The sequence below is a fragment of the Mauremys mutica genome, chromosome 14 (assembly GCF_020497125.1).
Source record: "Mauremys mutica isolate MM-2020 ecotype Southern chromosome 14, ASM2049712v1, whole genome shotgun sequence".
Classification (NCBI taxonomy): domain Eukaryota; kingdom Metazoa; phylum Chordata; order Testudines; family Geoemydidae; genus Mauremys; species Mauremys mutica.
Window position 1 is genome coordinate 38503627 of NC_059085.1, and position 288358 is coordinate 38791984.

At 42.6% G+C, this 288358-nt stretch overlaps 4 protein-coding genes across 12 annotated transcripts; 3 read left to right on the forward strand and 1 right to left on the reverse strand.

Annotated features, from left to right (window-relative positions):
• Positions 1-25060: 25060 nt before the first annotated feature.
• Positions 25061-54489, reverse strand: COTL1 (coactosin like F-actin binding protein 1). The gene is made up of 4 exons (XM_044987788.1): positions 54122-54489; positions 53554-53636; positions 38429-38586; positions 25061-26371 (listed from the first exon to the last, which is right to left on the reverse strand). Exons 1-4 carry the CDS (start codon positions 54196-54198, stop codon positions 26261-26263), a joined length of 429 nt encoding a protein of 142 aa, XP_044843723.1. The 5' UTR covers positions 54199-54489; the 3' UTR covers positions 25061-26260.
• Positions 54490-54719: 230 nt separating this feature from the next.
• KLHL36 (kelch like family member 36) lies at positions 54720-79945 on the forward strand. 5 transcript variants are annotated; one of them, XM_044987699.1, is made up of 7 exons: positions 54720-55058; positions 61162-61356; positions 63449-63530; positions 66102-66204; positions 67187-68260; positions 69401-69558; positions 76573-79945. In XM_044987699.1, exons 4-7 carry the CDS (start codon positions 66163-66165, stop codon positions 77126-77128), a joined length of 1830 nt encoding a protein of 609 aa, XP_044843634.1. In that variant the 5' UTR covers positions 54720-55058; positions 61162-61356; positions 63449-63530; positions 66102-66162; the 3' UTR covers positions 77129-79945. The 5 variants fall into 5 exon arrangements, with proteins under 5 accessions (XP_044843634.1, XP_044843632.1, XP_044843631.1 ...); XM_044987697.1 differs by lacking the exon at positions 66102-66204 and having other exon boundaries at positions 63452-63530; XM_044987695.1 differs by lacking the exon at positions 66102-66204 and having other exon boundaries at positions 54721-55058.
• An 8638-nt stretch (positions 79946-88583) lies between these two features.
• Positions 88584-154698, forward strand: USP10 (ubiquitin specific peptidase 10). Of its 4 annotated transcripts, none has more exons than XM_044987410.1 (15): positions 88584-88728; positions 108661-108729; positions 114721-114781; positions 116578-116664; positions 118617-119642; positions 128751-128842; positions 135042-135151; positions 135666-135721; positions 137550-137653; positions 137997-138096; positions 139856-140036; positions 145710-145875; positions 149002-149146; positions 150582-150647; positions 153631-154698. In XM_044987410.1, the coding sequence occupies exons 1-15, from the start codon at positions 88708-88710 to the stop codon at positions 153816-153818; spliced, it is 2472 nt and encodes an 823-aa protein (XP_044843345.1). In that variant the 5' UTR covers positions 88584-88707; the 3' UTR covers positions 153819-154698. The 4 variants fall into 4 exon arrangements, with proteins under 4 accessions (XP_044843345.1, XP_044843346.1, XP_044843347.1 ...); XM_044987411.1 differs by having other exon boundaries at positions 114721-114766; XM_044987412.1 differs by lacking the exon at positions 116578-116664.
• An 8567-nt stretch (positions 154699-163265) lies between these two features.
• CRISPLD2 (cysteine rich secretory protein LCCL domain containing 2) lies at positions 163266-207506 on the forward strand. 2 transcript variants are annotated; one of them, XM_044987294.1, is made up of 16 exons: positions 163266-163691; positions 164042-164298; positions 171179-171493; positions 177779-177897; positions 179761-179893; positions 180761-180876; positions 183478-183578; positions 185409-185567; positions 186554-186614; positions 187232-187298; positions 188426-188556; positions 189529-189572; positions 190536-190608; positions 191505-191580; positions 200110-200243; positions 202807-207506. In XM_044987294.1, exons 3-16 carry the CDS (start codon positions 171260-171262, stop codon positions 202859-202861), a joined length of 1503 nt encoding a protein of 500 aa, XP_044843229.1. In that variant the 5' UTR covers positions 163266-163691; positions 164042-164298; positions 171179-171259; the 3' UTR covers positions 202862-207506. The 2 variants fall into 2 exon arrangements, with proteins under 2 accessions (XP_044843229.1, XP_044843230.1); XM_044987295.1 differs by having other exon boundaries at positions 163266-163425.
• Positions 207507-288358: the final 80852 nt, after the last annotated feature.

The window sequence follows — 288358 nt, forward strand, 5'->3', positions numbered from 1 at the left end:
CTCTTTTTAAATGAGACAATTTTTTTTGTCAGACTCATTCATGAAGCAAGAACCTTTTTGAATTGTATTCTGTAATGAACCTGAACCTGTCTTTGAATCTGTGCAATGTACCGTTCTATAGCAATTCATCAGTGGGAAAAAAGCATATCTGGCTTGAAAGAAAATTGTGGCCTTAATCAAAGTAACATAGAAAGAATTTAAGGTCAGAGTCTCGTATGGTTAAGTAGTTCAGAAAATCTAGAAATAGAGGATTTGCTATGCATGTAGATCTGTCTGTGTTCTGATTTGAATTGATCTGGAATTTGCAACTAAAATCACATCCACTTGAACTTACTGCAGCCAATAAAATAGGGTGACCAGATGTCCTGATTTTATAGGGACAGTCCCAATTTTGGGGTCTTTTTCTTATACCGGCTCCTATTACCCCCACCCCCATCCCGATTTTTCACACTTGCTGTCTGGTCACCTTACTATAAGAACAAGTCACAACAAGTTTGTAGGAACTTCTTCTTGTCCAGAAGTGGAAGGCTATCCCAGTGTAGAGAAAATATTGCAAACAACTCATGAAGTTCTGCTGTAACTTCACCATAGCTCAGGGCTATTCAGATCCAGGGCTTTGCTTAGGCACATTTAGTGAGATAAGGGCGGGACACAGATTGGGATCTAAACCCAAAGCTCAGGGTAAATCCTGACCCCATTTTGGCATTGACTTCAATGAGGCCAGGATTTCCACTCACACACCTCCTTTCCCTGTTGTCACTGGATCTTTGGGGCTTGGTTTAGGCTCATCTCTATTACAAATCCCCGAGTCCTTCAGACAAACAGGGAGGGCTGAAATGTGTTATTTACCATTTTTATGTTATTACAGGAAATGTGGACAGGTACAGGGTAGGAATGCCATTAGCACCTAATCCTTTCAGCAGGACAACACCAGCTGTAGTTCTGATTTTTTTATATTGGCCACATGCAGATCACTTCAAAGGACACTGAAAAAGTGGTGGAAAGATTGAGAAGTGTGATGAGATGTTACAAAGCTACAAAGAAGCTGTGAAACATCAGAGCAGTGGCTAGATCAAAACGGGTTATAATCATTGCATTACAGTGAAGATCTAAAATGCTCCTGTGGCGTGTTCTCTAGCAGCACCAGAATCCTCGCAAAGGGTTAAAGCAATCACAGCTGAAATAGATTTAAATAAATTTTAGCTGAGTCAGTAGGGAGAAGCTGCACAAAACAATTTGTACAATTTGTCTGACTCCTTTGCTAATGGCATCTGATTTTAATCAAATACAATACATTTTCACTCTGAGTGCCTAGCATAGAAAGATTGTGTTTCTGATAATAAAATGATTGGTCCCTGATTGCAATATTTTTTAAGCTTGTCTGCTTTTTTTTATAGCTTGAAGTCTTCATTACATTTGCTTATGATGGACTATAACGTTTTGATGCATCTCCCTTTTTCTTAAGAAACATGTAATTGAGAAGTTAGCCATGGCTTCTAATTGTAGCTGCAGTTCTAATCAGGAGGTATCTCTGTAGTAAACACCCATAGCAAAGCTATTTTAGAATCTTAAGGAACTATTTTTCATTGAATGGCAGTTGGTGGCTCCACACTCTGCTGCATAGACAATCTAGGAATATATTGTCTTTACTGGGGACCTTTCCATGTCATTCGTGTCCTTCAACAAGGGCAAACCACACTAATAAATGCTGCATTGCTAATAACAATATAGAAATCTTAGGTTACTGTACACCATAGTCAGCACATTTCTAATGTGTGTCCCTTCCAGATGGCAAGGAGCCTGGAACAACCAAAGCAGAGTCTTCCTGCAAAGAATTCATGCCAGGTTTTACAGAGAGCCCAGTGCATGCTGGGACAGGACTTTGAGAGTTTAGTCAGTCTTGTGTGGATACTCATGTAGGGCATTCATGATCAGTAACAGCCATAGCTCTTTATCTCATGCTTTGAATTACAGTGATCCCAATAGCTGGGGGCAAACCAAGTCCTTCCTCTGCACCTTGACAATATTCATGCTTCCCTGTGTTTCTCTTTAGCTGCTATAAATAATTCCAGAGAGAACGAAAAGGCAAAAATCATCAACTAGCTGATGAGTGTAAACAGTCTAGCCACCTCCTGTGTGCCCCCTTGTGACCTTGTGTCATGCTACATGTGGCCTGCCTCAGTTTCCCCCTTGGACAGTTCAATAAACTCCACCACTTTTGTCCATTCCCAGCCCTTCTCCCGTTCTGCTTTATTAAATTAACAAACATTCAAAATAAAGTTTTCAAGTCTGTCCAAAATTCCACATACAACAAAAGGTTTCTCTTCCTCCTCCCTGGGGCCTTTCCTGCTTTGGCAGACCCTACTTGGCTGAAGTCTCAGTCCGAACTCCCAGGACTTTCCGCTGGAGCCTACTTATGCCTAGATCTCTCTAATCTCTGAGCCTTTCCCCCCTGTTGATCTTTCGCAGGTACAGCTCATTTTCTAATCAGGGTTGGCTAGCCCCAGCCCCTAAGGGCCATGCCACCCTGTTTCAGTGAGGTTATTGCTAGTACCTGTGCTGTTCTTGCAAGCCAACAAAGCTTGTCAATGCAACGGATCATTAAGTACTTACCCGGACACCTTACACGTCCCAGTGTATGAGCCTCCGACAACCCAAAGAAAAAGAGCCTTGGTCTGTCACAGACTAGCATAATAATGCACTGGAACTTATATGGTCTTTAATTATACTGGGAAACAAATTCTAGAGTCAAACCATAGTTATTCGTGCACGCCTCTTTGCTTTATAACAATGGTTCTCTCCAAAGCTGTAGGCAAATGCAATAGAATTTTGTAAGGAAAAACTCATGCAACAAATTCCATTAACTCAAAGCCAAGACTTGAAGTCCTCCCACTCCACAAAACGACTGGAATCGCTCTCTTGGAATTGGAAAATTCCTGACACATTCGTAGTTATAGAACATGAAAAGAACGGTTTCTAGGCGTAGAAAATAAACATCATCCAAAATAGTCTGTCTCTCTCTCTCTCTCTGATGTAAGCAACTGATCAGTTTCCGTACACGATACAAAGAAATGGAATTGTTATATTTTATTGATATTATGGGAGCACTAATGGCTCCTATCAGAGTGAGTTCCCATTGTTCTAGGCACTGTACAAATATATAGAGACAGTCCCTGCCCCAAAGAGCTTACATCCAAACTGACAAGACAGGAAGAGGTTAAGAAGGGGAAGAGAGACAGAGAGGTGAAGTGACTTGTTTGTGGTCACACAGCAGCTTAGTGGCAGAGCCAAGAATAGAATCCAGATCTCCTTACTCCTACTCTAGTGCCCTATCCATTCTACTTCGCCTACTTGATCATCATCTGTCATTGTGGAAGAGAAGAAGAGAGACATGCCCAAGTCAAATGTTTAACAGCGGCAGTGTCCAATGGGAATCTTTATAAATTCTTTTGCCTCTAGTCTTTTTGAATATTCACCCCAGTCTATTAGCATGAAAAGGAACCAGCAGCTGCAGAAATTAAGGACCATGCCATTTCTTGCCAGTTTGTTCTAAGTAAAGCAAATGTGATAGTTGAAGCATTTCACGGTGGATGAAGATGGTGAAAGTGAATTATAATGAACTGTGTTTTGCCAAGTTCTCTGCAACAGCTAAGGAATGTAGGATCAAATTAACATACAAGTTAATTCCACTTCGTTTGAAGCCCAAAGCCCCTGAGAAACACATATCACAGCAAAACATTTTCTGATTATCATCAGAAACATATACCATTGCACCCAATGAATCAATATTTTAGAAGTCTCCTTGACAACCGTTGCCATAGCAATTCAACAGTGCCTAATGTCTGAGAGACATTTGTATTCATGCCAGCAATATGTCCAAAATGCCAGTTCTCCCATCTTACAATGTGCTATGAGTAAGGGAAAACATTGGATGTGGGGTTGGAGTCCCAGTTATTAACAGAGCCCTCATATGTAGATGATTCTGCCTGTTGGAAATATATATGAACAACAGCAGGTAATACTGTACAGATCAAAATTAAAGCCTTTTCAACATGAAGTAAAAGAACAGGGTACAGATGGTTGAAAATGTTCCCGTGGAATGTTTTCCCATCAAAAATACCATTTTGTCAAAACCAGAACTTCCCAGGGGAACATGTCAATTTTGACAAAATTTCATTGGGAGGTGGTGGTGGTGGGGAAATGAAAAAAGTGTTACGATAAGTTTCAAAATGTTCAGTTTCAACATTTTGGGGAATGGAATGTTTTCAGTTTTTGTATCAAAATGACTTCTCGTTTCAAAGATTTCTATTTTATATCATAATTTTAAAAAGTCAAAATAGAAAAGTTTAATTGACCTAAAATGAATTTTTTGCAGAAATTAAATGTCATGGAAAATTTCAATATTCTTTGTTTTTATTCCAATTTGGAATTGAATTTTGAAATTGTGGAATTTCCCAATAAAGGGACATTCTGGTTCCAATTCAGGGAATAGAGTAAACATAATAAACAGAGCTTGCTCAAACACTGGGTAAATGCATAATTTAGCATCTTAGATGTCTACATGCTCTGGTAGATGCAAGTAGAAAAAGAAATAGAGTTTGATTCTGCAAGGATCTCTGCATTCCTGTTGAATGTCCTCAATTCCAACTGACTTCAAAGGGACCCAAAGGCACTCAGCACCTTTAAGATCAAGTCCATAATGGACAAATTCATGAAGATGGTTTTTATTTCTACCCAATCTTATATCAAAGAGCATGCTTACCCAGCAAAGCCAATAAAGTCCAATATTAGTAACACAGAGATATCTGCTGAGCAGAATACTCAGTCCACAGAACAGAATCATAAGAACATAAGAATGGCCATACTGGATTAGACCAGTGGTCCATCTAGCCCAGTATCCTGTCTTCTGACAGTGGCTGGTGCCAGATGCTTCAGAGGGATTGAACAGAACAGGGCAATTTATTAAGTGAGCCATCCTCTGTCTCCAGTCCAAACGTCTGGCAGTAAAAGGTTTAGGGACATATAGAGCGTGGGGTTGCGTCCCTGACCATCTTGGCTAATAGCAATTGATGGACCTATCTTCCATGAAAGTATCTAATTCTTTTTTTAACCCACTTATACTTTTTCCCTTCACAACATCCAATTGCAATGAGTTCCACAGGTTGACTGTACATTGTGTGAAGAAGTACTTCCTTATGTTTATTTTAATCGGGAGACCCCTGGTTTCTTGTGTTATGTGAAGGGATAAATAACACTTCCTTGTTCACTTTCCCCACACCAGTCATGATTTTATAAACCTCTATCATATCCCCCCTTAGTTGTTTCTTTTCTAACCTGAACAGTCCCAGTCTTTTTTCACCTCTCCTCATATACAAGCTATTTCATACCCCTAATCATTTTTGTTGCCTGTCTCTGTACATTTTTCCAATTCTAATATATCTTTTTTGAGATGAGGTGACCAGAACCGCATGCATTATTCAAGGCGTGGGTATACCATGGATTTCTGTACTGGCACTGTGATATTTTATGTTTTATTATCTATCCCTTTCCCAATGGTTCCTATCATTCTTTTGGCTTTTTCAACTGCCACTGCACATTGAGCAGATGTTTTCAGAGAACTGTCCACAATGATTCCAAGATCTCTTTCTGGAGTGGTTATTTAGACTCCATCATTTTGTATGTATGGCTTGGATGATGTTTTCCAGTGTGCAGTACTTTGCATTTATCAACATTGAATTTCAGCTGCCGTTTTGTTGCCCGTTCACCCAGTTTTGGTGAGATCCCTTTGTAACCCTCCCTCCCAACGTTCCTCCGTGCCCCCCTGAGGGGGGAGGGGAGTGCTCCACAGTTTGGGGACCTCTGCACTAGTGCAAAATACAGTAGGCCAAAATCTTGCTCTTATACTTGCATCAGATAGGGTTGCCAATTTTGGTTGAATGTATTCCTGGAGATTTCATCACATCACATAATCTTTAATTAAAGATCAGTCTTGAATTCCTGGAGACTCCAGGCCAATCCTGAAGGGTTGGCAACCCTAGCGTCAGATCTCTGAGCCAATCAGTTTTGCATGTGGAGGAAGAGCAGGATTTTGGAGTCAAGATCCTCTGTGAAGATCTGAAAGGAGGATTTTGCTCTAGTTTCTTAGCGTTGTGTTCAGTGGGGAAATGGTACCATTTAAAGAGGTGGCTGGTGTCAGTAAGAGGAAGGCACTAGAAAGATGTCTTCCAAGTCATAAGGCAAGAGGACTGTGTGACAAACCTTGTGAGGGTCAGAGCACCCTCAAATTACCTTAAGACAGATCAGAATTGGGGATGAGCAGCACTTCGTCAGAAGCGCACAGCACCTACAGGATTTGTTAATAATCCACATCTGGAAGTATTTAGTACGTTACTCTGAAATCCCACTATCATAATCATACTGGCAAAGGGTAGAAAAAGCAGAGTAGATTGCTCAGCACACGCTATTATATAACACAAGTCTCATTACGGCACAGAGATGTATTTCAGCTGCAGGATCTGGAAATGCTGCATTTACAGGCTACTTGTCTCGCCCTACGCGAACGTAATACAGTACGCCTGATTAAGTACTTTGTAAGCATTGATTTGTGTGCATGCTAAACAACCTCCTCGATCAATGCACCCAGGTTTCACGTTGTCATGTGCTCCGAAAGGGTAGTGGGCCTGATTCTTCAGTGCCCGACACCTTGTGCTGTCATTTGCCCCTGTAGCAAGTGGCTATAAAATGCTGCCATTCTGCTCTGGTGGTCTGAACGTCCCTTTTTGCCTGGTGTAAACGATTCCACAGAATGCCAGGGAGTGCCAAATCAGGCCCTAAGAGCTGCAATGTGACGAGAACAATAAAAAGTAGAGAAAAGTAAATGCTTGAGTCTGGCTGCCAGGTTTCTGGAAGATTCCCTCTGTGAAACAGGTTGGTATTAAAGGAAAGTTGTTTGAAGGGAAATTGGAGATATAGATGGAAATGGAAATAACTGAATTAGGAATCATTGGGGCAGAGGTAATTGGATTAGTTCTGTTGACTTCAATGGATCTACCCCAGTGTACCCCAGTTGAGAATCGGGAGTAAGTTGTCTTTAGTAGCCATGAGTCTGAGTCCACTGAATATTCGCACTGGAAAACACTGAGTGATACAGAGAAGTCACAAGATAAAGGGAAACCAAGGGAACAGCTGTTGTTTGTTTCTTTTTAAAAAGGCAAGCGATCTTTTTTCCCTATAGAAAACTCCCACCGTTTGGTGAACTTGTGCAATTATGCATATCAAACAGGCAGTCCTGGTCTAGGCACAGTATGTCCTGGTATCAATACAAGTACTAACTATTACTCAATTTACCATTCCTTCTAATCAGGCTTATTGTTCCTATAAATTCTACAAACTCTGCAGGCAGAGAGGCCTATTCTAATCCACTGCTTTGCGCCTGCTTATCCATGTTTTGCACTGGTATCAGAGTGCATAATTTCTTTAGCAACCTCTAATTGAGGTGTATGCAATGTGGGTTCACACGTCTCACTCTAAGAGAGGTTTAGAATAGATTCCCCAAGCATTTAATCAAGTCAGAGAAATAGAAATCTGCTGATAAAAGGTATAGTCATTTGCTTGACCATATTTTGGTTCGTTATGACATATACTCAAGAGACCAAATAACCAGTGTCAGTCAGGTTTCTTAAAATTGTACAGAAAAAATGTTCTGTATGATACCAGTGTAACCATGCCTTAGTGGGTCACAACTGAGGATGCCAAATTCGGGACGAACTGCTGAGAAATAGGGCAAACACAACCCAAAACTGGTGGTTATTCTTTCATAAGATATACCAAACCAGCCACAAAAGTAAACTCCTGTTTCACCACACTGGCTAACAAGAAGTCATAAAAGCAGTTTCCTTGAGCATTCCAGTTCTTATATCACCACCAAAAACACTGGATTCAGAGATGAGTGGTTCTTTACAACCAGTCTCATCAAATAATAGGTTCTTCTGATCCCAAAGGACCAGCCACATACCCAGGTCAATATATAACTTAGATCTTACCCAAAAATCACCAATCCTTTAGTATCTAAAATCTAAAGGTTTCTTCATAAAAAAAAAAAAGAAAGAAAGAAAGGTGAGAGTTAAAATTGGTTAAAAGAATCAATCACACACAGTAATGGCAAAGTTCTTGGTTCAGGCTTGTAGCAGTGATGGAATAAACTGCTGGCTTAAGTCAAGTCTCTCTGGAATACATCCACAGCTTGGATGGGTCATTCAGTCTTTTGTTCAGAGCTTCAATTTGTAGCAAAGTTCCTCCAGAGTTAAGAAGCAGGATTGAAGACAACATGGAGTTGTTTCCAGGGCCTTTTATAGCTTTTGCCATGTGGAGGGAATCCCATTGTTCTTACTGGAAAATTACAGGAACAAGATGGAGTTTGGAGTCACATGGGCAAGTCACGTGTCCATGCATTTCGCTTAGTCACAGCAGGAATTTCCATTATCAGTTAAATGTTCTTTTGATAGGCCATTCAATTTGAATAGTCCCTCCAAGATGTGCTGGCTAGCTACCTTGTGAGCATTACCCCAGGAGCAAACATTTGACATCCAGGTATAGAGCCAATACTTATAACTTCAAATACAAAAATGATACATGCATACAGATAGCATAATCATAACCAGCAAATCATAACCTTTTAATAGACACCTCACTTGACAACCTTTGTACAAGATTTGCTGCAAATATATAACAGTGGTTGCAACAATGATCTATATGGTCATATTTTAATCAGATACCATCACAACCAGTCTCTGAGACACTATCTCATGCAGAGATGTTACATTCACCTTACGCAGAAAATGTTTTTCCTGAAGTTACACCCCGAAAACCATCTGTTTATACCCTACTTGGTTAACAGTAAAGGGTACTGTACATGTCATCTGAAACTAGATTCAATCAATCAGATTTTTACCTTGTTTTTTGGATCCCATGGTATACCCCTTATCTTTGTTCTGAACCCATGTCTTCCAAGTACTAAGGGGCATGAAGGCCTCCTTTAGCCCTGTACCAGGGTAAATAGGCTTGTGAGGTTAACTCCCTGTCTGTTGCTATGGTAAAATAATCATATGCCTAATACTGATAGTTTTCTCATCTACTTAAGCCAAAGCTTTCTTCAGCAAATGCAAGGTGTTCTGGGATATGTAGCATAAATGAACAGGGTTACAATAAAGATACAGGCCATTTTGGGCGATCAAATTGCTATATTTATGCTTAGAGAGCCAGGATGGGTGAGGTAATATTTTTTATTGGACCAACTTCTGTTGGTGAGAGAAGCTTTCGAGCTTACCCAGACATCCTGTTCTTTTTAGTCCAATAAATGATAGTACCTCACCCACCTTGTCTTTCTAAAATCCTGGGACCTACATGGCTGCAACAACACTGCATATGTATACTTATGCTTCATAATATTTGTGCTTAATGATTAATACATATGGTGTGAACAATACATATCATCAGGATAACATATGTATGTGAGCAGGCATATATTGGACAACAAAACATCCCACAGAACTGTAGAAATCAGAAATGGAAAAGACTATTAGTCATTTTATCATTCCCTACATCAGTCCAGATTTAAGTGACTCAGCCTATGGGACTTCCACTACTTCCCATGGCAAGCTGTTATGGAGAATGTCCACTTCCCCTCACATCTGGACAAAGCAGATGTGAAATAGCAGAGTTTAGGTAGCATATTTCTTCAGTAGCTGTATAAAATATACTGTTCAAAACTGGTTTGAATTTTGCTTTGGGATTCATTTAAAAAGATTAATGATTTAGGAGCTTCTTAATCCTTTACCCCTCTTAAAAATAGGTTCTCCTAACCTCCTTTATGCATTTGGCAATAGTTTTCTTGGCCACAGGTGTCTTTTTAAGCATCATATTAACTCTGTATAATTACTGCTGATTTCACACTTAATCCTGACCCCCATATTTCAATGGAAACAGATAACTTGGGCTATTCAATTCTAGATGGGTGTGTATACTGTGCTCATTGTTGTATCTGAGTGCCTTGCAGTAGTGCCCTAAGCAATGTGACTAACATGTGTCTGGTCTTGTTTATTCTCTGAATTGTCCTCCGGGGGGAGAAGTGTTTTGTTGTGGTAGGGATTTTTTTGGAAATCTACATCTATACAAATTGCTATATGTTATGTTAGAGAAGGCAGGTCAAAAAAACACACCTTACACTGGGAGCAAAAGATGGCAAGGTTTAGAATGGCCCTTAATTCCTGGGTGAGTTCATTCCACAGTCTCAGGCCAGCCCTTGAGAAAACTCCATCTCCCACACAAACAAGCTTTACCCTTATTGTAGGAATTTCCATTGTGCCAGGCGAGTGACATTGCTGACCACAGTCTTCACCCCATTGTTGTAGTTGATCCTTTAGATATGCTGGGCCCAGGCCACTGAGCGCCTTGAAGATAAGGACCGAAACATTGAACTTGAGTCAATATTCTACCGGGGTCCAGTGCAGAAAGCAGAGGACAAGTGTGATGTACTCACAGTAACTGTGTTGCTGAGGATATGCACTAGCTGGAGTTTCCTGAGTGCTGAAGGCATCATGCCCAGGTACATTGTTCTATAGCTCAGACAGGAAGTGACAGAGACATGAATAACAGGCCAGATCATCATCCGCCAGGATGGGTTAGAGTCTCCTAGACAAATGGAGATGTTAGAAAGTTATTCGTGGATGCTGCTATGTGAGAGTTTAGTATCAGTGAGGGATCCAGGAGCACTCCTAAACTACAGACCAAATTGCACAATTATGGGTGTGTGCCTTCAACCAAAGAAGACTGTACCATGACTGCAAAGTCCTCAAAATGCTTTTCTCAACTCATCAGCATCAGCTCTATCTTATTGAAGTTCAGCTTCAGCCAACCGTTTTCATCCATGAGCTGATCTCATCCAAGCAGCGGGCCATCTCGGTGGGTGGGCGTGGTGTGTCATATGTGGTGTAGTATACGTGGAGTATACATCATCTGCATATTGCTGCTGATACCTGAGTTCATGTCATCTGACCAGTTGAATCAATGGCTCCAGGACAAGAAAGAGAATTGATCTTTGTGAGACTTCACCAGTGAGAGGTCTATTGGTGGGGGGCAGTTTCCCATCATTACTCATTGGAGTCATCATTCCAGGATGGATTCAAACCATTTTAACATAGCCTCCTCCCTCTCCTTCTCTCTCAGGTGAGAGAGAAGTGTCTCATGGCTGACAGTACTGAATGCTTCTGAGAGATCCAGAGGGATGTGAATGGATCTCTGTCTTTTATACATCGACAGCAGGAAATCATCCATAAGTACCACTAGAGCGCTTTCAGTTCCATGTCCTGGCCTGAACACAAGTTGCATCTCTTCTAGGATATTAACTTCAATTAAAGGAGCATGAAGTTGGCCTTTAGTTATAGTCTCTACGAGCTTGCTTCGGAATGGGTGGTAGCTGGCCAGGACTGATGTATCCAGTATGGGCAGGTAGGCTGGGTTGTACCAGGCTGTGCAGGGGCGCACAAAGACAAAGAAAAGGGTGCACATTGCTTTCCAACCCCTTAAAGCACAAAAGGGAACTGTGTCTTTTGCTATTTTACTAATCACTTGGCCATATATCAGGGAAGCAAAATGTCCTATTCGTATGAAAGCTAAATACGCTGTAGATTTTTCATAAACAAATCATCATTTTACACTTAAAAAACAACAAGTTAAAAATGCTGAGTTCAGATCAGCCTGGCAAGCTGTTTGTTCTTTCAGGTGTGAGCTTTTCAAAGTGTGCCCAGTTTAACAGATGATGTCAAGAGAAGGCTCTAGGGTTACCAGTTATTCATGTAAAACCACCAGCAACAACTACGTAGGTTCTTTCCATATCTCAGACCTGTAAATGTATAACCGGGTAAAAAGAAAATGTCACAGTCACCTGTAATCAGTATGGCATTGTGCAAGGAAGTATGGAGTAAGACCTAACAGGATCTGTGGAAAATTATAGTGTGTGAATAAACTGAACTTGGTTCTCTTTCTTTCTTGGGTAAGGGAGTGTCTTTTTGCTCTGTCTTTGTACAACACCAAGCTCAATGGAGCCCTGGTCCATGACTGGACCATTTAGGCACTACAGCAATACAAATAGTAAATAATAATAATAATAGTAGTAGTTGATTAAATAAATAGGTTTACATAGCATTGCCTGGCATTTTAGCTGTGCAAAAATCACATGGAAATCACTTAGCTAAAGGGCTCTCCGTTATTTGGATCACAGACAAAATAGACTCAAATATATGGACATGATTCTTCCCTCACATTGGGGTGGGGCTGATGGATAAACTGAAAGGCTCATCAGTTTCCTTTTCTAAGCATGTGTGACTAAGGTTTCCTGTTGCACTGTACATGTGACCCTGTGAAGTATAGGCTAATTACCCTGTTAATTTTCCTGTTTGTGAAATGACACATCCATGAAGAATTGTCTGAATAAAACAGACTAATCTGACTGATTTCAGCTTTCAGTGATTTTAGCTCCTAGCAGGCTGTGCAGAAATACTGTCCCACCACAAGTGATTTTAGCTCTGATTGAGCATTTACAATAACAAAGAGGCTCCTAATGAAGCCTATTTATCTCTTTCTTTGAAGGGTAGGGAGGAACAGGTTAAACCAGACCAGGGACCCTTGGGGAGCATCCACACATTCTGTCCCCACCCCTCTTAATTTCACAGGGCTCTGGCATTCGAGCTCCTGGCTTAAAGAGGTCCTATCAGCTGAGGGTGACACCCCCCCCCATTTGGGACAGGGTAAGCCCAGTTCTGCTCCCCTTTATTCATGACAATAACATTGGTAACAGCATTTCACTACCCCTGCATTCAGTACTAAAGTGATTTGTAACCCAACACCAGCCAAAGTTGATTATTTTGAGCAGCACCGCTCCATCTGCTGGATATCTAAACAGACTAGATGTGTTCATGTAAATACAGTTTGCTCCTGAAGTCTCTCCCCGTCCCAGCTACTGTCAGAGGAGAATTCATTCGGATCTTGCTTACACATATTTAGTTATATTTCCAACATATACTCCTTACCAATGCCTCTGGGATCATGTACATTCTTAAAACTAATTAAAATAGATGTGGTACCACCATCAAATTGGCAATATCTAAACCACTACCTTGAACTATTGAAGTTTGCCACCATGCCACTCTAAGAAACCCATCCAGTAGCATCCACTCAAGTCCAGGCTTCTCATATCCATATATCAACTAGCTTCCCAAGGGAAATCCTGTGCAAATGCGCCTTGGACATATCAGACTTGAGGTCTGGTGAACTAACAAGCAGAGTGGATTCAGCTAAAGAGCTTCTTTTAACAGTCCCTTCAGTGGCTAGAGCAGTCTCAGTGTCCTCATCTTCCATTGTTGAAAGCCAGCAACCTGTCAGACAGAAGTGTAAATCTGAAGAGAACACTGAGTCTTCCCTAGCTCCTGAAGGGACTGTTAAAAGAAGCACGTTAGCTGAATTCATCCTTGAGTAGGCTGATGGAGAAAGAGAGATGGGCTCCAGAGTAGCCAGTATCAGAGGGGTAGCCGTGTTAGTCTGGATCTGTAAAAGCAGCAAAGAATCCTGTGGCACCTTATAGACTAACAGACGTTTTGGAGCATGAGCTTTCGTGGGTGAATACCCATTTCGTCGGATGCAAGACAAAAGTAGCCAGAACATGTGAGGCTTTATAGATTTACTACTAGCTTCATGAGTTGCCTTCAGAAGCCAATAGGAAGCCAGTATAAGTGTGATGCAATTAACACAATCCACACCATGAATTAGGTGGGCGGATGTGTTTTGCGCTAGGTAAAACTTCCAAGGCAGGCCCTAGTAATGCACATTAGAGATATTGCAGCCTAGAGGTGACACAGGTATGGAGATCTTGGGCAGGGTCTGCATCTAACCAAAAGGGATGCAATGTCCTAGCCAGGACCAGATGGGAAATAAATCCATTGGATCATAGTTTCTCCTTGGGATTCTAAGAGCAAACAAGAATCCCAAATAATCCCTGGGTTGGAATGAGTCTGACAAATAGAGGGAGCATCTCTGTTACCTGCCATCTCGCCTGAAATTATCTGAATCCTCTCTCTCATTCTTGCCTGTATCTCAGCCAGGCAATGAGGAACAGGAAACTCTGCACTGTCTGGATTAGTATTAATTGTACTCCATCAGGAGTGAGGCCCAATAGTACTAACCACTGGGCAAACACAGAAGAAGATACAATTTCCATAGAGTTGAGTGTCATCAGCATGCTGAGAATATTGCAACACAAAGCTGTCTTGGGCACTGTTTTCAATAGTTGCTCTAATCTGAAGAAAAGCTATACTAGAGCGTAAAACTCCTTTTTCTGAATCCGAGTCTTGTATCACCATTTTGCCATTCTGGGCCCATTATAATAGACGGGATGATTTGGAAGGAGGCCTAGTGAATTCATCGTGTCCTCTGCCTTGCCGCCATGTAGCAAGCCCGTCTGGGAATAGTTGTTCTCCCTTGACGCCTGTCTCATTGATACCAAAACCCTATGGCCAAAGCCAAAGAAAGCATTTTATCTACTGTGAAAATTCTTAAGTTCTCCCTAGAAACTGCTGCTGCTTCAGCATGTGGAATATGCTAAAGGGAACAGTGTCAAGTAGAAAGATTATGGCTAATGTAAAAATAAAACATTGATGGATGTGAGCCAGTGTCAACATTAAGCTTCTCCCTCAATGAATATCAACCCATCACACTGAAGAAAAGGGCAAAGATGCAACTCAGCTCCAGTGAATCATTGGATGTCTGACAAAGCTACTGGACCTGAAGCACTGTAATACAGTCTCTTTGTAATCCTTTCTCCCTGAGCTGGTGGAGAAGAATGTCTCAGCTTGTATCTCCTTGAGGATCCAGCTGAGAAGTACCACTTAATTCTGGCATCTGCCCTGCATGGCTCCAGACTCCAGCAGCCTGTTCTATAGGGCTCACTGCTCAAAAACTAGCTTCGTGCACCTGGGAGCTGTTGTCTGGGTTGATCTCATCTTGTTTCTAACAGTCTAGAGAAATGAAATTTTGAGCCATGCAGGCCCACAGATAAACATATTAACAGGCAAATTGTATGTTGATGAAACCAAACATATCTTCCGGCATGAAAAAACAGGGATGGATAACTTATCTCCTGAGAATTAAATTGTTTTTCCTTTTTTATTTTTATTATCCTAAGTAAGCACCCAGTCCTGCTAGAAGCTGAGCAAGTTCAGCTTTCATTGAAATAGGGTCATTGTCAGTCTACTTGAACACCCATCACAGTGATAGCTGAGTGCCTGTTCCTATGAAAATCAATTATAAAAATCCCATTGACTTCAGTGGAGCTGAGGGAGCACAGTACCTCACAGGATTGGACCCCCAGCTAACGTTCTTTAACAGATCCTGTAGTTCAGTCTTAATTCATGAAATTAAATTCAATATGAGACTATGGAACACATAACTGGGCACCTATGGAGACCACTTTTCTCCTCACAATAGGAAACAATCTTGCACTGGCACAGGGATGGATTAGGTGACCTACAGGAACAGATCTCTCTCATCTCTTCAACAGTAGCCTCAGCCCCATCACTGATCCAGTGTGAGGGTTGCCTGGTACCCAGCTGCCTGTCCTTCAGTATGTTGTTCTTACTGCCATACTTTTGTAATATTTATAGCACAATGTTCCTAATGATTCAGAAGTGCTGGGACAGTGAACATGCTGCTGTTCCATGGCAGAAGAGGTGCTGGAATTCAGTTCTTGTGACTGGGCATTGATTACCCACAGAACTGTTACAGAACAGGATTGGTCTGGATGTTTTGTCAGTGGAGCTACACAGAAAATTTCCATGGAATTGATATTTGGGCTGGGATGTGTGTGTGTGTGCGTGTGTGGAAATAGAATGAAATTTGTCATTCTAGCGCTAGTCGTCAGGCTGATTGTTGAACCGTGGGCAGGTTTTTGAATGGTGAATGTTGATGTACAATATACAAAACCATGAACATTTTTGACAGTGGGCCATTAAAGGCCAAATTTTCAAAGGAAGCTGCCTAATATGCACGGGCAAAGGGGTCTTCGTGTATGAAAAACAACAGCTTACCTGGGAACATTTACAGCTATTTGCACATGCTACTACACATTCCCCCATGCAGCTGTAGCTTATGTTTGGCTCTAAGATGTTGGCACCTTTCCCTCTGAAAATTTCCTTCACAGTTGAAATCAGTTGGAGTCAGTTCCCCTGGAGATTTGAAATGAATTTCATTTCAATCAGTGATTCAAGATGCAAATGTTGGCACAGGTTTATTTAGTGAACATGGCATCACCATCCCCAATAAGTAAAGATGTGAATGCCAGTGTGTCCAACCTATTTGTGTGTGTTTATAATTGATTCCCCGAATCACAAAGCTACTGCCTGCTTAGAGGCCAATGGCAACACAGTTCCATAAATCTCTCAGCAGGAGACAGCCTCAGAAACTATTGTTCAAGTCTTTGCACACCTCCTTAGTCTTTTAACACATGGATCATTCTGTCTTATGTCCTGGAAACTAGAAACTTCAGTCTCTGTCTCCACATTGTTATTGACATATAAACAAAAATTCATATAGTATCTGCTCAAATTCTGAACTAAGGGATGGATCCTGCAAGGTGCTGAGGGCCTCCGGGGAGATACTGAATGTTTTCAGTTCCCAGGGCACTAGATTTGATTCTAAAACTCTCATGTAGCAATTCAGGGCTAAGCCCCAGGAGTGGCAATTCTTTTCCCTTTTAAATTGGTCGGTGATTTACATAAGAGTTGGACTGGAACCAAAACCCTAGATATGACTCTCTCTTTTCTCTTCCCGAGATCCCAGATAAGAGAGGAAGTTAAGATCTGGCAGTATATCCAAACTTTATAAATCAGGCCTATCTCTGATTCATATGATTCATCTCTGATTCATTCATGCTACTATCTAAAAGCATTCTATTTAATGGGAAAAGTGGACTGTGCTTCAGTCCAACTCCCATATCCCTGATTCAATCTAAACCACATTTTCCTCACAAAGAACCTTTTAAAAGCCAAGAATTCAAAAAATTACTGCTATGAATGATATTAGAAAACTCTATTGTAAAAAGTCCACAGATGGCCTATTGCTGGTGCAGATTTGCTAGTTTGGAATTCTTGATCCAGTAACGGGCCAACGTTCACATATATACAAAAAGATCTTTTGTCCTTCTAGGTATGTGGCATTTTTTTCAAAGAAACTTCTTTAATTTCAAAATGTAACATGCCAGAACCATTGGCTTTGAAATTATCCCTGCCAGCAACATGGATTTTACTAAAGTTTGTGATGCTGTTGCAAAAAAAGCAAACGTGATTCTGGGATGCGTTAACAGGTGTGTTGTGAGCAAGACGTGAGAAGTCATTCTTCCGCTCTACTCTGCGCTGGTTAGGCCTCAACTGGAGTATTGTGTCCAGTTCTGGGCACCGCATTTCAAGAAAGATGTGAAGAAATTGGAGACAGTCCAGAGAAGAGCAACAAGAATGATGAAAGGTCTAGAGAACGTGACCTATGAAGGAAGGCTGAGAGAATTGGGTTTGTTTAGTCTGGAAAAGAGAAGACTGAGAGGGGACATGATAGCAGTTTTCAGGTATCTAAAAGGGTGTCGTAAGGAGGAGGGAGAAAACTTGTTCATCTTAGCCTCTAAGGATAGAACAAGAAGCAATGGGCTTAAACTGAAGCAAGGGAGGTTTAGGTTGGACATTAGGAAAAAGTTCCTAACTGTCAGGGTGGTTAAACACTGGAATAAACTGCCTAGGGAGGTTGTGGAATCTCCATCTCTGGAGATATTTAAGAGCAGGTTAGATAAATGTCTATCAGGGATGGTCTAGACAGTATTTGGTCCTGCCATGAGGGCAGGGGACTAGACCTGATGACCTCTTGAGGTCCCTTCTAGCCCTAGAATCTATGAATCTATAAAAAAATCTTTCCCAAAAATTAAATCAATACCAGTTTTCCATTAAGTATATATATGTGTGTGTGTTCTTTCTTGTGACTCTCTAGATGTCAAAGCTTGCAATAAAGCATGAATTCAAAATATATATATTCTCAAAGATCCGGTCTAACCGGATGACAGTTTCTAGCAGGACTTTTGAGTCATACTGAGTTCAGGTGCTAAAGCCAGCATAAAGATGCAGAGTAATTATTGCTGACTCACACTTGCAGGTGGAGCTTGCTAGCTCCATCTAGTATAAAAGAGAGAGAACTAATGACTAGGATAGAGAAGGGATTCCTGGGAAACTGTGGGGACAGCCAAGCTTGGAGAGAAAGTTTATGCTGAAGTTTGATTTGTTATTGTGATTTAAGTTTCCAAAAAAGCCAAACTTTGGGAGAATTTTGGACTATATGTGGTAGTTTTAGACTGTTGAAAGCAAGGTGTGAATTATTTCTGCTTGCAACATTTTAGAAGTCTTTCATAGATTTTAAAGCTGTAAAATGTGGGATGTAGGTGGTAGCCTATAGGATTTGTCCGAATTTTAGCTTTGAAACTAGTCTGTGTCACTTTGCACAGGATACGCAATGCAGGATATATAGTAAGTACCCACATCCCCCTTCATTTTAGCATCTTTTGTAAGTGGCAGTTGTGTATGACTTAGTCTGTTACTGTACTTTTTGCTGTCTAGATGTTAGTGGCAGTTCAGATATTGGAATGGAAAAGACAGAAGCGTAACACACCAGTCACTGTTTCCTTTCTTGTCAGCAGAGCAGTAAGGTCCAAAGAAAAGGAGAAAAACAGAAGGATAATTTCCATCATATTCACATCACTTCTACTCGCTCATACAAGCTAGTAATGGTTCCTGGAGCAAGAGAGATTATCACATGAAGCAGGAACTCCCCCAAAGCCTTGGAGGGGCCAGTTTGCACTGAACAATTTGCTAAATTGCTGAGGTTGATCAGGTAAATGTCTCACTGAAATACACACAGTACAATCTTCCAAAACTCCTGCTTTAACATCAGGGAGAGGATAAAAATCACTGATGCAGGAAAAAACCTGCAGATCCTACAGTTTGGGGGGTTGTTTTTTATGTTTCTCTGCATTATTTTGCTACGTTCTCATTTATTCACTGGCTGCTGATCGATGCTGGGGGTTTTAAGTGGCAGCATTACAAAATCTAACGGCCTGCTTTCTCCCCTTCCTTCGCACAAAAAGGAAGGGGAGAAAGGGCCTGATTTTTCAACCCAGCCTTCACCGGGCTGCTGTGTTTTTATCTTTTTGTTCTATGAAGGTTTAAGGTAAATAGATGTTCTGCTGTCCTCTTAGGCCAGCCCAGCAATGCTATCTCCAAAGCAGGGCAGCAGCAACGCTGTGGAGCTCAATAGGAAGAATCTTGCCCTTCAGATTTAAGAGGATAAACTTTTACTGACTGAATTTAGTTCTACATCCATTCCTACATTCTTTTCACACTGGGTGGCTTCAGCTTTTCTGGCCGTGCTCAAAGTAGCATTTGGCTTAAAACATCCACCCTCCTTCAGCCCTTTCCTCTAATAACAATGGTGCTGGAAATAGAAAAACCCGCATTTAAACCACATGTTCCAGTGTCTCTATAGCTGCATGAGAGACATGGGTGCAGATGGGGTGGGGGTGAGCAGAAGCTCCCTGCAATTGGGGATGGGGGCGAAGGGATAGGAGGTAGCGTGAGGGGAGGTTTCTGAGACTCAGTGGGAGAGAGGGGATGCAGCCAGCTGGAGACGTGGGTCATGGGGGTTCCTACCTTGTCTTGGTCCTGTTCTAGACCTTCTGGGTCTTGTTCCCCTCTCCCCAGCCCAAACCTGGGCCACACGGCAGCTGCTCCAGTCCCTCTGGGTCCCACTCTTGCCTCTGCCCCCCCTCCCAGGCATGCATGAGTTTACACAGGACGAGGCTCTCCCAATACAGTGCCCTGTTCTCCCCCCAGTTCCACCACCCCTGGGTGCAGACAGGCTCTGCTCTGATCTTTGTGGAAGCATTAGGGAGACATCAGCTCTGTGAATGAGCTGGCTCAGTTTACGTTCAGGGGAAGCAGAGATCAAATTCTGACTTTCAGCCACAGCTCAATCCCTGCTGTGCCCCTGGGACGCTGCAGTGAGGTGCTACCTGGTTTCGGCCAGAGGGACCACGAGATCATCCAGTCTGACCTGTATATCACAGGCCATTAAACTGTTACCCCTGTATGAAACCCAGTGCCTTGTGTTGGACCAAAGCACATCTTCCAGAAAGGCATCCGGTCCTGTAAGCCATCAAGAGATGGAAAATCTACCACTTCCCTTGGTAGTTTGTTCCAGTGGTTAATCCCCCTCCCTGTTAAAAATGTTTCCTTCATTTCTAATTTGAAAGCCTCTGGAGTCCGTTTCCAGCCATGGACTCCTGGTGTGTTGGGCCTGTAGTGCATTGCAGGGTGCTCAGGATATATTGGTCCCTTCCTGTCTTCAGGGAGCTTGACTCTCAGGCCTGGTCTTACTGGGAACTTACACTTGGCCTACCTAAGCCCTGGTGTAGACAGCACTAGGTCAACGGACAAATTCTTCAGTCTGTCTAGCTCAGGGGTAGGCAACCTATGGCATGGGTGCCGAAGGCGGCACACGAGCTGATTTTCAGTGACACACACACTGCCCAGGTCCTGGCCACCAGTCCGGGGGGCTCTGCATTTTAATTTAATTTTAAATGAAGCTTCTTAAACATTTTAAAAACCTCATTTACTTTACATACAACAATGTTTAGTTCTATATTATAGACTTATAGAAAGAGACCTTCTGAAAACATTAACATGTATGACTGGCACGTGACACCTTAAATCAGAGTGAATAAATAAAGACTCGGCACAGCACTGCTGAAAGGTTGCCGACCCCCTGGGACTGGATCTCATGCGATCTAGGGATTCATGCGGGTGGAACTTCCATGTCATGGGGGAAACCACAGACAGAAACACTAGAAGTGCAAACTCATGCAATCTCAACGCCCATACATGGGTAATTCTTCCTCTAGGAGCGCATCAGGGGCTTGGGAGTTCTCAAACAGGAGTGTCAGTTCTGAAAAATTCAGGGGAAGGGGCCAAGCCATGTCAGTATATAGACCATCAACTATGATTATCTTATATCCTGCAAAGTCTCGGGGGGTGGGGGGTGAGTGGTGCATATAGACCTATGAATAGTCTGATGGGGAGCAAAGCCAAGCCTGGGGGAAACAACTGCCCCCCTTGACCCCTAGCAAATGAGGCCCCCTGTTCTCAAAGGGGCTGATAACCATCCCGGATTAGTGACTCGGGTAATGAGATGGGGTGAAACAATGTTGGGAGAATGCAAAGGGGCTCAGAATCAGGCAGCAGCAGCAGCAGCAGCTATAAAACAAAACAAAGCAGCCTGGAAAAAGGTTCAGCGTTGCCTGCTGGAGCAGGAATGAAAGCTATTGTCGGTGACCTCCAGCATTTGCGGCCCCTCGTGGGAAGTGTCACGTTATCGGTTATCCCCATAGGCCCAACCTAAGAGTTCCAGTGTGAGGCACTGGGCAACACAGCCAGTCAGCGTGTGAGGGCAGTGGTCTTTTTACAACCCGATAAACTCTGTGCTGCTTTATACGAGTTAGTGCAACGAAAGGCCATTCACAGTCCACTCGGTCCTACATCACTGCACAGCTCCATCATGCTCCCTGATTTGCTTTGCATACACTCTAGAGCAGGGGTCAGCAACCTTCGAGAAGTGGTGTGCCGAGCCTTCATTTATTCACTCTGATTTAAGGTTTTTGTGTGCCGGTCATACATTTTAATGTTTTTAGAAGGTCTCTTTCTGTACGTCTATAATATATAACTAAACAATTGTTGTGTGTAAAGTAAAGTTTGAGACCTCCCAATGACACAATACCTACCGAGTACTAAAGCAAACCCGTCTGCAATTCACAAGGAATCTTGCAGCTCTTCTTGCCTCCAGCTCCTCTGGTGCCCCGGCATTAAATGCCTACAACATGTAGTGCTGCAGAGATTAGGACCTCACCACAGGGTTCCATACAAAGTGGCCTAGTTAACACCAGTCAGTAATGTGCTGTATGGCTCGGCGGTACATAAAAACATACACACAGCACTGATTATTTACCCCAGCTTGTGAGCTCTGGTCTTTGCAGCAAGGGTCATCTTGTGCAGCTAGTTTCTGTCCTTAGGAGGAGCACTGCTCAGGCCGGGTCATAGTGGGAATTTGCCTGCAACAGAACCAGTCATTTACGAGCGAGACTGACTCAGAGCGGGGGGTTGCTAGCATACAGCAGTCAGATCTGCTCTCTTACAAAAACGTGTTAGTCCAGCACTTTGGCAACCAGGTGCGATGAACCCTGTTGCTGTTTTCCTGCTGCTTTTACATCTGTTGCACTGGTAATTTTGAGGATTTTAGGAACCCCAAATGTAAAAGTAACATGGAGCAGTTTCAATCTGTTCGGTGTCAAACTCAGCCCCCAACAGTTTGTCACTCCAGCTAATTTGCTCCTCGGCTTTGACAGAGGAGTGAGGGGATCCTCACCGGAGAGCTCCACCCCCACAAAGTCTGTGCAGCATGAGCGATGCTGTGGTAATGAAGGTGTTTTAAAGACTTAAGTGCCATCACAACAAGGCAGCAGACGCTTCTGTGCAGAGATAGTACTTAAAAGCATAATGAAAGTGGGTAGGAGGTGGTGGGGAAGGGAGAAAGACTGGGACTACAGATGCAAAGTGCTGGTTGTGGGGGGCGGGAAATAGGATTCTTGCATTTGTAAAAAGCACAGCCTCTGAACATTGCCACTGCACCCATTAAATATAACCCAGACTGGGGTATTAATCAGTCACAGCTCTCACTAGGCAAAGGATGCACACGTGAGAAGGCCGACACACAGGGCCAGATTGGAATTTGGAATGCCCTAACTCACACCTAGTGGTGTTTGATTTTTCAAGTTGCCCCACTGACTTAGTGGGACTGTGTGTGGTGTAAGGCCCTATTCAAAGTGAGAGAGGCTATCACGGCCTGGCCCATACTGTGCCCTTTGCAATCTGCTGCTGAAAAGCGTTCTCGAAGAGCTAGGGCTGACTATTATACTAGTCAAGCGAGGAAACACGTTTAATAGAATTCGCACACAGAACCCCGGCTGAATGCTCTTCCAGACAGGGCACAGCAAACTCCCCACCAAGAGGTTTTAGTCTGCAGAGGAGATAACATCGGTTATTTTATGAACAATGGTGTTCGCAGCGACTTTACTGGAAGTGATCAAACAAGTAAAGGGAGGAGCATTCAGCTTCCTAGCAATAAACTCAGCAACCTGCTATAACTTAGAAAAAGGGGTGGTTGTAAAAAAATGTACAGGTTTTAATTTCTAGTTTAAATTAAGTTTACATTGAAAAGGGGCTGGGATGGGTGAAGGGACAGACTTAATTCCTGAAGAAGAGTTTGCTCCATGTGCTTATAAGCTACCACGTGGAACGTTACATTCAATAGCTTTCAGTATCAGCAGAAAAGGGTGTGGATTGAAAAATGTCCCCGAGACAAAGCAAATTTTTTGTTTTAAGAGGCGGACAGTCACTGACTTGATGCTCAGCAATATCTTAAATTTGCCATCACACGGTTATTAAAAGAGTAGAACTGTATAAAGTCAGAGTCGGGCCAACGCAGTGCTTAGGAAAATCTGAGCCATAGCTATTGTTTATACAGTTCCACCCGTTTAATTCTACTCTGGTGAAATCTAGCCTGGGTGCAAAATGGTTTCAAAAAGCTCCAAAGGGCTAGTCCTGAGTTGGTAGGTGGCATAAATTATTTCTTTACCTTCCCATTTTCTTCAAGTGCAGTTAGGATTGCAGGGTGCTGGATTAACATTTCTAAACACCGAGGGGAGATCCTTGTGCCCAGACAGCAGCACAAGATCTGACCGTGAAGGGGCAGAAAGTGGTTGTTCATCACCTTTATCTTCCACCCTCAAATAGGTGCAAATTAGAGCAGCCCCAGTGGGCAGGTCTGGCAGCTAGGGATCACTGGAGCACAGTGGCACTCTGACCACACCCCCTTTCTCTAGCCACACCCCTGATACTTCCTGCGCTGGGGGGAAATGCATAGTGCTTGCTATCCCCCTTCTCCAGGTAACGCCTGTGGGAGCTGGTTAAAAAGGCTCTGGTGGGCTTGTGTTCATGGAGCAGAGCAAAGCAGTGGCCAGAACGTGGCCTTTAATTCTTTTAGCCATCGAGCGGGTACCGCGCAGGCAGCAGTGATGCTAGCTTCTCCATGCGGTCTTGCTGATGTGCCTTAAAGCAGACCAAACGGGAGCAGCTCGACAAGGGAAGGGGCAGTTTGTTCGCTATGCCAGCACAGCCCTTGGTCACCGGGTAACGACTAACAAGGCTTCAAAGCCGGATGTGGTGAAATTTCTGATACAGTCTTGTTCCTAGACTGTAACCTGACTCAGTCATTTCACACAGGCCGTAACAGCGTTTAAATGCTTACTGACCTGGGCTGCATTTGAATTGATGAGCTAGAAGTCAAGACTCCATTCTGTTCCTTCTGTTGTATCTTAACTTGTCAACAAATGTCCATTTGATTTACCTTTTAGGTAAGCTTTTTCTATAGTCAGCCCAGCATTGTACACACGGACCAAGTCATTAAGGGAAATTGTGCGGCTTGCTCTGAAAATGCACTCCTTGCTCAGAAATCTGCTTCTGACCTCCCTGCATCTGCTGTGTGAGCGTGAAACATGCTACGACCTAATTACAATTCCCAGCTGGTATCCACGGTGCTGGAAATTCAGACACAGGGCTCCTGAACAAAGCTCTACAAAGCGTGTCAGCTGACTATGGTCACCTCTGACTTACCAGAAGGGGAAGTGCAGACAGGGTCGGTATACACTAAATACACGGAAATGAATTTAAACCAGTGCTCAGCTCTACTAATGAGCACCGAGGCTGCATGCTCTGTACCCCATCTCCCTTCTCCCACGACAAACACCCAGAATTAAGAAAGTCACCAAACCCAAATAGGTTGTATTAAAAGAACTAAACAGTCACGGACAACATTATTTTGAAAAACATTTCTTTACTGGTTTTTATTAGCGCCAACTCACAAACCCCAATACACAGTTTTCCCTAAACTTAATTCCGGGGACACTCATCATCGATGGAAGAAAAAAAAAAACATACAGAAAAGATCTTTGTTTGGTAACTAAAACTGTGCCAATGTTATTTTATTAATCCCTGAATGTTAAGCATTGACGTACTGCTGTTGAACATTCTGTTCCGAATGGACAGGTCTGCTCTGCTCCATCTCTTGGGTTATGAAGCTAGAGCATCACGGAGCTGCCTTAAGGCCCCCCAGATGACTCAAGATGTTGTTTTTAAATGACCTTTGCAAGGGGGGGGGGAAATAAAAAAGGCTGCTTGGATGCAGCAGCTGTTATTTTTGCAGTTGTTTAAAAATAAGCCCAGAGACCGCTGTATACAAAATAGTGAACAAACGTCCAGACATTTTTTTTTCCAGTTTCCTGTTGCCATGATAACTTCAAAACATTCAGATCACGTTGGATCAAATTTTAAAGACGGGGGAAGGTGGAGGTGCAGCACAGCAACCATCAAGCAATGTTTAAGGCAAATTTACTTCTTCCCATTGATTAAGAGTTGAAAACAAGATTTGTTTTTTTTTAAACTGCTAAGCATCATTATCGCCACTGGACATCTAAGCTCAGGTAATTTAATCAAAGTTTAAGTGGCGTCAACTCAACTAGATCTGAACATCGAAGAAGGAAAATTATGTAGTCCCAAGAATACCATCAGGAACTTTAAAAAAAAAATGCCGTATGTGCACGATTCCTAGAGATTTTTCTCCTGGTGGTAACCGGAGCCCACTTTGCACCGCATTCGAATGCGAACACATACCAAAAAAAAAAAAAGAGTGTAATGGCAGGCCTGTAAGAAGAGCCAGGTTGACTATGACAAGTGCAGGGCCAAACAGAAAGGTAAACCAACACGCTATAGAAAGCATCAGCATCTGCTTGGGGACTGAGTTACTTGTGCAACTTTTGTAAAAAATAAGAACAGCTCATATGGAAGAGGGAAGCGGAATGGAAAATAAAAGTCCATTTTGGGAGAAGGGGAAGGGACTTCTTAGGTGCACAGAAATAAGCCCGGTCTTCTCTCGTTCGCCTCATCAGAATTTAGTTGGGTGGTTGTGCTTTGCCCCTCCCTTCCTGACCCAGGCAGATGGTACCACGTGGCTAGTGCATTTACTCGTTCTGGGCATCATAATTAGCACCCCCGGCTTTCTTCAGCTCATTCTTGATGTACTCCTCCTCCAGCTCTTTGTGGTCGCTGATCACAAATTCTTTGGCAAAGTTCTAAAAGGGACAGAGAAAAGAGGAATGACTTTAATTACTTGGGGACCAGAAACTGTCCAGCTGTGTAAACGCTGGGAGGCTGTTTCCACTGGAACCTCCTTTGGCCCAGGACACCTCAAGGTTGATGCAGGTTGCAACTCTTTCTCCTACACTTTGTCTATTTAGCCTGCAAGCTCTTTGGAGTAGGACTATCTCAGGGGTGGGCAAACTTTTTGGCCTGAGGGCCACAACTGGGTATAGAAATTGTATGGCGGGCCGTGAATGCTCATGAAATTAACAATTCAGAGACATTCAAATAAACTGTATTTAATAAAGATACATTTTAGTGGAAACAAACATTAAACCTTACTTACTATTACAAATATACATACAAAACAACCTATTATGATAATTATACCAAACTTACCCCCTTTCCATGGCCTCTTTGATTAACATGAACAATGCAGCTGGCACTCCCTGGCCAGCTACTCTTTGTTTTATCCTGAACAATGGAAAATTAATGCTACTAAAACAGCAGAGTCACCTAAGCCAATAAGTAGCAGGCATGTGAGCTTGCATGTTCCAGGCTCTGATGGCACGTGAAGGTTCTGCAGCCACGGTAACATGCGTGCCCTCACGCAGGTCCTGAACACATGGGTGTGCCGGAGCGTGGCAAGCCCCCGATCCCGCTCCCCGGCTGGAGCGCGGCAAGCCCCCAACCCCGCTCCTCGGGGGCCAGATTAAAAGGTGGACTGGACATGGCCTGCGGGCCGTAGTTTGCCCACCCCTAGACTCTCTTACTATGCCCGTGCATAATGGAGTCCTTGCTTGGTGCTTTTAAGTACTACTATAATAGAGATTAAAAGGCCTTTTTAGAGATATGGGACTTTGACAAAAGACTAGTTCTTATCCCAAGTGCAGTACAGGTAAGATTTTTCATTGAAGCCATTAATAGCATCTTGGACACTGCATAATCAGATCTATAAATTAATAGGATTGTCCAATGATGCAGCCAATCAATGCAGGAAAGCCAGTATGACTGAAGACAGAACATGGTTAGGTTCCCAGCAGAATGAACCTCTTGCAGATATTTTTGTTGCCATTGTCTGCCAGGGTCCCCCAGCCTCATCACCCTTCCCCCAGAACCTTTGTGGCAAGAACAACCGGCCCATTTTGCTCAGCCCAGCTGTTTGAAAACTGAAGGGATCAGAAGCACTTTGTCATCACGAATTAATGTGAATGTGCATTTGAAAGTGAAGTTTTTAATTGGTATTTCTGAGACCATTAGCCATCCTGATCAGAAAAATCATTTCATGATCTGTGTGGGAGGCTAATTTCCATATCGCTGGGATATGAATAATAATAAAAAAAAAATCACATCCACTGACAGTTAACCCTCCTCCCTCCCCCACTTTTTAATTGCTTTACAGTCAGACATTGGGATCTTACGCTGGCCCAGTGTCACCACGGCTACTTTAAACAACTACTGTCATCATTCCACTCTCATCCCAGGCTGAGCTTGGCCAATGCAAGAGGAAAAGCTGTTTCAAAGACATTCTGCAGATTAGTTATGGAGAGCAGGAACTACTGCCGTTCGATCCAGCAGGCTGCTGGGCTAAGGAAGGTTGTCCCAGTGGTTAGGGCACTAGCCTTGGACTTGACACACCCGGGTCAATTCCCTGCTCTGCCACCGACATCCTGTGTGACATTGGGCAAATCACTTAGCCTTTGTGCCTCAGTTCCCCCATCTGTACAATAGGGATAACAGAACTGCCCTACCTCACTCCGGTGTTGTGAGGATAAATCGATTAAATGGTGAGGTGCTCAGTTGCCACAGTAGTGGGGGCCATATAAGTATTTAACAGATAAACTGATGTCTTGAACTGAAACATCTAGTATCAGTCACTCAAAGGGACCTTGGGTCTGATCCAGCCTGGCAATTCCCAAATGTTCTGTAGTCTCTCTACCGAAGGTTAACCTGATATAAACTATTCTTTGGGACACTGGATTTGGTGCCACAGACAGAGATTCAGAAGAGCTGCAGAGGTATATGCAGCTCACAGGATGGTGAAACCCTAAAGCTATAAGTTGCCATGGGTTTCATGCAAAAGAGAGGTTTTTCAGAACAGACTGTGAAAGCAGTTCCACAGCACCTCTGGGATACTACTGCTACTATACTAAAGCAAGTCTACTGGTGCTGATTCAGTATTTTCAGATCACTAGTGAAATGTATGTCTGCTTCTGCTGGGGTTGAGTATGTGCGCGCACACACAAAAATTGCCTCTTGCTTCATATTTTCTCTTTGCTCCCTAAACCTAACCACGTCCCACAGCTGCAAGCATTTCATTTATCCTTTCCCCATTTCAGACACTAACATCTATCAGGCAATTAAACAAAAAGATTGCATTCCCTTGTCCTCTGTGTGGCCGTGGATGCTTAATAGCAACAGCACAGCTGACAGAAAGCCTGATCTCCCAGCTGGACTGCATCAAGAAGTCAGCAGAGCCAGGATTCCTAGATAATGAAAGCCCAAAACCCCAAAAGAGGAAGCCTAGCAGAACTCGGCAAGGCTTTCATGGGGAAGCAGTCATCTTGTTTGGGTGTAAACTGTTCTGGAACAGACCAGCCAAGACTGTCTCTATAGGTATAGGGAAGAAGGGGGTTTTATACTAACATCAAATTCTACACTACATGGAAAGCTTTCATTTTGGCAGTTTCTCAAGAGCCTCAATTTGTACGGGGTTTGGGAGGAAGGGAGAGAAAATGGTCAGTTTGGAAAAGATTTGCCACTTTTTTCATGCAATGGAAAAGGAAGGCACGCAGGCCGCGACTGATCCTGTTCCACACTGCAGGGAACCTCAATATTTAAAAGAGACTTGAAAGAAAAAAAAGCTTATAGCAGCTAAGTGAAGCCTGGTCCGCTCTGCTTTAGTTTAAATCGTGGTCAGAAGGAATTCTGGAAAATGGCAATTGTCTGGCAGCACTTCAGGCTCCTAGATCAAACCAGTTCCCCTTACTCCCATAATCATTTCCTTTCTGGTACAGGGCAGACCAACGCTACCTTCCCAGAAAGTAACTGACAGATTGTGACTATTTAAAATGAGGTGTTTTAAAGGGAGAAACCCAGGAGCACTTAATCCAGCTATGCTCAGTAGTCTGGAATACAGAAGAGGAAAGGGACTGTGTTAAGGCATTCAAGTTCCATGAGGATTTACCCAGCTAAGAAACCCAAAGAGCTATTGTACTTGCAATTATTCTGTGTGAAGCTCTGCAGAGGAGCTCAGCTTTTGTTAATCCCAGGCAAACAGAGTCCTATCAAGTTGCTGTTCACTGCGCTGTATTACCATCACCACCACCCTCCTTGTGAGTTTAGCAGTTTCAGTCTGTTTCCCACTGGGTTAGCAAATCTTCCCCCTCTCCAACACAAAAGCTTGCCAGCGCCAGGGTTACATTAAAGTAACAGAAGTCTTTACATAGACTTTAACGAGAGTTGTAGCTGGCCCATAATGCCTTTTTTTTTTAAATAAAAAACTATGCCTCCATGCAGAATGTGCAAATGAAACACAGAATCATAAAAATGTAGGACTGGAAGGGACCTTGCGAAGAAACTTTGCAAATAAGGATTCTCCCTTTGCAAATAAACTTTGTGAAGGATTCTCCCTCCCATATGGCCTCTGAATGCTCTAATACAGGGGCCATAAAAGCTCCTTCGCCAGCCAAGGCAGAATGCGCTTGGTGCAGGTATTGTGTACAGTTGGGAAGCCTTGCAGAGCCCCCCTTATAAATCCCAGCATAAAGGGCGTGGCAGGGCCGAGGGCAGAAGGAAAGTCATTGCATATCACACAGCTATGCGGATGGTACTGCTGCAAAGCAGCTGAGGATGAGTTACAGCAGCTCCTGCCTGCTTTAAAATGATGTCAGGTGACTTGCAGTGGGCTCCACAGCAGCTCAAATCCTCCCTGGAGGCACAATACAGAATTCCACCCCTTACGTCTACTGGAGGCCGCTGCTGGTTTATGTCCAGTTCAGATGCAACCTAGAGGAGGCATGTTCTGGGTGACCTTGGGCACGTCACATACTCTCTGTGTGCCTCAAGTCCCTATCTGTACAAAGGGGATACAATACTTCCTTCCTCTCACCCTTTGTCTTGTCTATTTAGTTTGCCAGCACCTCGGGGTAAAGACCATCTCTCACCATGTCTGTGTGCGGTGCCCCGCATAATGGAGCCTTGATCCTGAATGGGGTTTCTAGGCACTAGAATAATAGAGTGAGTTATTACATTGTAGCCAGTGCCACAGCCACAAAGGGCACTGGCCCTATGCTATAAGTGAGGCCATTTCAAATGCAACATTTACCAACCTTGGTATCCACCAATTCTGACTGTAGGGAGAAGCCAGTACCGTCCTCTAGGAAATGTGGACCCTACCACTGACAACTGTATCTGAGCTGATCTCTAGCTTCTTACAAAAGGTCTTAGTTAGGAAAAGTTAGACCATGGTGTCAAAAACTGGATTACTGAATATTGTTTATTCTGGGTTGAGACCATTAGACATTGAACTATCCTCACTAGACCAGGACTATGAGGTGGAGGAATTCCATCTCCATTTGTTATAGCTGTTATGTTAAAACACCGGCAGAGGAAAAAAAGGATTAAAAATGGGCATGTTAAGACAGAAGCAGAACTACTGTTTGAGTTAACAGATGCTATCTCACCTGGGAGAGAGTGATTCATATTCACTAGAGGCAGCACACATTACTCTGAAGGCCTGGTTATCAGACTGTCTCATTCAACAATTTTCTGTGCTAGCATTTGAAGTGTTGCAACACCCCCCCCCCCCCCCCTCAGTTCAGAGTGAAGGCTCATCACTCTGACCTTAAAAGGAAGAAGCTTCCACTTTGTACCTTACAAGTCTGCATGGTGACAGGCCGCCTCTCGCCCTATAAAAAAGGGTAATTTGCCTTGCCATTTTAAGTGGCGATGAAATAAGATTTCAGCCTGGAAATATAGAATGTGTTGATCTGCTAAGCCTGCAGCTCCTCTCTCAGGGTACTTAATTCTATGAATCATGGTAAATTAGAGTCAGCAACCTTTCTTCGCTTACCACATCAGTGCATTTTCATCACCCCCCTACCTCCACCTTAGCAGCAGACACAGTCTGATCTAAAGACAACTTCATTTGCAATTTAGAGAGTGTGACCTCAGATCTTGTTTTCAGTATTTTAGCCATTTCAGTTTCCCAACAGTAGAAGCAATGAAGAGAAGATGAATTATTCATACCCAAGAGGACGGTGAACATTTAGGCCCAGATCCTCTGATGCTGCAGCCCAGGAGGACATGGCACAAGCAAGTGTGTGAGTAAAAGTGTCCTTAAGGCACCTTTGTACTGCCCCAGTCCTGGGCCAGCCGTGTGCCAGTCTGGCCACACAACAGAAGTGAAAGCTGCCTGAAGGTTACCCTCACTTGTGTCAGCTGTCAACAGCCCCAGGCAGGCAACACAGCAACTAAGGGATCAGTGGAGCCTCTTATCCAGCAATATCCCCTATGCCACCCACGGGGAATAGATATGGAGCCACAGTGACTCTATGGCAGAGGTTGATCACCCTATGCTGGAGTGAGCTTCCAGCAGTCTTTACATCACAGATGAAGCCCCTGGGTGGAAGTGACCCAGTAGTGGCCACTGCAGCAGCTTGTAGGGATGCTTTGCACAGCTGGTGCAGTGCAGAGTAGCCTCAGTGCAAATGAGGAGCCAGGCTTCTTCCCCCTCCCCACTTCAAAAACATGAATTGATTGTTAAATGCAAAACAGGAACTCAACAAGTTTGTCTTCAAACCCCGGCAATTTCCTCATTCAAAGGAATTCCATGAATATTTGCTCATAAAAACTGAGCGGCTTTCCACCCAAATTTGCTTTAGACAGACAACAGAGTATATGACTTTCTGGGCAGGAATGCTGGAGGGAAACAGTGAATAGTCAAGGTTCCCAGAAGGTAAATGTTGAACTAGCAAATGTGAGCATTGGTACCAGGCACGCATCCAACCAGGGACTGGGAATCCCTTTATTTATACAGAGCCATGGAAGAGCTTGGTGTTTACAGAACAAAGATTTCCTGCTCTGAGGAGCTTGAACCCCTAAGTTAAGATGAGAATGATATAGAGGAAGGAAGAGAAAAAAAGGAGTTTCCCTGCAGAAAGGAGAACTAAGACTTTTTTTTTTAAAATGAATCTACAATCTGCAGAAAGGGAGGAGGCCACCAGAGAAATGCTGGTACTACCAGCCTCCTGCTCTCTTTGACACCCCTTTTGCAAACAAGAGCAGATAGGCGAGCGAAGGCAAGTAGCACATGTGTGGACACTGTCGCAGCAATCAGGGAAAGGCTGGACCTGATCCTTCATGGCCCTGCATCGCATGGAGTCATCTACACCAGCTCAAAGGCAAGTGCAGCGTGGGTGTAAAATCAGCAGGGTAGCATTTGACAGCCTGGCTTGCAGAAGTGTGGGGCAAGGCACTGTTAGGACCACAGTACATAGGACGGTCATTAGTCATCAGCAGAGTTGCCCATTTTAAAACCCAAATGGAGCCTTTTTTTAAGGTAAAAAGACAGCCCTCCTGTGCTAAGGCCATGTGTGGCAAATGTCATCATGCAGCAATCTGAGTGAAGACTCATGGCCCTCAGAACAGATCCAACAGCTCGAAACACCATTAACTACCCTAATGCAGTGGTTCTCAAACTAGGGCCGCCACTTGTTCAGGGAAAGCCGCTGGCAGGCCGGGACCTGCCACGTCTGCAGGTTCGGCCGATCGCCGCTCTCAGTGGCCGCGGTTTGCTGCTCCAGGCCAATGGGGGCAGCAGGAAGCGGCATGGGCCGAGGGATGTACTGGCCGCCGCTTCCTGCAGTCCCCATTGTCCTGGAGTGGCGACTGGCAGCCAGTGGGACCCACAATCAGCTGAACCTGTGGATACGGCAGGTAAACAAACCGGCCCAGCCTGCCAGGGACTTTCCCTGAACAAGCGGCAGCCCTAGTTTGAGAACCACTGCCCTAGCGCACGCTGTACCTTTCCACATTTCCTGGGTGCTCCTGAGCAAGGCAGGTCAAAACAATAACTACAGAAATGGAGACAGCCAATAGGTTGGATGTGTATTTGAGCACCAAGAGACAGAACTCAATTATAAAAACAGGTAGATCTAGGAGAGGACTTGGCTTTTTAAGCGGCACAAAAAGTTTAACGTGTAACACTAGTGTATAATTTTAAGTGAACAAGTGGGGCCCTACTCAATCAAACTATCAAACCTGCAGCCACAGATCCACCCAGCCTGGGTCAGCTTTATCAATGGGACCTTTGCATCAAAAAGCACCAAATGTCCTGTGTTCAGGGCCGGCTCTAGGCACCAGCAAAGGAAGCAGGTGCTTGGGGCGGCCAATGGAAAGGGGCAGCACGTCCAGGTCTTTGGCAGCAATTCGGCAGCGGGTCCCCGAGTCCCTCTCGGAGCGAAGGACCCGCCGCCGAAGAATGAAGCGGTGCAGTAGAGCTGCTTTTTCTTTTTCTTTCCTGCTTCGCCATTTGGGGTGGCAAAAAAGCTGGAGCCGGCCCTGCCTGTGTTTGATCTTTGCTATTATGAATGGTGGCCTATAGTAGGATTTGAACTGCTCCGGATCTCTGAAATTTGGGATGAGTCCCTTCAGCCAGGGGAGTGTGTAATCCACACTAGTCCAGTGTAAATCTTTGTCCCCTTCTCCTGGTTGAACTACAGACATAGGTTTCAGGCGGTTACTGCTCCTAATTGAATGGACTTGGTCCCCCAGCTTAAGTTGGAGATTTATGCTTTTAGATTCAGAAGTCCCCATGAATTACCCAGCCATTCCCACACCACAAGGTGTGCAGCATAAGATGGAGCATGCTGACAGAGCTCCATCAAGTTAATTTGCACTCCAACAAGCTATACTGCAGGAAGTCACCAGCCACTAGCCCCTTAATAGCACGTTAAAAGGCACCCATTCTGGGTGCATGTCTGCGGCCATCCACCCCCACTCCAAACCCATCCTCAGCTGACATTGCAGAAGGGTTTGGGGCAAGTCACAGACCTGAATGTTGGCTTTCCAGCTGTGGTAGAGGGATGGGGGTGGAAATTGAATAGCCTGACAAAGGACCCACCCGAGGTTTACTTGAACTCCTCCAGTATAACAAGCACAGAGTGTCTGGTCTTTTTGCCATAGTTTAAGATGAGGGAATTCAGCTCCACTGAAGTCAATGCAAATGCGCTGATGTGTACACCAGTTGAGGATCTGGCCCAGTAATTTTACAATTCTTAAAACATCACTTCATAAAATACAGAGCCCCTACAGCCACTCCCAGGAGAGGAACCCAAAAGAATGCAAAGCACAAAGAAAGGGCAGGCCAGTTCCTCTCCCTTTCCTTTACAAGAAGTTATTCTTTTGCTCACAAGCCCCTAATCTCCTCTTGAACAGTTGCTATCCCAATGGTTCCCTTACAGCAGGTGCTTCTAGCAGACCCTTAATAATCCCCATGTGTAAATATACTTTATTCTGTAATGCAATGCAGTGGATTTCATTTGTTTGGCAGTGGTCGAGCTGGGTTCCACTTGCTTTTAGGATCTCGGCAGAAACACAGTGTCTATTGGCATTTGTTCAGCTTTGAACAGTGCTCAGGCCGTTGCTTGAAAATGCATCTATGTGGTTCTATGATACACTAGAGTTAGAAGGGACTTGCCAAAATGCAGGATTTGTTGTGTCTAAAGTATCCAAGACAGATGGCTATCCAGCCTCCTCTTGAAAACCTCCAGTGAAGGAGCTTCCACAACCTCCCAAGCAGCCTGTTCCCCTTGTTCCACTGTTCTTACAGTTAGGAAGTTTTTCCAGAGATTGAACTCTGCTCTGCTGTAGTTTGCCTCTTGTCCTGCCCTCTGTGGCAAAAGAGAACAACTTTTCTCCATCTTTTTTATGATGGCATTTCAAGTATTTGAAGACCTCTATCATATCCCCTCTTAATCTCCTCTTTTCCAAACTAAACATATCCAGTTCCTTCAGCCTTTGCTCATATTCCATCTCTTGGATCAGCTTTGTTGCTTGCCTCTGAATCCTTTCCAGTTTCTTTACATCCTTTCTACACATTGGTTACCAAAATTGGACGTAGTTCTCCAGCTGAGGCCTAAGCAGCTCCGAGTAGAGCAGTACGATCACCTCCCGTGACTTGCATGCTATGCCTCTGTTAATCATAGGATTAGAAGGTACTGCAAGGGTCATCTAGTCTACCCCCCCTGTGACCTCTCCGAGAATACCCAAGCAGGACTCCTCCTCATTGGAACTTGGGTCTTAGAGAAAGGAACATGGACTTTCACAAATATTATACCACAGCAAGTGCCCTTCATGTTTTACTCCAGGGTCCACTGACTGTTGTTTGAAACCCAGAGACTTGTTCTGATCATTTAAAACTCAAAGCTGTTATCCGCAATACAAAAACACCTTGGGCCATACTGCTAATTCTGAAGGCATCCCTGTGTTAACTATGAGTAGAATACACAACTGAGTGTACATAGGGGGCCGGGCTGCAAGAGAAGCCACAAAATAGTGAGCAGCTCACACAACTGGGTTTTTTTAATGTTATTTCTCTTTCTAGAACTCCTGTTATCCCACCCAGTGAACCGAAACTGGGTAAAGCTTGTGCTTTCTTGGCAAAAAAATAGATTTGAATATTTCTGCGTGCTTGAATATTTCTTGCTTGAAAATGCATCTATGTGGTTCTATGATACACTAGAGTTAGAAGGGACCTGCCAAAATGCAGGATTTGTTGTGTCTAAAGTATCCAAGACAGATGGCTATCCAGCCTCCTCTTGAAAACCTCCAGTGAAGGAGCTAGAGCTTAAGTCAATGGGGTTGACACTGGATTCGCACCAATGTAACTAGCAGCAAAGTGCGGCCCCTTATTTGAAAAATATTTAGTTCCAGCATGCAATACAAAGCTCTAGGAAATATGGAAGTTTCAAATGACATGGAACAGGAAGTTACAGATTGTTGTATGGGTCAGTTGTCAGCATTATATAATTTCTGCTTCAACTACAATTATACAGTTTCAGCTACTTCATATTAATAAAGCTTTGCTTCATCACTACCATTTATGAGGTAAACCTTCTGTTTCAGCATGAATCCTTCAGTGTAGTTCCCATGTTGGGAGGTGCAGCATAAATGGGTATTTCCTAGGAAGCAGTTTGAATTTCAGCAGGCCTGTCTTGAGTTATTTGTAGGTTAAAATCATTAAGTAACAAACATTATACAGTAAACTGAAGGGACCTTCATTTTCATCCTGCACAATCCCCTCTCAAAGGAGATTTCTTAATGTAGACAAATACTATGGGACATACTATGAGACAAGGTTGTTACAAGGAGGAGGATGAAAAACTGTTCTCGTTAACCTCTGAGGATAGGACAATAAGCAATGGGCTTAAATCGCAGCAAGGGCAGTTTAGATTGGACATTAGGCAAAACTATAATGCTGACAACTGACCCATACAACAAGCCATAACTTCCTGTTACATGAAGCTTGATTGGTTGCCTGTTTAATAGCCTATTTGATTTAATAGGCTATTGGAGAGTTAATCACTCTTGGCTTTGATCTTCTAGCTAAAATATTTCTAACTGTCAGAGTAGTTAAGCACTGGAACAAATTGCGTAGGGAAGTTGTGGAATCTCAGTCATTGGAGGTTTTCAAGAACAGGTTGGACAAACACCTGTCAGGAATGGTCTAGTTATTACTTAGTTCTGCCTTGAGTGCAGAGGACTGGACTAGATATTCAGCCTGTTCTGACAGCTCAATGAGAAAGGGTATTCTGAGGCACCAGAAAGAGGCAGTACGTTTAGGGAACTTGTTTATCAGATGGGTCCCACCATAAACATTTCTTCAGAGGAAGCAAATGCTGAACTGTAAATCTATTCAGTCATAGTTGAGCAGCTCTTGGGTAGGATACCCTTGCGTACAAAAGCAGTAGGAACATTTTTGATGGTCCCTTCTTGCCATAAACTCTAAGACTGTTTTAGCACCTAGTTCTGACACAGTGCTTTCAGCAATAGATTTCAAAGCCCTTTACTAAGGAGGTCAATATCATTATTCCCATTTTACAGATGGGGAAACCAAGGCACGGAGCAGGGACATGACTTGCCGAGGATTACTCTGTAGGCCAGTGGAAGAGCTGGGAATAGAACCCTGGTCTCCCGACTCCCAATCCAGTGCCCTCTCTGTTTCTATCTATTTTAGATGAGAGGATCTGATATTTTAGTCACAGCATTCCACAATGCAGTTCTTTAACAGCTGAAGTTCCCCTCCTCCTTGATTTAAGTCTACTAAGGTCCATTGAACTTGAATTTTGTGGGAACACAACACTGTCAGAATGTCGTAGGCATGCGCTAAATGGTTAAATTACACTTTGTGCTTGGACAGACAAATTCCACTGGGGAAACTTTCCGAGATGTGTGCTTAGTACACACATCTCCATGTTCCTGTTACACCCAATGCCAAACAGGAAACTATTCAAATCTAGTTAACTATTAAAAGTGGCTCGTTAATTAATACCAATTGCAAGCCCAGCCTTGCAGTCTATGGTCTCTGCACAGTGAAATAACCTGGAGCCTTCTGATGGTCTAAAATAAAATTTAAAAAAAATCACTGAAACAATAAGCATGGCAGTCTCTTTCCTATTATCTTTATCCAATTTAACTCCCAGTGCGCTGCTATACATGCCTCAATAGTAAGCTGTTTTTATATCAGACAGAGAAAGAACAGGGGCGAAGAGATGTACTTACCCAGGCAAGGACTGGAATGCTCTCCTTACAGCCATAAGCTTTTGTTGCTCTCCTTACAGCCATAAGCTTTGGTGACAGCTGAGAGTCCAGAAGTGCTCATTTTTAACTGAGCATGCAAAGGGCAGATTGAGTCATGGTGACGGTAAGGAGAGTGAAAAGTTAAAGCTTTAAAAAGAGAATAGTTTTCTAAGGATGACCAAATTTCCCTCTTCCCATCCCATGCTCTCAAAGGCTAGAAGCAGTGCAGGTCAGAAAGGTGGTATTACCTGTACTACTTCTTTGACCAGAGTTTTGTCAGTCCCGGTTTTGGCTCTCTGCAGGCCGCTAACGTTCTCTCCGATCCAAGTGATGAGGGCAAACTTGACTCGCTTGCTCATGGCATCCCCAGTGGTAAATCGGACAAATCCAAACAACCTGATGTCATCTTTAAAAACAAAGAAACAAAAAAAGGAGACGTCATTAGAAAGGAGACAAAATACTACCTCACTAAAGAATTCGTCTTGGTCGATTCTGAGCATAGCCAGGTGGTGTCCTGATCTGAATTACCAACACTTATAAAAATCTAAACACTCTTAGAATAGAGGAGATGTGTACACACACACACACGTGTGTAGCATATCTTCTTCCCCTGTTAGATCTGCCTTTCACTATGGCACGCTCACGGACTAGGAGTTACCTGACTAGCACAGCTGTACCATGCCAGCTGCTACGTTAAGTTTGGAAGCGAGGAACACACTCGCAATTGGCCAGGTCTTTCAAGTCCACACAGCTGACCTGGGTGATGCATTTAGTCTTCAATGTCTTCCCTTTCCTGCACGCTGATCACTGGCCCCTATGCCACAAGCTGCTCTTGGAAGGTAGGAATCCACCTGTGCAAGGCAGTTTGCAGGACAGGGGACCTATGACCAGATGCACGCCCAAGCCTGATTGGATAAGCAATGAGAAAGACTAGTCAAGACCTCAAGTTACTGTAACAGGTGACTGCACTGCACAGCAACCGAAAGAACCAGACCATCTAGACCCAGGAAACAGCTCACTGAACAAAAACCATGACCAGTAGTTGCTGAGGGCGGACGCATCAGTGGGCCGGTGTGCTGATTTCCCAGCCCACAAAATAAGACAGGCAGGCAGCCTTCAGCCCGCTGTGATCCCTTCTTCCCAGGGGAACTTCTAAAGAGTCCAACAATAACAAAAACACACGGACGTAACAAGACAAAGACAGCAACTACAACCACCAGTCTCCACACACAGACCTGTGGGCAGGGCTTCAACTCGGAAGGAGATGTTCCCAGGCAACCCTTCATATTTCCCCTGCTCCCATTAATGTGTCAGGGTTAAGTGGTGGCTGCATTAACCCTTTAAGGTCTGGGTTAGTGATTACGCTTGTGCCCTATCACAGTATCTCATGTTGAAAAGCATGTGCTGGATACATTTAGACCACCCGTGCTCTCTACTAAGAGCTCTCAAACTCTTTATTACTATTTCCTACTGTCCCTGAAACTTCTGCAGATCCACATAATGAAATTGGGCTAATCTACAAAGGCACTGCCCTGCTGAGAGTAATCCAAAGTCAGAGACCTGTGGATGTTCCAGTTAAGTGTCTGATCTACATGACCTGCAGACAGATCACTCCCTGCTGCTGAAAAACCCACAGGAGGGGGAAGAACTTCAAAAGGCATCTCATAGAAACGCCTTTGTTTCCTCTGCTCCTTCACTTGGCCATGGCAAAGAATCACAGAAAGAAACACTTCTCCCCCACGATATGGAACAAGGCACTTTTTCTGGAATAAGGAAAACAAGCGTTTAACCCCAAGGTTTCAAAAATGAACAGTCAAGCCACCCAAAAATCATGACTGGGTTAAAAATCCATGAGATTTATAAACAGTAAATTGAGTCCATTTTTACTTTCTCGTTTGAGAGCCTTTAGGTGTCAGGTGGCTGCAGAGAAAAGCTGGAGAACGAAGACTAGAAGTTTAATTTTCTTTATTAATTACAGCCGCAACTCTCACAATTCCAGATGCTGGGGCTTTGAGAAGACACACCATGTGTACTGCAAGACTCATGGGGGGGAAAAAAACATCACAAGAAAAAACTACAGTATCTCTCTGCTTCCTTGGAGAGCTTCTAGAACTTTCGCTAACTCCTGATTGAAAGGACTGGCATGCACATTGTCTCTGTCCAAAGGGAAGGGGGGTTTGCAGCCTGAAAGAATGGGCACAACCTTTGGAGCCTGCCAATGTATGGGGAAAGCAGACACCAAGCATGTGGGTTCATCCTGGAATCTTTAGAGCAGCTTACTCTCCTCTCCACAGCAGCATGTCGTACTGTCCAGGCATAAACCCCGGTAGTGGCACAAGAGGGCCACTGAGGTGTTGTTTGGCTGTATTAGCTATCCCTAGGAGTTCCTGATGGAGGTCCACTGAGGCCTGGTCTACACTACACGTTTAAACCAAATTTAGCAGCGTTAAACCAATTTAACCCTGCACCTGTCCACACAACAAGACCCTTTATATCGATATAAAGGGCTCTTTAAACCGATTTCTGTACTCCTCCCCAACGAGGGGAGTAGCGCTGAAATCGGTTTTGCCATGTCGGATTAGGGTTAGTGTGGCCGCAAATTGAGGGTATTGGCCTCCGGGTGGTATCCCACAGTGCACCATTGTGACCGCTCTGGAAAGCGATCTGAACTCAGTTGCACTGGCCAGGTAGACAGGAAAAGCCCCGCGAACTTTTGAATTTCATTTCCTGTTTGCCCAGCGTGGAGCTCTGATCAGCACCGGTGGCGATGCAGTCCCAAATCCAAAAAGAGCTCCAGCATGGACCGTACGGGAGATACTGGATCTGATCGCTGTATGGGGAGACAAATCTGTTCTATCTGAGCTCCGTTACAGAAGACGGAATGACAAAGCATTTGAAAAAATCTCCAGGCTATGATAGACAGAGGCCACAGCACAGTGTTGTGTGACAAGCGTAACAGAAAGCCAAAGAATCAAATGGACGCTCATGGAGGGAGGGAGGGAGGGGGGACTGAGGACTCCAGCTATCCCAAAGTCCCCGCAGTCTCCAAAAAGCATTTGCATTCTTGGCTGAGCTCCCAATCCAGGGGAAAAGGGCGCGAAATGATTGTCTGCCATTGCTTTCACGGAGGAAGGATTGAGTGACGACATTTACCCAGAATCACCCGCAACACTGTTTTTGCATTGGGATCTCAACCCAGAATTCAAATGGGCAGGGGAGACTGCGGGAACTATGGGATAGCTACCCACAGTGCAACGCTCCGGAAATCTACGCTAGCCTCAGTACATGGACGCACACCACTGAATTAATGTGCTTAGTGTGGCCGCGTGCACTCGACTTTATACAATCTGTTTTACAAAACCAGTTTATGGAAAATCGGAATAATCCCGTAGTGTAGGCATACCCTGAGACAGGAAGGGAGCATGCCACAGGGCATGGCTGCTCCTCGCCCCTTCCTGCTAGCTTCCCCCCACCTCCATCTGTGACTCAGTCAAAGCACAAGGCCACTAAGAAGAGTAGCCAGCAGCAGAGGCATTTCTGCACCTACTTCCAGAACGAGCCCTCTTTCATTCCCTTCCCCTCCACTGAAAGAAGAGAGCAGAGCATCAGGCCCTTAGATTTTAAGATCACCATAGTCCTTGTTTCAAGGCCTGGCTTCTGCTCTATTAGGCCAACTAAGGTTTCTATTTAGTGACCATCTGTGTACAAGCATCTCATCTCTGGAGTCGGACAGATTCTGCGTTCCTTCTCTGCAGGGTGACTCACCAACCCAAGCTGTTGGGTGCATTTGCAATCACAGGCACATACATAGTACCACCCCCTTCCAGTCTTTTCTTGTGAGCACACAAGATACTGAAACCTACATCAGCCCTGATCTACCAGAGAAGCAGAACAAATGGACGGTCAAGCGAGCACAGAATACACCTAATCACAGCTGCTTCATCGGTTTAATAGGTCACTTGGTGTCCTTTTAGTGCAACAAGAGGACTCATAAAAGAACCATGAATCAGAGCACTTGCTTTTTGGAAAAGGAGCCTGTTACACCTGGTCCTACTTAAGTTTACTGTAACCAATTCAGCATGTTTTATTCCTATGCTGTCCCAACTACCACCATGTGAGACATCCAGGATGCCCAGTGGGAAGTCGAATATTAATTCACACCACCATCTAGATCCATAATAAATTTTTCCTGTATACCATATATATTGCTATAGGGCATCACTAAGGAGCCTTATAGAAACCTAAAAGCTCTGAAACATTTTTCCTGTCCTCACTCCACAGAAAATAAGTGCCAAAGCCAATGCAAGAAGCCTTTGAAAGCCAACAAATGTCACTTAATGCCTCTGGGTATATCTACACAGCAATTGAACACTCGCAGCTGGTGCACATCAGCTGTTGCGGGCTCAGACGGGACCCTCCCCGCATCACAGGGCTCGAAAGCCCAGATTCCAATCCTAGCCTGAACATCCACACCGCAATTTTACAGCCCCGCAGTGCGCAGCCGTGGGTGTTTAACTGCTATGGAGACATAGCCATTGTGTTTAAGAAGTGCAAAGGTTAGCAATTATACTAGCTTTTTCTTTTATGTCTAACAGATCACCAACAAGAGAAGCAGGTCTTTCTGGCAGAATTCAGAGTGCGCAGTCAGAATCCCTGAGCAGAACTGGTTGAGTTTCACAAATAGTCTGAAGCATGTTCACAGTAACAAATTGTCAGTGAAACAGGATCCAAGCTTAAGTTCTTGTATATTCATGGATTTCCTTTCCAGGGTTAAGCAGAACTAGCCTGCCAAATCATTTCTCTGCATTAGAGCAAACAAAAGGAAGTAGTACTTCACACAATGCAGTCAACCTGTGGAACTCGTTGCCAGGGGATGTTGTGAAGGCCAAAAGTGTAACTGGGTTCAAAAAGAATTAGATAAATTCATGGGTGATGGGTCCATCCATGGCTATTAGCAAGATGGTCAGGGACACAGCCCCATGCCCCAGGTGTCCCTAAACCTCCACTTGACAGAAGCTGGGACTGGACGACAGGGGATGGATCACTTTGAATTGCACTGGTCTGTTCATTCCCTCTGAAGCATATAGCACTGGTCATCGTCAGGAGACAGGATACTGGGCTAGATGGACCATTGCTCTGATGCAAGATGGCTGTTCTTACGTAGAGGTAGTCAGAGCCTTAGTTAACGCTGGTCCTCCCCCCCTCCCCAACTGAAGACACTTTAATTTCCTCCTCCCCCTCTCCAAGAACCATTTAAATTGGCTTTAGAAGATGGACGTTGATGTCTGCAGTGTTTTTTAAACAAATTATAATAGAGATGGCACATTCCCTCTGAAAGAGGGAATCTTGCCCTGCTTCCATCTTCCTAACCACTAACCCTTGAATAGCAGTACAGCCTGAAGAAAACAAAAGAGCATTATTCATAGACCTGGATCTAGCATAGACAATGGCTGCGGTTGGGAAGATTTCACAAGCTTCAACCAGAGCATATTACAGTTGCATATGCCAAGGGTGGGGTAGACGCTATGTAAATAATGAAGTAATACTGCAACGAACACCTCAACAATAAGGTCACCTAATCTCCTTCTCCCAAGTGTGTTCCTTACTTATCAGTAGGTAGTGTTTCTCCCCCTCCCCCACCCCGAGTGGTTTCCTTGATGACAATATCTATTCTGATCCGCCCAAGTATTTTAATACAATTGAATCAAAAACGTTTCCCCACTGGACTACAAAGCTGCAACATTTCACACCGACTAAAATCAAGAAAGGTATATTAACTGCAAAAAGCCTTATAACATTAGTCCCATTGCTGTAACAAACCGGCAAACCAATCATATTCTTAGATAAGGTCACCACTCCTAGCTTTACGCACCCAGCATTACTGTACCTAGGGACTGCAAGGAAACGTCTGACAGAAGGTTTTGTCCCTACATAGCATGTGTTATGAATACCTTGGCCCTACAGAGCTCGTTATAGAGAAAACGTGGCAGATTTCCTCAAAAGTGTCCTGGTTCTTATTGCTTTCCATCTGGCTTTATTCATATTTTACTTGGAAAACATTGGCTTACTTAATCCTCAAAGCAAGAGGCATGTGTGGAGAAAGTCAAAATTCTTCATTACGTGTTCAGTTGAATCTTGGATGGACAGATTCCTTTTCCTATACTTTTTGTAGCAGCCATACCATCTTGTTACATTTTACCAGGACATCTCAATGTGAGTCTACTACCGTAGCTGCACAAAGTAAAAAGGGTGAGGAGAGAGTTTAAAAGGAACTAAAACTGCTCTTAGCTCTGAGGAATTTTTCTTCTAAATGCTCTGAGGAAATCTACTCCACTTTTATAGCTAATTAAAACAACCTTTAAATAAGCCTCCAAGGACTTATCTTTAACATCCTGTTAACGGATATGGCCGAGTATGATATTAATGAGAACTGGACAACTCAAGTCTGCTCTTCAGGCTGTGAATATTATGGGGCAAGATCCTCAGATGGTGTGAATTGTTGAGCTATAGCAGGGATCGGCAACCTTTGGCATGTGGCCCACCAGGGTAAGCACCCTGGCGGGCCAGGCTGGTTTGTTTACCTGCCGTGTCCCCAGGTTCGGCCAATCATGACTCCCACTGGCTGCGGTTCGCCGCTCCAGGCCAATGGAGGCAGTGGGAAGCGGCATGGGCAGAGGGATGTGCTGGCTGCCACTTTCTGCTGCCTCCATTGGCCTGGAGCAGCGAAATGCGGCCAGTGGGAGCCGCAATCAGCCAAACCTGCCGACGCGACAGATAAACAAACCGGTCCGGCCCACCAGAGTGCTTACCCTGGCGGACCGTGTGCCAAAGGTTGCCGATCCCTGAGCTACAACTATTACAACCATTGAAGTTCTACCTCTGAGTGTGTTCCACAAAGCCTATCACTGACAAACACTTGCCAACATTTTGGGACACCAAAGATTTTCCCCCTCTACTTCAAACAGGAAGCAAGAATTGTAGCTCCTGCCCCCTTAAATGGTACTCAATCTATGTACATATTTTGACTTGTGATTAATTTGCTGAGGGCAAAAAAAACAACAACACAAAACTAGGAAAAGCTCACCACTTTTCCTACCATAGCAACCCAACTACACTGGGAGAAAATAAAATGAAGCTCCCAAACATGACAATATGTAGGAGGTTAATTCCAGTTATATACCACTTTTATGTTATGCATGCAAAGAGCTGCATCCCAAGACACATCTGCAAATGTTTTAGAAACCTTTTGGGGGAAGAATTGTGTGTGTGTATAACTCCAAGTAACAGTATGGCTGTCTTGTAATGAAATCAAAGGGAATTTAGTTTGCATGGTGCCAATTTCAAGTACTCTTACAGCTAGATACTGGTTCTAGTCCCAAAGAACATTGGTTGCATATGAACACTATGTAGCACTAAACTGCAGAGTCAGAAGTCGCCCTCTCATGGCCTTGGAGGTCCATTTTGTGCCAGATGCCTGGTCAGTGTTAACCAATATCTACTGCCTGTCATGGGTAAGCTGTAAGAAATGAGCCACATGGTAAAGATCTTGGGTCCTCTCGTTGTTTAATGTCAGACCACTTGGTTTCCTGCTAACAGGACGCAAACTCTGTCCCCTCTTGACCCTCCCTGATGCAAGCTAGAATGTTAAGCTAAGGTTAACCAACAGGAAGTAAGACTGCTCAAGCTGACATTTTAAAATTTTATTATAAGGATACTCTCAGAACTGAGCTGTCTCAGAGAAACATGACTGTGTAGGAGACGCTGGGGAAGGAAGGGACATGGGCCCAGTTTGGCAGGAGGAAAAGCCCAGCATCTGCTTTCTCTTTTAAACACCTGGCTCTGGTTGCAATTCTTCACCCCTTAACCCTCAGTACTACGCAGACATCAGTGCTCTGAGACACCTGGGAGGAGATGCTCCTAGAACAGCCATCCCCATCATCACACTGGTGAGGGCCCAGTCCCTGGGCAGCACTCGGTCCTGGTAAAGTTTAGGCCTTTGGAACCTTATCAAAAGCCCACTGAAGACAACAGGTCTTTCCATTTACTTCAATGGGCTTTGGCTCAGGTCCTATAATCTTCTTTAAAAGACTGATGTTTAGCATCATGATTACAAATACAAGACAAAACGTAACCAAGGACAATAATCCATTCTAATGTCCAGCCAACAGGTATCCCAGGGATTGGCAACCTTTGGCATGTGGCCCGCCAGGGTAAGCCCCCCGGTGGGCCAGGCCAGTTTGTTTACTTGCCTCATCTGCAGGTTCGGCCGATCGCGGCTCCCACTGGCCGTGGTTCGCCACTCCAGGCCAATGGGGGCTGCGGGAAGTGGCGGCCAGCACATCCCTCGGCCTGCGCCGCTTCCCGCAACCCCCATTGGCCTGGAGCGGTGAACCCTGGGAGCTGCGATCGGCCGAACCTGTGGACGCGGCAGGTAAACAAACCGGCCTGGCCCACCAGGGGGCTTACCCTGGCAGGCCGCATGCCCAAGGTTGCCAATCCTTGACAGGTCCAGGACATGAGCTCATGAGACTGATGGGCCATCAGCCACAGCAGAGTTCCTGTGCTCTCACCCGTCAGTGAAGAAAGGGCTCAGTAATTGTCTCACCGAAGTCAATATCAAAATGCTCTCAAGCCTCAGTACAGCCAGGATGTGGTTCAGAGAGAAGACGACCAAAGTCCTCATGACTTGTTAACAGATGGGTTGTCAGGAGCATGAGCTAGAGTCCAGCAGTATCATAACTAACCTCTTTGTTTCTTATAATTATTACATGCCTGGCTGAGGGCACATCTCCAGATACATTTTCACGGAAGTGATGCCTGGCAGCCTCCCAAAGTCAAGAAAGTTTCAAATTCCTGCAAGATGGTGAACAGTGGACTCTCTTCCCCCCCTCCCCGCCCCCAACCTCCACATGCAGCTCCACCATTAGCATCTTGAGTTGATACCTCCCATTGAAACAAATACTGGGGTTGATTTTCTGTTGCTTTAAAGGGTCGTGGGGCCTTTAAGGGATATAAATGGCCTTGGGGAATACCCCCACCAGCCGCAGTGGCCCTCTATTGGCTTCTCTCCTAGTGTAAGGGGAAGGATGGTCCAATGGTAGAGCATTAGCTTAAGACAGGGGAGACCTGGGTTTAATTCCCTGCTCCAGCAGGGACTTCCTGTGTAACCATGGCCAAGTCACTTAGGGAACTGAGGCCCAGAGAGGCTATCTGGAAAAAGGGGATAGCAATGTTTCCTTACCTCACAGAGGCGTTGTGAGAATAAATACATTAGGGATTGTGAAACACTTGGAGATCTACTGATGATGGTGTAGAAACAGGCTATTGTGATGATGTAGAGACTGTATGTGGACCCAGGACACTGAGCTATGGCTACTTTTTGAGCCTATGGACACAGAGTTTAAATTAGAGCAGTCCTGAGGCAGCTCTGATGCCAAGGACCAGACAGACCCCTGACAGGCTCAAGAATACAGTGAGCATAAAGGGGACTTAATCCCCTTCCCCACCGGTTCCTGTGTTCAACACTGGGATGGCGGAAGCAGACAAAGTTCCAGATGGCCATAGGGAAGTGGTTGTCAAACGGACACCGCTTTAACGGACCCTCCAAGGAGCTAGGCTTTACACAGCAGTGCGGGGGAGGGGCGGGAGCAAGGTGGCTTTGCAGCCAGGAATGCCCAGTCACTGTGAAATTTCCCCAAAATAATTACCATAAAGGGCAAATTTTCACAGGTTTGCCCTTCAAATATATGTTAAAGGGGAAAGCAGGCAAAGGAAGGACTCCAGACGAGCACAAGAATCAACGTTATCCCGTAAAGTCCAAAATTACAAAGGTATTTTGGTGCCTAAATATGCAAATTGACACCTAATGGGATTTATAAAGCAGCTAAGTGAGTTAGGAACCTTAGCTGCTTTGGTGCATTGCTCAGTCTCCTCAGGTACCTACCTACATCTTTAGACACCAAAACGCCTTTATAAATCTGGGCCTAAGTTTTTAACTACTAAAGTCTATTAGTTATTGATTGCAATCCACCTTTATAGGAGCAGCACTGCACTACGCACTCTCTTAGGAGCTGGTGCCATCACACACACACACAGCTGAGGCTAATCAGAAACGCTTTATGCCATATCTATTCCTTACCAAGAGTTTTAATTTCTCCTAATGTTGACTGCACAGTACCTTTGGTCTGCTCTTTACAGACACATGAATAGCTCTTCCATCTCATGCTGTGAAGACAGGTATTTATCAGGACTGGGACTTTCCTAACAGCAGCCTAGTTATTTCTTTTGTCATGGTTGTAAACATTTGGTTCTCAATGGGGTGGAGGAATGTCTAAGCTCCACACTAATAAACTGCAGTGTAGCCATAAATTTTTTTTTTTGCAAATATGGACTGTTCCACTCGGTTCCTTTAATAATATTGGGGAGAGCAAAATAAGTTCCGCTATTAGTTAATCTGGCATCACTGATATTTACAAAACCTTAACTGTGTATTTCTGACTGGGATTATTTTAAGTCTGGATCCCAGGTAAGGTCACTCCACTCTTCTCAGCCATGCATTCAACATCCCCAATTATTAGGGTTTGAAATAAAAAACAGATCCTCTCACCCTCTTGTAAAAAAACAAACAAACCTTCAAACCCTTCTCTATCTTTCTGGCTCCAAATCCAACAACTCCGTTTTTTGTCTAAAAGTGTATCAATGGCATGAAGTGTTTAATGACAAATTCATGCCACATCTGGATCCATGCCACCGGCGCAGGCACAAGGGAGAGCGATCTCTGGAAAAGGAAGTGGATCAAAAGCCTGAAATGAAATCCTTGTTTAATGGAGAGGAAGCCCATGAGATACACCTCTACCCCGATATAACACGGCCCGATATAACATGAATTCGGATATAACGTGGTAAAGCAGTGCTCCGGGGGAGAGGGGGCCGGGCTATGCACTCTGGCGGATCAAAGCAAGTTTGATATAACGCGGTTTCACCTATAATGCGGTAACATTTTTTGGCTCCCGAGGACAGCGTTATATCGGGGTAGAGGTGTATTAGCAAACCCAGTTAAGCAGCCCTGGGTCTATGCTCAAAGGAAATGACACATTTGCAGTAACAGTTTTTTCAATGAGTCTGTCAATTTCCCACTCAGTTTTCCTCTTCCTATTTAAAAATGTCACTCATGTAGTTTCAGTGTCCCAGAATAACAGAGAAGGGGTAAAATGGTAGGTTTACTATATCTTTCACTGCTATGCTTTTCTGCGGATAACCCCGTGGTTAGTACAAGGCTCAGGGCCATCTAAGGCAAAGCTCCGGTGTAGAATGGACTTGTACTTCCACAATATACAGAGGAACAAATCCTCACAAAATACACTGGGTGCAGCAGGGCTCAACCTGTCATCCATGGGACTTATACAGTCCCAATTACCATCGCACCCGAACACCTAACAATGTTTAATATATTCATTAACTGGTAGTCCAGAGTGTCTATGGAGAGCTGGCTGGTCACATGGTATCTTTGCAGCTGCTAATATAATCCACACACCTCCTGGGTGTGGTGCTCTGTCCCATCTAGTGGCACCAAGACCTCTTAGAGAGAGAGATAAAATGAGTCTGCTCTACAGCCTTAGCTAACAGGCTTTTAGCTCATGCGATAGAGACCCCAAGTTTGATCCCGCCCGCCAACAGACGTGTTACAAGTGAGGGCTTGTCTGGGATTTCAACTGGGAAGACTCTGAAGCTCAGGATGTGCTTCCTCAGCTAGGGGAAATATGTAACCCACACACCTTCTGGGTGTGGTGTTCTGTCCCATCTAGTGGCACTCAGTCCACTTATAGCGAGAGAGAGAAAATGAGTCTGCTGACAGCCAGTTGACTTTTAGCTCATGCAGTAGAGGCTCATGCACTAATAAACTCCAGAGGTCCCCAGTTCGATCCTGCATGCCAGGGACCGGGGTCTGTCAGCGTTACACTAAGTCACATTAAAAGAAGCCAGATATACACTACATCATTTCCTGATTTTCCCCATGGAGGCTATTGCTGTAGTTGCTGCAGAGACATTCTGGGATCCCCAGTGGTATTCGGAATGGAGATGTCTAAAAGAGATTGTCTGTCTCAATTAAGGGGCAGGCAACACTATTGAGAACTCCTAGCACAATGCAGGAAGTGCAAAAAGCAAGCAACCCGTGAACAAAAGAACTTCCTGTATCTTTGAGCCAAGTGAATTAGCACCCACTGACTCCGCCTTCCCTATAATCTAATGCCCAGGAGGAAAGCAATATGCACACCACACCAAAGGTGCTTTTCATAAGAATGGCCATTAGAGAAAGCGGGAGACACAGATGCTTTCTGTTTGAGAGCATATTGTAACAGATGGCCTGGTAAGCAGAGCAGAGCGAATTTGCACTGAGGTACCTCAGCCTACGCCTGGTGAGCTGAGGTTTTGTATTCCAGCTCCCACTCCTATCTTCAACCACTGAATCATAGGAGGCTCTACAAAAGGCAGCTGCAGGTTGGGGGAATGGGGGGGGGGGAGAAGGTCTTTCAAGTCTGTATTGTCCAGACAATAAGAATCCAAAACAAGGAAAGAAGTTTACTTTGAAGCCAGTGGCATTTATTTTAATCCACATTTTTCCATTGAATTTTTGTTTCAACGGAAATTTTCCGACCAGCTCTACGATGTACTAAGAGTTGTCACCTTTCCTCCAGATGGGAAGGAAAGCTCTGTCTTCACAGCTGGCACCAATCCCGTTTCCTGACTGATGTCTAGTGGTCGAGCTCAGGCTGGTTGCACAGATGGAGTCACTAAAACTAGCATATCTTCCTTCCCCAAATCATGTAACATCCGTTAGTTCGTGGGTGGAGGAAGTAGCTGTCTGACACTTGGCCTGTATACCCGGTACCTCTTCACTTCCTATAGTTTATTAAAGCTGCAAGCATATGTGCTTCAGAGATATTTTATTGTCACGGGTTAATCTGCTCTTGCTTCTTCTATTGAAGGCCTGCTGAGGAGCCTGTCCAGCCCCTAGCACGGGCTAATGCTAGAGCACAGGTCTACCCTGACCACACCTTTTATATGAAACCTGCCTTTTATAGTCTGAGCTTCATAGATCTTGAAGATCCTTTTTGTTGGAGGAACTTCAGGGCTAGTGGGATCAGCTCTGCACTGAGAAATTCACTCGGAGAAGAGTGGGGTAAATTCTGCTTTGGTCTATGTCCCTTTTTGTGCCCTGCTTGTAATAAGGGTTTGACGCACAGAATCGCTGGCAAGAAACTGAAATTGGATGATGATCCCAAGAGGTCATACTCCAGTGGCTACTACTCTACAGCCAGCCCAGGACAAGTTCTGGGGGTCAGCTGCCTCTGACGGAGCCCTCCTCTCTCCAACTACTTGCTCAGGCTGCTTGTTACGGAGGGGATAACAGGTAAGGAAGAGATGACAGGTAAGAAGCACTCGTCAGGAAGAGGCACAGTCAGTATCTTCCCAGACAGAGCAGTTAAGAGTCAAGCCAGACAAAAGAAAAGATTTAAGCTTTAAAAATAAATGGCAGAGAAAATAAGTGTGGAAGGGTTCCAGCCTGGGAAGCTGTTTGACTGCCTTAGTCACTGGCAGGGGAGAGAAGTATGGAAGGCATTCAGCAACCTCAGCTAGTAATCGGCCTTGTTCAACACAGAGCCCTGTGGCTGACCCTCTCTTAGGCAATGTGGGCCTGACTTTCGGAAGAGCTGAGTGCACAGAAATACAGCTGATGTCAATGGGAGCTGCAGCGCCTCTGTGTTTGTTTTCCCCATCTGGAGATGTGTCCTCCCTTCAAAGAGGATTTTCTGGCACCTCTCTTAGGACAAATACCTTTTCCTCTCTCTTAGAGCCTCTCCTTTGGACTGCTAACTCCTCCCACCCACCTTCTTATAAGGTCACAGAATGAGAGAGAAAGTTCTCTTCAGGGCACAGGAATTCAACTCTTCTGAGAGGAGCTACATGAATTTAAGTTTCTCGGCAAAGTAAATGAGATCAGCTGGGGCCTTTTGCTCTTTTACAGAGTATCCAGGCAATCCTGACAGCATCCTCCAGCAATGGTTTGAATAGGGCAATTAAGGCATCTTGATTCAATGACTACACATATTTCTAGCCCCTGGGAGTTTAATATCTTTCCCTGCCAACAGCTACATGCTGATTAGAGTCCCAGTCCTCCCCCATTTAAGTTTTGGCATTGAATTCAATGCGAGAGGATCCAACCCTAGCTGGGTCCATGGCTGGGCCCTTTCTGCACAGAGAGGCCCCTTCACAGGGTTATTAGCATTTTAGCAGGTCAGGGACTGTTACATTACTCCTTGAGGAATAGACCTTGTTCGGCTTCTGTGAGACAGATAATTAATATTACAGGCAATTAAAAGTCATAGCTGGGATAGATGAACTAGGAAGGCTTTGCCAGAATTACAGACCAACATTCTGAAATGAATCCAGGCTAGTACTTGAACAATTAGCAATAAATACTTCAAGCCTGGCACATCACCATATGAATTAAATGACACACAGCCAACAGGAACATGTCGGAGGGGGGAGCGGATTACACGTACAATATCCCCATAGGGATAGTTTGAAAGTAACAAGCCGAGTTTTTGCAAACGCGTCATGTCTTAATGTCAGAAGCGGTTAACTATTTCCTGGCTATCCACCATTCCATTACCACCTTCTGTCAGCCCTTTAGCACTCTACTTCTGGGACACAGAGTTTAACACACAGCTGCCACATTTAAACCTTGAACTGCAACTGTTAGGGTTATGTAGTGTCACATAATTAATTTCTTTTCAACACTGTATTTGTTCAAACAATCTCCTATATAATTTCTCAAGTTTTGTGATTTTAAATTAGTGTTGTTCTTACTGCATAGATTAGTGCTATTAAAAGAATTTATTGTAGGTTTCTATAAAGCAAAGATTTTTTTTAATACTATGGCTATAGTAACTATAATAACTTAAATGGGTATCTTTCTCTCTTCAGTAAGAGATTTCACCCTTTAAATTTTAAAGTTAAACAATAAGATCTGAGCTAATAAGATTTTCCTCCGGTTTAGAGGGAAACTGGAAGGGAATCAAAACTCTCATCCATTGTGCAAAAGAAAAAAAATCCTGCACATATTTAAACTTGTGGGCGAAACAAAGGAATTATTAAAGAGTTTGACTGCTATGTGAGTGCATTGCATCCGGCGAGTTATACTCTGTAGTAGTATGAAAATCCAATCATTGTGGACAGGATGAGACAGTAAACTACTGAAACAAGCAGGGACACATTCCATTTTACACAAGTTTACTCCAATTCTTTTCTCCTTTTTATTAGGCAGCAAGCAGCAGTCTGGCATCTACCCAAGCAATGAGACCAGCCTTACCTTTGCATTCCCTTATAAACTCTTCATAGTCTGTTCCTTGGTCTCCGGGGACTATTGTAGAGCCGTCATACTTAAAAGTCACCCTTTGGGAAGGGGAAAGGGAGGGAAACAAGAAAATATTAAATGTTTTAACGTTCTTAAAGAATTTTCCCCATTCAAACATTTAATAGACAAATTGAGACTGTAGTAACTAGAGGAATCCCGCAAAGAGTCCTGTGGCACCTTATAGACTAACAGACGTTTTGCAGCATGAGCTTTCGTGGGTGAATACCCACTTCTTCAGATGCCGAGCACTAGAGGAATCCCAGCACTTTCAGACTACAAATACAATCCTCGTTTGTGTATTGTATGTAGCTGGTCATTGTTAATAAGACGACAAGCAAATTCTGCCCAGTATTTTCAATGTACTAGAGAGCACATTGAAAATCCCGGTTCAATCACTTACGGTACAAATCCGCATTCTTCAGCTTGCCGGGGCAGTGTGGCGGGGCTGAATCTCATTACAGGCTGGGCTAAGAGAAAGCTCGTGCCCGGAGGATACGAAGAACATCGAGGCGCTGAAACTTACCAGGTAATATCCGTGCCATCGTCCCTGACGAGGTTGTAGGCTTCTCTGCACGCCTCCTTGTCGATTTTAGTTGCCATTTGCTTGAGCACTGGGGTCAGGAGGGAGGATGGGATTTTTCAGCGGAATGAAAGTGCCTGTGCCCCGCTCTCGCTCGAAACACCAGACCGGTCAGCGGCGATGCAGCTCGGGGCAGGCTTTTGTAAAGGTCCCGCAGCCGGGCTGCAGCGCGCGCGGGGAAATGCGGCTGTGGCTCTGCGCCTGGAAGTCCCGCTGCCGCCGCCGCCGCTCCTGCAGCTCAGAGCCCGACTGGAGGATCAGGCCAGGCGGCTCTTAACCCCTTCGCTGCCGCGCTACGGGAGCGGCCAGCTCAGCCTCACTGGGCCTGCTGGTCCCAACCCCGGCGGCGGCAGGGGGAGCTCGCCTCCTGGGCTCGCTGATTTCTGCCCCTCCGAACAGAAAGCCGGGCAGGAACACCCCTCCGCTTTGCAACACAGTGGCGTGTCCTTACCACCCCCTCCCTCCCTCCCACGGCTTTTTTTTTTTTCACACCCCCCCCCCCCATTCTCCTCTGCAAAGCATTACTGGGATTGCGATGCGGTGATGTAATAGCTTTAGCGAGAGGGTGCGGGAAGCCCATGAAACTGACCAAAAAAAGCATCTGGCCAGAGATTTGTCACTGGCTTCGGGGTTTCATGGGGATGCTGAAGAGGCTTCTCCTAGAGAGAGTCCTTGGCGGAATGTGGTAGGGTAACCGGCCCCCGGGCTCGACCAGAAAGTGATGCATTACATATCCACTCTCACCAGGGCTCAGGAAACAGGGACAACCCTTGTGCAAGATGACACAGTCCCTTGTTACTCCTCTGGGTCAAGAAGAGGTTCCCGAAGATCTAGTGGTAGCCCAACGGGAGGACACCTGACAAGGAGCAATCTGGTGCAGGTAGGAGATGTGAAAGAAAGGGACTGTATCCTGGTGGGTGACGACAGTGAATTTTCAGAAGGGGGGGGGAGCAGAGCCAGGGCCGCTGGGGGGGGGGGGGAAGTGGGGCAATTTGCCCCAGACCCCGGGTCCTGCAGGGGCCCCCACGAGAATATAGTATTCTATAGTATTGCAACTTTTTTTTTATGGAAGGGGCCCCGAAATTGCCTTGCCCCAGGCCCCCTGAATCCTTTGGGTGGCCCTGGGCAGAGCAGAGCAGGAACAAACCACCTGAGGATGTTCCATAAATGCAATAATAGGCGATTCTGCTGATGCACGTGTTTTTTTTAAAGTATGGTAAGGGTAAAATAATGTGCTGCATATAAAATTGGCAGGAAAGAAGGGAAGCCCGCCAAAAGCTTTTAGCCATGGCAGGAAGATTAAAGATCTTGAACTCTGGGTGTGGGTGATTTCGCATTTCCGTCAGTCGGGATTACCCCAGGTCTCAAATTGTGACTGGGGCCCTGCCAGCTCCTGCGTCTTTGTAGGCTTGTGGGCGGGTTTTACTGTGTTTCAGAGACAGCTAGCTCCCCCTCTTGGTCTGCAAATTACAAACACTCAGTTCAAACTCGTGTTACCAAAAAAACCCAGTGCATATGTTGGCATTTGGGACATTGACTTACAGAGCTAGAGAATAAGAGGTGGATTTGCAGCTGTAAAATTTGCACTTGCATTTCTGCACCCACAAGAATGGGGATGTATACCTGGGCCTGTAACTCCCTGAGAAAGTGTCACCATTAATCAGAGGTTGTAATTAGTAGTGAAGAAAATCAGAGTTCTGAAAACTAGACAGTTACAGTAGAATCTTACTGCTTCTTGAAGATTTGGAGACCCGTTGTGAATGACTGAATTTTTCAAATAAATGAACAACTGCAATAAAAAAAGAGCCTATTCCATCACATTTTATTCACCAAACTTTGTTCATTTCCTTTGACAACTGTAAATAGTTTTAATGATTAGTCAGACAAGTTGGGTGAGGTAATATCTTTTATTGGACCAACTTCTGTTGGTGAAACAGATGAGCTTTGGAGCTTAAACAGAGCTCTTCCTCGGGTCTGGGAAATTGACTCAGTATCACAGCTAAATACAAGGTAGAACAGATGATTTAGCAAAAATAGTTAACATGTTGCAAGGGACCAACCTGGCTACAACAATACTACATATACAGGAATTATTAGAAGCATTTCAGAATATGCTGTTGTATATTTTGTAAAAGTGATGAAGTTTTAGTAGTATCTCACAGGGCCAATACCTCTCCCCCGCCCCCCGTCACACTAAGGGAGGGGTAAGGGTGTGGGAGCCCCATGGTTAAGTCAATATGGTTGCACTCAATCACAGGGTTGTGTAGTCCAATGGCTAGAGTCCCCTTGTCTTCAGGGAAGCCACCCCAATCACCAAACTCCATGGGACTCCCCTTGTCTTCAGGGAAGCACACCCCAATGGCCAGAGTCCATGGGACTCCCCTTGTCTTCTGGGAGGATCAGACCCTACATTCTGGTAGGCTACAGCCACTAGATGGAAGTGTGGTCACACACTTTAATACAGGGGTGGCCAACTTGAGCCTGAGAAGGAGGCAGAATTTACCAAGGTACATTGCCAAAGAGCCACATTAATATGTCAGCAGCCCCTCCATCAGCTTCCGCCCCCAGCGCCTCCCGCCAACCAGCAGCCCCACCGATCAGTGCCTCCCACTACCTCCCCGTGCCTCCTGCCCACCACAGTCAGCTGTTTCATGGCATGCAGGAGGCTCTGGGGGGGAAGGGGCAGGAGCCCTGGGGGAGTGGGGTCAGGACCTGGGGCAGACCAGGGGTTGAGCAGTGAGCACCCCGGCACATTGAAAAGTTAGCGCCTGTAGCTCCAGCCCTGGAGTCGGCACCTATGCAAGGAGCTGTATATTAACTTCTGAAGAGCCACAGGTTGGCCGCCCCTGGTTTAATAGGGTGATTTGTTTACCTGCCGCGGCCCCAGGTTCAGCCGATTGCGGCTCCCACTGGCCGTGGTTTGCTGCTCCTGGCCAATGGGGCCATGGGAAGTGGCACGGGCCGAGGGATGTGTTGGCCACAGCTTCCCGTGGCCCCCATTGGCCAGGAGCTGTGAAATGCGGCCAGTGGGAGCCGCGATCAGCTGAACCTGGCGCCACGGCAGGTAAACAAACCGGCCTGACACCATGGCGAGCTGCTTGGCAAAGGTTGCCGACCCCTGACCTAGCGCATTGGATGATGATGTTGTGGATCTCTTCATTAGTAACATGGTCGAAGTAGGAAATTCCCAGGATTTTATGGAAGTATCTCATCTTCACTACCTGTATTTGCCATTCAAGTTCTGCCGGAAGGGTCCATGTCTCACATGCATACATAAAAATGGAGATGACCAATGCATGCAGCCATTTCAGTTTGGATTCCAGGGAGATGTTCTTGTTCTTCCAAATTGGTTTAAGCTTTGCCACTGTTGTTTGCGCAGTTCTCACCAGGATTTCTACCTTTGATCCTTCATCAGCGATGATTGCCCCAAATACTTGAACCATTTCAGTGTCTCCAGCTCTTGTCCACTGACAGTGATATGTGAGCTGATCCCGTCATGTTTGTTTGTCATCAGCTTGGTTTTCTCTGCACTGATTTCCATGCCGTATTTTGAGGAGGTTTCATCCAATCGTTTCACAAGGTTGGCAAGTTCATCTTTGCTACCTGACAGGCCGTCAATATCATCAGCAAACCGAAGATTTGGGATTGTTCTCCCCCACCAGCGCTTACCATGCATATGTGATCTTCTAGGGCATTAGTCATTATGTGCTCCAAGTCGATGTTGACCAGTGTGGGCAAAAGAGGCAGCCTGGACAGACTCCAACAGTGCTGTGAAACCACTCTGCTATTGTGCCATTGACAAGAACTGCACTGCTGGCCTTGGCATACAGTTGTTTAATGGTAAGAATAAGCTTATGACCAAGAGACCTTTATGAGAGCTTCATGCCATACTCGATCAAATGCTTTCTTGAAGCCAATGAAGACGTGGTAGATGTCCTGCTGGCGTTGCAAGTACTTCTCACATAGAACACGGAGATTGAAAATCTGTTCTGTGGTACTTCTTCCCACACGAAAGCCAGGCTGTTCTTCAGTGATGACATTATTCTCCGTTTGTGGCTGCACTACCATCCACCAAAACCAATAGGCTCTTAAGTTTCTGCCTCTGGGTATTCACACTGTTGCCTCACTCTTAGCAGCCAGATGCCACCTAAGCAGGAAAGCAATTCACAAACCAGGAGAAGACAGACGTTGTATGCAGGGCCCAGTCCACTAGGTGTGCTGAAAGGCTGCTGGCTGAATCAGGTCCCATTCAAGTGCCGCCAACGCTGCCCACCTTATAAGTTTTTCCCAGTGGTTAGAGCGCTTGCATGGGAGATCCAGGTTCACTTGCCCTCTCTCCAGTAGAGGAGACAGGACCTCTCAGGAGGATGATCTAACCATTGAGCTAGGGGATAGTCTGATGTGGGGCTCCCTCATTCTCTTCTGTTGAAGCTGTTCCATGGGGGATAACTAATGAAAGAGTGATTGGAGATGGAGGGCTGGACCCAGGGTCTCCCACCAGGGTGCCCTAACCACTGAACTACAGAGTCCTTCTCACTCACACTCACTCCCTGGCCCAGTGACTATGTAAGTATTTATCCACAGTAGCACAGTCATTGGGCCAGAGGGAGAGAGCGGGAGGAGGGAATGCATGTGAGGGGATTTCTATTAAGGCTCCCAGAGGCTTTTGGCCATGGGAGACTATAAGTTAAAATGGATCATTAGCAGCTTGCCCCTGCTCCTTCACCACTCGTCCATCCCACCTTTGTTCTTTTCCTGCCCTTCCTTTTCTAGCTATTTCGACTATGGCCCTCTTGTGCTTCTAGCTCAGCATGCGTTGTTGGGAGAGCAGCACTTCCCTTCATGACGTGACCTTGCTATGATGGTGCATGCATTGGGCCACGGACGGAGGGGAGGGTAGAAAAATCCCCCACCCCCGAGAGTGGTGGAACCCATAGTGTGTGTGGGGGGAGAGCTGTGGGTCTGCTGCATTCTCCCTGCTTCCTCCCAGGCTCCACCAGGACCCCTGCTTGCTCTGAACAGTGCAGCCAGGGGCTAGGAGAATGACGACATGTGGAATGGCTGCTCTATGCACCTTCAGGTGCAGATGGAGTCCAAACACAAATCTGCCCAGACCTTGCTGCTGGTCAGGCTGCAAATCTTGTGTGTATGCGTGAGTGCGTGCACGCAGGGGTGGTGGCTATTGTGGGCATCACAGGTGTGCGTGCTCACAGCAACCCAAGTTGCTGAAGACGTGTGCTGCTGCATTTTGTCCTCGTATTTTCCTGAGGACATACAGTTTCATATCCAGATAAATAAAAAGACCATATGGTTACTGGGGTTGGTATGAACACTTTTTGATGGCTTGGCTACGTGTTAGGTACACCCCGCCTCCCCCCTTTACAGAGATTTTTAACATCACAATGTTAAACAGAACCTAAGTAATCATCATCACTTAAGTAATAGTGTAGTCTCTTATAGTGATTGTCCTCATTCAAATAATTGCAACAGTTACCTTATTTGTATTACACACCTACTGCTGCTAACCCCCCAAACAATCATGGAATTATAACAATAGTTGCAAATATCACATGTAGGAAGTGCTAGGAAAACTTAACAGGATGTATTAGGCTTGGCTGTGTTTAGATAGATGCCATACCACCCGTTACCAAGGGATAACTTTTTAAGTGGTAGGGATTTGGTGCGGAGCGTCACCCAAAAAACGGGCATCCTCTAGGACAGGGGGCTTAAACCTTTTTCTTTCTGAACCCCCCCCTGCCCTATAAAAACTCCACAGCCCACCTGTGCCACAGTAACTGGTTTTCTGCATATAAAAGCCGGGGCTGGCATTAGGGTATCAAGCAGGGCAATTGCCTGGGGCTCCACGCCACGGGGGCTCCCACGAAGCTACATTGCTCAGACTTCGGCTGCAGCCCTCAGTGGCAGGGCTCAGGCCCATGGGCTTCAGCCCCATGCAGTGGGGTTTCCCCTTTCTACCCTGGGCCCCAGCCAGTCTAATTCTGGCCCTGGTTAGCCCACTCCCAGAAACCTCGTGCCCGCCCCCAGGGTCCCCGGACCTCTGGCTGAGAACCTGTGCTCTAGGATAATAATAGTTAGTCATTTTAAAGGAAGCATCCAAGTGTCTGCTGAGCATGAAGGCTTATTCCAGCTCGCCTTCCACCAGAATCTACTCTCAAAATTGCCCTGGGTGGGAGTCTACGTCTCCTTCAGGGCCCAATCCTGCAAGATTTGAGACCCCTCCGCTCCCAGGAAAGTCAAGAGATATTCAGCGTCTTAGAGCAGCCTCCCTCCACTCCCATCCCTTGCTGGGACATGGTCAGTAAGGAGGTGCTGAGATCTGTTTGGAAGTGGGAGACCAGCAGCCAGGCTCAACCCTTCAGCCGTCCTGGCCTTTAGCCCAGAGCCCGAGCTTTGGCATCCCTGCAGCAGGTGGGAAGAGAGGCAGATCAGGTAGGATAATGAGGCATGAGGAGGTGTGAGAGCTGGGGAGCAGTACATATTAACTGAAAAGTCATTAACTCATCTCCCCCTGCAAGAGATAATTAAACAGTGTAAAGCCCTGGTCATGCAAAAATCAAGGCATGCCGGTAACTTTCTGTAGGGGAGGAGCTCCACTGACTTTCAGGGTCAGGTCATGAATGGCAGGCCTGGGCCCTAAGAGCGTGACCAGGAGTTGCCCTGAGAGCAGGGGGAAGTGTGCCAGCTAGGACTGGGAGTAGGAGGCCGTAGTAACCCGTCCCTTCCCCTCTCCTCCTGCCTTCTGCAAACCAACGTTGCACTTTTTCCCCGGGCAAGGCAGACAGGAACCACAGTCCTGCCTGAGTGGAATATTAATTCCCACGGACTGAGCCTCTGGCTGCCAGAGCAGCAGCTGCCTAGCTTGGGGGCTGCTTCTTGTTTGTTTGCAGTAATTTGGCCTGATGTCAAGCAGCCTGTCCTAATCCCACCCCGTTTATTATACCCTTCTCCTCCCCTCCAAACAGCACAGCTCCTCTCTGCCTATTGGCTCCTTCCCCTTTCAATCCAGCCAGCATTTCCTGGATGAGACATGGCTGCAGAGGGAGAGGAGAGAGAGACACCAGCAGCGGCCAGGACAGCCTCAGCACCAGCCTGCGGCGCTGAGTCCCATTGGGGCAGCTGGCACTCCGGCCTGGAGACTGTAGGGACGCTGCACAGTGGTAAACTCTCCTTTTCTTAGTACCTAGATGGCATTGGGTCCCAGCCTTTCATCCCTCCCAATTGCACTAAAGAACAGGAACATGCCTCATGCTGCAGCATTGAGCCAAGTGGAGCACAGCATAACCTGAGAGTAGTTAGTTAACCCCCACCCCCTTTAGTCAGGGCAACTCTGTGCCTTTTTCTCCCCCTGCCCCCCCTCCCAAAAAGTGACCTGAGACATTGCAATAAAATGCAATGTAAAATTAGAGTGATACAGATTGCTGCTTCCCCCTCTTTTCTCTAAGCTTTCAGGGTTTCAGTGGATCTTGCCAGTTTTTGCTTGGCTATAGCTAAGTTGGGGGCGGGGGTGCATATGTCCACCCAACCCTTGGAGAACCTGGTCTCTGGAAGGGCTCTACAGATTATAAACGTGTGTGGAAAAACTGAGCCAAGCTGGGTGAGGTAATAGCTTTGAATTAAAACTGAAGAGGAATCTCTTACCTTTCACCAGAGCGGATTCCCTCAGATACTGTCTCTCTCTGTCCATGTATCTGAGTCTGTGAATATCTGTTATAGAAGAAATCCTGAGGCAGATGATGTGGTGGTTCCTCAGCCTCTTTAGTATGGAGAGGACCAAACCCATAACTCTCTTTCAAATGACAGCTCTGCTCAGGGTAGCAGGCGTAGGTCTCAGTGGAAGTGAGTGACCTCTCTCTCCATTGTTCTCAGGCAAGCAGACCTGTGCAGCTCCAGGTGAATTTCCACTAGTCGGTGGTGAGACAAAATGTCTTTAATGGAGTGTGTGTTGATCTGTTGCTGGGCTCATAAATACTGCTTGACGTAGCTGCACATTGCTTTTTGAGCCCATCCCTGTGGCCGAATCTGCCTGCAACAGCTAAATAGTTCAGAGGGATTCTCTCAAGGGTTTTTGACTCCAAACTGCAATGTAGCTTTAGAACTGTCGGAGAAACTCTTTTGTGTCATACAAGCTCCTAAAATAAATAAATGGACAAGAAGTGTGTCACTCCAACTCAATCTGCCCCTTCTCGGGGGGGGGGGGGGAACGAACCCCAATACAATGTTTTTGGTTACTTTATTCTTAGAGTGAATTTAGTGCTGGTGAAAGGTGCTGTATTAATAGCACTAGAAAATGAAGTAATCTATTTATTCCTTCACGCTTCCATCCTTGCCAATGTGCCTCACGGACCATCTGTGGGTGTAATCCGCTAGATCAGTTTCTCTGGCTTGTTCAGCCCTCCGTCTCTCTGCTAATAAGGGAACTAGTTATGGTGGTGATTTTGGTGATATAGTCACAGTCCTAATGAAAACTAGACTGAAACCCACCAAACTCCCTTCTGCTACCATGGGCTGGGTTGGAACCAGCAAGCTAGAGGAAAGCTCTGTGTCCTATTACTGTTCAGACTTCTCATGGTGTGGTAGGGACTAGCAGTAAACCAATAAGCAATATTTTCAGAGGTGTGATGACGTCGATAATACTGGTCCATAACTAAAAGTGTGGTGATGAGCTTTGATAATTTCAGTGTACATTAATGTATTATCAATAAACTTGGTACAACAAATTGTTGGCCAAACGACAAAATAAGACCAATAGAGGGGGTTAGGGAATCTATTTTCAACACTGAACTCTTTTTAATGGATAGAGCAATATATACAGGTGTATGTCAGTGTTCCTATTGTCTATTTCAGGGGTCGGCAGCCTTTCAGAAGTGCTGTGCCGAGTCTTCATTTATTCACTCTAATTTAAGGTTTCGCATGCCAGTCATACATTTTAATGTTTTTAGAAGTTCTCTTTCTATAAGTCTATATAATATATAACTAAACTATTGTTATATGTAAAGTAAATAAGGTTTTTAAAATATTTAAGAAGCTTCATTTAAAATTAAATTAAAATGCAGCACCCCCAGACCAGTGGCCAGGCCCCGGGCAGTGTGAGTGTCATTGAAAATCAGCTTGCGTGCCACCTTCGACACATGTGCCATAGGTTGCCTACCCCTGGTCTATTTTTTTATCACTATGTGACTGTTTGGCCATCATTGAGAGGCTGATGTTAGGCTCATATGCTGAGAACTTATTTTCTGTTTTCTGTTCTAGAAGTATCACAAATCATCCTATAATGGAGGCAACCAGACAAACGAGAATTTCTCGACCGCACAAGATAAGCGAATCCTCCAAGGTTAGTGAATTCTGCATTGCTTGCTAAAACTTGTAATTAAAATTATGATTACTTTGAAAGAGGCTCCTCCCCTTTTTTAAGGGGGGGTGAGACAACCATGATGAAAGAACTGGACATTTAGTTCCTAGGTATATAATGTAGCATGTAACAAGTTGATTTTAAAATGTAAGTTTATTCCATTGGCTGCAATTAAAAAAAACTGCAGCAAATAGGCCATCTGTTCAGAGTGACTCATGATTTTTAAAAATGGCACATACTGGCAACACATAATCCTTCTCTGTATCTAGAGGTTTTTCTCCAGTAATTCAAAGGGGGTGTATTTAATTTTGTTGCTGAATTGAATTTTTTTAAAGTTTTGTTAAAGAGACGAATTACATTTTATACCCAGGCTTAGGTTTTGTACGAATTTGAACCCTGATCCTGCAAACACTTGCACATGTGAGCGCACTCTGTGAACTCAGTGGCACTGCTCACAAGCATCATGTTCACTTTCTATGTAAGGGCGCTGTTGGGATCTGTTTCTGCACCAATGCACGGCTACAGTGATTTCACTTGGGATCCCACGGTAGTCTATATTAGTAGATTCTGATGCAGAAATGGAGACAAAGTGTTGTAAATCCTTAATGTTAATAATGATTCCATTAATTTTATTTAATCTTAGTGCAAATGGGAGAGGATTGTATTTCAATATTGCTCTGCACTTTTTGCAAAATGAACACTATGCCCTTATGCTAGTACAAGGGAGCCAGAAAAGCTAAATTCGTCAGTTTCAATATCTTTGTTGTCAAAGTTGAATGAAAAGCAAAGAGTAAAGCATTAATAATAGTCCAGAGTAAAATGGATCTTCAAACTTTTCTTGACTATAGTAACTACAAGCGTTGAGAAACAGGTAAATAAACATTTTTAAAATACATGACTTTCAATCTTGTCCCTTTACCACTGTGCAGATCACATGTAGCATTTAAAAACTGTAGCATAATAACAATCTCTTTACAAATCTATAATCTCAAAAGCAGTTTTCTTTTTGCGTATGCAGTTGCTATTATTATTTATTAACTTTAGAATTACTAGTTAATATTAAACCTGTTATACAGAATATAAATAGCATGAGAAAACTGTTAATTTTTAATGTCAAAGTCGTCTTGGTGTTGACTTTTGCAGCTATCCGTTTTTCTCAATGTTCTACTAGTGAACAGATGACTTGGTAAGCGGGTGAAGTGTATTAACGTATTTTGAGTCATTACTGCAAAGTCCCATGTGTGTGCTCAATTTATGCTCGGTGTTCAAAGTGGCAGCACTTCTCCACTGAGACAAGAAGTCAGGGAATACAAATTGTCATAAGTGGCGTTCAGGATTACCCTGCTGACTCTGCAGCATGTTTAATAAATAGGAGCCGTTGGTAACTTGTAAATTCTGCTGTAATCTCGTTATGCAAGACAATGATATTAAAGAATGTAAGAGAGAGAGAGATGATAATCCTGTTACAAAGGGAAGAGAGCATATATTATTTTTAGTTTAATCCAATATCTATACATCTGAGGACTTCAGAATAGGGTGTTACACGCTGTCTGCTATTATCTGGTCATTGTCTAATGAAAGTTTGTCCCTGCAGAACCTGCCCAAAATTACTGGTTTACCTTTCTGGAGACTCCATAGAGCACACTCATGTCATTGCATGCTCTCTTATTTATTTGACATTACTTATGACTGCTTTTGAAAAATGCTTTAACAAAGATAAAAGCTTCCTAAAGTTTTAAATGCATTCCACTTGTCATTGGGAGTTCACCTTGGAGTCTGCTGACAGCATTTGAACATTTCTATGATTAATTAGACCCTTTCAGAGCTATTTTTGTTATTTATTACTGGTATTACAGTAGTGCCTGGAGACCTTGACTGAGATCAGGGCCCCATGATGCTGGGTCCTGTGCAAACACATAGTTCCTGCCCCAAGGAACTTAAATTCTAAGACCTTGTCTACATGGGGAACAATTTCAATATTTTAAGGTGGAAATTTAAACCAACATGGTTATACTGGTATAATCCCCCCCATTCCCTGTGTGAACACTCTTATTCCAATAGAATAGTGTATTTTTTTTAATGTTGCCTAAGAAAGGGTTGAAGATGAAGCTAAAAAAGCCACTCTTACACCAGAAAGTATGTGTCCACATGGCAAGTTATAGCTGTATACTTATCGATACAACTGGTAAAACTTCCCCAATTTAGGGATGCTTATTTGAATTTTCTCTAATCCCTTGCAGCACAGTTCCAGCTCCGATATAGTGCCACAGTCTAGGTAGGGGCATGGTCACAGGGCAGAATCCCACCATAAAAGCTTTCACAACCTTGATGTAACCTTCTCTACATCTATAATTGTTACTACTGGTCTAGCATTTGACAGACCATGTATCACATTCTAGACTTCTGATATATAATATGCAACAATTAAAAATGAAAACTACCTTAGCTTCTGGATGATAGCAACAGTCAGCTGGGAATGGGTTACCATCATACTAGGTGGCTCTAAACACGGATGAACAGTATTATTATTATTATTTTATTATTTGAGTGCAGATGATGTGTGTTGGATCTGTATGGAGAGGAAGACACAATCGGTGCCCCAAGGAGCTTACAAATGAGCCATCCTGCTAAGATTTACCATAGGAGTAGCTTTTATGTAAGTCTTGGCAGAGTGACTGTTGAAATCAGACGCAAACCCAACACGACAATTATTATACATGGCTTGAATGACCAAACTGCAAGCATTGCTGTATGAACATTGTCCATTCCCAATATATATTTTATACCTAGTAGGTTACTTTTAAAAGATTTAATAGGTCCTTTGCGGTGCGAGTCCTTATGTGTACTATACCTGGTGGGGGAAAAAAAAAATCTGCTCTTCTGTGAGGATGAACACTTCATCTACTGAAGGAAGCTGCTGTCTGATATAATTTCTAAGAACGGCCATATAGCATCAGACAAATGGTCCATCTAGCCCAGTATCCTGTCTTCTGACAATGGCCAATGACCAGTGCTTCAGAGGGACTGAACAGAACAGGGCAATTATCAAGTAATCCGTCACCTGTCATGCAGTCCCAGCTTCTGGCAATTTGAGGTTTAGCGACACTTGGAGCATGGGGTTGTGTCCCTGACAATCTTGGCTAATAGCCATTGATGGACCTATTCACCACGAACTTTTCTAATTCTTCTTTTTTTTTTTTTTTAAACCCAGTTATACTTTTGGCCATCACAACATCCCCTAGTAATCAGCGCCACAGGCTGACTGTGCGTTGTATGAAGTACTTTCTTATGTTTAATAGGCAGCAGCTTTAAAACAATCTCTTTGAGTGACCCATCATTTGTGTGTTATGTGAAGGGGTAAATAAGACTTCCTTATTTACTTTCTCCACACCATTTATGATTTTATAGTCCTTTATTATATCCCCCCTTATTCATCTCTTTTCTAAGATGAATAGTCCCAGTCTTTTTAATCTCTCCTCATATGGAAGCTGTTCTATACCCGTAATCATTTTTATTGCCCTTCTCTGTACCTTTTCCAATTCTAATACATCTTTTTTGAGATAGGATGGCCCGAACTGCATGCAGTATTCAAGGTATGGGCGTACCATGGATTTATATAGTGAAATTCTTTATTTCAGGTGTACAGATGGGCTGACCACCCTAGTCTAGTCCTTCAGAGTCTGAATGAGCAGAGACACCAAGGACTTTTCTGTGATATTATTCTGGTGGTGGATGAACAAAGAGTCCCTGCCCACCGGAATCTCCTGGCTGTTTGCAGTGACTACTTCAACTCCATGTTCACCATTGGCATGCGAGAGGCCTATCAAAAAGAGGTCGAACTATTTGGAGCCTCTTACATTGGTCTCAAAGCTGTGGTGGATTTCTTATATGGTAGTGAGCTGTCCTTAGATGGTGGCAACATTGATTATGTGCTGGAAACAGCTCACCTGCTGCAGATCTGGAAGGTGGTTGATTTCTGTTGTGAGTATCTCGAAAATGAGGTCAGCGAGGAGAACTACCTGTACCTTCAAGAGCTGGCCTCTATTTATAACTTGAAACGCCTGGACTCCTACATCGACTCTTTCATCCTGCAGAACTTCGGCACGCTTTCCTTCACCCCTAACTTCCTGCAGAACATTTCAATCCAAAAACTCTGCCAGTATCTGGGCAGCAGCAAGGTGCAGCAGGAATGTGAGCACGACTTGCTGCAGGCTGCCTTGCAGTGGCTGACACAATACCCGGAAAGAGAAAACGAGGCTTACCAGGTACTGGACAACATTCATTTTCCCTTGATACCGAAGAGTGACCTCCTCCATCGAGTCAAGCCTGCTGTGTGCTCTCTTCTCCCAAAGGAAGCAAACTGTGAGGGGTTTATAGAAGAAGCGGTGAACTATCATAACAACGTCACAGCCCAGCCAGTGCTCCAGAACAAGCGGACGGCTTTGCGTACAAATGAAGAGCGGCTCCTCTTTGTGGGTGGGGAGGTTTCAGAACGGTGCCTGGAGTTAAGCGATGATACCTGCTTCCTGGACACCACAAAGGGGCAATGGATAACCGAAACGCCACTCCCAGCCAGGCGAAGTCACCACTGTGTTGCAGTGCTGGGAGGTTTCATCTTCATAGCTGGAGGCAGCTTTTCAAGAGACAATGGAGGGGATGCAGCTTCAAATCTTCTATATAGGTATGATCCCCGCTGTAACCAGTGGATAAAGGTGAGACTCAAGCTGTATTACGTCTTATTCTTTTAAAGTCCTTAATGTTTATTTTTATCTGTGTTGGTGGAAGGAGAACACTCGTGGTGGGCACTAAAATCTACCCGCATATTTGTTTGAAAACGTAAAACACCCTTCTCAGTAGAAACAGCTAATTGGATAACTTCTGTGAACATTGTAGGTTACACCAGTAGTGAAAGACTATGACATTTCAAAAATTGGTAGTGATGAGGGGCCAGATTTTCAACTCCCATTGGGGCGTAGGCACGTAACCTGCTTAGAAACTTTTGAAAATCCCATTTGGCACCTATCTACATCTTTAGGTGCCTAAACACCTATGAAAATCTGGCCCAAAATGCTGTGCAAGGACCACTGTGCAAGATTTTAAGGCCATACAGGGACCAGAGTAATTAAAGATGGAAAACATCTATTGGATCGAGTCTTTCCCCTTTCATGTCTGAGTAGAGAACCCCCTCCCTCCCAATATTAAACCAATACTACATTTTGGACTGATCTTCCATTCTTTGTGTACTCTGAACCCTCTGGGGTTCAGTGTTTGAGTCTATCGCAGTATCTCTGGGCGCACAGGATATTGCGAGATGGGCCGTGTATCACTAAGGTATAGAGTGGTTTGTCTCTTAGGCTATATCTGCGCTTGGAGCTAGGGGTGTGATTTCCAGCTCGCGTAGACATACCTGTGCTAGCTCTTATCAAGCTAGCTACAAATAGTAGTGTTGTCCCAAGTGCATATAAGTGCAGTCCAGGTGGGTTTCTATGCAGGGCAGCTAATCCATGCCGTTGCCTGCTCTACCACAGCTCTGCTACTGTTTTTAGCATGCACGCTTGAAGGGAGCTAGCCGTGAGTATGTCTACGCAAGCTGGGAATCACACCCTTAGCTCCAAGTGTAGATGCAGCTTTAGATGCTTTCCATTATCCTTCTATGACCTTTAACGTCAATGTTAATGTATCATGTGCTACAGAAGAGCAAAGTTTTATTGTTGTCTTAATATGTATGGCAAACACAAATAGCCCTTTTTAAAACTCGTAGGAGGAAACAAATCTTCTTAAGCTTACTCCTTAAATCAATTTACCGATTGTTTGAGGATGTCGGTATTTTATTTTATTTATTTATTTTGCAGGTTGCCTCCATGAGACAACGACGAGTAGATTTCTACCTTGCAGCCATTACAGATATGCTGGTAGCTGTTGGTGGGAGGAATGAAAACGGGGCTCTTTCTTCAGCTGAGACCTATAGCCCTCAAAAAGACGCCTGGTCTTATATAGCAGGCTTGCCAAGGTAACAGTGGTCTGTTTAGAAAACCATGTTTTTCCTTAAAGAAAAGAACTCTCCAAGATCCACTGTGTTCAGTCCTATATGTGAGTATTCTGGGAGGGAAAAAGAGGAATAATCCGAGCCCATGATATCTGAGCAGCTGTCTCCTCGAGGCCATGAATTTGAGGTCCACTGGGATTGTCTTTGGTCTCCACCTTGAGGTTACAGCTGTAACAGGGCAAAGAAAAGGACCTTTTCCTTTCATGTTCTGTGGTTGTAGAGTGTCTTTCCTCAGGTTGGTCTCAGGGGAATCCCTTCAGATTGTTTAGATCTCGGTGCAAGGCATTATTTGGGTGGGTATCTTTAGCACCATGTATTTTATGTCCTCTATTTTGGGCTTTTTGCCACCTGTTCTTCCTTGCGGGTATTTTTATGCTGGCTGCTTGTACACATGCCAATATGGAGAGATCCATGTGCCACGGTTGTGCAATCCAAGTTAAAACTTAGTCGTTTCACTTCTGAGGATGCTTTAATTGTACTGTGAGCACCATTGATACTTGATTTTACTTACATCCCAAACTGATACTTTGAACTTCAGGGTGGTGACCTTTTGAAGGTGGTAGTGAGATCTTTCTGGTATGGTGGCAGTTCGGAGGTTCGTAACGGTAGCTGCTGCTCATGTTGTGTTACCAGAGTGCACAGCAGCCTATGATTTCAGTGGTCACATTTGCTTGGTGGTTGTTAGGTGGTATCTCCAGTAGAATCCTTCAGAGTCTACTTTGCCTAGAATTTGTGGTGTGTTTCTTATTCTCTGATGCTAACAGTTCAATCCCTAGCTGCCAAATTTCAGAATCCTAGACAGCTAGTGTAGACATGGATGGCAGAGAGGACTCCTTTTTCCAGTTCTGTGTTGGACACGTGTAGCTATGTGAATATGACCTGGACCAACAACCAGGCTCAGTGCTCCTGAGAAACAAGAGGCAGATATTCTTCCGCACATATATGTGGGTCTGGCAGTTGAGATTAAACACCATCAAATCCCCCAGCCTCCTGGGTATGGGGGAGAGGTTTCTGCACAAGTAAGAGTTAAGGGCCTGACTGCCATTTTTGCCTAGGGAAAGCCACCCCCTAGATCACATGTGGATTACATATTAATACGGTTGTGGACAATTCTACCCACACTCCTCCCCTTCACGGTCAAATAATGTTCCTGTGGCAACTACAGCGATTACTGTTACGTGGCATTCTGCAAGTATGTTAATATTGCTGCCCCTTTTTGACTTGAGTGGCTACTCAAAGTTTTGCAGGCCTGGGGATGTTCCAATTGGAAGTAGAAATTGTTGGAGTCTGGTGTTTTCTTTGCAGTTTTGTTACATTACAAAAAGAATGAACAAAGTGTGGTTTCTCTGAATGCAGAAGGAAACAAATAGCAGGAAACAGCTTCTTTTGCTCAGCACCAAAAACGCTCTTTTAGCCTGCTCCTCTGGCCCAAAAAACCTCACCCCAGGGTCACCCACCAGGCTCTCAGCTGCTTTTGAGGTGAGCTCACTCGCTCACGCTCTCTCTCTCCCAGTTTTTCTGTTCCGTGGGGTTCACAGCTGTTTGCTGACAGCAGAGGAATGGTGAGGCTCTGTAATCTTGGGTTCCATTATAGGCTCTGGTGGGGAGTGTTTTCTAGTAGTCACAGATCATTGCATCTCCCGTTGCCCCCCTTCCCTCCCCAACCATGACCCTGTCTGTCTTATCCCCTCCAATCTGTCCCTGTCCCAGTCCTCTCTTCGCCTTTCCAGCTCCTTGTACCAGTCCCGTTGCCCTTGCCCAGCCAGTTCTAGATTTCCTCCTCCAGGTTCCTTGTCTGATTTGTCTTTCCCCTCCCTCCCCACTCAGTCTCCACCCCCAGTTCCTTCTCTGTTTCTTTGCTGACCCAGTGGTAGTTTCCCCCCGTTTCCTTGTCAGATCGGTTTCCTGTCCTCCAAGCCCCATTTCTCCCCCCAGCACATAGACACTGGTTCTTAGTTCCGATCTTCTTGGCAGCCAGTCCCAGTCTCTCCCCCAGCTCCTCACCAATCTCTGTCATATTCCCACCCAACCCCTCCCCGCCCTCGAACAAACTAGCTCCCAGTTTCTTTGCCCAACCAGTCCCAGTCTCCCCTGTCCCATACTCCCCTGGTTCCTAATCCCAGTATCCATGTGAGGCCAGTTTGTCTTTGCACACACCCCTCCTGCTCTCAGTCAGTTTCCCACACCCTCTCCAGCCTGGCCGCACCCTGGACTGGACCAGTAATCGCAAGGAAAGCTTCATCTCTGTAGGCTATACTAGAGGGCCCATGCTGAGTCTCTCCTGGCGGTGGCACATGTGTGGTCTGGCCAGCAGTAGGAGCTGTGAGGGCTTGGAGCATGCTCAGTGAGGACAGAATCATTGAAGATTATAGCTGCTAAAATTGAAGACGTTTCTCCTGGGCAGGTGAAAATTATATTACATTTTTGCCAAATTTGGACAGATTTTCATAGAGACTGCAAAACCCTGATACAGAGGACTACCTCCCTCCTCCCCCTGGCCATATTTTAAGTCCCTGATCTAAAGTCTGGTGGTGCTCAGCCTTTTGAAAGAAATGGTTGCTAGGATTTTTGACATGAGCAAAACAAAACCTCAGCCTGGTACTTGAAAATGGCTAAACCGTTTTGGCTGGTTTCTAAATTCCATCCGAGGCAGACACTTCGCATGGAAAATTTCTGCCTGAATGATTAAAGTTTGGCAAAATTATGAGCAGCTGAAAATAGGATCTTATCATGGGAAGTGTCAGGCCACCTTAATAATATCAGAAATATTTTTGCAGGACAGGCACTGTCTACCATTGAAAAATGAGCACCTGCAGCTGCCATTGACTTGGGGTTGTGGGCCCTTAGCCCTTCAGAATATCAGGTGAAGAGTGTGCTGCTCATCCAGTTGTTCTTTTTTTAAAAAAAGAGAAATTCTGAGCTTTTCTCGGGATGCGACTCTACTGCAGCCGAAGCTGTAATTCGCACTGCATTGCATCAGGGGAAGGTTCTTCGAAACTGGCATGGCATCTCTAATTGATATTGGGGCTTGAAACCGTTTCCTCTTTAACACCTCTGCTCAGCAGGTCTGACAACATTCCCTTAGACACGTATGGCAAAATGCCTGGTGCCTTCAATGGGAGCATGACTAGGCTTGTTCTAAAACTACCGCAGTCCTGTTGTACCCACATCGGTTTCAAAGGCTTAAGCAATGGTGTTTGTGGAGAATTCAAGGTGACAAAAGCTAGGTGTGCGAAACCATTTGCTATGATTTCTAAGTCTGCTTGGTTTGTATGGCTGTGGACAAGCACATTTTAAGTCAGATTAGCTGAAACACGACTAGGCTGTTTCAGCAGATCGGCTGCTGTGTTAGAAAGTAATGACGGGATGGACAACTTGATGTTTCACAGGAATCTGCCTACGTAGAATTCATGCTATCCAGTGAAGTTGTTCAGCAGTCAGAAGGCAGAAAGGAGAAACCTCAGGGCATTTTCCATGGCTGTGTCTATGCTAGATTTCCCACCTGTGACTGAAAGGGGCTGTCAAATGCGGTCCCTCACTCAGCCATTATTATACTCTGCTGTCCTGTTGGTATAGGTAAAAGTCAGCTGAGTTCACTCAGTGTCAATAGAATTGTCTCTAAAAACAAACAAAAAGCCATGGTGGACTGATTTGCTGTGATGGGCGCTGATCATTGTTGATCCTGTCCACATCAGCAGTACAGCAGAATGCAACACAGCATATAAGGGAAGCTCATTTGGCCTATGTGGGGTTGTTTTTTTTTCCACTTTTTTTCCCCTTCAACACTACTGAGCAGCGCCAGCTCCCATTGTATTAAATGAGGGCAGCGGATGCTCAGCATCATCTATAAACTCAGTTAGTTTTGTGTGGGGAGAACATGCTGAAAGGTCCTAGCGCAGATTCAGCTTGTCGCTCAAAACATCTGAGTTTGAATCCTGCTTTCAAATGTCTTTCAACTTGTTCTCGCTTCATGTAGAGTTTATAAGCCTCTTCTGAGAGTCTTGACTTGGTCAAATGCAACAAAGTCTTGGGGCGTCTTCACGCCAAAGTCTCTGTATGAATGGTGCTGCTACTCGGACGGCCATGCGCCAGCCACTTGGCACCGTTTCACCAAGTGAGATGGCACTGTGGTGGTCTTTGTATTCCAGCTCAAGGACCCTTCTGCATCCTATAGTTGGAGCTTGCTTGTATGTCTCAATAACAAATCTTCCACACAGAAGTATTGTGAAGGAGTGCTGGGTCATGGGCTTTTGCATGCACCTGGATTAACAAGTACACAACTTTTGTCTTCTCTCAAAATGATAATTTAAGATAAACCTTGGTTTTCTTTGTTCTGGGCACTATATAGATGTGGAAGAAGCTACACTAGTGGGCCAAAAGAGTTTGCAGTCTGTAGCTGAGAGAGAATCTTGCTCTGTGAAATAGAAACAACTCTTAGGCTCTGTCCACATTGAGTCCTGAGCATGTTTAAGCATGGTTTTAAATCGTTTCATGCTAAACTGATTTTAATATGGATTCGGGGGTCATAGGATTAGGCCTAACACTGTTTAAACCACTTCAGTGTGAAGCTAAAATAACTGCTTCAGGAATCATGTTCTTTAATGGCTGTATTACAAGAATAGATGGGGTTGGAGGGGTGTGAGTCTCCCTGTAGGAAGTAGCATGCGCTTCTGGTTTTATACTGACTTTCCCAGCTGTCCATATCTTTGTTACAGAGATATATGTTGGACTCAAATGGGAGAGTAGAGAGAGCTAATCATAGCATCCTCTGCCAATTCCTTTATGGCAATCCCAGATTTCTGGTAGGAGGGAAGTGTTTTTAACTATAATCTATTTCTGCTGCAACAATTTATAGAAATGTTGAATTCTTATAGGGGGGAAATATAACTGTCTAAGAACTAGCTGCTTCGGAACTAGATGCATGCAGAGGTGGGTGGGGGAGTGGGTTTGTCTTTTCAGGGGGTGGTGAGTGAGAGAATTCTAATAATCTGATGCTTCTATCCATCCTCAGTGCCATTTCTTATTTAATCCACTATTTGGTTGCAAAACTTTTGTTTTGTAAACTTACAACGAAGCAACAAGCGCAGCCTCAGAATTCTCTTTGGAGCTCCTGTCACGGAGCTCTATTCCTATAGAGACTGAGAGAGTTTTCTGAGCTTGGTTTGCTGTTCTAGGAAATACAACTCTAGATTTTTTTTTTTTTGCATATTCATAGTCATCAGCAATTTTGATAGCAGAATTAAAACAGAGGAAATTAAACAGGTGACTTTTTTGCTTGCCTCCTTAAGCTTTATTCCAAAAAGTCCTGGATCTTCTGGTCATATTCCATATTTAGATTTATAGGGTATCCCAGAACAGTGGTCCTGTTTTGCAAAGGAGGAATATAGAACTCCTCTCCTCCCCCCTCCCCCTTCCCCATTTGATTTAAACTTGAATATTTCTCTGACTGGTGAATCTAAACCCGTGTTTTCCTAAATTCTGGGAATGGGAGTGCTGAGGATTGAGTTTGTGGACTCTCACTGGGGACTCTCAAACTAACAAAAAATCCCCAGCAAAAAGTTACAGTGGGTTTGCAGTTGTGGGTACTTCTCTCTCTGAGGTGATTGGCTTCTGTCAGAATCTGATCTTTTTAAAAAAAGGCGATAAAGCAAGTTAAGGCTCTAGGTACTTTGGAGCTGTTTGTTTTTTTTATAGATGATGATGTTACCTGGCCCATGCTATGGTTAAAAATTCCTCCTTGGCATACAAATTTAGGGTGAGATTTTCAAAAACACTCATCATTGGTCCTACTCTGCTTCTGTTAAAGTCAATGGGAGTTGATGTCAATGGAAGTCAAGTTAAGTTAAAACTGACTGGTTTTGAAAATCCCACACTCAGTTAGTGAATTGTTTTTATTTTCATATAAAGCCACTTCACCAATCCTAAATTTAGCACAGGCTAGACCAGGCGTTGGCAACCTTTCAGAAGTGCTGTGCCGAATCTTCATTTAGTTACTCTAATTTAAAGTTTTGCGTGCCGGTAATACATGTTAATGTTTTTAGAAGGTCTCTTTCTATAAGTCTATAATATATAACTAAACTATTGTTGTATGTAAAGTAAATAAGGTTTTTAAAATGTTTAAGAAGCTTCATTTAACATTAAATTAAAATGCAGAGCCCCTGGACTGGTGGCCAGGACCTGGGCAGTGTGGGTGCCACTGAAAATCAGCTCACGTGCCGCCTTCGGCACTCGTGCCATAGGTTGCCTACCCCTGGGCTAGACTCTCCATGAGTTACACTCCATCTGCTGGAAGCCAAAGGAACCTCACTCTCAGATGATATCACTGCTCCCATAAAGCCTTCATAACTACTCCTTGCCCAGCAAATCTTCCTTTCTTATTTTTCCTCCACACTTTCCTTGAGACTTTAATAGACCCAAATAATTTATTACTTACTTAATAATACTAGCGAGAGCAGTGCCACTTCTGCTGTTTCCTAAAGCCTTTTCCATGCTGCTGAGAAAGTTGAACAAACACTACTCTTTAGTATCAGAGGGGTAGCCGCGTTAGTCTGTATCCACAGAAACAACGAGGAGTCTGGTGTCACCTTAAAGACTAACAGATTTATTTGGGCATAAGCTTTCATGGGTAAAAAACTACTTATTCAGATGCATGGAGTGAAAATTACAGATGCAGGCATAAATATACTGACACATGAAGTCAGTATATTTATGCCTGCATCTGTAATTTTCACACCATGCATCTGAATAAGTAGTTTTTTACCCACGAAAGCTTATGCCCAAACTACTCTTTAGTGGACTCCCGTTGAATAACTAACTAACTTTATTATAATTTAGTTCAATTTTAAATATCACTTTTAAATGTAACAGATATGAAATAACCCACCTCTTCGCTGTATGTGCTGCACTGATATTTAATAATCACTGTTAAATATTTGCACTAGTCTGCAAAACCAATAAGTTATTGTTTGCCTATCCTAGGTTTACCTATGGGCATGCTGGCACTGTCTACAAGGAATTTGTTTATATCTCGGGGGGCCATGATTACCAAATTGGTCCCTATAGAAAAAATCTCCTTTGCTATGATTACCGCACAGATGTCTGGGAGGAAAAGCGGCCAATGATCACTGCTCGGGGATGGCACAGCATGTGCACCTTGGAGGACAACATCTATTCCATTGGCGGCAGTGATGACAACATAGAAACTATGGCACGCTTTGACATTCTGAGTGTGGAGTCTTACAGCCCTCAGTGTAACCAGTGGACCAGAGTCTCTCCCTTGTTTCAAGCAAACAGTGAGTCTGGAGTGGCAGTCTGGGAAGGCAAGATTTATATTCTTGGAGGTTATAGCTGGGAAGACACTGTCTTCTCCAAAACTGTCCAGGTGTATGACAAGGAGAAAAACAAGTGGTACAGAGGAACTGACCTTCCCAAAGCTATTGCTGGTGTGTCTGCGTGCGTCTGTGCATTGAAACCCGGAAAGGAGGACAAAAAGAAAAAGACAAAAACGAAGAAGCATCAGGATCGAGGAAGATGACACAGCTTGGGAACCTTGTAACTAATCAATCTCTTTCCAATCTTCATTTTAATAAAAAAAAAAAAAAAAAAGGAAAGGGAAAAAAAGAAAACAGTTTCTGAAACCTTAGAGAACATGTGGTTGAACATCTTTGGGTGAGGGTCACGTGAAGGTAACTATTACTACTGAATGGTGGTGAGGTTGCAAAGGGTGCTATGCTACCCATCCTGTACATTTAGGTGTAGTCTGTTACTTCCGTGGTTCTTAGCTTTTACACACTTATAATAATAATAAAGGTAAATTTTAAAAATTTGAAAACTTTTTGGCTTAGAAAATTAAATGATGGGGAGGGAAAAGAGGACCAAACATCGGTTTGAAGTTACAAAGAGAAGTCTAGAAGCAATTGCTATTGAAAATTGATATGGATCTTGTAAATCCTGATTTCCCCCCCCCCCCCTTAAATTTTATTTTACAATACTTTCTAGATTTATGATTAAAAGATTTCTGGTATGCATGAACCAAATTATACACATGCTCAGGCATCTTGGTAAGCAAATGACATTTCTGTCCTCTTACGTTTCAGAGGGTATCACACTCAGAGTGCGAGTGCTCTGGTCCAGGCATGGCCATGTAACTGATCTGTGCTCAGTTTATGAGCTCTGCTGGTCTTTCCAGTGGTGCAATGGTCTACAAGATCCAGGGGAGGTGACACAACCTTTACGTCACTTGTTAATGACTAGAACTGTGCAAAACTTTCATAACAAAACCCAATACCAAGTTTGGTTTTGTTGATTTCTCCTAATTCAGGACCAGGCTTTTTAAACCTTTCAGAGACTCTGAATGGATTTGTGGCTTTAGGCAGAAGTTACATAGAACTTGGTCCTTACTTTAAACCAGGTGAGACAAGTAGACTTCACTGTGAGTTTTATTAGGGGTGGGGAAGGGAAGGTATTGAAATCAAAAGCTCAAAATTAACTTGAGACAAAGAGGAAACACATTCTACAAAGGGCAATGGGATGGGGGGAAAAAAAAGTTTGCAGGAGCTGGGAACTGCTGAATTTAGCATGGGTCTAGCAATGATGACCTCTACCAGTCAGTGCAAGGGGCCATTAACAGACTCTGGATGAGAATCTAACCCAGCACTCCTTGGTGGCCGCAACACTGTTCCTCTTGGAAGAATGGGCTTAACATGGGGAAAAGTTGGGCACAGATGACTGAACTGTTGGGAGAATCATATACTGGAGTAATATCAAGGGAATTTGACTTATGCCCACCACACTAAAGAAATTTTGATTGTAGACCCTGCCAGTGCACTTTCACACAAGACTGTTTAAAACAGCACTGGATTAAAGTGCACCAGCAGGGTTAACACAGGCTAATTAATGCACAACATGTTTGTGCACTTTAGAAATCACACCCCTGTAGAGTGCATTATCCACCGTGTACAATCCTTCTGTCATTCCATCTTCCACTGGCAGGGTTGTGTCTACTGCAAGTATTTAAATTTACCAACTGTCTGGCCAGCCTTCAAGCATTCACCCAAAACAGTGTACAAATGGGCCTTTTGTTTGATTTGCAAGAAGTTAACCAGCCATTTCATACAGTCTCTGTAATTTTTATAATAACAATAATAATTCCAGGCCACAGATTACTCTCTCATCCCACCACAAAGAAATTTTTAGAAATTTTTGAAACTTTTGTACTTTTTATAACACATTTTGCTAATACCTAGTCTCTAGTTTGCCATGTTATGTTATTTACTATTGAAGTTCCTGCCCTATAATCGTGGTCCTATTGTTATAGTCGGGAGCTCATAATTTGTTGGTTCTTTCAGGCTTCGTGTATTGTCAGTTGTGATGTGATGCAGCTGTTAAAGCAGCATTTACATTCTCAGCATTGTCAGGTCTATAATTGTGACTATTGTAAGGCTTTCACTGGCAGTTCAAATAGTCAGACATGCTGATTAAATGCTCTTTTATTGTCACTCGGTGATCCACTGAGTGGATTTCAAGAGCCTTGATTTAAAGTTCTGCTTTGGTGCTATTGATCCATTTTCTCTAAATCCTTCCAAGTCCCTCTCCATCCACATCTCCATCACTGTGCAACATAACCATGTACTTCAGATCTGCCTTTTTCCTTTTATCCTATGTATAAGGGATGTCCTGCCTACTTTTTGCTACTGGGCTGTATTTGCCTCATTAATGTGAAAATTCTTCTAAGAAAAACTTGTTTGCACTATAAAAGAAAAATCATTTTCAACATCATTTGGAGTTTGGGGTCCTCTTTATCCATTGATAAGAATCAATTTTTTGTTTTAAATTGAAAGTGGCACCTTGTGAATAGCTGGAGTGAAAGAAAGGAAACAAATGATGCCGTGTGACACAAAAAGATTGAAGAAAACAGACTTGAGGTATATAAATTGTAAAAATCCTCTGGATATCTTTGAGTGTTTCTCTTAAACAATAGAAACTATTAAATTTAACAAGTTACAAAAAGTCCTCTATGTGCAGTAATGATACCTTTTACATTGCATTAGGAAATAGTTATTTTTTAATTGTTCCTAAAAAGAGATAATGGAATGTTTTAGTTAGAACAAACAGATTAGCTGATTTAGGTATCTGAAAACTTGTTTGTTGACTGGCAACTCCTACTTCATCTTCGTACAACCCTTTTCATGTGTAAATACACAACAAAGATTCCCCAAGATGCTTCTTTGTTTCTACTGATTGGCTGCTTTTCATATTTTTTTGTTTGTTTTAATTGTATATGCTTGTGTGTTACATTCTTGATGTGTTTACATATTTGAAAAATAAAACATGTTAAGAATTTCGGACTTGATTCCTCTTCGTGTGCATTGTTTACACCCTGTTTGTTCTCTTTATTGATAACCTGAAAGGAAGTAATTTTTTTTGTGTAACTATTTCAGAGGTAGTCTCAACAGTGTTAGTGCAAACTTTTTAAATTGGACAAGGTATAGGTGGTAGCTAGTTCTACTGTGGCTCAATTAATTACATTTTGGGGGAGCAGAAGCACACTAATTTGTATCTGGCTGATCCAAACACGCCAAAAAATGGTGGTTCTTGCCCCCACTTCTCAGCAAAGCATTTGATAGTCAAAACATAGAGGACCCAGTTCAGTTTCTAATGGAGTCAAAAAGAATATTTCACTGAGTTGGATCAAGCCCTAGTGAATCCATAGTACAAAACTTAATTGGTTATGCAAAATATAAGCCCAGTATTACAGACTCTTCGTGGGAGGAGTAACCCTTATTCACATAGCACCATGGAAGTCAGGGGCTACTCATGAGAGTACTTGCAGGATCAGATGCTATTTCAGAATATTTTGGGGTGTACTACGCATTATTTACATAAATAATTTACACCTGTCAAAAGAACAGATTATTACTATTTGTAGCTACAGACCCTAATGGGGGGGGGGGGGTCAAGACTCCTAATGAAATGGGTATCTCTCTAATTATTTGTATGGCCAACTGGCCTCATGAAATACATATTAGTAGGATTATTGAACTATGGCACATTGCATTTTAAAGTGACCTGTAAACACAGCTGCTCCATACTGAAATACTTTGGAATAAGACTCTCACTCTATGATGTCCCGGGATCCTTGCAAATGCAAGATGTGTATCTCCCCGCAGGAACATTTCTACATGCAGTGACAGTGAATTCACACTTTTTGGTGTTTTCATAAACCAAATCGGTATTTTGCCAATCAACCAGAGAACTTGGTTGAGGATCAGAAGGAGAGTGGAAGGTAGAATATTGTGTTGTAAGAAACCTTCTGTGCCCATCGCTTTCACAGACTTCATTTGTGATCTTTGCAAATCACATAACTTCTCCTTGCCTCGGTTTCCCCTTCCACAAAAATGGGGATAAGTAACTGTTTCTCATTTTTGAGAAGGCACCTAATACAAAGTGCTTTAGAAGTTCAAGATTTTTATTTAAGCCAACTGTCAAAATGCTCTCTTCCTTTCTTTCCCATACAAATACACCCTGGCATTACCATGTAAGGGAATGAATGTTGGTAACTTCAATATTGGTAATAAAAATGTCGTGGGGCAGCCCGAGAAAAAGTTACACAAATCACCCCAGGTCAATATATGCTTTCGATCTTACCCCAAAATCATGCTGCAGCCAATTCCTTTAGTAATTAAACTAAAGGTTTATTAATAAAACAGAGTTATTAAATGGTTAACGGAATTGTATACCTTACAATTGATTTCAGAGTCTGTAGGTCAGGATAATACACATTGATGGTAAGTCTGCTGGCTTGCAGTAAGTCTCTCTGGATCACCCAAAAGATTGGGGATCAGTCCTTTGTTCAAAGCTGCCTTGTTAGACATCACAGAAGTGGAGCAAAATGGAAGACCAAGACCAAGATGTGATGTCACAGTCTCGTCTTTTATACTTTCAGCACATGTGCCTGGAAAGTTACTAGCAAAAAGATGGAGTCTTAGGTCATGTCTTTACATGCTTCACTGAGTCCTTGGGCAGCCAATGCCTCAGTTTTCTCTGAAACGTCTCCAGGAGGGGTTCACTGGGCAAGCTGATTGTCCTTAATGAGACATCAAGCAAGCTAGCTGGCAAATCTGTCTTGGGGCATCACCCAAGAAAACATGTTTGAGATACAACCCAGCAAATATTAATAACTTCATATACAAAGATGGATTTAAACAGAATAATACTTAGCAGCCTATAACTTTTCCATTCATACCTTACAAGGTGTACTTTGTACAAGATTTATCACAATTGTGCAACAATGGTAATACATTAGTGTAAACATGGTCACCTGTCTTTTATACAGTGTCACGCCCCCTACATGCAGCAGTGGTTGCTCTTTTGATAAAGTGTTCTCATATAAACAGCTAGAGCAAGACTAAAGGGGACCAGAGGGTGAAGCAGAAACTGAAATAGAGGACAATAATCTGCTCTCTTCTGCCTACTTCAGTCCATTCTGTTCCTACCACTTTGATAAAAAAATAGGCAGTCCACACTGTGTAAAGGCTTCATTTATCCTGCAGACCAGAAGCAGTTTCCAGGGTTCCACGGTGGATTTGACATTGTCAGGTGAATGTTGCAGCATCTCATTGAGCTGGCAATCTGTAGCTGGACGAGAATTCAGGGGGTAGAAAGGTAAATTCACAGCGTGTAACTGCTGAAATACCTACCCCCCATTTTTTAAGATTACGGTGGGCCTAATGATGAAGGGAATTGAGAGGTGCAAGACAGGCTAGGAGGTTGAGATTGTGACAATGCTAAAATAGACTATTTTACACAAGAGGGGGCTTGAATTTAAGCTAAGATAGGTTGAGATACTAAAGGAATTTAATCAGGAATTCTTTACAGAGAATTAAAACATGGAATAAAGTGACACAAATATCTACAAAAAGAACAGGAGTACTTGTGGCACCTTAAAGACTAACAAATTTATTATAGCATGAGCTTTCGTGAGCTGCAGCTCACTTCTTCGGAGCTACTAATCAATGTTTACAAAAAGAATTAGAGGAGCATAGGGAAGAGAAGTTGTACTGAGTCTGTACAATTGCTAAAGCATAGGAGCGGAGCTAGGTCTTGCTGATGAAAATGGATCCATTGTTTGTACTATTTGGAAGTCTTCATGCTGAATGTTAATGAGCATAACAAGCACAGGGTGAGCGGATTTTTTGCATTAACTATTTCGAACAGATAAAAATGGAGAATAAGCAGAATTAAAGGAAGAGGCTTTCTTCCAGCCACTGAAAGTTTCTTTTTTTCAAAGGGTGCTAAAACTGAACATGTAACAATAGCATTCATCTCCAAAGAAAGTTTCAGATAAAATGCTGTTGCAATTCTAAAGAACTCAGTTACATGGTCTCTAAAATAAAACCCGTACTGATTTAAGACATGATAAAACTGAGGGTGTTATTAATGGTTGCAGTTACTGTATCTTTATAGAAACTAACCAATATTCAGTTACTTCAGGAGATATTATATGGGGCTTTCCAATTTTTCATTGTTTGGTCTTGTGTAACAACATGAGAATAGTTTGACAATTGTCTGTTTTTTTTCCCCAATCGACTATTACATAAAAAACATCTCTTAGTTTAGGTAACATTTTAAAGTGTCTAAAAACCAGAGTTTCTTATTTCTCTAACTATAAAGGAGATAAGATATGACTGGAGATGAATTACATTCTTTATTACAGAAGTAAATTTGTGTTTGTAATTAGTGAATATTTGTTTTACTATTTTAAAAAGCTTTGAAAATATCTTTAACTCTACAATGAAGAAAAGCAGAAAAATATTACCTAAAATATTCATTTTGGTCTGTAATGACAGGAAATTGGTCAGTACTCTGGAGTATATGAAATAGTGTACTCATGAACTAACTATTGCTTACCTAACTAGCTTCACATGGAGGTGAAAATGTAACCAGAAATGTTCTGTTTCTAACTGAACTGAAATGACAGCTAAGAGGTATGGTGATGATCATTATATGATGCTTTAGAACCAAAGACTATCATAAGCACAATGGTTGAGAGCCACAAAGGTATTTAGATGCCTAAAACTCATACTTAAGTACCTAAATCCCAGTTCTGGCACCACTGCAATCCACAAAACTCCCACCAAAACATATAGGTACCTCTGTTCCTGCCTCTGGGCATGCACACCAATACCTCCCTCTAGGCATCCTGATGCCTATTTCCCACCTGAGCCTCAGAGCAATTCACAAACTGGGGGAAGATAGAGAGAGAAGGTGGTGAGGAAATACCTGTCATTGAACCAACTTCTGTTGCTTTCAGGCTTACACAGAGCTCTTCTTCAGGGGGAAGATAGGCAGTCATCTGCCTAAGTGGAATGCAGGGCTCAATCCAGTTGGCATGTTCAGAGGCCTTCTCCTGGATTGGGTCCCATTCACAATCTGCCCACCCACCTTTATGACTTCTTTTACTCCACTGGTTAGATCACTTGTGTGGGATGTGGGAGATTCAGGTTCAATTCCCACCTCTCTGCCATGTTAGTCTGGATCTGTAAATGCAGCAAAGAGTTCTGTGGCACCTTATAGACTAACAAACGTATTGGAGCATGAGCTTTTGTGGGTGAATACCCACTTCGTCATGCATCCGATGAAGTTGGTATTCACCCATGAAAGCTCATGCTCCAATATGTTTGTTAGTCTATAAGGTGCTACAGAATTCTTTGCTGCTTTTGAGTGGGGGGGAGAGGCTCCCTCAATCTTCCCGTTGAAGCTGTTCCACTGTGGCTCAATAATGAAAGACAGATTGGAGCAGCAGGACTGGCCTGACTTAGGTGTGGTCCAAAAAGTTAGGTCAAGCCAGCTACCTTGCTCAGGGGTGTGAAAAATCCACAGGTAGTTAAACCGCCTAATCCCCGCTATAGACAGAACTGGATTGACAGAAGGATTTTTCCATCAATTTAGCTACTGCCTGTCGGGGACCCCTCCTGTTGGTGGGTGAACCCCTGCTGTCAGCTTAGGTACACCGAAGTGAAGAGAAGCCCTAAGTATTTATCCACAATGGAGCAGTCATTGGGCCAGAGACAAAGAGAGTGAGGGAGAATGACTGTAGTCTCTGGGCTGGGGCTGATAGATGGGACACCTTGGGTCCAGTTCCCCTGCTCCAATCCCTCTTCCACAATGGAACAGCTTTAACAGGAAGCTCAAGGGAACCCCACATTAGAATATCACATAGCCCAGTGATTAAAGAACCTTCCAGAGAGATGGGAGAGACCCCTATTCAAATGCTTTCTACCCCTCTGGCAGAGAAGGAGGAACTGAATCTGGGTCTCCCATATGCCAGGTGAGTACTCTGACCACTGGGCTGAAAGGTATAAGGTGGGTGCCAGTGGTATCACCTCCTCCTCTTGTCATTTTGTGTGGAGCACGTTGGGCTCCTAACTCATTCCTGCAAGAAAACCTTAGGTGCCTAAGCCCATCTGACTCCAAGTGGCTGGTTTCCATTCACTAGTGGATCACTAAGTTCAGGGCAAGTCTACATTAGAAGGTGCTGGAGACTGCTGAAGCACGTCTGGCAAAGATGCTCTATGCCGACTGGAGAGTGATCTCCCATCTGCACAATTACTCCACCTCCGCAAGAGATGGGATCTATGTCGGCAGGAATGCATCTCATGCTGACATAGGGCCGGTGTGGACAGCGCTTGGGTCTCTGTAACTTGAGTCTTTCAAGGGGGTGTCTTTTTCATACTCCTGAGCGACGTACATTTGATTGTCTTAGGTGCCTAAGGGCAGATCTACACTTATCTCAGAGAGAGGGGTGAAGCTTAGCACACACCCTCTGGCTGGCATCTCCAAGGCCCTTTAGGTGACTCTGTGCCCAGCACACTGGCTTTTTGTGGACTGCATTCTTAAGCACCCATTTCTCCCCTATCCCTGTTCATTGTATAGGGAGCCTAGGCACCTAATTTGGTATTGTGGATCTCTATGTTGTTCCTATGATGTTCTAGGTGCCTAAAAGGTAGGGTCTGTGAGGTTCAGTGTTGCAACATTGAAGTACCTTTGTGGATCCCACCCAACATGGGCATCCTGAATTAGTGAATGGTTAGACTTGGTCTCCATTAGCCTACCAGGAATTGGTGTCAATCAAAGTAATCTTCTATATTCTTGCTGTAAGATTTAACCTCTGACTATGGTTTCACAAGGTTTTGAACTGCACACATCTAGAACACTGCAGGAGTGTCTCTAGTTACAAACATTACTTTTGTTATAAATATCCCACTCTTTCCCACGAAATCAGCTTACTACAATGTTTTAAAGGCCAGAGTTCAGTTCTGACTCCTTTGCATCTTGCATCACCTTTTTTTTAGCCACACCCCAATTTTCTCCCATCAACAACTGCTTTTAATTCATTATTCAAAGTTCATGTGGGTGGCACCCTACTGTAGAACACTATACACTCAGCCTTTTCTTAACAAATACTAGCAGTTTATCAGGGGCAGTACTCTATGCTGAAGTGAATCCTGCCTTCAACTAGATGAGTTTCCTGTGGGTTGTAGTCCATAATTCTCTTTGTAAACTAAACACCCATTGGTGTTTTATTTTATCATATGTAATGCCCAAAACAATGACAGCTATTTTGTTAAGATTTTAATACTTCTGCTTCTCTCAGTTTGGGAAAGAAGAACTACGCTTCCCAGAAACAAGAGAGGGAGTGGTGGAGACAGGGTGTGTGACAGAAAAAACACCCCAGAACAATTATTTAGTAAGGCCATGTCTACACTGCCACTTATGTTGTGAAAAAACACCCCTATGAGCAACCAAGTTTTGCCAGCATTAGCACTCATGTGCACAGTGCTATGTTGGCGGGAGAGCTTCTCCTGCCGACATAGCTACTGCCGCTTGTTTAGGTGGTTTTATTATGTCGACAGGAGAGCTCTCTTTTGTTGGCATAGAGCGGCTACACAAGTGATCTTACAACGGCACAGCTGCATCAGTACAGCTGTGTCGCTGTGTGTTTGCTAGTGTAGACATGGCCTAAGAAATTAAGCTGTGAGATTTCCTAGCATTGCAAATGCCAATATGTTAGCAAATGCCTTGAGTGCAACTTCACCTTAAATAGATTGGGGTAAACCTTGTTACCAAAAGCAGAGTGGATGAGGAACACTTTTTATTTGCAGTGACCTCCTTAAAAAAAAGCTTTAGCTTAAAGCAAAATCACAAACCTTCCTAAGAGTCAGATATTTCCATGCTTGATACAGACTTCTATTCAGGTAAAAAAGGGCAGATTTATTTTTGATTGGGATTTTTTTTTTTAATTTCAGCTGGAAGAGAATTGGGTGAGCTCACTCAAAATTAATAATCTGTAGGAAGAAGAAAAGACCAACATGAATGTCTCCTTTCCTTTCACTACACCCCCTTATATTTTTCTTAGGCCTCCCCTCAACCCCCCCTCAAAAAAATTATTGCCTTTTCTCTGAAAAACAATCATAGGTTTGATCAGAGCAAGACATTCATAGGGTTTTTTTGACCATCAGACTCTAACTCCAGCTGTGCCTTTGTAGGGTACAGTAAGATTTTTTTTTAAAAAGAACAAATATAGAGCAAAATAAACATATCACACTGATGGACTAATTAGTGAAGTATACTGTGGATTCTCAACCTGGAGGTTGAAGTATTGCCAACCTCAGGCATTCAAAAAGCATGAATCAGCTCCCTTGACATCATGAAATTGTCCTAAATATTTGAGATTTTTGTCAAATACAAATTTTGAGTTGTTTTCATTTCATTTCTGATGTTTGAGGCTTTAGGGTCCCATATTTTCAAACTTTTCACTGTGACATGAAGTTTAGAAACTTACCTTTCTTTTTATTTTGTTAATAAAGCTGAGATTCTCAAGTAATAACATGACTTTATGAGCTGGGAATTTAAGCAAAAGATTTTCAATAAAACTGAAGTGTTGGCAATAGTGGAGGTTGTGACCACTCTGCCTGTCCCATGTTACTAAATTAGCGGAGGGTCCCAGCATGGAAAACATTGAGAAGTAAAGTAGATGATGTAACTCTTTCTGAAACATTTTAAAAGACATGTGTATTTGGGGTGGGGAAGCTTTAGACATGAACTGTCTGACCAGTAAAGTCAAAGCTAAAAACATTGGTAGGTTGCAGCAGTGGTTGTAACGGTCACATACCAAAGTATAAAGACTTAAATTTCTTGGAGGCAACCTTTTGTACTGCCATTATGAACACACATTGTGTGTGTTCTTTATTAACACATTGAAGATATATTGCTTTCACCGAGGAACTGATTTTATACCGTGCATAAATGGCTTGTCTACATTGGTAGTTTGTGGTTAATAGAAACATCATCTTTCTGAGTTTTTCCAACTGGGCAAACAGCTCCCATCACCTGGGTGATACAACTGAATGAAAGGCGGCTCCCGTGAGGTGACACTTCCTGGGACCTGGGCTAGAACTTAAGACCCACAAACATCTTGCCACTGCCAGCAACCTTGCAGAAGGCTGCGTCAGCCTGACCCAAGCAGAAGTCTCCCCGCGGTGGAACATGTGACAACTACAGGGAGGGACAGATCTCCAGTGGCCAGCTGGGACTGTGCACCTGTACCTCAGGGCAGCCCAACTGCTGACATGTATGAAGCGTAAAGGGCAGAGCATCAGCCCTGTTGGCATTAACGTGCACTTGGGATGGAGGGGGTGTGTGTGTGTGTCTGTCTTTGTTGCAGCCCAGTTTCACCCCCGGGGGGGGGGACTCTCTGTGTAGCCATCCCGCCCCCCCTCAGAGGGAGACGGATCAGGCTGGATCCCTTACAGTCAATGGCCACCTAGGCCCCCAGGCCGGCCCCATCTCTCCCCCCCTCCATCCCTCACCCACTCACACCCCCATCTCCCGCGGGCTCAGCTACTCTGCAGGCCCCACCCCTTTCACCCCCTCCCGGGCTGCGCGCAGGCGCAGAGCCCTTCCCCCTGCCGGCGGGGCGAGCTGCGCGCAGGCGCCCTGGTGGCCGCCTGCCCGCCCGGTGGTGTGTGTGCGCGAGAGAGAAGATGGCGGCGGCGGGGGCAGCAGCGTGAGGAGCCGAGCGGACGCCCAGCTCCCCATTGAAGCGGGGGCGCCATGGCCTTAAACAGCGCCCAGGTACTGCCCAGCGCGGGCCCCCCCGGGCGGGGGGTGGCGGGGGAGCCGTGCCCGGCCCTGGGGGGCTCCTGGGCCCCGCCGCCCCGGAGGAAGCACGCTGCCCGGGACTAGGCCCAGGGTGATTCTGCAGCCTCATTGAATCTCCTCAGGGGCCCGGCGGGCCCTGAGCCCCCCCGGGGGGGCGGCAGCGCCTCCCTCCCGGCAGCCCCTGGTGCGGGGAAGGGATCCTGGCCCTTAATCGCCGGGGTTTCCCTGCGGGGTGGTGCGGGGAAGGGGCGGCCTCCTGGGTGTCCTTTGCGGGATGTTGAGATTCCGCCTCCCTCCAAGCCTTTGCGGGGGGAGGGAAGCGGTTCTGTAATGGGAAGGGAATAAGGAGTTTGGGGATTAATTTGGGTTTCCCCCTCTTCCCAAACAAACCTTAGCGCATGATGCTGCAAAGGGCTGAGTAACGAGATTAACATGCGCTGCGATGTGTGTGAAAATCCGCGCGCGTGTGTGTGTGAGATCAACCAACCAAGGTATCAGTGAAGGGAATACAAATCCTGCATTTGAGATGTGTGTGTAATAAACCAACTAAGATATTTATACATGGAATAAAAATCCTGCATTCCTAGGAGCTTTTGCATGAAAGTTAGAACTTGAAGCAAAGTTAGCACATGAGGCTTGATGCTTTGGTCCAATCTCCAGTATGTAAAAAAAGCAAATGATTGAATGGGACAATTTCTTTGTGTGTGCAAGTTTTGTTCCCAATCAAAGTAGTGGGGAATAAATATGCTGCATTGGCAGATATGTATTTTAAAAAACAAAGTTTTATGCTTGATCAGATTAGGCATAATACAAATAATAATAATATGCTGTTTTACTAGTTGAAAAAAATATTTTCAGAAAATGAGAGTGTCTAGAGCAACGTGATAATGCATTAGTTGTGTAGCATATTTTTCTGAAAGTCATTCGTCAAAGTGTTTATATATAGTAAAAGTAGTGCATTAATGGTGATGGCTGTTTTTTTTAAACCAAGAGTATACTTGATCAAAACTACTGAGGTGTACTTGTCAGGGTTGATTTTTGAGAGAGCTGTTTTTGTTGACACTTGAGTGCTGGAGGCAGTTAGTTTGTGTGGCCTGTTTACTTGGTTTTAATGTTTATAATAAAACATAATGGTTACAGAGTTTCTTGCCTTTAACTTCCACTGTAAGCAGTCTATGGGAATTAATGTGGTTTTGTTTCTCAAGTGATCAGTATATGATCTTGAACAGACAGAATACAACACCTACCATAATGAAAAGTGAGAGAAACTCAAAGTTAAGCTTTGAAGTTTTTTGGACTCCCTTCTATCCCATCCCCAAGTGAGTAAAATAAGCAGTATTTTGTGTGATTATTATCCAGATGTAGTGCAAAAGACAGATATTCAGACTTTCTTGATGGAGAATGACAGACATTTTTTGTATTGATGCTTAGTTCATTAAGTATCTTTTTTCTGCAACGAAAAAGCACACAACTGATAACTTACATTTATGTTGTAGCAGTTAAAGAGGATTATACATGCAGCTTTGCTCTTTTTCTAATGTACACTTTTCACAGTATCTTCAAGGCCATTTAACTAACTGGGTAGTACTACTGTTAGTGCGACTATTCTGTAGATAAAGTGAAGTATGTAAGTCTTTACAGGATCAGGACTGAAGTTTGTGTATCCTTCAGAAAATGAACTTGCAGATTTTTTTTTTAAATCAATAATCTTGGCACTTTACAATTGTCATGTGCTGATATTTGTTTATTCACTATCACTCACATTATTCCTGAAGATGGTCAGAGATTTAAGCAAAAATTTAAAAAAAACGAGACTATGTGCTGTTATAATCCAGTTCTGCATATTGTTTTTCTTCTGGCATCACTGTAGGTGCCAGTGATTGATAGTATTGTAGGAAGGCATGCTTTAAATGCTAAAGTAGGAAGAGAATATTATTTGGGAGAAAAGAAATCTATTAATGCATCCTCAGGACTGCAGTTCCCAAAAGGGGAACCTGAAGAGAAAAAAGTTCTTTACATACTTGTGGTGTGTATTTTTGTGTGTGGAAATGCAATTTTAGATGTAGATGTGATTTTTTAAATTTTTTTTTTTAAATTTAAGATGAGAATATTAGAGTGAAATGGAGTGAGAGTATGTTTTCATGACTTGTCTATTAGTATGAGACTATACCACATTGCTAATTTATTAACACATTATGTGCATGCCATCAGTGGTTTGAGCATTGGCCTGCTAAACCCAGGGTTGTGAGTTCAATCCTTGAGGGGGCCATTTAGGGCTGGGGGCAAAAATCTGTCTGGGGATTGGTCTTGCTTTGAGCAGGTGGGTTGGACTAGATGACCTCCTGAGGTCCCTTCCAACCCTGATATTCTATGAAGAGACCCAGTAAAGGTATAAAGCATTTATTTTTCCATGTGACTATGAACTAAATTTATTTATCTTGATTGAGAAACATTTGTCTCCAAGGAAAAGTTATTCTGCTTCTCTATGACTGTTTTGGGATCCATGAAACATGTAGTCTGTTTTCACTAGAGCAATATCATCCAGAGAGTTTAACGTTAATGGAGTGGAGAAAGTGAATACAGTGGGCTTTAATTCCATGTTTACTGTATTTTTATTTCTGTTGAAGTGATAGTACGTGACATTTTGAAAGGAGTATCTTGAAATGACAGTTTTGACAACGTGCTGTACAAAATGCATTTCAGAATATTCCAATATAATTCAAATATACTCTTCACTTTTGGCTTTTTATTTAATGAAGCTGTTTCATAATCATTTTAATCAGACACTTAAACACTCCTATCACTCTACTATACTTATGGGTGTGTACTTCTGAGCACATTTAAAATCTGTTAGGTTTTTTTTCCTCTCTTCAAAGACAGAACTTGAAATAAACCTGTTGCATCACTGCTTGAGTCCCATTACAGGTATTAAGCTTTGTTTTAATATTAGCTGTGTTTGAAACTATATTACATTAAGAAAGCTTAAAAAAATCCGACTCTTAAAATAAAACCATTTTCATTCTTCAGCAAATGTTAGAAGTTTCTTTATTGGAAGTATTAATACACAGTGCTAGTCATGAATGCTAAGAACAGTTCCTATCTGTTTATTTTCTTTTATCTTTTAGGTGGAATTAGTTATATGACAAACTTCATGCATAAACCTTGTGAAAACAAATTAAATGGGGAAAGGGATACAAAAGTGGGATGAATCATTTCTTGCTTATTTGTTCTTTGACAAGATTAATTTAGTGCCACACAAGTACCTAGAAGGAAAATTTGTAACTTTTTCAGTCTGCTTGGCCCCCCTTCCAAAAAAAATTCTAGACTACAGTACTGGTTCAGAGACCTTTTTTTAGAATTGCTACTGCAGTTTGCTTATTTAATGATTTTTGTAGTGTCAGTTTAGGGAGCCTGTTTGTTGCTTAGACACACTGCTACCTCCTTTCATGTAACGATTAAAAGTAGTTTTACAGTTGAAGAGAGGAGAAAGTGATGCTTTTGCATATAGATAAAGTATGCTGTTCAGTTTCTATTTGTTGTGATACATGTGCAGCATGCTGTGTCATACAAAACAGACAAATCTGTTTGTAATAGAACTTGCTGGCCTTGGGCCATTGGATTATAGTCATTTGTCACTTTAATGCCATTTCAGCAATGTAGATGTTCATTTACAAAGAATTACACATGCTAGAACTGCAGTTTTTCTTCTTAGTGGAAGTGCTTTATTTGTGACCATTTAACATACAATTTAGGATTAAGGAACATTGTACAGAACAAAGGTACTTCATAGTAGAAAAACCTCATGGCATATTTGATACATTTTAAATTAGGATTAGAAATCCCTATTTCTGTTCTGTGTAATTATTAGTTTCCTATTTTAGTGAATAGGACTGTACAGACCTTTTGGGTGATATTACCAGTGATGGGTCAGTGTTTTCTGGGGTGGGCGAAGGAAGGAGAGAAGGGGTAGAACCTTCCCCCCCCCCCCATTTTGTCTAAATAGTATAATAGGATTATACTGGTTTAGATTACTTAAAAGATATAACTTTGTACAAATCAAAGTTATTGTTAATGTGTTCAAAGTTTAACTCTATAGACTTGTTTGTTAAAATTAGTTAAGAGTTATTGCGCAAATGAAGCACAGCAGTGTGTGTTTGATTATTAGATTCAGCAGTCTTAATACCTAGTTTATTTGCATCTGATCCTAAGAACACCATTGTATTCCGGAGTTCTCTACTTCTCTGGGGCTTGAAATAGCCCAAGTTTGTTAACCTTTGGAGCATGCTGGAAGGCCTCTCTTTTTCTCCCTTGCTTATATGGAGATGGGTAAGATTGTCTTGGAGGGGCTTATTAAAATTCTGTTTATACTGTTGTGTATTGTGTTTTCAGGAATGCATTTTTAAGAGATTGTCAAGGATGCCCAGAGCCTACTGTGGATTTTTATTTTGTAATGTAGGAGAAATTGAAATAAATGTTTAACATTCCGTGAAAGTGACACTGGTTGTAGTTATTAATCATGTAAGCAGTGATGTAAATTTACATGGGCTTTGTAAATGAAACATAAGACGTGTTTTGTTCCATATAGTTTATAATCTAAGGAGGTTGTGGAATCATTGTCATAATTAAATTTTAACAGTGCATATAAATTAACTGGGAATCAATAATAGTTTTCTATTCTGTAGCTATCATTTATTTTGATAAGTGGGGATTGGCCCAACTATTTTGGAATTCAGATAATAAACTTTTTAAAAGGATTGCCAGTCTGCAGTTCACTGTTGTATCTTGTTACCTGTGCACCTCTGTCTGCTGCCACTAGTTTGAATATTTGGGTAATTCATTTGAATGGATTGTTGTGATCTTCGTGTACAGCACATCATGAAGCTAGGGCAACATTATCACTTTGGATAAGGGGGGAAAAGTACCAAAAGTTTATTTAATGTTTAAATTCTTTTAAAGTGGGGAAGAGGATCTGGAGGTCTTCAAAAAGAGGGAGGAGAAGAATGTTATAGGAAAGCTCTTGGTATAAAAAATTATAGTTTCCAAGCTTCCCCTACAGATAATGTGTGGGGAAACATTTTAAAAAACGTATTAAAAGATTGATTTCCCTCCAATAATAGTGTGCATGGTAGATGCTTTTTAGGGTATTGTTTTGTTGGAACTGGGCTAAATATCCTAGAACCACAGTAACAGTGCAGTGTGATCTGTATTCCCTGAGTGCAGTGGAAAGGATTTTTCATTTCATACATCACTTACAATTTACTGCAGTAATTTCACAAAGTCAGGGCATCTCCTCTTAACTCTCAGTTCTTTTCCCATTGAAAGCTACATATTTGTCATGGATTTACCAGCATTATTAAAATCCATATTAGAAGTAAAAAAAGCTGTACATCCTTCACACACAGAAAAACAGAACTTATTTGTGGTGAAAATCATGGTGTTGATAACTCCTGGTGGTTGTTTTGATGTCTGCAGAGAAACAATTTTCAATCCAAAGCAATATCTATTGAAAAAAGTCCATTGTTACCATGATGTGTATTTTACTGTTCTGCCATAGGCAGAGCATTGATCTTTACATATTGTGAAACTTAAAGATTGCTTATCCACATCATGCTTTTATTTTTAACAGTTTAACAAAATACTAATACAAACTTATTCAAGGCTTCTAATTCAGTATGTGGTCACCAGAAACTTACACTTTTGTTTTTAAAGCCACCACATTTTCTTTTGCCCCTGAGGCATAGATCCTGTACTGCAGGATTGAATTCTTGCTACACAAGCACATTTTTCTTCTGCCCTCAATTGTTTTTTGACCAATTGCGTGGTCCAGTACAGGTCTGGAATAGGGGAACAGTTTCAGAGCCAGCCTCCCTTCCAGTCTTGCGAGGCAGGAGGTAATGGGAGCAGAATGCAAACAAAGGGAAGTGAGGTGTTTGTAAATTTCTGCATGGTGTAAAAGTGCCAGATTATTCCAGAAAGGGCATGGGGTGGAGTGAAGAGAGGGAGGAAAAATGAATTGCTTAATTTTAAGATGGAGGCTGGATTTGTTTCAGCTGCCTGCCTAATGATATTTGTTTTATAGTAGCTCTTATAGGCTTCAACTAAAATAGGCACTGTAGCCTAGTAAAAGACAGTGCCCAACTTAAAAAAATTACGATCTGAATAGATGAGCTGGACAAAGGGAGGGCGGAAACAAAGGCATATAGTGGTAAAGTGACTTGTAGTATAGCAGGTTAATGGCTGAATTGGGGATAGAATCTGGATCTCTTTGAGTCCCCATCCAGTGCCCTGTCCACAGGACCATGCTGCCTCTAGTAGTGGTGTCTAATTGGACTGGTAGTAAAAGAAAGTGAGAAATGATGCCCCAGTAGAATGGAAATCGTCACTCCCTCTCACGCCTTGTCTCCTCCAAAAAAATGTAACGCATTGCTTTTTGAATTTCTGGTGTGTGATCTATTACTATTCATTGAAGTAAAATCCTAATGTAAGGTGTATTGAAAATCAAATGAAAGTTATAGATCATTTAAATTAGTTGTGCCCATCCACCCTTGAGGAATAGCGCTTAAGACAGAAAATAAATATTAATTATTTACATGATCATTTAAACATATTTTTATATTTGTGTTTTAGTAGGGAAGAACTAATTTTACTGACAACTTTTTGGGATTAAAAGCAACAGCAACAACAAAATAAAGTACATAATAAAACCATGCAAGAGTGGAGAGGAATAGTCCAGTTTCAAAATATAAAAAGTAAAACTGTAAGAGTAAAATTTGCTTAGTCACCCAACTCCCATTCTCTTTCTTGGCAAGTTTGTGTTCTATTCACAAACAAAATTGGATTATGGTGGTCACCTCTGCTACTTAATAATCCAACTTTGCTAGGGAGCTGCCTATCTAAGGCACCTCCAAAAGAAGAGCTTACCAACCTGAGATACCTTAATGTTGCTAAGAGCCTACTCCCCCAAGTTTGCTTTGTTAGTAGGGTAAAGATAATGAACATGTTATCATGATTAGTACTTGTGGTTATTATATAGAGGCCATAAAGGGTTATTATTGTCATTGCTGGGGTCTGACTTTAGCTGCAGAATAAAAGTTCCACAGGATTGTTACTGATATCAGCCATGAAAGCAGTGTAGTGGAGAGTGCTAATTAAGTTATTCTGAAAGTATTCTTTCAGTTGGTTTTCACTTCATGTAGTTTCCATCAAAAGTCTTCTTTGGGCTATAGCTGTCACAGTGCCTATTCTTACTTTTTTCATGTTCTATATCTTTCTTAAACAGTGCACAAGTACAATTTAAAGCACACTGAGGTTTTATTTTTCATCACCTCTGAGTGGACTAGCAATCAGAATGGATTACGTGGTGCCGACAACACACTCTCCAACCTTCCAGTCAGCCAGCTTGGCCTTGCCTATCTCTTCCAACCCAAGTGTGACCAGGGACAACAGTTTGTGATCAGAGCTGAGGTTGTCAGACTGACCTCTTTGCTTGTGTGGCCCACATTTCAATACAGAGATAGTTTCATCGGTCTCCTGTTCCTTTATATTTCTGTGGATGACATCCCCTTTGGCTCATGATGGCATAATATCTGGTGGCTACTACAACAGTTGCCGACATGGAGAAGTATTATTAGGAAAGTATATCACATTTGAAGCTGTATCTTGTGCCAGTTTAACAGCTGGAAAAAGAGCCAGCAGTATATGTCACTTGGCTTTCTGTGGGCCACCAGCAAGTGCTCCACAGACCACAGCTTGGGAGTATCTTGATTGTCCGGGAAGACTTCAGTGTGATCAATTTATTGCACAAGTTGCAGCAACAGTTTGGAGCCACAAGTGTTTAAGCAAGACTTTGCACACCATGCTTTGTACATTGTTTGACAGTGCTTCATAATGACTTTTTGCATGATAGCCACTGTTTAAAATGTTAGGTTGTATATTAATTGTAGGCATTTTCTCATCTCTTGAAGGCCAGAAAATAACTCTTCTAAAATCAGTTTAAGCACAAGGTTTGACACATCCCATATACTTCAGGAGCAATCAAAAGTGAGACATACTGATTGTTGGCAAGCATGAAATCAGAAAAAAAATTCTTATTCACTGAAGCCTTGTTAGTTTAGTTCAGGGGTTCTCAAACTGGGGGTTGGGACCCCTCAGGGGATCGCAAGGTTATTACATAGAGGGTTGTGAGCTCTCCGCCTCCACACCAAACCCTGCTTTTCCTCCAGCATTTATAACAGTGTTAAATATATAAACAATTGTTTTTAATTTATATGGGGGGGGGGGGTGTCGCACTCAGAGGCTTGCTATGTGAAAGGAGTCACCAGTACAATAGTTTGAGAACCACTGGTTTAGTTAGTATCCTCCAACTACTTGAACTAGTGTTGTGTAAGTAACAATGTGAGTGATTCTTGTACTGCTGCTTATGAAATATCTGCAGATTTTACTAGGAGTTTTTTTTTAAAGTGGATTTGAAACCATAGGAGAAAACACTAGTCACACACCAGTACTGTATTCCATTAATGTATGTATTATGGCTAAGTGAGGACTATGCTGACTTCACAATAGTAAGATTAAAATCTCCAGAAATCTGATTTTATGGTTTTGGAGCATTGTGGCTATTTTACCACTAATAGCATTTTAGAGTTCACCATCATAGTAAGTTCATTTAGTTTCAGAGGAAAGGAAAAGAAGTTAAACTTGATGAGGATGATAATCTGAGTTGTCTCACATTTCCAAAATCTAGTCTTCTCCACTCTTATATTCTTATTGGAATGTGCAAAAGGGACTAGAAAGATCTCAGGACAAATAAATTGCTATAAGAAAAACAAAGGAAGAGTTTAATATGCCAAAAAGTTACAAAATAGTTAGGCCTTCTGCACTACAGTGTTAGGTAGACATAAGTCACTTTGTGTCAGTCTATTTGTGCATGTGTCTACGCTCAAATTTCTCTGGCCGATGTAAGAGGCCTTTTACAGCAAGTAAAACCACCTTCCTGAATGGCATAGAGCCATGGTCAACCTACTGAGGTTGACACAGTGAAAGTATAGATGCTGCATAACCTGTCGACCCCTACCTGTCCTCCAGCAGATGTCCCACCATGCCCCATTCCCTGTGATAGTGATCATTCTGATCACATTTTTAAACTCAGCTGCCCAGGGGCTAGAGACTGGAAATTGCTCCCTCTTTAAGTTCCTTGTGTGTTCTTGAAATGCTTTTTCATGATTGCTCTCCTTGCTGAGCACACCTAGCAGCTCACCTTTTTGCGTGCAACTGCCCAGCCATGTACTCAGGCCGTGTCTACGCTCCTGGAACTGTGAGGAAAAGAGGCTGTGCCAAGCACAGCTACAGCCCAGCCATAGAAACATTGACATCTACAAGCAGGTTGTACAGGGAATGCAGGCAAAGGGGTATGACAGGGATCAGCAGCAATGTTGTGTGAAGGCAAAGGAGTTTTCTCACGATTCCACGTAGCTCTTGTGCTGTGCTGCAGGCCTGCCACTTCTATAAGGAACTGCATGTCATACTTGGCAGAGACCCCAGTCGCACCCTGCAGAGCACTGTGGATATGTTGGAAGACCCTGAGACAGAGACTCCTGCCATTAACAGCCAGGGCTGAGGTGGGAGAAGATGTGTTGGGGGACTCCAGCCATGCAACAAGCCAAGACCTATTTGCGACTCCTCCACAGATTAGCCAGTCCTGCCAGGCAGGTGCAAATGAGCCTGATGAAAGGGAAAGGAACTCTGGTAATTCTGTGCATGCATTTTTCCTTGTAGTATTTAAATGTAAAGATGGTGCCCATCCATCAAGTTCTTTTACTTCTACAAGAAGAGGTAGAGGAACCACAAACAGAAGCAGAGGTGGCATCTGTTTTTCATTTCCCTTTTGAGTGAGTTAGGGCTAGGGGAATGTGAAGCTGGTTATGTACATAGAGATATTCTTTATCTCTTGAGAGATCTTGATTAAACTTTCATGTAGATGTTTTGCATTTTTTCCCCAAAGATTACTAGGAATGTCTACCTTATTTCTTCCTTCTCAGTAGGAAAGTTTCCCACACCACTCTGCAGTGTTTGGCTGGCAGCTTTGGGATGCCAGTAGCGGCTGTGTTCTATGTGCCTTTGTCACCCTCGGGAGTGGGAGATCAGCTAAAATCACCACCACCTATGAAAAACAGTACCAGTATTCAGTGCCATTGCCCTATACTCATACCCATGCAATAGGGACCAAATTTTTATAGCTTCATGTAATAGAAAATCCTTCCCCTTGCTGTTGGGAGACATACTCATCATGGCTGGAGCTGGAGAGCAGTGCTGTGTTGAGTTGCTCCAAAACTGAAGTGTCAATAAGCATTTCTGATTAAAATTGTTTATGGAAATAAGGGAAAGGAGTTTTGAAACTTTCCCCTTTCCCTTGTGACTGTAAATCCAATGGTACGTATGTCTGTTTTTATCAGCAGCTTCTGGCATGGCTGCCTTGAGGGGTGCCCCCTCTATGCCTGCAGAATACCTGTCCCTGAGGATGAGAAAGAAGAGGACTAGGGAGGACGTGTTCTTTTGAGACTCTGAAAGCCAGTGCTGCATCGAACTGTAAACTAAGGACTTGGAGGGCCAGTATGTCTGACAGCATGGAGAAAGACAGGACAGGAAAAAGACCTAGGAGTCCCAGCAAGACAAGGAGAGCGAGATGCACCAGGACATAATGGGGCTTCTAAGGCAGCAGACTCAACTGCTGCAGACCTTGCTTGGCCTGCAGGTCCAAAAATTCTTGACTCTCCACCCTCTGCTGTTCTTGGAGTACTCCATGCTTGCTGCTCCACAACCACTCAACTTAACATATGGGATCATGGGGTGCATTCTTACCCCTACCACTCCTCTCCGGAGGACATGAAGGAAAGCCACAGCTTCACATACGCTGACCTGTGAGAACCACAACTGGTGCACGTGTAGCCACAATGGACTACCTTTGTGTAGTCTGATGAACACGTGCCCACTTTTTCTCTAATTTTAAATTTTCAGTATGTTCAGTTATGTTAAAAACTTGTATAACATTGGCTGTGTTGGCTTTTTTTTTTTTTTGCACGTTGATTTTTTTCTGCACTTTTCCCCACTCTATAAAGTTCTATTTTTGGAGAATCAAATTATCTTATTAGTTCACAACAAATATTACAGAATGCATAGCAGTGGTCAAAGGAAACAGCACCACAGAATTCATAGCTTCAGGAAAACACCAAGCAATGTTTTGTAAATGTACAGCAAGCACCCCAGAATTCTTAGCAGCACTCAGAGCTCCAGGTTCAGAAAACACTCCAGCATAGAACATTACTGTGACTGATCATTAAAATGCTCTTCCAAAGCCTCCCTCAACTGCATAGCTCCATGTTGAGCTCTTGTAATGCCCCTTGTGTCTGGCTGTTCCAAGTTCACAGACAGCTTCTCCATTTTCACCTTAGTGGCAGTGTTCCCTCCTTTGCCTCACACACATTATTCAGGAGGCAACATCTAGCTATAACCACTGGTCTATTTTTCTCCCTGAGATCCAGTCTAGTGAGTAAACACTGCTAGCGGTTCTTTAGTTTACCAAAAGCACATTGAACAGTCATTCGGCACCTGCTGAGCTAATAAATGAATCTTTCCTTGGTACTCTCGAGATGACCAGTGTAGGGCTTCATGAGAGAGGGGTTGGCTGGGTCCCCCAGAGTCACTATTGGCATTTGATTATTGCCAGTGGTAATCTGATGGTTGGGAAGTGTGTCCCTGCTTGAAGCCTGCCTCTGTTTGGCATTGGTGAGGCCTCATCTGGAGTACTGTGTCCAGTTTTGGGTCTCACACTACAAGAAGGATGTGGAAAAATTGGAAAGAGTCCAGCGGAGGGCAATAAAAATGATTATGGGGGCTGGAGCACATGATTTATGAGGAGAGGCTGAGGGAACTGGGATTATTTAGTCTGCAGAAGAGAAGAATGAGGGGGGATTTGATACCTGCTTTCAACTACCTGAAAGGGGGTTCCAAAGAAGATGGAGGGATAGCTCAGTGGTTTGAGCATTGGCCTGCTAAACCCAGGGTTGTAAGTTCAATCCTTGAGGGGGCCATTTAGGGATTTGGGGATTGGTCCTGCTTTGAGCAGGGGATTGGACTAGATGGATCTCCTGAGGTCCCTTCCAACCCTAATAATCTATGATTCTATGGATCTGTTCTCAGTGGTAGCAGATGACAGAACAAGGAGTAATGGTCTCAAGTTGCAGTGGGGGAGGTTTAGGTTGGATATTAGGAAAAAAGTTTTCACTAGGGCGGTGGTGAAGTACTGGAATGGATTACCTAGGGAGGTGGTGGAATCTCCTTCCTTAGAGGTTTTTAAGGTCAGACTTGACAAAGCCCTGGCTGGGATGATTTAGTTGGGGATTGGTCCTGCTTTGAGCAGGGGGTTGGACTAGATGACCTCCTGTGGTCCCTTCCAACCCTGATATTCTGATTCTATCGGTTGCCTTACCATTGTTTGGAAACCCCATTGCTCACATCCATCCACTGTCAAATCTGACATCAGGAATCATAACACTCAAAAACCAGTAGGAGAACACTTTAACCTGTCTGGTCATTCAATGACAGATCTGCGGGTGGCAATTTTGCAACAGAAAAGCTTCAAAAACAGACTCCAAGGAGAAACTGCTGAGCTGGAATTGATATGCAAACTAGATACAATCAATTTAGGCTTAAATAGGGACTGGGAATGGCTGAGCAATTACAAACATTGAATCTATCTCCCCTTGTAAGTATTCTCACTCTTCTTATCAAACTGTCTGTACTGGGCGATCTTGATTATCACTGCAAAAGTTTTTTTCTTTCTTACTTAATTGGCCTCTCAGAATTGATAAGACAACTCCCACCTTTTCATGCTTTCTGTGTATAGATATCTCCTCACTATATGTTCCATTCTATGCATCCAAAAAAGTGGGCTGTAGCCCATGAAAGCTTATGCTCAAATAAATTTGTTAGTCTCTAAGGTGCCACAAGTACTCCTGTTCTTTTTGCACATTGCTGAGAGTCACAATTCTGCATAGCCATGTTAATCGTCTCCTGCTAACTACTCACATGACAATGGACCCCACAGTGAATTTTCCAACTCCAATATTATTTCCCACTGACTGGTAGCAATTTGATGTTTCAGGCTTCCAGAGTGTGATTGTCACTCACTTCTCCACTTTCAATGTAGCTCTTATTAAGGTGTCTCTGTGCTGAAGGGTTGGGGCGAGCTCGGGGCACTGATTCAGGCATTTGGCCTTTCACATTCGGAATTTATGCACCTATGTCTTGTCATCCTAAACATGCATTATGGTGTGTTCCAACGAGTCAGTGCTCATTTCTCGGACCCAGAAGTGGTGCTTCACTGTTTGCAGCTGTGCCAGAATGCCACCAACAACCTTGAATTGTTTTTCACTGTGTCCCTAAGCAAACTGTCCTAGAAGAAATCCTCATAGCCCAAATTGTTGAAATACTTCCTGATGGTCTACAAACACAGGAGAATTGTGTGTCCTGTATTTCAACATTTATGATGATAGCCCAGAACTCTGTGGGCTCCATGCTTGTCCGGGATGGTAGAGACCAAAAAGTTTTGTCTAGGTTTATGGGACTTTCAGTGTTTAACAAATAGGCATTCATTACATGTTTAGGGAAGAAAGAATCCCAGATCTGCTATTAGACTATGGAATTTTCTCCCAAGGGAAGTAATAAAACCCCCATAATTTGGGCCATTTAAAATTAGACAAAGCATTTGTAAGTGCACATTAGTAAATGTACAGTAGATAGATACTGCACTGACCATAAGATGAGAAGTTTATTAGATTATTTAAGCCATTTTAAAGTTTTTTATTAGTTAAATAAAACTACCTTGAAAGTGCTAGGTACATAAGAGAAAAACAAGTTTATCAAAACATGTTTGCATTTAAAACCAACTAACGCACTTAAATAAAAGAAGTATTATGTGTAATGACTGAATTGGACTGATGTTTCTGGTCACCACATCCTTCAGGATTTTAGAATTGGTAGATCTCATCTTCTCATACCTTATTTTTATTCATAGGATGAATAGGAAGAAGGAAAACAAGCTTTCCTGCTTTTTCAACTTCCAGTTGGTTTCTCAGTTTTGAGTGAACTAGTTGTTGAACTGAACTAGTTGAATAAACTGAAATGAGGAAAATTATCCCTCTGTACCTGCAGAGCAGGCTACTGTAATCTAAAGTTGGTTTAGCACTTCCACAAACTCTGGTTCTAGGTGCTTTGCCAGTGACTTCCACCAATTTAGTGGTTTAACTTTCTTTAAAACTTCAGCAGAGCAAACAGATACAGTTTGAATGTTTGTATTTAATTTAAATTATATGAATAGGTTATAGTAATGTTAGACCTCAACATAGACTGTCATAATATCAAATTTAATTTTAAATAGTCTTATTTTTAAAAAGAAAGATGCATTTTGTTAAAATTGGGATTTTAAAAATTGCCTTTGCAACCTGTATTTGCCCCAGGGTGCATATACATTATGGTAGTGTTTAATTACATGGTCATCTACTATTTTTTTCCCCACGGAACTGCTTCCTTGTTCAAAGCAGAGATTCGATGGTGTTCACTTAATGAGCAGTCTATGCAATATTTTGTTTTATCCGTATTGTTCAGTGTATGGCTCCATGACTTATTCACTGTACACTATTCAAACCCTGCTCTGGAGACATTAATTGCCTCATGGGCCTTTTTTTATGGTCCTCAACATTATAGTTTCTAAGTACTTGTCAAACAATTTATTTTCTAAACACCCTGGTGAGATGAGAGAGTGGCATTATGTCAATTTTGCAGATGAGGAACTGAGGCACAGAAACTAAGGTTAGAAATTTCCATGAATTTAGAATGCCCAATTTGAAAAATCCCCGATAACTTAGCATTTATATAGTGCTTCATTTGTTCAAAGCACAGTTCCCATTGATTTCAGTTACTGCTGTGAATATTGTGCACTTCTGTAAATCAGACCCCAGGATATCAAGTTGGATACCCAACAATGTGGCAGAGGCAGGGACAGAATCCAGTTCTTCAGAACAGCATTCAGCTACCTTAACTATCAGACTGTACCTTTTGTCTTTCTGCAATTCCCTGCCTCCTTCATTAGATGCGTTCCAGCATCTGCTACAGATGAGGCAGGGGTGTTTCCTACATGACGCAAACCTGATTCATCCCCAAAGTAAGTCTGTCTTTTCATAAGAACATAAGAATGGCCCTACTGGGTCAGACCAAAGGTCCATCTAGTCCAGTATCCTGTCTTCCGACAGTGGCCAGTGCCAGGTGCCCCAAAGGGAATGAAAAGAATAGGTAATCATCAAGTGATCCATCCCCTGTCGCTCATTCCCAGCCTCTGGCAAACAGAGGCTAGGGACAACATTCCTTCCCATCCTGGCTACCCTCCATAAATTTATCTAGTTCTTTTTTGAACCCTGTTATGGTCTTGGCCTTCACAACCTCTTGTGGCAAGGAGTTCCACAGGCTGACTGTGTGTTGTGTGAAGAAATACTTCCTTTTATTTGTTTTAAACCTGCTGCCTATTAATTTTATTTGGTGAGCCCTAGTTCTTGTGTTATGAGAAGCAATAAACAATACTTCCTTATCTACTTTCTCTACACCAGTCATGATTTTATAGATCTCAATCATATCTCCCCTTAGCCGTCTCTTTTCCAAGCTGAAAAATCCCGGTTTTATTAATCTCTCCTCATACAGAAGCCATTCCATACCCCTAATCATTTTTGTTGCCCTTTTCTGAATCTTTTCCAATTCCAATATATCTCTTTTGAGATGGAGCGACCACATCTACACACAGTATTCAAGATGTGGGTGTACCGTGGATTCATATAGAGGCAACATGATATTTTCTGTCCTATTATCTATCCCTTTCTTAATTATTCCCAGCATTCTGTTAGCTTTTTTGACTGCTTCTGTACATTGAGTGGATATTTTCAGAGAACTATCCACAATGACTCCAAGATCTTTCTTGAGTGGTAACAGCTAACTTAGACCCCATCATTTTATATGTATAGTTGGGATTATGCTTTCCAATGTGCATTACTTTGCATTTATCAACATTAAATTTCATTTGCCATTTTGTTGACCAGTCACCCAGTTTTGAGAGATCCTTTTGTAGCTCTTCAGTCTGCTTGGGTCTTAACTATCTTTAAGAATTTTGTATTATCTGCAAATCTTGCCACCTCACTGTTTACCCCTTTTTCCAGATCATTTATGAATATGTTGAATAGGATGGATCCCAGAACAGACCCCTGGGGGACACCACTATTTATTTACCTCTCTTCATTCTGAAAACTGACCATTTATACCTACCCTTTGTTTTCTATCTTTTAACCACTTACCAGTCCATGAGAGTACCTTCCCTCTTATCCAGTGGCAGCTTACTTTGCATCAGAGCTTTTGGCGAGGGACCTTGTCAACGGGCTCTCTGAAAATCCACTGAATGGGGCAGGTATCCTGTGGAAAAAATAGAATGTGATTGCTTTATGATAGTCTTTCATTATGTACGCACAATAAGTGGGCAGAATTATGGTTGCATAAGTATCTTTAGTTGTGGCATTTCCTAACTATTCAGTGATTGACTTTAAAACCATAATTTTTTAAAACACTTTTTTATATCATTTCCATGTTTTTTTTTTAAATTAAGATATTGCACTACATGGCATCATATTGACACTCACATCGGGCATCAGCAGGGTTATAATCTTTAGATTCAGTGAGCAGACCTCTGCCTTTTGAATTATGACTGTTAGTAAGTTGTCATTTTCTGTGTGGACTAGTACTGAAGGGGACGTAGGCAGAGATGCAGTTTGCCAGAGGGTTTAACAATATTTACTGACAGCAGAGGAATGGTGAGATTCAGGAATCTTTGGTTCCATCCAAGTCTCTGGAGGGGAGAGTTTTCTCTAGTAGTCACAGACTCTTGTACCTTTTCCACCAGAAGCACAACACCTGCCCCATCCCCTCCAACCAGTCCTCTCCCAGTCCTGTCTGCTTTCCTACCACTGGGTCCTTGTGCCAGTCTCCTTGATCTTTGGGAGAGGATTGCACAGTAACTCCATGAAAGTTTCCTTGAGATCTTTCAGAAGGATTCAAGGGACATCCCTGTGTACATAAACTGCTCTACATGGCCCCCCTTGCCTAACTCTAGAGGGAAGTGAAAAGCAGAGAACACTACCTCTCTTTGTTGTACTGCTACCTCTTCTAGTATAAGTAAATTAATGAAAAGTTGATAGCTGTGTCTTCTTAAATTGGGGGCACCATCAGTACATCATTGTTGTGGGAAGTACAATTACACACTTACCTGAGGTTCTTCAGCTGTATTGGGTTCGCCCATGCTCGACTGCCAGGGCCGACTGGACTGCAGAGGAGTCTGAAACAGGTTCTGGCTTGCAGCATAGCTGGATGCCCTAGTCAGCTCTCCCCTGTCGTCCTCCACCTCCTCATCTTTGCTGTTCATGCCAAGGTCCTATGACTCAGCTTTCTTGGAGGTATCCATGGTGGTCTGCAGGGTTGTAGTTGGGTCTCTGCCAAGTATGGCATGCAGCTCTTTGTAAAAGCTGCAGGTCTAAGTTTTGGTACCGGATCAACTGTTGGCCTCCCTGGCCTTCTGACATGCTAACACAGTTCCTTCACTTCCATATGGCACTGCTGCTAGTCCCTGTTGTACCCTTCTGCATCCCCCTTGCATTCTGCTCAGAAATGTTCACAATTCTGTAGCTTGTTCGAAGCTGTGCTTGCACAGCTGCTTCTCCTCACAGGCTCAGGAGATCCAGTATCTCCTGTCTACTCCAAGCTGGACCAGATATGGATCATGTAGCTGGCATGGTCAGCTGGGAAGTTGCATACAACAGTGGAGAGCTGCTAGGTGTGCTCATCAAGATGGACAAGCAGGAAAAGGTATTTCAAAAATTGGCAAGGCTTAAAGGAGGGGTTGGGGGGCTTCTAGTTTCCATGACCACTGGTCTGTGGATTTCATAATTGTGACCAGGGTGATCAGTATCTGGCACCGAGACAGCTGCTTGGAGGACTGTTTGGGTCAATGTAACTAATGCAGTTTCTACATACTTGCTGCGTCAACTTCAGTACATCAACTGTGGCTCAGCTGTGTACCTGCACCTAAAAAGTCTCATAAAAACAAATTATGATTCAGCAATTGTTTTTGTTAGGAACATTTTTTGGAGACGTTAAATGCAGTGTTTTAGGTGTAGGCCTACCCTAAGAGCTATGGGGCAATTCGCTGAAATATGTCTTAAGGGTTCTGTTCTTTAGGTGTTAAGTGATGCTTTTGGGTGTTGAATAGCTGATATATAGCACCTGCTTAAAGAATCCTTAAAGGACTTAATGTTTTCATGGTCTCATACGTTGATCTTTAACTTGAAGCTGATAAATTACTTTATGTATGTAGTTTATGATCTTATGATTGTTTTGGTCTTGAGAACAATAGGTTTTATGTATGGCCTTTTTGTGACATATTGAGAACTGAAGATATTTGTATGTATATCAGTTTTATGTTTAGAAATACTTTTAATCAGGTTCTTGTAAGACTCCAAGTTAAAAAATGTTAAATCTTATGCATATTTTTGCAGTTGCTTGGAGCTGCAGCTTAAACTTCCTTTTTTAATTACTAGTGTATCCATTAGTGTTTCTTTAAGGAGAGGAAACTGAGTAAAAATATGAAATGCAATAGGGCTATATAATCTACCACAACCCAGCCTTTGATTTTATAGATGAAACAGCCACTCACATTTTCAACTCTCAGATAACTTTTTATGTAACACAACTCCAGACTTGGATATGTACATCTCCGTATGGCCAAGAGGATTTATCATGAGCATGGGTAGGCGTTGGTACCATTGTTGTTCATCTGGGTTTTCTGAGGGAGGTGTGGATGATGTGGGAGAGTTTCACTGTTGCCATTGGAAGTTGCTGAGGAAAAGCACCTAGTCATATTCTTTGTGGTAACACCACCATTTTTTTGGGCCCCCTTTGGCCATCATCAACAATTTCTGTGGCTACTTTGTCTGATGCATTGTATCCTCTTATTTCTAGACATTGAAAATTAGTCTCTTCCAGTCCTCTACCTATTTCCTCAGTTTATTCAAATTATCAGTCTATCTTTTAATAATCTATACTGTGCCAATGACCTTACTTTGTATCATCTATATATTTGGACACCATTCAACTAGTTCCACTTCCTAAGCCATGGTCTACACTACCAACTTATGTCAGTATAACTGTGTCACTCGGGTGTGGATCTAACCCCCGCGTAGATAGCACTATGTCTCATGTTGACATAGCTACTGCCTCTTGGGAAGTGGAGTACCTAAGCCAGCAGGAGAAGCTCTCCCATCAGCATAGATAGTGTCTTCACTAAGCGCTACAGTGGCTCAGCTGCAGCACTGTAAGTGTAGCCAGGTCCTAAGTCTCTGAATAGGATTAGACCCAGCACTGAGCTTTATGAAACCCAATTTGTTAGACAGTTTCATGGGGATTTCGTGTCATTTACTATGTGAATTTTCTGTAAATTCTAAATTCATCTTCCTTTTTTTTAACATTAAGACCTGTAGTGATGGGGGCCTTTTGTAAAACTGTCAGTGTACACTGGAGTTCCAGTTACTAGTGGGAATTTTAAGAAAAAGCTTGTAGACAAGGCTATAAAAATTAAGTAACTTGCTCAGGGCAACAGAAAGGAATCTGAAAGAGAGCAGGGATGCAAAGATAGTAGTGTTAGTTCCCACTGCCACACACAGAGCTTTAAAATGTCACTGCTCTCTTAAAAATAAATCATTTTACCTTTAATTTGCTAATGAGATAAAGTGTAAATCCTCATATAACAACGTGTTTTCTTTTTTTTAGTATATCTTTGGGGAGTTCAGCCCTGATGAGTTTAATCAATTCTTTGTGACTCCTCGATGCTCTGTTGAGGTAAGAACTATGTTTCAGTGTTTTACCTGAAGATGATGTGATGCATATTGTTTTACACAAATGTAGTAGGTTTATTAGTATATAATTAAAAATACAACAATCAATGTTGTTTTTATTGTTCACTTGTGAATTAACAAAATTCAGTTGTTCACTGTAGAGTTCCTTGGAATATAATTTCAATTTGCATTCATATTGACCTGCAGTTCTTTTCCTGTCCAGCTATATGGCAGCTATAGTCCCTGTTAAGCAGTGGTCTCTGGTTCTGTCCTTACTCAACTCTAGAGTCAGTGTCTGAAATGTGGAGAGAAGGATTCTGGCTTCTTCTTTCTCCCTTCCTCAATGCTGGAATATCTGCAATTGTAGTGATTGCATGTAGGAGTTGGAAAGGAAATATCTGCTCAATGGAACGAGCAGCTCTCCTTAATTAACGTTTCAGTGATGGACTTAGTAGCAACTTTTTCAGCAACATTCCTGTTTGTAGGTGAGATCCCAGATCTCTTGAGCCAAAGAGGAAGAGTAGAGCTCTTACTACAGTGCCTGATGTGGCTTTCTGCCTTCTGGTAGCTGTTATCCGGAATAGATCCCAGGCTTTATACTCTTTGGACTCGTACCGCAGGTAGCACTGGAGAGTGAAAGGGAGGTATCCTTTGGGTCCTGTAGGAAAGACCAAGAACCTCCAAGATCCCTATATGACCAAACCTGGCCTAAAGGTAAAGGTCACGAGGAACAAAACTGAGAAAGTGGTAAATACTTTAAATATTCACTTCTCTCTTCTGACCCTCTTCTTCTCTCCAACACAAAACAAACCCTCAACTGCATGTATATGGGAGGAAAATCTCCCTCCCCCCCGAATGAATATATTTATAAAGTAAGCTCTGTTGTCAATCATTAATGTGTTTTACTAAGGTTCTACTGTAGTAGTTTGATTTTCAAGTTCGTTGTGGCATACAGAAATTCGCTACCTCATTGCTTTTCAAGTTCATGGGTGTATAGCTAACAACCCCGGTAGCTTTTCATATTGGTTGCATGAAGGAATGTGAAGGATACTAGAAGAAGAGGATGAGGACAAATAGGTTGGAGGAAGACATGCAAAGGGTAGAGGAGGAAAGCAAAAAAAAAAAGGGGTGGTGATGCCAGCCTGAAGAGAACTTAACAGGTAGGTAGTGACGTCCTGCTTTTGTGAGTAAGTTAAAGCTATATACAAATGTTTCTGCTGCCAACAGACTGGAGAAAACAAATGCATTTGCTGGATTCACAAACACCAAATAGTTTGTCCTTTTACCACAAAAACAAGTTTTAGATTAAAATATAGTTTCCACAGCGTTGGAGGACACCAGCCTGGAGCGATGGATGACTGTCTCTTCTGTGAAGACTGGGCAGGAGTACAAAATGTTTGTTACTGCCAAGTTCTTTCTGGCCTAATCTTCTACTTCCTCCGCCTTAGAGCACACCAGCAGGAGCAATATTCCTGTATCCTAGGCAGTAGGTGGATAGAAAGAATAAAGGGAAACATATAGTGCCTTTTGCTACAAGCTAGTTATGAAGTTGACTAATACACATGATTGGTACACCAAACTCTGCTCCCAAAAAAAAAGAGAGGAAGTTATCAGGACTTCCTTGCTTCTCTCATCAAGCTTCTTGGTTGGAGGTGAGAGCGCCTCCAAAGGTATAAGAAAAAATATGCACTCTCCTCTGCTTTCATTTTGAGTCCTTGATAGCTCTTATGGCTTGCTAATATCTTAAATCAGGCCTTTTTATATTGTCCTGAAGTTGAACTGTGCAAAACATAACCCTGCCGTCGTGCTCCAAATTTGGCCCTTTAAAACTCTCCCTCAAAGCTGCTTTTTCATGCTTAAGTTTACTGAAAAAGTATGGGAGTATCTTCTAAGAACTCTAGCTAAAGAAGGAGCAGAAATGATCGTTAGGGCTCCTGCTGAAGTATCTGAAGCCTTAGTGCACTGGTATCCCCGTGGTTTGCAAGATTTAGCTGACAGACTTATGTTGGAACTGTGATTTCGTCAGTGTGCTCACCATCACTTGGAGTGATATGCAAAGCGCATTCTGGTAGGACAAAGGAAACTGACAGAGAGGCCCAGTGGGGCAGTCGTGAAGAAGCTTACATGTGGGGTAGAGTGCAAGTAGCCCCAGCTAGTGATGTGTCCTTTATCAGCTGCCTTCAACCCTCCATTGTGCCACTTTTCTCCTGCACATCACTGTATGCCTTCTCCACTCATCCCATGAAATTAAATAAGGTATCCCAATTTTGAGGAACCCCAATTTATTGAAAAGCGGATCATACGAGTCATGATATAATTTCCTGTTATGTGTAGTTTTACTCTGAGTGGTAGTGAATCATTTCAAACTACTGATGGTGAGGGAAATAATTAGTTAGGAATAATTTAGAATGGATTCCATAATTTAACCCCCCCCCACGTTTTATTTTCTCTCTTTTCAAATAGTGTTGCATTTTCATAAGCCACTTTTAAAATTAGTGATGAAGATAAAAGCATTAATCATAAACCTTACTGTAAATCACAACTGAACATAGACTTTTGCAAAGCAAATCTGTTTTGCCTTGACCATGGAAGGAATGTGGGCTGAGCATAGGTGAATTGCAAAAACGCAGCACTTCATTGAGAATTATGACTTTATAACCATAAATCATCTTGGATTCTTTTGATAATACAAAGATGAATTTTCAAACTTGGGTGCATACAGGCAAGTACCATATATACTTGATCATAAGCCGGTTCATTTATAAGCCAACCCCCCTCCCCAAGATGGATAAGTAAAAATGGAAAAATTTTATGACCTGTTCATAAGCCGACCTTATAATTCAGGAGTCAGCAAATTTTGGCTCCCAGGCCATCAGGATAAGCTGCTGGCGGGCCGAGATGGTTTGTTTACCTGAAGCGTCTGTGGGCACAGAGGTAAACCTAAGTAAACAAAGTGTCCTGGCGCTCCAGCTGCTTACCCTGATGGGCTGGGACAGCAACTGGTAGGGAAATGTTTTGGGAGGGAGAAGCTGGGGGTCAGCGGAGTAACACCTGTGCCCACCCCCCACATGACCCCACCCCTAGCCCAGGACTCCCACACTCTCCCCATTCCTTCCCACCTTATCTGGGGAGGGCCAGGGGAGGATGTTTCTGGCCTGGCCGGATCTGCTCTGGCAGGCTGACCGGCGTGGCCGCAGCATGTTTCAGTGGGCTGGGTCGGGCGGCGTGGCCGCAGCATGTTTCAGTGGGCTGGGTCGGGCGGCGTGGCCGCAGCATGTTCCAGCGGGCTGGGTCGGGCGGCGTGGCTGCAGCTTGCCAACCCTGGAGCTGCTCCTTCAACGGCTGGGGGGAGAGCAGTATGGCCAGAAGTGGAGAGACTCTGGCTCCGCCTCTTCCCTTCTGTCTCTGCTGACTGTGCTGCCTCTCCATGCTCCCTCTGTTGGGGCGGAGGGGCCGTGTCCCACCTCTCCCTCTCTATACCCGTTCATAAGCCGACACCCTTTTCTGGTGCTTTCCCCCCCCCCCCCCCATCAGCTTATGAACGAGTATAAATCCGTCATTACAAATCTAAGTGCAGATTCAGATACTTAAATCAACACTTGGGAGCTTAAAATTAGGCACTTCAAACTTACATGCCTAAAATATATTTAAGATTTAGACACAGAGGTTACTTTACTAAAACCTTCATTATAGCTTGAACAACATAAGCATTGCCTTGAAAGAGTAACTACATCAGATATTTTGACTTTAATATTTTTTATGTGAGTGAGACATTGTTTACTCTTTTATTTGACTATGGAATAGAATTTGAACATCTGTCATGCTTTGTCCATTTGTATTTGTTTTGTCACCGAGCCCTGTAGTTACTCAAAGATCTAGAAAGAGTGCGTATATTTTTTTTCTGTTTTGCTAAGCCACATTCTGTTTTCTACTTTACTCTTTATCTTCCCATTCTCCATCCATTCATTCTCACTTTCATCCAAGAAGGGATGATGTTTATATAGTTAAAAATGTCTAAAATATGAATAGATCATTAGGAATACAGAAGTCTCAATACTTTTTATTGTTACCGTACCTAAAATAATTTTACATGATAGTATAGAAGAATGTATTTTATGTTTTAATTGTTTAAAGAAAATAGGATCAGATTCAATGGAGAAATGTTTGTGACATTCTAAGGTTGGATCTATTAGCATTTAGGACAATGGTACCAGTTATCTGCATAGCAGCTTGTCCTGTGTTTTCAGTGGCAAACTTGAAGGCTTTGATTGCTTTTATTCAGAGGGGGGAGGATATGGGGAGAGGCTGGGAAGAATGAGACAGCCAGTCTACACAGCAAACACTGGTTCAAACAAAGGAAGACATATATCTGCTTGTTTGAATAGTTTAGATTTGATTTGCTTGTACAGTTGAGCACAGTTTGAACCTTCACAGGGAGGATTCAGGGAACATGTGTACAAATAATTAAATGAAAATGCACGCAGCAAAAAATAGATTCCCCAGTTCTACAAAAATAATTTTTTTTTAAATTATCCCAGCTAGCTCATCACCAAAGAAAGTTTTCTAGTAAAATAGACTTTTAAATTTTTTTTAACTTAAACAAGGATTTATTTTTCCTGCCACCCTTTAGAATATTACTGAGGCTTACCCATAGATTCCATGACATAGATTACTTTACTTAGTAATTATTTTATTTTATCAATTTCAGGGTCAGTTTCTGACAGTTGAGAGTTTTTACAACTCTTCAAAGGCAATACTACTTGTGGATAAAACAGAGGGCTTGGAGTCAAAAGGCCTGGGTTCTATTATGGCTCTGCCACAGGTTTCTGTCGTGAACGTTAGCAAGCTATTTAATCTTTGTCCTTCCATCCCTTTAATTCTTGGTATGTTTTTGCTATACTCAGAGAATCCTGAAGTGAACTGGAGGACAGTTCATGCTTCTAGAGCAGGGGCGGGCAAACTATGGCCCACGGGCCAGATTCGGCCTGCCAGCCATTTTAATCTGGTTCTTGAGCTCCTGCTGGGGAGCAGGGTCTGGGGCCCCACTCTGGCGCTCCAATCGGGAAGCAGGGTCGGGGGCTGTTTGATGCGGCTCCTAGAAGCAGCGGCATGGCCCCTCTCCAGCTCCTATATGTAGGGGCAGCCAGGGGGCTCTGCTCTACACGCTACCCCAGCCCCAAGCACTGCCCCTGCAGCTTCCATTGGCCAGGAACCGTGACCAATGGGAGCTGCGGGGGTGGTGCCTGTGGACAGGGCAGCATGCAGACTGCCTGACTGTGCCTCTGTGTAGGAGCTGGAGAAGGGTATGCTGCTGCTTCTGGGAGCTGCTTGAGGCAAGTGCCGCCCCGAGCCTGCACCCCTGAGCCTCCCCCCCACACCCTAACCCCCTGCCACAGCCCTTATCCTCCTCCTGCCCTCCAAACTTCTTGATCCCAGCCCGGAGCACCTTCCTGCACCCCAAATCTCTCATTCCCCACCCCACAGCCCGCACCCCGGCTGGAGTCTGCACCCCTTCCCGGACCTCAGCCCTGATTCTCCTCCTGTCCTCCGAAACCCTCGGTCCCAGCCCGGAACACCCTCTTGCACCCCAGAGCTCACACCCCCAGCCAGAGCCCTCACACCCCGACCCCAATTTTGTGAGCATTCATGGCCCGCCATACAATTTATATTTGCAGACGTGGCCCTTGGGCCAAAAAGTTTGCCCACCCCTGTTCTAGAGTTTGTAACTCAAGGAGCTGGTAGTCTTTATCTCTCATCTCTGATTCTGGTAAATTAGTCTCTGTAGAGTGTCAAACTACAATGTGTAGGGATGAGTGTGTGTGTGTGTGTGTATATGTATATGTATAGAAATATAAGTTCAAGACAGCATTTAGGACAATTGGATATAAAGAGTTATTTTGAAATGATCAAGGTATTTCTAATTAAATTAACATAAAATGTTATTTTTAAAGAGCTGTTTTGCCTATCATTTAGTCTTCTTTTCTTTTCTTTGCAGCTTCCTCCATACAATGAAACAGTTTCTTGTGGTGTTAAGTCCACAGGTGAGCGTCATGATGGTAAGAAATTATTCCTTTTATTTTCTTCCTTTTTTTCAGGATGTGGGGCTCTCCCCATAAGGTCCTGATATAGTAGATTGTCTTTAAATTAGTCCAGTTCACCCGGACTGTCCATGCTATACATATATAGCATGTATATGTGCATGTGTTTTGGCAGGCTGCTTTTTCAACACTTGCTAGCCCATTGAAATCTACAAGAATGTTTGAGAATCTTGTTTTAACATTTTTCTGTAGCTAACTAGTAATTATGCTTGCTACTTCACTGTGGTAGCTTGTGCTCTAACAATTCCATTAAAAAATTTCTTGTTGAAGCTTTTAGAATTCAGTTGAAAAAATTGCTTAGGGCTAGAGCTTAGTATGGAGTTCTTAATCAAGGAACAACTAAAATAAATAGCTTGGATAGCACTTAAGCATCTGGACTTTTACTGCCCCCTCCTTAAAAGTCTCAACACCAGTATTTTTTGGCAGTTGCAGCCTGAAGATGACTCTGAGAGCAGTATTCTGCTTAGTGTTCAGCATGACATTCTGTTTCTATGTGGCTCAGCTGTTTTTCTGGAAAATCCTTTTTTGGAGAGAGTGAGAGAGAAAGTATGACTCGCAATGTGAAAATGTGTTACCGAGCTCTGATTTAAAGCAGTAATGGTCACTGTTTCCCCTCACATGCACACCTTTTCCCCACATGTTGAAAAGGAAGAAAAACCTGTCTGGTTTCATAATGATATAATATTTCATATTTACATAGCACCTTCCAGCTGAGGATTTCAATTCTTTATAATAGTCTGCATAGTACTTTTACAAAGTAGATAAATATTGTCATTTTACAGCTGAGTTAACAAAGTTGTAGAGAAGTTGAGACTTGTCCAAAGGTATTTGGGAAGCTTGTGGCAAAACTGGGAATAGAACCCAGATCTCCTTTAGCTAAAAATATACTTGATGTTTGTTTTAAATTTGGCAGGTCATTAGTGCAGCATTTGGAATAGCCATTAAAATTTTCTAGAAGAACAAAACCCACAAGATAACATTAGGGAAAGCATAAACATAAAGATAAAACTCATTGGCCATAATTTTCAGATTTTGGTGACTAAACTTAGATTCCTAAACAAAGATTCAGGGTACCTAACTAATGTGGTGCTGAGCAACAACTCCATCTAAAGTCAGTGGAAATTGTGAGTGCTTAGCACCTTTGGAAATCTGGGAAATTTTTTTTCTGGTGCCTAAATATGGATTTAGGTGCCTGACTTTAAATGCCTAAGTTTGAAATAGGGATGATTACCAAATGGCTTTCTGTATGGTTTAGCACAAGCTATATAGAAAGTTGCTTTCTGCAAACGTTTTTCAGATCCTGCTCAGATCCTAAATACTCCCTCCCTCCCCTGAGATTGGTTAATGATGGCAAATCTAACTTTGCCTGAAAAATGTGTCTTACTTAACAAACCTGCACTGTAATGTGCCTGCATAGTATCATAGTTATGGCTGCATAAGAAGCAGTTGAAACTAAAATGGAAAATAATTCCTCAGGCAAAGTCTTGTTAGTAACATTGAGATGACCCATTGATCACATAACCGTAGTATAAAATGTTGCTGTTTTTATGGTGTAATGATATCTACAATGAATGGCTGGAGGAGCTGTTGATGCATATTATGAATAATTGCATTTGGCTAAAAAGCTGCATGATTCACAGTGCATACTAATTCTTAATACGCATTCACAGCTTTCATTATAATGCATTGACATGATACATTGTAACATCTTCAAAGGGTATCTTGTCAATGTGCAGTATTCTTCATACCTTCAGGTGCATCCATTTCAATCCATGCAACAATAGATCCTCGAAACACCACGGAATGGATTGAAACAAAGGTGGCTGGAAGCAAAGTGGAAGGTACAAAAATAACCATAAAAGAAAGTTGGTCTCTTTCATATTTTTCTTTAAAAAGACACTAAATACAATGTTAAAACAAATGAATTCTGTTGTAACTAGTGGCAGTGTGGAAATGAGTGTTATGACCCAACCTTCACAGTTCCTGTAAATAAGAGGTATTTCAGGGATTTGATTTAAAGAAGGAGTAAAAGTCTTAACTCCTTTTTGGTTGATTTTATCCACTTTACAGTTATTGTAAAGTAAGTATTTTTTCTTACTGCAGTTTGGCTATAGGTAATAGATTTAAATTTCTTTGCTAATAATCCCCTGGTTTGTGGGATTAATAGCATGTGCAATTTTGCTCCAGACTATAAAATAGCATACCAAGTCTTAGTCCAAAAGCAATTTTTTCTAATAAGAATTTAGGAAAAATCCTATGCTTGATTGGTTTTAAATTTTATTAAGTTTTAATTAGGGATTGGAAGATTTCAACAGGTATTAAGAAAAATACACAATTTATTCCTAAAACTTAAAAATACTGTGATTGGCATCAACTCTGTTATGCTCTGTTGGATAAAAACAAGTGTTAATGACACTGATACCCTCATTAACGTGGATCTGTTGAAATGCCGTGTGCACAAATAAATTGCACAAAATCGTCTTATCCTGTTAGCAAATGTATAGGTAAACTAGATGAATCTGAAGATGTAAAGATTAGTGCGCCATATTATACGTATTTATTTTGAAATAGTGACCAGTGTTGTTTGAACAGGAATCCTGTAGGAAAAGGATGATCTGAAACTCACTTTCTAGCAACACTTTTTTTTTCCTTTTGCAATATTTTCAAGCTCATGGAAGTAGTAATAGATGTACGATAGAAAATCACGCAAAATTGTTTTCTGATTAAATATTAATGAAAATTTGTCCTGGGAATTTATAAAATTCATGCTGTTTTTTGAATTTTAGTATCTTAATTACATTACACCCCTATTTGGTATTCATGACCATTTGTCACAGTTATACACTTTAAATGTCAAGGCAGCCTGAGGCATGTAGTGTAACTAGTTTTTGTAATGTATTACTAAAATATATATGGTGGTCACTTAAATTCCATACACTTGCAACATACAATTCTTTGATACCATGTATAAACAGGAATTTAATTAGAGTTTTACATGTAAAAAAACATGACTATAGCAGCATTTTGGTAGATTTCAGTCTATTATGAGAATTTCTTTTCATTTCTTGAAAGTTATGAAATTATCGAGGTAAATTATTTCTCATTGTTCATATACTCACCTTCAATCAATTTATATTTTAAATGTAATATGTCTGGCTTTGATCCAGTCACATTAGTTGTATTTCTTGTGACACACAAAATGAATATCATATCTTTTTTTATTAAGTTGCTGATAATTTTGGATTTCCAAAACCTGAAATTGTAACATTTCCAGTTAATTGGAATGTAAAATATCATTCTGCCATTTGTGATTTGTCTTAAATATTCTTAAATAAAAAATCTTATCAGTTGCAAAGGTGGATTTTACTTTACTTTTGGCAAAGTGCAGTTTATAGACATTGTCATAGAAAATAAGACCTTCTTTAAAGATGTGCAGTAGTATGAAAAAGAATACTCTATGTTCCTCATCCTGCAGTTGGATCCAGGCAGACTACCATTGAAGTCATTCAGACTCCATATGGCTGAAAGGGTACAACTGTGTTTATTGCAAGATCTGTGCCCAGATTTTTCTTAAACTGAAGTTCTGTGAAGTACTCTGTGTTGCAGGAAAACTTTGATACTCGTTGCATTAAAACCATCCTTTTTCAAGATACAAATGGACATTGAGGATGATTTTTGTTTTTATGAGGAATGTCATTTATACTTATGTTTCAGGAAAACAGACTTGTCTGTTACTAATTTTGTATCTTTGACTGGACTTTACTAACAGAGGTTTTTAATTTCTTTTGTCCAGGGGAGGATTATCAGAGAATTGAATTTGGTGTTAATGAAGTTATTGAGACAGAGTCATCTGTGCTGAATAACAATGACTACAGTATTTCGAGCACTCTGAATCCTCAGGCTCCAGAATTTATTCTTGGTTGTGCATCAACTCAGAAAACCCATGATGACCTTCTTAATGAAACTAACTTCAACTCCATAGACTGCCAGTTCACTGATCCTGCCCTTGCTCTGGATAGCGGTTCTAATCCTGAAAATGATAGCTTATCTGGGGGCCTTGGACAACGGGAGCGTAAAAAGAAGAAAAAAAGACCACCTGGATACTACAGTTATTTGGAAGATGTCAGTGATGGCATTGTTCCTGCAGAGGCTCTTGTAAATGGCCATGCAAATTCATCAGGACTGAATAGTATAAGCACAGAAGATACGGAACTTACAGGAGACAGACCATCATCAGCCTCACCAAGGACTTGTAACAGCCCTGAAAATTCTGTGGACTTCATTAGTGAAGCTGTGTCTGATGATTCTGTTTCTAGCGTATTAGACAATACCAGGACTGCAGGGCAGCCTGAGATATGCAGTGTTAACAATTCTGAACAATTCTGCATCCCCTCAGAGGCTGGCAGAGAGAGCCCTTTAAGGACAGCTGTTGTAGAACCTTATGATGGTACTGATACTACTGAAAATCTTGGTGTTACTAATGGACAAACACTTGAATCCTCTGGTGAGGGCACAGCTGCCAATGGGGTAGAATTGCACACTATGGAAAGCACTGACTCAGACCAAGCTAAGCCTGAGGATGTTTCACCTACTACTGAGGCGACAGCCCCGGTTTCAGGATCAGTCCTTGTTAATCAGCCTGCAAAATCGTGGGCTAGTCTTTTTCACAATTCCAAGCCCTCTGCTTCCACATCTGTGGCCTATGTTGAGACTAAGTGTACCCCTCCTGCCACATCTACTCTGGTCCCTGAAAAACAGGTTGAAGTCAAAGAGGGACCTGTTCCAGTTTCAGAGGATCCTGTAGCCATAAAGATTGCAGGTATAGTTAACAGACACTAGAGTGGACATTCTGGTAGAAGAGTAAAACATTTTGCCTTAAAACAAGAGTGTAAAGTATTGAAAGAGAGAAGAGACACTTATGTTAATGCAAGATTAAGGTTGATTTTAATTAAACAATTCCGAAAATTAATATAGTTATAAAGTGGGTAACTATTTCAACTCTGTCCTTTGAATAAACATTGCAATAATGTAATATCATATGATCATACAACAAAAATACATTAATATAAATGCTACATATAAGCATCTAAAGCTACGCGAGGCGTGGTTTAAATTTAACAGCACAGAGTTTAATTTAACAGTCTTACTGGAGGAGCAGTTTAGAAAAAGTGTTTGCTTTCTGTTGAACTGTTTGCTAAATAGTATGTCTCATCGCCCAGTGTTTGTGATCCTTGTTATAATGCACACATTCAAGGGAAGAGTGTTCAGATGGCTTATGTTAGAATTAAGAAATTCAATTAATGTTAATATTTCAGTTATAACATTTCATTAACATAATTCTTTGTTTTTGTTTTATCCTTTTTAGGGCTGTCAAACGATTAAAAAAATTAACTGCAATTAATTGCAGTTTTAATTACACTACTAAACTGTAACAGAATACCATTTAATTAAATATTTTTGGATGTTTTCTACAGTTTCAAATTGATTACAGTTACAACACAGAAAACAAAGTGTACAGGGTTCAGTTTAAATTATTTTGATTACAAATATTTGCACTGTAAAAATGATAAAAGAAATAGTATTATTCAGGTAACCTGAAGTTCTGAAGTGCAATCGCTATTGTGAAAGTGCAATTTACAAATGCAGATTTTTTTTTTGGTTACATAACTGCACTCAAAAACAAAACTGTGTAAAACTTTAGAGCCTACAAGTCCACTCAGTCCTATTTCTTGTTCAGCCAGTCGCTAAGACAAACAAGTTTGTTTACACTGACGGGAGGTACTGCCTCCTGCTTCTTATTTACAATGTCACCTGAAAGTGAGAACAGGTGTTCTCAAGGCACTTTTGTAGCCGGCATTGCAAGGTATTTACATGCCAGATATGCTAAACGTTTGTATGCCCCTTCCATGCCTCGGCCACCATTCCAGAAGACATGCTTCCATGCTGATGATGCTTGTTTAAAAAAAAATAATGCGTCCATTAAATTTGTGACTGTACTCCTCCGGGTGAGAATTGTATGTCTCCTGCTCTGTTTTACTTGCATGCTGCATATATTTCATGTTATAGCAATTTCAGAGGATGACCCAGCACATGTTTGTTTTAAAAACACTTTCACAGCAGATTTGACAAAATGCAAAGAAGGTATACCGCTACCCTGATATAACACGCTCTTCGGAAGACAAAAAATCTCACCGCATTATAGGTGAGACCGCGTTATATCAAACTTGTGTCGTCGTCGTCCCCCCCCCCCCCCCCCGTTCCTTGTTCCCTGACCGCCCCCTCCAGAGACCTTCCTCCCTAATCACCCCCAGGACCTCACCCCCTACTCAACCCCCCTGTTCCCTGACTGTTCCACCCCTGACAGGTACTCACTGGCAGCGGCGGGAAGCAGAGCAGCACGGCCCAGTCCGCTCCACTCCACCAGCTCCCAGCCGTGGCGCTCCGCTTCCCGTTGTCGATGAGTGCAGGAAGGTTGGGGAAAGGACACCCCCCCACACTCACCAGTGACGGGAAGCAGAGCGAGGTGGCCCCAGCCCACTCCGCTCTGACAGCTCCCAGCTGCGGCACTCCGTTTCCTGCTCCCGAAGAGTGTGGGTAGGTTGGAGAAAGGATGCCTCCCTGTACTCACCTGAGGCAGGAAGCGGAGCGCTGCGGCTGGGAGCTGGCGGAGCGGAGCCGGCTGGGGCCGGGCCGCTCCTCTTCCGCCGCTGCTGGTGAGTGCAGGGGGGGATCCCTTCCCCCAAGCCTCCTTCCCCGAGCGACATGGCTGGGGCCGGGGCAAGGGAAGCAGAGCGGGCTGCTCCTGGCCCCCCGCTAATCCCCCAGGCCACTCTGGGACTGCGGGGTCCCCAAAAGTGCCCTCCCACAGCTCCTGCCCCCCACACCCTGGGGGTGGGGAACCCCGACCGCCCCCAAGACCCTCAGCCCTGGCCTGGCCCGACACCCTTAACACGCTGCTCAGAGCAGTGTCTCAGAGCTTTACTGTGTTATAACGTGACCCAATATAACGCGAGTTCGCATATAAAGGGGTAGAGGTGTACTGATGTAAGATTTCCAAAAATAGCTACAGCACTTGACCCAAGATTTAAGAGTCTGAAGTGCCGTCCAAAATCTGAGAGGGGCGAGGTGTGGCGCATGCTTTTAGAAGTCTTAAAAGAGCTACACTCCAGTGTGGAAACTACAGAACCCAATCCACCAAAAAAGAAAATCAACCGTCTGCTGGTGGCATGTGACTCAGATGATGAAAATGAATATGCGTTATCAAGCAGAACCCATCATCAGCATGGAAGCATGTCCTCTGGAATGGTAGTTTAAGCATGAAGGGACATATGAATCTTTAGTGCATCTGGCACGTAAATATCTTGCAATGCCAGCTACAACTGTGCCTTTCAAATGCCTGTTCTCACTTTCAAGTGACATTGTAAGCAAGACACAGACAGCATTATCTCCTGCAAATTGTACCCAACCTTGTTTGTCTGAGTGATTGGCTAACCAAGAAATAGGTCTGGGTGGACTTTTTAGGCTCTAAAGTTTTACATTGTTTTATTTTTGAATGCAGATTTTTTTTGTACGTAATTCTACATTTGTAAGTTCAACTTCCATTATAAAGAGATTGCATTACAGTAATTGTATGAAGTGAATTGAAAAATACATTTTTTTACAGTACAAATATTTGTAAAAAAAAAGAGCACTGCATATTTTGTATTCTGTGTTGTAATTGAAATTAGTATATTTGAAAATGTAGTAAACATCCAAAAATATTTAAAATAAATGGTATTCTATTGTTTAACGGCGCGATTAATCACAATTTTTTAATTGTGCAATTAATTGCAATTTCTTTAATCGCTTGACAGCCGCCCAAAAAAGAAAATTTAGTGTTTCAGTAAGCAGTCAGAACAACCCTACCTGCATTTGTGTGAATACGTAATCCCCCACATCTGGTGAGGCTTTCTTTAAACAATATAAAATAATAAAAAAAAATCACCTCTTATTTGTAGCCAGTGAACAGGCCTGAGCAAAAGCATAAGAAACCTCAGCCCAATGACCCTTTGTGGGTAAAGGTATAAATTGTAAAAAATAGGGGCTTTGGCCAGAAGTGCCATCATATCCATAGCTATAGCGAAATATGGTAAAATATATGTTCTGGTAAAATTGAATAAGGATTTGCAAAATATGTAAATGAATCTAATTAATTGTCCTTCAAGTGACTCAGTCCATGGATATTTACTTTTCCGAAAATGTTGTCATATGAATCTGCAAAGTAGAATGCCTTATGTAAAAATGCTTGCACAAAATCCTGTTGATATGCCATTAACCAGTCTATAAGTAAACTGGAAACTAGTGCGTGGACAATTTCTAATGAAAGATTATCTGTATTTGGGAGTTTTCTACTCTAACTATAATTGACCGGGGGCTTTCTATCCCAAACCAGCAGGACTACTTGTGGAGGTAAATAGTCTATTTTTTCCCTGTCATTAGTGGTTCTGTCTGAGGCTTGTAAGTAGTAGTCTCATTCACTAAAGATGCTTACAATCTGTAATTTTGCCTCCGGGCGGGGGCAAATCTTACATGACTTATTCACCCATGTAGTCTTATTTGCTTACATGGAACTACTCGCGTAAGACGATCAGTGTTTGGCTCTTGAAATCTCATGGTACTGACCTAGCCCAGCTCTGCTTTGCTTTTAAACTAGATGAGATCAGACATATTCAGAGTAGCACAGAAATGGCTGTTTAAAGAGAAACTGTCAACTTTAAAATTACACTACAGTCGAATTTTTTCCCTAATATTGTTGTAACACCTAAAATATTATAAGTGAAAGAAATTACAGGAACTGTTCTTTAGTTTATGTTGTTGATTTGAAAGCACTTCATGTTTTCATTTTCACTGTTCTCTGTATAGCCAGATACTATTTTTTCCTCTGCTCATATGTATCTCACCACGTAAGAGGAGAGAAAAATGTATTTTTTTGAAAATTATCATAAAACTGCAAAGTTGGCAAAGGGGACGTAAACGGGTATAGTCCTTTAAATTATTTTTAATTTTTTTAAGTGATTAGATTACGCTGACTAGATGTAAGCATCCATCCATTGACTCAATACCAACATTGTTATTCATGTATTTATTTTATCATAAGATGCACTTATACTTTGGTTATTTATTTATATATTTCTTCTGATCTTTCCTGATAGCAGAAGAAATGTGGGATCATAGACTTGTAGGTTAATTTTCCAACAAACTTTCATTCCATTAATTTTGGCAAGATTTAGTTTCTTTATCAAAATAGATAACTTATATTGCTGTATCATAAGTGAACTTACATTAAAATCTCGCTTTACACATACTGAATATCATTAGAATATTGCTACAATAGTTTATTCATAGGCATTTTGAGACTAACATCCCCATTCTTAAATTATCCTTTGCTATTTCATTCTTCAAAATGACTGCAAGATTTTTAATAAATCTGTACTACTATTTTTCCACCAGGTGGGAGCAGAGACACATTTCATAATGGGTGTGTTTGTAATGTAACAAAATAACAATATGATGATGATCCATTTTCTTTACCAGCTTGGATTTTGAGAACTGTTTTTCAAAGGGAAGAGTTCACAGTAGAAATCACTCTCCAGTCAAAAGGAGACTGCCTTTAGTAACAGCTGGCTTAATTGTAATAAAGTGATTGTTGTAATATAGAGAGCTTCTGTGTGCATACTGGCCATTCAACTGAGAATCTAAATACCTCATTAAAACTTGTAATCACTGTGGTTTTCTGATCTTATGGGAAGAGATAATTACTAATCTTGATTAGTGGCTGCAAGCGCTGAAAAACATTTTAAAACTTTGGATGTGAAATACATTCAAGTGGTGTTGGGGGGGTTGTATAAGTACATACAAATGTGTGTAAAATATTTAAAGAATTTCATTTTATTTTTTTTAATTCATCCCCTTTGCCTAGCTCTGCTGTGCTCCCTTTCAGGTCCTGATTCTCTTCTCCCTAGGTGGACATAATTGTATGCTAATTCTGTCAAACTTTTATTTCTGTCTTGTCATCTGAGTTCCCCAGGAAGCTTTGAGAACATCACCCTCCCCCATCTTGTGGCTCAAATCAGGAAATCTGGGTTCTGTTTCTAACGTTATCATAGATACATGTGTGACCTTGGTCAGGTCACTTTTTTGTGCCTCAGTTTCACCAACTGTTAAATGGGGACTTAACCTCACAAATCACCTGTGAGGTCTAACTTAGTTTGTAAAGTATTTTTACCTCAGATAGAAGGTGCTGTAGTAGTGCCAAAGAATCATTGCATAATCTTTTAGGGCCTTTGTGATTTTAACCCTCTGCTTTCTAGAAGAAGGTTCTATAAAGCTCAAACACGCCGCTTGTTGAGTGAAGTAATTAATTTTGCTCCAAAGGCTGACACGGGCACAGCTACTGCCAGTCTAGAGACACAATATTCAGGGCTAGAAATGAAGATGGCAGAGCTAGGCCAGTGGGATGCCTTGGAAATATGAAATTGAAATGTGTTTTCATATCACATCATAACTTGTAGACACTGGTTTAATTTTAGGGTTGCTCGCAATTGTGGTCCTGCTGGGACTCTTTGTCCACCTGAATAGTATTTGCCATTGAAACTTTCAATATTCTTCAACTTGGGGTTATAGTTAATCATAAGGAGATGTAGTCAAATCAATATTTAGTGGGTTTTTCTGAATTAAAAAAAGAATGCTAACTCTACCTAGATAGCATCTATTAACTTGTTTTGGATGGATAGAGGATATCCACTCTGTTTTAAAATGTCTATTTCTTTTCTTTTACTAGTATGTTAAGCTTTGAACTTGACTTCTTATTTAAAGGATGATATTGATTAGAGAGAATTAGAAATAGACGCATGTTAATACTCGAATTTTCCAGCAATTGGATTGAAATCATAACAAGATTCTCATAGAAGCAGCAAAGAATCCTGTGGCACCTTATAGACTAACAGACGTTTTGCAGCATGAGCTTTCGTGGGTGAATACCCACTTCTTCGGATGCCATAACTACACGTTTTAAAAACACTCTGAAGCAAGTGGAATTTATTTGTCTAGATCGGTGGTTCTCCATTTTTTTTAATGCCATGACCCTATGTTAGAACATAATTGTCAATCTCCCACCTATTTAGTCATAAAGAAAGGGGAAGAGTGTGTTTGTAAACCTACTTCTCCCATGCCGCACCTCCCTCAGGTTAAAGCAGAGTGTTTTTTTTATTTCCTGGAGATGTTCTGGATCTAAACATTGTTTCCAAAACCAACTTTGTGGCCACAAGAGGATGCTAAAGATCCTAGCATTACTGGTTGTTTCTTCAGTTTACTTGTGACTGTAAGAAAAAAATTAAGTTTAATTTATGTTTAAAGAAGATAATGGTGAGGAATGAAATTAACATTTTTCACAAGTTCCAAACTTCAGTATTGATATTAGAATGGAACATTCTAGGACAGAGTCTTAGTTTAGCTTTTATATAAACTGAAAGTGTTTAGAGAATATCAGGAAGCATTTTTCCTAATTTGCTGCTTTGAAACTTTCTGTGTTTTAATTTGATGTAGAAAAGAGATGATATATTATCAGAATGGCAATTTCTTTTTAAGTATGGAAAAGTACTTTTTGAAGTGCAGATTGTTTTGTAATAGATAAAATTCATAGAGACTTGTACCAGCAATTTTAAGGTACAACTTAAGGGGAAGATGATGTATTTAGCAAACACACTTAAATTAAATATTTAATCTATGTTTTGAAAAGCTTAAACATTTATAAATCATGCAGAATCAAAGTGTGATATATTTATACTTCCTTTTATTCCCAATAAAATATTTGTATATGATAATGTCTAAACTTTAAAAGCTAAAATCTTTCCTTCTAAACAATTTTTAGGGACCTTTTTGTTTCCTGCTGCCTCTTAAGATAATTGTTAATTGGATTGTTAAATCTTTCAACTGTTCGGTAGTTTCCAGTATATGTTGTTATGATATGAACTAACTTGATGGTGAAAGTACTAAATTAAAATAGTAAAGAATAGTATTACCAATGAGGCACTGGATTTGGGGTAAAAGGACCTGGATTTTATTTGTGGTTCTGCCACTTACCTGTTGTGTGATTTTTGGGCAGGTCACTTCAGCTCTTTGTGCTTTCATTTCCCCTCCCACCCTTTGTCTCTTTCGTCTATTTAGATATGCTTGCTGTGAACATGTTAGGTCTGATCTGCATTAAAAAGTTAGGTTGACTCAGCTATGTCACTCAGGAATGTGAATAATCCACATCCCATAGTGACGTAATTGTTCCTGGTGTAGACAGCATTAGGTTGATGGAAAAATTCATCCGTTGACCTAGCTACTGCCTCTTGTGGAGGTAGATTACCTATGCTAGTGGGAGAACCCCTCCCGTTGGCATAGTGTCGCAGCTGCAGCATCTCAAGTCAGTCTCTTGTGTTTATCCAGAGCCTAGCACAATGTGGCCCCAATCTTATTAGGACCCAGATGCTTCTGTAATAAAAGTAGTAATAATCCACTCTTGTTGTAAAGGTACACTATTTGCTTAAGCTCCACATTTCACCTATCTTGTAAATTTGTTGTGGGGTGCTGTGCAGGTTCTAAACATCTCATCAGATTTTGAAAAGAGCCCCGTATCTAATGATTCCTGTGTAGGTACTAAAATAAATGGCTATATTTACAAAAATGCTCATCCCCTGTTTTTCTCACTTTCGCAAATGTGATCGCCTTATTTTCAAGCCTAAATAGAAGCTGAGCAATTTTGGAAAGGTGGCCCTAATGATGGATGGTGAGCACTTTTGAAGATCTTGGCCACATTTTTAAAACATAGGGGACAAGAGACACAGATGGATATTTATGTAAATCAATGTGTTGTGCTTCCTTTGTTGCTCTGAAACAGCCAGTAACTAACATGCATTATGTTAATCAGTCCATGCTGGTACACAAAGATATTTTGGGTACAAAATTGTGTACATTGGAACTTCTAAACTGTAACAACTGTAAATTTCAGTTCCATTCACACCAAGGGAGAAGTTTGCTAAATGTTCAATAAAATTGGCTAAATATCCAATAAATTTGGTTGCAGGGGATTACAACTAACGGAGATTTATATATATTTTTTAAAAATATATGCACACCGAAGTTTTGTCATGGTTTTATAAGATCATAGGAGTAGGAAAAGCCTTATTAAAGATTTGATATTAATCCTCACCCAAACTGGAGATAATCTTTCACTGAAAAGGATGTATCTGATAGTATACTATTATGCTGAGGAGGAATGCAGACTGCATCTTTGAGGTTGGATGTGACCGCACCCTTTATAACTTTCAGAATTAATTAATCAGAAGCCACCAATCTAAGAGATAAGGGGGTTGTGAACTTGCTCTGGAATTTGGATGGAGGGCTTTTTTTTTTTTTTAAGTATTGGTGTGTGTGTGAGGGAAGGCAGAGGCAAAAAAAGCAAGAAAGCCAAGCAGTAGCTAATGAGCACAGTGTGATCGTTGAAAAACCTTGAGAGAGTGCTTTTGGGTCTGTTGGCTAAAGAGGCTTGCAGCTGTAAGCTAAGAAACTGCTTCTTTTGTTCTTGATTCGTTCCGCATTCAAAGAAGCGGGACATGTACATTACTTGCAAATAAACAAGATTGCATCTGAGAAAATACCAGGCTCCATCAATTTCTACATCCAACTGGAACATCCATAGGGCCCTGAACTTTGACTAGCTGTGTGGGTCAAAAAGGGGCAACAGTACTTTACATTTAGCCAAAAGCAAGCTTTGAGGCAGAAAAATATGTTGTTGATAGGAATTTACAGGAGTGATTTGCATTGTATAGCTGAATTAACTTGGTGTTTGCTAGTTACCTTGTACATTTCCTTGATGCTAAACTTACTATTTTTAATTCTACAGAATTACTGGAGAATGTAAAATTAATACATAAACCAGTATCTTTGCAACCACGAGGGCTGATCAATAAAGGAAACTGGTGCTATATCAACGCTGTATCCTTACCTTGGGGAAATGAAATCTAATTTAAATTCATGAATTTGTATAGTATGGTAATTGTCAGTGTTATCTAGAATACACAATAGACCTGCAGCATTAGATTGACAGTGGTTCTAATTAGCTGCATTAACTGTCTGAATTACTAGTATTGCATACAATTAAAAAAAATTGTACACTTCAACTATGACTGTATGTTGTAAAAGTCCTTACGGTTGTATACCAAAGAAATAGTGGGTGGTTCTTTGAGGAATGTCCCTGTTGGTTCTCCACTGCAGGTGTTGGCGCGTCCCCGTGCCTTCGAACAGAGAATTTCAGCAGCAGTGCTTGTCTGGGTTGCGCGTGCACCCTCCCCGTCTCGTGCTGTTGTTGGTGCCTATCTAGTACCACGGGGTCCGACCCCCTTCAGTTCTTTCTCAACTGTCCTTGGCCTGAGACAGAGCTCCCAGCAGTGTTAAGACTGATAGCTATACTTAGAATTTAGAATAGTTTAGCGTAGTACCCTACTTAGGTTTACTTATCCCTTTTTCCCCTTTATATATCCACTTCACCTCTGGCCCCTCCATTCTCTAGTGAGGAAGAAGATACTGAAGAGGAGGGTGCCTTCTCATCTCAGCACTCCTCTCCCATTCAATCTACTGCAGCTCTGGGTCCACCTGTACAGTCTTAAAATCCGTCACAGGACTGACACTCAGGTACAGCCCCCCACGGATGCCACCACTTACGCCATTCCCCACTCAGTGGCCCTCCTGGGAATCCTGGGTCGCATACAGGAGATAGTACCCCAGACTCCCCCACCACCCTCAGTTGCTCCACCTTCAGAACCCCCTGAGGAGAGCGTTGAACAGGAGGAAGCCTGGGATCAGGATAAATCTCCAACATTTCTTCCCTGTCCCTGGACGAGGCCATAATGCCACTGCCACCTACATTTGCGGACAATTTTAAAATCTTTCAAGAACTCTAAAAGAATCACTAATACAAACAATTGGATATTCTTCATATAGCCTCTTCATCTATAATTGCGCTTCTCATAAATGACACATTCATGCAGCCTCCCAAAAACATATGGCAAATCCTGACTATGATACCGCCCACCTGCAAGTGACCAGATAAGTACTACATTCCCCCTACTGGACTAGACTTCTTATTTTCTCACCCTGCACCGAATTCAGTACCCAGATCCACTCCTTACGACAAAGAGTGGAAATGTTTGCATCTTTTTGGCTGCAGGGCTTATTCATTCGGCACTCATCAGTTCCGGATTGCCAATTATGCTGCCCTAATAGCAAAATACAACCACACAAATGATTCCAAACTTGCTGAATTTATTTACATCATACTGGAGAACAAAGGAGATCAATTTAAGTCTATAATTTCAGAGGGCCAACTCCTATCCAGAACCGCCTCTAGATGCAGCCAGTACAGCAGCACACTCCACGGACACTGCCATAGTTATGTGCCAGGTTTCATGGCTCCATCGGTCTGGCTTCCCAAGGGAGGTACAATCCACTGTCAAGGACGTCCCATTCGATGGCCAGAAGCTGTTGGTGGCAAAAACTGATGAATCATTTCATACCCTGAAAGACTCAAGGGTGATGCTCCACTCCCAGAGTATATACATCCCTATGTCAAAAAGAAAACAGGGTAAATACTGCCCCACACAGCGCGCAAGGTCTGGCCCGTGCGCCTCACTACAGAGGCATTATGACATACAACGGCAAAGACAGAAGCCTCCAAAGCGTCGCCAACCTCTAGCTCAATCACCGACATCCCACCCACCCTCTGCAAAACAACAATTTTGAGGGTTTGGTTGAGGGCCCAAAAGACCTTCCCCATTCTTCAGTGTTGACACCATCATTAACTGTCCCGTTTTGGATACCGGTTGACCCCTTTCTACCCAGCGTGGCAATCCATCACCATGGACAAATGGATTCTGGAGATAATCCATTCAGGCTATACAATACCATTCATCTCTATCTCCTCCACCCATCCTCCATCCTAATCCCTCTTCAGGGACCCCTCTCATGAACCCCTATGGCAAGAAGTAAACCACCTCCTACATCTGGGCATTGTGGAACACATACCATCACAACACAGAAGGGGAAGGGCTTTTAGTCCCACTACTTTTTAACCCAGAAAGAGAACGGAACATGGAGGCCTAGTTTAGACCTCAGAAAACACAACAAAGTTGTAAGGGTCCAATGGTTCAGGATGGTCACATTAGCAACAATAATACCAACACGAATGGGGGGACTGGTTTTCAGCCCTTGACCTCCAAGATCCCTGTTTTAATGTAACCATATATCTCGTGCACAGGAGGTTCCTCAAGTGTACTCTGGGCACAGAACATTATCAATACAAAGTTCTGCCATTTGGCCTTTCGACAGTACCTTGTTTTTTTCCCCAAAGTGCTCGTGGTAGTGGTGGCACACCTCCACAAACTCCATAGACAGGGAGTGACAATTTTTCCCTATCTGGACGATTGTCTGTTAAAGGCACCCACCCAGGCAAATGCCATAGACACTACGCAGATGACAGTCACACTCTTCTCACAGCTGGGACTATAGATCAACATACAAAAATCAGTACTAACACCCGTGCAGAAACTGGACTTCATCAGGGTGCATCTTGACATTTTAGAGGCAGAAATTCACTACGAGATTTCTTACTACAGATATCGGCACAGACGTGCCTCCGACTACTAGGCCTTATGGTGGCAACCATGTTCGTGGTATGAGGCGCATCTTCACATGCACTGCCTTCAGGGCTGGCTAAGAACCGTCTACATATCACACAGACACAGCCTAAACAGACGACTCATAATGCCATTCAGAGTTAAGGACTCGCTACACTGGTGGACGCAATTCAACAGTGTGTGCGTGGGAGTCCCTTTCACACAGACTCCACCTTCATTGATTCTCACAACCAACGCCTCCTTGACTATTACGTCTGCCCAACCAGTGGGAGAGTTAGGAGTCCTCATGGCACACTCATCTTATACTATCTTCTTCAAAGATAAGGTCACCCGAAGACCTCATCCTAAATTTTTACCTAAAATGCCGCTCTCTTTCTGCCTGAGTCAACCAATCCATCTTCCCTCATTCTTCCCCAGACTTCATGGGAGTAAACCGGACTCAATATTACACACCCTGAATGTCACACATGCCTTAGTGTTCCACCTAGAGAACCAAGACCTTCAGAAAGTCACCAAAACCTCAGTTACTGCACAGGGTGAGTAACCTTTTTTTCGAGGAGTGTTCCTGTGGGTGCGCCACTTCAGGTGACTGGCGAGCAGTGCCTCTCAGTGGACGGAAGGGGTTTTGGAGTTTCATGAGTAATTGATAATACTCTAAGTCCTACCAGTGCATCCAATCTTGAGCTCTGATCTATCGCATAGTATTTTGTAAAGGTGTTCATGGATGCCCAGGTGGTCGCTTTATATATGTTCATGATGGGCACGCTATTGAGAAAAGCTACTGAGATTGATAATGGCCTAGCAGAGTGAGTTCGGCTCTTCATTGGGGGTTGTATGTCATGCTGTTGGTAGCATAGGTGAATGCATTCAGAAATCCACTTGGACAGCCTCTGCTTGGAAATGGCAGAACCTTTAGGTTGTTCCAAAATTGAAATAGAAAGATCTTTGAGATAGTGTCCTGTGGGTGCTTCACTACACACCCTTCTCCCCTCTACTTCAGAGTTCAATCTATGGACTTGGGGTGAAAAAGGAACTGAGGTGGGGTCTGGTTGCACGGTACTAGATAGGCTCCGCCAAAGGCGTGAGACAGAGAGAGCGCATGCACGACCCAGACAGCTGCTCCTGAAATTCTCCAATGAAAGGTGCAGGGATGCACCAACACCTGAAATGGAGCACCCACAAGGGCACCATCTCGAAGACCTCATTTACTGCACAGAGTGAGTAATCTTCTCTTTTCAGGTGAACTAAGAAAAAGAGAGAGAAATACAAGATATGTACTAGTCTTCTATATCATACCCTCATAGATATGTCTGCTTCATTCCATTCATTCATTTATGAGATGCTATCTGTCCTAAGACATGATTAAATAGGTATATTCAGATTTGAATATTTGGTTTTATTGTTGACATGGGATTTTTTTGTTCATTTATTTGGGATTTTTTGAGGGTGAGGAGCAACCTTCAGTGAGACCTAACGAACAAGACACACATGCCATCTTGCTTTGTTTTGTGGCTCCTCTCTGCAATAACTTTTCAGATAAGATCTTTCAGTCTATCACCTGTAGTTTTAAATTTTTGGGAATAGTCAGAGGGAAGTTTTGCAAAAGTTCTCTCCTTTTCCTAAACTATATAGCACACTTACCTTTTTTTGAAATGTAAACATTAAAAATTAGGGCTTTCAATTAATCGCAGTTAACTCATGCGATTAACTCAAAAAAATTAATCGCTATTAATCAGTTTTAATTGCACTGTTAAACAATAGAATACCAATTGAAATTTATTAAATATTTTGGATGTTTTTCTACGTTTTCAAATATATTGATTTCAATTACAATACAGAATACAAAGTGTACAGTGCTCACTTTATTATTTTTATTACAAATATTTGCACTGTAAAAATGATAAACAAATGAAATAGTATTTTTCAATTCACCTTATACAAGTACCATAGTGCAATCTCTTTATCATGAAAGCACAACCTACAAATGTAGATTTTTTGTTGTTACATAACTGCATTCAAAAACAAAACAATATAAAACTTTAGAGCCTAGAAGTCCACTCAGTCCTACTTCTTGTTTAGCCAATCACTAAGAGAAACAAGTTTGTTTATATATACGGGAGATAATTGCTGCCTGCTTCTTATTTACCATGTCACCTGAAAGTGAGAACAGACGTTCGCATTGCAGTTACGTAGCTGGCATTGCAAGGTATTTACATGCCAGATCTGCTAAACATTCGTATGCCCCTTCATGCTTTGGCTACCATTCCAGAGGACATGCTTCCGTGCTGATTTAAAAAAAAAGTGTTAATTAAATTTGTGACTTAATTCCTTGGGAGAGAATTGTATATCTCCTGCTCTGTGTTTTACCCGAATTCTGCTATATATTTCATGTTATAGTTCGTTTTAAGAACACTTTCACTGCAGATTTGACAAAATGCAAAGAAGGTACCAATGTAAGATTTCTAAAGATAGCACTCAACCAAAGATTTAAGAATCTGAAGTGCCTTCCAAAATCTGATTGGGACAGGGTATGGAGCATGCTTTCAGAAGTCTTAAAAGATCAACACTCCAGTGCAGAAACCACCAAAAAAGAAAATCAACTTTCTGCTGGTGGCATTTGACTCAGATGATGAAAATGAACATGTGTCGGTTCACCGCTGCACTGCTTTGGATCGTTACTGAGCAGAACCCACCATCAGCATGGACGCATGTCCTCTGGAATGGTGGTTGAAGCATGAAGGGACATACGAATCTTTAGTGCATCTGGCATGTAAATACCTTGCAATGCTGGCTGCAACAGGGCCATGCGAACGCCTGTTCTCACTTTCAGGTGACGTAAATGAGACGTGGACAGCATAATCTCCCGTAAATATAAACAAACTTGTTTGTCTGAGTGATGGGATGAAGTAGAAGTAGAACTGAGTGGACTTGTAGGCTCTAAAGTTTTGCATTGTTTTATTTTTTAATGCAATTTTTTTGTACCTAATTCAGCATTTGTAAGTTCAACTTTCATGATAGATTGCGCTACAGTACTTAAGTGAATTGAAAAATATTTTACTTTTACAGTGCAGATATTTATAATAAAAATATAAAGTGAGCACTGTATACTTCTTCTGTGTTGTAATTGAAATCAGTATATTTGAAAATGTGGAAAACATCCAAAAATATTTATATAAATAGTATTCTATTGTTTAACAGCGTGATTAATCGCAATACATTTTTTAAACCGCTTGACAACCCTAGTTGAAATATGTGACTAGAATAAAACTGTATCATGCTATATTGTAGGTTTATTTTCGAGTGACTCTTGTGAATTGAAAGCAGGAGCATTATCTTTTTACAAGATGAGGAAAATCCTTTCATTAATTTAATTGTGATTATTGCATTGGTCCTTTGTATGCACATAAAGGATTTTACTTCCTGCTCTGCATAAAGTTTGTCGTTGGATATTTAATGTATATCTAGACTATATTTTCTGAATAGCTCCTTAATGCAATGGACAGACACTGCAGGCTTTGGTTGCTTGCCCTCCGATGTATCATCTAATGAAGTCAATTCCAGTGTATTCAAAATCACAGCGGCCATGCACCTCAACACCAATGATAGACAGTTTGTAAGTAATTTGTTGGAAAATCTTAGTATTTACTGTCATCATTTTAAGTAGTTGAACACAGAGATCTAACAAACCATTGTAGTATTGCAGCTGATAAAAATTGATATGTAATTACATTCAGTAGGCTATGGGTTTTGATTTGTTAATGACACTTTGCTTTTGTAGTTAGCTTCTGGTTAGTGAAGGGTGGAGACTATTTCTTTAAATGTTCAGGAACATCACTTCAGATATATCAAAGTGTACTGAATCTGCAACAGTAGATTGTAATAAAGCTCCAAGACCTAAATTAGCCATTTTTACCTTATCAGACTACCAGTAACCATGTTAATTTTCACATATTTGAACCTAATATTACTCACTTTATTATAGTATGATCTTAGCTTGATTTTGGCCTGCCAGCACCCACTTTGATCTAATATTTTGACTGATTTACATGGAAATCTATCCTGTATAGATAAATAATATTTAGTTAACATGATAGTGATGCCCAGTTGTTGTTTCCTTTCTATTTCAGTGTTCGTCTAATGAATGAGTTCACTAATATGCCAGTACCTCCTAAAGCAAAACAAGGTGAGTGGGGGGAAAAAAAGAGTCTTCAGAATAGATTGCTAACATCAAATGGTATAAGCTCTTTGAGGGCGGGATCCTTTCCTTATTGTGTGTTTTGGGTAGCGCCTGATGTAATAGGATTGGAGTTCATAAGCACTAATGCAATGTGCATAATTTTCCAAATATGACTTGTGCCGTACCTGAAAAGGGTCCATCACATACATAAGGAAAGAAAAAGCATTTCTCTATGTAATTAAGCTGTCTCATGGGTTTCACTTTATCTCAAACTAATCCATGGTATTATGCATTTACAAAAAAAACTATTTTTACTTGAGAAATTTATGTGCTTTTGTTACACTATTCTGGGTTAGATAGATAATGGTAGTGTTTCATACTACAAAATATGCCATAAAAATGAGTCATTAGTTCCAATGACTTCCAAACAGGTGAGACATTTCTTTGGTTTGTCTTTTAGTTTTTGCCTCTGTGAAACAAATCTGTCTGTCTTATGTGATTAATTTTTGTGGTCATTTTAACTACACATGGTAATATGTCAGCCTAGTTTCTGAGGCCAGATACCTTCATTAGTTTGAACATTCAGCGTCAATAACTTTTATGGGTTTTTCCCTACCCCACAATTTGCCTGCCTGGTTTTGACCTGCCTCATCACCAATGGTCCCTGTTGAACACATTCTGGACCAGGCAAAGTCTTTGTGCAGCCAACCAGAATCGCTGGGGCCTTTGTAATAGCCTTTTGTGCAGCTGCGGTGCAATATAGACGATGACGCACATTGTCGATGAATGCCTGCTGACTAGGTTCAGCGGTGGCCTAGAAGAACTGCATCACGCCACTGAAGATGCCATTGCTTGGCTACACGACTATGCACACGCTAGATAAATAAATGGGGTTTTCCCTAGCTGATATATAATGTAAAAAGTGACCTGTTAGTAATAGGAACATAAACCAAGCGACTTAAGAATAGTTTTTCTCTGAGTACAGAGTAGAGACAGGAAAAAAAAAAATTCCAGAATTGTAAATTCGTTCATTTTCTCATATGTTCTGGTCAGCTCCATTTGGTAAAGTGTAAGAGATTAACGTCTTTTAAAATACTGACTTGGTGTTAGTTTTCTGGACCATCTACTGATTCAAGGAGACACACGATTCTTGAGGAAAGTTGCAGGGAAAAAAAGGCCATATCGTAGAGATTCTAATCTTAAATTAAGAGAATTTTAGTTGATCAAAAACCATTTAAAAATCAATTCTGGATTCCAAAAGCCACTTAAGATCTGTGAAGCCTGTGTAACAAGTGTAAAACAGAAAAAAGGTGTGTGGGGTTCAGTTCTTACACTGCTAGATAAAATGCCCGAACTGGATGAAATAGTGAGAGATTGCAGGTGACGTTTTATGTTAATGCTGATAGTAGCTAATACAATGCTATACTAAAACATGTCTGTTTAAAAAAAATAAAACACCACACGCCACTTGATAAGTTAGAAGATGAAGATGTTCTTTTTGTTTGGGCAGGTTTTGTGGAGTAAAATGAATGCGTGTGCGCTAGAGCGGTGAATGTTCTTTTAAAGGGGGGAAATATAAGTTCTTGAAACATTTTTTGATACTGAACTTTAGTCATTAATACACTAATAATTTCTCTGGAAATAATAAAAAAAATAAATCTTAATACAGACAGTCTTCCTTTGGTCAAATAGCTCATAACATGTCATTTGAGTATGGTTTATTTCAGCTGCTTGGTCATATAACTACTTGGTGAAGCAGTGAGTCTAACTTTCCACTTCATGCTTTCTCAATAATGCTTATTTTGATATTATGTCACTTCTGTTTGCCTTGCAGCTTTAGGTGATAAAATTGCGAGAGACATCCGGCCTGGAGCTGCCTTTGAACCAACATACATCTATAGGCTGCTGACGGTTATCAAGTCAAGCCTGTCAGAAAAGGTGCTGTTTAAAAATCTTTAAAGTGCGTGTATCTAACAGTGTACATAAACTAAATTGCATTTCAAAGCAGCCAGTATTCTTAATATTATTTTTCTTAACAAAATAAAAGCCATAAAATCAGTCCTGTGTTTGTTTCACAAAAAAACCTATATTTCACAGTTAAAGTTAGTTTTTTCCCTCCTAGGTTCTGAGTTTTGCCATAACTGATAGTGCTGTCTGATACAAAATACCTTGCAGTTTCACTAAAGAATCTGAAAATTAAGGGGACAATGTCCTGAATCTACTTAAAATTGTAGACACCATACAGCGGTATAATAATTAAAAAAATTAATCTTGTATTCAGGGCAGACAAGAAGATGCTGAAGAATACCTGGGATTTATCCTAAATGGCCTACATGAGGAAATGCTGACCTTAAAGAAACTTCTTTCCCCACACAATGAAAGTAAGCTCGTTTGTAGCAAGCTGAATACATTTTCAAATACTTAACGGTAATGGTTTTTCTTTTCAGAAGGGTGAAAGGAGGGGGGAATGAATTAACTCTAGGAGAGTGGTTTGAATGTGTGGGGAAGATGCTAGTTATGAAATAGTGCCAGAGGGAGCTTACACAAAAGACAGAAATCTATAGCTTTTATTTTGAACAGTTTTTCATTGTGAAAATCCGTAAATACTGTAGATAGAATGGGACAATACATGCCAAATTTAATCCTGGAGAGCATTTTTTGGGAGGGGGGAGGAGGAAGGTGTTATAATGAAAGCTACTGAACCAATGAGATGCTTCCCCAGTTAGATTGGTCATATAGGCATATTGGACTTGATCTGATGATAATAAAGTAGCTTCTTGTTGAAGGTATGAACTCCATTCCTTAGCTACTGGTTTCTGTATTATTAGGGTACCTAACTCAAGTGAGAGTGATCAAAACTCAGAATGATTTACTTTAAAACAGATTTTGTCTACCAAGTATAGCCATGGTTTCCAACTATTCACAGTATCTGAATTATGGTTTTAAAATTTCTTTCTCTACCTGGTTGATGTATAGTGTAACAGTGTAGCGTAGTGATGGGCAACCTGCTGCTTCCCACAGCTCCCATTGGCCGAGAATGGCGAACCGGCGCCACTGGGAGCTGCGAGCGACCGTGAAAATGTAAACAAACCGTCTGGCGGCCCACTGGTGGATTACCCTGATGGGCCGCAGGCTGCCCACTACTGGTGTAGCTTATGTCAGTGACCTCTGATCAACTTTTGGTTAAGCTCTTGTTTTCTGCACAGCAAGCTTCCTAGACAAAGAATTTTTATAATTTTGTACCCATTTATAATGGAACATAGTGACTGGTTTTACTAGTGCTTTGTTGCTGAAGTGAAAAAAATACAAACTGAAAACTCCACATCTTATCCTGGAAGAACTGACAGGATTTACAGTGAACTTAAAAATGGAGCTTTATCTTACAGCAACTGTTTTATTTTTATGTTTGATGTTGCCCAATTTAAAAATAACACTACCACTTCAGTAGTACAGTCTTGTCATTATGAATTTTTTTTTTTTAAAGTTTGGTATCCAATCTATTTAACTGGGTAAATTCTCTGTGATGTAGCATTATCATTTCATATTCCCTACCTACATTAAACACAACTTTCTTTGTTTGGCATAAATATTTGCTAAATCTTGTGTACACTGTAAAATACCCAGGCAACAACGGTGTCTTGGATAAGCCAAGGTTTTAATTTTTCAAAAGCAGCCCTTAACTTTCTAAAGTACAGCCCCAAAGGTTAATTATCTAAAGCTACATTGAACTTACTTGTTTTTTCAAGTGTGGTTATGTTAGGTAGATAAACTGCATTCTGTTAAACATTTGAGTATTCTCAATTGCAAAAATGCTCAAGGAATTGTGCAGAATATTGTCTCAAACTTGATTTTTCACAATTTTTTTTAAGTAAAATATGAAAGCCTCCTAATCTTCTGATAATTATTCCTATAAAGAGGATAAGAAACTTGAAACCACCTCATACAAGTTCTGAATCAAAACTTTTGATACTGTGTTTTTAAAACTATACCTTTCATTACAACTGCAGACACATCAGGGACCTATTACTAATCACTAAAGATAATCCTGTTGTTTACCAGCTCTCTCTCCCTTTTAAGGAAAAGTTGGGGATTATTTTGTTTGTTTGTTTAAATCAATATCCATACACTTTTCTTCTTAAGAAATCTGTGTTTCCAATGGTCCCGAGACACAATCTGTAAATGAAGAGGAGGATCAGGATGAACAAGGAGAAGGTAGTGAGGATGAATGGGAACAAGTCGGGCCCCGCAACAAATCATCAGTTACTCGACAGGCTGACTTTGTTCAGACTGCTATTACTGATATTTTTGGTGGTCACATAAGGTATGGTACCTTTTACTAGACTATTTTTAATACAATAAATGATACTTCTTTTGCAGCTTTGTGGCGGCATGGGCTGCATTGCCTTCACCCATAAATTTTTCCATTGCTTTGCAACTGAGAAGATACACAGCCACCAGAGACGACCATTATTCCATGACCAGTTTTTGGTGGTTTAAAAAAGGAAATGTGACTAGTCACAAAGGCCAGGGAAGCTTAATATCCTAATCATGAAACAGTCTTCCAGAAGAGAGAGTTCAAAAGATTTAATGTCATTGTGTAGGTTAGTTCCCAAAAATCAGTTTGTGATCTGTGTCACATAATAGGTGCGTCTTGTTATATGTTTTACAGAGCAAAGGTTGGCTTGAAGAACAGAGATCTACAACTATTGTTTATGAATAATAAGTTGAAAAAATACACATACTTTGCATATGTATAGTTGCTTTCATGCAAGGATCTAAAGGACTTTACAATAATTAAATAGTTCAGGTTTAGTACTGTCTTGTGAAGTGCTAGCCCTTTTTATGTGTGGATTAACTGAGATATAGTGAGTGTCTTGTGTAGTTCACAAAGCCAGTGAGTGGATAAAAATGGGAATAGAACTCAAAAGACATGACTGTCGGACAGGACTTGCTGCAGCCGGGGAGAGAGGTGCCCCTCCCCCAGCCCAGCCCTGGACCTGCCGCAGCTGGGGAGGAGGGGCGCCCCTCCCCCGGCCCCAGTCCAGCCCTAGACCTGCTGCGGCAGAGGGAGAGGTGCCCTGGCCCCAACCCAGCCCTCCCACACTCCAAACCCCTCAGCCCCACCCTCACCACTTCAGTTGTGTTACGTACACCAGTGTGGAGGTGATATGTGTCACATCACCTCCATATTGGTGCACGTAACAAAATTCATTCCACACATGCGTAGGAAAAATTAGAGGGAACACTGACTGTCAGTTCTTTACACAATACTGCTTTCCAGAAGCAAGAAAGACTAAGGCTATTTCTACGCTATAGTTTGTCAGCATAACTTACGTTGCTCAGGGGTGTGAAAAAACTACCCTCCTGAGCGACGTAAATTACAACAACGTAAGCGCTGGTGTGGATAGCGCTATGTGGGAGAGTTTCTCCTGCTGACATAGTTACTGCTGCTCATGGGGGCTGGAGTAACGAAGCCAATAGGAGAGCTTTCTCCCGTCGGCTTAGTGTCTGCACTAGAAGTGCTACAGCAGCACAGCTGTAAGCTCTCTAACGTAGTCATAACCTTATGCTGTGCTTTTATTAAAAAAAAAAAAAAAAAAGTCACACCCAAAGAGATCTTTTTTAATTCAATTATTAATTCCTGCAACAGCTTGCAGTGATGTGGAGCAGAGGCCCAGATAGAATTACAGGAAGGGAAAAAGGGGATATGAAAAAAATCATTTAATAAACATTATTTAAAAATAAGTAGTTTAGACTATAAAGGCAGAGTAAATACTTAAAAGAAACATATTCCAAAACAACAAATGTTAGAGTCTGAAGAATTATTTTTAAAATCGAGGGCAGGCATTTAATTGCTAGTTTGGCACTTCTTGTGTTGCCAGGTATGCAGTCTAGAAGTATGAATAATGCTGGTTGGTTCCTTCCATATGCAAAACACTGAAATTATTCTTCAGAGATTTGAGTCAGACAGCTGGCAAATAAAAAGATGTTTTCCATAGAATTGGCAGACATCTGTCTATACTTACTGGAAAATTTCCCTGTCGATGGCATGTGCACATATCCTTTGTCAAATACCCCGTATATATATTGGAAATGTGTATTTGTTGTGGCCAGGGCAGTTTAGACCTCGGTATGATTATTTCATAAATTAGTTAAAATTAAATTAAGGATATTTGGGGGGACGCTATGTCCCCTGTTGAAATCCACAGAAAATAAATTAGAGGGATTACTAAAAAAGAGAATAAATTTGTGTCGAGCAGCAGAACCACAAGGTCCATTTCCACATCTGTTGTCTACTTTCAGCCCAACCATTTCATTCAGCCTACAAACTAGGTCATGCAGTAGACCGCAGAAACAGTATCCCGTCTTGAGATGTTGGAAAGCTTCCTTTGCTAAGGCTGAGGGTGGAAATAGGGAGGATCTAAAGGCAAAATTGCTGGTAATAGTCCACCAAATAAAAGCATCAGAAATAGAAAAATCAAATGGAAAAGAGAGCTAAAAAAACATGGTTGAATTGGCACCGTTTTGCTTAGAGAGATTTTAGCCTCTCGTCTACATTTGTTTAATTGATTTGTTGCATTCCTACTTTGGCATCATTTCTGTAAATAATTTTTTATGAAGAAAAAAGTAGATGGTTATAAACACTTAAACATAAACCTGTAGGTCCACATTTTCATTGGGCTCCTGATTTTGTGCATTGACAGAGAGCTTTTACATTTATAACTTGTTCAAACTTCAAATATTTGTCATTCAGATTTCAAATATTTTTTCATGCAAATTTGGAATACACGTAAGTCAGAAGCCTGGCAAAAATGTTGCCCACAAGATGCACTGACTTTTCTCTCAGAAGCTCTGTGATGAAAAAATCAGGTGTGTGCTTATGCATGGGAAGAGCTTTGCTTTGAAGAAATTTAAAAGCTGTTTTTTATGCACTAGCTACATCCACTTAGTGTCAGTAAACACTATTAGTGCTACTACAATAGCAAGGAAATTATGAAAACCACAAATTTTTCCAAAGAAATTTTATGAAAAATTTCTATATCATACTATTGTTCAAATCCTTCCAATAACTTGTGGTTGAAATAATCTCTGTATTTTGTTTAAACTGCTGCATTTTGTCCTTGTGACTAACTTTTGCTGTAGTTTCTACAAAAGAAAATGCTTTGCACATTAAATGTTATGCAAACCTAAAATCCAGCAATATTGTTGCTATCAAATGCAGTACTTTTATGCACGTTTGAAAAAATGCTATACTTGTATTTCTAATTGTTTTTTTAAAAAAATTTACCACTGGAAATTGCATTTTGGAATATTATCTTTATTTATAGATTAATCTCATTTTCTGTTTGTTGATTTTAACTAGTTGAAGTTTGTGTACTGTACTTTGTTTACTGTATTTTGCAGTGGATTATTACATTAAATAATCTGGTTGGGGGGAATGGGAAGGTGTCTCAAAAACAGCACAACTCTCAACAGTGGAGAATGTTTTTTTGAAAACATCAGCCTTCACATGTGTTGAAGGTTGTGTCCTTAAATATAAGCCAAGAAGGCAATAGTAACCTGAAATAAAGATGCCAATGTCTGTGTTAGAGCCCTTTCACTCTAAGGAATATACATAGCCAGTATAAAGATGGATTGGCCTTTTGTTGGTGCTTCAGGCCTGTGCCTGAATCAGAGGAGCTGTTTTTAATACAAGCTTGCAGTGCAAGTATTAAACTTCTATGTTAATATTTAACTGATAATTCTGAGAGTTCAGCATAGTGACTTGAATTGTGGTTTATTTGAAGACTTGCTATTTAGAGTTTTCTGAAGGTCTGTAACATGCCAAACAATAACTTATTTAGCTGTAAAGACATTATTGGTTGTGCTTTTAATACCAGCTTCAAAAACAAAGGGTGATCAAATATATTTTTAACCAAGATTCAAGCAAGCTGAAAATCAATACAAAAATCTCCTTTTGTTACAGTGTCTTTGGCAAACAATTAAAGTATCAAATCATATATTCAGTTTTCATATAAAAGCTGAAATTGATTTAAATTTCCAAATATAAACAGGAAGCTGGTTCTATTACTTTAACACATAAAGACTAAAAGACTCCGGTTTGTATTCAAGACAAACCAATAAGTGAACAAAGCCTGGCTGCAAAATCTGACTTGGGGAAAAACAAATTCTAAAACAATTCTGGAATATATTGTTAGAAACCATGTAGAGATTTTAAATTTTAAAGTATTATGATTAGAGAACCTGAACTCAATTAAATTTTTCACAGCAACATGACAAAACGACTAGATAACCATTAGTACTTGTCAGTTCTTAAACATTTAATGTTTCAGAAATCCAGCATCGTCACTGAGAAATTAACATTTTAATTTTATGATTTTCAGTTTCCGCATGAGCACCATATGCTACTATGCAGTAACAATTAATTTCTGAACACCTTTCCCAGAACTGTCCATGTTCCACAGAAGTAAACAAAGCTTAGCTATCTTGGCTATTTTGTAGTTAGCAACATAGCGAAGATATGACATTTGCCAAGTGGAGAAGATAATATAATTTTACTGTCAAGCTTCTATTAGCTTGGGAAACAGTGTTGGAAAAATCTATATGACAGATCTGATTTTGTATTGTAGGTACCTGTATCTTCAGTGTAAATTTCACTTTCTGCATAACTGTTCCTCAGTGTGTGAGGTTTTTGATAAATCAAGCTATTACTCTCTTATCCTGTGGAGAGAAGTAGGTGAATATACTGCAAAACTTGTAAAGAAAAATGTGACTAATTATTTTGAAGACCCCAAACTAACAGAAGATTAGTAGATTTAAACATAATTCATTGTAAAACACAATGCTTCAAAATCAGTTTCTTTTTTGTTGTCAAAGATTCCTTCCCCTCTCCCCCTTTTGTCACATTGGATGATTCCACAATCACCTTTAGGTGATTTTGGTACCCCTGGCTTTTGTTGGCAACACAGTAACCTCAGATGAAGTTCTTTAAAAGAAAAATGAAAACAAAGGGAGTGATCAAATGCTCCTCCAAGTGTATGATGATGTCTTGTCAAATAAGCTATGCATAAATACACTGATTTAAATATACTAACCAATTATACATGTTAACAAATATTAAACAAAATCATTGTACTTGAAATTGCATTAAAGTGAAATCAAGTTGTTGAAATTGATGCTTAACTTTGATATTTGTGTTGATTTTGGTAGCCCAATGTGCAGCAAAGCACAGGAGGGGCTAAGGTCTGAGGTAAAGAACGTGGGTGGATTCATAGCTGCATTTCAGTGTCCTCTTTCTAGTAGCAGGTGGATTGATTTTAAAAAGAAAAACTTAATATGATTTAAATAAATTAAAAACTTGATTTAAATTTAAAAAATCATTTTTCCCAAGAAAATCAATTTTTAGATACCCTGACTAGTAGCTTCTCCACTGTTAAATTTTGAAGGATGACTATACAGTAGACTATGGACACCCCGGAAATGGAGGTTGTCCGTAACTCTGAACAAAGCGCAGTTCAGGCTCCAGACCTAGCACCTGACACTCCAGGCCAGGCTTCAGCAGCCGCTGAAATCCCTGCTCAGTGCTGGCATGAGTTTGCAGGCTTGTCCACTCCCCGTGGGGGTGTTTGTGTAAACAGCATGTCCCCATCCCGATGGAGAGTGGGGGTGAAAGTGGCGCAGACGCCAGTGCAGCTTCTGCTCTGCAGGCTTTGGCTGCCTTCGGCTGGCAGCCCCAGCATCTTGCTGTAAGTGGCGGGTGGGGGTGGGGACAGGCAGCCCAGACGTGCCTACTTTTAAGATACAATATATAGGTACTGTACAATATTTGCTTTTTTTATTTTTATTTATTTTCTTTTGGTCTCTGTTGCTGCCTGATTGGTTACTTCAGGTTTCACATGGTGTCTGGTTGACCAGTTAGTACTTAACTCTGTTGTTCATATCTTTGAGGTTCTATTGTAAATCTAATATTCAACATTGTTTCCTATTTCTGTAGATCTGTGGTTTACCAGCAGAGTTCTAAGGAGTCTGCCACTCTGCAGCCATTTTTCACTCTACAACTGGATATCCAGTCTGACAAGATACGCACAGTCCAGGATGCATTGGAAAGCTTGGTGGCAAGAGAATCTGTCCAGGGTTACACCACAAAAACCAAACAGGAGGTGTGTTCTGGTCTTGTCTGCTGGACCTTTTTATAGTAAAGCATTATATTTTTAAGGGCTTTTCATACAGCTGATGGCTTTTCACTAGTTGCTTGAACATTAATCCTCATGTTAAGAGGTACTAACCTTGCAAGGTATAGTACAAGTGTCAAGTGGGTACTACATATTTAACACACACAGTCAAGGTCACTCAAACAAGAAGACACACTAACTCTGTTAAATGAAATCATTGACAGTAAATCAGTGTATTTGCTGAACTGGTGTAATAGTTGGTTTGGGATTTTGGGGCTGGGCCGGGAGAGGCATATAAATTAAATTCACTCTGTTTGAGAAGTGGTAATATGTACTGTCATAAGGAAAACAATTTTTCACTAATTTTAAAGCACAGAAGCTCAGGTGACCTGGGCGTTGCCAGACACTCCTAATAAGACAGACGTGCTTCAAAATGTTGGTTGGTTGAGAGTATTTCCTGGCTTTTGAAGTAGATATTTATAACAGTCTCATGACTCAGAACGCTGACCTGTGTTGCTTTCTCTTCTTGGGTTAGAAGGAACAGCCTGGTGACCATCCATAAGAAAAATTCTCAAACTTTTTTTGTACTATGAGCCTCATTTAACTACGATAGCATAATATCCATGTGAAAACTACAACAATTGTTCTCATGCAAAAGCTATATTGGGAAAGCACCATGTATCCAGCCAGCTCTCTGTGCATTGCAGTTTGGCAGTTTCTGCTCTTGAATGATGGGATGTATTATATTTTGCTGAGTTTCCTCACACTATTCTCATCCCTTTCTCCAGCTGTGTGTGAGTAAAGAATTAGTATCTACATAGTCGCATCTGTGCATGGTCAACAGAAGGTGCTCAGATTAAAATACCATGTGCAGTGTGTTCCTAATTAACTTAAACAGACAAAGAAGCAAAAGGGGCCTTTGAACAAGGCATTGTGTCCATATATTTTACCTACCTCACTGTTTATCTAAACATTCAGAATATAATTGTGACCTGGAAAATGAATGGAAAACTATTTTCCTTGAAAAGTTATAGGTAGACAGACAGCTTTTGTCTGGATTATATATCCAGTCCTCTAGTAGGAGTAGAAGTGCAAAAATATTTTAGGGATTTCTTCTCATGTGGAAGGAACATTTGCAATGCAAGCTCATCATAATTTACCACAAGGATTTTGTTTTGCTAGTCACTTCTTTTTGGTTTTTGCTGCAGATGGTTTTAACTTCTTTAGGGACAACCCACTGTTCAGATATGGGTTTTAGAAGAAATGGGTGTTCGGTTTAGGTGCTAGTGATTTGGTCTGGTTTAGTGTCTGAATGGAAATAAAAGCATCCAAAAATGGCTTTTAGATCTTCCTTTTTTCAATAGATATTCAGGAAAAAAATAGAAGATTTCGTATTACATGTTGTTGTGAGAATATTGAACGTTAATAATTCTTAGTGCATACCTAGCGGTTTACAGATGTTAATTCTCAAAACATCATTGTGGGGAAGGCAGGTATTTCATCCACACTTTCCAGATGGGGAAAAAAACGAGATGCTTAAATAACATCAGAAAGAGTGTCAATGTTAGAATCCATGTCCTATATTTATAACTCCCCCTTGTCCCCCCATCTTAAAGTAGTATTAGCTAAGCAAAGCTCAGAGCTCTTCAGATGGAGATTCTCTATTGAAAATCCCCAGAAACTTGATGGTTTAGTCCTCATTCTGTAACAGGTGGGGATACTAATGTAATTGTCAGGTTGAAAGAGGCTATGATGGTGTTACTCTCCTTTGTTATATTTAGTTTTAAATTTTTACGCAATATTCTGTTAAAATATGATCTTTAACGTTAGTGTGAGAGCATCATTAACTGCCTCAGATTCTCAAGATTTTGAGCTACACTTTTTGTGGTTTCTCAGGTTTAGGAGTGACAACCACGCACCGTAAATATAGCTTGCCCTTTGGATTCCCTATTTTCACTCCCTCTTAAGAATCACCAGGGTTTTTTTCCTTTTGAAGTTAAAATTTTGGCGTTTAATCTCAGCCGAAGGCTTTAAAAAAATCATTTTTGAGTTATGAGAAAGATGTGTCCATTAATAAAACAAAATTAAAGACAAAAAGTGAAGACAGAAATATTACTCTAAGCCGCTTGTGTTTAGGGCAGTGGTTTTCAACCCATGGCCCGCTTGCAGCCAAATCAGCACAGAGTTGCGGCCCATGTGACATCCTCAGGGCCGTACAGGTAGTATTGGATGTGGCCCACATAACACATTGTGGGCCATATATGTGGCCCATAAAGGTAAATAGGTTGAGAACCACTGGTTTAGGATGTTGCAGAGCTTCCAAGTATTTACGTTGTCCTAATATAGTAATACTAAAACATGTGTTCATGATGGAACTCAAAGCCTGCCATCTGTAAACTCTGGGTGTTCATAACTTATTTGTCAGTGCTGTGTACTTTGCAGGTAAGATCTTGTAGCATAAAGGAGGCACCAGAAAAACCTTCAATGGCTTTTTTGTTCCTATTTTATGTTAGTCATCAGTCCTGACCTCCTTTTAATAGTTCAGTGGCTCCGGTTTCATCCATCAGTCATGATCCTTATGTGCTTATCTACATACAGAGCTGTGACATAATATGCAACTGGTCTGCGTGTGATGAGTACTTGCATTGGTACCAGTATTTCCAGCACTTCACAGTGTGTTAAGTAATCCTGCAAAGTCAGGCAAATAGACTGCAAAAACAAAACTAATTCATGGAAAAATGTATTTCTAAATCCTAATGTTGAGCGCCATCATTTCCATCAGCCATTTTTCCTGTTTCATAAATATATAGTTAGTCCCTAGATTAAAGAACCCCCATGGAAAGAACCCCACAGGACATTATATTAAAATTGTAATACTTTTTCCTTGAAGATAACACTTCAGTGGGAAAATCCAGTGCGCTTTAGAGGCTTAAAGTACACAAACAACGGGATATTTGTCATAAAACTAACACAATACAGACACTTTCAAGTGGCATAATTTAGATCAAATTCGTGTTCTACACACATTAGTCATGTTCCCTTGCTTTTTGTTTTCAAAGGGGTTAACTAAAATTAAGATACAATTTTAATACATTTTTGTGTTCTTTGTATTAGGTGGAGATCAGTCGAAGGGTGACCCTAGAAGAGCTCCCTCCCGTTCTTGTGTTACACCTCAAAAGATTTGTATATGAGAAAACTGGTGGATGCCAGAAGCTTATCAAGAATATTGAGTATCCCGTTGACCTGGAAATTAGTAAAGGTGAAACTCTTAAATAAAACTTTTTCCTTTTGTTTTGAGGAAAAGAGAATATTCTGTGATTTCCAAAGGGTAATAGTGAATTTTTGCAAGCTCAGTATAGGAGAGACTTTATTTTTTTCTGTTGGGTTGTATACATGCGAAAACGCTCATAATCTAAATGAAATCTGTATTATCTTGTGTGCCTTATTTTGTCTGTCCTAGCTGTGGATTAGGAGAATCCAGTCCACTGATGCTCCAAGCTGATGTGCTCAGGCTTTTTTTTTACAGCACTTGCTGCCTGCACTGTCTTAATTTAGACCCCAGTCCTTAAAAGAACTCTACGTAGGCAGACCCTGGAACATTTATCAGGCTCCATTGACTTCAGTGGGGGCTCATGCAGGTCCAGTGTCCAGCTGAGTGAAACTTGTAGAATTGAGGCCTGAGACTGAAAGCTCTTCAGGGCTGAGGGATGACTGTACCATGTGTTCGTACAGTGCCCTCCCTCAGCTGATTGGAGTACCCTGGACAAGGCTGCTGTTAATCAAATAATGAATAAAAATACTTCAGCTCGGAATCCATCCAAAGAGGTGGTAAAAGCACCATAATAAAAACCATTGATTAGGCTGGAGAGGAGAAATGAGAAACTTTTTTTAAGACCAAACTAAAATCAAACTGAAAACCTCAAAGCAATCAAATAGGTAGGACAGATTTCAAGTGTTAATGCATTATAAAGTTTCTTCAATTTTTAAATGTTAAGATCTATTCATTTTACAAAGTGTGTTTTCTATATAAACACCAGAATAATATGTGTACCTTGCTGCATTGAATCTTTTTATTCTGACATTCGCAGTTCAGTCAACCAGTGGTTCAGATTGACCAATATTTTTTTTGCTGTCTGCAATATGTTCCAAGCTACCTGGAAATTGCAAGGCTAATTATGTAGGGATACATTATAAATGATGTATTTACTGTATCAGATAGTATGATTTGATCTTGAGGTTTTTGTTTTTAATACATACTCTGGGGAAGGGGGTGTTGAAATCTGTAAAACGTGTGTTACCAGGCTGCTTTGGTCAAGCAAGACAGGCAACTGCTGTATTCTTTACAGTCACTGGAGCTTAGAGGCTCGCCCTCTCATCCTCCAACAAGAGGCATGGCAGGGGAGATAACTAGTGTCTTGGCCCTTTTCCCCCTCTCCTCTGTTTCCCTGGGGTAGCTTTGAATGGTACTCTGGTTTGAAACCCCATATGCAAAGGCCGGTGCTCTGGCAGCAAGAAACTAAGAGTTGACCCCCTTGTCTCCCACCACAGAAAAGACTCCGGTTTCAGCCATTTCTTTGATGTAGGAAGCTTCAGATGAAAAACTATTTGGTTCTTACTTGGAAATAAATGTTCACCTGACATCTGTTAACACAAAAGTTTTTAGCTTGTTAAAAATGTTGCTTTTGCTTTTTCAGAGTTACTATCGCCAGGTGTGAAAAGCAAGATTTTTAAAGGCCAAAGAACCTACCGGCTCTTTGCAGGTATTTAGCCATTTATGTCACTCGATCCCAAAATATTGCATTACATATAGCAATTCTGGTTGTGGAAATGTAGTTACTGCTGGCGGATTATAAAATGTTTACTTTAAATTAAAGTGATGTAACTTGCAGGGGTAGTAAGTTCTAGTATAAAATGACACATAAGTACTGAATATTCATATTATGTGATTACTGTCACATTGTTTCAGCTTCTGCCTAAGTAACATAGGATCACAGTTCTGTACCAGATCCATCCTGCACAGGGTTTACAGATACTTGCTTTTCAATGAAAGAATGCAGACTGCAAAACTTCTGTTAAGATGCCTATAGGTCTGCTCTGTCTCAAGTGGTGTACATCAATATTCATTTTTTCTCAACGGGGTTAAATTTTAAGTATCAACTCCTCTGTGAGTATTATTCATTTATGATGACACTTAACACAAATTGTATAGCATAACTGTTATTGATGATGAATTGGTGTTGGTGACATGCAACTTGAATGGTAAATACATCTTGCATAGCCAGAAGAACATCTACAACTTTAATATAGCTATATTTGACACATACCACTGATTTGTAGGGTAACTTTTCAAATGTCTTTTAAAATTGCCACTTTGATGTTGGTTCATTACATGGTTCTAAACACTTTCAAGATTAGTACGTCTGACAATGTATGAATAGCATATTGTATGACTATAGAGGTGCCACTGAGTTGGATGTTGGAGTGACATTTTTATGGTCGGAATATATTGAAGTACCAGATGAAAGCATGTTATTGCTATTAAAGACTGAAAACTGGTATAAATATTCCGAAGCATTTTATTAATAAACAACATTAATCTCTACAGTTTTTAAAAACTATACCTAGATTAGTAAGATTTGCACCTGCTTATTTGTATTAGCATCAGAAGAAAAAGCTCGGGGGACTGGAGCTTTTCACTTCTAGGTTACCAGTTTAGTTTCAGCCCTGGTGGGCTTGTGTGATGAGGTGGTTTGGATCCAGTTCTGTTTAGGTGGTATAACCAGGTTACAGAAGGTACCATCAAGACTGGAAATCTCAGCAGACGGCAGTAGTTACTTTAGTGGAACAATTCTCACCTCTAGGGTGAGCTTTCCAAGACAGGGTTGGAGAGCCTGGATAAAAACAGTATGAGGAAATTTGCATTGCCACTGCCTCATCTTTTGTGCCTGTTCTGTAGATGCACACCATTTCAGTCTCCAGTTCATTGTTGTTAGTCCAGAACTTCACACACACAGCATGCACTACTTGTACAAAATTTTAATGATTAAAAAGAGGAATTTTTTTAGAATTAAAGATATTTCTCATTAGAAATATAACAAGAGGTTTGCCTAAATATTCTTCTGCAGTAAGATAAAATACAAACTGCATCCTAGAAAATCTTATAGGGTAGTTTCTAAATTATTGGTATATTTCAAGACTTCTTTAAGACAGAATGTGTATACTGTATACCATAAATCATGCCTGTCTACTTTTGCTTAACTTAAAGTACTCGTAATATGTATTTGTCTTCATAGAAGTGTAAACAAAATCAGAGTAAGTTTAAAGTGTGGTTCAACTCTGAAAGGTAGACTGTGAAAATGACACTTTCTTACCACTACTTGTGTTTACTGCTTTGTTTACTCCTCTTAGCATTGCAGAGACAAACATAGAATAATAGAATATCAGGGTTGGAAGGGACCTCAGGAGGTCATCTAGTCCAACCCCCTGCTCAAAGCAGGACCAATCCCCAACTAAATCATCCCAGCCAGGGCTTTGTCAAGCCTGACCTTAAAAAACCTCAAAGGAAGGAGACTCCACCACCTCCCTAGGTAACCCATTCCAGTGCTTCACCAACCAAACATAGCTAACAGAGTGAGCTAGATACTGTTCCTCCTTATGCATTATTACCAAAATTATATACCAATATAATTCCAAACAGTTACACCTGTGCAACCCCAGTGAAAGCAGTAAAAATCCACAGATGTAGTGGATAGCACAATTTGAAGATGAGGTAGTTTCCACAACATCAAATGGACCTAATTTTGCTTCAGAACATATTACAGGTGGTGACATTCTCAAAATAAAGAATCCAACTTGGTTCCATGTTGAGATTGCAGGATTGGCACTCACAAAACTAACTTGTAAACTAAGCACATTCAAGTGCTTAGTATACAATGATTCTTATGGAATCAGTTTTGTAGAGTGGAACCATACTTAAAGCAAAATTAAATGGGTTAGATGGGGAGTTTGTTTGTAATAGAGACTTTTGACCAGAGTTCTGATATTGTAAAGTTTCATAATGTCCTCTTGTATATGAAGACTTGAGGTTTGATGATTAGATATGAGCGAAGGTTGACTCAGAGGCTTCTGGTTTAAGTCACAGAGATGTCTGATACTAGGTATTGCATAATATCTACTTTGATCTGTGAACAATTAACTTGAGATCATATTGACTTGAAATGACAAATAGCAACAAACTGGACGTGTAGGAGATTTCAAACAGTTATGTTTGTTCTCAACTATTTACTAAGTTTGTCAGCACTAAATGAATTTTCTGAAGCTATGTTGAATTGTTGCAGGAAGATGGTCTATCAATCCCATTGGTCTTTTCCTGTGAAATAAATCCTTCCCTGAAAGCCATGTAGTAAATTAAAAATATCAGTCTTAGACCTTTGGGACACTTGATCTTAAGGATATTATTTTTCACTTCTTTAGAATCCTGAGTTTTTGTGCTGCCAGTGAAAAATCACTAGCATCACAATAGATTTTTCCCTTTGTAAGTAGATAAGCATAACTTCAGTACAGGATAGCATGTAAACATGCCACTCAACATGTAGTTAAACGCTTCAAAAAATAATGTTCTTGATTTCATGTGAGTTGGAAAGTTTGTTTGAATTATGAACTTAAACAAAGGAACATCTTAGTAAATTTGTATTCCTGTTTTGTTTCCAGTGGAAGTATAAACATTAACTTCTCTCTTTGTAGTTGTCTATCATCATGGAAACAGTGCAACTGGTGGCCATTACACTACAGACGTCTTCCAGATTGGTCTTAATGGCTGGTTACGCATTGATGACCAGGCAGTCAAAGTGATAAATCAGTACCAGGTGGTGAAGCCGTCTGCTGAACGCACAGCCTACCTCCTGTACTATCGCCGAGTTGACCTGCTGTGAAACTTCCCTCTTTATGCTGTGTGTGCAAGATACCTGCTTTGTAGAACGCCAACTATCACTAACTTTTTTCCTCCTTTAAATGCTCGTTTGAGTGAATCCTTTTTTCCCTTGCAACTATGGGCTAGAGTGAAAAAGGAAACTACCTTGGGGGTTGTGCACAACATAGTTTGTGTGTTGACTTTTGACTTTCCAGAATGAAGTCATTTGGTTGAAAGACTCAGTCTCACAAATCACAAAAAGATAAAATATCTCTGAGTTAATGCTGAATCCTAAGATGATAAATGGGGTTTGCATTTGATTCCCACTTTCGAATTGCATAGTAGAAGAAAACCCTGCACCAGCAACAAAACTTGTAGATTTCTGTGAAAATAAGTTTTATCTTTACTTAAATAAAAAAAACTAAAAAAAAAAAAAAAACTCTCTGCTCCCCCAGTAGTTTTTGATAAATGGTAAAACATGAGCCAGAGGGTATCAGGAGACAATGGTTCTATGTGCTTCAAAACAATGTACAAAAGTACAAAATGGAGAGTTGCTGGTTCCTAATAGGAAAAAAACCACATTTTAATAATTGTGCGATGAGAAACTGCTTAAGTACACATTGCAGATCAAATATTTGGAGTTAAAATGTTAGTCTATATAGATGGGTGATTGTAACTTTATTGCTATTAAGAGATTTCAAACTGCATTTATGCTTCTGTGTACACAAGATTTTAAAAAATGGGCAAAATAATGAAGATTGATATTTCTTTAAGTCTGCTTTGTTTAATTTTGCTGTCTGCTCCCCTATAATGTTGAGTTCCTAATTGTACACAGTTTAGTGATATCTAGGAGTATAAAGTTGTCGCCCATCAATAAAAGTCACAAAGTTGGTTTAAAGTTGTGGGTTGTGTTTCTTTTATTTTGAGTGTAAATTTCAGTTGTGGAAACTCTAGTCTGGAGTTACTATGCATTTTCTAATTCGAAATAATGCTATGATACTCATGAAAGCATAATCATTACCTTAGTTAAAAAAAACGCATACCTACTAGGTCAGATGAGTTTTGCATTTAAAAAAAAAAAAAGCAAATTGCAGGAAAAAGTGTATTTTCTCCACTGTTTTCCCGTCGTATTTTTAAAATGAAGTAGCTGCTTTATATTTTTAGGCATTATGTTCCAGGAAATTTTGGTAGCATTTTCTTAAGCTGCCTAGATTTCTCTCTTCACTTTTTCGCTCTTTGTCTGGCACAGGCAGGACACTTGCTTTCCATATAACTTCTCTGTGATTGTGCTGCTTTTTACTTTTTGTTGAAATAACTGTACAATTTGCCTTTTTAGTAGCTCTAAGGTGTTCATAGCTCACCTATTAATATAGTATCTGGTCATCTTTTTGTTGCTATCTGTTTGGCTTTTTCATTAAAAGGCAATTAACCATGTATTTGTACAGCGCCTAACGCAATGGGGTTCTGGTCCAGGGTTGGGCTCCTATTTACTACAATAATACAAGTTATTAATAATAATAAGGGGCTTTGGTAACCACAGCCACAAAGGAGGAGTGGTGGGAAAGTGTTAATCACAGCTTCAGCTTTCAGGATCTCTTCAGGGCTGATCCGAAGAGGTGCCCTTCAATTTTCATGGAAGTTAATCGGGCCCTTATGTCTACACAGTCATTCAGTGAGGAGCATTAAAACTTTAGCTTTGAGAAAATATTGGGTGCCTCTCTCAGTAGGACTTCATTTAAGTCTCCCTGATACTGAGAAAACATGTTGAATAGGAGAGGTTGAAAGTGACTTAAAAAGAATTAACACACACTCTATGCTCAAACGTGATCCTCAGTCTTTAACATATTTCTTTTATTTAAACATTAAAAAGAAGTAAAAATTGTATTTCCCTTAGCTGCAAGTGTCTGTTACAAATCTTTCATTAGTCATATAATTATATTCAGTGAAATTGGAAGAAAACTTTAATTTGGATGTTATTAAAACCAAGTCTTGACTGTTTATCCTCTAACGTTTTAAGAAAGAAGTAAGGATGTTCCCCTTGATTTGGCCAGATTCAAGTTGGGTAACCACATTCTCCCTACCAAAGTTTGCACTCTTGCTTCAGTTGGATTCTTCACTTTGTGTTGAATTGCTGGGAGGAATTGCTGTGCTCTGTTCAACTGCCATGTCTTCCATCCCAGAGCTGGGGGCGTTTTACAATCCTGCCATATAGTTTGTATATTATATACTGAGAGTGTTTTGGATGTAAGTTGCTATACAGATGTTTGTTGGAGCTGGTTGGAAAAGTTCTAATGAAACTTATTTCCTTTGGAATTTGCTGAATTGAAACCTAAGCGCTTCGTGAAGACAGTTTGATTTTGACGAAATTCCACCAGAAACCAAGCAGGGTTCCTGTGGAATCTGATCTGCCAGATAGGTTTCCTGCTAGTTCATGTACCTGGCAGACTGCCCCAGAGCCAGGACTCCTAGATATGGGCAGAGAACATTCTTGTTTGATGGAGAAATTTGCAAATTTTGAACAAAAATCACTTGTAAAGTTGTTGAACCATGGTCACTAGTCAATGTAAGTCAGGCTGAACCATTAATTCTACAGTTAAAAATTTCCTATGTGGATACTAGTCATCCTAATATGGAGTTATTAGAACTGGACACACAGTGAGAAAATAATCTTATTTCACTTAAAACCTGATCCAGCAAAGCAATGAGACTATTCACAGGCTTAAAGACAAGAGCATACCACGATCACATTAATCCATCCATTATAATATTAAATACATATATAACATTTCACATTATGTGCCTGCCTGTCCTCCCTTTGAAGTTGATGTTATAATTCCCATTAATATCAATGGTGCACAATTAGACCATTTTACTAGCACTAAAAATATTGTGTAAATCCCACTTGTAATTAACATACACTTTAATCCCACAAACCTGCACCAAGCTTTTCCTATGTCAAATAAATCTGAAACAAACCCAGAGTTGAAACGTGAAACAGACATGTTTACATTCCTTTTTTCTGATGATAGTGGTGATTCTTATTACTTTAAATAGCTCATGACATTTTTTGTATGTATATATAGTCTGTCTCTAGTAAATGTAGGTTATTCTATAAAACCAAGGCTATGTCTACTTATAAGAGACTTGCCCATAAGAGACTTTTCACAAAAACTACACTATAAATCAGTCTTGCAAAAGAATCTGGAGCTCCTTTAGCTGAGGTTACTTGGAGCCGTGTCAAGTGATGTTTTAGAAAATATTGTGATAGAATTTCCTCTTTCACAATTTTAATACAAACACAATGTAAAAGTGAAGTACAGTAGTCACTGATTCTGCATATTCATGTCTGCTCTATAATTTTCTTGCTAAACTAAAATGAGAGATTCAGTAGAAGTGTTTTTTTTTTCTTTTTGTTTTAAGAACTGGCAGTGATTAATTTCAGGTGTAAAAACAAATGTTCAATGTCTGTTTGTATGAAGTAAACTTCCATAGGTCTTTTTTTAAATTTAATTTGCACTAAGGATGTTGCACATACAATTGTTGATGAAACCTGTGCAATGAGTTACTCAAAGAACAGTGAAAAGCATGTAGCAACATCTGACATTACACAAGCACAATTTTTATTTTCTGTTACCCTACTCTCCTTGTTTTTGAACAGTGTGTATGTCCTTGATTTCTATCTGTAACTGATAATGTCAAATGCATCAGAGCTAAGTGTTATAATTATTTAGTGATGTTCTTAAAGCAGATTTTAACCTTAGAAGAAAACTGGCTTGAATGCAAAAAAAAAAAAAAAAAAAAGGCCAAGATTTTCAAAAACAGAAGCCTGAAAATAGGGCTCCTGAATCCTATACTTGAAAAATCTTGGTCTAAGTATAAGCAATCAGAGCATGCCAGAAGTTCATACTGAAACAGGCTGTTTAGGGGGTGATTTTTTCAGAAGTCATAGTGACCTACAAACAAAAGGTGGGATTTTTCAGGAGACTGTCACATTTGAAAAATTCTAACCCTAGTGAATTAGTCAAAAAGTCCAGCATATCAGAATATTGATTAAAGAAAATAAAGAACAGTTCAGATAAGTGCTATGCGGTAAGTATGTGTTTTAATAACCATTGAAATGGCATTTCATTGTATCGTTGCTTTGTGAAATACTTAGCCACCTCCATAGGCTGGCTACCTATATACCATTATGCCTCAGCCCAAGATTTTTAAGGTACTGGAGGAGCACCACGGAAAACCACTGAATTAGTCCTTTTATGAAGTATGTTTGAAAGTCTTTTTATTTCAGACAGTGTTTGGGAAGCATCTTGGATATGTGTTTTAATTAGAATATTTCACTCTCCTATAGGGCCATCCACCCAAGGCTACTCTTTCATGAATTTAGTTCCAGACTGGTCCTTTGCTATCTGTTGTTACTGTTCTCTCCCAGTTTGCAGATAGAGGAGCAGAGGTTAAGTGACTTGCTTCATAATCCATACAACTAATGCCAATAGTGAATTTTTTGTTTTTTGGAAGGGATTTGTACCATGGAAACTGCAGAAAGTCAGCGAGTAGTGTATTGCTTTGGGGACACAGGTATTAGCCTGTAGTGCGAAAACCAGAAACAAATAGAAATACTTGCCCCTCCATCTCAGTTAATTCTTGAATTTGTAATTTACTTGTAAATCCATTCGTGCAAAACCTTTTAAATCACTGATGGAAAACTTTTAAAGAGTTTTGGTAATGATTTTTATTGACCTAAGAGAAATATTCATATAGAGTAATTTTGAATGGATTCTGCCATGCCCATATAGCTCACGCTCTTCAGTCTCATGCTAAGCATGGTTTGGGCCTTTTCATTTCTCTAATGGGAGGCTGCCATGGGAAATCCAGGATGCTGAAGTAGTTTTGATGAGTCAGCCATGTGAGTCAGTCCTGACCAATACCTCAGCATGGTGATAAGGACATTGTGTTGCTGGGGCTGTGATAATTCCTTAAAACAAAACAAAAAAAAAAAAAACCCACGCCTGGCCTTAACCACTCCTGGCCATTAAAAATCCCCTGACCCTTCTCAAGAGCAGGGGCGCTAGCTCTGAAGTTGTAGCCAAGTTGGTTAATCCTATTCCAGTTGCCAAACATCTGCAGTTTTAAATGAATGTGGGTTGTGTTCATTTCATTGTGTCATTCATTAGACTGTTGCAACCTAGGACTTCACGCTCCAGGGCTATTTGGAATGTCATGGTGACTGTTGGAACAGAACATCCTGCTCCAAAAATGCAGGCCATACCATTGGAGAAGATGGAGCGTCTGTGCTGTTAGCTGTGTATGGCCCATGGTTTACAGAGGTGTAGGTCTGAGTCTCTCCAGTAGAGTGCAGTGGTGTCACATGCACTGAATGGTTTATTACTAAAGTTCTAAACTACTGCAGAAAATTTCGAATCCACTTAACTGTTGGAAAACAATAGCTGGTCACACAAAGTTCTTGCCATAAGAAATCTTAAGCGCATATTTTCATTTTGAATAGAAATTCACTTTTTAAAAGTTATTGGCAGCATATGTTGCAGAGAAATCTATGGGTAATTGTGCATTTTATTTTGTTAGCTTTATGATATTGGTGACAGCAGGAGATTATGGTGGTTTACATCTGAGCAAATTTATTTTTTTTTCCTTCTTGGGCAAAATCTCTGAAGGTGGGAGAGTCGGGGAAGCTTCTCCCAACTTCTTGCATCTGCAGACTTTCAATGGAAATTCACAAAAATAGGCTTTCTTGCAGGTTAGTCTAGTGGGGATTATGCAGATTTGGGAGCATCCCCCATGCTGTTTCTGCTCATGATCACTGTCTTCCAAACTGATCAGAAGGAGAGTATTTGGGGGCCTCCATTTATGTTTGAGAATGGTTAATACCGGTACATATATTGAGTGTGCTGTGGCCCAGAAATTATAAGATCAAATGAGGAAGAGATTGTCTTTGTTACTTGTAGCTTAGCACAAAGAGGTCTTGATTTTCTGATTGGGGTCCCTAGGCGCATACACTTTCTGTTATGACAGACTTGAATCAAAACTGGTCCTTTGCTATCTCAGTACACTAACATGTGCCTCCTATGTGAGCATCATACATTTGAATTAGAAATGGAATGTAATCCTGTTTGAGTCTAAAATCAAGGCATGGTGTTTGCATGTTAAACTGAGAGTAAAATAACTGAAATATGTCTTTGTTTCTGTTTGGCTGTTACAAAAAAAGGTTTTTCTTATATATTCAGTCCCATTGTGTGGCTTTTCTTGCATATGAACCAGAGATGTTATAATCAAGACCATAATAACTATGAAGTGAATGGGTAAAAATAACTTCTGATTTGTTTTGGCATTGGCTGAATGTAGGACTTGAAACAGCTGAATGAAGACAAAATGAAAATTCTAACAACGTGTGAAGTGTCGGTTTTGTCTACAACGTGTAGCTTCCAACTCCTTCCACAGCCACAACAATCACCTCTTAATCTGAAGTGAATCAAGGCTTTAGCAGCAGCATATGTGCCAAAGAAATCAAGGTTTGATTTGCACCAGATAGGAAGAGTCTTGTTTCTGGCACGTTTGTTTTCGGAGTCAGATATATTTGGATATCTGTCCACATTATGGAAATCCAACCTCTTTTAGTCATTTACCAGTAGCCACAAAAGAGACTTGAATATTTTGGACTCCTGGGAAAATACTTGCAGAACGCGATGCAATCTAGGCAACTATCTTCTCTCTTTGATCCTTCACAATAAACGTGCCTGTTTATCATCATGTCGTTCCAGGTCCATGGAAACACAAAGTGGACCAAATTCATGTATTTAAGTCCATCGACTTCAGTGAGCTTACATCAGGGACAAACTTCATCCACTGAATTTGTATAGCTCAAAAATACCCTGCAGACTCCCGGTGGAGATAAGTAGTAGAAGTATGTAGACAATATAATGTTCCACCTCTTCAAACTTCACCTGAAATGGGCCCTAGGTCACAAGTGATGAGAAGTTTAGTGGACTCATCTTAGTCCATAGCACCACTGGATACAGTTTCTGGACTTGGCTGATGAAGCTAATTGTACATATCAAAGGAATACGTCCCTTACAGCAGGGGTTCTCCAGCTGGGGGTTGGGACCCCACAGGGAGTTGTGAGGTTATTATGTGGGGGGAGGGATAGCTCAGTGGTTTGAGCATTGGCCTGCTAAACCCAGGGTTGTGAGTTCAATCCTTGAGGAGGCCACTTAGGGATCTGGGGCAAAAATTGGTCCTGCTAGTGAAGGCAGGGGGCTGGACTCGATGACCTTTCAAGGTCCCTTCCAGTTCTAGATTGGTATATCTCCAATTATTACCTTTTATTACCTTTAGCCTCCACCCCAAACCATGCTTTGCCTCCAGCATTTATAACGGTGTTAAACATATTTTAAAGTGTTTTTAATTTATAAGGGGGGGTGTCACACTCAGAGGCTTGCTTTGTGAAAGGGGTCACCAGGACAAAAGTTTGAGAAAAGTTTGGGGGTAGCTCAGTGGTTTGAGCATTGGCCTGCTAAACCCAGGGTTGTGAGTTCAATCCTTGAGGAGCCCACTTAGGGATCAGGGCAAAAATCTGTCTGGGGATTGGTCCTGCTTTGAGCAGGAGGTTGAATTAGATGACCTCTTGAGATCCCTTCCAACCCTGATATTCTATGAGAGTCACTGCCTTAAAGCATCAAGAATATGGAGATGGGTAATTCTGTTCAGACTGAATCACTGGAAAGGGTTAATTCACAGCAGGGATGTGTGGGAATTACAAAATCACAAATTCCGCCTGGATCTGCAAATTATTTGAAAATTGTGGTGTTTAAATGAATTAATCAACTTTCTGGTAATACTAATGCAGCATCCTTAAGAGGCAGATGACTCACTGTGCCAGAGCCATGTGTGGTTTGTACCACTTAAGAGACTAGTGCTCAGACTGTCTTGGGAATTGGAGCCTTGTCACGTCTCTGGATTTGGATGATTCTGAGTGGTTGCCATTGTAGGGGAGAACTAAAAAGAGGTCAGTGGGCCTAATGCTGTTGAGTTGGTGAAAAGGGGTTATTCTGTGAACTTAGCAAAACCATCAGTCCTGGAAGAAGCTGTGGAGCAAGAAAATTAATTCAAGAAAAATACAGTGCTATCTATGACTTCAAAGTAACTACGGCTACCTGTCTTCCACTCTAGTCTGTCTAGTGTCCTGTTCATCAGAGCATCAACACATTTTGGGTTAAGGCTGAGATTTTCAAACATATCCAAAGTCCACTGAATTTCTATTAGCAAGATAGAGCTGTGGGCTACAGATAAGGGGCCATACACCATTGTTTTACATCTGGAACTCCTTTAAAATAAACCAAAATGTCATCCAAATACAAATAGAAAAGGACTGACCTGACAGAGCAGATAATATTGTGACCTTCATCTTCGATTTTTCATAAGAAGACTAGGTGCTCTGCACCCATGTTGTTCTAAAGAAAGATACTGATAATGCTTGCCAGTGAATCTAATTATTTAAAAAGCCATGCAGACTGGATGTCATGCTTGGGGATCTCTGTAATGCAGACAGATATCCAGACAGATTGGATTATGAAAACAAGATATCACCACTTCTCAAAAAATGCTTAGCTCTGAAAAATGGCAAAAAACCAAGAGTGATTAAGCAAAGACGTCTATAGGAGTCAACATTTGAGAGGGGGTTCCCCCCACATGTAAATTGTCCGCTATACTGGATGGAGTGGCCTTGTTTGTTGTTTAATGACGATGGTGTTTCTAATAATCCATATATCAAGTATGATAAATCTATTTTTGATGTGCAAGCTTTGCTGTGTTTTAAATGTATAGGTCTTTGAAGAATATCCTGAGAGTTGCAGTCTTCAAACCAGTATTGACTGGATATACTATTGAGGGTTGAAAAGAATAAAACTCTCAGGATATTGGTCAGCAGTTTTAAACAGAAAATGATTCAGACTGTTTTAAAGAGACCATGGCTGTTTCTGGTGTGGGTGTATTTGTGTGAGCTGTATTTGTGTGTACACATACCAACATTTTTTGCCTCCATCCTTCTGTATTTGAATGCCCCTGGACAGAGTGAGTAAGGGACTCTCATTCAACCAATACATTGACATTACTGGTTTGTTTCCCCAGCCCTTTCAAATCCTCTTCTGCCCAAAGCATTCCCTTTGACAGCCCCCAACCCCCTGTTTGGAACAGCGCATTGCTCTGAACTCCACAGGGTGGCTTCCTAGCCATCAATCACAGTTATTTTGTTGTTTCTTCTTTTTTAATGAAAGGGAACCGGGACTGGCAGCGCCTCTCTGCGGAGCTAAGTACACAGGCGCTTTGGAAACATCCCTGTTGGTCCGCAAGTGCAGTCCAGCTCTGCACTCACCTAACCTGAACGCTGACCTGCACCACCCACCAGTAGTCAGTTTCAGGCCTGCAATGAGGGCTCAGTAACTGCGGAGGAGCGCCCCCTGGCGTCTCTCCTGGGACGCAGACTCGTGGGACGGCGAGGGGAGAGAAGTGACAGCAAAGCAATGGGAGATGAACTGAGATTTGCAACCGTTCAATTGTGATTTTCATTCTTGCAGCGGTCCCCTACCTCTCCCCCCTCCTCCGCCGAAGCATGCTCGCAGGTCTCTGGTTTGGCTTCATTTATAAGGCAGTTTGGTTGCAGGGCTTTACGCTGCGCCCCCCTCTTTCCTCCCTCCCTCCCTTTGAATCTAAATTGGTTTGTTTTGCAGTTAAAGCCTTTCCTTTGATTTCTCTCCCCCCACTCCCTTTCTGCTGCGGGCAGGAGGCTCTTGCTTAGCTGGGGCTCGCATTTCCTCTCTCTCCTTCGCAGCCAGGAGCTCCGGAGCAGGAGGAGCCGCAGCTTCGACTGATCCCTGGAAAATTACGAGTTAGTGGTCTGGGTTTTTGTTTTTGGGCTGTTTTTTTAACTTCAAGGGCTGCAGCTAAGTGGTCTCCTTGGATTTCACTGTTGAATTCCATCCGAGTCCAGAGCCCCATTCTTGTAGCTGGTTTCGTGGAAAAGTTGTAAATTATCATTTGGTTTTAATTATTGGTCCCTCTTCCCCGCGTCTCTGTCTCCTCCGCCGCCCCCATCCCCCCGCCCCCGTTGTGAGTGTGTGTGTGTGTGAGATATATTACTCCATTTGGTAGGGCGATTCTCAGTTTTCTTGGGCTCCATGGTATCTCCCTGCTGCCCTGAGAGATTTGATGACACCCTCTATTTTTTCCTTTTCTCAGAAAATAAAGAGCAGTTGCCAAGATCATAGAGGGCCAAGAAATGATCATAACCCCGGAGAGTATAAATATCGCTGGCGAAGTTGTGTGAGAACAGCATTCATCGCTACCAGCTGCGCTGAGACCTTAGCATTCATTGCACCTAGTGATAGCGGTCATTTCCCTCCCTCCCTGTTGGTATATTTAAAATAAATAATTCATTTTCCACAAGCAGGTTTTTGAGGAGTTTTAGCTTCTGGTGGACTTGCTGATTTTGAGAGGTAAGTGTTAAGTTTTAGCACTGGATTTTTGACTGTTTAAAACCTTTTTGTGTGTAACAAAAATCTCTGTGTTACAGATGTGTATGTTTAATAACGTCTCCAAAAGATTGTGTGATACAAAATTGCACTTTACTAGTAAAGTTCCATTTATAAATAGTTCATAATAGGTTAATAAAGTAATAGATGTTACATAAATTGTATTACTAGTGTTATAGACAGTTACTTATAAGTACATAGGTGGAAGGTGTCATTGATAATTCAGACCTGTTGGATGCTATAACCTCTAATAGTCTGACCATTTATTAAAATATCTACTGATTTTTTCTTAAACTTTTATAACTATATATAACTATATATATATATATATATATATATGAATTATTATATATACACTATTTATTATATTTATAAATCTAAACTGGGTCTGTGACAAAACTAGTAGAACCAGGTAACTTCTGTTAACAGTTTAAAAACCAACTTTTACTATGGCTTTAGGTAGAAACTCACCCTCTTGTATTACACTAGAGAGGATGGTGGTAGATCAGATGTTTTATCTCTGACCTTGAAAACACAGACTTGTCAGTTTTATGTGGTAGAGAGGACAACGTGGTCTAAGTCACCGAATTTGTAATTTCACTCTGACTATTCTGCTGGTATTATGTTTGCAGGGAAATACCCGACAACATTGTAAAGCCTCAAATATGTGCATCGTGGCTAAAAAGCCAAGGCTGCATACACAAAATATACAGTGGGCATAGTGCTTGAATCCTGAGTTTATCTCCATGAGTGAAAATCTGATCCACCGCTGGCTCTGCTTTGCTCATTTTGAGTTGTTGCTGGCATCCTATGTTAACTCTTGCATTTGCCGATTTCCTCTGCCTTCACTGTGTATAGTATCCCATGGCGCTGCAAATATTTGCAGCAGTAGCATGTATAACCACGGGGCTAATCCAACCACTTTAATATTTAACTAGGGGATATATTAGAGATCAATAAGAATAAAGCATTAAGGTCTGGTGAGGGCACCACACTGAGGCTGACTGTGTCTGTTTGCCTGTGGGTTGAGTAGGGAGTTTTGCTTGGTAACTTCGAGAGGTTACCCATGCTTCTACTCTCTGAGATCAGAAGCTTTTCATTAGTCTCGGAAGTAACTTTTTGTGAACAATCTTTTCAAAGCCCATTTAAATATGACCTCCTCAGATCTCAGAAAATATGTCTTCCTTTGTCCCCAGTTATAATACAGTAACTCCTCACTTAACGCTGTAGTTATGTCCCTGAAAAATGTGACTTTATGCAAAATGATGTTAAGCAAATCCAATTTCCCCATAAGAATGAATGTAAATAGGGGATGGGGGGTTAGGTTCCAGGGAAATTTGTTTTGCCAGATAAGACATTATAAACATTTACAGTGTAAGTTTTTTAAACAATTTAAAACCGTTTAATATTGTACACAACAATGAATGATTGTGAAGCTTGGTTGAGTTGGTGGAGTAAGAGGGTGGGATATTTCCCAGGGAATGCCTTGCTACTAAATGATGAACTAGCGCTCGGCTGAGCCCTCAAGGGTTAATATGCTGTTGTTAATGTAGCCTCATACTCCACAGGGCAGCATCGACTCAGGCAGGAGGGAGGAAACACAATAGATGCAGGGCAGTAGCTACAAACACTTCCCTGCAAAAACTGAACATGATGAGCCCACGCTATCCAACTGGAGCGCACCACTCCCTCTTCCTGACAGCACATGCATGGCTGCACAGGTGCTGACTTTCCAAAGTGCTGGGGGGTGCATGCATGAGTGAGAGAAAGAGACATGCATTGCCCCTTTAAGTATGCTAACCCCACTTCAAGTACGTTGCCCCTTTAAGCAGAACAGCCAGTTCAGACAGGAAACAACAGTTTCCAGCAAGCTGCCTCATTTCTGTCCCTGAGCCCTGTCCCCCTCCTCCGCTTTGTGGAGAGGGGGTACAGAGTGGGGGGGCAGGAGAGGGGGGACATCCTGATATCAGCACCTCTCCCCCTCCCAGCAAGCAGGAAGCTCCGGGGAGCAGCTCCAAGGCAGAGGGCAGGGCAGGAGCAGCACTGCAGTGGGGGGAGGGACACCTGAACTGCTGCTGGGCAGCTGCTGAGCCACATACCTTATAGGGAGCTGATGGGGGCAGAGGGCTGCCGCCTCCCCCCCTCCATTTCTAATCCCCACAAGGAGGGGCTGCTCTTCCAAAGAATTCTGCAAACAGTGAACAAAGCAGGCAGCTGCCAAAGGATGTTATAAGGGAGCATTGCACAACTTTAAATGAGCTTGTTCCCGAATAGATCAGCAACATAACAATGAAACAACCTTAACCAGGACAATGTTAAGTGAGGAGTTCCTGTATATTTTGCCTGTGAGATGCCTTCACGTCTGGACAGTCAGGAGACAGTTTCTGCCGATTCACTGGTTTCTGATCAGTCCCAGATGTTAACATGGCATCGATACCATGAGCCTGATGCATTTGAAAAGAGGTCATAGAAATGCTTCCTCCCCTCCCCTGAATAAAGCAAAGTTTAGTCAGCTGGGACAGTGGTTGAAGTAGCTGTCAAACTTCCAACATGCACACAATGTGCGTCCAAAGCTTATAAGAGTTTCCACAACTGGGATGCCAGTGATCTGTGCAGCCTGGAGACGCAAAGCTGAATATCTGGAGCCGTGATTCAGCAAAGCTCTCGAACCCGGGGCTGACTTCACCAGTTACTTAACGGAGTTGCTGAATTGGGGACTGGGTTTTTTTTAAGAAGAGCTTGAACACCACTCTGGGGCAAATGGATCCTAGAGGAGGGCTTGCTCTTGTATTCTTTGCCCACCCAAATTCCCATGGGCGTCTACTATACAAAGGAGTGTTGTATTTGCCTGCATAATAGAACCATGTCTTTGCCATTGTCCCCTGTTTAATTTAAATATTTCTGAGGCATCTTGTCCTGGCCACGGTCAGTGACCGGCTACTGGGCAAGATGGACCCTTGTCAGCTTATCAACAGGGTAACCACCTACTGTGCTGGCATGTTTATATCCCCCCTCTGGCACTCCCTCCGTTTCACCCATCATTCCATACCCTCCTTGGTATGCCAGAGAGTTATTTGTTCAGGGAATTCCCTTCATCTGGGAAACTGGGTGCCACTGAATGTCTTTGGGCCAAGTTCTAGCCCCACTGAAATTAAATCTCACCTTGATTTTTAATTGAAATCAGTGATCCTGTGGATGCACATGCACAGAGGATGCAGTGGGTGATTTGTCTAGAGTGCTGGAAATTATACTTTCCCCGCTACCTGAAAGTCAAATACTTGAAGCAGGGACTGAATACTTAATCCTCCAACCTTAAAACTAGGTTTCAAGGCAGCCCAGTTGGGGAACGGGGATAATGCTGTTAATTCACAAGCAGAGGAGAGGACTCGGAGAATAATGCACCATCTGTTACACCGTGTTGACTAGCCGCTGAAAGGGCTTGAGCAAAGTAGCCAAGGGTCTGTTGAGGACTTGACATGTTGACTTCATGGCATAGTAACAGGTTTGGTATGTCTCTGGGCCGTCAGAGGGTTCAGCTGATTCGCAAGTTGCAATTTCTGTACCTTCACTGTGTGGGGGACGGGGCCCCTGGTTAGAAAAGGGAGTTAATTGCAGGTCGGTAGGTAGAACTGCAGCAGCCTGTGCCAGCTGTCTGCTTCTGTCCACCATAGCTAAGAAGCAGGCTGCATTGAAAATGGCTCATAAGAAATAGCCACACTGTAAATAGCCATGGCAGATCATCTATATTTCAAACCTCTTAGGGAAGTGTCTGAAAGTAGGAATTGTTCCCTGAATTGAGCCAGATGGTCTACAAAAGTAACAGCTCATCCCCCCCCCCTCTCTCCCCCTCCGCCCTTAGCCAGTTAGGCTTCATTTATGGAGGGGCTTGTGCCAGCAAACAAAGCTGAGAAGAGAATGAGGTTAAAACAATATTTATCTTTAAAAAACTGGAAGTTGTTTGCCTTTAAGGATCGTACTGGCCTAATTCAACCTCTATTTAACCAATGAAACACTGAATGGGGATGATGCTTGCACGTTACACTTCCTCTATAAAGCAAGGAGGTTATTCTAGTGAAGTAATTAAGACATTTTCTTTGCATGACTTGATCGTGATCTCCATTGCTTTAGCAAAGCCCAGCTCAACTGCTTAACACTTGCTTAGGAAAAATTTATTAGTGGTTGGTTGTTTATTTGTGTCACAGTAGCTCAGTCAGGGTTTTGGGCTACATTGTGCTAGACACATGCCGGGACAGCATAGGCCAGGGGTGGCCAATCTGAGCCTGAGAAGGAGCCAGAATTTACCAATGTACATTGCCAAAGAGCCACAGCAAAATATCAGCAGGCCCCCATCAGCGCCAACGCCTCCCGCCCGCCGGCAGCCCCACCAGTCAGCGCCTCCCGCCTGGAGCAATCAGGTGTTTCACATGTGCAGGAGGCTCTGATGGGGAGGAGGAGGGAAGAGCGAGGGCATGGCAGGCTCGGGGGAAGGGGCAGGGCCTTGGGAGAAGGGGTGGAGTGGGGGCAGGGCCTGGGGCAGAGCCGGGGGTTGAGCAGTGAGCACCACCCGGCACATTGGAAAGTTGGCATCTGTAGCTCCAGCCCCGGAGTCAACGCCTATGCAAGGAGCTGCATATAAACCTCTGAAGAGCCGCATGCAGCTCCGGATCCACAGGTTGGCCACCCCTGACATAGGCCCTGTTCTCGATTTTCAGGGGGTTGACACTCCCCTTGACTTCAACTGGAGTCGTGGGAGCTCAGCACCTCTGAAAATTAGATCCTTTATGTTTTGCATTCTGAGCCTCATCATCATCAAAATAATTGTGTGCTGTGTCTGCACCCCAGCCTAAAAGGATGTTGTTCACACCTGGCTGCATTTCCATTAGATTGGAAGCAAAATATTTCTAGATTTAAATATAGAGCATGCTCTGATTTATGTGTTTCCACCATCAAAAGCAGTTCTGCTGCCCCTCTAGAGACATAACACTCAGCAAGAAAGAAAATGAATCACCTATTCCAAACATGTTTAACAATATCAAGCTGTACACGCCCCTGCTTTAAAACACGCAGTGGGGGAAGATGTAGTGGTCATTTGCAATGCTGTAAGTCTAAACAGTGAAAACTGCAGAGCCATCACCTAAAGCAAATATTTGGGGGCCTATTCAGGAAAGAGCTCTAACAGCTGTCACACAAAAGGATGTTTAAAATGACAGCATTAGGGATAGTTTTGACTAGGGAAAGGCTGCATCTCTTGGAATATTCCCTCTTTGTGGAGCTGCCCTGACATACAGTTGTTCCCGTTGGCATGGTGGTTCCTCTAGTGCAAGCATCATGCAATAACATTGGAAGGCCTTTATTCGCCACTTTGGTTTTACGAAGAGGGGACTGGAGAGTTCCGCTGTCAGATGTGCAGTGTGAATGTTTAAACCCTATTACGGATTATTCTTATGATGGTAGCTGTTACCAGCCCCACTTGAGATCACAGCCAACCGGACAAACCTCTAGTAAGAGACAGCCGAGGATCTATATAAGCCAAGACAAATGGCTCTCAGGTGAGGGAGTAAGCGTGGGCTATTCATGATGAGAATCAGGGTGGAGAATTTGCTGGAAGATTGCAGGTGCGTCTGAAGGAGGAGGGAGAGAGGGGGCCTTGCAATTGAGGACATGGTTGATCAAGGCTGGAGATTCAAACCGTCATCAAGTCAGCACATTTACACTTAGGGCCAGCATTCGTCTCCGGTTAACCCTCCCCACTAAAGGCAGGCTGACTCAAGGCAACCGAGCAGTGCAGAAGTGATTTCTATTCGAGAGGAGGCCGGGAAGTCTACTCCGGCTTCTCTCCTAATCTGTAATAATTCATATATCTGGCTGCACTTCTGTCCTAGCTAAGTGCAGTAACAGCGTCAGCGAGAACCCCCCAGTGCGTCACTTGCAGACGGAAATTTTGATTGCTCTGATATTACGATGACATTTTCACATAAACATACACAGATTCTGGGAGCTGGCAGCAGGCTCTGCCTGAGTCTATTGGCAGGCGGAGGCCTCTGAAATAGCTGTAGCTCATGTCTGACCTCTGTGACTTGGCTGCTGGGGAAGTTTGCTTTCCCTTTTGTTAGGATCTGTTCTCCTCCTTAAGGACGACACTTGGAAGAAATAATGTGTCATTGCTCACCCTGCATACGTGAAAAGGCACAGCTTGGATTATGGGATAGTTTAAGGGCCTGGGCATTGATTCACCCTGATGGATACAAATTACACCTCAAAGGAGAATCTATATATACTCCAAAGGAAAATTCAATTTTCCCCATCTGCCTCTATGGGCATTCTGTGGCTGGCCGGACAGTGCTCCGCCCCCACGTAGTCCCACCCATTTTTGAAGCTGTATTGGGTCCCTCTAGATTCTGCATGTGGAATGGGCTGCAAAGAGGTTATGAGCACATAATATTGATGCAGCTCTCTTTTCCCTCCTTGGTGGGCATGCTGGAAGGAGGTGCAGGCAAAAAGGTTGGCTTTGCAAAATTCATGTGCAACGACATATCTAATTAGTCCATATAACCCCAATGATTGGATGTGGAAGTGGATAGATATGGAAACAGAGTATTCAGTGTGAAATCTAGATAATACCTAATTTAAGAAGGAAATAGGACAGGACATCCTATCTGTGACATGGGAAACATTGAGGTTCATCACTGCTGTGTAGGAGAGAAAATAATTTGTTTAGCTTTCAGCATCACTCCTTTATTGTGCATCTGATTCCAAGGTCTCTTGCCTCTTTGGAAATTCTATGGGATGTCAATGTTCTTTAGTGGTAGATTAAGTGACTGTTTGTTTCCTACCTGAATTCCAGATCTGTACAGAGCAGTAGAGCTGCCTTTGAGAAAACCAGAGTGCTTCCATCTCCTTCATCTCGACTTCCATTGAGTAGAGAATGACCATGAGTCCTGCCCTGTCTTGGTTCCTCCCTCTTGGATGTTTACTGGTTTTGATGCATGAAGCGCAAGGCTTTTTCTTGCCCAATGGCACGCACTTCGAGAGCATTTTGAGCAGATATCACTCCAGAGCCAAGAGAGCCATTCCAAGGTCAGACAAAGAGGAGATTTTGATGCTTCATAACAAGCTGAGAGGTGAAGTCTATCCTTCAGCCTCCAATATGGAATATATGGTGAGTTCAACTATTGGTACTGAAATTTGGGTGACCACGTCAGTTTTTCTTCTGGCCAGAGGACAGTAACAAATTCTGCTAGTGGTTTCCTGGAGCTATCTTATCCCACTAAATTGTTTTTGTTGGAAGGGACCATTAGTGGGTCAACTAGTCCATCCCACTGCATAGTTTCAGGACTGATTTCATTATTCATAAAACACCCTCAGTACTCTCTAGTCTAGCCGTGAGTGTCTCCATTGATGGCAATTCCACAACCTCCCTTGGCAGCTTATTCCATACCTAAATGTCATCCAAGTACCTGGTTTTCCCTAACATTTAACCTCCATTCTCCCTGTTGAAGCTTCAGCCGCTTAAGACTCTGGCATTGTGGAATGCCATTGTCTGCACAGAGAAGCCACACCAGCCATCTCTGAGAAGCATTTACTCACCTACAGTAATCACACCTTTGCTTGGATTCTTTGGCTTGCCGTAGTTATGGCCCAGTGCCTCTGGTGATAGGCTAACACCACCAGTTCTCATTGACTTCAGTGGGAGTTGGAGATGCTCAGCACCTTAGAGGATCAGGACTTCTCCATCTGCAATATAGGCCCAATCTGTTAAAATCTTTAGAAAGCCTCCCATTGAGGTCAATGGTAGATGAACTGGTGGTATATGGTGGGTTTTTTCTTTTTCCCCTGAGCTCAAGGGACCAAAATATACTCAATGTGTATTCTCACTCCAGAGAGAGCCCTTGAAAAGTCAGTGTTAAGTGTGTCTTTACCAGCAGCAGCAATTAAGAGGACTACATTTTCACCATAGAGCTTTCCATACAGCGCCGTGGGCCCTACCTTGAGCTTTTTCTGGGGTGTCTTCAAAATACTGTGGAATCAGAGAACGACAGAGGGTAGTAATTTTTGTGCATTTATCTCTCCTGCAAATATTGTTACTGCAAAAATAGCACCAGTTTGACAGTCTGTCTCCTCTGGATTGATTCAGTGAGCTGGTAATGGAGACAGTGTGTAAAAAGGATTCATGTGATATAAAAGGCATCTTTTATTAATAATACCTTTTGCCATTTGACTGAATGCCATAAATGTTAACTCTGCCTTAAGAGAACAGGGAGGAAGAGTAAGGGAGAAAAGGCAATATTATATCTCTTTACTTTTACATCAGCTCTTCAGATAAGTCTTAAGAGTGCCAAGTTCCTCGCTATTAATTGTTGCTGCTTTGTCAGTGAGAGAGAGTTACGGTCCTTCCTAAGAATTGTTTTATTGTATCCCTGTTGTTCAGTAGACTGCGATGTTCTGCGGGCTGCCTGTAACATACTGCAAGGGAAGATGTGGCTTGACCGAGTCCAAGAAAGTAAACACAAAGCAATGCAAGAAAGCCAAATGCATTTTCATTGGCTTTGGGGATCTAAAAGTGCTTCAGTTGTGGAGTGTTCACTGGCTGACTTCTGTTTACTCGTCCAGGATGGTTACTGTTTTATGTTTGTCTTTGCTCAGTGTGCTTTTCTAGTGGTTTTATGGGTGACTTTGTACAAATGAAAGAGCCTTGTATGCTGTGAAGAAAGAAGCTGGGTATAAAACGGTGCTACTTGGAAAGACTATAATCAGCCTTTCATGTGTTCATGTTTACCTAATATTCCTCGGGAATCCTTGCACGCATTCTGAGTGAGAAGTTAACTTTAATCCTTTGTTTTAAACAGAACACGTCTCAGCCTTTGCTCATTTAAGATGCTGGGCTGTTTTTAGTGCTGTACAGAAAGAGAGAGGCTAAAGGCTTAATTTTTTTTTAATTTGATGCCGGTAGCAAACTCTTCATAGGAGAAGACTTGGCATTAATTTGTGGATAAGTAGGTAGAACATGGGTTCTTGGCTAACAGCATCCATGTGTTGGCTGTGAAACTCCATTATCCCATGTCTGTATCTGATGCACTTAAATGACCTAAAGTTGCACAGAGAGCTGATGTTTTCCAGGAAATGGAGATATTCATCTGCAGTGTCATTATCTCTTATTATCCAACATATACCAAAATTAAATGATGTAGCCAGTTCAATAACATATGAGCAACATATACTCTTTATTGTTTGAGAACAATTATACATATAAATGAAGCAAGAGAATGATTCAAGCAAAGGGAAAAAATGTCTGCAGATGGGGTAACAGTAGAGTGGAGAGAGAATAGAAATTCAATAAAGCCATAACCTAGTGCAGTGCAAGCTGTTTTGCTTGTCCATGTTAGGATAATGGAGTTCAAGGTTAACAGTGGTATTCAGTGTTAATGGAAAATGAGTTCCATGGCTCCCTTTTGGCAGGCTTTGTTCTAGGCCAGATGTGAACAGTGTACATTCTTCCAGATGAAGCTGGCCAGAAGTAAGATTACCCTAACCACCTTGCAACTTTAGTACATACACTTCCACTGTACGTTTTTATTATAGAACAGTAGTAATGGTGATGGCTTACGGCCAAAACAAAACAAGCTCCATGTTGATAATAAACCTTGAAAAATAAGCAGCAGCTTCTAAGAGACCAGTAACCTTTAGGTTGGCTTAGTCAGCAGCAATGAACATCAAAACTCTTACCTTGCCCAGAAGGGCTGGATTGTCAGTCAGTTCTCAATGGATTTTTCCAACAAATGAACAGGCTACAAATGATTGGGCTACTTGTATTCCTAGAAGGAAAGTATCTTGGTTCCCTTGCACGTGGAGTTAACCTGTCCTTCCTCTATGTCAGTGGTCCCCAACGTGGTGCCCGTGGGCGCCCGCCTAGTACCCAGCAGGGCAGAGAAGCCACAGCCCCGTGCCTGATGGAGACAGAGGACTCCGGAGCTGCAGGCTGCGGGTGCCAGTGTTCTCTGTCCCTGGCAGGTGCAGGGCCATGGCTTAAGCCAGAGAGAAGCCGCAGCCCTGCGCCTGCTGGGGACAGAGAACTCCGGGGCTGCAGGCACCGGTGTTCTCTGTCCTCGCAGCTTCTCTCTGGATTCATATATTACGTTATATTAAATATGATGTTTTTCATATTACTTAATGTACAAATACAAAATAAGCCTTGACAAATTGTTGGCGCCCGCCACACTCTTCTGAAAACATGAATGTGCTACTGGCCACAAAAAGGTTGGGGACCACTGCTCTATGTGATTAAAAGTAGTGAAATTACTAATCATGAACGTGGAGGGGATCATATTACTAGGCGGGGCAAGCAAGCTGGTCCAAGGTTCTGCCAATGCACCTCAAACCACCTTGTAGAATATCTGCTATTCCAATTCCACACCAGTCCTGCCACAGCAGTGGAGTTGGTTGAGATTAGCCAGTTACTTGTGTGAGTTAAAATAGCATTCCAACCCAAAAGTCACATTTATAAACAGGACAGGTGAGCAAATTCATGCCTAATTGTGCATGCTCTTATTGTGGTTGTATGTGCAAATTGTGGTGATTGTTTATGTAAACTGTGCTTGTGTTTTGTGTACATAATTATGTCCTTAACTTCATTCAAAAACTATCCCAAGTCTCCAGAAGTAAAGTGTTCAAAACTGTTTTGAATCATGTTGACCACCAGCACATTTTAAACTGTTTCCTGGAGAGTATCCACCACAGTGAAGACTTGTGCAGTCACATTCACCAATATACGATACGTATTTACTTTCTCTGGGTTACAGCTGCCTGTTGCTATGGCAGTTAGTCTGAACACAAGAAAAAAGGGAAAAAAAAAACACCTTAAAGCTGACACTTAAAACTAATTAATGCAGCGGTTCTCAAACTTTTGTACTGGTGACCCCTTTCACATAGCAAGCCTCTGAGTGTGACCCCACTTATACATTAAAACACTTTTAAATATATTTAACACCATTATAAATGCTGGATGCAAAGCAGGCTTTGGTGTGGAGGCTGACAGCTCGCGATCCCCTATGTAATAACCATGTGACCCCCTGAGGGGTCCCGACTCCCAGTTTGAGAACCCCTGAATTAATGTGTCTTGCATCTTGCCCTGCAAATTGCTAGACTCAGGCTCTTCCAGATTGCCAAAGAGTGAATTTAAATAAGTCACAGTGAGTGTAGGTGGTTAGTGCAGTTCTGGCTTTAATGTTGATCTTAGATATTGATTTGAGTATTTGGCATTAAGGGGTCTTCAGAGAACAGTCTGAAGTCTATTTTGTTGATATATTTATTGCATTTGGAATCATTCCAGTCTCCTGAAGGCATTCATATGTTGAAAGAGAAGCAAATGGCAGCTCTAATTTAAATAGCATGGTTTTGTAATGTGATGCCGGCAGAACCAAGCATCTCCGAATCAAGCATGAATCCACTAAAAAACCCCAAGCTCGTTCCCAGCCTTTCATTGAGTGTCTCTTGCCTGTATTGGTTTGTTTTATCCATAGACACCAGAGGAAGATGTAGCACATATGTTCATGTCAATTTCCATGTAGCGGTCTATTGCTCATGTCCTGTGGTCTCTGCATTAAATTAGGAGACTTGGAAAGCAACTGCCTTTGAGGCTGCACTCTGGAGGGCCCTGGTGGAAAGCTCTGAAATACTAGGAACATTAGGATCTTGTGAGAGCTTCGGTGGCTTTAGATTGGATTTGAAGAGCGTCAGATAACGGCTGGTGTTTCTATGGTGCACAAAGAGGCAGACCACAAGGAGTCTTGTGTCCATGTACAAGGGCCAACCGCAGTTGTTGTTTCTGTTCTGAATCAACAAGTCACCCAAAAAGGGGCAGGGATGACCAGGGCCATGGCCCTCTACTTACTCACTTATTGGCCAGTGGAGCCGGATGGCTGGAATAGAGAGTGCATTGTGGTCATACTCCCTCTGTGTGTGAGGTAAGCTCCAGGAGACATTGCGTTTCTCTCAGGCCAGTGTGGTGTGACCCTGCATTGCCACAATGTAACTGCCAGACTCTGCCCCTAAATGTTAGGGTGACCAGATGTCCCGATTTTATAGGGACAGTCCTGATTTTTGGGTCTTTTTCTTATATAGGGTCCTATTTACCTGCCCCCCTTCCCATCCTGATTTTTCACATTTGCTGTCTGGTCACCCTACTAAATGTTCAGTTGCTCAGATGCCATCATAGTTGTCTCTCTGCTGGATCCTAAGTGCCCTCAGCTTCCATAGACCTTTGCAAGAGTTGTGAGAGCAAAGCACCTCACAGGTTTGGGCCCAGTGGGGAAGATAGGAAGAAAATGGAAGGATCTGCTGGTACATTAAGAAAAAAGTAATGTTTTCATTCATAGCCTATGCAGTCCAAAAAACGGTAAATGTTCAATAGGGAACAATCTTGTGTTGGCCTGGGTGGGCTAGGTATGAACTACTAAGTCTTTTCTGCCTCTGGATCCTATGATTTATTTTATTTATGGACACGTGCAGCAACATTTTAATCCCAATACAATTTCCCATCAGTACTTTTGTAGTCAGTAGGACTGTCAATAATTAAACACCGCAAGTGCATTGCAATTCATCGTCACAGCACTATCTACTATGTCCAAAAATCCACTTTTAAGCAAATTTGTTCATGATAGACTGCAATCAGCTCAGAGAACAGCACACTCCACACTGAAGTTGCGCACAAAAGGGTAGTTGAGAGGAATAAGCTGATGTTAAGTTTGGACCCTCACCCCACATTCGCGCCATTGCACCGAAGAATCAGCAGCTCCGAACTAGAGTTGATCATATGTGGTACCTCCCAAGAAGCGCGATGCCAGACGTTGAAAAGTGGGACTATTTTGTGCTGGATCCCTGCATTTCCATTTTATTAAATGGGGAAGTCACTCCCAGGTCAGGGCCCTGCATTGCATTGCATAATACTAGGTCTGAGAGGCTGGGCTGGGGACCATGTGTAAGTCTTAACCCTCATAGGTTCTGCTCGTCCCGTCTCTTGGTTCTTAAGGTATGTCTACACTGCATGCTTCTTTCAGCAGCATGTAGAGTACAGACATGGGTAGCCCCTCTAACATGAGTATAAATAGCAGTGCAGACCATGAGGCATAGCTGGGGCAAGTAAAGACACACCTGAAGGGGTGGGTATGTACCTGAGTACATATCTACATAGCTGTCTACTCACCTGAGCCACGCATCTCCGTCTGCACTGCTGTTTTTAGCAATGTAGCGTCCCGCTGCTGGAGTCTTTCATTGATATGTGTAGCTACACATCATAGTGTGGAAGCAGCTTGCTTTTCACTGCGCATGTAGCTACACGTAGCCTGCATGCCGCCAGCGCTGTGTAGCGTAGGCATAACCTAAGTCTAATGTAAGAGGTTTTCAGACTGAGAGTATTTGTCAATGGATCTGTTCTTTGATTCTCACGCAGACCTGGGATGATGAGCTGGAAAGATCTGCTGAGGCTTGGGCCCAGGAGTGCATCTGGGATCATGGACCTGCCAGCCTCATTATGTCCATTGGTCAGAATTTGGCTGTTCATTGGGGCAGGTAAGAGATGGAACGCTGAGTGTCTAATGTGCCATATCTGTTCATAGTGGCATTCTGGGTCTCGCCCTGTTTGACAGTTTGGGAGGTTTGTCCTGTCAATATTTAGTAAAAAGAACTTGACTAGCTGGAAAAAAGGAGCTGGGGACGGCGACGCGATAAGTGTTTTCTTGTTGCTTCTGTGAAACCGATACAGTAATGACATCGATTGGGCCTTTCAGCCAGCAGTTCCCAACATGCTTAGGAAACGTTAACCAAACCTCACTGTTTGGTGAGTTTACCTGTGAGGCACAGAGAGGTGAAGGGACTTGCCCAATGTCATACAGAGACTCAGTGGCAGAGTTGGCATCAGAATCTAGGACCCTGACTCCCTGTTTCACGCAGCTTTGCTCTCTCCATTAACCAGCAAAGAAGTTTCTCAGGAACCATTTTTGGCCACTCCCACTAGGTCTGAACACTGTTATAAATCCTCTAAGTGCATCGCACCACATTTCCCTTTTCACTTCCCAATTTATCTTTACTGCAGCCACTTTGTATTTGCTTGCGGATGGCCATGTAATTCTAGGTGAGCAAATAGTTTGTTTTATTCTCCCAGGAAAAAAACCTGGGACTTTGGAAATTATTGTGTTTCTGCATCCACATGGATTGCTGTGCCAGCTCCTGGCGCTTTCCACTGCAGAGACTCATCAAATGGCAATCTGTTTCTTTGTTGTCGTTCTCCTGAGCATTGTTGGCCTAATGAACCACGTTGGAGTCTGTCCAGATAAGCTGTTGTGAGCTCAACCAACGGCTAAATTGGAGCTCATCTGGTGCAGATGTTAAGGGTGAATTTAGTGTTTCTTTTAAAGCCTTAATTGTTCTTACAAAGGAGCTAGCGGAATCAGAACATAATTTGTGTTTTATTAGGCAAATCTTTTCCTTTCATCATTAACGTAACTGGCTTGGTTGTGATTATGCCCATTGTAAAACTCAGTTGAAGTCAACAGGGTTTCTTCAGTGTAAGACTGATGTGACATCAGAATTGGGCCCATTTTTTTTTTGTACAAACTGAAGTAACAAGGGAGGAGGCGGTCTTGTGGTTAACGTACAGGACTGGGAGTCAGGAGGCCAGGGTTCTAACCTGGGCTCCACTACAGACTTCCTGAATGACCTTGGGCTAATCACGTACTGTAGGTCCCCCGTCCCAATCTTGTGTGTGTGAGTGTCTGTCTAAATAATTATGCTGACATTCACAACAGAAGCACGGATCACTGTGCAATGGTGCCACAAACCACATTTACAAGTGCGCTGCACACCCGAACCACATACCACACGTGCCTACTGCATGGCTGCTGAGGACATGAGTGTACTTCCAGATGTAATGAATTGTCTAGTGGTAAAATAGGTACATGACTTTCTGTTTAATATGTTTGGCAACCTCTAGCTGATGTTTACTTTCAAAATACAACCTTCTGCCAAACTAGAAGTCTTTTGTAATTGAGTGGAAAAGCCAAGGGGACATTTCAGGTCAACGGCTTTTGAAGAGAAAGTTAAACCTATAAATACTACAGAATGTCCGATTGGGTCATGGATTTTAAAGAAACGGTCCCTAATACTTGCCTGCATGTAAAACACCAGAGATTTGTCATTGGTCAAAATATGACGGTGGCTTTTTCTACAATTTCCTGTGATTCCTCTGTTTGTTAAAGTTGCAGCTCCTTACCAAGATGGCACCACATTGCACTGTGAACTCACTTCACAATTATCCTGTATCAAATTATTGACAATTTCATATTAACAAAAGGGGACCTGGGCGTGCTGAGGTTGGGTTGAAAACCCACAGTTCTAGTTAGCGATCCAGCTCGTCATGTATCTTTGGTCTTTCAGGTATCGTTCTCCAGCCTTCCACGTCCAATCTTGGTATGACGAAGTTAAAGATTATACTTATCCGTATCCCCACGAATGTGACCCTTGGTGTCCAGAAAGATGCTCTGGAGCAATGTGCACTCACTATACCCAGGTAAGGAAGAGGAAGGAAACATGAAGTCCTGAGTTCCGTGTCTGAACTTGGTGTGTTCCCTCACACTCCACATAGCCCACAGCGCTAGTGTAACCCACACACCTCATGGGTGTGGTGTTCTGTCCCATCTAGTGGCACCAAGACCACTTAGAGAGATTGAGTCTGCTCTGCAGCCTTAGCCAACAGCTGCATGGCTTTTAGCTCATGCAGTAGAGGCCCATGTATTTAGCTCCAGAGGTCCCAGGTTTGATCCCACCCACCGACGGCCGGGATCTGTTAGCATTAAACCAGCAGTAGCATTTATTTTATTCAGCAGTAATGCAAGGCACCTATAGGCCTGTATCCTGTACGATGATGGCTTCAGCAGTTAGCATAAGGCTTGAAGCCTGTGAACTTTGGCACCGATAAACGGCCTAACAGTCACCTCCTGTGTTTTGGGGAACTGGAAATAGAGTGTGTTCGGGGGAATTTTGTCCATAACGACACCAGCCAGCCACAGGAACGTGAGCTAATACCAGCTTTTGGATAGAACCTCCGCAGATGTCTGACCACAAGAGTGCCATGACAATGTATTGATGTATATGATAATAAATTAAGATAATTAATATACTAAACTATAGGAGAAGGGCACCTCAACATTAGTAGAGCGAGGAAATACAAATAAGGAAGAAGGAAGAAACCCGTACTGAATATGCATTAGACAGAGTGGCATCAGCGTCACTTCTTATAAAAGTTGTATCCCAGCCTGTCTGCGGGGGTGGGAGGAGATGTAGATACTACTCATTATGAAAATATACTCAGGATGCTTGATCGAAATGTGCCTTTTGCGGCGTTCTGTTTTTTAAAATGTCTGTGTTACACTTTCAGATTGTTTGGGCCACAACAAACAAGGTTGGCTGTGCTGTAAATGTCTGCAAACAGATGAGTGTTTGGGGAGAAATCTGGGAGAATGCCGTCTACCTGGTCTGCAACTACTCTCCCAAGTAAGGAAGACACAATATGTTCCTTACCCCTTCCCCCCCAAACTCTTAAAACTGCATCCTGGCAAGTTGCTTAACAATTATAGAATCTGGTGCAGAGATTTCAATCAGGGGCTCCGTTGTGCTAAGTTCTATACGGACATGTAGCAAGTGGCAGTCTCTACCCCAGAGAGCTTACAGTTACCGTCAAGCATTCAGGATTGAGCCAGTCCTGGGTTGGGCTTCTTCTAGAAGTGGAAGTTACATTTAAAACCTTAGAATGAATGCATCTGTGGCAAGATTTTAGTAAGAGGTTTGGCCTGGGTCACAAATTGATATTGATGTTAATATTGTTTCAGATTTAATTGTTAGGCCCTAGAAATCTGCCCTGTGCAGCACAAGACACAAATATCAAAGACACCCCTGTCCCAGAGAGCATAGAGTTTAGAATACAGTTATAGAAAGGCAACACAACACTGAAAGATCTGGAGAAAGAAGTCAGTATATACATGAAGGGACTCTGATTGCAGACTCCATTGAGTTCTGCTGAGCATTAAGGTGTGGGGGAAACACAGTCATCACAGTTTGTTGTGGTGAAATCTGTTGGGAATCTTATGGGTATATAGTCCAACAGTAAGCCCGCCCTCCCGTGAGATACTGAGCACCTTTATCTCCTACGGAATGGAGTGGAATTTGAGGAAACTCGTCATCATGCCGGATTGTACCATATGTGTCTTCTCAGGAGAAGGTTGAACTGCTTTGCGTATCGTCAGTTCAGGACGGCAGAATGGACAAATACTCAAATATAAGACTCTTCTGGAGTTTCTGCATAGGATTTTAATGTAAAAGTGTAATATAATATTTTTATATCGGGGTAGAGATGTGTGTATATATATATATATATATATATATATATATAAAATATATACATCTCTACCCCAATATAACGCAATCCGATATAACACGAATTCGGATATAACGTGGTAAAGCAGTGCTCGGGGGGGCAGGACTGCGTGCTCCAGCGGATCAAAGCAAGTTCGATATAACGCAGTTTCACCTATAATGTGGTAAGATTTTTTGGCTCCCGAGGACACACACACGCATGCACCCTTCTGAAACAGGCCTTTTAGAAGTGAAATGAGGTGAAACCTTTGCCTTAAAGTAACAGACTTGCAGCGGTGACCCTTTAAAGTTTATGTGAGATAGCTGCAAGTCAGTCTGCAGTGATTACCACAACTGTGGAGAATGCAGCTGTGGTACCAGAGGCAAAACTGAGGGGGTTTTGAGTCATTAGAAAATGGGGTGTGAGGATAAACGTTCCCAGATAAGTTGTCTAGAGACATCAGCAAATTGTCTAGAGCGCTCACCATGACTAGTATTTCTGATGTCTCAGGCTAAGCCCTGTGTTTTTCTGTTTGGAGGCAGTTTCAGGTTGGAAAATGGAACAGCTTTTAAATAGAAACAAGTTGCATTCCAGGCTGGCCTGTGTAGCTGATGGAATAATCTTGAGAGCAAAGAACTGATAGTGGACTTGTGGCTCTGATCACCTCGATGAACACACATGAGAGAGCTAAAGGCAGATACCAGTCTGTGACTAACCAGTTGTGAAGCAGAAGGGAAACTACTGTACTGTACTCAGAGCCAGTGCAAGAATGTTTCACGCCCTAGGCGAAACTTCCACCTTGCCCCCCCCCGCACCCACACCCTGAGCCCCTCCACCCCCCTGAGGCGCCCCCTTGCGGTAGCTCCCCACCCTGAGGCACCCCCGCCATCCCAGCTCACCCCTGCTCCACGCACAGGCACCTCGTCGCTGCTTCACTTCTCCCACCTCCCAGGCTTGTGGCGCCAATCAGCTTAGGCGCCGCAAGCCTGGGAGGCGGGAGAAGTGAAGCAGCCACAGCGTGCTTGGGGAGGAGGCAGGGAAGCGGGGGGCTGGGGCGGGGAGTTCCCCTGGGTGCCGCCCCCCCCTTACTTGCTGCAGGCGGCCCTCCCCGTGCTCCCCTGCCCCAGCTCCCTCCGCCTAAATGCCGGCGGTGACCGGGGGGGCCAAAGATCCGACTGCCGCGGTCGCTGCCGAAGAAAATGGTGCCCCCCCAAATCCCAGCACCCTAGGCGACCGCCTAGGTCACCTAAATGGTTGCACCGGCCCTGACTGTGCTGCGTTTACTTAGTTTGCTGAGTTATCGTGAGAACCCTGCAGACTATGTTCATGGAAGGATCAGAGACTGGTGGTCCTTCGCCATTTCGCCTTCCTCTGCAGCATGGGCCACGGGTCACTTGCTGGAAGATTCTCTGCACCTTGAAGTCTTTAAACCACAATTTGAGGACTTGAATAGCTCAGACATAGGTTAGGGGTTTGATACAGGAGTGGGTGGGTGAGATTCTGTGGCCTGCGTTGTGCTGGAGGTCAGACTAGACGATCATATTGGTCCCTTCTGACCTTAAAGTCTATTTATTTATTTATCTATTTATATTTATAGCAATCTAGTAACATAGAAGTACAGTGGAAACATTCATTTCCCACAGTTCCTCAGTGCCTTGAAGCTCAGGGGTGCAGGAAGGGAATTGTGTGTGTGGCATAGAGGCTATTTAACAGAAAAAAAATTCTCATATGCTTTTTTTCAGGGGGAACTGGATTGGAGAAGCTCCTTATAAAAATGGCAGGCCCTGCTCTGAATGCCCACCGAGCTATGGAGGAAGCTGCCAGAACAACCTCTGTTACAAAGGTAGGTGATCAATAAGCTGTTTCTCTCAGCTCAGTGCATCATGGGGAAATGCAAATGATCTCACCTAGGTCCTTTTCTGTGTGGTATGGAGAAATTGGAAAATAAATGTTTCTGGAAACTTTTCATTAAAATCAGTTACAGATTTGTATGCTTTTAATTCACCATACAGAATAAGGTGAAGCAGGTACTATATGAGAATGTCTGAAGCAGGAATGCCATGTAACTCCCTAAAACCTAGAGCTCAAATTCTGCTTGTATGCACTGGTGTAAATCCAGAGTAACTCCATCAGTTCAAGGAAGTGTCTCTGAGTTACCCCGGTGTAAATGAGATCAGTTTGTCCCAATGAATTTAGGCTTGTGTATGTTGTAGGTACAAGCAATACCATTCTCATTTGGCTTGCTCTATAAATGGTGCTCTATTTAGTAAATGAAAACTATTATTCTGAAACCATCAGTGAAATTGCTCATATCATTTAAAATAGAGGATGCACTGGAGCTGTGTGTTGATGGTATCTTCTTTCTTTATCTAGAGAAGCCTTTTCCTCTGTGAAGGAGTGTGCCTGTTTTCATAGATGCAGACAAACTCCCTGGAGACTTGTTCAAAGCAAAGATTTTGGGCCCAAATCAATTTAGGTGCTTGATTTTTAGTAGCCTGAGCAATGAAGAAGCAAATGGAGTGCAGGTATGCAATGGATTTCCATATGGAAGAGAAAAGAGAGAATGGAATGAGACCACTGGCTGTACAGCTGGAGAGAGAAATTCCTCTACCAGATCAGTCATCAGTTTGTCTGTATCATTCCTCTCTTCATTGCTGGGGATGTAAGCAAAGTGAGGTTTCAGCTAGGGCAAGTCAGGGGAAGTGGATTTAGCTAGCACCACTTTGGAGCTTTCCCCCCCCTAACTATGGACTTTGGGGTATGTCTAAACTGCAATTAAAAACCCGTGGCTGGCCTATGATAGCTGACTTGGGCTTGCAGGGCTCAGGCTGTGGGGCTGTTTAATTGCGGTGTAGACTTCCAGGCTCGGGCTGGAGCCCGAACTTTGGGACCATCCCACCTCCTAGAGCCTGGGCTCAGAAGTCGGCACTGTGATGAAACAGCCCCAGAGCCCAAGCCCCACAAGCCCGAGACAGCTGGCACAAGCCAGCCACGGGTGTCTACCTGCCGTGTAGACATATCCTCAGAGGGCACAAGAGCATTAACTTTGCAGCAAAGTAAGGAGAAATGAGTAGTGCATGCTGAGTAGCTTGATTTGACCTAGCAATGACGACACTACCAGGACCTTCATTTCAGAGTGGACAGAATAAATCTATGATGAGGATCGGGAAGGTAGTTTTGAGGAGGACAACCTGCATGAGAGAGGGAGGGCATTAGCCACCTGACCATTTAACTGGTTAGGATCCTTTCTTGATAGTCTCCAGTTAATATGCCTGACTCTCTTAGAGGACTGACCTTTTCCTCTACCGAGTAAAAGCTGTACTGGTAAATAGCATGATAAATAATAGTAAGAGATTCACACACACTTATCAGCATTCTAACTAATAGTGACAGATCACTTCAACCAGTTACACCTTAGTTCTTTAAGCAGTGCTTTAGATACTGAGTAAATGAATGGTATGAACCCAGGCCTCTTTTCCTGGTACTTTACCCACCCTAGAAATCTGGCCCATTCTGTATTATTTAACTTTGCATTTTGTTGAGTTTCCAGTCGTTTAGAAATAGATCTTTGTCAAACCAAACAGACTCTTCCATGAAATATCAGTCCTCCTGCAGCTCCTCTGACTTTGCTATTAATGCCAGGATATTGTTTTACCTCCCCCGACCCAATAAGATGACCACTACGTACAAAAGCCTGAGCGGGATGAGACTAACGAAGTGGAGGTCCCACAAATTACAGAGGAAAAACACGTGCGGGTGCAAGAACGGGTGACCAAACCCACCAAATCAACCAAGATCAAGAAAGTCACCACAACCGCGGACAGTTTCATGAGTAAGAGAGCTTCTTTGTCTTCCAGATCCTATAAGCTTTTAAATATCCCTGTAGGAGTGTGTGCGCGCAAGTGTGTGGATGCGGAATGAGATGCCAAGAAGCCTCCAGTGCAAACCTGTGTTGAGGGCCAGTTAAAATAATTGGATATTTTTTTTGGCCAACTTGTTTTGACGCAATATTTTGAGGCCTGATTTTTCAGACAACCCTGAAAAGTAGGCCTCTTTACAGCATCTCGGGCTGGATGCCCAAGAATTGAGGCACTCAAAATCACTAGTTGGTCTATTCTGGTTCTTCTATCACACTCATCGTTATAGTATCTGAGCACCTTTAGAAAATCTTGGCCATGATCACTAGATTATATTCATATCTAGGCATTTTATTTTTCCGTGATTTACTATTTTACTCATTTGAACTATTTTAAACTCGGAATTCACCACCTTGACATCTTTTCTGGATTTTGTCCAGAGGGAGAAGGGGGGCCAGCTCTGCTTGCCAAGGTCTGCTGAAATATTTATGGAATTGATAGTATCTCTTTAAAGGTTTTTCTAATCATTGTAATTTAAAGAGTGATCTATTGAGGGGAGTGAGCATATCCTTCTCAAGTCTCTCTACTGGAATGTGGGTAGCCTATAATTAAGTGGATGATAGGAGTGCTAAGCACTGTCTTTCGGTTGTAAATTGAAGTCTTCTGATGTCAAATGTTTCCGTCAAGTTAATATTTACAAAGACACCTTTGTGATAAAAGGAATGACTAAAGTGACAATAAAGTGGCCAGGTGATGGATGTAAAACTACTTCAGGCTTATTGTTCTGAGTTAGAAGTTCACTACTGACCAGTTATTCTGTGATAAGAATTCAATCTTCCCACACAGTAGTAGTCCTGGAGACCATGTCATGTACCTGAGTTATCACTTATCTCTGGGCAGTTTTTTCTTTGCATTCTCATCTCTTATGTCTTCCTCCCCTCCCCCCCCTTTTTTTTTCTAGCACAGGTCATTAAGTGTGATACCAAAATGAGGGACAAATGCAAAGGATCAACATGCAACAGGTAACGTTTTATCGACTTCTGCTGCAGTGGTCATGGATATGGCCGCCTTAAACCTGGCTGGCTTTTGCAAACATGGAGTGGGCTGGGTTCTGTTGACTGTGACTAGAATCCAAATGCTGTCTAAATCCCTATGAAAAAAGTCTTTCATTCCTCTTAATACAAATGATGAGTCGGCCAAGTTTAGCAGTAAGGTGACTCCATTTACTTCATGCTCGAAATGGTGAACGGCTATGATAACCCACAGTTCCCAGGTGGCCAGCCCCATTTAGTAAACCTTGGCATAATCATTGTGCACTCCTCTTGTCTTACATTCCTGTCCAACCTTAGACCATCAATTCAAAGCTTGTCCCCACCCAGGAGGTCGAGAGCTCTGGTTAAGGGTACACTAAAGTTTATCGCTTGGAAAAAAACAAATCCACAGAATCCAAATATTGATCTCATTCTTAAGGGAAAAGGTATTCGAAAACGTGGCTGTTTTGCAATGCTGGTTTTAAATGGAGTAGTTAAATGACACTAATGGGATCACTATTAAATTAAATGTAATAAAATGTAATAAAAGTCTGACTCACATTTCATACTCGCCACAAATATATATATATCTCTCTCTCTTTAACTAGGTATCTGTGCCCAGCTGGCTGCGTGAACAGCAAGGCAAAAATCTTTGGAACGTTCTATTATGAGACTGTACGTACTTTGCTGTGGCTGATAGATGACATTTATTGGGGTTTTAATGGTAAAAATAGAAATGGAAAATGCTGGCAATTCTAATGTAATGTAGATTTTCTGCCCTCCCATGTTGGTGCTGTAAACTGTACTGTGCTGTCTATATAACAAAGGTAATCTGCATTTTCCCATCTATATGATAAAATTAGTGCTGAAAAGAGTATCTACTCAGGGCTTGATTTTAGGTTCTGAGTGCCCTCTATGGCCGCTAAATTCAACTGAAGTTGAGGGCCCTCCTGTACGTCACAGGAGTGCATGGCATCTTTCAAGATCTATCCCTCAGAGCAGTGAGCTATTGGGATAGAAAAGACACTTTATATTAGAATTGCTTCTCAGGATGGTTCACAGGATGCTGGATTTTTATTTTTAAAGTGACTCATTGAATCTTGAATTGTCAAAATAGTTTATAATTAGGGCAGGTCAACAATTTCCTGTCAAAACTGTTTTTGATGGAACACCAGGGGTTTGATGAAACAATTTTGTTTTTACAAAATGTGTCTGCTTTCTGATGAAAATGTTGATTTTTTTAAAATCCAAAATAAATAAATAAATAAATAAAATGTCTCAAATACATTGAAGCTGAAATGCTGCTGCAGATGCCTCATGGGAGTTGTAGTTCAGTTGCTTAGTGCCCTTATTCTTCTCTATGAGCTGGGTTTCCCTCCAAACTGCATCTCCCATGATGTATCGTGGCATAGAACTGCCATGATGCACCACCTCCCCTCACCAAGGGGTTCTCAGCTGAAATATTTAAGATCTGACGTTTTTGTTGAAAGTTCAACATTTTCCTCTGGCGGGGGACATTTTCCAACCAGCTCTCCTTATAGTTTACATTTAAATACTATATATTTTTATTTAAAAAAATCCATGTTTGTCCTTACATCAAGTAAGGCTTAGAATAAAAATACATGCCCATGTGTTATAACAGTAAAATTCAACAGGCTGAGCCAATGCAACATTTGTAAGTCTGTGTAAACTCCAGTCTTTAAGTATTTCTTTTACATATTTGTTTATTAAATGCTTCTTTTTGGCTTAGAACTATTTAGGAAACATTGGTATTACCGTACTATTTGTTATGTGCTTTCCAGGCATCCAGTATATGTCGTGCTGCAATTCATTATGGCGTCATAGATGATAAAGGAGGCCTGGTTGACATCACTAGGAAAGGGAGATCACCCCTTTTTGTCAAGTCTACAAGAAATGGCGTTGAATCTTTAAGGTAATTCTTCCCTCAGAAAATGTATCTCTGTGTATGGAGGACCATGACTTGTACAATAAATTATTGTTCCACATTTGCCACTGTTTACAAGCAATAGAGAGTATCAGAGGGGTAGCCGTGTTAGTCTGGATCTGTAAAAGCAGCAAAGAATCCTGTGGCACCTTATAGACTAACAGACATTTTGCAGCATGAGCTTTAGTGGGTGAATACCCACTTCGTCAGATGCAAGAGACAAAGTGGGTATTCACCCACGAAAGCTCATGCTGCAAAACGTCTGTTAGTCTATAAGGTGCCACAGGATTCTTTGCTGCTTAAGCAATAGAGAGTAGATCTTAAAGTAACTGTAGTCAGGGCCGGTGCAACCATTTAGGCGACCTAGGCGGTCGCCTAGGGCACTGGGATTTGCGGGGCGCCATTTTCTTCGGCAGCGACCATGGCGGCCGGATCTTTGGCCGCCCCGGTCGCCGCCGGCATTTAGGCGGAGGGAGCTGGGGCAGGGGAGCGTGGGGAGGGCCGCCTGCAGCAAGTAAGGGGGGGGCGGCACACAGGGGAACCCCCCACCCCAGCCTCCCCCCCCTTCCCGCCTCCTCCCCAAGCACGCCGTGGCTGCTTCACTTCTCCCGCCTCCCAGGCTTGCGGTGCCTAAGCTGATTGGCGCCGCAAGCCTGGGAGGCAGGAGAAGTGAAGCAGTGACGGGATGCTCGTGCTCATGCGTGGAGCAGGAGTGAGCTGGGATGGGGGGGTGTGCCTCAGGGTGGGGGGTGGGGAGCTACCGCAAGGGGGGCGCCTCAGGGCGGAGGGGGGGAGTTGCCGCAGGGGGGTGGAGGGGCTCAGGGCGGGGGTGTGGGGGCGGGCGCAAGGTGGAAGTTTCGCCTAGGGCGTGAAACATCCTTGCACCGGCTCTGACTGTAGTGCATTTATGTTTTAAAGGTCAATGAAATACGTATACATATTTCTTGTTTTGCTTTTCAGTAAATATAAACCTTCAAATTCATTCGTGGTTTCCAAAGTCACAGGTAGGTTTAAATGCCCTTTTTGTCGCTATAATGTTGAGAAGAAATCAATGGTGCTCGAGTTTGTGATTATACATGGACATCATCATTCCATAGCCATGTTCTGTTTTTAGTCTTCAATGGGCAAAACTTCTTGTAGCCAAGAGACTCTCCCTATTTATGATTAGAGCAGGTCAGGAAAAACAAAAGTGGCATTTTTGAAAACATTTTACAACCCATTTGAGTAATGCCTCAGCCTAGGGCGACCATATTTCCCAAAGGGAAAAGGGACAGTGCATGGGGCTGGCCCGAGTCCTCCCCACCCCCCCCATCTGGGGCTGGCTCAAGCCGCTCGCCCTCCCTCAGGCAAAGCTCAGGTGAGCAGTGACGCACATACTAGATTGGGTGACCATATTTATCAAAGGCGGGGGCTTGAGTCACTGCTCACCCAAGCCCTGCCTGCCCCCATCGCTGCTTGCTCCCCCCCCCCATCCCCCAGGTTTCTCCACACCCAAATGCCCACTTTTGCCAAAGGAGGTGGGACGACCGGAACAGGGCTTAAAAAAGGCTTTTGTTACCTTGAGCTGGTTTAGGGTGAAGTCTCTCTGGCATTGGCAAGTGGAAAGTTAAAAGCAACACTGTCAAGTCATTTCGACTCAGAATTTGACCCCAAACCTGCCAGAGAAACCCTTCCATATTCAAAAAAAATCTGTAACAAAAGCACATCACTCAGATATTATTTTCTTTAAAAAGCCGTGGTCCTCGGAAAAGGATTTTCTAGCAATTTAGTAGCTCTCCAGGATAAATCCTAACAAAAAGAGCTCTTCAATGCAAGCTGTTTCTAATGAAGCCATTGAAGTTATTCTTCTGGCTGCATCAGCTGGACATACATCCTGTCAGATGTGATGCGTGACTAATGCTTCTGTTTACTTCAGGAGCACCAGCTATTTGGCTTTGTAATTCATCTCTCTGAATTGATTTCCACAGTGCAGACGCTGGATTGTTACACCACTGTAGCTGAGCTGTGTCCGTTCAAAAAGCCAGCAACTCATTGTCCAAGGTAAGCTGCATATCTCAAGTATGATGCTATTTCCTTTGAACCTAGGCCTGTACTGGGGTAAGGGAAAGAGAAGCTGAAGGACTGGATGGAGATACTGAACCAATCCAATTTGAAGATTATAAACTAAAGTTATAGATTATGTCAGATTAACTGGGATAAAGGTTAAATGAGGGAGCTTTTTTCACATTCAAAACAATATACTATATGAATAAAATCACCTGTTTTCACAAACGTGTTTGCGATCTGAGCATACTCTCAACACTGGCATACAAACAAGTGCCAGGATTTAAAATCCATATTTTTGTGGGTTTATTACTGAGGTTTTTTTTACATGCTTCAGCAATATAAGAGGGTCCGAATAGAAGATCCCCCTCAAATTGGCCTGAATATGTGCAACTTTTCACACTTTGTTCATTCACATGCATGTGCAGTTTTGGGATGCTATCACTTGTATGCCCAAATGATAAAATGTATACACATGAAACCTTCTTCCTCTTGAGCCTAGCATGCGAACGAGCTCTGCTCATGGAAATTCCACCAGGTGCATGCATGAATGATGGGCAAAAAACTCCACCTGCAAACGATTGTGTGTGTGTGTGGGGGGGGGGGGCAGGGGGTGGGCAGGCGGCAGGCACAAGGACGGAAGCTACGCTTGGAGAATTTGGCCCAATGGCCTTCATTACCTCCTGTCTCACTGGCCTAAAAGAGTCTCATTTGCAGCTGTGTAGTCACTATTGAGTTTCAGCTGAAAGAGGGGAAAAAAGAGTCAGTCAGCTGCTGCCACCTGCAAACCAGATGCTGGCCCTTGAAGGCTTCCTTCCAAGAGCTCAAGAATGCAACTTGTTTTTCTCTTGCTCCTTGATGTAGCGAATAAATATGAATAAAATGTTTTTCAGGGCTTATTGTCCAGCTCACTGCAAAGCTGAGCCAGCATACTGGGCACCAGTCTTTGGCTCCAAGGTTTATGCAGATGTGAGTATTCCACTTCCCTATGTCTCTCCAAATAACAAGGTGACTGTATTGAAATGACTGGCTCCCATGGTCGTTTAAGAGATTCATTCATATTCTATGAATTAGGAAGGTCAGAATTACATATAGTCCCTATAAACAATAAGGAACTACTCGGCCAGCACATGGGATAGAAATGTCCTTTGCATTAGTTGGACACTGATTAAATGTAGCTAATGTTATACTTCAGAGTTAGCATCAGGAGACTTGGGTTGCACTCCCATTTCTGGCACTGATTTGCTTGGGAAAGTCACTTAACCACTCTGGGTTTTTGTCTGTAAAATGGGGTTGATGCTTGTCCACCGTTGTAAACTCTCTTGAGATATACAGATGAAAAGCGAATCGTGTTTATTGTTACATATGTTATATTATTACTCGACATAGCTTGCAAAAATAGATTCCCCCTCCTCCCCTTCTTTTCTGCAAGTAAAATATGATTTGTGAGCAGTTGTTGCGGAAATGAAGAATGTGGGTGGTTGGTTTTTTTGTTTTGTAGCTCTGTGAACAGCTGTAGAGTTGATGTGAATGGACAGAGGTTAAATGGCAAAAAATAACCTAATGGATAGATATGCAAAGGAACATTTCTTTTGGTCACCACTTAAAGATAGCATGTGTCTAAAATCCACTGACAATACAGGCTTAGTATAGCTTCTCACTGCTCTTATGGCTCAGTGTCCACACGGGACAGGTGCAAACATCTTTTCAGACTCCTGAGAAATGATAAAATGGGCTCCACTTGTTTGTTGCTGGTTTTGTGAGGGTCAGTGTAGAGTCAATTTTTGACTTAAGTACTTTTGTGGTGGTTAGCACATTTTTGGAAAATATTCCTAGCAGGATCATTGGACTATACAAAGTAATATGCTTGGTATTGCTGTAACCATTCAATATTTGGTTGTATCAACCCTGCCTAAACTTCCACCTAGAAAGAGAGCTTTTAGTTTGGGAGGGAGCAGGGAATAGGTTCCATTTTTGTTTATTATATATATCCAGATTAATAAAGAGAGAACATGGGCATTAGAGATTTGTTCTGGAGTTTGCAGGCCTTGGTGGAGAATTGCCTGTAGTTTTGTTGTTGATATTTAGTAAAGTTTTTTCCTTTTTACCTTTGTAGTCACAGGCAGAATTAAGAAAAACACAGAGGAATTTGAAATTGGTGCCAGTTGTTTATTGGCCTCAGAACTGGCACATGGTTAAATAAGATTGTCCCTGCAGGGTCCCAAGAATAACACTTTAATTGGGCAAATGATCAGGTAATTAACTGATCAGAAGAACCTCACACAACTATTTCAGTTGTTTATATTTTTATAAAGCTATATGAATAAAGTCTCATAATCCCATGCCAGTTTTCTGTTTACTCTATTCATCTATTAGGGCAATGATTCCATCGCCTGTTTAGATATATAATAAGCCAAAAAATGGCATGTAATTGTGATAATAAAATATTACGTTTCTAGAACACCTTTTCCCCCAAAGTCTTTCCAAAATGTATATATGCAGGAAAAGTTTCAGATATCTCTGAAAAACAGCCACCCCTGCTGGGAACCAGAGCATGTGCTCTTTGTGTGTATTGGATAAGCATAGGAAGTAGAGTGGAATACTGCACAAGGACAGGAAGTAGAGAAGAATGCTATCCAGTAGAAACAGCTGGGAAAGTTTTAGTGGGAAGAATCAAGAATGTGGCTATCTGCAGCGGGAGGCGTGGTGAAGAACGTCATGAGATCTTTGAAGGTCACGAGCACTCAAGACCTCAATTTTGCATCTGATCTGAAAGAACTCCAAAGTTGCTAAGATGTCCCTGAGGCACTAATTAAGTACCACCATCTCGGTCCTGCATAATTTTATGATTTATACTGACTCAGAGGCACTAATGTCCTGGTTCACAAGCCCCACTTCTTATGAATCTCTGGGTTTGGGATTATATAAACTGAGGCATGGAATTTGATTTAGGGAAAAAATACTTTACTGCTCTGTCAAGGATTTGTTAGATCTCCGCTAGACTAGTATGGCCAGGGCGTCAGAGATGACAAGAGTCTAACAAGGCATGTGTTGACGGGTTTAGGAGCATTAGCAGAATGGCAGGGAAAGACAGGACTAGACTTGGTAGAGAAGAAGGGGCTTGAGGAAGCTGTGGCAGAAGATTGTAAGATTGTAAGACAGTGAGGGGTACAAATAGAAAAGTTCTTTGCATTGACAGTAAATCCGAGGACTGGAAGGCTGACAAAATAAACAAACATTCGGTGCAATGAGAATTTAGTCCAAAGCCTTTCCCACAAAGGGTACTGCATGTGTGGAGTGCTCAGCAAGAAGGCATGCAATGAAGTAGCACAAGCCACAAATCAGAAGAAAAATTAAAACAAATAACAAACAAAACTAGACAAGTGCTAGTCTTCTCATGTGCCCTGTGGATTCCCATCCGTACAATTGCACCTTCATGGGACTTGTGTATATATGTCACAGTCTCTGTCCTTTTTAATAGCTTAACTAAAGAAAACAAAGTATTTTTCCCCATTGAGTTTGTACTCTCACTCTCTGTCATGTTAGCAGCACATCCAAAACCCTGACCTGCAAAATGGTTTGGCAGCAGAGGAGTTAATGGGGAAATAACCTGTGGGCATTAGCATCATAAAGTCACTATTAAGTAGGTAGCAGAATGCAATTCAATGAGCTTGTAACCTTCTGGTCCGCCTTGGAGAGCTTCAATGTTTACATGATCCCAGGATGCATGTGAAAGTTTGTTGTACCACAGAGAACAAAGCTCTGACATCAGGAAGAGAGGATTTTGGCTGTACTTGGTTCTACTTGGGTTAGTCCATAGCCCCAGGAGCAACTAACCTCTCCATCATGGGATTTTAACAGCTTTAAAGAAGATTCTGTTTTCTTCTCATAGAAATAAGGATGCTATTTTAGGTTGCGTGATGTCAAGGGCTTGGGAAAGGTATGTTTATAGGAAGTGAGGTCAATGTAGTTTTGGAAACCAACCAAAGAGACAAAGAAGCCAAGGTACTCATGACCAATGACCTCTAATGTGTTGCTGAAGTGTAATTGCTAGATCCTTAAAATGTGCATGATAAATTGTGGAAGCAAACAGTAAGTAGAAAGAGGAGGAAGCAGCAAATGCAGGTCATCAAATCCAGATGTTCTGCAGCTCTGCTAAAAGTTATTTCCAATGTAGAAAAAGATGTTCCATGACCTTGAGGAAAGCAGGACACTGACTGTGGTTAAAAACAGACAAATGGAAGCACATGCACAACTCTCCCCTCCCTGGCTTCAGGCATGAAATGATTTGTTAGGCCCACGCATCGATGCACCTGAATACGTGCCCATGTGCATTAAATGGATGAAGCACCAAAGCCAGAACAGGTGCATTTGTAAGGGCCCCATCATTAACTTTAATGATGCATTTTGTTAGATTTGCAAGTTTGGTTTGGGTCTTTCCAATATGAGAGATTTAGCTCAGCAGAGGTGTAACCGAGCTCTCTCACCCCTATCTTTTATGGGCAACAGACAGCCTTAATGGACCAATCCTGGCTCCCATTACAGACGTTGAAAAAATGTCCAGTGAGGGCCTCCCACAAATGCAAGGCAGGTGTAAAGGCTGGCATATCTTGCAAAGCAATGGCGCTATCTTCTGACCATCTCTGGTGGATTATGTGTGAATAGTCAGCATTGTGTTAATTACAAAACCAGGGTGAAATCCTTCCTGATGATTCAGCAGGACGATGGAATAGTTTCTCGAGAGATAAAATGGAAACCTTAGTATTCTGGACATTTAAAACTGAAGTGGGCCGAGCATTAGAGCACATGCTGTAGGGAAAAGTTTAGATATGGCTCCAAACTTCACGGCTCAGGCCCATCTCCAAAATAGTCCAGTTTCCATGAAATAGAAGGGTTAAGAAAAGTCAGACCTTCTTTACACTAGGTTTGCAAAGTCAAGTGGTAGACAGGGGGACATGGCAGAGCAACTGCCAATACCCTTTCAGCAGGAGCCAAATCCATTTTCCATTGCTTCAGAAAAATCCATCTGTTTCTGCTGTGTCTAACAGTCTTGCTGTTTTGGGGGACAGATGGCTGGGTATCTTGAACACTGAAGCTGGGATAAGCAATGATCAAATTCTCATCTTGGAAAGATCACAAGAAATGCACACATCACTGTCCAGTGAAATAGAATAAATGGACGTCATTGACTCTTTCCACGTCTGAGAGAGAAGCCAAATAACTGTTTGGATTAAAACCGGATTGGATAGCCAAATTTGTTGTTAAAAGTTTGGGATGGGGATCATTATGGGCTGAGACAGAAATGTGGCCTCATTTTCTATCGAAGCTAACTTAGCCTTCCACCCCTCCCCACAAAATGACTTTGCTGTGAGGGGCACTTGCGGGCTGCTATACCGGGATCTAATTTTGGTTGTTGGGTTTAGTGTGTGGGTGCTGAGTGGAGCTGATGGCCTGTGATATACAGGAGATCAGACTAGATGATCTGGTGGTTCCTTCTGACCTTAAACTCTCTGATTGGTTTAGCCTTAGTGTCCCAAACCAAAATATTGATGATTTTTCATTCTTTATCAGCAATAACGTCACTTATTTCTCATTCCAATTTGTTCCAGTTTCTATCAGTGCTTTCTTTTTGAACGGGGCTGGCTTTCGTACAAACTGTATCTCGAAAGGCCTTGTTGACTTAAGCAGTAGAAATGCAGAGATAAATAATATTGGCGGGAGAGGGAAATGAACTGGCACAGCCAAAGAAGAAGGTATTATTTTCATGGCATACGCACAGAGAGTTAGGAATCCCCTCTCCACCCCCCCCCCCACCCCTTGTTCATTTATTCTGTTCCTGGAGGGTTGCAAGGTAACACTACTTTATTTCTTAGAATCCAGAAACCTAACACAGCAACGACCAGAAACACACACAGAGAGAAAGCAGGCTGCCCTCTAAGCAGGGGCGGCTCTAGGATTTCCGCCGCCCCAAGCACGGCGGCACGCCGCGGGGGGCGCTCTAGCGGTCGCCGGTCCCGCGGCTCCGGTGGACCTCCCGCAGGCATGCCTGCGGATGCTCCACCGGAGCCGCGGGACCGGCGGCCCCTCCACAGGCACGTCTGCGGGAGGTCTACCGAATCCGCGGTCCCGCTGGGACGCCGCCCCAAGCACGCGCTTGGCGCGCTGGGGTCTGGAGCCGGCCCTGCCTCTAAGGCAGAGAGGCACAACTCAACCCACCTTTGCTCCAGACTGGCTCTTTATCAGACTGACTGCTGAAAGAGCCAGATTTCAGGCTTCCCTTCACAGCCCCTTAACCTGGAAGCAGAACCAGGAACCCCCCTTACAACTTAAAGTGATAGCTTGTAATTTTAACACAGGTTTCAGTACACCACAGAAGGGAGGTGTTTCAGCTGAGATCTGAAATGAGGCAGAGGGAAGCAGACTCTCCCAGGCAGCAGGATGTGCAAGGGAGAAGGCTCGTGCATGAACGATTGGCCAGACTGTATGGAGGGACAGAGAAAGGAGACTAATGTTAATACTAGCTGTGGGGGAGGAGAATGGAACAATTACTGGCCTATATTCTATGGTGATGGAGATGCTATACATAAGTTGCAAGGTGAACCTGCGAAGGATTGTTTTTAAGAGGGATTTGTTTCTTTATGGTAGATATAGGGGCCCCACAGGGATTTTCCCTCCCCCTATTTGTTTTTACCTTTAGAAATATCTGCCATTTCATTCCTGGTTTTGCAGGCGGCCATTTCTCACTGAAGTTAATGAGAGCTACAGGTGTGTGGTGTGCTGCTGGAAATCAGGTTGCTTTTATTTTAGGCACCTAAATGTGGCTGTAAGTGCCCAGGTTTGAAAATGTTGGCCTGGTTCTTTGTAGCCGTTAAAATAAAAGGTTGGACTGTTCTCTTCTGCACCTTTGTTTATTCAGTGAAGACAAATTCCACTGTTGCTAATGCTGAAAGGAATGTCTCTGAGGCTGTGGGCTGTGTATCAGGCAGGGATCTTTATCAAAGCTATGTGAGAGCTTTTAAGCTTTTACGAAATACAGGAGCATTGGGAAATGTATACATAACGAATAGTGCAACCTTCTTGCTTGGTTCATGGTGAGACTTGTGCTTGAAAGGGAAATGTGTGTCCCATTCATGTTCAGGAACCCTGAGGAGATGAGAGAGAGCGACTGTCTCTCTGCTGTTGTGAGATAAAGGTAGTTTAGTCTCCAGCAGTCTCATTTGTGAGGCAATTAGCTGGGGAGAGATTTCCTGAAGAAGGAAGCCTGCATAATGAGGCCGATTTTTATCACCAGTGGAAACTGCGGCATGTTGCTGAACCCCTGAGGAGGAACACAGCTTTGTTTTCAGGGTAGTCACACTAAATGAGGACTTGATGGGTGACTTACAGTTTGTCTACACTTGGGTTGCTACAGTGGCACAACTTCAGTGTAGACGCTGCCTATGCCAATGGGGCGGGTTCTCCTGTTGGCGTAGGTAATCCACCTCCCTGAGAGGCAGGAGCTAGTCTTCTGTTGCCCTAGTGCTGTCTACAGTGAGGTCAGGTCAGCTTAACTAAGTTGCTCAGGGGAGTGGATTTTTCACACCCCTGTGTGACCTAACTGGGTCAACCTCATTTTTAGTATAGACTAGGCCTTAGTTCATAGGCCTATTTCATTGCTAATAGTTTGATGCAGCTGGTGCCGGACAGGCCCCCCCCCCCCGGAGATCCCAGTTCTGCAGGGAGGGAAGCATTCCAGAGATACTAGGATCCATCCCAAGAAAATGGGGCTGAGGCAGAAGCAGAGAACCTGCTATGTGGTATCTTTTGCTGTGCGATCCCTGAGGTGCCGGTGCCGGTGCCCGTGCCCTACCTTTTGGGAGAAAACTCCTCCATCCTCCTAGTGCTTCCCATCTTCAGAGCCCTTTTCAGACAACTCATTAAGATAAAGACTCCTTGGCAAGATAGAAGATAGGAACCCAATAGGCTGATAGGGGAAGGGGTATGTAAAAACCAGAATGGCCAAAGAATGAGCAAGCAGAAGAACAGCAAGTTCTGGAAGAAAGGAATGCCTTGGAAAGAACACCATTACGGATTTGTCCCAGTGGAGAGTGTTACAAATAGCCTTGGACAGTGCATTCAGGACAGTTTAATTTAATGAGCCAATTTTAGATTTACAGATTTCCCATTGCATACTAGAGCAAATTCAAAGCATATCTTCCAAACAGAGTGTTCCTGTGCTGTCTTGCCCATATATAGAAGCAAAACCAAACTGGCAATTAAAACTGTAGAAGCTGCCAAGAGATAGGCAATCCAAAGTGATAAATATATAGGGAATGGGGGAAAACCTGCCTTTTAAGGCCCTGGAGAGTGAGTGAACATGATCTATAGTACACAGATGCCGCCAGAATATTGCTTTGCAAGTTCTGCAGTGGAAGTTTGATTTTTAAAGATCAAGAAGTTTGTGGATTTTGGATTTTCACCTGTTCCAATCCTCGTTACTAGAGTTGATTTTTGTTGTTCTAACTAGCAGTGTATAACTTTTAGAAGGTTCACGTCCAAGTTCATATTCAGCCTTAGAGTTCTCTGCTATCACTCTATTTCCTGGATGTTTTTGTAGCTTAGTCATCAGTTGCTGGTAGGTTCTGTTCTTGCAGCAAACAAAACAAAATAAAAAACAGAAGAAGCATGCACTACAGAGATTGCAGGCCTCATTTTCATGATTGCCTGCTACACTTGGCGTAGTCAGTAGGAGCTGTGGGTTCTCAGCACCTCTGAAAACCAGATCATGATGAAAGAAGCTCATCTTAGCTTTTGGGAAGATGGGACCTAACATGTCTCAAGTTAAATGATCATTTATTTCTTTAGGCCAAATTCACCAAGAATCTCTGCTGTTTCACACCAGCAAACAGTTGCAGAACCTCTGCTACCTCGTTGACAATGCAAAGTGGCCACACCTTCTCATGTGGACAAAGGCAGGGTTGAGGAGGTCAAGAAGTGCCATTGAAGCACCAAAAAGAGGGCTCACTGACTAATGTAGACAGGGCCTGGCTGGCTGATAAATCCATTGATTCAATCATTCTCCCCTTAGCAGAGTTCCTGTTGCGACCAATGGTCTGTTTGACCAACCTGTTGACAGAGGTGCACGGAGAGAAGTAGTGGTAATACTGCTTACCCTCCATAGGGCAGTCATTACACCTGCCTGTGCCAGCTATGCTGAATTCTCACCATTTGCAATTAGTAGCAGGGACCATGCGACATCTGCAAGAGCTCATCTAGGTTTATTTAATCCTGCCTCAGTACAGGAGGCTGGGCTGGATGACTTCTCGAGGTCCCTTCTAGCTCTACATCTCTGATTCTGTGATCTGTAGAGTCCTTTCTCACTGCTCAAGCTGGAAGACAAACAACCTTCCCATACGTCTCTCGTTCACATAAGTCTCTCTTCGTTCTTCCTCATTTTCCTAGTCATCAGAAAAAGGTCTTGGAGCCCCAGCTAAATCCATTTACTTTATGGTCTTTCAGAGTTCCAGTATCTGCAAAACGGCCGTGCACGCTGGAGTCATTAAAGACGAGACTGGCGGTTATGTGGATGTAATGCCCGTGGACAAGAAGAAAAACTACGTTGGCTCTTTGAAGAATGGCGTCCAATCTGAGAGGTAGGGTCGCTTTTCTTTTTTGTGATCAATTTGTGAAAATGTGGACAATAGGAATTGAATATACAAGGTAAGTGATTCTAGCATGTCGCTGTAAGCTCAGAGAAGCAAACGAACAAAACAATGTGTGTCATCCCTTCTTTGCCTTTTGCAGCTGAATGCATTACTCTTGGACTCTGTATATTAAGGATGTAATACTGTTAAGCTTGTCCTGCATTTACAAATGAGTTTAAACTAGTCAAAATGTGAATACACTGTTAATAAATTTCACTGGGTATACAGCCCTTTAAAATTTATTCTGGTTTTTAGCAAAGTCATTATTAATTAATGTTTGGGGAGCAGTTTCACATGAGTTTTATCCTAAAACATTCTGGCAAATTAACACCACTGAAAAGATAAACACGTGGTCTGCATCTTTCATCGTACTGTCAGCTTTGTGGCTTTCACTTGGGAATTCCACTACTGAGTTCTGGGAAGTCTAATATATTTAATAGCATAAGAACATGAGAATGGCCATGCTGGGTCAGACCCATGGGTCCTTTAGCCCAATATCCTCTCTTCCGACAGTGGCCTGAATTTGTTGACTAGAAGTGATTTCTCTGTTCTTGGAGAAAGCATTCTAAATCAATCAACATGCCAGCACACTCTCTTGAGAGGATAAAACAGTGCTTCTGAATAGTGGGTTGTACCTTCATGTGACAATTCCTGATTCTTTTTTGGGGGGTTGGGAATGGTCCAACTTGACTTTTTATATATAATATTGTGTGTGTGTGTGTGTGTGTGTGTGTGTGTAAAGAGAGAGAGAGAGTATGCATGCACATGCTACAGACTTTCATGCCTTCAAATCTACTACAGAGTAGTTGAGGAGATGCATGGAATAAAGCTGGCATCATCTTAAAACAAGGCTGGTGAGCTATCCAGGGCTCAGTTTGGATACAGTTATCATTCTGCATCACATTTGTTGCAGTTAGGCTGTGCAAACATTTTGTTTGTTTCAATTTGTACATGAACACGCCCCCTCAAGATGTTTGCTCAGCCACTAGTCAATGGTGAATACATTAAATTCTTAACACACAAAAGAAGAACTCGATTCAAAAAAGCGGAGATTTTCAGATCTTGCTTTTTTGCAGACTTACATTGTCTACCCTCCTACTCTGATGGAGCAAGCGACTATAGGCTTTAATGCCCAATTATGTGCCTGACCGGTCTATTGAATGTACAATTGGTGCAGTTGTATGTGAAACACACTTGAATTTAGGTGCACATTTTGCATGTGCAGCACTCTGAAAATGCAACCCAACAGATTTAATAATCTCACTTAAATTCAGAGTGTGAAAATGGTCACAGTTTGGCTCAAGGGGAGGGGAGAATGAGACTCAGCTAAGCTGCCTCTGGTTAGCAGATAGGGTTTGGGAACTGTACTGATGGGAAATCTGTAGGGTTGCCATCTCTAGTATGTGCAAAGTGCATTTACCAGGGGGAAAAAACCCTCTTTTTTAAAAAATTGGAATAGGCAGTGGACTGGAAACTGCCACTGTTATGTTCTTCCTAACAGTTCCTTGGAACACCCAGTGTAATTAACATACAAGGAAGAAGTTATTGGGTTAATTCCACCAGCCCAGCAGGAGAAGTGTCTCTTGCTCAGTCCTGTCAGCAGGAATGATTAGGAGGAAATACAGTGTCCAGAATTCTTTCTTTCTCTCTCTCTCTCCCTCACTCCTCCCCCGCCCCTGCAGGGGTGCTGGACTGAGAAATATTTCCCAAGACAGTTTACATCAGGAATTAGTGAAAAGAGAGGCCTCTAGGGCTGAGACTGTCTCCAGAGACCCAGCTGCTTTTATTTTTCCCAGTGGGTGCTCCACCTCCACTCCCGCCCTGAGGCTCCGCCCCTTTCCCCAAGGCCTCACCTGGCTCTGTCTCTTCCTGTCCCTGTTCCGCCCTGCTTTCGCCCTGCCCCCACAGCACCCCATCCCCCGAGGCCCGCCTTCCTGCCGCTTACTGCTCTCCGCTCTCCCCCAAGCACCTACTGATCGGTGGCCCCGACGGACAGCTGATTGGCACTGCTGCCAAACAGCTGCGGCTTGTGAGTGCCCAGCACCCCTTATTTTTTTTCCCCGTGGATGCTTGAGCCCTTGAACACCCATGGAGTCCGTGCTTCTGGATGCCCCTCAACCTTTATGCTTTTGCTTTTGATGTGGTACTCCTGGCCTCCTTGTCACTTGCACTGACTCCCTTGTCGTGGTGATGGCTCACTGGTCTCCTGTATTGAATCATGTGGGAGGTGGTTGTATAGGTAACAGCTTTTCAGTGCACTCTTAAGTTTCACCAGCTATGAATTGTGCCTTTCCATGGGAAAAAAACAAGCATCAGGGCTCAGTGTGGTAATGGAAACTCCTGAACTGGGAGTAATGGAAGCTCAAGTGCTTCAGAAATTCAGAACACAGATGTGCAAATAAAGATACAGTCAAATCAAATGAATAATTGAAACCACTGATTTCCTTACTACCATGACTATGTAGGGAGCTGGTGCATCTCCCTAAGGTTCATAATGATTGTTCTTTTTCAGCTTGAAGAGTCCCAGTGAAGGGATGGCTTTCCGAATTTTTTCCGTGAAGCAGTAAATTCTCTGGCAAGTTTCTTCTGGAGAACAATCCACTGATCTTGAGGGACAGCAACATTCATTTGATGGCATCTGCTCTGAACACATTCTCCTTGCCAATTTCTTTCAGGGAAAAAGGGTTCTGACTCAACTGTCCACGTCACATCTGCACCAGTTCAGCATTTTTATTTTTTTTTACAAATTCTAGGGCATTCAGACTGTTGTAACTTCAAATTCCAAAAGAGGTGTGCTGAACAGCTCGAGTGTGGATTAATTTACAACAAATATCGGAACCCCCAGCTGGTCCACAGATAGTGTTTTAGGTCTTGAAGTACCTACCCCAATGGAAGTACCAACACATATTGGCAAGGTGGAATATGTAGTGCGGATGGTGGGCCCTTTAAAAAATAGTTTTAAAGCTGCTCCTTTTGTGGGGTGGGGCATACGACTTCTTTGGAACTGTTTGTATGGTGTGGTTGGTTTTTCTGTTTAAGAGCAAAACCTTAGTGAGTTATCAGCTCACATGTGCATAGGAAACGTTGAGTCAGGTCTGTGGCATATTGCATTAAAGCTAGTGGTGTCATGATGTAACATGTGGTCAGAGGTCCCGTGGCTGCCTGAAGGAGTCCTGGAGATGAGGTTGTCTGGAAAATGTGGTGAAAGTAAGAAAAGGTGGTGAAGATCCCCACCCCTGAGAAACAAGGATCCCAGCCAACCACAAATACGGTGTTGATGTTTGCTGGCCAAACATTAGCAGATAGTTAGGAATTTGGGTTACCTATGAGAAGTTGTGGAATTAGAGCTCCTGTCCTGGCACATCTCTGTATTATGCTACACACCTTTTTTTTTTTATTTACAGTTAAATGCAATTTATTGTTCTATACAGCAGTGCTGGTTTTGTCTGTAGTAGTTAAGCAGTGATAAAAAGTTAATCTTATTTTTGTTAGAAATGGGTGCATTTATAAAGTGTGTTCACTTTATCTTTATGAAGTTTTTTGTACAGTTCTGAGGCTTTAAATATATGGAATGGGGCTGGATTGTTTGCTTGCATACAATCGATACCATATAGTGATCTTAGCTTTCAACATGATTGCTGTGTCTGTGAGCATCTGGAATCCAAAGTGTTGGGTTTTAAAAACTTGTATGTCTTCTAATGAATATATATTTAATAATTTGAATCATTCTGGTATGATTAGCTGTTTAAATACATCACATAGAATGGTTTAGAGGGAATTAAAACTAGCCACAAAATCAGCCTAGTATGAACTGCCCTTTTCCCAACTTTTACAGGGTTATTAAAATTGGTCTAAGCACAAATCCATTTTTCACTTAATGGTCAGACATACAGTAACTTACGTTAACCCTGGGAAGGCAACATAACCTTTAACTCTTTGGTTGATGTAAAAAGGTATCCCTTCACTCAGTAACTCAATTGTAGTATGTAACATATGAGGAATATTTCACTTACTGTTACAATTATTTAGCCACTCTGTCTGGCAGATGTTTCATGCCCTTCCATAGCCTTCCGAGGTCAAGCTCTGTTTAAATTAAACTAGAGGGATAGGGAAACCAGCTATAAACCTATTCCAAAATGTGGACCAATAGCATTATATGGATAAGCACTTATTTTATTTAATTTTTAAACTCCATGAAATCAGCAAGGAAATTACATGTGTCAGTCCCTTTGTTTCATAACTGAGGTTTCCTTTCTTTGCGAAATCTGAGTTTAAAAATAGACCTTTCATAACTGAGCAGGTTTGCACGTTTTCGAGAAGTTACACACAGCAAACCTACTTTTGGAATGGCTCTGGTAAACACCTATTCTTTATTTATTTAATGGTCTTTTAAGGTATGTTGTGTTTGCTTTGTAGTAAGAAAAATCAGTTATATTTTCAAGGTAAATTTATGTGACAAATAGCTGGAATGTGTCTTTAAAAAGTACCTGTTCGGAAGTGACTAAAATCTTGGCCATGAGATAAGTCAGGTTCCTTGTTTTGCCTATTATGAATAGCAAGATTGGAAACAGGCTACTCTAATCCCACCAAATTTTGTAGTATGATTCTGTGGCCTCCATAGGGCCAAATAGGAGTTACACCTTCAATAGCTGAGGATAGAAATGGAAAACGTAATAAAGATCAATCAAATGTCCACTGAAATCAGTGGCAGCCTTTCCATTGAATTCATGGGTATTGGATTGGGCTCATGTTTAGTTCTATTGTACATCCCAGTCAAAGTAGATCATCATTGCGTCATTGCTCTGGTTATGAGATTCAGTCATCTTGTAGAAGGATGGAAAGAAATCTGGACTGGAATAACAGGAAAATCTGAGAATCACCAAGAAGTATATATACAAATTCAATTGACCTAGAATGTATCTTTCTTACGAAAGAGGAAGCTGAAAAACATAAAAAGTGAAGTTGTGAATATAAAATAAATTATATCATCATTCTATAGTTTGAATTATCTTCAGCCAAACAATTTGGATTTTCAGAAGCAGGTATTAGTGTACGTCTGTGTCTCTGGTTAGTGTTATATATGTGTACAACAGATAAATCAGGACTTCGATGAACAATCATTCTTTGAGGTTCTGGGTGCTATTAGTTAAATAATATCTCTACCATATTTAGGAAGGGTCACTTCCTGCATGGCATTATTAAGGCATATCTTTAGTTGTGTTCAATTGTATATACCAGCTGCCCATATTTAGGTGGAACAGGCTCTGTTTTAGCCAAATATATACTGATTTTACATCTGTTTTACCAAAGCATTTCTCAATCTAGTATGTTTCAATAGAGCTTTCAGGGGCAGTGTCCCCTTGTCTTTATATTATCAAATGCCCTGATTTAGGCACTGATTCAGCAAGGTGCTTAAGAATGTGCCTCACTTTAAGCATGTGAGTAGCTTCACTGATGTCAAGGGGGTCAGATTTTTAAAGGTATTTAGGTGCCTAACTACACTGAGATCAACAGGCATTAGGGATCTAGTAGCTAAGCACCTCGCTGGATTGAAACCTCAGAGGTTTTCACTCCTGGCAAATAAGTTTAATTTCAACACCAATAAAATCAACGGGAAACATCATGTCACACAATTGTCACTGAAAAGAATCTGGTTCCCCATGCTGGATTTCCAGAGAGCATAATAAGTTTCTTTGGTCAGAGTTACTGAAGTGCGGTTCTAAATAAGGGCACTTTCCTGAATCAGGGCCCCATGGGTAGTCCCACTGGAGTTAATGTGCATTGGAAGCAATCTAGGGCAGAGTACCCAAAATCAATGGGACCATTTGAGACAGATTTTTGTTACCAATCTGTCTGAGGCTGCAGGATTTTTAGGGGAGAAGATGAAGGAGCACACCAAGGGTCTAAGTTTTAAAGCTTTATTAATAAAATAACAGTGGTGAGTGTTGGGGGCTCCCCATGTTACTCAGAGGAAGGAAAAGTGTGTTAGTACCTGTGTCCTAACCCACTTTCATACTCACACACGCACATCCCACGGCTGGTCAAGCCTGGGTGTAACGTAAGAAGAAGAGGGGAAAGGGTGGACGAGAGTTCTGTCCCGTGCACAGGCCGCCCAGGGTCCGCTGTTGATTTTTGATTTGCTTTAGCTCTTAGGAGGGTTTTAAGTCCTCGGGTTTTTGGGGGGGTGTTTTGTTTAGGGGCCTTTGTCCCCGTTGCTTTTTGTACCACTTCAAACTGGCTTTCTGTGGCCTCCTCAGCTTTCCCCAAACACTCTGGCTTCAGGGACGTGGGCTTCTGTTTTCCCCCTTGCCGGCCTTTACCGTTTCACCAGTTTTGCAATCCCCTGCCTAGCTGACCCCACTTTTCCCACGGTTGGCTGGCGTTGGGTAAGAAGCAGATGTGGCTGCAGGTTTTTTGGCTACATAGTCTGTTCGAGCGCCGTGACCTTGGACTGGAGCCCACGTCTTATTTTCAGGCTGAGCTGAGGCGTTGAGTTAACCCGTTTTCTTCTCCCTTTCTCCCCCTTCGGCATCTCACAACCTGCAAAGGAATCTTCCACTCCACAGGCAAACCTTTAACTCTTTAACCCTTCCCAGAATGGCTTGTGATGCTCACAACAGCGTTAGTAACATACAGTGCTGATTTGCCTCCCTGGGGGGGACCCCCTGAGGGAGGGAGCCACTGGGTTGTGACTCATTAACACAGTAAGGTGCTACTGTACTGAGCATAAGTTCGTGTATCCAAATTTGGCCCCATTTTGATTTTTTTTCACTATGCGGAGCGTGGATACGGGAGAACAGCAAAGAGGGGAAAAAACCCACTAAAACATAAGAGGAGTCACTTCGGTTTTTATTTTAGTGTCGCACCAAAATTTTAAGGCAATTGAAGTTGGGAATTGGATCATTTGAAACCCCTCCCTAACAACTGCATTTCTGTTGCTCTTACCTGGCTTTGAAGCAGCTATTGATTTGAATAGCTATTGACCATAGGCTGCCTCAGCCTGCAGTTTATGTATTTGCCTTTTTTCTATGAAAAACGGGTTTTTGTTTTTACTACTTCCTGTGTGCAAAAGTTTTAGTGTAAATGGGTTTTGCCTTCGCATGATCTTTACGGGGCCGCATTTTTGTTTATAAAACTACATTTTTCTAAATGCAGAACTGTAAAATGTCTTTTTGTTTTCTGAATTGTGAAATAAAACCCATGCAAAAAGCAGATGCCAACCCCTTGTTTTTAATGTTTAATTTTTCAGTGGCTTTATTTAGGAGACTGGGCCTGAGCTACCGATTTATTTATTTATAGTACATTAGCACCTGGCCACCCCAATTAAGATCCCAAGGTGCTTGGTGCTGTGCAAATGTGCCAGCTGCCATCTTGGCCGACATACCGTGGATTGAATCAGGGACTTCCAAAGCTGAAAACGTAAATCTCTACAGCTTTAACTAAGGGGCCAGGCTCTGTAGCTGGGGTTGTAATGGACTCACATCTTCTATAGATTGGGCACAGAGGGGAATCTATTATTTTGGGGAAGTTCTTATGGCCTATGTCATACAGGAGGTCAAACTAGATCACAGTGGTCCATTCTGGCCTTGGAATCTATGGATCTACAATAGACACTGAACAATAGGTTATATATAGGTCTGGGCTACCTTACAAAATTAGGTTGACTTATGTCTACACTCAAATTTGTCTCCATCTGACGTAAGTGCCCCATTAGATCGACAGTAAAACCACCTTCCCTAACAGTGTGGAGCCATGGTCGAGCTACCTAAGTCGACATAATGTGAGTGTAGACACTGCACGACCTGTGCCAACCCTAACAGTCCTCCATCAGCTCAGGTCCCACAGGGTCCTAGTCCCTGTGACAGCGATTGCTCTGGCCATGATTGTAAACTGCACTACTCATGAGTCACGGAGACCGGAAGCCACACAATTCCTTTAAAATCTCCCAAGTGTTTTGGACAGGGCCGGCTTTAGGCCTATTCCACCAATTCCCCCGAATTGGGCCCCACGCCTAAGAGGGCCCTGCACCCAGTGAGAATCCCTTCCCTGGCTAGAGGCGCCTTTTTAATTTTTACTCACCTGGTGGCGCTCTGGGTCTTTGGTGGCACTTCGGTGGCGGGTTCTTCGCTCGCTCTGGGTCTTTGGTGGCACTTCGGCGGTGAGTCCTTCGCTTGCTCTGGGTCTTCGGGGGTGGGTCCTTCAGTGCCGCCGAGGACCTGGAGCGAGTGAAGGACCCGTCGCCAAAGTGCCGCCGAAGACTCGGAGCACTGTCCAGTGAGTACGGCCCCACATGTTTTTTTACATGTGTGTTTTTTTTTTAAAGAACAGGAGCACTTGTGGCACCTTAGAGACTAACAAATTTATTTCAGCATAAGCTTTCATGGGCTGAAATATGCTGAAGTATGCTGAAATAAATTTGTTAGTCTCTAAGGTGCCACAAGTACTCCTGTTCTTTTTGCAGATACAGACTAACACGGCTGCTACTCTGAAACATTTTTTTTTTTTAGTCATCCCTGCCAGGGGCCCGTTGAAACTGTTCAAATTGGGCCCAGCACTTCCTAAAGCCGGCCCTGGTTTTGGAAGTGTCTTTTCCTGATTGCCTACCTTGGTGGGGCATGCTGAGCTGTGCTCCCTTGTTGTGTGCAACTGCCCAAGAGACCATGCCAGCTCCATTTACTAGAGGCATTCATGCCTGGAGTAGACAGGAAGTATTGGTTCTCCTGATCCTGTGGGAGAGAAAAGGCTGTTTAAGGTGAGCTATGGACCAGCTGTAGAAAGATTACATAGGAGACACAGGTAAAGGGGTAGGACAGGGATCTGCAACAGTGTCATATGAAAGTGAGGGAACTGTGGAAGGCGTTACACAAGGCCAGGGAGGCCAACAATCGATCTGCTGCTGAGTTGCAGACCTGCCTCTTTTACAACGAGCTGCATGCCATGCTTGGCGGAGACCCACCAGCGCCCCACAAACAACTGTGGATACCTTGGAGGTGCCGGAGACAGAGATCCCTGTCATGAACAGTGAGGAGGAGGAAGTGGGGAAGAAGGGGGAGGGTGCGGCCAAGTCATGGGCTAGGACCTGCTTGAGACTCCACCACAGTCTAGCAAGCCGAGCACAGACGAGCCTGATGAAGGGAAGGGACCTCAGGTGAGTGTGTACGTGCATTTTCCATTGCAGTGTTTAAAGATGGTGCCTATCCCTGTCCCCAAGGCGCAGGTATCAACTCTTAATTATTTTACTCATCGTATAAGAAGAGGCAGAATCGTTAAATGTTTTACATTCCCCTGTTGAGCATGCAGAGCAGTTCATTTATGTACACAGGGACATCCCTTGTATCCAGGGACACCGACGGGAGAGGGAACCAAGGGGTCAATTACCTGGGGCCCTGTGATTTAAAAGGGCCTGGGCGGATGGGATAGATATGTATTTTTTTAAATAAAAATTAAGATAAAAACCAAAAAAACTCCAGTTTCCTGCGGCTCAGTACAAAGCGCTGTCCCTCATTGTGACAGTAACAGTTTGCCAGTGCACTGCTGCACCCTGCTAGTGTGGCAGAGTGTCAGCAACAGCAGCCTGGGAAGCACAGAGCTTGCTGCCTCCTCTGGCTGCTTGGGAATGGCTGTGCCTGCCATGCTGGCTCTCTGGCTGAGGACAGGGAGACGAAGGGTAGGGCACTTGGAGCTAGCGTTAGGGTTCCTATGGGTAGAGCTTCCGGCGTTAGGGTTCCTAAGGGTGTGGCACTTGGAGCTAGGGTTAGGGTTCCTAAGGGTAGGGCACTTGGAGCTAGGGTTAGGGTTCCTAAGGGTAGGGCAACTGGAGCTAAGGTTAGGGTTCGTATGCGTAGGGCTTCCCACCCTAGGGTTAGGGTTCCTATGGGTAGGGCACTTGGAGCTAGGGTCACAGTTCCTATGGTTAGGGCTTCCCGCCCTAGGGTTAGGGTTCCTAAGGGTAGGGCACTTGGAGCTAGGAATAGGGTTCCTATGGTTAGGGCAATTGGAGCTAAGGTTAGGGTTCGTATGCGTAGGGCTTCCCACCCTAGAGTTAGGGTTCCTAAGGGCAGGACTCTTGCAACTAGGGAGAGGGTTCCTATGGGTAGGGTGCCCCGCCCTAGTGTTAGGGTTGCTAAGGGTAGTACACTTGGAGATAGGGTTAGGGTTCCTATGGGTAGGGCTTCCCACTCTAGGGTTAGGGTTCCTAAGGGTATGGAATTTGGAGATAGGGTTAGGGTTCCTCTGGGTAGGGCACTTAGAGTTAGGGTTAGGATTCCTATTTGTAGGGCACTTGGAGCTACTGTTAGGGTCCCTATGGTTAGGGCTTCTTGCCATAGGGATAGGGTTCCTAAGGGAAATGCACATGGAGCTAGGCCTAGGGTTCCAATGGGTAGGGCTTCCGGCCCTAGGGTTAGGGTTCCTAAGTGTAGGGCACTTGGAGCTAGTGTTAGGGTTCCTATGGTTAGGGCACTTGGAGCTAGGGTTAGGGTTCCTATGCGTAGGTCTTCCCACAGTAGGGTTAGGGTTACTTTGGGTAGGGCACTTGGAGCTAGGGTCACGGTTCCTATGGGTAGGGCAATTGGCGCTAGGAATAGGGTTCCTATGGGTAGGGTGCCCCGCCCTAGGGTTAGGGTTGCTAAGGGTAGTACACTTGGAGGTAGGGTTAGGGTTTCTATGGGTAGGGTTTCTCGCCCTAGGGTTAGGGTTCCTAAGAGTAGGGCTCTTTGAGCTAGGGTTAGGGTTGCTATGGGTAGGGCTTCCCGCCCTAGGGTTAGGGTTTCTAAGGGGAGGGCCGGCTTTAGTAAGTGCGGGGCCCAATTAAAACTGTTTCCACGGGGCCGTGGCAGTGCTTAGTTAATTAAAAAAAATGCATTAAAAAAAACACGTGGGGCTTGTATTCACCGGGCGGTGCTCTGAGTCTTTGGTGGCACTTCGGCGTTGGGTCCTTCACTCGCTCCAGGTCTTCAGCGGCACTGAAGGACCCGCTCCCCAAGTGTCGCCGAAGACCCAGAGTAAGCGAAGGACCTGCTGCTGAAGTACCGTGAAAGACCCAGAGATTGTGAAGGAACTGCCGCTGAAGTGCTGCTGAAGACCCAAAGCGCCACCAGGTGAGTAAAAATTAAAAAGGCACCTCTAGCCAGGGAAGGGATTCTCACTGGGCACGGGGCCCTCTTAGGCACGGTGCCCGACTCGGGGGAATTGGTGGAATAGGCCTAAAGCTGGCCCTGGGAGACGCTGATCTGTGAGAGCCCCAATGGATTATGCATGTGCACTGAAATGGACAGAAATTGTGCTGCCTTTCCAATTTCAAAGTCCCATCCATGTCCAAAGTTACCTGTTGTTTTTCCACACTGTTTTGCACCTCAATACCTTTCTATTTTTTTAAAATAATATGATAGCTCACAACACCTATTGAAGAATGAACAGCGGTACTCAAAGCACCCAGTAACTTGTAAACCTAGAGCACCAAAGAAATGTAGAACACCTCATGGGTTCAAGAAAACACTCATCTGTGTTTATAAATGTACAGCGAGTGCTACACAATTCCTAACAGCGCCCAACGCTTCAGGCTAAGAGAACAGCCCAGCACAGAACACTACTATGGCTGACCGTTAAAGTGCTGTTCACAGACTTCTTCAAGGTTTTGTAATGGCCTTTGTGTCTGACTGTGCAGAGTCAGCAGACAGTCGCTCCACCTCCGTCCTCCACCCTGGGTGCAGCTTTTCCTCGCAGGTATTATACAGGAGGCAACAGGCAGCTATAACCATTGAGATATTTTTCTCACTGAGCTCCAATCTAGTGAGTCAACGCTGCCAGCTTCCCTTAAATCTTCCAAAAGCACCTTGGACAGTCATTCTGCACCTGCTGAGCTGGTACTTTAATCTTTCTTTGGTCCTGTCAACATAGCAAGCGAAGAGCTTCATGAGCCATGGTAGCAAGGGGTAGGCTGGGTCCCTCAGAATCACTACCGGCATTTTAATATTGCCAATGGTAATCCGCTGGTCAGGAAAAAATGTCCCTGCCTGCAATTTTCTGAACTGTCTTGTGTTCTAAAAGATCTGACCATCATGCCCCTTACCTGACAAGTCCACATTGATATCAGTGAAGTCTCTCTGGTGATTCACCAAGGCTTGCATAACCGTAGAAAAGTAGCCCTTTCCTGCTGATATACTCTGTGGCAAGGTGGGTTAGTGCCAAAGTAGGGACATGTGTGCTATCTATTGCGCCGCTGCAGTTCAGGAACCCCATTGCTGCAAAGCCACCCACTATGTCCTGCATACTGCTGAGAGTCAGAGTCCTGCATAGCAGGGGGCAGTTAATGGCCCTGCACGCTTGCATGACAATGACTTCTCCTTTGGATTTTCCAACTCCAAACTGATTTCCCACTGACTGTCAACAATCCAACATTCTAGCTTCCAGAAAGCTGTCTTCTTTCCTGTCTTGGAGGGAAACTGTTTCTCCCTGTTTGGCCATAGATTTTAAAAAATAGCATTAAGTATCCATATTTCCTCACATACATTTCATGAGGCTATTAATCACCAGTTTCATTAGCTTTCAGAAAAGACCTCACTCTTATAATGCAGTAGTATTGATTGTATACAATCAGTTGATTCAACTGCTTATCACTTGAGGTTCAGACTCCCTGTCTTTATAGAGCAGGAAAGCTTTGCAATGGGTTTTTCTGAAGGTTACTGTTCAAGCTGTGAGGATGGCGACAAGGAGTCTGGTGGTGAAGGAAGCTCCATGCTGTTTGTTCCCCCACTTGCTAACTTAATAGCTTTGTTTACCTAATATGTAAAAATGGGCCGTCATTTTTTGCCAGAAGATCAGGTTGGTCAGAGAATCAAACACACATTCCTTTGTCTAGGGCAGATTTGTTTACCAATTTCCCCTGACATACCTTGTTTAAACACACTTTAGTCATAATTCTAGCCTATACCCATAACTCTTAATACCACTGTGTACATACATCACACAGGAATACAAATGATCAGTGAGTTGTTAGTTTTCAAATGATACTTTACATGGTATATTTTGTACAAAGATTACTGTAATGTGTGGGATGCTTAGTATCACACAGCCTCTCCAACTGCTGCAATGTAGGCAGACCCAAAGAGCTTCCACACAGGGGTTTAATGCGGTTTAATTAGTCCACTTTAAATTCACACTGTTAGTTCATTTGGATTAATTTTCCTGAGTGCCCTGTGTAGACAAGCCCATAGTGAATTTTGTCCTCTTAGCCTGCAGCCAGACTGACACAATAGCTCTGAGAGGTATGAACTGCCCAATCATCTTGATGGGTTATTAACGTTAAAAAAGACGACACCATAAATAGCAACAGTATTCACTGCTCATTATTTTAGCAAAGCACTTCTGGTAGCTAATGTGCTTATTCCACAATTCCAAACTGCTTCCTCCACCTCCTAGATGCAAAAGCCACTAATGGTCTCCCTACTCAGTTCCCCAAACCTACGATGGCCCACTGGAAATGTGGGAAGGGTCATATAAATTGAATGTAATAGCAAAATAAATACACAGGGGCTGCCATGTGGATTGTATAGTTGTTTCCATATTTAATTCATTAAAAAACCTCAATAGCATCTTAAACGAAGCTGCTGTAGAATTTCTGGTCTGCTGCACCAGGGTGCCGCAAAATGCCCAGGGCCCTTGCTGCAAAACTGAGGTCTAGCTTTCCAGAGGGGGAACCTAGGGCCTTGTCCACAGTCTTATTACTCTCTTACTGATAACTCAGACCAGAACCTTCACTGGTGTCAGTTGTCATTAACTTCAATGGAGCTATGACACCTAACACCAGCTGAGCCTCTGCCTCTTTGCCTTATCTCTTTTTAAGCAACATGTTCTACCATGCACCTGCCCACAAAAGCTATTCATAGCATGAGCTATCTGCAACTATACTGCTACTGCCTATTAGGGCTGTATGTATGAGCCAGATGAGCAAAGGCCTAGGCCACTGGTCAAAAAAGAGGGGAAGAGAATAAGAAAAAGCATATTTGTGCCCCCCTACAGTTTTTTAGCCCAATTTTTCCACCTGGTTGGCTTTGCACCTTGGGCGGCCACCCCGTTTGCTCTGCCCTGGTTACAGCCCTGGGCAAAATACCCCAGGTTCTCTCTCCCACCTAATATGACAAAGAAACCAGCCTTTTCCCATTGGGAGGGGTGCGGGGGAGGGGATAGAGATCCCAACCTGAGAATTTGGTCAGCCCTGTTGCTGGGACCATGTAGTAAGGATTTTACCATGAACCAAGTCTAGCTTGTTAAGTGTTAGCTACTAGAAAGTGTTTTATCTTAATTTCTCTTATAACCATTACTGAGACTTGAATTTGCTTAAAATCTCATCTTCTTCTGTTAATAAACTTGTTTCATTTTTATTCTAAATCAATCTAGCACTGAGTTTAAACTGAACTATTTGATATCGCCTGTTGAAGTAGCAAACTGTTGAATATTGACCCTTTACAGGGGCAATGGACCTTTAATAGCTGAACTCTGCAGGAAAGGGCTGGACAGTGCAGAACACCCCTTTTGGGGGAAATTGAGGACTGGGCGTGTGTTGGGGTCACCCTGCAAATAGTAACCCAGCCTGGTGGAAGCTAATGTTGCTGACAGGCTGCTGGGGTCAGAGTTGCTGGACCAGGGCTGCAGCTATACACAGACCCTTACGGTGCGCCCTGCAGGCTGGTAGGGTATTTATAAGCGAGTCAGGTTGGGAGTTAACCAGCAAAGCCTTGTGAGCCACCCAAGTTTGTGGGACAGGCAGTGACACAATCCCTCATTGGTCTATATTGCACCCTGGAATGTGATAACCCTTCTCTGGGGGGTGGGGTGACCAGACAGCAAGTGTGAAAAATCAGGACAGAGGGTGAGTGGTAATAGGCTCCTATATAAGAAAAAGCCCTGAATATCAGGACTGTCCCTATAAAATCAGGACATCTGGTCACCCTAATGAGGGGCAAAAGGATACTTTTTTTCTTTCTTTGACTTGGACATCTCTTCACCTGTGCTGAGATTGCTGTCGTAGGGAGTGTGACTCCTTGGTAGAAAGGTCTCTCACCTGGGCTTGATGCGAACCTGCAGTCTAGAATAGTGTTTCCCAAACTTGGGACGCCGCTTGTACAGGGAAAGCCCATGGCAGGTCGGGCCGGTTTGTTTACCTGCTGCATCCACAGGTTTGGCGGATTGTGGCTCCCACTGGCCACAGTTCTCTGCTCTGGGCCAATGGGAGCTGCTGGAAGCGGCCGTCAGTGCGTCCCTCGGCCCGTGCCACTTCCAGCAGCTCTCATTGGCCTGGAGCAGCAAACCGCAGCCACTGGGAGCTGCGATCGACCAAACCTGTGGACGCGGCAGGTAAACAAACCAGCCTGGCCTGCCAGGGGCTTTCCCTAAACAAGCGGCGGCCCAAGTTTGGAAACACTGGTCTAGAAGCAAAAAGCTCCCTGGCACATTACAGTGTCTCTGAGCCATCCAATTCCTTACTTACATTCTTTCTAATAATGGGCTGAAATAGTCAGAGGCTATAAATACAAAGCCAGGACTTGCTCTAGGCACCAGCAAAGTGGCACGATTCCAGAGGTGACTTTTTTTTTTTCTTTTTCTGCTTGGGCGGCAAAAAATCTAGCGTCCTGCTGTGATTTGTAGAATGCACGGTTTTCAAGACCACTTTGCCAGCTATGGACCTGCGACTCATTTACACTAGAGACTCTCTTTAAGACACTTAAATTACATTTGTGCCCTTTTAGTGTATAGCCAGAGCAGTACAAAAGTGTAAATGGAAACCAGCCCCTATATCTTCTCGACTGTGGTTAAAATAGGGTTGCGGAGTTGAATCAACAGACAAGGTATCCCTTATGCAACCCCCTTCTGGAGTGTTTGCTCATCACCAGTTGTACTGTGTGTGCAGTGAAATGCTGTATGCAATTTCCCTCATCTCCCCTCTCCTTCAGAGCCAAGTACATCTTAGTGCTATTAAGTGTCAGACCTAAATATAAGCCTATTTACAGTGGGGTTAAAAGCCAAGGTACACAAGGAACATTATAGCTACGAGCTAAAGATGATTGAGGTCCAAGCTCACAAAGCCAACTAAGTCCTTAGGAATGCTTTGCAAATATCATGAAAGCACAGTCCATCATAGACCTAGAGGACCCCTCTTGTAAACAGCTGTGGGAAATCAGTCACCCTGCAAGAGTACAGCAAACAAACACTCAGAATATATTGTTAAGAGAAGTGGTGGCCCAAAGCACCTCGAGGTTCTTATTTCAGCAGCTTTCTATAAGTCCTCCTCTTAGTGGGCGTGATCACTATAAGATAACGAAGGGTACTTCTGTGTTACTCTCGCACCCCCTTGCGTACTACACCAAGAAGAGAGAGGAGCAGATTTTCAAAAGAGCTCAGGGCCCTGTCATTTCCTTTAGAGCCATTGTATGAGCTGGCGCCCTTTTGCAAATCTGGCCCTGAGGGAGCAAAATGCACGCTGAGCAGAGAGCTAGGAATTCCTGAGGGACCCTCCCGGTTCTAACATTGATGACTCCATGGCCTTGGCCAAGTGGCCTATCTCTTTGGCTCTCCTTTGTAAACTGAGGCGAATACCCACCTCGCAGGGGTGGGGCAAGGATCGAGTCCTTATTAGTTAAGGAGGGATGAAGCCAGATTAAAAAATTATTTGTATTCTGGTAGCACGTAAGGGCCCCAGTCATGGATCTGGACCCCAGTGTGCTGGGTTCTGTACAGAAACCGTCTAAAAAGATGGTCCCTGCCCCCCAAAGAGTTTACAATCTAGGTATGAGATGAGAGACAACAGATGAGGACACACAGGAGAAGTACAAGAACAGAGTCGATATGGGAAGCAGTGGTCTCTGTACACCACTGGCCTAGCCATTGTAGGCATGGCAAAGGAGGATTTTAAGGAGGAACATGACGTTGGGGATGGTTCCAGGGAGCTCTTGCCATGCATGAGGGGGCAGCCTGGGAAAAAGCATGAGGTTTGCTTGTTTGAAATGTTCACAAATGGGCAGTCTAGGCTAGCATCATTGTAGGAGATGTCACAGAACGAGGTACTTGCCTCTGGGTGGGGACCACTTTCTAACAGCTGTCCGCCTATGCGTTAACCACAGCCACCCAAGAATGCGGTGTCTGTAGCCTGGCAGAGGCAGCTGTGTGCGCCAGGGAGTTAACACTGCCCAAATGGAATTGAGGCCAAACTTTTGCAAGACACCAGGGAGATCTATTTTGTCCTCAGAAGGGTTATAAAACAATCTTGGCGTCAAAGACCCAGCTGGGGAACCAGGATGTGTTTTCCTTTCAAGATGAAAATGTGAGATAAAGCTAGGCTAAATGGGTCCAGTAAGACAGATGGGCTATTCCAAAGAGAAGTGATTTATAAGTAGAACTGGTGAGAAATTTTCCAACAGAAGCATTTTTCTACTGGAAATGGCCAATTTGACTCAATCAAGTTGTTTTGCAAGAGCATGTCAATTGTGTCAAATTTTCAATGAAAAATTATCTGAACATTTTGTATTGATAAGGTCAAAATTCCCACACACCCACACGTTATATAATACTTGAGCTCAGGTAAAATTAATACTAAGTCCCTAATAAAGAAATTGTGTGTGTCCCATTTGCAGTCTACTCCTGTGGTCTGAACGCAGCATGTAGCATTGACAGATTTGCCAGTTAAGAAAAAAAAGTTTTTTTTCTTTGCTCTGAGATCCAGATTTAAAATTAGTCTTGCCTCTGTATAGCTATTGGGAGAGGATCTTGCCAGTCTAAGGGCCGCAGCGTTAGAGGTTCAGGGGATATAAAAGAATCCAGCAGCCCAGTTTAAATTGTAACCAAAAAAGTTTGCTTAGGGAGGGTTCCCTAGCTCTTTGATGACAGGAGTCTCCATGAGCTCCTCCAGCAGGGAGGACAGTCAAACTCTATAAAAAGACTTTCTAAAGTAAACATTAGTGAGTCACAGATTCATGATTCCAAAAGCTAAATATTAGTAATTCATATACTGGAAATATAAATATTGGTGGGATTTTTAAGGCCGACCTTTTCATATGCAGTAATACAGAAAGGTCCATGTATTCCTCCTTCCACTCATTTTGTCTTGTATGTGCCAGTATTTCATCCTGGGGATCTGACCCAATGTCTCAGGTCAAATAAGTTGGTTTGGCTCAATCCAATCCCTCGGGGACAACAGTCTTCGCTGGAGGAAAACTATGTCAGATTCAGCTGACTTTGGCACAGCTGTGCGGCTCTGCTGAAGAAAAGCATTGTACACGGAGCAGCAAGGACAGGAGGCCAACTTGCCTTGGTCAATTCATGTCAGTTTGAAGGTCAGTGGTGGGGCGCTCTGGGAAACCCAATGAACCTTGTAGCTGCTTTGTAGATAGATGAGCTTTTGTTTCCAAGCTGACCCCTTCTTTTCACAACTACAGGCTTTCATGCAAACCCTGGATCTTCATAGCACTGTGATAGAGTTAAGTAACACACTGACAGGATAGGTGGTCTTAATTATTCCATCAAAACATTTTTGTTGGATGAAAAATGACTTTTCGACCAACTCTTCCCCCTATTTGGTCAACATCTCCAGGTTTTGTTTTTGATTTTTTTTTTAATTTAATTTTTACTCTAAGCAGTTGTCAAAAAGTGAAATGTTTTGGCTTTCGGATTTTAATTGAAAAACTGACAAATGTACATTGGAAATTTTTCTAAATGTCCCATACAGAATATATCTTTTACCAGCTCTAAGTGTCAGACCTAAATAATGATTAATGGCAGAGGAGTGGGTAAGAGCCTCAGGTACAGTATGGGCAAGAAGGGGGAAAAGTTTTCTGCTAGGATTAGAAAGGAGGAGGAGGTGGAGAGTCAATGAAAGAGGCAGATGATCCAGGCAGCAAGAGCAGCAGAGGAGACACTCTTGTATCAGCAGGGCCAGAATCTATGAAAGAGGCAACCTGGGCTCACTGAGAAATGAAGACCATAAAGAAGACTGAAGTAAGTCCAAGGAGATTTGTGAAAACATGGAAACGGACACTGAAATGAATGGGAAGCCAGTCCCCAAACGCCAGTGGGGTTGTTTGAGGAAAGAGAAGAGAGGTGATCATGATGCTTTGTCCCATCAGAAACCCAACTTCCTGTTTCTCCCAAAGACAAGAGACCTTTACTTCCCCCCCGTTATTAAAAGACTGAGTCTCATCGCTAGTGGCTATTGTACTCCTCCCTTTACTACTGGCTTTAGATCTCTCCCTCTCTTTCTCTAGCTGGCTGAGCATCTAACCATGCCAGAAGTAGGCAGGAAGCAGGACTCTGCTGCTGCTTCGCTGGTCCTAAATTGCTTTTTGTTCCTTGTTATCCAGCTTACTCCTCATCCCTCCAACTATACCCAAGTGTTAATGAGCACTCCATCTGCAGGGGAAAGTATTTAGCTGCAAGCATTTGATTAAATAATTAGCGCATGGGGCTTTAGGTCTGAAACTTTGAATTTTATTTTTTGGGTTAGAGAAGCAGGGTAGGTAGAGGCCTCTTTCCAGGAACCGGGGATTGATAGTCACTCTACAGATTTCTTCTTTCCGTCTCTGGACTCTTTCCAGCGTGCAGAGAAAAGCCATCCTGTGAGCTCTAGGATAAATATTCATTCCTAACAGAGCTGGGAGCTGAATTGGCACAGGATGCTAGCAAGTGTATACAGAGCTGACCTGCTCTTACCCCACCGAACCTGGGCATCTCGAGGAGGGGGAAACTAAGGGCTTGTCTACACCATGTGGCAATGCACTCTACAGGGACGTGATTTCTAAAGCGCACTAATGTGGTGCACGTTGGTCCTCGTAGACTCTGCTAGGTGCACTAAAAGTTAACTCGCATGCTTTAGTATAGTGCTGAAACAGCACTATGTTAAAAGTGCATGAGGGAACTTTTAGTGTTCATGAGCAGGGTCGACATGGAGAAATTAATGAGCAACACATTGATACACTTTAGAAATTATGTCCCTAAGGCTGCTTCTCCCACACCCACTCTGTCCACTCTCCATTTGTGGCTCTGGTGGGCGTGTTGTTTATGCTGGGAATTAGCTGAGGATCCCCAGGCAGTCCTTGACTCTTCTTTCCTGAAACACTATGAGAAAGAGGGGCTAGAGGCAACCCTGCCTTTCACCATTGTCATAAACAGATAGTTAAGGGTTAATGTCTCTTTTACCTGTAAAGGGTTAAGAAGCTCAGTAAACCTGGCTGACACCTGACCAGAAGACCAATAAGGGGACAAGATACTTTCAGATCTTGGTGGAGGGAAGTCTTTGTTTTGTGCTCTTTGCTTTGGGGGTTGTTCGCTCTTGGGGCTAAGAGGGACCAGACATCAATCCAGGCTCTCCAAATCTTTCTGAATCAGTCTCTCATGTTTCAAACTAGTAAGTAATAGCCAGGCAAGGCGTGTTAGTCTTATTTTTGTTTTCTCGACTTGTAAATGTTCCTTATTGCTGAGAGGATTTTACCTCTGTTTGCTGTAACTTTAAACCTAAGGCTAGAGGGGGTTCCTCTGGGCTATATAAATCTGATTACCCTGTAAAGTATTTTCCATCCTGATTTTACAGAGATAATTTTTACCTTTCTTTCTTTAATTAAAAGCTTTCTTTTTAAGAACCTGATTGATTTTTTCCTTGTGTTAAGATCCAAGGGGATTGGATCTGGACTCACCAGGATTTGGTGGGGGAAGGGAGGGGGGATGGTTAAATTCTCCTTGTGTTAAGATCCAAGGGGTTGGATCGGTGTTCACCAGGAACTTGGTGAAAAAGCCTCTCAAGGCTGCCCAGGGAGGGGACAGAAAGTGATCCAGACACTGAAATTTCTGGATGGTGGCAGTGTTACCAGATCTAAGCTGGTAATTAAGCTTAGAAGTGTCCATGCAGGTCCCCACATCTGTACCCTAAAGTTCAGAGTGGGGGAGGAACCTTGACAACCATGAACATCATCTGCTACAAACTATGAATTTCCTATTGCTGGTCTCGAGTGAAATGGGCATTTAAAGGCAATTCCTCACTGGAGAAGGTAGCAGCAGTTCTTCTACAGTTATAGTAAGTTAAGGGTTTGATCCTGTGCCCACTTAAATCAATGTGAGTCTCTCCAATGGATTGGGCACATAGTCAATTGTATCTGTGTGTGGTGCATGTGTGTGTTCTTCCTTGTCCAGGTTCAGTCGGGCTCTTATGCTCATGCCTCCTGTCATGGGAAACAAATCTGACGGGGAGGGAGTCAGAACCTGCTTCCTAAGGACCAGGGCTTCTTTCCTGCCCCAAGGAATGCAAATTGTTCTTATTTCCATATTCAAAGAGCAAAACGTTCAGGCTGGCTGGCTGGCTTTAATTTGAGGTTCAGGAAAACAACAATAAAGAAAAAAGATCTAAATTTGTGTGTGAGTGAGAGAGAGCACAGTGTGGGTTACTCACACCTGAACGGACTCCCAAACCAAGCCAGTGGCTGAGCAGAGCGGCTCCTGACACTTCACGCTGCAGTGCACAGAAAGGAGAACACCGTCTCTGCTACGCTGACTTTTCTGCATGCTCCGCATAAATGGGTTATTTCACAGCAGGAGACAAACATATCAGTATGGGGATGTTTCTATTACATACAAAGGCCTTTGAAAGCCTACAGCCCAGCGGCGCTGGTGGGAGATGCTCGGAAAATGAAACAGATGGCTGCAAGTCCCGAGGTGGTGCTGCTGGTGGGTAGCAGGGAGGAAGGGCAAGAACTATATCTCTCTCCTCTGGGCGCCGAAATCTTGGCAGATGCTGAGTTTTCATCAAAGCCTCACGGAGCGAAATTGAAAAACGATTCCTCCTTCCCTTCTTATTAATACCACCTGCCCTTCCAGCCTTTTGTACTCTTGGCCTTTAATTAAAAAGTGGAAGCCTTGCAACTTACACACTTTCTGCTTTGCATTCATCCTCCCCCCCCGCCCCACCCTGAGTTGAATGGTAGTGACCGGGCTCTGGGCCTAGAATGGTGCAGCAGTAATCAGCTGGTTTTCACAAATTAATAGACTTTGTTGCCAGTGTGTCTGCAGGCTCTCTCGGGGGCATGTCATGCTTACAGTGCACCGCTGCTCCACACGAGTCAAACAAAAACATCTGTGTTTAAAAGGCACTGTCTCCATCTGCTTCTATTATAATTTCCAAGGAATTCATTTATAGATTCTGCAGCAGAGGTAAGGGACAGCGTGAATACCTAGGTTCTCTCCTTTAATTTTATGTTTACCTGCTGGAGAGTAAATCTTTTTTTCTTGTTCTTCCAAACAAATTGGTAATTCCCTAAGGATACACATCTCTCCCCATCCCAATGCCAGATTATAGGGCACAGGCATGTTTTTTCCCTTAATTATTTGTAGTGGGGAAGCTGAAAGCTATTTGGCATGTTTGTCTCTTGTGATCTCTGCTATGACCTGAAAATGTACAGTTATGTGACTGCCAGAGAGAGTGACGAATGGGGCTCAATGAAAACTAGTGGAAGAGGAAGCAAAAAACCAAAACCCTTGGCTTTCCTCTTTAATGAGAGTGAATAGTGCACTGAAAAGTCCCATTGCCTCTCAGAGGTGTTCTGACTGAGGCATGACCTCAGGATCAGAACTGAAAACATTACAACTACATCTATCCCTTAGCAAAGAAGTGCCTTCAAGATTTAGTATTGATCCATCTTATGGGATACATTTTCAAACTGGCCTCAAGGCAACCTTTACACTTGTGCCCCAAGGTTGCACGCTCAGTTTTTGCCCCCGCAGTCCAGATGCCTAACGCCCTGGCTTTCATGCACAAATGCAATTGCCAGAACAAATCCACGTTTTGCGCCTGCAAAAACTAGTGTGCGCAAAATTGCTGAATATTTAGCGGGCACCATAAAGCTATGTAACTGTATTCTACAATAATGGCCCCCAAACACTATGGCCTTGGTACATCCCAGTTGAAGCAGGGAGCACCAACTTTCATCATCTGGAACAAAATACGTTGTTGCACCCCAGCAAGGATTCACTGCCTACTGGTGACATTTAAGCTTGAAGGTGTAGCTTGGAACGCCACAGGAAGCTAGTGGAGGCTGCCTGGGTTATGCCTGTGTCAGTGCATCATCCAGGGAATCTGGCCAGCTGTGTCTATTTTTGCAGCTGGACTGGCCAGTTTTAGATTCTATGGTGGATGGGGATTGCAGGTGCCCTGCAAGCTGATTATTTGGTTACTGGTGAAGATATTGGAGCGATTTCTGCCTCCCCAGAGTCTGTAAGTGATCTTTGCCCCAAGGCAAGGGAGTTTGGAATGAACTACCAGCAACGCAGGAGCCCCACCATAATTGGCATGCATTAAATGGTTTAAAGTATGAGCAGCATAGCCCAGGGGTGAACAACCATGTCATGGTTCCTCCTCAGAATTTCTGACCTAGCAAGTGAAAATGATCTAGATATCTGGGCAGCCAATGAGAAATTGAAACAGTGGCTAACTTTGCCATTAATGGATTCTTTCCAAAAGCCCTGCTTGTTCCTGTCCCTTGGGCAGCTGAAGCGTACCCTGGTGATAGGTCGAATCAAATCTGGAGATCATCTACATAATGGTTACTTACTGGGTTTCTCCAACCAGTAGTCCTCCGTCTTTTTTTTCCTCCCCTTCTCTGACCCAAAATATTGTCTCTCACCCAGTATGTGAAAAATCAAATCATAAATTGGTGACCAACTTACAAAAAATAGCTGCTTCTTCCTTCCCCATTACAGGCTACTGATGGGTCTTGGTATCTTTGGGATTCTGGAGCTTTTAGAGGGGACAGCAGTGTGGTGTGTGTGTGTGGGGGGGAGTCCCTTATACATGTAAACATTATAAAATCTAAACATATCATGTTCAGTTTTTGGAATCATTTGCACTTTTTAAAAAAAAACCTGTGCCCCTTAAACACCCATTGGGCCAATGCTCTGGACTTCCTTGGTGGCATTACAAGTTGACAGCTCTTTTGTTTTTCTTATCTGGTCTCTTTGATAAGTGACTGATGTTTGTTAGCAACTACTTTAGCAGGGACAATATCATACTTGACTCCCCAACACATTCTGATTTGCTGTTTGTCTCTTGATTATGTCACTTTCTTTTTCTATGTTTCCAGGCTCCATGTACTGATGTCTTCTGACCCCCAGCAAATAATCCCTCCCACACACACTTCACCCAATGGGTTAGAAACAAGAATTCCCGCACACTTATAAGTGCTTTGCTCGCTACTCTGCATTCCTCTGTCCTTTAGGGGGCACCTTTAATCCTATTTAACTCCAGAGCCTATTCTGGTTTCACTTCTGAATTTTGATGTGGAACTTGTGTCCTCCTTATGTTTGGGGTTGTGTGTTTAATTAACCACCCGGATTTTTTTCAGTTGTTCTTCCTGGCATTTTTCCTGTAAGGAGCAAGACAATGGAAGTCAAGGAAACCATCTGCATGCTTTAACAGTTTACAGGATTAAGACTGTGGTGTGTGTGGAGGGAATCATTTATTTCCAGTGTGGAAGAAGCAGGGAAAGAAAGAAAAGGCATAGGAGAAATTGAGTAAGCACAAGACCACCATTGTCACAGACATCCCAAATGGAGGACTCAGAAGAGGGCAGTTACATGTGATTGAAAGTCCATAGGGGTTGGGCTTCTAACTCATAACTTTGCCTTTAAAAATCTCCTTGCTTGCAATTTATATGCCACCTTTATAGTAGCCACTTACTAAACCTTCAGTATGTTTGACTCTCATGTACTCATTTGTTTGACTGGGTTTCTAATTTGAGCCTCTCCATTACCGGTATTGACAAAACTCTCATTGATTTAAATGGTACAGGATCAGGCCTGAGTCACCCAGGGTTTGGCCTGAATGTCTAGTATGTATCCTTCTCCTGTGGGCACAGTGGTGCCTCCTTGTAATTGCATTAATTCCTAACTAAACCCACATGCTGTGACTGTGGTGATGTGGCTTATGAAACTGAGTCAACAGAGTGATATGACTGCTTCATGAGCAGAAATTCTAGTGCCAAGTAGCTAGATACCATGAATAACCATGAATAACCTCTCAGCATTTTAACCATCAGTCAAATGTATCCTGGATTGTTACATGCAATAGCTACTGGACGTTTATTACTCTGAATCAAGAACGGAGGAACGGGGAGAGGAACGTTCTCTGATTGAAAATGAATGATAGGATGACCTAAGGAGTGTTAGTTGGCTGCTAGATATAAGGCATGAAAACAAACTAGTCTGATCATCGGCACAGTCTCCAGACAGTACAGTGTGTTTGCCCATTTCCACTGCAGGTGCTGGTTAGAGACTGTAGTTGATATATATACATATATAAATATATACAATGAGGACTGTGGGTAACAATAAAAGGGAGCACAAGATTATTTACAAAGAATGAAGATGTGTCGACAAAAGATATTTGATTAAAGTAACATGCCAAAGAAACAGACTGCAACCTTCCCATTTCATGACACTTTTGCCCTTTCAAGAGTTTATAGAAGTCAATGGAGCTTTATTGCTGCGTGGAAAACTGCCTAGCAGTGCCACCTACAGTGGTTCTTTATAGATGCTTCTTGTTAGCAGGAAAGCGTTGGGGATAAAGATAGCAAGTCCTTACTCTGACTGTGCAGTTGTAGTGCTGCATGGGAGTTGTAGGTCAGTTGCCTCATGACCTCATTCTCCTTTATGACCTGGGCTTCCTGGCTGGACTAAAACTCTCATGATTCACTGCCTCCCCTCTCCACTTTTTTTATATTAACATTTTGATGAAAATGATAATTTTTGTCAAAATTTTCTGTGAAAATGCCTCCATTTTTCAGCCAGCTCCAGTCTCTTTATTGCCCTCTTTCTTGTCTCATCTACCTCAGTCATTTCTAATGCACTCGCCACAGTATCATAGCATCAGATGCAAAATTAAGAATGACATTGAAATTGTCCAAAAAGGACCCTACACTTCTTCATAATATGCTTCAGCTGCTGTCGCTTCAGCCTTTCTCTTCTCTTTCCCCCGTGTACCTGTTACCTCCTCCTTTTCATCATGATTTTTCTAGGAGAAATTATGTCAGCTGTTCTTCAGCCATTGTTATTGGAGTCTGGCTTTTGAGACGAGGTGGGCCTTGCATTATACTCTGAAAATTGGTCACATCTAGGCTTTTTCAGGATTTGAGAATAATAACTCTACGTAAACATATATAACTATTTTTCATGATCTCACTGGTGATCATATGAACTTTTTGTCTTGTTTTAATGTCTAGGTGAACCTGTATAATTAGTCTTGTATATCAGTTATGTAAAAATGGTTAAGTAATATTGTAGTCCCTGAGCTAACTTGCGCGGTAACCATTTAAAATGAGACCTTCACCTTAATAGGATTTTTTCTGATGAAAAACAGTTAATAAGATTGTTTTGGCTGATTTGGTGTATGAGTCACTTGAATACATTCCAAGGAAAGGATTTCTTTCTGTAAATTTTCCAGGTGATTGAACACATAAGTGCAATTTTCAACATTTGAATGGGATACTAAATTTGTATTGTGCAATAATGTAAATAAATGTGGCCAGCTTCTCAGCCGGGATAAAGTGATGTAGCTTCCTTTAAGTCAGTGATCCTACATCAGTTTACCTCAGCCGGGGTTTGGGCCCCATGTGTTTGTCCTCCAGCATGAGTTCCTGAAAAACACATTGCAGGCACTAACAAAAGATGATGTAGAATGTCGTGCACAACAACCCAAACCCTGTTTCCAAGAGCGGTTAGAATAAAAGCCGTCTTGTCCCTAGGTAGAGTCCAGTACACGAACCTGAAGGAATAACCATGAATTATGTAAATTTTGATGGATGTTTTTCTGTTCCAGTTGGAAAGCCTGGTTAAGAAGCAACCAGAATCACATCAAAGTTTCTACAGCATGGAATCTAATGGGCATAGAAACAGAAATAAACTTAACACGGCAACTCCAGCAAATGGCTTTTACTAATTGCCTTTTGGCTCCCATGGGCTGCAAAGTATAATGGTGGCCAAATCACGGACAGATCAATGTCAGCAAATATATCTCTCCCTCCCCCATTTGTTTTCTTGATTTTAGTTATAATGCGTATTACAAATAACAGAAAGTCCAGTAACACGATACACTGGCTGGATGAAGCACAGGATAAGGCCAGCTGTTGTACAGATGTTAAGTGATAAAAATACAATTTGTCTCTGGGTATTTTAAATAAATAAGCTTCACTCCTTTTCTATAGCACAGCTTTTCTTAAACCCAGCCAATGCCTCTCATCCTACAGTAAAGAAAAATCCATCCAAGCTTTTGCTCATGGAAATACTTCTACAGGGTAGAGGGAGAAGAATATTGAAGTTTGCATTTGGATATTTTTTTATGTATAGGTTTTAAGGCCAGAAAGGGCCTTTATGAACAACCTATTCGGACCTCCTGCATGCGAGAGACCACAGAATTTCATCTCTTATTTCCTGCATTGAGCCCAAAAACCTGTGGTTGAGCTGGGGCATACATTTTTTAATGAAATAAGTGCTTGTGAAAGCTTCAGAATGGGCTACTCTGGAGGGTGAAGTTCTACACAGAACAAGTTCAAAAGATACAGTGCTATCTTTCTCCAGGCCATTCCTACCACCTATGTGTCCTCCTAGGAACTGGAGTGGTCATTCCCCGGGGTATCTTCATTTCTATGCTTGCCGGTTCCTTAGTTTTGAGGCTGGGAGTTAATATTCTTTGTAACATGTACACCAGCCCTTCAGTCCATTGCATCTATGTTGGATCCACTCAACTGACCCCTAAGATGTCCTGTCCATCTTGTTTCTTAAACACGTGGTCAAGAAGTCCTGTTATCTTGTCTTTTGGAAGAGGGACGGACCACTCATTTCCATCTAAGGTTAAACAAAAGCAGAAACAGCCTATTTAGTTCACATTTAGATAGTTTTGCTTTAGCTGGATTCTAAGTGAAAATAAGTGTCTGATCCAAAACCCAGGGAAGAACCTTAGGAAAATGGAGACAACAGGCTCTATTTACCTCTTACTTGAACTTGACACTCATGTAAAATTGGAATAAGAGTGGCGAATCTGGCTCATTGGTTAAGATTCTGTGCTCAGTAAACAGAGGATGAAGATATTAACGTGCATAAGCAAAGGAAAAAAATCATGAGGATGCCAGCAATTAACAAGAAAAATGGAGATATTAGCCTTGTTACAAATGATTTTTACTTAATTGTTAACAATCTCTCTTTGGAGCTGAATTTGCATGAAGAAATTATTATGGAAGTAGGTTTAAGGATGATCAATATTTAATTGCCCATTAAATGAAATAATCTTTTCTTGGCTCATCAGATTTCCAGTCATGTCACTAGATATAGTTCTTGTGACAGAGTCTCTTAAGCACCTGTTGCTGATGGGAAATATCTGTTTCATGTCTCATTGCTCTTATATGTAAAAAGCTAAGGAAAACTGCTACAGCAGTGCTATTCTTCATTCTCTCTCTTTTAATTCCAAAACTTAATGGAAAACACTCCAAACTGCCCTCTTTAGTCCGATGTTTTACTAGTTAGTGATAGGCTGGAAGATATGGAATAGCCCAAGAACAGCAGGACCCTAATATGTTTTGTATTAGTTTGTTTATCAGAACATCCTTCCAGCGATAAATGGCTGCACCCATTGTGAGTGTTTTCAATTTCCCCTTTGAAATATGAATCAACGAATGCTGCCAACCCATTTCTCTGTTTCATGTTTTTCTTATTCTAGGATACCCAAGTAGTTTGAAGAGCAACAGCTTTTTCAGCAATGGCATGTCCAAGGATTTTGAGGTCTGGCTTTGCTGTATTTCTCTCAGTGATCTCTGTGAATTCATTGTGTGTGGCAGGAGCTGAACCTAAAGCATTGATCCTTCAAGGCGTTGAATGCTTCCCACTCACTCCAGGGGGGATAGAGTATTCAGTGCCTTGTGATATTAGGCATTACGTACGCATCACTTCTCAGAAGTGAATCGGCAGAAATGGCTGCCTGCCGAAATATCACTTCAGTGGTGAGGCACAGCTGTTCCCATCAGCTGAGCACCTGGACCAAAGTGTTTTACAGAACAAAGAACAATCTCCTGCATCTGGAGACGTATGGGACACATTGTTAGTTGCCTGTAAGCTTGTGAGCCTGTGCTGCCTTCCACGAGCCAATTTCATAAGGTTCGGATGGGTGTTTGTCAAAGAGGCTGTGGCCCTGTTGCTCTCCTCAGGTTGGCTAGCTCCTCTCCACCGCTTGCACCATCATAGCTACATTCTATTTTTAGCACGCTAGCCGCAGATATGTCTCCTTGAGTGGGGAGATATACCCCCAGCTGCTTAGACGTACCCCGGCAAGCTGATCTGACTGACTCCCACCTTAGGATTCTCCATGATTGGAAAATGCTGGGGCTGTGGAGAGCCGGTGTTTGCTGACGATTCAGTTGGTTACGCTGGTATTTCCCTTGTCCCACGAGGGGAATTCTTCCTGAAGTCGATAGGATTTCGGTGTATTGGAAGATCAAGCCCTTGGAGTGTGAGACACCAAACCGATTAGATTCTACATTTGATTTTCATTCAAGTTGTCTCCTCATCCGAGCTTTCCCTCTCCCATAGCCTAGCTAGTCTATCATATATTTGGGTGCTACCACGCTATGCTGGTCTAGGGCTTGCTATGCTGTACTCATCATACAGAGTGTTATGACCATATGAATGCAAGGAAGAATTGAAAGTGACTAGGTTTTTAGAAGCTGATAATGATATGATAAAGCTAATGTCTGGATGATGCTTATGATTTATTGTAGATCCTGGGTTATTGGCTGATTACATGAAACAGATGTTTATAAATTAAGTCCGAATAAGCCATTCAATTAAGGTCACAGTAAATGTATCCCAAGGTCAAACTACTTTGTTATAAAGCAGGCTTGGGGGAATAATCACATTAAGAATAACAATTAGGCTGGAGAATGAGAAACAGAACTGGGAAGACACACAGCCTTAGTTCAATGGTAAAATGCCAATAGCTGCTTTTTCCTGGAACTTGGTGTGTAATGGTTCAATTGTACAATGGAGCAAACGTTCCATAAGGCTTGTGTAAGCGTACCATGCTTTGTGCGTCTGCCCCATGTATCTATACACAGCAAAAGCACATTCTTAACTTGAAGCTGTTGGCCATAGGGCCACATCATATCCAGCACAAGGATATGGTTATGGTACAAAGAGATAAAGCAAGGTGTATGAGATTAAATTAAGGGAAGGATAATTTATGCTGAATATCGGGGAAAATCATCCTGTCTGTGAGCTACATTAATGCAAAACCTGAGTAGCTGCATTTGATACAGGATCCCTCCGTAGAAGTTTGGGAGAAAAGGAACCTTCCCCAGGCCACAGTTCTCTGCTGTTCCTCGGTCCCAGTTCTGCTGGGGCAATTCCTAACCGCTCTGTGTACCTCTAACACATCCCTTGAACCATGCTGCATGGGGACAGGCAGGGAGCATGCACAGTGATTGTAGACTCCTTGTGGAATGTCCTCAAATTCTGTCTCCACCCACTGGCCACAGAATCATATGGTCGGGGTGCAGATAATGCTAGAATCCTTCTCTTTTACCTATGCTAACAAACCCCATGCCTCTCCAGGCTGTGGAATAGCAAGAGAGTTTCATGATGTGAGGGGGAAAGGGACAAGTCTCAAGGCTAGATCCTCCAAGGGACTTAGGCATCGCAAGACCTAATTTTTTTGTGCCTTGCCACTCAATGGAATCCACGGCCCCAAGTTAGGCCTTATGTGCAATGCCTGGGGAGAGGCAGCTCAGCATAGGATCCTCAAAGCCAGCACGTGGAGCAGGGAGACACCTAAGCTAGCCAGTAGGAAATGCCGAGGAGGGGTGTGTGGCCTAAGCCTGCCTCTCAAAGGGATTTAAGTGCCCAAGTCCAGTCTGGAGGGAAGCACAATGAGATTCTCAGCCATAAACACTCTCTTGTAGTTTGGTGCCTAAGCTATTTATCGCAAGAAACGGAGAAGGTGGTGGTTTTTAAGGTGACCAGGTAGCAATTGCAAAAAAAAGGGACACTTTTTTTTTTTCAGATAGGTGGGTGTGATGGGGTGTACCTACCATGTCCTGGCCCAGAAAGGGTTAAGTGCACATTGCAGGCTGATGAGGCCACACCTCTTCACCCCTACTGGGCATGCTCAGCCTGGAGACAGGATATAAAAGCAAGCAGCCCAGCTCAGTTTGGGCAGGCTGCTGAAGGGGAAGGACACAGATTTCAAGCTTTTGCCCAGGAGCTGCTACAGGCCCTGACTACAGAGCCAAGCCACGCCGAGCCCCAAATGGATCCCAGGCTGCCCGCGAGACCCAGAGAGCAGACTGAGCTGTCAGGAGCTGCCCAGGCCGAGGACCCAGAGACTCAGGGGAACTGTGGACCACTGCAGTGGAAGGCTCCAGGGGCTGGGCCACGCCACCCGCCTTCTCAGGGCTGCAGCGATGTCGCCGCGTGCTCTCCCTCCTGGTGCTCTGGGGCTAGGGCGGGGAGCTGTGGGCACTAGCCAACGTGGGGTGGGGGCTGGCGGCCATGAGGGGGGGGCTCTGGGTTCCGGGGGTGTGGAAGGGGTGGGGGGTAGCCTTCTCCAGCCAGCGGTTCACACACTGCCCATGCTGACACTCCATGACAGGGTGTACGTACCCTGTGACAGTGGGGTATAGTTGCTTATATAAGACAAAAAGCCCCTAATATTTGCATGGTCCTGATAATATTGGGACATCCGGCCACCCTAAGGTGGTGGTGCCCCCCTACATCTTTTAGTGCAGTCACTTGGGATGTAGGGGACCTGCATTAGGTTCCCCCTTCTGTCTGATGTGGAGACGGTTTTTGAACTTGGGTCTCCCACCTCTCAGGGGACTGCATTGGTCAGAGGGAGTGAAAATGCCTCTATAGCGCCTTGGTTAAGGCACGGATGTAGGAGACTCATGTTTCCCCATGAATATTTAATTATTTATATACAGTGGAACGGCTTTAACAGTTGAAACTGAGAGAGGCCTGCACCAGGATACCCCACAGCCCAGAGTTTAGGGCACTCTAGGAGACCTATCACTGGCTGTTCTGTGTAGGTTTAGGAACACTCTGAGAATGCCTAGTGGATGGGGCACCACAGAATTCCTAGTATGAGGATCCTGCTGGGTTTAAGGTGTGAATTAGATTGCCAGGCACCTAGACTGAGGCGGCCATGTGCACACATTACTCCTGGGGGGATTCTGCGTGACGCCCCTCCCCCCAGAATTCCTGTGCTTCCCTGCAGAAAATGACAGGGAAGCAAAATGAAGGCACCCGGGGAGAGATCACAGTCAGTCCTTTACATATGTGGGAGTTTTATGCTGTTTTGAAACATTTGCTTTCTCAACTAAGAAAAAAATAATAATCCAGAAACACTATTAAAAACATTGTGTCTTCTACAAAAAACAAATCAATATAGCCCAAGTGAAATAGATGGTCTCCATTTGGTGGCAGGAGCAGATGATGCAACGAGCAATCCTTATTAAGAAACAAGGAGAAAGGTATGTATTTGACATACAGAGAAAGTTTTTCAAGATAAAAAATGTCACCACATGTAGAACAGAAAAGATGAATAGCTAAATACTTAGGAAATAATTACCCATGTCTAGGTTTTTAGTCAGATAATGACCAATTAGAAGACTTAAGGGTCTAAGGTGAAGAAAAAGACTGAAAAATTGAATAAAATAAAACTTCCACTTTTTTCTCCTCTCTCTGCCACCACTTTCAAGTTTCCTTCCAATGTCTTCTCTGATGCTAACTTTTTCTGTGGTGGAAATCTGATCTTTTAATGGTTTCTTGCAGTTCTGCAGCACAAAAGTTGCCTTTAAAATAATAAAAAAGTATTTTCCTCTTTGTTCTTTTGTAGACATTGAAAATGTCAGTTGTTTGCGTAACATCTATGCTACTCTCTGAAAATGTACAAGCCAATTATGATGCACTGGTAACTAGGGAAGATCAGATAAATAAGAGCTCAGCACAGACTAAAATAAAGTAAGTAACTTTTTCCCATACTTTTTATATTTTCCTGGGCCTCTTGCTGTTTTTTGCTTTAAGCTGGGACAGGAAGCACTGAAATATTTGGTTTTTCTCATGATATTTTCAATCCAACGAGAGGCAGGAAGTACAGAAATCTCATGTAAAAGTTTGTTCTCTTGTAGGGACCAGATTGCAGTTCCCTTACTCACCTTGAGTGGCAGCTTATATTCTGCTAGTAGTTCTGTTGATTACTACTTAAGGCGAGTAAGGGATTACTATCTGACATTTCACTCCAGACCAATTTTATGGGCCTGAAAGTTAACGAAACCCATCCACAGTTTGGTGTTTTTCATTGAACCACTAAGCCTCTCGAAATAACTCATTAATGAAGAACTCTGTTTGTTGAACAAATCTGGAATTCTCGGGAATGCCTCATCCCTGGAACAAACTCCAGAGTGGGGAATTTTATCAGCGGTATCCGATGACAATTAGAACTGAGTCTGCTAAATCTGTGTGTCCTAAAATGAAGATTTTGCATAGCATGATCCAATGTGACATGACCTGAAGGGGTGAGCTCCGATAGTTTTAGTACAGACTATATGTGCAGAGGGAAATTATTCATAACTGAGTTTTCCAATATATCTATTTATAGAATTCATATACCTGAATAGAGTGAGTTTATATCTTCATGTATCACCTTATTGTTGGCATTCACGGTCTCAAATATTCAAACCCAGAACAAAAAGATTATTTGTTTCCCTATCTTTTTTTATTGTTATATATATATTTTAATGGATACTTATTTATTACCAAGTTTTAGAGACTGGATTGACAAATCATAATGTGTTGTCTCTGAAATCTGTTCAAATTAATATTGTGATGAGAGTGAGTGAGGCTGTACATGTTGTTACTTTTTAAAAAATAAGTGTGTCAACAAGTACAAGTTCTTTTTTAAACATTGCACAAGGGCAGTTTGTTATTGGATCCATTTTTATTAAGCAACCCTGCTTTATTTGCTTAAGTAGGAACAGGGTTTCTTTTTTTCTTGTTCTTCTCTTTCTTCGGTGTGTCTTTTGCTGAAATATGTTTACAAAATATTTGGTTTAAACTTTGCAGAGGGTGAAATATAGCAGAGGGCAAAGCACCAGCTGGCATAAATTCATTTCTTTTGGAATGCTGTCCCTTCTCTGACATCTACATACAACAATGTCAGTCTGGAACATAGTTGTAGCAGTGTCAGTCCCAGGATGCTAGAGAGCCAGGGTGGGTGAGGTAATACCTTTTATTGGACCAACTTCCATTGGTGAGAGAGACAAACTTTCAAGCCACACAGAGCTGTTCTTCAGGTACCTTTCCCAGACCTGAAGAAGGGCTCTGTATGACTTGAAAGTTTGTCTTTCTCACCAACAGAAGTTGATCCAATGCAAGATATTACCTCACCCACCCTGACTCTCTACTTTGTAAACTAAGGCAGACTCACTCGAAGGGCTGGTCATTAAGCAATCTCGAACTGCTGCCATACCTTATTCTAAGAGGTAGTATTGCTCCTTTCTGTTTGTTTTTTGTGGGAGCTCTTCATGGGGATAATTTTGCCAGTAGCGCATAAAGGGGCTCTTTGAATTACAGTTGCTTTGTGAGGTATTTGGTGGCGTTAATAAGGGTGGTTGGGTGAGTGGTTGGACAACAACACTAGCAATGGGTATGATCCTCTTGTCAAAGGTTTATTTGTAGCAATTTATTAATTTTCTTTTGCAACTTGGCATTAAAGCAAAACAAAGACACAAAAAATCCTCTTCAGTTGCAGCCAATTGACCCATGGGTATTGGAGTAATGGGATAAACACATTGTCCTGAACATTTTGCCTACCTTAAGACTTGAGATCTGATCTAGTTTCTTTACCACAGATCATACTCTAGGCAAGATCTTATAATTTCTTTATACAGATGCTCCCTGGGTTGTGCAAGACCCAACTTACGCAAATTCACACTTACGGAAAAAGTTCCATAAGCCAGAAACAGGATTTTCAAGTTGCAGAAATTTTTGCGTAACGTACGGGTATGGGTTTCCGACTTATGCAAAATTCGAGTTACGCAAGGCTTTCCGGAATGGAATGACTGAGTAAGTCGGGGGACGTCTGTACAATAATAACCATTTCTTTTCAGTTTTATTGCATTCCTGTATCAGTGCAACCAATATCCTGTTTGCTTTCCTCATTGCAGCTGCACATGGAATTGAAAGCTTTTGGAATTCTTCCTACAATATCTCCTAGATTTCTTGTCTAATTGGCTCGCTGCAGCACCTGCTGTACCTCCCATCTGGAACTTGGGATATCTTACTTCAGGTAACATCGCCCAAGGCAGTTATGGGTTGTACAATGAAACCTTGACTATCTGAATCCCATTTAACAGAAACTCTGCTATCCTAAGGTTGGGTATGACCCGCCAGGTTTGACTGAAGCTCCACAAGACCCACATGGTGCAAGAATTCTGATCCTGCAAAGTAAGGGAGCTTTGGAGGACAGAATCAACAGTCTTAGTGCCTGAAATTCTGCTGTACAAAGGAACCACACAAGGCTTAGGCATTACTGAAATCCCACTGTTCTGAGGGCTAACGTGGGATCTAAGTGGAACATAGGCCTCAGTGTGCCACCTGCACAAAGGTGAATTTTAAATCCCCACCCTACCATCAGCTGTCATTCGCCATCATGCTGCCAATGCTCACCTCCAACTGGCCCATCACACCAACCTCCACAGCCCACTTGTTTTCAAAGAACACCTTTGTGCTGTCTCCCATGCTGCTCCAGAGGGGCCCCTCCTAAACATCTGCAAAGCCACCTCACTGTCCACCTTGAAATCCCTCCTCAGATTTCTCCTTTGGTGTGATGCGTACAAACACCTTGACAATGTTTAGGCTGCTGGTCTGCAGAGGCAGTTGCCTTGTCGTGCTGACCAATATTGTCTCACTGTTTTCTTGTGCTCCCCCAACTCTTTGTAGCTGTTTGTTGTCTCCTGTCTTATACAGAGATTGTGAGTTCCTTGGGGCAGGGACTGTCTTTGTGTTCTGTGTTTGTACAGTGTAGTCAACAGAGACATGGATGGTCAGGCCTAGTGGCTGAAGGAGCATTAGTCAGGGCTTGTAGTTGGAGCAGTGGTGGTCAGACATAGTGATGGGGCTGGAGGTCAGAGCAGGAATCAGGCACCAAGAGCAGGGTTAGAATAAGGCGGGAGCAGGATCAGTCTCTCAGAACGACCTAGCAGCGGAGGGATACTCCTGGTGACATGGCGGTGTTGAGCCGACTGGAATGGCTGCTCTCATTGAGACCCTATATCCCTGACCTTGGGAGCATCTGGTTAAACCTTTGTCTGTGGATTGGCTTAGCCTTGGTTGATAGACTGAGGGGTGACCCATTGGGCTCAGCAGTACTTATCTGGTGCAGAGATGTGTCATTACAAGGGCCTTGCACAGTGGGATCCTGACTCATGACTGTGGCTCCTAGGCACTTTGGTAACACAAATAATAAATAGTAATAATCTGTAGGTCTGGAGCTAGTATGTTTCTCAGTCTTGAAAAGTATCTAAACTGTATTTTTTTTCTTTTATTTAGAGCTTATGAGCTCCAGAGGGCCAGAGCTTCAATCCTACAAAGCAGGGACAGGCTTGGGAGAGCCGGTGTGTTATATTGAACATCGGGAGATTTCTGGCATGCTGATAAAACCTTTGGAGGACTGAGTTGTACTGTAAATAGTAATGAGTTAAGTGTTACAGAGAAGACATTCAGATCTGCTTTATGAGTGGCATCACAGTTTGGAAAAGTACTGACTGACTGGCACTGACACACCATTCTCAGAGGTCTCTGCTTCCGGTGGAGATGGGCAAGGAGGGCAGTGTTTGGATCTGTGTTAGTTTTGAGCTGGGGTTTGAAGTTTGGAATCCAGGCCGAGGGTTTAAGTTTGCATTTCACAGCATCAAAATCTCATGAACTGGTTTTGTGAAATTTTGGCCAAAAAGGGCTGAATTCTCACACGATCATCTAGTTTCGTGAGATTGCTGCCATCTGATGGTTGTTCTGCTTCAGGTTGTTACTTTAGCCCACGCGTCATTGTGTGTTCTATACACCCTTCTGTGCCTGTCCTGTGCAGCATGAGAGTCTGTTACCGCCTCAAACTACAGACTCTGGCTCTTTAGCTCAAGCTGTCATTAGCTCACATCTCGGAAGTGGCCCCAGTTCAATCTCCTGACTCAGCCAAGATGGCAGCTATCACATTAACACACAGATACTATGATGATAAGTGCATTAGAAAGATCGAAATAAATGGGGAGATACTGTAGTAGACCCTGTTAGCACCAGTCAGCTGATTTGGGGAGTCAATAGCCCCAGAGACCAGTGTTGCATTATGGAAGATCCTTTGCTCTCTGCCAAAACTTAATAATTAGCCAGCTAGGAACTAGCTGAACATCTTCAACTGCACTTTCAAGTTATTTAGATAGACCTCAAGCCCAAATCTCATGAGAATGAGCATCCTCATGACTTGTCAGCTGTATCTGGACTAGACTAAAGAACCAAACCCTCAGAGCAGTTGGGGTTGGATCCAAGGATATAGATTTGAACCTCCAGTAACCCATCTCTAAAATAAGATTGGACAGGGCTAAAATTCAAGCTTATTGTTTTCACCCATCTCTAATTTTGACAGACGATAATTCCAGGGAACAAGATGCTTGGATGTCATGGACCAGCAGCTCGCTGAGTGCAAAGGCCCTGCCCTGTCTATAGGGGGTGCCCTGGGAGAGGAACACAATGGCATCCACCCTTTATCGCAAAACAGTAAATATGGGATCTGGGCCGTAGTGGCCAAATCCATTGATCTCAATCAGGCTCATAGTCTCCTTTCATAACATATAAGACTGGTACGTGTGCTATAGGAAAAGGTGTCAGAATAAATGAGCCTACACAATGGATGAATGGGAGCACTTTATGTTGCTAGTTTAGTGCTGTTTGAATCTTATTTAGGATTATTTAATTATGTTTGTATTCATTAAGGTTACTGTAGAAAAAATCATATAAGAAAGGGGGGCGAGAAAGCGAGCACTTTGTGTAACTCGAACTGAAAGTTGGAAAGCAAAATCCTTCATTCCTGTGTCCTGATAATAGACAGAGCGGTTTTGGCCTTAAGATACAACTTGATTGTGCAATCCTATCTGGAACTAATTATTCTGAGAAAATGTACAACTAGAGAAAACGTAGTAGCAGCTCTTTCCTGCAGCACCCCTAAAAGGCAGCACAGAAGCCCCATAGGATAGAGCAGCAGCGGTATCAACACTGGTACTGCGCTGATGACACCAACTCAATGCACTCAATGATGGAAGACCTGCAGCTCGGAAAGCCTCATCGCTACAATGTTAGACCAAGTACAAAATGGGCATTGTACCATTTTGGGTGCATAACATGAATGCAAATGTCCTTAAAGTTGCCCAGAAATGAGCTAGGACATTAGTAGTGGGTATATTTTCTGCAAAGTTCAGGTTACGTGATCTAAATTAAAAAAATCATAATGAAGAATAGCTGACGATGATTGTCGAAGACTAGTGCTCAGTTTTGCTTTCATGGTAAAATTAACACCAAAATAATAATCTTCCCAGTCCATGACTTGTTTCGAGAGGGAAACCAAAGACATTATTAATTCCTGCTATTTGTTCCCCTGCTGTAAACATTCTATTAATTCCCAGCCAAGGAATGTATTTTTCCCTGCCTCTCCAGATAACAGTGAGCCTAACTCTATTTTTCATATTTAGCTTCTATACTTTTCATTAGTTTCTCATGTAGAGTATTGTAGTGTTGTTGGCACCAAGAGCTTTCTGACAAGGCATGTTTCATCTGGCAAATGAATCCCTCAGCTTTGTTTACAAAGAAGAAAAGTGAGCGAGCAAGAGAGAGAGATGCAGAAGCCTAGCAAAACAGGAAGCAATGCAAAGATTTGGGTTTATTGGATTATTAGCCCTGGAGCATGGAGTTTTCATGATATGATGTTTGCAAGATGGGAGTCATCAAAGGTCATTGCAAGTGTCAGGCTTGAGGCGTACATTATGCAGACGTCTTGAAGTTATGCTGAAGAATTATTCATTTTCAGTGTTTTTGTCAGCCAAAATAAGCCGTGTTAGTAGATTATTTTTTTAACCCAAATCATCAGTTAATTTTGGAGATGCCTCTATTAGGTTGGCCCAAATTTGGGCCATTTATGTGAAATGTATTGTTCAGTTCTCCTAGAAAATTCCGACCTCCCTTGCTAATGTGTGAAGTTTCAAGTGGAGGATGCCATATTATTGTGCCAATTCTGAACCTGGCACTCTGTTTTTTTCTGCCAAAACGCCCATTGCCTGGGTAAGAAATCTTAAAATCTGACAGCCTCGTCCTTCAAGGTACAGTATATATATCAACCCTCATTTAAGGACTCATTACTAATACCTTTATACACACTGAATAGACCCTTACTCTCTCAGGTAATCTCACTGAAGTCCACAGAACTGTTTGTTTTGAGTGAAGAGCTGTCCAACACGAGTAAAGGATGCAAATCAGGCCCTAGACAAATGGGAGCTTTGATGTTCAACGCTTGGAAAGAGGTGTTGATCCCTGCAGAGTCAAGCCCTGAGTTAAAGGAGTTCAGGATCTGGCCAGTAGGTGAATTCTAGTCTATTCTATTGTATTCAGGTTCTTAGTCCAAATTCATCACTCAAGTATCTGAGCACCTTCTAGAAGCATATTAAGCAATATGGATTAGCATTTGTCATATATAAATTCTAATCTGAGGTGGGCTGGAAACAGAGCCAGTTCTTTTAATTCCTCAACTTTGGAGCTTTGGATCAATTGCAAACTCGAGCAACAAAATTTTGCAAAACTAAAAGCAATTTCCATTTCCCAATAACGGTTTATTATATAAATGTGATTAAATGCAATAGCAAAGGAACACAACGTACTGAGCATGGGGGGAAAAAACTGGAAAGAAAATCAGGCTTAATTTGTCCTAAAAACTTTACATAGTTATTTACACTTATTTTTATTAAACCAAACCATCTGTATTTATATAAAAAGTTTGTTTAGGCCAGATGTTGACAAACTGTTCTGTGTCTTTTTTATGTAACTTGGATGACTCCTTACACACATGCTTAGCCTATATGAGTGAAATGAACATTTAATGATTGTTTGCAGTAGTGTGGTTTGTGAATCCAGAGGAAAATTCTGGTTCAGCTGGTGCCAAAAGAGTTAAATAAATCATGCTCCCTGAATTAGCTTTACATTCATTCATCGTTCCCACAATAAGATAGATTCTATTCCAAGGACTGTCCTCCCTGGTTAAAATAGCTGCTATTAAGACTTACAAATAGGTACAACTGCTCTTCTGAACACAAAGATTTCTTAGGTTCATTTTAGCCTAAGCCACAAACTCCAGATTGGAACATAAACTTTCCTAAAGTTTGGGAAATGCTTGGATTCTGGTTTGTGTCCATATCTGGATCCCAATTCAGTGCTTACTAAAGCAAATTCCTCTGTAAGTCAAAGACTGAGACAAAAATGTGTAAGGACTTGGAATTTGGCCCTTAGTTTAGAAATCTTGCATCCACCATGACTCAACATGTTTTAAGAACAAATTGCCCAACCTAAATTTACAGAACAGCCTTGTGTTTAGGTTACTCTGATGGGAAAGCCTATGTGTTGCAACGTGCAGACGCACAAAGAAAAGTTAAGGGTGCTCTGGAAGCCATAACACAGTATATTCCTGCTTCTGCTCCCACCAAGAATGCTGCCTGTTCTTCTCCCATTGTTAGTCCCAATCCCAGCTTTCTCATCGTCGGTATATGATGGCTTGGAAGGATTAGATTTTTATTGGTAAATGTTGATTTCACTGTACACACAAACTGAAAAAATATTTCCATAGATGATGATGGAAAATTACAGCTGAGCAAAGTAAGAAAGAAAATGCAGCTTGAGAGATTAATAGAGTTTGATTCCAGGGTGTTTACTTTGTATATTTTGACATGTGATGCTAACAATTTGTGGTTTAATGCTTATAAAACATTAAGTTTTTGATTCTTAACATCTGCTGTCATTAATTATGGGCCCCTCCCATTTTCTGTCACACACCACGAAATTTCCAGCAACTGTGAAAATTTCAATAGATAAAAATACAAAAATGCTTAAACATAAACACTGATGTCATCCAGTGAAATTATTAAAAAAAAGAATTCTGCCAACCCTAGTCATATGATACAACTGTCCTCTCTCATACATCCTCACTAGCCTCTGCCACTCCCCTCCTTTTTTTCTTTCCGGATCAGCCTTCCCTCCCCATCATGTCTCATCCAACCCAGTATTGCTGTATGCAAGAGAAAAAACACAATTAGCAGCTCCCCTCAGTGATACAAAGTGGAACGACACTTCCTTGTTCAACTTTTCCTTTTGAACAATAACTCAGTGCTGTTATGAACATGCCCGTAGGATATGACTTTACACAAACTGAGTAGACCCTTGCATAAATAACCACGCAGACAGAATGGTCTTGTTCTTCCAAGGCTCCACATATAGTCAAAATTATGCTCAGCAGCTATCTCTTTACATCTCCAAATGCCAAGGAATACTAATTTTATGAACTGTATGGCCCTAATCAGTCTCTTCATGTAAAATATCCAGTGAGGCTCCATATTTTCCTCTGGAGAAATTTGCACTGGCAAACATGACTTGCATAAGCAAATTGGGCAGCTAGAGGTGTTGTTATTACTGAAAATGTGCAAGTAAATACCACTTATATATACAAACTGGGGATCTGCAAATTACAGCGCCCGAGGAGCTGGTTCAGGAAAAAGCTAATGTCCCAAAATTCAGATTTGGATCAGGTTTGGCTTGCGAACAGTCCCAGTGTACAGAAGTGTCTGAATCTGGGGCTCTGGGTTAGGTCCTGCCTTTTGGCAATGGAGTTTGTCAAGATAAATGTAACATCTGTTACCAGATTTGCCTGTTACTTTGGGGTATGCTCATTTATTAGGGTTACTCTTCCGGAGGGGGGCGGGGGGGTCTGTAATTCTATCAATGTACTGCTGGTGTCACATGTGTTTTTATATGGAGCTCTACTTCTCTGTTCTGCAAGTCCCTTCCCAATGGAGCTACCCTGCAGGACCTTAGGCTGGGTGTACACACACACACACACACTCTCTCTCTCTCTCTCTCTCTCTCTCTCTCTGAGCGGACCGGGACAAACAGCACTTTCAAGCTGCCTCCCCTTATGTGCCACAAGTTCAGCATGTCCCTATCCCCAGTTTCAAATCACAATTGTACTGGTCGTAACCCACTTGATGAGCAAACCCCACAGTATTTTTGGGCACTACAGGGATCTTTAGCTTAGGTAAAAGAAGTGTTGCTGCAGAGTAAATGGGGAAGCAACCAGCTTAACCATAAAAGTTTTTTATTGAATAATAGTGATAACTACTCAATGAGGGTTAAAGAAACATAACAGTTACATTATTAGAGGTTAATACCTGAGGTAGAAAAGAAAACACAGAATGAGAGAGAGAGGAGGGAGGGATCTCACCCACTCCATGAGGCTTGAACTGGTCGGGGCTCCCAGATGATGATGGTAGCTCAGGGTCCTGAGTGCTGGAGACAGAGCCCCCAGCATGATCGGTCAGGAGATGGAGTCCCAGTAGAATTGATGCAGAGTTTGGGTCCATGCATCAGAACACTTACTGGAGGGTGAGTAGGGATTTTTGTACAGAAAATAAATGGTTCAAGGGAGAACGCTAGATTTGTTTATAGGTAAACTGATAACTCAAGGGTTTTCTTTAGACTAGACAATAGGAGCTGATCACTCTTGGCTATAGGCGGTGTTCCTTTCGGGGAGCTCACAATGCAACTAGGCTGCTTCAGTATTTTGGATACCAATCAAGGATTCATTACTAGAATTGGTCTGATAACTGCTGAGCTGGATGTGGGCAGGCGTACGTTCATTAACATCTGGAGCAAAGATCCCCCATGATGCAGTGCTTCTCTGCTTTTCTGGTCCCAGAGTTCAGTGCGGTTCTCTGTTCTTCATTCTGTATGCTAATGAGATGAATCCCTGTCCCATTTTTCAGGCAGATGAGGTTAGGGGAGTTGTCCCTGTTCTCTATTCTGTATGCAAATGGAGATGTCTTAATCTTGTTGCCCTTGTCAGGAGGGGTCTAGGTGTGTCTCCCAGTGCCCTTCACTGCTCTCTGCAAGCCTTTTCTCTGATCGGTTTGGGTTCAAGCAGAGACTAGGGGGCGGGGCGGTGTCTTTCATGGCTAGATCAGTGGTCCCCAACCTTTTTGTGGCCAGTAACACATTCATGTTTTCAGAAGAGTGTGGCGGGCGCCAACAATTTTTCAAGGCTTATTTTGTATTTGTACATTAAATAATACAAAAAAACATATTTAATATATAACATAATATATGAATCCAGAGAGAAGCCGCGAGGACAGAGAACACCGGTGCCCGCAGCCCCAGAGTACCCTGTCCCCAGCAGGCCCGGATTCTCTCCCCTGCTGGGCACTAGGCGGGTCCTGCACCTGCCGGGGACCGAGAACACCGGCGCCTGCAGCCTGCAGCCCCAGAGCTCTCTGTCCCAAGGCACTAGGCAGGCCCCGCACCTGCTGGGAACAGAGAACACTGCGCCCGCAGCCTGAGTTCTCTGTCCCCGGCAGGCGCAGGGCCACAGCTTCTCTCCCCTGCTGGACACTAGGCGGGCGCACATAAATGCCCCAGAGGGTGCCATGGTGCCCACGGGCACCACGTTGGGGACCACTGGGCTAGATACTGCATCCTGGTTCCCCAAGAACACAGAGCTGACTGGTATCATATTGCTAACTAAGACCCTAATTCAGGATTGCACTCAAACACACATTTAAATACAGACCTATTCAGGACAATAGTTAAGCATGAGATTATATTCCACCAGCTTCAATGGGACTTAATCAGATACTTAAAGTCAAGTTTGTATTTAAGCATTGAACCAATTAGGGATGCTTTCCTGAACCAGGCTCTGTGTTCACCTTTCCTTTTCAGGAATGATTGTTTGTTCTCTTTATCTCAGTTAACCTCTTTATTCCTGAAGTAGTTCCATTTGAGAAGATCACAGGGTCACATCATACAAATGCAGAGATACTTCTGCAGAGTTGTAGACCACAAGAAATGATAACTCTGCTGACTTTTCAGTGACTTTGGGCAAAGCATTGTATTCCGTTCAAGACCACTAGTACCCTACACTCTTTCAATAAAAGCAACGCAAATGTTTGGCTTTACAGGTCACTTAATTTGTCCCTTGCCTTTGCATGTGATGCATGGCTCAGCCTGCCAATCTCAGCTGTTATATAATTGTTTCCTTGTGCCTGCAAGCATTCAGATCAACCTGAGGTTCGCTCCTCCAGCTGGGACTGATGATCAGTATGGGGAGAGATGTGGGCATGGCCCGCAGCACCCTTCCCCTGAATTTTCTCTAGCTACTCAGAGCAGTTTGATTAGACCCTGGCAGGGAGCATACATACCAGCAATGGGGCTGGATGGTTTTCATTTGGAGACAGTGAGGCAGGCTAAGAATCTGTGGATCTGTTTGTACAAATTCTTTCCATTCTGTGATAGGGTTATTTTTTTTTCCATTTGTGCTGGTTGTGCCTTGAATGATCTTGTTATAACACTGCATGACTTTGTGGCTCCATCTTTGTAATTCCATCGCTGTAGGATGTTAGGCGCCAGGGCAGTGCTCATTGCTCTGAACTATCATGCCTACCCTTTATTCTTTATATTGGGTACCTATAAAGAGGCGGATTGACTTTAAATTGCCATTACCAGCTTGAAAACCCTCAACAGTGCTGGACCTAGCTGAACTAAACCTGAGACCGGCTCTTTAGCCTTATATTTATAGGTATCTATGTTCACATGCTACCTGCTGGTTGAAAACCAAATAATTTCCTCTATGACAGCAGCTTGTGCAAAGTGTATTCAGTTGCTCGCCATAGCGATGCAGCTGCCTCTGGGTTTGACAGCAGCAGTCAATGTGTGCCAGCAGCACATCAGATTCTTTTATCGAGAAAGTGAAGTAAAATGTATCCAACTGATTACTCAGTGGGGAATTGGAGGAAGACAAGATGCTATTTTCCAAGTTGGAATTTTACTCGCATACTGAGATTAATACTCCAGATGTTGCAACAAGTGTCATATGAGCTTTAATAATCACAAATGGTCAGGGCCTGAGATGATAAAAACAGTCTCTCTCAGGAAGCATGTCAGATCCAACTCTAATACATTTATATTTTAGGTACAGGTGTCTTGATTCTCTGTTTACCCTAAAGACAATACAGAGAGATTCCTGGAGCTGCAAAACACAATATTATTCCCCAGGGGCTGGTTACCAGATGTTAGTGAACAAATAAAAGGCAAAGTAAATGTTTTCTGATACAATTATAAGTTTTCTTAGGCTTTGACTTGGTGCATGCAAACTCACATCTGTTCAGTTTCTTTGGTGGTTGTACAATTTTACTACAATATGCACGAGGTCACAGGAAGGATACAAACTGTAAACACAATTCTCCTGTCTCTTACAGTGGTGTAAATCATGAATACATCACTTAAAAGCAATGGGTGTGTGTAACTATGTGTTAATGAGAGGAAAATTATGCTGGGAAAATGCGGAGTTCTCTCTATAGCTGGGTAGCCTTGTCTTGCTGTGAATGACTGATACTGTGTCCATCTGTGGCATCCCAGCCCTCATTCCACCACATAAAGGAGCTTCTGATTTACTCACCCATTGAAAGATTCCCATATTTTCCATCATTTTTATAAAATAATTTTCTTTCTGGTCTTCAATCTCCCAACTCTTTAATTTTTTATTTATTTATTTTTTTGGTCAGATTATATACAGAGCGTTGATTGGCATGTTCTGCTTAGACAAACCTCCTTCAGAGGGTAAAATTGATTGGCGGACAGGTTGGTCAAATGCTACATAATCCTTGTGCTATGCAACTTGCTCCTTAGCTTCCTAAGAAATACTTAGATTAATCAATTCTGGCATGCTTCAGAGACCAACATCCCACCTAGACCATATATAAGGATCTTTGACCATGAATTAAGATCCCCAATAATCCCATTGACTCCAGTGGGGATTGGATCAGGCCCGGAAAGCAATTCAGTAGCAGTAAGTACTAATTCTGGGATGGGCCACTCCTTGACACGATGTGCATCATATCCTGCAACAGTTTCCCTATGCAAACAGCGAATCGTGTTTTTCCGTCTTGAGAACTTTTATTTCACATCAAGGGGAACCACCAAGAACAAATCGGAAGCCTCCATGAGACAGGGGAAAACAGTGACTCACTTTGTAACATTCTGCATCTGGAATTGGCACACGTGATGGCATTTGCCTCCCAGATGTCCTGATCTCAGGCTGAGAGCCTTCTGAACGCTGAAGGGTGCAGGGCATGGACAGTGGAATGACGACCGCTCCGTTCAGTGACATAGCTGCAAATGCAGCCAAAATGCTTGTATTTAACATGGAGTCTGGGGAAGATGAGAAAGTCAGAGCTGAACAAGGGCTCTGCTTTGCCAACACTTCTCGTAGGTGAAAAGCCGGGGGAGGATGCTGGTAACACAGCTGTCTTTGGCATCAGACCTCTCCAAGGGGCAACACATTCCTTTAATCATTCCATCCCCACCTGCTCTTCATCCGCTCTCCTGCCCGCCAGCAGCACCACCTGCTCACCACACATTCCTGTGAAGCAGCCCCGTGATCAGCTCCAAGGGAAATGTGCATCCTTGTCAAAGCAGCAAAAGACACAGCCGCATCCCAGAGAGGCAATAACAGCTGTTCACTTAAACTTTTCCCCTTCTTCACCAAGCAGGCCTCTCCCTGCAGAGTCCTCTGATAGCAGATCCCTCTCATCTCCCCCCCGCCCCCCCCCCGGTCAGGTTTGCCTCCAGCTCCTTGTTCTGACACGATAACAGAACAATGGAGAGGTGTAAACTGAGGCAGGGTGAAGTTACATGTTTTGTCCAAGGTAACACAAGGGGATTGGCAGGGCTGGTAATGGAACACAAGATCTGGACTCCCGGCCCCCCTCACCCCCCCGAACTGAAGAAGAGGTTAGATTAGATGGGTTTGCTTTGCGTGAACTTTCAAACACTGTCGTGGTGCTAGTTGCCATATTGAATACTCACTGCATGTAAAAATTCAGTTTGATAGTTGACGTTATTCCAACTGACTCCACAGCAAAAACATGAGTCATTTTGACAGATTTCGAGCTGAATTCTTTGGAAAAAGAAATAAGCTAAAGAGCAAAAAGTCTTTTTAAAAAGTAGAAAAAAGCAAAGATGCAGCCAGCGTCCTGGTGATAAAATGGAGCCCTGAATATTGGACTGCAACACGGGACATTGTGTCCGTCTGCTTTCATTCCAGAGGGAATCATATTCTGTATGAGAATTTGTTCTACGCGTCGACGTGCTCCATGTCATAGAGGGAGAGAAAATCTGTCATGTCCAAACCATAGGGAATGAATGATAATGTGAGGCACACACAGAGACGATGAGCTGTGAGAATAGAACGTTAAAGATAACAGAAGATATCTGGGGGCAGATCGTGGCATCATAGATTTCAAGGCCAGAAGGGAGAACTGCGATCATCTAGGCTGCCCTCCTGTGTAGTAACACAGGTCACAGAACCACCTCCAAGATCCTTCCCGGAGCTCTTCTTATGCCACCTGTACTCTGCTCGCAAGACCTGGTTCTCTGTTACTGCCCTCTCTCACTCATGTTTTTGTATTGATAACCTTTTTCGTGCCACACAGCAACGGGGACAGTCAGACATTGTTCATTATCCTCATTTCTCATGCCAGGTCAATTTGGGGTTCAGTTGTGCGCCACCTTGGCAGGGAGTGAGGCACTCCTTTGTGCAGGCGACTGCACTGTGGTGGAAAGAACCGGCTCCGTGAGACTCTCCTGCGCAGCGGGATGGAGGTGGGTGGAAAGCAGGCAGATTCTTGGCTTCACAACCCTGCCAACATGCCAGCCAGCCATCGAGGCAGGCAGAGGAATGGAGCTTGCATCAGGTGTTGAGCTAGCACATATTTCTCTCCCCCACTACACACACTTAGAGCATGTGATCATATGAATCACAGGCTGGTGCCAGGTCTGCTTCTGGGCCAGTACAACTACATGCTACCATTCATTCACTCAGTGTTTGTGCCAAAGCTACAATGGAGCCCTTTGCAGATTAAAACCCTCTGGAATTCACAGTCTAATTGGATTTTTTTTAATCCTAACAGCTTCCTAGACTGCTGTGCTGCAGGAAGGGGATGTCAGGTAATTTTCTTTAGAAACTCGGTGCTTTTAAATAGAATGTACCCTGCAGGTCATGTATTCTTAAAGAGCCAGGGCTGGAGTTTGATTGTCTTGTGATTACTGTAAAAAGAAAATTCTAAGTATTGCAGCATACAGGATACTAAACTAGATGCCACAGGCAGAGAATAGGAGGCAACAAGTGCATCAGTGCCCAAGACCTCAGCAGGGAACTGATTAAAGAAGACACACCCAGTTAATCCTGGTAAGTGACCTGCACCCACAAAACGCTGAGGAAGGCGAAAATCCCTCAAGGTCACTGCAAATCTGATCGTGGGGCAAATATGGCCTCAGTTACATCCCCAGCATGTGTGTAACAGCCAGCCCAGCTCCTGAGAGAGAGAGAGAATGCTCAGTACCACCTCAGAGTCCTGGTTTACACCGTCTAATGCCCCATCTCCAGTTGTGGCCATCCTCGATGCTTCAGAGGAAGAAGATTAAAAGAAAATCCACAAAAACAGAATACATTGTGCATGTGGGGAGGTGGAAATCCCTTCCTGACCCCTGCAGGTGGCCAGCGGAAACCTTGAAGCATGAGCTTTAGGAACATAAAGCTCTGTCCTGGTGAGCCCTTCCCCCTACTGTCACAAGAAAGCCCATCATACAATCCCACTCATAATTTTTCCAGCTTTCTCTTAAAACTAATTAAGTTGTTTGTCCCCACAACTCCTACGGGGAGGCTGTTCCAGAACTTCACCATTCTGATGGTTAGAAACCTTCTTCTAATTTCCAGCCTGAACTTGTTCCTGGACAGTTTATACCCATTTGTTCTTGTGCAAACATTGTCCTTTAGTTTAAATAGGTCTTTCATCTTCCCTGGTATTTACTCCCCCAAAGTATTCTTTGACAACAGCCATATCTACTCTTAGCCTTCTTTTTGCTAAACTAAATCCAAGCTCTTCTAGTCTCCTCTCATAAGACAGGCCCTCTATTCCCCTGATCATCCTTCTAGCTCTTCTCTGCACCAGTTCCAGCTTAAATCCATCCTTCTTGAATATGGGAGACCAGAACTGTACATAGTATTCTAGATGGGATCTTACACTGCCCTGTACAATGGCATTAATACTTGTGTATCTCTACTGAAAATGCCTCGCCTAATACATCCTAACATTGCATTTGCCTTTTTCACAGCCACATCACATTGGTAACTGATAGTCATCCTGTGATCAACCCATGCATTCAGGTCTCTCTCCCTTGTAATTATTCTCTAATTTACCGAACAATTTGCCATATGGTACTATGTCAAATGCTTTACTGAAGTCCAAATATATTAGATTTACTGCATGTCCCTTGTATAAAAAAAATCAGGTATTTTCTCAAAGAAGGAAATTGGGTTAGTCTGCCATGATCTACTTTTGGAAAACCCATGTTACATTACATACTTCCATGACTTTAATTATTCTTTCCTTCACAATTTGTTCTAAACTCTTGCATATTACTGAGATCAGCCTAGTACTTCTGAGACCACAAAACAATTTCAGGATTCATTACTTGTGATGTAAGTCAAAATCTCTTAAGGCAAGTCTAGTGCACTAACCTTCTATCCCACGTAACTCTTTGCAAATGTCTTACTTAACAGCAGGGTGGTGAATTTTAGTGAATTGGTAACATTACTGCTTTATGGAATGGGGTGTTTGATTTTGTTTTTAATAGCAGTCGAACATGTGCCAAGCATCTCCCATTGCAAGTAAAGAGCTAGGATCCCAGCTCTGAGGAATTTACAAGTAAATAGAAGTAATAGTTGGCTACGAGAAGCATTATGTCTGCTGAATTGAATGACCTATGGAAGAGTGAGTTCACTAGACACCATTGAGCTTGCTGAACTGAAAAAGACCCATATCTTTAGATTCTGGAGGTCCTATACCATAAATCATTTACAAGGGCAGCCTTGTGTTACCTTTTCATCCACAGATGTTCAGATGACATCTCTCCCCCAGCTTCTTTTGTAGATTCTACATTTATAGAAAGATATTTTACAGCTTAGACCTTTCACGGGGTGGGGTGGGGGGGCAGGAGGGGGAAAGAGGAATAGAAAAAGAAAAGGAGTTTTATACCAAGGTCTGTATAAATATACTAATGGACACCATTTGATTTAAGGTTCAATCTATTAATATGCTCCATAAGTCACTAGCTATAAATTTTAAACGGGTGTTATAGTTTTGATTATACATTTTTATGATTAATTTAATGCCTCATTTCCAGACAGACTTATGACCCTGCCATAACGTCCGATGAGTGATTCCACATGTTTCATGTCAACAAGTACAAATATCTTCTTTTTGCGAGAGTGCTGTTGGTTAAAATTAAGTCATGCTGCTGTCAAGGTACATTTGCGCTTGTCAATTTCAGAGGGAGTGCCATGACATCATGGCAGCGGCAGCCATTCTTGATGGCAGAATGATTTGGTGGGAATTAGCGGGAGGACTTTGCCTCAAGAGATTAAAGACAATATCTGAGGGCTGGTAGCCCATACAGTTTCCTATACTGAAGCCATGTGTTCTTTTTATAGATGTGTTGTGTTGATCTTCTGTGTCTTTGAAATGAGTGTCAGGCAAGATCAAACTTATTTCAAGTAAGAGTTGTCCATTCCCAAACAACCCAAACTAGAGAGGGAGAATAGAACAATACCCATCTTTACAAGCTAACAGATAATTGTTCACAAATAACTAGACAGCCAACAATAATCCAACACAAATCATGAGCTGTTAGAAGGAAAATGTTTTTATTCAAGACACTGAATAAATGTTATGGTTTGGAAATAAATAAAAAATTCCTCCTAAATGTTCTGGCTGATGTTTTGGCTTGGGACAGATCATATTAGATGGTTCCGGCCATGCATTGTGTGTTATGCCCTGTAACATGAGCAGATCCTGCAGAGAAGTGTCTGAGATTTTGGCAGAAAAACATGAACTATTTTCTTTAAAATACAAGAGTTTATTCACCGTCATTTGCAGAATTTACCCATTTTGGCACTCTAGGTAGTTATTTAGGACAAGATTGCCTCAACTTATGCATCGATATAAGGCAGCAAGGGGATATTAGGAACCTCCTTCCACTCTGCATGGGTTATCCTTATCAGAGATCATGGTGGAACCCTCTGGTCAATGTGTCTTGTTTGCCTCCTTTGTACCCGATTCACAGAGGATACGTGTCTTTTACAGACCCATACAATACACAGCCTGGCTCTGTAGAAACTCATGCTTTAAGCTCTGAAGGTTTCCTTGTTTCATCCCTGTTGTTGGACACTATGGTGGCTGAAACAACAGCCTAGGGGAAGAGAGCAGCTTCTGCAGGACTATTGCTTCTCCGCAGGCAGCAATATGGAATGGGTGGAGGGCTGGCCATGTGAGCAAGCTTGTTGGGAGAATAACCTGCTACAGGGGTAGCCCAGTGACAGATGAATGCTTCTGTCTAATTTGTCTAATCCCCAAAACTCACTGAAGTCAGTAGAAGGAAACCTTCTTTGATGTCACTAGGCTTTGGTTCAAGCCCCTAGTGATCATTTCAAGAGTGACACGTTTGTATTTCCTATTCAGTAGGTTCCCTCACCACTTTTGTGATGTGGCCATTAGTGGCAGATATGAAATTATTGTAATGGTTTGAGAAATAGATTTCAGACATACATGTCTCAGTACCCAGTCTGTTGATGGAAGATCAGAGAGGATTTCCAAAAGGCAGGGCTCAAATGGATGGATCCTGCAGGATGACCAAACAGCATGTCATCAGCCTCACTGTTCTCATTTCCTCCTGCTCTCCTTGTTCCCTGTGCTGCTCCTGATCCTCTCTGCTTGCTTGTCCTTTCTTTCCACCTCCCTGTGTCACTTTGTGTTCAGTCATTCATGTTTGCAACAGTAAGAACAACAGTCAGACAATGGTCCATCTAGTTCAGTAGCCTGTCTTCTGACAGTGGCCAGTGCCAGGTGCTTCAGAAGTAATGAACAGAAGGGGCAATTATCACATGCTCCATCTCCTGTCATCCAGTCCCACCGTCTGGTGGGCTGATTTTTCTTGTGCTCCTAGTAAAGCTAGTCAAAGACTTTTGGTCAAAACTTTTTCAATGGAAAATTGAGTCTTTGACTAAACAAAAAGTGGCTGCTCTGCATGGAATTTTTTTGACTCTATCAAAAAATGAAAACTTAAAAGGTTTTTTTTTTGTTTTTTTTTTGTTTGTTGCAAACTGAAAACTTTTTGGCTAAATGGGTTTTGTCCAAAAATTTTTGGTTTTTCAACAAAAAGTTGAAGTGTCCCTGGTTTCCAACTAGCTGTTGCTCCTACTGCCCACTTTTCTCCTCCTTCTGATCCTTCCTTAATACTCACTTCTTCCAGAAATCATTCCTACCTTATTCTAATCAATGATCTCTGCATTCCATCCTTTATCTGACCTGTTATCCTTCATCCTGTATTTATTTGTCTAATGTGTCTTAAATAGAAAATCATTCAGGGTAAAATTGTGATGTCTCTAGCTTCATATCACTGAAGTAATGTTGAAAAATTTAAATTGCATTAACATTTTTTATCTTTTGACCTAGCATTACCTATAGAGAAACATAAACTGTGTCCTGTAGTCTGTGGAATCAACGGCGTTTTCAATCCCTTTCCAGCAAAAGTAATTTATAATTGATATTAGGTGATGTGACCAACTGACAGAGAGTGTAAGGGGTGGGGTGGGGTGCATAGAGGTTTACAGGGATCCCCTGGGTTTTATATCTACATAATAGTTTGTCAAAGGGTGGCATGTAAAGTCTCCACCAAGAGCCATTAGCTCTCTGGTCATCATAATCACTGCAAAATGTATGTAAGGATTATATTATAAAAGTTATATATCTATACTGAAAGTTGTGTTCTTAAGGTAAAGCAGGTAAGCAGGAGGTGCCATGCCCTAGGCCTGGTCTACACTAGAAACTTACATTTGTATAGCTACTTCTTTCAGGGGTGTGAAAAATCCACACCCCTAAAAGACTTAGCTATACTGACCCAACTCCAGGAGAAGACATCACTAGGTCGATGGAAGAATTGTTCCGTCAACCTTGCAACTGTCTGTTTGGGAGGTGGATTACCTACACCAATGGGAGAACTGTAGCATTTTAAGTGTAAACATACTCTTAGACAGGTTCCACCAGGCAGGAGGTACTAGATGCTTATCATGTCTGTATTGTGTATTGTCCATTTCACAAGGAAGGTCAATTTGCATTACTGAGCCTGATGCTAATGAAGAGATTGCAAAATCACGTGAAGAAACTGCAGGAAAAAAACAAAAAGAGCAGGAGGATATCCCACTTATAAGTAAAGGCAATGGCTTTTTGGGGTATACCCTGGATCCTTCACTGAAGAGATGAACTGTTGTCATATTCTGTTTTATGAAAGGAGGGTCACAGCCAACCTGGCTAGAAAACGCTGCAAAGAGTGGGTGACTTAAACTTCATTAGACAGGAAAGTATATTGTTAATTAAGTCTAGGCTTTAGAATGTGCCTTATGATTTTGTTTTCCATGTAACTATTGTTTGCCAGTACTTTTACTTACTACTTTGTGACTCTTTAGGCTTTGTTAAGTAAATGTTTACTTGTTTTCACTATAAACATACCTAAGTGCTGTGCGTTAAACGGAGAGGTGAGCTGACGTGAAACTGCTTCTTTGGGAGCAGCAACTGTGTGACTAGTCGGAATTGGGGCTGGATATTCCAGGGGATTGCTTGGAGGGCTCGGAGGTTGGAGTGTGCCTAAGGCAGAGGGACAACCCAGCCTACATAGCCTGAAGGGGGAGCACTTGCCCCGGGCTAGTGGGGTCAAGGAATTGACCCATGGCAGACGCAGACACAGACAAGGCCCCCTCATGCTAAGGGCAAATGATAGCAAGGTGCCTCACCCTAGGTTCTCCCCAGGAAGCATCACAGACGATGATTTAGGAAACATGGCATATAGAGTTAAAGACGGTCTTTTGTATTTCTCCATCTCACATATTGGTTAATGTTACTAAGGTTTAAATATTGCCCTTTTCCACACAGTGCTAACAATATTTGATTACTTCCAACTGGTGGAATATGTAAAAGAAGAAAACTTTACTACATTTGATAGCACTACGGTCACGGTGGTCTGGCAAATGTTCAGATGATACATTTGAAGACTTAGATGAAAGCATTTTGAAGTGTTTTTAAAAGCTTTTCCTAGAAATCGATACATGTGACTCAATTAACTTTTTTCCTTCCAGCCATGACAAATAAACTTTTCCAGTGTCAAAAGGAATGAGAACACTGGTCAAAGATAATGTAACCCTGGTCAGAAAGTCATTCCAACTGAAGTCTGAAAGCAAAATAACATTCGCCCTTCCCTTGGAAAGTAGCAAAGGAAGAGAGTGCAACATATAATGTAGTTTAAAAGAGAACCCAGTAATGATCAGTAAAATAAAAACAAATGTGCTGAAATAGCAACCCATAAAAATACTTCTTCATGTATCTAGTCTCTAGGCCTAACCCTTTTCTCCTTACACAATACATTAGTTTTCATTACACACATTGTATGGGAAGATTAGACTCTTTTTAATCATTTAGACTTGGTTCAGTAAGTAAGCAAACTCCTTACAGTTGCCTGGGAATTTTGCCTGAGTTAAGAGTAATTAATGACTTCAGGATTTTACCCTTTGACCCTTCAAATATGCCTGTAAATCACTATACAGGGAGAAAATGAAGCAATATGCTATGGGGTCTGGTGTAATAGCTGCGTTTCTGGGAACACTGAGTAATATGACTGTCTCAGTGGAGATTCTGGCATAAGTTAGGCCTGCTCCATGTATGAATCGGTGCTTTGAATCAGGGAGCCACAGCTGGTTCTCCAGGGGCTCTCTGACACCCCTTCCACTTCCTCTAAGCAGAGCTTCTGCTCAGCCAGAAAGGAGAATTGAGCCCCCCACAAATCCAGATCACTGAACTTTGCACAGCTCTAATAATTATGGAGAAATGATCAGAGGAGAGAGAGCTTCAAAGCCCCTTAACTGCAAGTTTCCCATTTACAGAACTGTGAACTGGCATGTGCACATGCAGGTACAATGAGTGTCACTAAAAATCAGCTTGTACTGTCCCATGGCATTTGCAGGTTCCCTAAATATAGAATGGGAAATATTGCAAGTACCATAGTAAATTTCAATACTGCAAGAGGTATGTATTGATTTTCATTGGCCTCCACTGGATCTGCATATGTGAAGTCTGAGTGTGAAATACAGCATTTGCCAGTCTCTTCATGGGCCCCTTTGAGGAAGAACTTCTGGAAAAATGCACCTCAAAACTAATGATATACCTGAGATACACTGGTGAGATACATTCTCTGGACAGGCGACCTAAACTCCCTTGTAGATTTTCATAACAATTTCAACAACCACCCCCTTATCTCTAGAACACCCCCACACTAGCATGAATTTTCTGGACACCGTGCTCAGCTTTAGCAATGGAACCCACTAAATGATTATAGACAAAAACCCCATGGATCACCACATTTACCTCCACAGATCCAGCAACCACCCCAGAAACACCAAGAAATCTGTTATCCACAGACGGGCACTCAGATACCACAGAACTTGCTCCAAAAAGAAATTCCAGGTGACACATATAAACATACTTCCACCTTCACTAAACAAGGACACTTCACCAGAGAAGTAGACTGCATCATGGAATGGGCCATCCAACTATCCTAGGAATATCTGCTTCAATACAGAAAAAAACCCCACTGACTGTGAACCTCTAGTTGTCACTTACCCTGGATGGGTTGCAATATAGAGTGGTATTATCAAAGAATTACAATCCATATTTGATGGGGACCATATCCTTAAAGAAATCATTCCTGAACCCTCTCTTCTAGCCTTCAAACAACCTCCCCCAAACTTGCCAAGCTCATCACCAGAAGCAAGCTCCTCAGAGACCAGGGCCCATCAACTCAAAGCAGCACCACACCCTGCACACAACACAACACAACTTTCAAGATCCTTGGGTCCTATACATGCCTATAACAACGTGTGGTGTACCTCATCCAGTGTATCAAATGTCAGAACAACTATATGGGTGAAACCACGCAAACACTATGCTCTCAAATGAACTAATAGAAAAATGATAAAAGACAAAAACACCATATTACTTGGGGGCAAACACTTTTCACAGCGCTATCACTCCATATCTGACCTCTCAGTCCTCATCCTCAAAGGAAACCTGCATCTTCAAAAGTTGAACCTGGGAACTTAAATTCACAACTCAGCTACACATTAAAAAAACATGGACTTAACCTGTAAAACCAGTATTTCTGTTATTACAAAAATATGTCACACACCCTACTGCCTCCTAACTCATAAATGCCCATTTAATTTTAAGTGGTCTCCTAGAGCAAATGTGAACCCCTTAAGCTTAACAATCCATCCCCACCTTGTATTTAGCTCAGACACTCAGGTTACTTTCTCCAGACCTGAGGAAGAGCTCGGTGAAGCTTGAAAGCTTGTCCCTTCCACCAACAATAAAAGATATGACCTCATCTCTCTCATATCCTGGCACCTACATATACACTGCATGCAGCATTTGTAACCTCAGTTACCCAATTTGCACATGCTAGGACATATTTGACATGTGGCTATAACTGGGTGGGTGATAATTAAAGGGGTTCATTGGAAATCTGGCTCCATAACTGCTATACAAAATAGATCCAAAAGACAACATTTATATAACCTCAAGAAGGCTATATTACACATGCAATGGTAACCTGTCTTGTAAACAAATAAAAATAGTATTATTACTTAGTAAGGCCTAATTATGGAGAGGAGACTAATTAACATCTCTTGAGAATGGAAGGGATTATCATCACTTGGACAAGGTACAATAGCGCTGTCCATTCAGCACCATAATTCCTCTGGGGGTATGTGAGAAAGATCCCAACCAACTGGATATGGTGCAATGGGCTTGGTTAGATCACAATCCCTCTGAAAGACTCTATTTAACTAGTGTACACTTTGCTGTATTAGCATAGTGGGCAGCTGGGGTCCTATTATTCCAAGCAGATTTCCATCTGCAGTCACTTGTTGGTTTTCGCCTGTATTTTTATTAATGTTTTTGTCTTTATGGATGTGATTAAGCAATTATTAGGAATGGAGCAATTCCTTCTTATGCAGCAAATACAGTGGTTAAGATGCAAGCCTGCTTGGGAAAGCAAAAGGTATTCTACCCTGAACTCTATGTTTCTGTCCTCTGCATTTTGAAAAGGCAGTTTACCTCAAGGGCTACTGTGGTGAATCTAGACCAGGGTGAGAAGCAGTTTTCTCATCCTGCAACATTTTTCAAGATTTCAACCTTTTTTCTTTTCCTGCACTGGGACAAAACTGAGACCTTTTGAATCAGGCAGAGCTAGGCACTTGTACATGGGCCTCCTATATCCCAGGTGAGTGTCCTAACCACTAGGCTATTCTGAGTGGAGTGGGGAGGTGGGTGTCTCTCATAATCTCTCCTATTGAAGCTGTTCCACTTTGTATAAATAATTAAATTTGTGATATGGGATACCCAGGTTCAAGTCTCCTACATCATGAGTACCCTAACCATGGGGTTATGGAGTCAATCTCTCTCTCTCTGGTCCAATGAATATTTAATTAGTTATACAAAGTAGAAATGCTCCAATAGTGGAGCTTGAATGAGACTGGCTATGTATCTTAGAGCTTAGAGAACTCACCTGGAATGTGGTAGACCAAGGTTCAAAGGCCAAGATCAGAAATTTCATCCTGGATCTAAGAGAGCTTCTTGATGAAAATAATGGGTTCCTGAGAAATTTTGGTTCTGCTGGAAAAATTCCTGACAAGATATAGATGAATGCAGAGGTGCTTGGTAAGGGTTGTTGATCTGTATCCTAAATTACAGTTTAAACATGGTTCTTCTAGGATGGTGTGTTAGGGGGCCAGTGTTGTAACCATGTCAGTCCCAGAATATTAGAAAGACACGGTGTGTGAGGTGATATCTTTTATTGGACCAACTTATGTTGGTGGAAGATACAAGCTTTTGAGATTACACTGGATGAATTATACAACATGTTGTGATAGATGTGTGTAGAACCCACAGATCTTGAAAGGTGTGTTGTAGGGGGTATTGATCATTATAGCGGTAGAGATACGTCTACAGGTTTTGCATGTGTTGCTCTGGCAGGGTGTGGTGCTGCTTACAGTTGGTGTGTCTTGGTCTGTGGGGATCTTGCTTCAGATGATGAGAGCTCTGTTTAAAGGCCAGAAATGTGTGTGCAGGAAAGATTTCTTTTAGGATGTCATCTCCATCCGAGTATGGGTTGTAATTGCTTAATGATACACCATCTTGACTCCTTTGTAGGGATAACTTAGGGATATGAGGTTGGAGAGTTGTTTTTTTCTGTATTGAAGCAGATTCTCTTGGAGTATTTGGGTGGCCTTTCCATGAAGTGATTGACTTCTGTGGTGGAATGTCCTTATTTGGTGAAGGTGGTTGTAAGTGTGCTAAAGTATGTATCCTGGAGTTTCTCCCCAGAGTATGGCCTGTGATACCTGAGTGCCTGGCTATAGATAACAGATTTCTTGGTGTGTTTGGGGTGGTTACTGGATCTGTGGAGGAAACTGTGGGGATCTGTCAGTTGTTGTATATAGTTGTCTGTAGGGTTCCATTGCTGAAACTGATCATGATGTCCAGGAAGTTGGTGCTGGTGTAGAGTATTCAAGAGAGAGTTTGATGGATGGTTGTTGAAATTGTGGTTGTAATTTATGAGGGAGTTTAGGTCGTCTGTCCAGAGGATGAAAATCTCATCAATGTATCTCAGGGATATCATTGATTGTTATGGTGTATTTGTCCACTGGTATGAGGATCATTATCCCACACAACACACCTTTCAAAAGGCATGTGTAGAACCCATGGATCTCACAAGATATGGTGTACCTCATGCAGTGCACTAAATGGCTCAATTACAACTATGCGGGTGAAACCAGACAATCACTATGCTCTCAAATGAACTCACACAGGAAAACACCATATCACTCTGGGCTGAAGATTTTTCACAAAGTGATCACTCCATATCTGACCTCTCAGTCCTTGTCCTTAAGAGAAACCTGTACAACACCTTCAAAAGACAAGACTGGGCACTTAAATTCATAATTATGCTAGTCACTAAAATTCATAGACTCAGTAGAGATGCTGGATTTATGGCTTATTACAAGAATCTGTAAACCACTAACCCTCTCTTTTTGTCTTATGACTGCACAGGTGTTAAATGCCTACTTCACTTTGAATGGCCTCTTGCAATATGTGTTAACTACTTATGCTAAACAGTCCGTTCCACATTGTATTTAAGGTTGTGATGCTGGGAGTTCCTTTCCCAGACCTGAAGAAGAACTCTATGCAGCTTGAAACTTGTCCCTTTCGCCAATAGAAGTTTAGTCCAATAAAAGAGATTGTCTCACCCACCCTGTGAGGGGACCAGGCAGTTTCAGCACGTTCACCCACAGGCAAGACACAGTCACCAGATCAGTGATTGCAACTCATTGCGACCAAATGGATCGTTAAAAGAGAGAGCCAGAGTCAGTGGCCTTAATGGCTCTGCTGATGGGGCATCATCAGCAGGGTGGACCTGACTGGGGAAAGGCAAGAGATTTCCAAGAGGTTTGGAGCTGGCTGGGAGAATGTAATTTTGTTCTCTTCCTTTAATGTAAGAGGAAAGTCTAACTTATCTTGTGACGAAGCATAAGTTTAGATGAGACTAAATATGTGCATAGGCTGTTTGTTGCGTTAAAATCCATTTTTCCCCTAATGCAGTGTTTCCCAAACTTGGGACGCCGCTTGTTTAGGGAAAGCCCCTGGCGGGCTGGGCTGGTTTGTTTACCTGCCGCATCCACAGGTCCGGCCGATCGCAGCTCCCACTGGCTGTGGTTCGCTGTTCCAGGCCAATGGGAGCTGCTGGAAGCAGCGTGAGCCGAGGAATGTACTGTCCGCCACTTCCCGCAGCTCCCATTGGCCCGGAGCAGTGAACCACAGCCAAGGAGCTGCGATCGGCTGAACCTGCGGACGCGGCAGGTAAAAAAACCGGCCTGGCCTGCCAGGGGCTTTCCCTACACAAGTGGTGTCCCAAGTTTGGGAAACACTGCCCTAACGCTTTAGACCAGCTGCTAAATAAAATGACTTTGTTTTAAGAAGGATGTTGGTTGCTATATCACTGAGTCTGGAAGGGAGGAAATGGAGATATCATCAAAGTGCAGCCAGGCTTGCAGAGGGATAAGCAGTCGGCATACACCAGATCCCAGTGTAGGAGTGGAAAAATCATGATTCCAGCCCTTGAGACAGGGAAAGGCAAGAGGCTTATGACATGTGGGAGTGCGCTCAGGGAGACCAGAAAGGGGACAGAGGAGCAGATAGCCCCCAACGGTGACAGCTACTCAGGTTTTCAATGTACATGTGCATGTCAGAGAAGGACTATTACTTTGAAAGAACAGGCATGATGTTATTCCCAAGTTAAGAAACAGGGTTTCTTATTGTGATGTGTGTCAATATTTCATAGATTATAAAGCCAAAATGGACTATGAGGCCAGTCTAATGTCCTGTATGACACAGGCCATAGAACTTCCCTGAATTAATTTTCATTTGAATGAGAAAATATCATTTAGAAAAAAAATCCAATCTTGACTTTAAAATGTCAAAAATTAATTCTTGTTTGGACTAGAGCATATCTTGTAGAAAAATATCCCACCTTGATTTACTGTTTTTCAGCAATGGAAAATTCATCACAGCCCTTGCTAAGTTGTTCCAATAATTAATTACCCTCACTGTTAAAAAAACTGCACTTTATTTGTAGTCTGAATTCCTTTAGCATCAACTTCCTGACAGTGAATCTTGTTACATCTTTGTTTGCTAGACTGAAGAGTTCTCTATTATCAAATTACTGTTCCCAATGTAGTTATTTATAGACCTTGCTTAAGGGTAAGGCCCATGGGTCTAGAACCCAAGACCAGGGCATTACTAAGCAGCTGACAGCTCCAAGCTGCTACCCAGCAATATGGTCTAACTAGCTTGAACTCCACTTTCCATGACCGGCTGTGGACACAGACCATGGGAAGTTCCACCTATAGGATTTGACTGACAGCAGACCCATGGTGCCTGATTGGCTCCCTGCCCTATATAAATCCAAGGGGCATTCTGGGACATGTCCAGGTAACAGCGTGAATCTTTTGTAGTTGCTATGATTGTTCCTTGCTCTTGAATTCCTGGCTTGATCTCAGCCTGATTTGGATTTAGTCTCCTGACTTGGACCCTGAAACCTGATTCAAACTCTGACCCTAGGAATTGACCCTGGCCTGGACCTGGCTACAAACTACTCTGCTTTATTCAGCCACAGGTTTACCCCTGCTCTAACCTATGGCCCTGACTACCCTTGTTGGGATCCTGACATGCAGTCACCACTTAACTCTGTCTTTGAAGAGTGTATTATAATAAAACACACAAAAAAGGGGGGAGGGGATAGGAGAATCCTTTCATTGGAAAAGTCTGAAAATCAGAGAGTAAACAATAGTTTCTGATATATGGATGGAAGGTTTCCCCTCTTACAAGATCCCTGGTTCTGTTGCAAGACAGGGTGCATGTTCCATCTGCTGAACTCATATAAGCGGGTTCCAAATATTAGAAAAGACTAGAGTCTCTTGAGTAAAACTGTGCTGTTAGATCATAGCTCCTTATGTTAAGGCAACAATGACTGTACTGCAGAGACTCCATTTTGTGCTGAATTGTTGGTGTGCAGTTATAAGAAACTTGAAATCTTTGTGACAAGCTGGTTTTTTAAAATCTTTTTTAACAAAGAGTAAACTTCATCCCTCGCGCTATTCCATTTCTGATATATCCAGGCTGGCTAACTGTAGTTCATATAATTGTAACTGGATAATTGCATGTGCAAAGATACAATTATAGATATTTGTATGTGCAAGTACCTGATTTGCACATGGAGTCATGGTAATTGCATGTGTAAATTAGATGTCATCTGCATTTCTGAAGGGTTTGATATTCTGGACCTGGTTTTTTGGATGTGTGTGTGGGGGGGTGTTAATAACTTTAGGTTGTATCTATATGCTAAAGAGCAGAAATAAATCACAGATCCAGAGGGCTCATGTTCCAAATGCAAGTGCCTAAGTTATACCTACAAATCTGCAGGGACGCTTTCAGCTTCTTCATGTCTTCCATTTATATGCACATATGGGCACTTCGACAAGAAATTCAGGGAACTATGGCCCCAGTCCAGCAATACACTTAAACATGTTTATATCTTTCTGCATGGGAGCTGAAGTTAATCATGACGGCAAGTGGGAAATCAGATACTTGTGCACAAACAAATATGCATGAGACAAGTTGTGCAATTGAAGTTACACACCTTCATAAACATCTGCTGGATTGGGACCTTTTCCTGCAAGCATTTTACTTGCATGATATTTTCAAGGACAAGGCTGGCGTACAACACGCTCTAGGGGGCACACAGAAGGTGCTGGGATTTTAAAGTGTATCCATTATAATGTAAATGTAAATAGTTGTGTTTTAGTTCTGTTCGCCATGGCAGCAATTCAAGATCATGCACAGTGTGATAAAACTAAACAAGCAAAATATGCATACAAGTCATAAATGTGTATAAATCAATCTTAAATTGAAACACAGCCAATTTTTGTCTAAATAGCTCTCTCTGATCCAGTCTCACAATGGGGATTCTCTTTTGGCTACTCTGGCATTTTGTTCTGTTTGTGTCAGCTCAGGAGGCATTATGGACACCAAAAGTAACAATGCTTCCTCCAATAACACGCCCAAGCCTGGCCTTGCTAGATGGGTTATGACATTGTACAGAGGCAACTGCTTCAGAGTATTATAGGATATTTTACTCCTGTCAGTAATTTTAAATACATATGAACCACCAAGGGTGGGGAGAAAAGAAAAAGCAAAGCCCAGGATCTAATCTGACATTTCCACCTAGGAGGCCTAGGAAGCAATAACAGTTTATAAGCATGAAAGGGAGTCATAACTTTTATCATATTAGGAGAGAAATAAACCGACATATTAAAAGAATCGTATCCCTAGGACAGTGTGTTCTTCATTCATACCCCTGTGTTCCTCCCATCCTCTGCCACCTGTTGTAATCACAAGACTGGTAAGTGCTGATTTATTATTATTATTTGTATTGCACTAATGACTTGAGGCCCCACTCTAGGCTGGTGCCTCATTGTGCCAGATCCCGTACAGACACATAGTCAGAAACAGTCCCTGTTCCGAAGAGCACCCGATATACACCTCTACCTCGACATAACGGTGTCCTTGGGAGCCAAAAAGTCTTACCGCGTTATAGGTGAAACCGCGTTATATCGAATTTGCTTTGATCCACCAGAGTGCGCAGCCCCCCCACCCCCGGAGCACTGCTTTACCGCGTTATATCCAAATTCGTGTTATATTGGGTTGCGTTATATCGAGGTAGAGGTGTAACTGATTGAGCTTGCAAAGGCATTGACACTCAACTTGATGGCATTTCTGTGTTTGTCAGTAATGTGATCACTTACGAATGCCACACCCAACCGATTCCAACATTTCTGGGAATGCGCTAAGCAGCTTTGGCGAGAACCCTATTGAATTCGGATGGGAGGGAATTGGAAAACCAAAAGGGAGAAAAGGCAGACACATGTAATCCCTGTCATCTGATTAGCACAGCCACATCTTCTAAAATTGTCTATATAGAGCAAACAACTGCCTGATGGCCCCTCTTAACAGCTTCCAGCATAATAATACCCCATCTCATCCCATCCTCCCAATGCAGTTTAATATGTTGACACCATGGATGACTCATTTCCCAGCGACAAGGTGGGTGAGGTAATATCTTTTGTTGGACCAACTTCTGTGGGTGAGAGAGGTCTGGGAAAGGTACTCAAAATATCACAGCCAAATACAAGGTAGAACAGATTGTTTAGCATAAGTACTTAGCACACTAAGGGACCAATCCAGGGGAAGTGGCCTGTTAATACCCCTGTAGTCATAGGACAAAAAAGGGGGCTAGTGGATTACAGATTGTTGTAATAAACCATAAATCCAGTGTCTTTATTAGAACATGATTTTTAGTGTCTAGCAATGTTGTGAATTTAAGCTCCCAGGCTTGTCTTTTAACAGTGTTGTGCAGGTTTCCTTGAAAGATAGGGAGGGATAGCTCAGTGGTTTGAGCATTGGCCTGCTAAACATAGGGTTGTGAGCTCAATCCTTGAGGGGGGCCATTTAGGGATCTAGGACAAAAATCTTTCTGGGGATAGGTCCTGCTTTGAGTAGGAGGGGGTTGGACTAGATGACCTCCTGAGGTCCCTTCCAACCCTGACTTTCTATGATATAGAGTGATTGCTTTGTGAAGTGTTCACCCACAGGTGATAGGGTGTTTTTGTCTTTTATCATTTTCCTCTGTGAGTTCATTCGAGTGCGTAGTGTCAGGTTTTACCTACATAGTTGCTATTGGGGCATTTAATGGACTGGATAAAGTACAGCACATGTTGTGATCAGCATGTGTAGGACCCATGAATCTTGAAAGGTGTGTTGTGGGGGGTGTTGACCATCCAGCAGTGGGGAGATGTCTGCAGGTTTTTCATCTGTTGTTCTGGCAGGATCTGGGGCCACTTTGAGTTGGTGCATCTTAGTCTAATGGTCAGGAGGTGAAGGGGGAGAGGGAATGGGGGCATGCATACAGCCCCTGGCAGGGGAAGATTTGGACACTCAGGAATGTGGGAGGAGAGGTGTTGGGGAGCACATAAAGCACATAAAGCCTCAGCCAAGCGCAGCAAGGGGAGACTGCGAGCATGGTAGGAAATTGGAATGGGGTTCACCCACAGCTGCTGGCATGAGGAGAAAGGGGGACTCCGGCATGGGAGGGCACCCCGAGCCTCTGGTAGCGGAGAGATTGCAGAGAGTAGCAGGGAGTCCCTGAAACAGAGGGGGGAGGGATGTTGGCACACTAGGAGCTTGTGCGGTGGAATGACGGGAACTCATGGTGTGTACCCTAAACTCAGCCTACAGAGGGAGCAAAGTGTGTCACCTCCTGGCTTAAGATAAAACACAATGTGTAGCCGTAAGAAACAATGGGATGAAAGTTGTAGGAACATGTGATTATGCAGATTACCTATATGCATGATTAGAGAGTTTCACGTTGGCGATATTTTTATATTCCCCACCAGAGGGGAAAAGGGAAAAAGCAACTTATTGCATAAATTTCAGCCTGAGAACTCGCATCTTTTACTCCACTCAGAAATTCCACCTGCAACATTTGCAGGTACAAATCTGAGTTCTATTGCCAGCAGTTCCCTGAGGCACAAATACTCACATTTTTATGAACAAAATTGCAGGCACAATCAATATTATCACAGGTAATAAAACCGTACTGCTGTACATGTTGTAGGCAAGGACTGTGCCCTCCAAAAGGGAGACCGCCCTTTGGATACATAGGCGCCAACTTTCCCCGGTGCTGGTGGGTGCTCATGCCCCCCCCAGCCCCACCCCGACTCCACTCTTTCCCTGCCCTGCCCCCATTCCAACCCCTTCCCCAAAGTCCCTGCCCCAAATCTGCCCCCTCCCTGCCCCATTGGACCCCTTCCCCAAATCCTGCCCCGGTCCCACCTCATCCCTGAGCCCGCTGTGTTCCCCCTCCTCCTCCCCATCCCAGCTGCACGAAATAGCTGTTTCACGGCGCAAGCACTGGGAGCAAGGAGGAAAAAGCAGGCATGCAGCATGCTCAGGGGAGGAGGTGGAGAGGAGGCGGAGGTGAGCTGGGTGGGGAGCTGCCGGTAGGTGCTGAGCACCCACCAATTTTCCCCTGTGGGTGCTCCAGCCCTGGAGCACCCATGGAGTCGGCGCCTGTGTTTGGATAAATTTCCCTCCTCCCAATTCTCCTGAAAATAATATCTATCATTGAGAGAAGCTCCTGACCTCATGTTCTCATTGTTCAAGGCCAGAGATGTGTGAGAAGCCTCCTCTTCCTTTGTTACAAAATCACCGAGTTGAATAACTTGAACCGCCCCTATCCTGTATCTCACCGCAGGATGTCACAAGGCAGGCATATATTGGGGGACATGGGAGGAGAATGGAGCTTTTCTTGTCTTTAGAATGATGAAGCCAGAGTGCTTCTCCGTGTGGCATAGTGGTGATTTGATTGGTTAAGATGGACTGTTAATGGCGTCCACTGGTTTCATATTTCAAGTAAGGAGAGCAAAGAAACGTCATTGCCTTATCCTCTTTGTTTTCCGGTCACCAGTGTTTCATTGCTGCAGTCCAGACTATCAGGATAACTTCACGAGTGACTAGTTTCCCAGGAATTACAAAATGGATGATGTACAATATCCAGCTCTTGGCATCCTTGCCTCCTACAGCTGGGAGGGATGGAGATGTTACTCTTTCATTTATGTTTGCCCCAGCTCTCTGGAGTTCTCTCCCTTCCTCTCTGAGTCACTTTCTCCAGGCCAGTCTGTGCTTTATCTTGGAAGTTGGGACTGATTCTCACGAAAGTGTATTATGCTAACACATGTGGGATAAAAATGATGCATTATAATATGCTGTTGTGTTAGCATAAGATGTCATGTCAATCTTGACCCATCACAGAATTATAGAAGTATCACTAACTCAGAAGCTACTTTGAAAAATCTGATCCACAATATACAAGTATGAATGAAGACATAGTCCTATGTTGTTCCTCTGTTAAGTGAAATGTGTTTGCCATTTGAATGGGGTTGTTAATACTGCGGGGTGCATGAGTGAAAAGAAAAAGTTTCAGACTTTGGAGAATAACCTTTCAGTTAAACAGATCAAACAGCAGATGTAGAGAGTCCATTAGCAGCGTTCCTTGTCTACACTAAACTTGGAAATCGAACAGGAATAAACACAACACAGCTTCTTTTCGTTTTTGTTTGTTTCCACACTCTAAACAGCGGAAACACTTCTATCTGGCTTATGACCCACTGCCTATAGCTGACCATGTTTGTTTACACCTTAACAGCATCAAGCCAGGTGTATTAAATCCTGTGCCATGATCAGCAGCAGGTTTGTGTGGCAGCGAGAATATGCTTGTGTGTGGCTCTTTGAGAATGTGAGTGACATTTCATTTTCACTTCATGAAGCTTTAGTTACGACAACTGAACAGCTTACTGTGGTTTGTGCCTCTTGTCTTTTCATACTGCAGTGAATAGACTTTCCAGCAATTAGAAAACTGGCAAGAGAGAGAAGGTCTGTTATAAGTTCTGGTTTTAAAAGCCAAAAAATCAGTTCCGTTCCTTCCTCTCAGTTAAACTGTCTGATCTTGCTCTGAGAAGCAGGAAGCTGTAGGCTTCAGTCGAGTATGTCAGACCTCAACATTGAAAGAACTCTTCCTCAGCTGTGCTCCCATGCTGAGCAGGCCTGGGATATGAGCCCCTGCTGACTCCCTTTGCAGTTCTGCTCCTTCAGAATTCAGGAGCTTCTGTGGATTTTAAATGTCAGGGATGTTCCTGGTTATCCAGCCCCCTGATTTTACAGTGACTTGGAGGTCCTCGAGTTCTTAATATTGGGGTTACCTGGATTTCTTTGTTTAAAATCTTACTTATATGGGGTGTAAGTATAAAAAGTAAAAATAAATATCAAAAAGTACCTAAATCAAACCTGCAGAGTTCTCACAGGGAGTTGTGCAAGCCCTGCATTTGCATGTGGAACGGCATTTACACACACCGTTGTTGTCCTGGGATGCACATTTTGCATCAGTTTCAGTATCATTGCATGCAAATTTCTCCCTGAAAGAATATTTTACTTAGGGGCAAAAGCTTATATCCTATCATTGTCTGTCTGAGATTCAGAAACATGAGTCAGTTTGGAGTAGCATTTAGCCTTGAATTTAAATTTTGCCTTTCCACCATTCACTGCCTATGTGCCACAGCTGGCCTGTGGTTGCAAAGCGTTAAGGTTAAAACAAACTTTCATACTATGACTGTAAGTTGATACGAGATTATAATACATCTTTTCTGTTGGATTCTGTTGTGATATAACACAAAAAGTGCACCATTATTTAAGTTGTTGGTGACAGATTTGCTGTTGGCTTCTTGCTTGCAAAGCAGAAACTAAAAATGAAACAAGAAATTGCACTTTGCCCCCATATTTAATTCCTTGTTTATTTTATTTACAGCTTTGGGCTTTCTCCTGACAGTGGAAGAAATGTAAACAAAGGGAACATTAAGTGCAGGTTTAGTCTTCCAGGGTCCCAGAGAGCTGCAGTTCATTCAGTTTCAGGTTACTAAGCAGGTCCAGGCCACACCTGGGGGGGGATCAAACTGAACAGAAAGAAAGATGATTCCAGTGTTTTTTAAGTCTTTAATGCTTTAGGGACCATTTATGGAGACCTTAGTTATGTTGATGAGCACATGCTCATGTGAACAGTCCCACTGAAGTCAATCAGGCTACTTATCTGAGGATTCACCCACCAAAGTGACTAAGGGCTTTTGGGCCCTTAGCCTCTTTGTTTGGGGTCTTCAGCTATATTGTCCAAAGAAGGATGGTCCAGACTTGAGATATGTGGGTTCAATTCCCTGCTCTAACACAGACTTCCTGTATGACCTTGGGTAAGTCAGTTAGCCTTTCTGTCTCAGGCCCTCCAAGGTAATCAGATTTCTAATGTCCATTGAAATCAGTTTGAGGCTCTGTGCCTCCATTCCTCATCTGTAAAATAGGGACAATTATACCGGGATATGGTGGGGATAAATCCGTTAAAGACTGTGAAGCACTCAGATACTATGGTAATGATATAGGTATCTTGGTGCCTCTGGGGATGTGTCTAACGTGATCCTTCATTGCCGAGTCTTTATGGATGACAGATTTACACCTCCTGTGTCTGCAGTCAGTAGATTTCCAGCAGGTGTCTGCCCACATGGATTGCAAGATTGGGGCCTTAAACAACATTTACTCCAGCTTTAGAGTAAATGTCACCTTCTGAATCAGATCCCTAAAAAGCTACTGACTCTTTGCAGAAAATCAAGTCTGCTCTGTGTGTCATAGAACCTGACTTTTATTTTCTTCTCTCAGATATACCTATGCAAGCCCCTGTGGAAAATCAGCCCCGCTGTACGCGAGCAACTTTCATAAACACAGCAAAGTTAAGAATAATTTATCATGGAGACCCATTGTCTCCTTCCTATTCTTTTTGTTTTGTTTTGTGCCATTGGAGAAGATCTCATGCTGTTTTCTCTCCTATTCCATGGAGCCTGGGAACTAAGAAACATTAGGGGGTACAGGAAGCTCATTACCTTTCTAGCTGGCCCACATTCACCTAAATCCATTCAAGTTTGATACGGGTTTCATCATTCTGCTTCACCATGGGGTCCTTCTCATGAAAAACACAAACAGTAACTCAACCAATGGCATCGCTGCAGGACTTTTGCATTGGTTGGGTGTCTGCACATAACAAGCTGTAAAAGGAGTGCGTCATCCATGGATTTTTTTTTTTTTTTTGTGAGGAGAAGTACATCAGGAAGTCTCTTAATCCTTGCTAGGTTGCAAAATGAGGGAAAATTGAACAACCTCCAGACAAAACCGGGATCAGAAATATGTATCCTATGTTTTTGGAATGACTCCCTGTTTTTTATGAAACTGTAGCTCTGATATCTTTCACAGAAAGACACTTGAGTCTGAGATCTTAAAACACTCCCCAGTAAATTTATGATAATGGACTCTGAGCTCTTTCTGGGGCTGTGTTAAATAATATTAACACATGCTATTAACATGGTTCTTGGAAGCCTTCGAAGGCACGCACTTATGTTTGAAGCAAGTAGAACTTAATTTGGAAGATTTTCCAACCCTTACCCAAATCCATTATTTTCCTTCTTTAAAATAAAGGCCCAGATCGATTGTGGAAAATGACCAGAATGCATTTTTTAAACGTACATAAGAAGATCACAAGAATACATTCTTCTGGGTCTCACTTTAAAGAACACATTATATATTTAAATACTTTATTTTTGCTGAAAAAAAAACATTTTTAGAGAGCTTTTCCTGGGAAGTGATCGATTTGTACTTATGGTCCCCACAATACCTGAGTGCCTCACAGTGTTACAGATATGTATCTTCATGGCACCCCTGTGAGGTAGGCAGTTATCTCAATTTTACAAGCAGGGAACTGATGCACAGATAGGCTAAGGATTAGATACCCAAGGGATTTAGGTGCCTAACTGCTGCTTTAGAGGTCTATGTCCAAAATTTTGATCCTGAAAACCTCTTCTCATCTGCCACTAACCCTGTACACACCTAAATTCCTGCCAGTAAAGTCCCCAAGGCCCCTAAATTTCTGCTGAGGTGGCTTTATAATGCCCACAAGTGCTGACATTGCTGAGCTGCTCAGTACCTACACCCCAGAAGGGGTCACAAAGGGTGCATTCTCCTCCCTATCTTGCTTGTGGGGCCTAACTGGCATAAAACATGGCTAAAGAGGTCACGGAGAAGCTTATATCCAATAGCTCACTTCTGCCTGACTTGGAACAAGGACTTGGACCCAGGTGTCCTATCTCCTAGGTGAGTGCCCTGGGCTATGGGTATTCTGGGGGAGATCTTTTTCAATCTATCCTGTTGAAGTGGTTTCATCTTGCATAAATACTTAAGCAGCGATCTGCAGCCACTGGGAGCCACGATCGGCCGGACCTGCAGATGGGGCAGGTAAACAAACTGGCCCGGCCCACCAGGGGCTTTCCCTACACAAACGGCGACCCCTGTTTGAGAAATCCTGCTGTAACCTGTTGGTGGGCACACTTTCCTGAGAGAGCTAGTTTCCAGTCCTTGCTTCAATGAATATTGAAGTATTTCGTTCCAAGTCCCTGTTCCAAACCAAGAGAGGGGATTGAAACCTGGGTCTCCAGCATCCTGGGTGAGCTCTGTAAACACTGAGCACTTGGGAATAAGAGGGGGCCTCACACCCTCTTCCTTAGTTTTGTGTGAGAAAGGGCTGACCAAGTTAGGGTTGCCAGCTTTAGCTGGATGAATTCCTGGAGGTTTCATCACATGACATTACCTTTAATTAAAGATTAATCCTGGAGGGCTGGCAATGCTAGACCCGGTCGAGGTGCCGAACTCCATGAAAAGGTTTACTGCTGTGAATCCCAAGCGGAGATAAGCACCTCCATCTGGACTCTTTGAAGGTCAAAGCTCAGGGCCCACTTCTCTCCTCAGCATTTCCTATTGGATAGCTTAGGCAGCTCCTGGGTCAGCTTGTTGGCTTTTGTGAATCCTACTCTTAGGCACCCAATTCTCCTATGCATTGTATAGGGAGCCTAGGCACCTAACCCAGCGCTGTGGCTTCTACTGGATGATACGGTGCCTAAAGTTAGGCACTGCAATGTCAGACCTAAGTCCTCTTAGCAATTCTAGCCCCAAGTGAGTCTAATTGGACACAAACTAGGATTAATAACTATATCTCTTGAAACATTCCTCAACTGACCAATAGATGGCAGCGATCCATCTACCATTCACTTGTAAATTTTAATTTTTTTATAATTGTACGGCCATGGAAATCCATATAGCGACAAATTGCTGTGTTCTTTTTCAGTGTTTCTGTAGTGCAATTCTAACAGTTTATATAACTACTTTTCTTTGGATGAGGGAGTGGGAAGAAATAAACTCTGTAACAGGCAAAGGAGTCAAAAAAGAAAAAAATCTGTCAAGGGTCCAGGAGAGACATTCACAGCATCCAGTTGACAATCCCCTGTAACCGTTCCATGACTCATCCACTGTGTGCAGTTAATTGCGCCTTATCTCAGCAGGGGGAAATGGGTTCATAATACTCCAGCATGTTTTCTTAAGAACTGTTGCAAATGAAAAAATGCAGAGGAAAATCGAAACAATGCAAAGCAAGCAAAAAGGCAAAGTAATAAAAGAATCACTAAGAGATTTGCATACCAAATATTCCATGCCCAGCGAAGGGAATCATTCACAATGACAGGGTCAGTGGGAGATGAGGTGCTCAGCACCTCACGTGATCAGGAACACAGGTTAGGAGTAGCAATCTGATCCAAGATCTTCCCCAACTGTTGCATTTTTCTAATGAGAGGATACCATAGGTGTCCATTAGAAGAATTCAGATCATAGCCTTTTGCTGTTTATAGGTAACGTCAGGTAGCATCTGTTTCTGTATAAGCCTTGCTAGTGCATGTCCATGACCTGACAACAATGTAACATTTGAGTTCTTAATCTTGATCTTCTTGGCTCATCTCATTGGTCACCACCAGGCAATTTTGGTGCAGAAAACAGAAGAGAAGGAAAAGACGGAGACGATGACTGATTTACCTGTCATGTCTCAGTCTCCAAAGGAGGTAGGAAGCCCTAATGGTTCCAGCATAGGAGATTTAGGTTCTCTTCCCTGTTCTATCACAAGTTTTTTTTATGTAACCTTCAACCCAAATGCTCAACAGTCTTGATTTTTTTGGTGCATAAATTGAAATGCCTGGGGTCTGATCTCCATAGGTGCTAAGAACCTGCACCTCCCCTGGAAGTCAATGAAAGCAGCACCACCCAGGTCTTCAAAGGTGTGGGTTGCAGTGGAAGTAGGCATCCAGGACTACAGGTACAAAGGACCCTGCACCCTGCCATCCAGTGGAATCCACTGCCCTGAATTAGGCATCCAGGCTCTCTCTACAATGAATGGAGAGAGTTATGCACTGAAGAATGGGCTTCACAAACACCCCTATGATGAGTGGGAGTTGCCTAAGCTATCCTGTAGGAAATGCCGAGGGGAGCGAAATGGTTAAATCCTGCCCCTCAAAAGACTTACGTGGCTTTTGATGGTTCTAGTCCCTAAATACCTGCGAGGTTGTGGGCCCAAGTGCTCAGCACCAATGAAAATCAGGCCCCTGAGGTTTCTCAAGTTGGGCACCCAAAATTAATGGACACTGGAGAAGTTTGGCTCTAACCTTTCTGCAAGTCAAACTGCTCCATCTGTAAAATGCTACTTCCCTGCCATGCAAGAGTGTTGGGTGACTTTATTCATTGAGATTTGTAAAAGCTCCAGTCTGCCGCGATACGTGCCCTAGAAATTCCAATAATTAAATAATCCCACAGCTCAGCAATGAGCGGTTAGGAAGAAAAGAGAAGCAACACCAACCAAACCCTTGAGCTGCTAGTGCCTTAATGTTCCCTTTATTCTGTATCTTTTGCCCCTTGTCAGGTAAACCTGCCACCCATAACTGGACGGATTATTGCATCCTCACAGAAGGCACTTTGCAGTGTTTAAAGTAGAGTCAAAATATTGATGAATACAAAAGCTATGCTGATGTGTGTGTAAAAGATTGCAGCAAATACCTTAAGGTCTCTTTAAACACAGCTATTTATTTTTCTTGGGAATTGAGTTCTCTCTCCTTTATAGAAATCAGTGCCTTGGCATCATCCGTGGTTCTCCTGTAATAAATCTCATTTGTGTAAAGGGCAGCAGGGGTGAAAAGCTCTCTCTGATTTCTTCTCTCTCCCCTTACTCCCCAAAATGGCTGGAGGAAAAGTCCCACGTAGAATCATTAATAATGAGCTTGCAGTTGACGTCTCTGGGAAGTTCTTGGCATGTCCAGCTAGATAAATTGCTGTCCTATCTCTGGGCAGTCAGAACACAAACTTCGCCTACAATTAAAAACAGGAGAGCTGTGGATATCTTTTCTCAGCTTGGAGAATAAAGAAAACAACAAGGACGGCAAACAGATGGGGTCCCGCGAGTGTGGCGGGAGGAAGGGGGGGGGGGGTGGTCCCAAAAACGAGAATAGCTTTAAATCATTTTGTCAGCTAGGCTGTTTTTGGGGTGTGGTTTCTTGAGAAACACGACTTTATTTTCTAGACATGGCAAAAAAAAAAAGGCAGAAATCATACGTGGTGCCATTTAATTCTTGGTTTGTGACTGATTTTTGGACTAAACTACAGTGAAGGGACATGAAGTATGGGCTGACTTAAAAGATGACCTAGAGGTCAAAGCACTTCTGAAATGGATCTGATTCTCATAGTCCCTTTTCTGACTGGCTTTTCATGACACATCTGCTTTATATTGTTGCTGTGTGCTGAAGCCTGGGAGCACCTGAATAGCTGGCCTGGAAAGTCTACTGCATCCAATATTTACGTTTTGTTTTTTTGCATTCAGACCTCATCTTTCCCCTGCGAATCTCAGTCCTTTACAAATACTCATCATTTTTGCTTTATAATTCTCAAATATAATAGGTAGGCACAAATGATGACACTTGTTTTACTGGTAGGGAAACTGAGGACAAGCAACCAGGCCAAGATCACACAGTGACTCAGTGGTAGGGTGAGGATGAGGACATGGGGTCAAGTCTTGGCCCCAGTGAAGTTTTGCCACTGACTTCAATGGGGCTAGGAATTCACCACAGAAGTCCTGACTCTCATCCCCTGGATCTACATACCAGTCAAAACTCCTTCCTATACCAATGGCCCGTGATAATTGTCAATGGTATTGCAAATTCTTGCAGATCATAGTGTCTATGCTCCTTTCCTAGAGGATTCTTTGAAATAGTAGAGGACCGCATTAGCCCACAAAAATACTGCCTCTCATTTACTTCATCCAAAAAGGTCAACTTCTGAGTCATGTCCAGTAGGTCTCAGGAACTATTCTAAAGGACTCCTTCATGGTGGCATTTGTGTCCTTGATGAGCCACCTTAAGCTTATTGGCTTGCTTATTGTACACTTGGTTTGTAACAATCATAGAAAGGAGTGATCCTGGTAAGCAATCAGCATTTGCTCCTGGCTTGAATTTGCTCCAAACTGCGTGCAAATGGACTTCAGGCCAGCTCAGAGGGACTTTGTGACCAGCTAGGGGAAATGCTATTTGAAATCTCTATGGGGAACGAGACAGAAGCAAAAATCTGTGAGATCTGTGGTAATAACTGTATAGACACTGTTCAAAATCAAGGTTATTTTCCATCCATGGAGAAGGACTTACATCCCCAAAACCCAGTCTGGTCTTTCGGTACCTGAACTTGTCAATTTTTATATCTTTTATATTTAATCTAATAGAGTTGTTGTATTTTACAGCAGTTGCAGTTTGGTTGGTACTTATACCGGACCTTTTCTCAAGTGTCCCAGAGTTTTACAAATGTTAGTTCTCACCGCATTGCTGTAGCCACTTTAGAAAAGCCCAAAGAGTTAAGTAGTTTAGTCAAGATCACCTACTGACTTTAGTGGCAAGGTCAGGAATAGAACCCAGGAGTCTTGACTCTCCACAGACTCTAAACAGCATCAGATACTTCCCCCCGATATTTGTCTTTGAAATTATGTTCACAATTTTGGGTCTGCTGTAAGCATAATTTGCTTACCCATAATTCACAACACTGATGTTAAGTATTCTAACAGAGCTAAGTACTGTGGGTGGTTCCCATGTGCAAGTCCCATGGGTTTCAGTGTGAATTTACATGCAGATCAAGGGTAATAGTGATGTGTCTACATTAGGATTATTTCCTCCAGACCTTCATTTGATCTCCAGTGCTAGTAACAGTGGTGGGATTCCTAGTGTAGACAGGGTTTGGGGTGGGCACTAGCATTTTAAGCATCTTGCTCTCTTGTCCTGCTCAAAAGTCAGTATTGTGAAGGGCTGCTAAAGTTTAATAGAGTTGGGAAATGCAACATGGTTAAGAAGAAAAATCATCAGAGTTGTGGAAACATAAACTTGTTTCATGGAAAGATATAAAAAGGCTTGGAAGGGGCTTAGGGTTTGTCTTCACTGCATTGCTCGTTTGAGCTATAACTTATGGTTTGCCCCTCACCCAACTCCCGGCCAAACACAACTCTCTAGTTTGAGGTAAGTCGTGCTTTCAGCTGGAGCTAGTTGGCTTGTTGAGGTATGGGCTGAAGCTCATATATTGCTGATGCTGGAACTAGTAATGCAGTGAGGATGCAACAGCTTGAGTGACTCATCCACTGCTAATCCAATCACCCTGCACTGCTATTGCAGTCACCCCAGGTATGTCTACATTGCCATTAAAAACACACGGCTGGCCTGTGTCGGCTGACTCGGGCTTGCGGGGCTCAGGGTAAGGGGCTGTTTAACTGTTGTGTAGACTTGCGGCTCAGGCTGCAGTCCAAACTCTGGGACCTTCCCACCCTGCAGGGTCTTAGAGCCCAGACGTCTACATCACAATTAAACAGCCCTTTCGCCTGAGCCCCTCAGCTGGCACAGGCCAGCCGTGGGTGTCTAATTGCAGTGTCTGTGTAGCTGGAGTGTTGTTCCGTGTTGTGGTCACTCTCATTCCACTAGCATTCAAATTAGGCTAGATTGAGTGGAATAACTTCAACTAACAGTTGCAGTGAAGACAAGCACTTGGGTTCCCAGGGTAACAGTAGATTTGGGTGGAACCATTAGGACCCTGGAGGGAGGTTTGAAGGAAATAAAGACAGCTGTTATGCTCAGGAGTACAGAGCATGATTAATACCGTTGCTTTGGCCAAGACATTCAAAAGTGACTAGTAATTGTTGGGTTCTGAATTTGAGACCCCTTGGAGGACCTGATTCCCGAGGATGGGTGCGCTGCACTTCCTGACAATCAAGTTCCTTTCAAGTGTTTCAAATTGGGTCCCCAACATCACTGGTCACTTTTGAATATCTTGGCTTTTGTTTTGTACCTCCTCTGTGTGGGATCCAGTCATACAACCAGCAGGTATTTTACCTTGTTACTACTTATTAGTGAGATACAGCACTCCTGGCTTAGGACATGGATAGCTGAACCAGTACTCAGAAAATAAACATGGAATTTTTTATGCTTTGCAAGCAGGAACAGAAAAGTTTTCCCTGTGTCCAGGCTCCATCCCTGGAGATAAAAAGAACAATAAGAGGCGTCACCAGAGCATGAAGCTTAGGGTTTCAAGGTAGACTCTTGCCAAGACAATCCATGGTTTTGGGGGGCTTGTCTTGCAAAGTGGCTACTTTGGCAATGATCAGTTTTATTATGTGTGGAGTCACTGCTAAGCCACATTAGAGAAGGATAATGTTACAATAGTTTCAGTATCAACAATGTTGCTTGCAAAAGAGTAATTTGTTCCAGATAACTATTAGTAATAGCTGTCCTTTCTAGAAGGATTTTTTTTGTTTGTTTAGATCATTTACTCTAGGAAACTTTGGAATAATTTGGATTTCTGACAAACAGTTTATAAGCTTGAAGATAAAAATTTTGCCAGGACAGGAAGCCTGCAAGGCTTTGCAAGTTCAATAAAATTAGATGTATTTTCATACTGGTATTTCTTGGATCTAATATTGTTTGTATGCATTGTAGCAAATTTCATTCTGTTAAGGATGGAGTAGGATCTAATGGCTGCAAGAGGCGTCAGGACTACTGGGTTCCGTCAATGGCTCTGTCACATCATAGGCAAATCATTAACCCCACCATAACTCAATTACCCAACTGTAAAGTGGGTATAATATTTATTAACCTCACAAGCATAATAAATTAACACGCTAAAAACACTTTGAGGAAAGGCACATCCGATTTGTTATATGCATAGGTATGATGCACCTTATTTATGGCTCCCCAGCAGTATGTGTGAACTGAGCAGCAGTTGACAGGGTCAAGGTGAAATTTAAAAGGTCTTGTTAACTTTGCTGCTCTGCTTGAGCAGGTTTGAGAGAGCCAACATGATTGGGAGGTCAAGCTGGGGTTGTTTCTTCTCTAAGCTATGAATCCTTCACCTCTTTGGATTCCCGCCACCCCCTTTCTCTCTTTCTTTTAATAGACAGTGTATGTAATACAGAGAGGCAGGATCTGTGGGGACACACAAACTCCTTTTCATTTCCAAACTGCAGCAGGCTTTCTAGTACACACAGTCACCTGCATGCATGGGGCAGCAGGTGATGGACAGACAGTAGTACATTGTAATGAACATGATACATAGTTCATGCTAACAGCGACAGTGTAGAAAGAGAACCTCCCAAGTGGAGTCTTTCGTGAGAAACTCTTTCACCTACTCCTCTGCTTTTTAATTTGGTGGGATGCTAGAATGGATGAATTTATGTCCCTCATATAGTGCTATCCCTACACATGACAGAGTGAGCTAAGGATGCACCGAAGTGTCTTGGCTATTTATCTCCTATTCTTCTGTGTTTGGATGTCTTTAACACTTCTGCTGAGCAAGGGCTGTGGTGATCTCCATTCACATAACCTAACATATATTCTTATTCACACACACACTCCTCGCCCTCTGTTCTAAATGGCAGCCTGCTATCTTTTGCATTGGATTTTCTCTTTGAGACCTGTTTCAAAGCAGGTCTTATGTAAATTTGTTTATTCAAAAGCTTTTGCAGAAGTTCCCCAGTATTTGTGCTTCTGTACTGCTGAGCAGCAAGCAGTGAAAGAACGTGAGGAGAATTGTTAGTACTGGCTGGTCATGGTCCTGTTTCACATTTGGAATAGATCTGCAGTGGGTTGGTTAAGAAAATATTATGACCAGGGTAAATACCTTGCACCACCTTGCCAAGCTAAAGAGTCCTAATGAAGGTTCCAGCAAAGTCAATACTAAATCCAAAGACATTGACATTACAGTGTAGGCCTAAATCATCTCCAGCTGACTCTGGCTCTTGCCTTCAGCATTGAAATAGCTTCTTTTTAACTGAGGAAAGGTTGAAGGCTGAATTAAATGGGACCATAACAAAGCCTATATTTCTGGTGGCTTTTTCCTGCTGGCTCTATCAAGTCTGATGTCTGACCACAGCTCAGCACATTTCACTTATTCCAAACATCTTCCCCACAGGCCACTAAGCTGAACTTCACGTCTTCTGCTTAACAGAAACCAGTCTCTAGGTGTGGTGAGGCAGGAATATAACATACATGTGGCAGGTAATGCAGGCTGTGGTACTAACCAGAGCTATAAAGAGAAGTGAAAGTACGTAGGCATAACCAGACTGAACTGCAGAAACTTTTATCGTAACAGACAAACGTGAAGTGCTAGAACCGAAACAGATGGAGAAAGATGCATAAGGAATGGGAATGAGGTATTCTAGGTCCTTTTTAAATCAGGAGAACGTTTTACAAATGAGAAATCATTCATAGTTAAAAGAATGGTTCTCAAGGCTACTAAGGCAAATGTTTGACCCTACAGCTGTGCTTTGCCCTGAATGCACTTTCACTGTGTCCATCTGTTCAATGCTTATGAAGAAACTCAGACTCGGTTTAGTAGAGAGAGTGATTACAGGTTGATCTAAATAGTGCAATATTCACCAATGAAACATATCAGCCCTATTTCAAATGTGGTCAGCAAACAGGGTTGCCCTGATAAATGTGAACAAACAGCAAACAGGTGCCCTGATAAATGTTGACAACTAAAACTTTAGGTTCTATACAAAATCCTAGTCTCAAATGCACCACTACCTCAATATAACACCACCCGATATAACACGAATTTGGATATAACTCCATAAAGCAGCGCTCCGGGGGAGGTGGGGCTGCACACTTCGGTGGATCAAAGCAAGTTCAATATAACACAGTTTCACCTATAACGTGGTAAGATTTTTTGGCTCCCAAGGACAGCATTATATCGAGGTACAGGTGTATATATCTAGGTACATAAATGCCTCCTCTTCTTGCTTAAGTAATGATCCAAGCATCTTTGAAAGTGCCCTCAGTAAAATGCCATTCCACAGATCTGCTATACTTTTCCTGGCTCCACAACATCAAAGCATCCACAAAATATTTGCCTCTGAAGAGCTCTGTTAAAGGCTCTACTTTTGAGGAGCTGCATGAAGAAATCAAGAGAGAAATCTTGAAATAGCTTTACCCAGAGGTGCAGAAAGATGTATAGATATCTAAGAACTTTGCACTTAGCTAGCACTTCACAGTATTATTAGCTAAGTTTTATAGATGGGTAAAAATGAGAAACAGGATAAATCAGCATCACAGGGTGAGGTGTTATCCCCAGGAGAAGATATCAGCTGGATTAGTAAAGTGCAATGAGCAACTAAGGAAAATATCTGTTTCACATGCTTCATTTCTCCTTTTCCAGCATACTCCAGTGATTTCTTCCAACACCACAACCGTGAGACAAGTCATTTCTCTAATCAAGCTATGCAAGCGTCATCTGTTCCTAGGTGGAAAAAGATTGAGGGGGCCAAGAACAGCAAGACTGAGAAAAGACTCGTACCACTCAGAAAGGCCGGGAAACCTCCTTACTGTCTTTTTTACATCCTTTGTGCCTTCATCATGTAAATTACACCAGACAGGCTTTCTTTAAAGACTCTCATTGATTTTTCTGGGCTAAATTCTGTTCTGGGACTGGTGTAGATCCAGAATAACCCCATGGACTTCAAGAGAACCGATTTCAATAGATCTGTCCACCTTCCATCCTATTACACCTATTTTGCCACAGGCAATTTACAGCATATTGCACTTCACCTCTTAATTTAGGTATTTGGTGCATTATTTACCCCTTATTTCGTTTATAAGGCTCATGGTTTTTATTCCTAAAAATAGCTTTTTCCTGACAGTCTCTCATCATTATTGCTTTTGTCTGGGATTTATTTATTTTGTAACCATGGATTAGACTAAATTGCTGTATGAGATTAAAATTTGCTGTATCAGAAGTGTGTGGTTTAGTAATACATACCAGAAGGTCATCTTCACTGCATATAATAAATGTTTGTTTGCTTCACTCATAACACCCTAAGCCCAGTTTGGCTATCGGGTACACCAATGTACAATTGGAATAACTTCATTTACTTCATTGAAGTTACTCCAGATTTATTTCAGTGATATAAAGAGTAGAATTTACTTCCTGGTATAGCTGGGTATGTGTGCACAGTGCAAAAAACCCACACACCATGCGACAGCAAATCGCAGAGCCCTGTGGGGATAAAAATAGCAGTGTAGTGTAGACATTCTGATTTAGGCTGGAGTCTGGGCTCTGAGACCCTTCATCATTACTGGGTTTCAGAACCCAGGCTCCAGTCCAAGCCTGAATGTCTGCACTGAAATTTTTAGCCTGAGACCATTGATCCAGGCTCTGAGACTCACTATGGTGGTATCTCTCTCTCTCTCTCTCTCTCTCTCTCTCTCTCTTTTTTCTGTGTAAATGTAGCCTCTGAGTCATTTTTGACCAAAAGTAATATGAAGACTACAGGAAACAGCTCATAGATGAAGTGGGCAGGGTTTTAAGTTTTAGATTTTTCATGGAAAATGTAAGCAACGTGTAGGTAGAGTTGATGAAGAAAGCATGCAAAAGGTAAGCAATGAGCCCAGTTTCCTTCAGTGTCACAGAATTAATAACTCCCATTCTTACATCAGCTGAAAACGCCAAGCCAGTTCTCTGGATGATTTGCAATGGATGCCTGGCACACTATGTTTAAAGGCTGAGATTCTTTTCTTCAATCCCCACTTTAGAGCGACTGAAGTACTAATATTTCTAATACACTGAAGGCTTATTAAAGCAGACTTTCCCCCCGAGGAAATGTGGCTCCCTGGTTGTTTTTATTTCAGTTGCCTCTGTTAAACAATGGACTTCATTAACATTAAGTAGTTTTCTAAGTAGAAAATTGGATAAAAGAGACGGAGCAACATTTAAACCGAATATTCTAAGTACTGATTGGAAAGCATCTATAGCTATTGGGCCTGACTTTAGTCTCTTGTGCACCAGGATAAATTAGAATAAACTCCACTGAAGTGACCAGAGTTACACTGGTGTAAAATTGGCATGAGATCAGAGTCAGGCCTGTAGTTCTTTGTTGTTCAGTTTTCTCTAAACAGACTGTACTGATCCTGTATATTTTGATTATTTTAATAGGTGATGGCCTGTACTTGTTTCATTGGCCAATTGCATAGTACGTGAGACGCCAGTGCATCTTTCTCTAAAGGCTTGTCCAGATGGAGAGTGAGTGTGTATAAATCAGCAGTGCACTAGCGTGCTGTGCACTAACCGGCCTTGGGGACCCTGCTAGCGTGCACTAAAAGCTCCCCAGGAGTAGTTCAACACCCCAGCTTGCCAGGCACTAACTCTCCATCCCGACTTTTAGCCTCGCTGTCTAATGATGCTGCAGGATTTCACTGAGGGCCAGATTCTGCCACCGTTACTCACACTGAGTAGTACCTCACTCTGTGAGCAGGCCCATGGATTTCAGTAGGGCTATTTGCAGACCATCCCTGAATGATCTGGAGCCAGTGGCAATCTCTAGTTCCTCTTCCAGAGGAGTTTACGCCTCAGCTACAAGGGTATGGTCAGGAAAGACAGAGAGGAGAGACTGCACTTATGTGCCTAACTTGTGTGACTATCAAGCACATATATGGACAAAACTACCTGGCTTGGGGGTGAAGTGAGTGAGGGTAAGGCAAACTCCATGCGTGATGGCACAATTTGGAGAAAACTCTTAGAAACATGTGGGGCTTTGTATGTGCTGTGCCGTCTGTCTTCACGCAGGGATCACACACAACCTCAGCTTCGGCATTCCTCACTGATCAGTTGGACCATCCAGTACATGCTGGAGACATGTCACATTCAAGGTGGAAGGAATTTTCACTGAACTAGGTGAGCCGTGCTGTAGAAAGGCAAAAGCTGAGCCAGGGCACTAATGTTCGTCGTAGGCATGTGCTCTATGATTTCTTAGCAGCTCTATGAAATGATGGCCCACGTTGATTGTTCTAGGTGTATGGTGTTCTATTTCTGCTAATGCTCAGAGCTGTCTCCCCTCAGGAACAAACGAGTCATTTCCAGTAAGGGCTTGTCATCTACGTAAGGCAATTGGTATGGATCTGGACCTGGAATTTGTGGGTGCTGTTCAGATCCAGGGTTTATGTTAGACCCGTTACAGAAAGAAACCGCAAACTTTTTGATCTGTATTCAGGCTCATCTTACAATGAGGGATCATGGTCCAGTGGGTAATACAAATAAATAATAATAGGACACTGGATTGGGATGCCTGCATTCTATTCCCACGCACCTGCTGGACAATTTCCCTTACCCCGCTGTTTCCCCTTCTGCCTTTCATCAGTGTTGCTCACCGGGGCAGGGGCTTGTACAGTGCTAGTACAATCGCGTCCCGATCTTGGATGAAGCTCGCAGACACTATTGTAATGTGAATAAGAAGCCTTTCCCCCACCTTACTGCTCCATGGGTGTTTTTAGGCAGAGTCGTGGCCTGGGGCAAACAGCTTTTAACTATGGAGCCCACTCTGCACTATTGCAGGAAGGGATGGTAGAACAAGCCCATGTTACGCTGTAACATCAATGGAATCAGAAATAAAGTTCTGGGTTAAGAGCCCCTCTAGGGATTAACCTGTTTTTCTTGGACTGAATCATCTGCCAATAGCTACAGGATGACGGTCAGGTTCTTCCACAGGGCAGTTCTGAGAGTTTCCATGCAATATCTGGTATTCATCTCCAGCTGCTGATCATCAGTGTTTCTCCTAATTGTTTCCTGAGAGTGATTATCTCCAGAGAGTCTCTATGGATTTGCAGGGACTGGAATTGTTTCCCCGCCATGCTGTATGCAGCCCTACGTTAAAACACACAAGGGAACTTTTCGTGAGTACTAGCAGGGTCTGCAAGGACCAATTCATGCACAATACATTAGTGAACTATAGAACTCAGCCCCCAGTCGTGTGCCTTGCTGCTGGGTGTAGGCAAGCCCTTCATGTTTGTTCACTGACACTGAATCGTCAAAATTGAAGCGTCACAAAACAGGGTCGGTTTCAGCAAATCTTCCAACACAAATCATTTTTTGGTAAGGTTTCAAAATTATTTCATTTCAACATTTTCTATACACCAAAATTCCAGTTTTACAGTCCAAAATACCTTAAATTTTGAAACAAAAAGTTAAGATGGAAAAATAATTTATAAAAAAAAAAGGTTAAAATCAAAACAATGTTTTGATTGGCTTGAATGGACAATTCTTTCGGTTTTGACTTTTCATCCCAGTTTGGGATGAGGAAAACTTTCAAATTCTCAAAAATATTAATGGGACAGGAAAACTATTTCCCACAAAGCTCATGTCAGTGGAAGTAGTATGGTTCCACAACCCTTGTGTGTTCGGAATTAAAGGGGAAGTGGGAAAGATAATCTGCATAACTCACTTGCAGCATTGATGCTTATTAATACTGTGGTCGTGTCAAACTCCTGCAAATAAAACTTTCAGGCCACAACACGCTGTGGTCTCCCTCCCTCTCATATTCTGTAGAGATATAACGTAAAACTCACCATAGCAATTTAGTTTTTGCAATGTCTTTCTAATTTACAGCAGACAGAATCAGGGCTGTGATTCTGCAGAGTGGAAAAATAAGCAGTGCTACCAATAGATAAACTGCTCCGATTGTCACGATATATTTGTGCCAAGTTCTCTAGGAACTTCTCATTGCAGTGACCAAAAGCCATGACAAATCAGGGGAAAGGCTTTTTCCCCCTGGAATTAAATGCACAGAAGTATTGATTTCAGGGGTTAAGCACTCTGGACCGACAGATATTTTTCAAAGAACTGCTGGTGTTCATACAGTTGAGTTTAACCTTGGTGTGAGACAGTATCTTCTTGTCCTGTTTCCATTAGGAAAGGGGAAGTGGTCAGAGGATTCTTAAAATTGTGAACAGCTTCAACAGCTGGAGGCTGCAGATGGTCATTTTTGACTCAGAGAATTGACCTGAGAATATGGCGGATGTTTTGTTCAGACTAAAATATAATGATTATAATGAAAAACACCTCTTTCTAAAGGGGACTGTGGAGAATGGAAACGGGTCCTTTCCTTTATAGCATTTTTGTCTGTCCTGCTTCCTAAATTATTAATCATAGATGGTGAAACACTGGCTCCATTAAAATTAATGGCAAAACTCTCATTGACTTCAATAGGTTCAGAATTTCACCCACTAACTTTTCTATTAAACAACTGTAACACATAAATAGGGCCCAACCCCAAAGTAACAACTGTGACATTGGGCCCCAAAATGTTCTTGTTTGTTTGACCAGGCTCTGATCCTTCAGCATGGTCTGCACAGGATCATAGAACACAGGACTGGCTGGTACCTCCTGGGTCATTGAGACAAGTCCCTTGTTATCACAGGCAACCCTGACATATAATCTTGCTCAGCAACTTATCAAATACAAATTACTCAGGATCGACTACTCAAGTAAATAGCTTTGTTTCTAGGATCGAGTCCTTTAATAGACAAGCCCCCAATCCTACGAACAAAGGTACTTACTTGAATAGTCCCCATGAAATAGCACTCAACATCAGCAGAATGATAGGGGAGTGGGCCGGGAACATAGGTGCCGACTCCGTGGGGCTCCGGGGCTGAAGCACCCAAGGGGAAAAATTTGTGGGTGCTCTGCACCCACTGGCAGCCAAGCTCCCCTCACCCTCTGCCCAGCCTCCTCCCCCTCCCCTGAGCATGCCACATCCCCGCTCCTCCGCCCACCTCCCAGCGCTTTCCGCCTGGCTGCCACCAAACAGCTGTTTGCACTCTCCGGGAGGGAGGGGGAGACGTGGGGAGCTCAGGGGAAGAGTCGGGCCTGCGGCGGGGATTTGGGGAAAGGTTTGGAATGGGGGCAGGGAAGAAGTGGGGTAGGGGCAGGACCTCATGGAAGGGGTGGAGTGGGGGTGGTGCCGGGGGAAGAGGAGGATCGAGCACCCAGGGAAAAGAGGGGAAGTTGGCGTCGATGGCCAGGAGCACACAGAAACGTGTTCCCGCACTGTTGACCTTGCATGCACAATATGTGCAAAATCATGCCACATGGAGGATGCCATTTTATACAGAAACATGCCAGGGGCAGGGGTTGTGCTGGCGGGGCAAGGTCATGCCAGCAGGGGCAGAGTTCCTGCCCTTAAAAAAATCAGGCTTGAACTTGCAAGGGGCTACCATGTCAGCAACTCGACTCCCATGAATACACTTTTGCAGGATTAAGGCAAAAATTAGTATAACACTTTTAAAAAAATATATACAGCATATTTCCACATTCAGCCCTGAAGACCTATCTGTGTCATGCTGCCTGTCAGAATCTGCTTAAGTGACATCGTCACACTGTAGGAGATTTGTTGCCCCCTTTGCCCTACCCGCTATCTGTTTGCAGATTGTGAGTTGCTCAAAGCAGTGATTGCTCCTTTCCCCTCTGTTTAGAGAGGGTTGAGAACTTTCTACCAGTAATAATTAATAAAAGCAATGCATGTATAATATAAAGTCTGCCCTTAGTGACTGAATTTCTATTTATAGTGAAGCAGAATGAAAGGGACTGTGGCCGGATCTACACTATAAACTTACGTCGGTATAACTATGTCATGTCACTAACTCTGTCACAGAAGCAGGAAGCTAAGCAACCAGTGGGGCCACTGGACAATCAAGATGCTCAAGGCGCACTCAAGGATGATAAGGCCATCGCGGAGAAACTAAATGAATTCTTTGCATTGGTCTTCATGGCTGAGGATGTGAGGGAGATTCCCAAGCCTGAGCCATTCCTTTTGGGTGACAAATCTGAGGAACTGTCCCAGATTGAGGTGAGCCATTAGCGGAGGTTTTGGAACAAATTGATAAATTAAACAGTAATAAGTCACCAGGACCAGATGGTATTCACCCAAGAGTTTTGAAGGAACTCAAATGTGAAATTGCAGAACTACTAACTGTGGTTTGTAACCTATCATTTAAATCAGCTTCTGTACCAAATTGCTGGGGGATAGCTAATGTGACGCCAATTTTTAAAAAGGGCTCCAGAGGTGACCCTGGCAATTACAGGCCAGTAAGCCTGGACCAGGCAAACTGGTTGAAACTATCGTAAAGAACAGACTTGTCAGACACATAGATGAATATAATTTGTTGGGGAAGAAGCAACATGGTGTTTGTAAAGGGAAATCATGCCTCACCAATCTACTAGAATTCTTTGAGGGGGTCAACAAGCTTGTGGACAAGGGGAATCCAGTGGATATAGTGTACTTAGATTTTCAGAAAGCCTTTGACAAGGTCCCTCACCAAAGGCTCTTAAGCAAAGTAGGCTGACATGGGATAAGAGGGAAGGTCCACTCATGGATCAGTAACTGGTTAAAATATAGGAAACAAAAGGTAGGAATAAATGGTCAGTTTTCATAATGGAGAGAGGTAAATAGTGGTGTCTCCCAGGGGTCTGTAATAGGACCAGTACTATTCAACATTTTCATAAATGATATGGAAAAAATGGGTAAACAGTGAGGTGACAAAATTTGCAGATGATACAAAACTACTCAAGATAGTTAAGTCCAAAGCAGACTGCAAACAGCTACAGAGGGATCTCATAAAACTGGGTGAGTGGGCAACAAAATGGCAGATAAATGCAAAGTAATGCACATTGGAAAACATAATGCCAACTATACATATAAAATGATGGGGTCTAAATTGGCTGTTACTACTCAAGAGCGAGATCTTGGAGTCATTGTGGATAGTTCTCTGAAAACATCCACTCAATGTGCAGCAGCAGTCAAAAAAGCTAACATAATGTTGGGAATCATTGAGAAAGTGATAGATAATAAGACAGAAAATATCATACTGCCTCTATATAAATCCATGGAATGCCCACATCTTGAACACTGCATGCAGATGTGGTCGCCCCATCTCAAAGAAGATGTATTGGAATTGGAAACGGTTCAGAAAAGAGCAACAAAAATGATTAGGGGTATGGAACGGCTTCCATATGAGGAGAGTGTGACATTATACTCCATATTCTCTATGAAAATATGCTTGTGGTGGGAATATGACAAAA

Bases quoted from the DNA above. Each gene is read 5' to 3' on its own strand.
- USP10 (XM_044987410.1), top strand. From the start codon at position 88,708: ATGGCCTTAAACAGCGCCCAG. The intron at 135,722-137,549 runs GTGAGTGGGGGG...TTTGCCTTGCAG, and splicing joins ACCTCCTAAAGCAAAACAAG to CTTTAGGTGATAAAATTGCG. The intron at 140,037-145,709 runs GTATGGTACCTT...CTATTTCTGTAG, and splicing joins ATTTTTGGTGGTCACATAAG to ATCTGTGGTTTACCAGCAGA.
- COTL1 (XM_044987788.1), bottom strand. From the start codon at position 54,198: ATGGCAACTAAAATCGACAAGGAGGCGTGCAGAGAAGCCTACAACCTC. The intron at 53,637-54,121 runs GTAAGTTTCAGC...CCCTTCCCAAAG, and splicing joins GATGGCACGGATATTACCTG to GGTGACTTTTAAGTATGACG. The intron at 26,372-38,428 runs GTAATACCACCT...TGTCCCTTTTAG, and splicing joins TGGTCAAAGAAGTAGTACAG to AACTTTGCCAAAGAATTTGT.
- KLHL36 (XM_044987697.1), top strand. From the start codon at position 63,471: ATGGAGGCAACCAGACAAACGAGAATTTCTCGACCGCACAAGATAAGC. The intron at 63,531-67,186 runs GTTAGTGAATTC...TCTTTATTTCAG, and splicing joins AGATAAGCGAATCCTCCAAG to GTGTACAGATGGGCTGACCA. The intron at 68,261-69,400 runs GTGAGACTCAAG...TTTATTTTGCAG, and splicing joins GCTGTAACCAGTGGATAAAG to GTTGCCTCCATGAGACAACG.
- CRISPLD2 (XM_044987294.1), top strand. From the start codon at position 171,260: ATGACCATGAGTCCTGCCCTGTCTTGGTTCCTCCCTCTTGGATGTTTA. The intron at 177,898-179,760 runs GTAAGAGATGGA...TTGGTCTTTCAG, and splicing joins TTGGCTGTTCATTGGGGCAG to GTATCGTTCTCCAGCCTTCC. The intron at 187,299-188,425 runs GTACGTACTTTG...TGTGCTTTCCAG, and splicing joins GAACGTTCTATTATGAGACT to GCATCCAGTATATGTCGTGC.